The following is a 208,914-nucleotide window of genomic DNA, read 5'->3' as shown; positions in this document are numbered from 1 at the left end:
CAATAAAAATGGATGTGTTGCAGCACCGTAGTTTTGCTAGCCTGGAGAGAGCGGCAAGTGGAGGTTGGAGAGGTTTGACCACAAGCCTTCGGGGAGGGATCGAAGCATTCGAGGACCGCCAGCAACCAGTGAGCCGGCAGTGCCCGCGGGCTGTCTGGCCGGCCGGGCACCGCTGACCCCACCGGCCCGTGTTTCCCGGCACTCGCTGATCGCAGCAAACCTGCCTCGAAGGGCACCGGGGCTCCCCGAGGGGCACCTCTGAGCCGCCCCTTTGCCCGGCGGCGCCGAGGCGCGCCTGCCGCCGCTCGGGGGGCATCCAGCTGTTGCCAACAGCTGTGTGTCAGCCCCGGCTGCGCCGCGGCCGAGCGCGGGGTCCGCCCCGCCGCCGTCCCCGCCCCTGCGAGGAGGAGGAGGAGGAGGAACCGAGAGTGCCCGACCCGGTGGCTTTTAGGGGGGAGGCCACTCAGTTGTTAGAGCCCAGGCCCTGCACTCCTCTTGCAGCTGCTGTTTCTGCTCGTTTCCAGCGCTACGGCCGCCAGGCTGGCTGCTGCCCGGCCTCCCCTCCTCCTTTTGCCGGTACCTACCTCAAAACCGCCCGAGGCTGCGAGGCTCCGCTCTTGAAGGAGGAGGAAGCTGGGTCTGCAAAGGCAGAAGGGAATTGCATTGTAGCTGGGTGGCGGGGGGAAAACGGGGGGCGGGGGAAGAGAGGAGGAAAAAAAAAATAAAAAGGAAAAAAAAAGAGCGGGGCTGAGTCTGGAAGCGGGTCTCGCCGCCCAGGACCCGCACGCCCCGGCGGCCACGCGTGGGTGCAGATCGCGGCGCGGCGCGCAGGGCCGGGCGGAAGATGCACACGACGCAGAAGGACACCACTTACACCAAGATCTTCGTCGGGGGCTTGCCCTACCACACCACCGACTCCAGCCTGCGCAAGTACTTCGAGGTCTTCGGGGACATCGAGGAGGCGGTGGTCATCACCGACCGGCAGACGGGCAAGTCCCGGGGATACGGCTTTGTAAGTGCCGGGGCGCGGGGCAGGGCGGGGGGCGGCTGCGGGGGCACCGTGGGGAAACTTCCGCGGGGGCCGGGAGGGGCTGCCGAGCGTCCGGCTTTTTGCTTTTCTCTCTTATTTTTTCTTTCTCTCTCTCCCTGCTGGGGAGTTTGGATAGAGGCAGGAGCGTGGGGGGGGGGGAGGATTACTGAAAAAGGAGATTGAGGGGGGGAATTGCCCAATTGCTCGCACACCGCCGGCGCGCCTGTTGCTCGCTGATACGGCCGCTGCGGGGTTTATCTGCCGGCGGCCGAGCTCGGCCCGCGCCCTCCGCCCTGCGCTGCGCCCGCCGCGGCTCCCGGCGCCCCGCTGCTCTCGGCGGGCCGGGGCCGGGGCTGGGCTCCGGCCGGGGCCCCTCGGCGCTGCCCACGGGTACGGCCGGGTCGCTGCTATGGGCGGGAGGCTTCTCCTTCCCCGCGGAAAGGGATCTAATGCGCGGCATCGCCCCTTAAGGTCACCATGGCTGACAGAGCTGCTGCTGAAAGGGCTTGTAAGGACCCCAACCCCATCATCGATGGCAGGAAAGCCAACGTGAACCTGGCCTACCTGGGTGCCAAGCCGCGGATAATGCAGCCAGGTGAGGAAGCAGCCCCGAATGGCTTTTCTTTCTGTGCCTCAGGTTTCTGAAGAGAGTAAAACTTCAAAAAAAGGTAGTGCTGCCCTCCACCTTCCTGAAGTATGCACACACTTAGGCATGCTTTGGTTTTGATTTTTAAATGCAGCATGTAGTAACTTTCTGGCTATTTTGCACATGTGCCTTATTTAAAAAACAAAAGTGATCAGAGATAAATTATCTGGAGTTCTCCAGGAAGACTTCCACAGCTCAAACACTTCATTGGTTATTCCTGCTGCTGGGAATGTGGTGGTGCTGACCATTTACAGTATCGTTGCAGGGTAAGATTGGCCTAGGAGTGAATCGCTTCCAATGTGTGCGGTCTTATTAATACAAACAATATCTTAATGCAAACTTCTCAAGCAGATGGGAGCTATTATGCAGATTTTAAAATGGAATGGCTTTTCCTAAGACCACATCTGAGACAATCTGATGTCCTAGCCACTTCCCATACTGCAGCTTTGCATCAAGAGTGAGAGGAGCATGGAGTGGGTGCAGATTTGTGCTCTAAAGGAGGCCATTCTGAATTTCCCTGTATTTATCCTGATGAACACTTGTGCGAGTAATTAAGTGCCCTCCAAGGAAAAACAAGGTTTATGCTATGCTGTTTGGAGAACAGAAGTTGGGATTTGACCTCCTGTGCGAAATCCTCATGAGTAGGGGTGACTTAAATTTAAGTCTGGAGAAATTACAAATACACTGATGAATGGAAAGTACCATCTAATTATTCACATGCTAGAGTTAGGGATCCAAATGGAGCACCAGGTAAAATGTGAACAAAAACCCAGTAATTTTCCTAAAGATCTGTAGGAAAGCATGTGCTTTACTTGTTTAAGTTCTGTGTGTGTATGTATGGACTGACACATTTTGCTTTCTAATTTTTGGTTCTACAGCCTTTCAGATGTTGTTACTGCAGGCTGTTAGTGAAGGCTCTTATTCTGCATTTTGTGTGTGTGTGTATAGCATAAATAAGTGCCAAAAAATCACCCATACAGAGAATGTGATGTGTTTTTGTTGTTAGGTTTTGCCTTTGGTGTCCAGCAGCTGCATCCAGCTCTCATACAGAGGCCTTTCGGGTAAGTCTCAATGGGACCTCAAACAGGGGAGGAAAAAAGTCTTCTTTTTTTTTAAAAAAAAAAAAAGGAAAGAAAAAGTATGATCATTGAAGGCCTCTTGCAGTAGCATCCTTAAAGCTGGCCAGACATGCTGAAGCTCTCAGATTTATAAATGTATACCCATAAATGCACTCACCTTGTCGGTCATGTTCCAAATGCCACAGCTGAGTCAAGTTGTGTGGGACGTGGCCCTTCCGACTAAGCAGTCCAGTCCCACATGACCCTATGATAAAACAAGGAGGTATGACTTGATGCAAGATTGCTGTGCCCCATTTCTCTTTTTTTCAGCTTGACTCAATGTTATTTATCTCTTTCTAATCTGACAGGGATCGTTTACAGTTAAGATAACTGATCAGAAGGATATGATGATAAGAGGTGGAATAGTTCTGTTTGGAATTAAACTCTGTAACCAGTAGACTCAAACACAAACAAGCTAAAATGGTGATTAACGATGCATGTATGTTTTTTTCATATAGTCAATAGACCTCCGTGTGCTTTTTTTTTTTATTTATTACAGTAATGAAGTGGTGTTGATAGCTAAACTGTGTGCTTTTATTTAATTGAAAGAGCTGTAGTGAAAGTTTTTTGGGGGGGTCTTTTTAATTTTGGTTTTGTTGTTGAGGAGTGACTTTGCCATGGGGAGCAAAGGGCCTTTTTTTTTTCCTTGCTTTCAAGCTGTAGCCTGTGACTTTTTTAACCACATTTTGTAGTGAGTGCTAAATTGTGTGACTTCTTGATTTTTAAGTAAATCAACATATTGCTTGCATGTTCATGATTTTTGGGGGGTTTGTTCTTGGGAAGGGTGTGGAGCTCCTTATTAACGATGTATGTCCATTTGGGCTTTCTAATTTGAGGGGATTTTTTCTTCAATCTGTCTTTAATATGTAGTGCATTTCTCCTGAATTTGAGTATAAACTATTCCTAAATGGATCTAACTCTTGCTTTTTATAGGCATATGATTAGGAGGTGAAGTCTGCTTTAAGCTTTCCGTAGTGCCACTTCACTAATGCACACTGACTGAGAAACTCATTGCAAAATAGTGCATTTTGCTAATTAATGCATAAGCTAACAATAAAGTAGGGAAAATGTGTCACAAATGTATTTTGTTCATTTGATTAGAATAGCTTAGGAATATCATACTTATCTGTTATTAAGCAACAATAGGTTCTCGGTAATTTGATTTGTCAGAATGGAAGGAAACAATTCCTATACTGAAAGCCATAGGAAAAGTTTTTCCTAGAACTTCATATCATTTTAAAAGAGCGTGTTGATTCTTCTGAGAGTGGAGACGCTGTAAAAAACTTTTAGTCTTTTTTTTTTTTTAATCTTGTTATGATTATCTGCTACTGTATTTTGCTTGCTTCTTTGAAGTGTGAGATGAGAGTGTGTATGCAGTGATCACTTTATGATACACTAAGGAGGCAGGAGGCAGAACACCTCATCTCCAGAGCTGTTAAAACACTTGTTGAAAAGGGAGCCTACTGAATTCTGCAGGGATCAGCTGTGGAGAGACTGAGTATTTGCTGAGCACAACAGAAAAGGAGGACCTGTGGCAGTTCCTTGCTTAAAGGACTGTGCAAAAGTAGGAGGAGTCTTTCTTGCTTTCCTTACCCAAAGCCAACAATAGATGACATAAACCATGTTTAGGTCAGGGAAATCCTTCCAGCAAGCTGAATAAGGTTGTATTTCTAAGGCATTGCACGTAAATCTGAAGGAATGTTGGTCGGCAGAGTCATGTGTATATGAAATTGGCAATTTTTCATCTTGGCTGTTGCATTTCTTTTACTATGTGCCAGCAACAGAGATTACTAATCCTTCTTTCTCCTCAAAATTTCCAGTGACCTGCAACTTTTATCTAAAGTATGTAGTTCACATTAAGGAGAACAGTATTCATTAGGATGAATGAACATCTTAATTCACTTCATTGACAATAAGAGGGGATGTTTCCATAGTTATTTGAATTTCCTTCTGTTGAAGAGTTCCCTTTTGCTGTGTGGATTGCACTGAGGTGCACTGTCACCCTAGAGCTTTAGTTCTTCCTGTGCAGTTGCACTTTGGAAGTACACTTGCCTCATAGGCTGTGTGAAACAGGCTGTAGGGGTGATTCACTACCAATACTCAGCTAATCCATACACAAAAGCTTCAGATGTTTTGTGGTTGAGTTTTGGGTTTTTTTCCTAACAGTGCAAATTAGGGAGGTGCTGCTATATTTTGGTACAGTCAGCTGTGTTTTAGAATCACAGAATCATAGAATGGCCTGGGTTGGAAGGAACCTTAAAAGATCATGTTGTTCCAACCCCTGCCATGGACAAGGACACTTTTCCCTAGATCATGTTGCTCAGAGCTCCATCCAGCCTGGCCTTGAACACTTTCAGAGATGGGGCATCCACAACATAAGCTTTCACATCTATCAAATAATAAACTACATTACATTACTTTTACTGAGAAGATGCAGAAGTTCAATATTCTGACTTAAGTACAACACTGTTGTGGTGGAGGGAGACAAACTAGATTAGCTTTGATGCATAATGCATTTAAAATGCAGGGAATTTTTTTAATTCAGTGCTGCAGAACAACATTCTTTCTTGCTTTTTATATTCAACATCTATCTTACTGTTGGTATATTTCATAGAAAGCTATATGATCACAGTAATGGTTATTTATACAGCTATGTTTTCAGGATTGTTTATTAAAATACTACCTCTGAATTCAACAGGAATTTATGGAGGGGGAAGATGACTTTGCTTCCCCCTTTAACAAGATAGCTTTTCTTGTTTTGCTAATGTAATTTTTACTTTAATATTAGTGGGAGAATTTGGGTTTATTCAGGTGTAGGATGTAACTGCTGTGGAGATTTCTTTCTCTATTTTCTGTCTAAAACTTGTACTTTGATCAAGTGAAAATATACCCACTGTTTTCAGTAAGACCAGAGTTAAATCCAAAGTTATTAAGCCCATTATCAAATGGTTAGCTGATACGACATGCTTGATATCTCCCAAGAGTTAGGCAAATCTGCCTTTCTTGAGAGAGAAGGAAAAGCCCCCTCTTGAGTTTGTGATCAAAAGACCTGTATAATACTAGACTACAGATAGTCTGAAAAGAGGGAATGAAGCTGGAACAGTCAGAAGTTAGCCTGCTGTTACGTCCTCTTAGTGGTTATCAGATAAAAGGAAACATAGTAAGGGTCTTGTATGTTTAATGTTTATGTAACCTATTTGTGTTAAAAGGAGAGCTGTTCATTGGTGAAAATCTACTCTTTAATTATGCCTACAAAAGCAAACAATGCCATGCAAGGGCCAAAGCAAAACATTTTGTTTAAAGTTAAATATCTGCTTTTGTGAGAATGTAATGCTGAGAGTTAAAGATGCACTACTGCTGAATTTCTATATGCCACAGCTCTGTGCATTAGTCTGAAAAGTCTTTTTTCCTTTGAAGTTATTGTTCACTTTATTGTTGCCTATAGGATTATTTTTGAGGTCTTTAGTTAAACATAAATCTTCTGTTACAACAACAAAGAAAGTCTTAAGGCACGTGGCAGGGATGTAGGTCATTGAATTTTGAGTATCTTAAAGCTACACTTACTGCTAAAGTTAAATATGGCTTCTACTTTCCTTTATTGCAAAAGCATAAAACAGTAAATACACATTCCAAAATAAAAACTGCTGCCAGGAAAGAGAGATTAAATCTCGTGCATTTCTCACACTATCACTCTGAAAAGTAAAGCAGCAGCTTTTATTTAAAATTAAGGATACTAAGGATTTCTAGTGTAACTGGGAATTGCTTTTTCAGCTTTTGACCTGGCAGAGCATGAAAAGCAGTTCTGAATGGCTGAGATCTTTGTGTCCTGGCCTCTGCAGTAGGTAGAAATTTGCTTTGGCCATATAAAGCCATTTTACTTGACTGAAAACAGTTGTAGCATGACAGATGATCAAAAATAGCCCCACTGCAGCTTATGCTGTCAATCATCATGTGTTAAATGGCATGGTGGAGAGGAGCCTGCACAGGGTTTATGTTTATTGTAGGGTAAGATGTGGCAAACAGATAATGTTTCATAACTTCACCACCTGTTAGTTTCTTGGCTTAAATAAACTAAGTTACAAGAGCTTAAATGGAAGCACATGCATCTTTCTGTCTTGTTCAAGGATATGGTCGAGTGTCCAAGTGTCTTCAAAAAAATCTTAGTAACGTCAGTTCAAGACAACACAAGCAGCCTGATAAGTTTGTTTACTGTCTTTTCTGTTGGAATTACTCTCTTCCATAAGTGCTGAATGTAAAGATCCCTTTGATATGGTGTTAAATGGACTCTTTGTGATGCAAAAAAGGCTCTCTGTGACTTCAAATTTGTTTTTATACCTCTTTTCTTAAATGCTTGCATAAAGAAATATGGTGTTATGTTCATTAGAATTGTACTTGGTTGGTGACCAATACAAAATGCTTGCTTATGCTCATCCATATGGAGAGCTTAGGTAATGATGTGTATTTAAATGCACAGAGCCAGCTTAAGTATGCTTCAAATGCACTTCTGGCTAATCACTTCATAAATTAGGTGAGTGTTAAAAACCCAACTTACGGTTTTGTTTTATGTTTTCTTTCCCTTCCCAATCCCTCCCTATTTGTCACTCTTTTTGTTTCTTTTTTTTTCTCCTTCCCACAATCAGAAATTAATTTCATTGACACGTTGGGTTTTTATGATTGTGGTGTTCATGTCTTAAACATGGCAACTGAACATTTCTCTGTGCTAATACTCTATTCAAGCAACTGAGCTCTTTTTTTCTGAAAAAGAAAATTAAGCTGTTTTAAAGTCTTGTCACTTATTTTAAACTATGTTTTGCTATTATTCTAGTTGACAGTGTCCCTTCTGATTGCAAATGTTTCATTTTTGACCACTTAAGTAACTCTTAAAGCTATTTTAAAAATGAAACAAACCCCAACAAACCCTTTCTATGAAATCTTGAATTTGGAGAATAGAGGAACACTTTTTACCACTACAGTTTTCATCTGTGTTTAAAGTGTGTTCAAAGGTTGGTGCAGTCTTTAGAGGTGTCTGTAAAGGTAAAGAAAGTTCAGCATGAAATAAAAGTGAATCTGCGCAAGAAGTTTTTCATGCATTTATACAGATTCACTGACTGGGAAGGAGTTGCATATATGAAGGACTTCTCTTTGGAAATCCAGATGCAATACAGGGTTATGAATGCCAAATGAGAATTATACAGAGTATTTTTTTTAAATCATATTATAAAATCCAACCATGAGATTAATATGTATGTACATGTACACTTTTGTGCTAAGACAGTGATATGACCAGCTTTTTAAACTAAAGGGCTGAGTAAACAAGCCAAGAAAGCAAATTATGTGGCTTGGACAAGATGGGAAAGTGTTTACTTATCTATTCAGAATGGTTATTTCTTAAACTGTAAATTTGTGATTTTTTTGCTTTTGTTAAGCACCAGATCTATTTAGACTTAATCTTATGCCCACCTCCCAAAAAACTCTATGCTGTATGTCTTGCATAGAAATAAACAAGCTGGCACAAAACAGGACATCAGTGACCTGATAATCAAACAGGTTTGACCCTTGTGTCCTTACAAACTTTTATAAAAGTGTGATGCACATGTACTTAGGAGTCACTGTTATGGATTTTAATAGCATCTATGTAGCTTCCCCTCAATGGCCTCTTGTGACGGAGTGAGCTGCACTATCGTTCGTTTGGAAAGTGTGATTCTTGCTGTGTTTACCACACTTGTGAACTCTATTTAAACTCCTTTGTCGCCTGTGTTGGTTTTTTTCTTATTTTTAATAAGGGTGACTGAGGTTGCAGAGAAATTAATGTGTGCTGAGTCTGCATAGCAACTTAAGTAGGGTTGCCACAATACTTTCTTAACACGCCTCCCTGGGAAGACTTGACATGAAGTCGGGGTTCAACCATTTTGTTGCCTTACTGGCTGTTGTCAAACTCATTATAGTGATGCTGTCAAACTGCTCAGTTACTAATAATAAAAGTATTACAGAAGGTAATTTTACTAAGAGTCGAGTAGTTAAGAGAGAAGAGGGGTAATAAAAACAACTTACAGGTGATTTGGAAAACAAGTACTGCAATTTTCCAGACAGAATAATCAAGCTTAGTCCCTCAGAGTTGTCTTAAAACAAACATCAGTAATGCTGGTCCTTCTAAAGATTTGAATGGCAAGACCAAACACCCTGACTTAACTCAGCTACAACGCTGCGCTTTGGAGCGAAGCATCTCTTCGGGCCAGTGAACTGATAATTGGTCCATTGAGTCAAGTTATTGTGGCAACCCTATGCACATAACAACAACTAAATTGAGTTTGTTTTAGTTCGGAGTATGGATCTGACGCTTAGGCGCTGACTCGCATACCAACTCTTAACTCCCTCTCCCATCTTTCAACAGGATACCCGCTCACTATGTCTATCCACAGGCTTTTGTGCAGCCCGGAGTGGTAATTCCCCACGTGCAACCCGCAGCGGCCGCTGCTTCCACCACGCCCTACATCGACTACACGGGAGCGGCGTACGCGCAGTACTCGGCGGCGGCGGCCGCCTATGAGCAGTACCCGTACGCCGCCTCGCCGGCCGCCGCCGCCGGCTACGTGGCAGCCGGGGGCTACGGCTACGCCGTGCAGCAGCCCCTCGCCGCGGCAGCGCCCGGCACGGCCGCGGCGGCTGCGGCGGCTTTCGGCCAGTACCAGCCCCAACAGCTGCAGACAGACCGCATGCAATAGCAGACGGACTCCGAAGGAAGCTCGCGCGCTCTCTTCCTCTTCTCAGCCTTCCAGTATAAGTAGTTAACAGAGACAATCCGTAGTAACTAAGGAGCTTTAAGGAAAGCGATGCTATTGCGAAACTAAAGATTTTTATTCCGCTGTCTTCATACAGTATGCATCCAAATCGTGTTGTTAGAGGGGAAGGGTAGAGCGGCATGTCTAGTTTCAAGTATCAAGCCAGAAGAAAACAGGGGGGAAAATACTGTACTGTCATGAAAGAGTGGCAGGAGTAGCAATGGGACTTCATATTTTCAAACAAACAAAAAACCAAAAAAAAGCAAAGATGTACTTTCTACAGTATCAGGGAAGCAAAACTGCCTTTTATAAGTAAGAAAATGGTATCTGAAAAGTTTGAACCAGGGAAAAAACTTGAGTCAGCAATATGTAACCTTTATCCATTTTAAGAGGAAATGAGCTTAAAGCACTGATTGTCCTTTCTAGCTTTCAGAAGTTGTCTTTGTGAGACAGGACCTTGTCACTGTCTCACTGACGGGCACCGAACAACCCAAGGAAGATGGCCGGCTAGTAAGATGGCGGACAGGCACCAAAGTTATTTTCTTCTCTGTCCTTTGGATGAGTGGAACTATGGAGCAAGTGATGTGGAAGTAAGGGGTGCAACAGCTGTAGAGACAATCAATAACACAGACAGTTCTGGACAGAACACATCACTCGTGCTCATGTGATGAGCTTGTCACATCCTAATCCCTCGCCCCATCCCGTTTCACTTTTGGGAAACTTTAACTGCTGGTGTCAGCTATTCTGATTCTAAAATAGGATCAGCCCTTTACTACAACAGCCTTCTCTTTCTATTTATTGCATCTATTCGTAACTTGTGAATAAAGGCAGGAAGAAGCCTAATGAATTAAAACCTTTTAAGAACTGTTTTAAGGGAATTTTCTTTTCTGAAACCATTTGTACAATTTTAGTATCTATTTCAGGATTATATTTAAAATATTTATTAGCAAACATACAGTACACAAGGCAACTTTTTGTTACCAAGACTGCAGTTCTTGAAGGGTTAATGGTATGTGATTTATACTGTGCCTTAATTGTTATGCTATTTAAAAAGAAATATTTATTTTGAAAGTTTTACTATGCTGCGCTCTAAAGAAAGCGACTTTAGATGTGACACTGTAAAATTATGTATTCATCTCATGGTATAAATTATTTAGTAGGCTTAGATGTAGCATATTAAATATTAACCTAATTAACTAAGGATGTTGACTTGGATTTATTTAAATTCAGTATGTGCACTGTATGAGGGTACTCTTAAATTAACACTTTTTTAGGTTTTTACATAAAATATTGCTAGTTCATTCTTTTTCCCTCTACTAGTTACTCATGTAGACTTCTCAAATACATTAGTGCCGTTTTCTCACTCATCTGTATGTAGACTGACTATTTTTCCCTTTGCTAGAAAATGCTGCTTTACATTGTCCTGTGAAACTACAATACTTGCAATTTTTATTCTTGACCGAAATGGAATTTAATATTTTACACTGTATTGGATTTTTTTATACTTGAACAATTTCATACAAGGGAAGACAGGATAGCATTTTTATGGACTTTATCCAATGTCACTGGATTTATTTGAAGTATTCTGAATACTAGCCAGTGTTACAATGTAGACATGACTCTCCTGTGCATATTATTTATTCAGTATGTATACTGCTTTACAACATTTCAGATCTCTTAATCTATTCACTCGTATTAAAACAATAAAAAAAAAAAGTTGTCTCATTCTGTCTATTGTTGTTCTTGCCCAAATTGTCTTAGATCTTCAGTTAAAACTAGAGGGGGAACCTTTTCTATGGTTCTTCTGGTCTGTGGGGTGAATAGCAGCATATACACTGACTTCATATACACAGATTGATGGGAACTGTATTACATGGTGGAAATTATGTTGAGGAAATGGAGATGATCCATTCTGAGGTTTATCATAAAGTAATTCAGGATGGAAGGGATTTTGGGTGGTCTGAGGTCTCATGTCTTTGTCCAGTCAGGTCCTAAAACATCCCCATGTAGAGACTGCACAGCCCATCTGGGTACTCTATTCCACGACCTAATTATTCCCGTCATGTCATTTTTTTTTCTTCCTTCTATCTAACCAGCACCTCCCCTGCTTGTTACAGCCTTAGTCTCTCATTTTTTGGCAGAAAGCCCAGCCCTATCTTCTCGGTAACCTTCTCTTAGGAACTGGAAAATTGCTGTTCTCTTCCATAGGCTGAACAAACCCCAGTGCCTCACCCTCTCCTCACAATTCTCATGCTTCAACCTCCAGCCTTCCTGCTGACCCTTCAGTGGAGTCGTTCAAGTCTGCCAGCAGCTGACATGTACAGAGAGCCTCCAGACTGGACCCACTATGCCAGCTGTGGTCTAATGAGTGCTGAGTAAAACACAACAATCACTCTTCTTGATCTGCCATCTGTGGTTCTGTTGATACAGTCTGATGCACTTTCACTGCCAGAGTTTACCACTGCCTCCTGCTCAGCCTGCCCCAAGCCTCCCATGTCCTTTCTAGCAAAGCAGCTAACCAAGCTGTGGGTTAAGTCCACCTGAGAAAAAGAGCACTCTATTTTGTCCTGACTGAACTTCATGATGTTCCTGGTGGCCTAGTTCTCTGGCAAGTGTAAATTCCTCTGGCAAGCCTGATCTCTAACATATCATGTACACCCTCCATTAAGTATAACTGGTCCACAGATCTGACTGTACTGTATCCCATCTCTTCCTCCAAGTCATTCATAAAAGTATCAGACCAGCCTGACCCCAAAGAAACTCCACTGTAACCAGTGGAGACAGAGCATAAGCCCTTTTGACCAATGATTCAGTTTGTTTTTTGCCTAACTATCCATTTGAAATTGGATATAATGATCCTGTGGGAGACTACATGGAAAGCCTTGCTAAACTCAAGGTAGACAACATTGTTTGCCTTCCCCCCTCTTTGATAAATGAAGTCACCTCATCACAAGACACAATTTAGTTGGTCTGGCGTGATTTACCCTTGTAAATCCATGCTGACTGTTCCAAATCACCACATTCTCCATTATGTGCCTAGAAACTTCTGGAAAGATGGCTTGTTCCATGATGGTTCAGTATTTCCCTAGATTGTCCTGCATGCTCTTTTTCTGAAGGTGGGTGCATCATCTGCTTTTCTGCAGCCACAGAAGACCTCCCCTATCTCCATGACCTTTCAGTGATGACAGTAAGCAGCCTCAGAATGACAACACCCTTGGGTGCAGCCCATCAGGTCTCATGGGTTTATGTGGACTGAGCTTCCTCAAGAGGTCCCTGAATCAATCTCCATCCACGTCTGGCAGTTTTTTGGTCCTTGAACCCTTCCTACAAGCAAAGTGATGTTACTAAAAACCTCAGGACACCTTTTTTTGCATATAGTAATTGAACTGGGAAACAGTGGAAGTAGCTGCTCAGATCCAGTTGATGACAGATTTGTAATCTTCAGGACTACTTAATATTTCAGTGTCAGTCCAAGCCACTAATGACCAAAAGGAGTTGTCAACTGATGTCTGAAAGAAGGCTGTGTAAAATGCATGGCATTCTTAGGCAGTTCTTTAAGGAATGGAGGGATGTTCATACAATCTTCATACTGAAATCCATCACTGCAGCTGTCACACTTACTGTGACTTCAGCAGAAGCACAGGCTTGACTGCAGAATTCGAGCTGCTCTTTCATCCACAAAAAGGGTCTTTTTCATCTTCAAGAGAAGGGAGTAGTGAAATTGAAGTGATAGAAAAGATTTTTCCTGGTCTTGGCGTCAGACTTCATTTCACCATGGATGATTATGAAACTCCAGAACTGGAACACACACTAACATCCTGGCCTGATGCTGTCATGGTTCTTAGCAAGTGCTTCAAGCCTGGCTGCTGAACTGCCTTTTGCAATCTGACCTTAAGATCTGTGACTTGCAGAGCACACTGTAGGGCTCCTTCCATGCTAAGAAGCATGGAAACACCCAGCAGGGAGGTGAATACAAAACAATAAGTGCCATTTTCTACTCTGTTCTTCTATTTCCTTACCCTGGTCTTGCTCCAAGGGGCTTGCCTAGAAGACATGGTATCAAGGAGGAATCAAAATCAGAAGTCCCTCTGAGAGAAAGGCAGAGCACACTGATGGCACGCTAACCTTCTCTTTGATACAGGATGAAGAAAGCATCTTTTCCCTGACAATGTCCTTGGGCCTTCCCCTGCCTCTCTCTGGAGGTGACAACACCCCCAGGGAGGGGCATGAAGGGGAATGCTTGCTGCCCTGGAGGGGTCTATCTTGTGGTAAGCCACAATGGGAAGAGAATAAAAATTTATGACTCAGCTTATAAAGGTCAACTGCATGCTGGCTCTAACTTGACAGAAAAAATAATGTCAGCAAAAATGGAAATGTGTGAGCTCCACTAGCAAACCTAGCTTTGGGCACACAACATGAACACTAATGCTTGCTTTTGATAAATGAGTAGCTGAACAGACCTTTGTACATAAAATACATCTCGGTAACACTTCACATACACGAAATGCCAACAGTTCACATTACCAGGACCAAAATAAAATAACCAAGAAATAGCAATTATGAAATATGTGAACACTCAGGAAAAAATGTTAGCATTTTACTTGAGAGATGGCATATATGCAAAAAAATTGCTTACAATACAATTCCAACTCCTCACAATACAATTCCAAACTCAACAATTTCCAGTTGAGTTTCCAAACCCTTCAAAAGAGTTTCTATACTGAAAAGTGACTAGTGCTGAGTTTCTTGCAGAGGGAGGGAGAAGTTGAAACTAGGAAACATTGCTAGGGAATGTGTAGATTAAAAAAGGTGTAATACCTTGACAGGTTACTTTGATGACCTGGCTGCTAGAATTGCAGTTTTTCCTAGTATATTTATTTTTCTATTAACTAGTGGACATAACCTGGCATTGCTATACTTCATTGATTCTAATTTTTCTTGGGTTTTTCAAACATGTAGAAGGACTACATTAGGATGAAAATAATGATGCAACTACTCAAAGCACCTAGTCTTGTTCATCAGATGCTTACCCATTTTAAACTGAGCAATTACTTAACTATGCTCAAACCCTTGTGAGAAAAATAATTCTATTTTGAACCTATGTTTCAGTCCTAAAGAGCCTGCATATGTTTAAAAATAACATGGTTATATGTGAATTTACAAAATGATTACTATGACTGATGACTGGGTTTCAGGGGCTTGTTTGCAGATACTTTTATCCCTCAAAAATGCAGCATAAAATTATGAGAAAAAAATAAAAGAGTGACAGAGTGTCAAAGAGTAAGGAGAAAACTACAACCGTGACTGCATTCAAATATGCAGATGTGCACATAGAACAATTATCACCTTTTCTCAACATTAAGTAAATTAGCTGTGGAATATTTCCCAGTTCTGTGTGCCAATTTTGCTGAGATAAGCCATGAATTTGTGCTAGCTTACACTATCACCATTTTTGACCTAAACAGTCTGGGAATAGGGAGGAACTCACCAAAGTCTGTTTCATCACCAAGCATCTGGAAGTCAAAAGATGCTGTCCAAATTAACTGGTGAGAGGTCTCTGAAATAGGTATAATCCTTAGCTCAGTATCCTCATATTAATCTTTGGACCAGACTTCACTGTACCTCCTGCTTTTTCTCTTGTTCTCTACATGCAGCTATTGTGGGTGATTTGTTCCCTACTCCTTTACAGGGCAAGGGCTCTTGCAGCTGCCCAGTCACTTCCTTAAGATTTAAACTTGGTAAAATAAGAAAACCCCATTGTCTTTCACCTCAAAATTTACAAAATCTAGAAAAGTCTTTACAAAATAGCACTTTCTATCTGCAGCTCATCTTCTTCTGAATTTGACGACTCCATTTGAACCTGAGGAAAAACTGACAGAGCTAGGTCATAAGCAAAGCTCAGTGAATCCATCATCTGTCATTAGGCTGTTAAAAGAGTTTTTTCATTGCACTTGCAAGGACATGAATCAATCTTTACAACACACTTGAAGAACAGAACTCATTTTTACCCAGCGATGCAGATAAGGGATTTGGCCACCCTGTGAAAGACTTGGATTTTTGTGGTTGTTGTTGTTTATGTTTTTGGATTTATAGTGATGGCAAAAATCAGCTAAAGTTAAAACCCTAGAGTAAAAAAAAATGTCTCCTAGAACAATTAAACTGAATAATTTAAAAAACATTTTATATTAACGCCTCCTATTTTTTAAATTTAAAAATTGCTTAAAAGTAGAATATCCCTGCACTTAGAAGTAGAATAATAGATTGTTTTTGGTTTTTCCTGACAAGAACCAGTAGAATTGGATGGCTTTCAACAAACACACCATTGCATATTCCAACTGCTTCAAAGGGAAAGCTGATTACTTGCTCAAGGCTGTGGATTACTACGGTGTAGCCAAAAATTGGGATTCCTTGGCTACTTGTTCAAACCACTGGAATTCATCTCCTAATTTGATCACTAGTAATATTTCTGAATAAAGATAGAAATAATAAAGTCTAAGAAAACCTTGTTTTCACTGAGGGTAGGTGAACAATTTGGGAATCACAGAATCATTTAGGTTAGGTAAAGAATTTTAAAACCATCAAGTTTAACCATACTGTTTTATGCAGACAAATAAACATGGGGAAGAACAACCCAAGTGTAACAAAGCTGAAACACAAGCTTTTTTCATATAATGGCCAAAGCTTTTTTAACTGATAGACACTCTCAATTAAAATGTAATTTCTTCATCAAATAGCAATGAAGGACCTTAAAAGTGGGCTGCTCTCTTTGTCCAGTATGCCCTCTTCCTAGCGTTGGAAGATGCTAAGTAGCACATTAGTGGAATAAAGAATGTTTATCATTCCTTTTTCAATATATAGTTATGGAGTAGTGTGCATTCCTTTATATGAATTTATGTTATGAGCACTATATAAAGAAAATCTGTTCTTCATTAACCAAGGCTCAGGCATCACAGTATATAAGTTTATGCATCAATCTTTCTTGATTTTCATCAGTATTAGCTTTTTCTCCATTAGAGAACGGCTTTATCAACTAAACTCTTTTCTCATTTTCTGTAAAGTGACTCCTTTCACTAACCTGAGTGCCATCATCATTTATACTGGTTTTCATGTAAGAGAGAGTAAAGAGATCTCTAGGCTTTATTCTTCTGTAAATGTCACCAGTTCCAAGTACACTACTGTGTCTTGAAACTGGTTTTCCTCTGACCTTATCAAGAAGGGTTGTCTACTCTAACAACACCTGGGATCTTGCCAAAAGAAATCAGAGTCTAACATAGAGTTCTGAGAACAGCAGCTGAGTGTGAAAACAGAAGTGTGCCCACCAGCCTTCAGAGGGCTGGTGTCAGCAGGGAACTGCCCCTGATGCAGCCGCAGTAGCTCAGCTGAGCAAGCCCCTGAGAAGGGCACACCACTGCTGAAAGGCTTTCTTTGCCTGGATGCAAGGGTTTAGCTTAGCAAAGGCCAGTCAAAGGGCAAAGGAAGCAGCACTGTAGTGTCTTTCTGGGGAAGAAGGCCTTGGTGGCCACCAGAATTTAAAAAACTAAGCTGGCTTCAAGGATTTTGTGTCTTGTCTTCAATATAATGCAAACTGTATGGAGCGCCTTGGCCTCATCTCGACAACAGCAGTGGTGCTTGCCAGCAGTTCTCTAAGAATACAATTTGGCAGAGAGACAAGTGTGTGGAGGAACCTCAAGGAATCTGGCTTTCCTGAATGCAGGGAAAGGCAGTATTAGGCAGAAGCAGGCACTGTCTCTATTGCATTTAAGATACGGTTTATTTGAAATGTGGCTGCACTGTATTAATGATCCCTTGTTTCAGCAGGACAGCTGGGATGCTGACTGCCACAGCCAGTGCTGCAGAGAGAACAGAATAGCAAGCTTTGGGCACAATTAAATGAGCTTGATATCCAGCCAGGGCCCAGACTCAAAACAGAATGCATGAATATGCCCTGAAAGAACTGCAGGAGACCAGAGAGTTTTGCTCCAAAGGGGTAAAAAACTACAGTCTGCTTGGTGGTGGGGGTGAAAGTACAACTAATTGCAAACATTAAAAGATTTTAATGGATTCTCAACATTTATTGTGGTGATTATGAAGATGGTATGACTGACTGGAGACTCCAGGTCTTAACTGGATGAGAATAAGGGTAGTTATTGATCATTTGTTGACCTCTCAGGACAAAATCATAAAATATGCCAACATGAAAAGAAATTGTTTCTTAGTGGGATCTTCTTCAATCTAAGCAGGTTTACCTACAAAGTCTCAGGTTTTGTCAGTCATACAAGTAAAAGATCTAATGATACTGACTTTTAATTCTTAATTCAGCAATGATCTCAAGAAAAGAACTATTTAACTGCACTGCTCACTTATCCTGGTATTCAGAACATTATTGGTGTCTGCAAGTCTGTGTGGCTACCCCAGAGAGCAGCTCCTGAGGGCCTTGTTGTTGAGCACAGCAAGCCGCACCTAAACCCTTCAAGCAGCGTTGTGTTCTACCAGGCACTGATTGGCTCTCAAATTTATAGAATGGGAACAACTCTTAACACCTGTGTGGGTTTAGTGGAAGAACAATTCTGCTGCTCAATTTGATGTGCTAGAAAGAAGAAAAGGGCAGGAACATGTTCATGTTTTTGATGAAGGGTCCTCTTCAGATAATGATTTGATGTAGAGGAGAGGAGGGAAAAAATAAATATTTAAGCAATGCTCAGTTTATTTCCCAGAGTTTGAAGTGAAATTTCACATTGTTCTCATTTTTGAGGAGCAGTGAAAAGCACCTCATCTTGGGATTGTTTGGGAAATGATGTTTTGAGTAAGATCACTCAAAGAGCAGAATGTGTGGAAACCATGCCAACTACAAATGGACATATTGTGATCTGTTTAAATGGAGCTGCCTAAGCACATCCCTAGTCTTAGATTTCACAGCAGCTTGTCTGGAAATACATATTCCTGCTCCTGCTGCAGGAGGTCCTGCAAGTTCAGTCTCTCCACCACTGCCTCATTTTAATTAAAAATATAACTGACCAAACCATTTTTCCTTCTGCAACTGGAATCCTTTGTTCTCAAAGTCTACACCTACATGACCCTGGACAGCTTTCCTGGGGGGAAATTCTCCGAAGTCACAAGGTGGTGCAAGCCACTGACAAAGACCTTCTTAAGCTACAGGCTGGAAAGCAGGATGTGCAGAAGGCAGAGTGATTTCAACTACCAAAAGCAATGTATTGAGAAAAACCTAGCTGGACAGTGCCTCCCCCATTATTTCTCAAATGCACTATCTCACTTCTTTTATGTGCACCTGCACTTATTTTTCAAACTTTTTTTTTTTAAAGCAGAGGCTATCTATATTTACACCAGAATTTTGAATAATAAATTGCCTAGTCTGCTGCTAATCATAGAGAAAATAGAAAAGGGAAGATGAAATTTCTTACTCCAAGAGAATAATTTACATAAGCATAAAACATGCAACTCTATATCTTATATGTAGAATTTCTTGCAAGTTATGCTTTTGTTTAATTGTTCCTGTTAGAGGTATATAATGGCAAAGGCTTCGAAAACAATAGATCTTATTTTAAAAGACACAATCAAAGGCTTTTAGGTGATTGAAAATTTAATTGAAATGGTTTCTTTGAAAACAATTAATTTGCACCATGAACATGTTTTTTTACTCAGTCCAAGTATTTTTCTCTTTGCCAGACAAGCATAACTTTCCATAACTGGAAAAGGGAAAGTGCTCCCTGTGCTTTCTGTCTCATTTAGTATTTTATCATATTGGATTGTAATCCTTTGACCTGACACTCATTATTTTCTTTAATTAAAATTTTTAGTATAAGCTGCATAATGAATTATATTTCAGCAATAATAAGTGATAATAATTCAGATGTCTTTTAAAAAGGCTCATTCTAGTATATTTTAATATGCAGTTTTATACTCTCTCTCCCTTCCAATTTGCCCTATTACTCTGTGAGTCTATTTTCATGCCCTTCAAAACTGCTGCTTGCTCTTCCTGGACACAACAGTGTCCTTCAGGCAGCATGAAAGATATCAAGAATTTGATGCCTGATTATGGCTGTGTTCTTTCAAAATAACTATTAACTATCTCTATTCTCTTTAACTTGCTTTGCATCCTTCTCTCAGTCTGCTATTTTTTTCTTGTTGCAGACTTCAAGCTGAGGCTATGCTCTCTAACATTCTCTAGTTCATTGGAGGTCATTAGCAAACAGCTTCAGAGAAGCTAGACAGCATGTTTGCTCTTTTCATGTTCCTGTATTTCAGTTTTTTGATGGGACAGAATCTATTAAGATCTTCTCCTGTACTCTTTTTCTCACGTAAGGTCTTTGTTCCTTATGATCTATGGGGGAGAAGTACATACATACTGTCTCTTGCTTTCACAGATGAAAAACAGCAGACAGTTTCTAAGGTAAAGGACATGCTATTGTATCAGATATTGGCATATGTCTTTACACCACTGATGCACACACCTCGACTAGATTCAAATATGTAATCACATAAAAATAAACTAAAATTATGTATATGGTAAAATACATACAAAAATACACTTGCAAGTGTAAAGCATAAAACCTTGAAAATCTGTGCATTTTTAAAGCTTACTTTCCAAAGTCACCGTGTTCTAACTACAAACTTGGTTTAGACCTTGCCACATTTTAGAGGCAGCTCACCAGACCTGTCAAGCCTGCCAACTCCTCCAGCTGGATCTATGTAATACAAAGCCATCTAAATCTTACAGTTCCTACTCAGAATGACACTTGGAGCTACTAAAATCAACAAGTACCTGTGTATTTTATTTACAGAAAATGATGTTCCACCAAGAGGTTTCCATATTCGGAATAATAGGCAGGGGAAGTCTTCTTAATCAGGAAACAGAAAAACAAGCAGTTAAAATATTGGCCTAAAAAGCTATAAACAAATGAACAGTATTGTTCAGAAATACTGATTTTCTGTGGAGAAAACAAAAGGTCAAGAGGAAGAAGAGGAAGAAGAAAAGGACACTTGCAGATTCTGGAGAAAGATACGTGAAAACAAGAAGAACTTAGGAGAGCAGAGAGGAAAAAAAATACCCCAAGTAATTCATTTATTGATTCAGTAGTTAGCAGAATTTGCATATCCATCCCTGTTTCAGAGGCTTTGAAATTTTTTTTATCTCCAGCTGTTTTTCTTATCATTTTGGCATGTTTTCTCATCACATGCAGCCATTTAGCTCTCAGATGTTCTCGCTAACAGACTGCTGGTACCTTTCAGCTGCTTCCAGGCCTTCTCTTTTGAGTCTCCCAGCTGCCTCTTTCACCCCTCATAACATGACTGGCCTACCCAATTTTAAAAAAATTGTTCCAGCTGCCACATTTGTGCTCTAGATATTTACATTCTCTCCCCCAGAATACGATATTTTGGAGTGTTTCTGTGGGCTGACGGGATGACAGCAGATTTCCAAAGCCTATTTCTATCCTAATAGGAATCTCATTCGAGTCCTTTTGATATTTTCAGGCATCAAACTGAAGTTTTTATTTTTTGCTGTTAGTGAATGCTGGGAAGCTGAGGGAGGAGGAGGAGGAGAGTGTGGTGCTAAATCACCAAAGTGATAAAAATAAAATGACCTATGACCAGATAATCAACTCGCACCTCTTGCTGTTCCACAGATCTCATGTATCTTGGTTCTCTCTTCTCTTAAAACCTGTCAAATCTCCCACATTAGAGATTAGGAAGAAATTTCACACTGGAATTTAGAAGAAATTTCAGGTCATTTCAGCTCACAATTTGGAATCACTAGCCCAACAGCATCCCAAATCCTTACTCTACTTCTGCAACCTCTGGAATTGACATGGAAAAGGCTCTACGTATATTTAAGAAACATAGTTTGGTACACATGAATCCTTTGACTTTCATGGTCAAGAAAAAAACTTCCTGCACAGGTTGCTCTTAATTGTGTAAGAGACAGTTTAGACACACCTGGTGGTGATTCTCATGCATTCATTCGCACTTTAGAAAGCAGGTAGTGCTTTCATGTAGAATGGTTTGTAAAATTTTGTCCCAAACTTATATGGGTGATAGGAAATTCTGACTGCCAATGTACTCAAAATATACTAAAAATTAATCTTCAAAGCTATTTGTCTTCCTTTTTTTCCACATTTGGGCAAAAGTAAAATGAAATCTGGTCATATGAGGCACTTAAAAATTATGAAATCCTAACTGGATTTTAACAATGCCATTTGAATAAATATGCTTGAATGTTCAGAAAAGAATGATAATTTTTTAAAACCCCAAAGATCTTATCTGCATATAATTTAAGTTTTTGTGTGATTCCCTCATGGCTATTCTTTTTTATTCAAGACCTTTTCTTATCCAGACAGAAGCTCAGATTTAGCCACAGGAGAGGCTTGGGTGAAGAATCCTTGTGCAACAGGTGCCCACTGTACCCAGATGAGCCAGAACAAAATGTGTTGGCTTCCAGCACTTGTTTTGAAATAGGTCATGAACTCAGAAAATCCATTTATAAATATTGCACCAGGCTGCAGAACAAGGTACATGTTTGGTGGTGTCCGAGAAAGGAACTCTACCACTGTGGAGGAAGCATCCTCTGTCCACCTTCTTCCATTCTCCTCTCTGAAACTCATTGCACAGTGCCATGGTTTAATTCTAAAATTAATTAGAATGAATTCTAGTCTGGAGACTAACTGGCCAAAACCAGGACACTCAGGATGAGCAAAAGGAGTTCTGGATCTGTGTGCTCATCCTAAAACTGTGAGAGGGAAATAGGAACCATATTATGAGGTCTTACAAAACACTAAGAGGAACTTGCAACATGATTTTAAGAACCAGTTAGGTCACTACAATGGTCAACAGAGAAGCAAACATAAAATTGGGAGGTTCAAGTAGAGAAGAGGTCAGAAGAGAGGTTTTTAACAGAATCACAAACATTTTCATACTGTCTGAAAACAGTTTCCCTCTTAAACGGTCTAGTGATTTTCTCCACAGCACAGTGAAATTATGGAGAGCTCTCCAAATAACTTCATAGAACTTTGTGTTGGGTCTTGTGGTCTTGTCTTCAGATTAGCTGGTTTTAATAACATGCATTAACAGATGTTTTTAAAAGCATCTTAGAATGTGATATGTTTGCAAGACATAAGATTGTTACCAGACCCGAGAACAAAAATCCCAGGTTCCTTCCCACTTTGATTTTTAATGCTTTCAAAATGCTTCTCTAGTACAAAGAGAAGGATTTTGCAAGTCAGCTCATGAAATAAAGGAGAACCAAATTCCACAATTAAGTAGCTATCATCTAGCACACACAGTTCTCCATTCCTGCCAAGTACTATCAATACCCTAAAAAGAACCCTATTAATATGAAATGTTTTGATTTGGAACAGACAAAGTTGTGGTGGCCTACTTCCAAAGAAACCAAATATGCTGACCATGACACAGCAGTCTGAACTTTCCACATGAGATCACTAGATATCTTTGACAGTGAGGAATGAGAATGGGATTACATATTCAGTTTACAAAACACAGCATCACTTTCTATATCTAGTCTGCATCAAGTTAAATGGCAAGAATTGGTATAAGCACTTTCCTTCTTAAAAAAAAAATAAATCAAATAATATATACATCTTCCTATTCCTGTTATTAATTAGACAAGCATTAGCAGATAATGCCAAGTCCCATGATTCTCTGTCTTACATTTTATCAGCCCTGAATACTGTAGTCTGGTGCAAAGCAGAAAAATAGAAAAAATTGGCAGTCATCCCCACAGGCTTAACTTTACCTGAGAAAAAAATCTCCCTAGTCCAGCTCTATGGTCAAGACAGACACACAGATCCTCTGAAATACTGTCAGAAGAATCCTCTTTCTCCTGCTTGTAAAAGGATGTAAAAAGGACTAGCTCACCTAAGGTAAAGTTTGCTTCTGTCATGGTATTTTCTCTATGTAAAAGGTTATCTGCTGATTTTTTTTATAATTTCAAATAGAAATTGTGATTGCCTTACTTTGACTCTCTGATTAATGCTGAATTAAATCCTAAAGATAGTTCCTAGAGACAATCACAAAAGCAATATAAAAACACAATAAATTATGAATGTATTGGATCAACATCAACACTACTGGTAACTCACTATCAGGTTGATAGACCCTTAGCAATGATACCAAAAAGTGGTGTCTCCAGGACAGTTCTTCAAAAAAAAAAAGTCAAAGAGAAATTAAAAATGGAAGGAACATATAGCACCATACTTTTCATCATTTGAAACAATGTTTTGTCTGGAAGAAAATCATTATACCAAAATTCTGTAAGTATGTAATCCAATTCAATGTTCTTTTATGAGGGCATATGGAAGTGCAGTGACCTCCAAGTGCCTGGTGAGAACTATATTTTTGATTTGGTAATTTTCAAATCTACTAGAAAATCTAGTGTCAGCATCTAGTTAATAGAGCTGACACAGTGGGGATGCTGCACAATGTTTACATTACATGTGGTATGTATTCCCATGCAGCTTTTGCAAATGAACATTTGTAATTCTCTAAAAGCCACAGACTGTAACTTAAGAACAGATACCACAGACTTGAACCCCTTTCATCAAATGCTATGGTATGAAAGAATTAACCAAATATAATAAATATCACGTAATTGCATATTGAATATATCTCACATATGCTGTGGAATACCAAATATGTATGTAACACATTCAGTTTATGCATAAAAAATGTATTTTTTAGATATTGGTTATTTTCTTTTAATCAAAAAATCGTTTTACTGCTGACACTAAGTTGCCTGTTTTCACTTATACACATACAGCCAAACACAGTTGGGTTAAATTCAAAAGTCTTTTCTACACAGCCTTTTCCTCAACATTTCTACTTTGTTTTGTTGCTCAGTGTATCAGCTATGTTTAGTCACTTTTGCTCACTGCATGCATCTGTGTGTGGACTGAGAGCCAGACATGTGGAACACCAAAGATGTGCTTGCCAGGTAACTAGCACAGGTGGAATGGTACAAAGCTGCAAATGCCTCAGATGACCGTGTGCACGTGAATTTCCAATAAACTCAGTGTCCATGGGCCATGTTTTGTCTTTGTGTAGCTTTCAACAAGTTTATCTTGTGACATATTATTGTGGCTGTTGCTCAGGGAAAAAAACCAAAACAACAACAACAACAACAACAAAAAACCCTACTGGAAAAACACAGTTGGTTTTTTTGTTTTTTGTTTTTTTTTTTAAACATTAAAAAGAGAAGGGCAGATTATACTAGTTATTTCAAAATATTTGAGCTGGAGTTATTGTGTTCTTAATGGCCATTAATGGCAAAATTATTATAGAAAGTTTCATTTCTTCACAAAGCTGCATCAGAATTTCAGAACGTGCAATAAAGTCCAACATTTCCTCAATTATTGAAACAGTGATTGTATAAATTTGAGCATTATCTTATGCATTTCCACTACTATCTCTCCTCTTTTTTGATAGCATCACAAGTGTAGTGTCAGTAGTTACAACTTGCAGAGCCAACCAAATGCTTGCTGTTGCAACACATGCATGGAGCAGGTAATGTCCAATCCCACCTCATCCTGCACAACACCAGCCAAAATAGCCAATGGTGCTGCCAGACTCAAAATATGTCATTGTGTTCTCCTTATAATACAAAAGGACAGAGTCCCACAAATTCACATCTGTCATCCTTGTGAAACAGATGGAACTTGATGGGAAAATTATCATAAAAGTTGATTTGAGTCAAATGAGCCAAATGAATCATAAAAAAACCTGAACAGCCACTGATGTATATTCCTTTGCCTTTTGCCACAGACAGGAACAATCTATCTTTATTCACTGCATATGCAGTTACTGGTATGCAGGTTTGATGACAAGCTATTCCTCAGGGCACATAACAAATTCCAGGGTATTTGTGCTGAGCTGCAACACTGCACAGCTATCTGAACCCAGACTTTGCAGCAGTGACAGGTATCACTGGAACCCTCAAGTGCAAGTTTTTCATATAAAGCCCAGTGCAAAGTGCAGCCACTGAGCTTTTGATCCACAGGATCTGGTGGATTTTTTGGAATTCTGGTCTGTAACTCACACAGGAATTTGACATATTCATACTTTGCTATAAGTACCTTGATTGAGGCTTCTGAGGTTAAAAAAAATTAAGAGAGGTAACATACTTGACTGCTATCAGTCCATGATTCACTGATCCCTGTCAACACCTCAGAGCTCCCACCTCCCAGTGCCATATCTGTGTCCAGCATCTGAATTTAGGTCTATTAGGAAGTCTGTGTGGGCATTACTGGACAATGACCTGAAAATATTCAATATAGAAGCCACTTTTGACTGGCATGTATTTTTGCTAAACCAGTCACATAAATGAAGTTTTAAATCCTTAGCAGCATATACATTCCTAGTTTCAGATCACATTTCAGTGAAATAACTGCATGGACACTGGGTCAGATGTGCAGTGGCTATAAACCAGCAGATCTCTGAGCTTCCTGTGATGTCAGGAGACCTAGAAGAACTGAGCATCTAACCTGAAGTGTACTAGGTAAAAATAGAGTCCCCTTCTAAAATATTAATGGAAAAATTTACTGAATTTGTCTCCAAAGATATCCTGGCTGATTAATACTACCTGAACATACTGTTCTTGCCTTAAACAGGTACCCTAATTAAGATGAAAATGAACAGAGATAAAGGAAAATAGGGGAAAATATTATACCGGAGAGATTCAATACAATAAAATCTTCAGCTTTCACAGCCTTTTTAGTATTAAGGCCCAGTTCTCACAAAAAGAAATTTGAAGAAAGAGGGTGAAAGATCACACATTTGTCATGGTCCAAATTTCATCTTCATTCAAAACTAAAAAGCCCCACGACACTGTTAAAGCAAAACTGCCACCCCAAGCCACCTCCAACTATCAAAAACAATTCTGTGACTCTGTTTAAAATAACTGCCAATGGCCTCTCCAGAATCTGTATCCCTAAAATGATCCCCTAAAATAAAGGAATTAAACCCCTGTATTTAAAAGGTAATTGGTATATGAAACAATGAGTTAAGAATAATGAGGTGTCAGTAGCAGTAATGAGGTTATTTTTTGATCCCAAGCTAATCCAAACAGTTGGAACGTGCCAAGGTCCATCCCTCTTAACTTTGGGAGAACAAAAAAACAAAAATGAAAACAGGAGTGAGGTTTGTACAAAACCACATCCTATGAATGAATCTATGAAATCATTAAAACTGCAATAAATTTGAAATAACATACATGGAGCCACAGGATGGATTTTAAGCTCTTTCAACACTAAGTTTACTTCCATTTACTGAAATAATTCTCTCTTAGAAACTTCATTTGACACACATATTGTGCCTCAGACAACAAAAAGCTTGGCCAAGTTTCCTAACAGATCTGTGGATAAGACCACAAAGCTTTAGTCTACAGGGAAAAGCAGTTGACTTGGCAAGTCTGCCTGTGGCTCACTGACCTTTGTTTCAGAAAAGGTCACCGCAGAGTCAGGTTCCTGAACTTCCCAGGGATTCTGCAGCTCTAATGGTAGGGGACTTTTAGGCTACAGCATCATAATAGCCTAAAGAAACATAAATTATTAAACCCTTCTTTTACATTCCCACAAAACCTTTTCAGAAGTCCACGAGCAATCAGGAGTGGTACCAGTCCGTTTCTGGGTTATCAGCAACCAAGACATTGCTGAAAAGCACTGTAAGAACACACAAAACCAGCTGCACGTGGGTGAAAGGCTGAAGGTTTCTGTGTCTGTGTGAGGAGCTCTAATTTTCTGTTGTCTGCCTTGAGCACAATTATGAGAGTTTTGCTTACAGTGCTATCAAGATGGTTCTTCTTGTTACATTCAATGCAACAAAAAACAGAATAAAAAGGCAGTAATTTTTTTTCCCCAATTGTTTTCAGTGGAAGAATTGAACACTGTGCACCTTAGGCTGCAGAAATTAAGTTGTAAACCATGGCAAATTATATTTGGTTTGCTAAATGAGCAAATAGAAATCCTTGAGTTACACAGCATTTTAAGCAAGAGAATGACAGACTGAAACAGGTTTAACACTGATGCTGGGTTAAATCTTAAATTAGGCATGTGCAAAGCCTTTCGGTTTCTCAGGGTGTGGCTCACACAAGGAAGGAATAAACCAGTTTTTAAAGAGGTGGCACCTCCACAATTAGAATTATTATTTTGAAGAATTGTAGAACAACTCAGATAGGGAATTGTAGATGCTCCTAAAAAATTCATCCTATTATTATTAGTTCCAAAGGAGCAGTAGCTGCTGACACTGCTGAACTTTGTGATCATTCTTCTAGATTAAATTACTAGTGATTTTCTAAAAAGTGAATTCTTTTCTATAATTTATATAATTTAAATACTTATCTTTGGTTTCTTTTTTTAAAGATGCATCAAAGAAATGGTTTAAATAAGACAGAAGAAGCTGTATGAAAATACTCTTGCTGAAATGAAAAAGTTGGGGTTTTTGGGAAAAAAAAAGATAATTTAGGGGCCAGCGACTTAGATGACCTCAATAGATCCCTTCCAACATAAAACATTCTGTGATTCTCTGATAGATATTTTATATATTGTATGTTCTATACCTCATAAATTGAATAAACTATATATTTTATTCTACTGATAAATATTAATTATTGTTAAATATATGTTCATTACACATCATGCAATTTTATGCATTGTATTTTACATATTCTAACATGCAAATAAAACAAAATCATTTTTTAAAAAGCTAATGTGGCCATTTTTCTTTAAGTAAAGTTACAAACTAAGGAAGTACTGGGAAAAAAAAAAAAATTAAGATAGAAAAAGGACGTTTCTGTTCTCTTGATGGAGTATTTTAACAGCACAGTCTCCAGTTCAATGTGTGCAGTGACAACAGAGGAGTAGCCACTATGACTATTAGTACTGCAATTCCTTATGCAAACAGATCACTCTATGTGTCTAAACATATAGACACACACAAACACATGACAAACCAGTCCCAACACAACACTGGCTCATTTCTATTTATCATTCTGCATGCAGTCACACCTTTCCACCATCCTGAAGGTCATGAATTGGCATTTGGTGGGGGGATGGATGTGCAGAATCCAAAAATTTGGAAAAAGGGAGATTGCATCTGCTTTCTGGCCAAGCATTAACTGCAGGCTGCTGGATAGAAACTGAGTAGTCACGGCCTTTGCAGGTGGAGCGTGGGAGGTGAAATGCACCGTCAGTGAATGAGGTTGCTGGGCAAGACACACACACACACCCACACAGCAGCTGCTACGGCTGCTCCTGTCAATAGCCCCACCATCTGAAGGAGACAGGCTTTTTCAAAGGTGAGCTGATTCATCTGCACAAGGGTTTAAGGACATTTTTACTAATTATTTCCTGAATAAGAGCTATCTTCTGTTAAATAATGGTTGCTACTCAAGTGGACGTCGGCTGGAACAGGAGTGGACCCCTAAGAACTGCCACCTCCTTCTCAAATCAATGACTAAAGTTGTGCTGATTTCAGTCACCCTGAAACAAACACACCTTTAAACATGAGGGTCTCCCTCAAACAAAAATGGACTAAAAGAGGTGTTCTGCTCAGAAAGGCTCCAGTATGAACTTCCAACTACTAAAAACAGCCCCTGGACACATACAGATGCACGGCCCATCATCCATCAATTTTCTGTGCTGAAATGCATTTTTGACAAAGACCTAAACACCTCTGAGGAGCTGAGCTTTTGCTCATCATTCTCTTCTTGGAGAGTATCAGGAAACATGAATATATAAGTGCATTTTCACCTAAACTAAAGGGATCTAATGCTTATTGTTTGTTGTCACTCAGCCAGTCAAAATAAGTAACTTTTGATTTTTGGTTGTACTCTTGAAAATTAGTATTTGCATTTCAGAAAATGAAAACATTAAAAAGATTGAGATTGATGTTATAGAACTGACGTCCAAAATGACAACATAAAAGTGGAAAAATGTAGTAACAAATATCAAAATAACTAGTAATAGCAAAACAACAACAGGCCCTTCTATTCTGCTTTTCTTCATTGAACAGTAAATTACCACAGAAGATACACATACAACCTTTAGGCTGGGGAGCTGTATCACACAATAATCAGGATAATCAATCTCCAGCAGCTCCCATTATGTGCAGCACATCAGGTTCTCTACCAAATTTGTTCAGTAACACTAAAATGAAAATTTTAAGGAAGATATGAATGCCACTGGGATTTCTAGAAAAGCTGCACTTCAGAAATATTTAAACTTAAATTTTACACCATTAATGCTGACGAGGCTGTAGAAATACTGATGAATGACTTGGGAAAGGGATTTTTTTGTACAGCTGATGATGTAGATCAGCCTGTGCTTCCAAGAATGTTAAGGGGACCATCTTATCTTTTGTTTTCCCAAAATATTTCATTCCATTGTTCCTCTGACACATTTCACTTTATTTTTATTAAGGGCTAGCAATTCAATCCCTGCTGCTGCTGACCCCAAGGCCCCCAGTGTAGCCCCTAACTTTGCTCTAAGGTGCATACACAAGAGGTGACAGAAGCCACAAAGCCACTCAGCCATGCTGAGGCAGCCAACCACAGGTAAGCAGAACAGGTTTAGTTGATTATTACAGGCTGAATGAATCTGATGGCTGGAAGAGGCTGACATTTCAGGATTGGTCAGCCCAGATACATGAACAAACTTCTATATGCCATGGCACAGATAAGTGCCTTTAATACTGGTTTGACCTTGTAAATATATTCTTCATGGCAATACACGACTATTTGGGTTTAAAATAATTTAACATTTTATAACTACCACAGGATACACAGTTTTGATACTTTATACACACTTTACACAATCTGCAGTGCCTGAGTCTATCTAATACTGGGGAAATGAGTTGCAGATGTCCCAGCTCACCAGTTGGGCAGTAGAGGTAGATGACCTCCTACTGATCAGAGGGACAAGATAGACCTGAACTTCAGTGGGATGCAGAAAAGTCTCTTGCTAATGTGATGTGCATATCAAATGAACAATAGTAATCTAATAACAAGCATCTATAGGCCACAGACTGTCTATGAAGGTGCTTCTAGGTTTTTTTCTTTGCATCTATACTATTTATATTTCAACCTAATGGGATATATAAGAACTTGGGTTAAAAGTTCTTTTATCAACTATTTGTTTCACAAATATTGTAAATTGCATACTATTCAGTTTAATTTATACTGTACTCTAAGTATTTATTTTTTCCTTTCAAAACCTACCTATATTTTTAGCTTTAATCTTATTAGCTCAAGATTAAATATAAAATCTTCACAATACTTATCTTTCATGCTCATTTTTTTCATACTCTGTGATAAATCAGTTATAACAGTGGAAATCTCTATATAACCAATAGTATTGTTCTAGAGGTACCGATACAACTGAATTAGAATCAAAACTGAAGTCCTTATTTATACCAAGGTTTTATATATTCTATGTTTATTTTTTAATGTTCATGGTCTAATTCATAAATCAGCCTTAGAGTGTTCTTTTCCTTTCTTTTTCTTTATGAAGATACAAGAACAGCACATTTGATGAGAGATTAAAAGAGAACTCCAAGATAAATTATTCATGAGAGCAAACAATATTATTTTCTAAAGAAAATGATAGCTTTTAGAAACACAGTGCAGTATATGCAGAGCCTTTGTAAATACAGGGAAACAAGAAAATAAGAATGAAATAAATGAGGGGTTTTGAAACAAAAATATTATTTCTGATACCTAAATGACTGGCCTACATTTATTCACGGAAAACATTAATTCAGATATGTAGGGCGAAATGCTGACCCTGTCAGCCAGTGACAAAACACTCACTAACTTGAGGAGAACCAGGATTTCATCCTATCAGTGCAAAATATTTATAGTTCCTCCAATCCATTTCAGGTATTAAATTTAAGTATGTTTTTTTAAATTTTTCTTTATGTTTTGTTACTTTACTTTGCTCCTCCTCCCTTTTTGAGAAAACAAACAAACAAACAAACAAACAAACAAACAAACAAAAAGAAGGTAATGTGGATATTTGGACTAGACAATCATTGTAGGTTCTATATTTTATTCTATTCCTTGGCTTGATTCATCCTAAAACCATTTTTGGCTTTATATTTCCTAACTGAAAACTTTACTTGACAAAGGAAATCCTTCTGCCACAGATGTATGAGGAAATCATGTATCAAGAACAACAGATTTCAGAAAAGGAGTCTAGTCTTAAAAAGCTCTCAAAATACTGTAAAATAAAAAAATGCCACTCCACTTGCCATGAAGAATATAAAAGCTGGAGTAAATGACTTTGCTAGGCTCTGTGCTGCTGTGCCTGATCAGCTCTGCATTCCTAATCTAGTTAGTCATAAATTGTAAAATAATAATTCTGGCTGACAAAACTGCATAATAATATAAGTAATGTACTGTACCTAGGGATCCTTGCCAGCAGTGTCATTTTGCAGGAGGATATAAAACTGAGATATCCTGATACTTCAAGTTCTTGGTTGAGGGAGAGGTTGAAAGATCAGAAGAAAATTCACATTGCTGTCACGCCTGGCATTCTGCATGGGAAAAGCATAAATCACCTTAGATCCTTTCAAGAACTAGGTAAAATATTTCAAAGACTCACATTCAAAACTCATGAGTTTGCCCCCTCTATATAAGGGTAGTAAGTGTATTTACAGAAGATACCTCAATAGCTAAATGGGTTCTTACAGGAGAAGACCAAGCATGGTAACTATGTCGAGGTAAAGGTCTTTATTTACTGCCTGAGTGAACTGATCTAACAGGGACTAAGTGCTTTTCTTGCTTTCCCCTCACTCACCCACACAGTGCAAAGGAGCTTGGAGATGGACAAAAACAACTAGGTACAGCATTGGGAGAAGGGGATAGCAAATGTCACCTGGTAGCTTATTAACTACTGTGGAAGAACAGAGGAATTCTGTCTCAAAAGGGCTTTTTCTTCAACTTATTCAGTAATGACCACTGGGGTTACACTACTTAGGAACCACTGTTTAAATAAGGGCACAGTCTATTTAAATTCTTGGAACAACACTAAATTTATAACTTTCAGAATACACATTGGTAATCTGCCCACTTGCTATTTGATTATATCCTAAAAATTGTTCTCTCTGTAAAAAAAACTTATTAAGTTATTGATTCATATGATTTTATCATAATTTTTGCACAATTAGGTGTTTTCTTTAAAGCACCCATTCCCTAGAATCAGGTGATTCTGTATTTTAAACAAACAAAAAAGTTTCTAGCCCTGTGGTTTACACAGTAAACCTTGAATCCATTAACAAAAAGAATCTCAAATATCCCCATCTTTTCAGGGAAAAAAAAAAAAAAAAATCTCATTTTTTGTGCATCTGGATTTTCAAGGCTTTCCTATGCAACAAGAATATTAATCTCAGGGAATAATTTTTAAGTCTGCCCAGGAAAAAGTTTAGAGCTAACTCTAGGCTGTCTACTTCTAGGAGATGGAAAAAGAAACAAACTGTAATCTGGATTTACTGGGGGGAAAAAGAAAGTCATGTCAGAACCTCCTCAGCAACAAGCAAAAATGACTTTGACTGATCACTAAATGATGCCAGCAGTACATGAAGAAGACTGATGCATTTTACTGATGATGTAGACACAGCAAGTCTTGATGAGCTCTGATCATGACAGTGATGCCATCATACACATGGTGATGAAAGAAACACAGAAGCAGACAACAAGGAAAAAAATGTCACCGTCTAACAAAAAAATGCAGGCGCAAGAATACACAGATTCTGGATGTACCAGACTTCCATGCCTGACCTATTTGCACATTCTGAAAGTGACTGGAGCATCAGGGATGGTGGGACATTTGGAATGAGTCAAAGAAGCTGTGACATAAGGATGACCACAAAACTCTTTATTTGTTTTTGACTTCCATCAGTCTTTGGGTACACTTGCATTTTTCTTTGTTGTAGATGGATTGATTACAAAGTACTGGCAGAGACTAGGTTGACAGCACGGACATTTAACCAGCTGTAATTATCCTACTAAGATGCTTCACAGCTCACATCTGGTCTGGAACAGTAAACCAGCATCATGGTAAAGTTGTGCTGAAACTCTAGCAAAGCAGAACTGTGCATTCAACTACTAAGCTGGAAGCAGTACCTTGCTTTCTTTGGTTGTTCTGGGGTGTCATCAGAGAGCACTGCCAGTCTCTCTCAAAGAATCCTCTTTATCCCAGATTGAAAGGAAGGTAAAAACAGAACCAGGAAGCTTAAACAGAAATGCTAAGATTCTAAAACAGGAAAACTAACACTGATCAATGAATAAGACTTTGTTACGCCTTTTGACTACTGTTTCCATAGGTCTGATACACAGGAAGAAAAGAGTTCCATATGAAACAATAACACTACACTCACAGACTTGGAAGATTTGCTCAGTCAAATCATCCTCGCTAAAAGTTCTTTGCAAATTTCTGCCTGTAATTAAATGAAAAACACAAAGCTTCACTTGAAATCCACATCAAAATACAGTAGTGTATAAAACAGGTTGTTTAGCAAAAACACAACACGAGCTTGTATCCCATGATCATCAATAGACAAGGCAATGTAAATACCTAGCACAGCTGAGGCCCAAGTCTACCATATCCACTGAGGAGCTTTCCCAAAGTCTCTACAGAACTGAATTAAACCACAAAACTACCATTAGTCAAAGTAGGCACAAAGACTAGCATATGTGAGATCAGAACAATTTCCCCTTGGATTCAGCAAAGCCTTTAGACGTATACTGAATTATAAACAAGTGAGTAATTCCATCCCTATGTGACAAGCTGCTTAAATACAAGGTGAATGCTTAAGTGCTCTGCTACATGGGGATGCCATTACTCACATACTTAATGATAAGCGCGTGCTTATTACTTAACTTTTTATGTTGCAATGTCTAAAAAGAAGCATGCAACTAATTAATGTACAATTATGAGAGCCCACACCCCCAGAGCTTACTGCATAAAAAAAGAATACAGAGAAGAGATAAAAAAGCAGTAGAGTGACAGCTATGAAATGAAATGTAATTTGAATCTGCCTGCATATTTTACAGGTGAACAGTTTAAATGATGACAGATTTCACCCCAGTTTGAAAGAGGAAAAGCAGTCCACTTCTCTGGCAGAATCTTCCCTTTATTTTTTCCTGCATGTTTTGACACTTGATCTGTACAAGATAACCACAAAGCGGCTCTTCACGGATCCATTTTGTTAATTAGCTATGTGCTGTTTTTTGAATTCGGTAGACTAAACAGCAGATTTGGTAAGCAAAAGCCATCTTGACATGTCCTGAATGCACTCCAATATTATTTAAACAGATATAGCAAATCACACTACCAAGATTTTCACATAATAAACCAATTTCTTTTCACATCAGTCAGTGCTTCTGCAATTTTAATCCATATTTTCTGCATTGCCCCAGCATGCATGAAACCAAGGCAATGAGCAACAATATTTGTGGTTTTTCTCCAGACTTGACTATAAATCATTTAAGTGCAAGTTTCATCAATAGAGAAATTTTACAATCATATACATTGAAAGTCCATTTTCAACTCAGACTAGGAAAGTAAGAATTAACATTTTTAAGTCTTCTTCTGTGGAAAAAACATGTATGCAAATAAAGGATCCACCAGAGTATTTTCTCCTAAGTAGGTTACAATGCTGTCATTCTACAGAGACTTTGATACCGTATCTCTACAGCTTCTGATGTGTACTTTGGGATCCCTGCACAACTTTAGAAATACACTCTTCTATAAAAGGGAATAAAACATGCCAGCCTTGGCACAGATTGTCTGCAGCAGCAAAGTTAGTAAGTAAAATGAAAAAGAATCATAAGGTTATATTAAATCAAATCCACTATACTCCATGAGCTGCTACATTTTACCTGGGTAGCTTCCTGCAAGAGGGCTATTACTGCACTTCTTGTTTAAGAAGAGCTTTTCTAAATTTCCAGAGGACTGTGGCCTTAGTTAGAATTGTAAGAGTTTTTTGGAATGTTCTGATCCAGAAGTTTGTGACCCTGTCCTTACTAAAAAAAGTACATGAATAAAAATTTTTAACTTAATGTTTCAATTACAGGCATCAATGTATTTTCTGTGTATCTGGATGTATTGTTAGATTAAGGCAAAGTGGCCAGCCCCAAAGGCCTGATGTTCCAGTCATTCCTTGCATAGTGTTCCACTTGATGCCAATTCCAATACCACTTTCAGAACTTACTCTTTAATGCTTCTATTCTTTAATGCTTCTAACTATTCTTTAAAGCAAGCCCTTTTCCTGATGGGAGAGAACAAATGCAAGTCAACTAGTCCGTTTTTTTGTACATACAGTATTTTGCAAAGTCCTAAATTTGCACATCTCTCATTTGTTTCCTCTCTTTAGGGGGATGTTGTTCAGCCTTAATTGAAAATTATGAAGTTCTTTAATAGAACTGTCCTTTCAGATTACCTTTATTTATTACAGAAACTGCAAGGCTTTCTTCTCTAGCATTTTCAGGCACTATCTCTTATATCTTCGCTTGCCATTGGGTTTCCTGCCTTTTATGAGGTCACTTTACAGTTACTGAATCTGCCTTTTTTCTCTTTTTCCTAAACTTATTACTTCTTATTGTTCATTTTACCTTTTAGGTTTAAAGCCTTTTAGGTTTGCCAAAATTCTCCTTGGGATAAGAAGAAATAACTTGACTGTTTTGAGAAGAAAGCACTCGAAGACAGAAGTTAAGATGGATTACAGACAAGTTTTAGACATGCAGGGCATCTGGTGGTTTGATAGCCTCATAAAACTTTCCATAGAAAAGAAATGCCTCATGGTTTCTCCTTCTTTTCTGTATGCCCATCATATAAAAGAATGATGTGAAGTGCTCAACTGAGCTCTTCCAATAAGAGCTTATAAAACTTTTCATCACTTAACTACAATACATTTTCTCAAATTAAACTGACATTCCAGAAAAACTCTGTTGCATTTATCATCCTAAACTTTCAACTTACCATGCTGACACGGCACAAGTCTTGAGGTTTATTTTTTTCTCTGAGTTGTAAGAAATACAGACCGAGAGCTTTACTCTAAGTAGAGTAGTTTCACTGTTTCTTAATCCTTTTGGGTTTTCCTTCCACAAGGAGATTTTCTGGGCTTTTTTCTCTTGAGTAGTTTCTGTGTTCTGTGCTTATTTTCAATCAGGTTTTCAATTCCATACTACCTTTACCCTTTTGAAAGGTTTGGCAAGGCCCTCTGGTTTAAAACATGTGCTGTTCTGTTGATTTCATCTGGCTGCTTGTACATGCCAAGGAGAACAAGTTCATTTCACTTCATATAGGAAACTGCGCCAGTGATTTTTTTGCAATTTCCAATGCCAGTTACACTGTTTGGACTACTGAGTTTGGATCCCAGACAGATCCTTGCAGTCTGCTTGCTTTTGCTTAACGCTGCCTTTAGGCATGTGAGGTCTGTGAGCTGCTATTAACCATGGCATTCTTGTTAAAATATGACTTTCCTCAGCCCACATTTAACTGCTGCACAATTAAAACAAATCCTTATGTTCTAAGTTTTATAGTGGTGTTGTCAGAAATTAAACATAAATTCTTCTAAAATAAGCTATATATTTGACAGAAAAATGTGCTACTGGTTTTTGCATGGTTGACTTGAAAACTATATTGACTTGAAAAATATATGTGGTCTTTTTTATTATTACCATCTCATGATTTCTTTTTTTTCCATTCAAGAGCAAACTGCTTCTCTGGAGGCTGTGAATTCATGGTCTTCTCCCAAGGCTTCCATGCAGAAAGCCAACTCATTTGATACAAGCAGTGGAGCAGATTTCAGGTGAATGTTCCTTGGAACCATGTGGTGAGAAGCACTGTGCAACTGCAGAACTCTCACGCTTCCATTTGGCATGTGGTACAGACTGTGCAAAGCCCAGAGAGCCTGGCAAATGAGGCCTAAGCACAAGGGACTGCCCACTGGAAATCCTAATTTCATGGCCACACTGAATGAAGGCAGCAGCCCCACCGTGGCCCCAGCTACAGCTGGTCAGGCTGGCACAGTTTAGTTCAGCCCAGGGCAGGCAATGAAGTACCCAGGTGTACAGGAGGCTGCTCTTGACCTTCCTGGCCATGTGAGGTGAGGGGTCTGACGCTTTCCACATGGACCCCACTCTTCTTTCCCACTATGGACCAGGCCAGTGTCTTGTGGGGTGCTCACTTCCAACCCTCTCAAGCAGTGCCCGATGGGGAAAAGCAGGACCACCATGTCAGCGGCCTTGGGTGCCCTCCACCCTGGCTCGCCTGCACTCTCCCTGCTCCTCCGTGATGCTCCACCACTGCCATTTCCCCGCAGAATCCCAGCCGCCGCCGTGAGACACCTCTCCCTCTCCCTCTCTCTCCATTTTCACACTCCACCCACTTTTTGCTTTCTTTCTCCATCTCTGCCACCGTCTCTCTCCCTTTCTGGACTTGTCTTTATTTGGCACTCCCGGAAGCTGCTGGGCATTGCTCTCCCTGCCTGCCCGGGCAGCTGATGTGACTGACTGACACCGGCTCCCGCTGAGGAGGAGGAGGAGAAGGAGGAGGAAGAGGAGGAGGAGGAGGAGGAAGGAGAGCAGCGGCGAGGCGAGGGAGGGGGGGAGCGAGTGACCGGCAGCGGATTTTCATTGCAGAGAGGAGGGAAGAAAAAAAAAAAGGCTACGCGGGTTATCAAAACAGGTAACTCAAGAGCAGGCGGCTGCGGGAGGGGCGGGATGCCGGGAGCGGCCCGACCCCCCTGGCCCGGGCAGGCGCGGCCGGGGCCGGGTGCGCTCCCGGCAGGAGCAGCCGCAGCGGACATCTTGGGGATGGGGGAAGGTGATGAGGGCACGGCTCCGGGCTCGGCCGGGGCGGCAGGGCGGCAGAGTTATTCCCTGGGCGAGCAGTGCTCCGGCGCTATCTGGGTCAGGGACCCGCGCTGCCCCTCGACTTCCCTCCTGTCACCTGCGCCGGGCTGCGCACGGAAAACCTCCCCCTCGCTGCCTCCCTCCCTTCCCCCGGGTGATAAGTGGGAAGGGAGTAATCTGGGCTGGGAGAGGGGACACCCGAGCGAAATACCAGGGCATGCGAGGGATCCTCTTTGGGGCCGGAGCCGGATCTCCTCCGCCGAGCCGAGCCCCCCGTCAGCGCCAGGAGCGACTCCGGGGGTGCTTTGGGCTGTGCCCCGGGTCCCGGCAGCCGACGGGTTATTCCAAATGCCCTCGGCTTGTTTGTGCAGACCTGGCTGTCAAGCGGTGCCGGTCTTGAACTCTCTTAATCAGCGTAAGATGATCTAATTCTGAGGCAGGCGGCTGTAGTGCCGGTGGGAAGCGGGGCGCCGAGCCCTTGGATCCCCCCGCCCTCGGAGCCGAAGGTGTGCGTGTGGTGGAGGTGGCAGAAGAGCCTACGGGTTTAGCGCAGAAGAAAGGGTTAAATAGCATCTTAAGGTCAGCCACCTGAAGGCGAAGTATATACCTTTACATAAAAATACATAAAGGGTACTTCAAATACAAGGTATCCTTCGTGGAGGGGGGAGGGAGGGGGGCAAGAAGAAGGCAGAAATGAAGACCCGTGGATCCGAGGTCCTGCGTTTTGCAGTAACTTGACATCAGGAGCGCTTCCCCAGAGAAGCAGCCGGCACAAAGCCGAGGAGAACTTGCCGTGACCTCACCTAAAAATGGGCAGTCTGTTCTTTGCTTTGGGGATTGCTGTAGATTTGTACCTTGGCATTACAGCATCAGCAGTGAGGGTTTTGTTATGTGTAGGGGCAGTCTTAAAAACAAAGACCATCTGGGGAAGAAAGCTTGCTTTATATACCTTACCTAAATGTGTTTGTTTCTGAGTGATAGAAAATGTCAGAAAATAAGCCCTACACAGAGGCCAGTCCATTGGGAAGTAGTTGGAAAGGATCTGTTTAGCAGGGGGTCTGAGTGGGATAAACCTGCAGATTTTATCAATTTGTTTCTAATCCAGGCAAAAGTGGCAGTGGTTTATGGACTACCATGTTTCATTGTTTTGTGAAATTGTCATCAGAAAACTCACTCTACTTCAGAAATGTAACTTTAGAATTATTTAGAATAGTAAAATGGTAGAATTAGTTGGAACTCAATACAGTACTCTCAATTCTGGCCTTTTAAGACATTACTGTGAGTCAGATACCCTAATTTTTATGCAAATTTCATCTTAGCATTTTAATACTTATTATGCAAATGAGAATAAACTTTTTTTCTGGATTTATGCATTTTCAGCACCAGGATTTCATAACACTGGCTCTATTTTGAGCAAGTTTGCACAAGAACAAAGGCAATCCACTTTCTTTAACAAAGCCAGGCACATATAACAACATGGTCTTTTTGGTCTTGGGCTTAACAAAAACACGTCTTCTGAATACTCCTGAGATTCCTTTGTGTCTTCCCCCTTGAATGCTGCTCAGTTGTGGAAGGTGGACAGGCACAACTCCAAACCTAATGAATAAAATATGTTTTCTCAATTAAATAAAAATGAAGAGGATGTGCATTATTTACTATTACAGTAGAACCGACCTCTGACATGTTTTCATTATTCGTCAGCTGTGGCTCTCACTTCAGTGGAGAAAAGTGCTGCTTAGTAAACCATGAGGAGTAAGGGTACTAAGATTACATGTATTAAATTCCCTCCCATCAGTAGATTTTCTGATCCCATTGTATAATTTTTATTAACTATTAGCAAAATACACTGGGTACCCTAAGTTTAAAAATAAAAAAAATAATTAAAATTCACCCAGGTCCAAAATTTGTAATAATCTGAATTAGCAGATACTGGAAAAATAGAGTGAGTAAGGAGGGCTGGAAACCAGAGAGCTTGTATTCACTCTCAGCCTCGATGTTGACTTGCAGCATCACCAGGACAAAGTCAGATGCTTTAATCTGTGGCCTGTCAGTGGCAATAAAGATGCAATTGGTTTGAACTCTAAGTAGAGAAATGATGAACTGCCAGATATGTTAAAGAACATTCTTAGTGGTTCTGCACGAGTTCTAACATCACGTGCAACAGCAGCAAACTCAATAGCTGCAGTTGCTGCCTAATGGAACATCTGACTACATGCAAGAGAACATTCTTTGCTTATGGTGCTTATTGGGGCAAAACCAAAAAAAGCCTATGATAACTAAGGCATACATTTTTGCAGTTATTCTTTTGCTTTATTATGATCTGGTTAAAGGATTTTGCTTGATGAAGTACCCCTGAGATATATATAAATAACTTTAATTCCTTTTTCTAAAACTTCAAATGCATCTTTTGCAGTATGGGGGACAGTTGGGAATTTGTCATTTTCGTGAGGTGGGGTCCACTCCTGTTGCTTACATAGCACCAAATACTTCAAACTCTAAAGACTCAGATCTTCTCCAGAATGTCACTGCTAAGAACTGTAGTAGGATAGCAACAGCATTACTAAGCACTGTATGCTGAAGTGACAAAAGCATGCATGAGCATAGCTGCATCTATGGCAATGATTGTGCTGATTCAGGTATTTCATCAAGAGAAAGGAGTTTGGGGCTTCTTAAATCTCTGTGACCTCTGTCAACATTTAGCAAGGCTTTATGGCATAGGCATCACTACAGTCTATACACATACTGCCTATTGCTGTCTTAATTTGACCTGTATACTTAAAGGTATTCTGGCTGTCATTTTCAGGGACTTTTTGTTATTTAAAAGGTCCCATTGAGACTACTTTCCTGAGTATCTGCTAATGGGAATTGCTTTGTCTGACCCACAGTTTTTCAGAGAACAGCAAGCCAAAGAGGTTGCTTGTAGAATCCCAAATACTGGTAGTAGTATGCTGGGAATTAAAGCCTTAATGCTTTTGTAGCCTATATTAAAAACAAACCAAACAGGGAAATGCTCAATTACTTAATTAAATAGTGGCACATTTTTTCCAAGAAGATCTGCTGAGATCCTAAGCTTTAAACTATGTTCTGTATTAGTTTAAATATTTAATTAATTGCTCTTTGGAAGGAATGCAAAGAATCATTTACATTTCTGTGTGTAATCTGTCATTGTCTAGAAACAGCAGACAAATTCACCTAAAAGCTCTGGGTCCTCTAAAGCAACAACCATTCACAAAAAGGCTATCTTCTACAGGCCTCTAGGGTAGGTTGAGTTTGATTTCTCTGGGTTTTGAAGGACCCCACACTGAAACAGAGGAGAGATAAATAGTTAAATGTCTGAGATCTTGTATGTGAGCAGGTTGCATGGATTATCATTAAAGGTTAGGACCTCTTAAGTAGTAACCAGGTTATATCAGGAAATAGAAAGGTCTTTTTTAGTAGCAGGTGGCCCATTTCACTCTGAATCAGAAGCAAAGGCACAAATTGCAATGCTAGCAGTATTGCAAAATCAGTGGATGAATATTAGAATGGGAGATGCAAGACCTTGAGTTTTTGTGACCAATGAAGATCCCAATTGAGGTACAGAGCAGAGGGAGGACTCATATGGCAGAAAGTTTGCTTAAGTCCTCCTGCCTGCTGCTATGCTAGAGAAAGAACCACCGGCTGCAGACTGAGTGGAGCAGCCACGATGAACCTGAGACCATCAGACACAGATTGCAGCAGGATGTTCTGGTTAGAACAGGAACACTTGCAAACTTGGCTGAAATCAAGCCCAACTCTTCAGGCTTCAGCATAATATGGATATGCATGAGAAGTAGGGTGTAGAAGCCTTGTGAAAGGCCACCAGCTCAGCAGACAAAACTGTTACAATCCTTGGCACTGAATAACTCTAGTCTTGTCTTTTCTTCAGGAATAATTTCACAATTTCTGTTTTTAGAGCTTGCAATACTTTTCACTTAGTTTTAACTTCCTCCTTTGTTTTTTTTTCCTTTCACATCCCAGAAGTACTGAAACAGTTGTACTTTGTGGAATTTAGCTTTTCAGAGAGTTCAAATTCAATTTGTTTGGAGCCATAGCAATAAAGGATCTTACTGTTCAGTTATTATGAACTGAACTGAAGCACTTGAATAAAATCAATGCCTGCATGCAGAATTTTCTCGGTTCAGCAAGGCAGTCTGCTTACATACAGTAATTGGACTTGTGACAGGTAATTAAATGGCTTGTAAGGCCTTTAGGATGCTTGATTACATGAAGAGCCCCACACTAATACACAGTAAATGAGGTGGCTACGAACACTGCATTTCTGTTGATTGGAGAGATATTAAAATTCGTATACTTCATTGGAGAGAGAGAAGAAAATAAAACCAAGACAAAAGACTATGAGCAGTAGTGACATGAAAAGGGAGCATAAAAGGAATAGGAGAATGTACTTAGAAACTGGGTTGCCTTGGTTATTTTAAGTCAATCATGCTTACACAGACTGTCAAGTCTTGACTGCTTCAGTATATCATTAAATAATGAACTCACTCTTTGTGATCACAAAATTCATGACAGTCAAAATTATTCAGCAAGGGATAGAAGCTCTTCACAGAACTTCCAGATAATTAGAAAGTGAACTGATACTCCAGGAGATACTAAGCACATATATGAACACATGACATATTTTAAAGAATTCATATTAAATTATCAGAGACCTAACTGCAGTGCATGTTATTATTACATTGACTTGTAGACATACAGCTTGATGTGTACACTTGCTCACCCATATTATGGAACTAAACTGGGATGTGATAGGAAGTCTAAAATGCATCAACAGTCTTAGGGATATTTGTCAAAAGAGAGATTGTTTTATGAAGCAAGTTTTACAATTTTCCTGAACAGTGGGATGAAAAACGGTTTCTGTTCTTACTCTACAAGCTTTTCTAGCCAGCAGCCTGATCACTAAGAGAGGGAGAGAAGCAGAGGAGGAGCCAGAATGCAAACAGAAAAATGTGCTTTGTGGTACCAACAGCATAAGGCAAAAGAAAACACTTGGGTTAAATGGAAGAGATTCAACATGAACCTGCTTTTATCTCATCTACACAATTATTTTCTTTTGCTTCTAAAAAGTAGCCCTTTAAAGACACAGAGGTTATGCCAAAGAAGGAAGTCCACACACACGATAATTGATGTGGCACCCTCTTATGCACAACCATAAGGGACTTATTAATAGCATATCAGTGGGTTTAACACACACATTGAGCTACAGACAGAAATATTTTATGATGAGTATACTAGAGTCAGCAAAGACTTCAGATCAACTTTATAGTCAAAGTGGCATGTCAATCCACAAAAAGCAGAAGTCATACAGACATTTTTGTCTTTTTGCTATTTCAGGTATAACTATCCATCTTAACAAAAAAAAAGTCAAAAATTCTAATACTATTTGATATACAAAACTATCTATTTTAACTAGGTTTAAAAATAAAACAATTCTTATACTTAAGAATTAACTGCTCCCAAATGAGCTTGTAGTAGGTATAGGGGCAAAACAATAAAAAAGGCTCTGATCTGAAACTCAAATAATTCTTTTCACACTGGGCCTTACTGAGAGATCTTCTGGTTTAATCCAAATTGACATCAGTCGGAGAAGATTCTGTTTACATTCCTCCCCTACAGCTAATGGAAAACAAAACACAAACCATACAAGGTAATGTTTCTATTGGTCTACCAACACATACTTTCTTCTCAACACTGTTCCCTTTGCATTCTCCACCCAGAATCTTTTATGGTAGCAACCCAAAGAGGTTCAGGTGCTCCTCCTTACCTCCCAGCCAGTACTGAGCTGCTTCCGAGCTCTGTCTGGGAATGAGCAACTTCCAAGACCCCAAGCCAGTGGGTTTTTATTGTCGGAACAAGAACGGGGTGCAGCAGAAATTTGGTCTCATGCCAGAGATGGCAGAGAGACTGCCTGCTCAATGCAGCTTGGATTTTTAGGTGTTTGAATGATGAAATAGGAAAAAGAGCCATTTCAGACCCATGCTGTTTGTGTGCTTTCTTCTTCAGAAATGAAGTGCTCTAAGGTGCTTTTTTAATTTGAGGGGATATTCAGGAATGCATTTCTCCTCCCTTTATGTATGTTGACATATACTGTACAGAGGAGCTCTCAGAGGACACAGTGCTTTGGATCTATAAAATGTTCTCTCTGACAGTACCAGCTGGCAATCTGGGAGGTTCTGTATTTTATTTCATACCTTGGTAACAATTTATTAAGAGAAAAAGCACATGAGCAAAGTATGGTACTTCCAAGGACAGTGTGATTTTCCAAGCAGTGCAGCGATGGTGAATACAATTAAAATGCCAGATCACTGCCTATATTCTGGTGTAGGCATCTGCCCTTTTTTGGCTTAGAGACGAAATCCAAACCTGACATAGGATGTAGGATCTCAGATGATGAGTGTGAGTGGCATCTGGCATCAATTTTCAGATGCTAGCTGAATTTGGAAGAACTGGTACTGAGTGTGGGCAGGGGAGGGAAGCAAATAAATTAACGGGTAATTTCGTTTCAAATTAATAGAATGCTAGGAAGTAAAACAAACTGTGGAACCTTGTACCCTCTCTTGCTGATGTTTGTGAGAATCACTTAATACTTTATGATGTAGCACCATTGCTTTGTTAAAAACCTCCATTTTTACATGCCTGATACATCATCCTATTCCTTTTCCCCCCCTTAAGCTACTATACTGCTTTTTCCCCGTGCATTCATTACAATTTGTTTCTTCTTGAGGATGGAGCAATATTGTCCTCCATTGTAACAAGAATAGTACCATGTATTTTGACTTAGTTTGCTGTTTGGGATAAGCGTATGAGGAAATTCTAGACTACAGCCAAGTTTTTTTCACTTGATAATAGATAAATGGTGCTTTGAGACAGCTGGGGAGGAAAGCAGTGATCTCCCAAGGCCTGTCTATAAAAGGAAATCAGCTTTTTGGGTTTCAGCATGCTTTGTTCTACCTGGTTTTGGCTTTACTTCTTTTGTGGAGGAAATGACAGGTGGTAGTATTACCATGTGCCTTTAGCACTCCCAAAAAAGATACCACTAACAGTAAACAGGGCAGAGCTGTGGATGATCTGTCTTGATTTTGTGCCCAAGAGACAGTTACCAATGTTAGTGTTTAAATGATTTGTCAGTAGATGTGTAACACCTTTCCTGACTCTTAAGTGACCTTACTTTCAATGAAGGACAAGTGTAGTTCTCCACCAAGAGAGCAACTGGATGAGGATTACATGGGAGTTGAAATGGTCAGCCTTAACTCCAGGAAAAGATATATGATTAACTCTGATAATCACTTCTAGATCAAATCTTTCATTAAAATCCTAACAGGTGAGATGGAGAGTGTGCCTTGATGTAAAAACATGCTTTATGAGAGTGGAAGCATGCCATCGACATATTTACATCCTCTTTACTTTTCTTTAATGTGCAGAGATTTCATTTGACACTAAGTAGACCAATCTTATTCTTTATTTATAATATGAGCTCTGATGCTATATCATGGCAGATAGTATCTCCACAGAGTCAAGCTATGCCATTTGTGTTCAGATTCCTTTTGAGCTGTGGCTTTGTGGTATCTGTTTGACCATGTGGAGTGCGGTGTGGGCCAAGAAATTCTGAAGTATGTCATAATATGAGCCAAATACATAAATCCCAATATATAGGCAAAAATGTCAATGTTTATATTGAGAATGGATGAGGAGAGTTTTCATGCTATTGTCAAGTGGATGTTTAGAACAGTAACATTAATTCCTCTGTTGTTTGTAAGGTAGATATCAATGTGTCATTTAATGGTAAAGTGAGGTATAAATGTAGATTAGTATATGTACAGCTGATTTGCTCTTTTAGTGTTATGTACAATAATCACAAAAGTGTTCTTGCACTTTATTAATACATGACAAGCATAACTGTGTATTCTTATGTGCATAATGTGCATATACACAAATATACCTAGATGGAAATACCATGTATTCATGCATATATAAATGTACAGATAAAGAGGTAGACATAGTGTTAACATAATGATTATTAAATGTAATATTAAATTAATTAAATTAAATTATTATATAAAAAGAATAGAAACATGATACTGTTGGGAAAGAGGACCCCTAATATTAGGATAAAAATGGTTTCTACTTCTGTTTAAAGACTCTAAAAAGATATTCTGTGATTGCTGGTGGTTCCTACTTTTGGAAGAACAAGATTGTAATTCTTAGTCAATGGGAATAGAATAAAGCTGTGAAGAATATAGTGAGTAAAAGACTATGTTATAGAAGGAAAGTGTTGATTGAAAATATCCTTTAGGTATTTGAGCTGGGTTATTCCCCTGAACTTCTGACCCTAATCTGTATTCTTAGTGTCTTACAGAACACATTTATTGGGTAGGACATTACAAGTCTGCTCATTTGTGAGACTCCTCAGACCTCCTGGTGTGTGCACTCAAATTATTTGGTTTACAGTCAAACAGTTGGATTCTTTCACAGGCAAAATCAGGCTGAAGAGGCCAGAAAGTAACAGGTCTTCCATAGAAGTTTCTGCATAATTTTTGTAACATTTAATGACATCATCAAGGAAAAATTTAAGGAAAATGAAATAAAAAACCATCCTACCAAACTGTATCTTCACATAAAGACAAATAGGTACTGTACTAACAATATATTTAAAAATACTGATGAAATTAGTTGACTGTATGCTGTGTTATGTATTAGCTATATTACACTAGCCCGACTTTAGACTGGTTGAAAACAGAACTTTTAAAATAGATACCATTTTAGGCTTTTATGTAGTAGGGTAAAATGTGAAAAGAATGTACACATAATATTTTTTAGGATTAACAGTGCTTTGTTTTAAGAAAAGGTTTCATATTCTCATAAAGCTTTGAATATTTCAGAAGCTCCCCTGATACATTCATCTTATTCCTGCCAAGATATTTGTAACCTTACAAAATGTTTAAGGTGTGCTTTATTAAGGTGAATTGATTTTTCAACCAGAATAGTGTACATTTTGCAGTATAAAGAAAGTACATTGCCAGTGGGTCCAAGGGAAGTGATCCCACCCCTCTGCTCAGCCCTGCTGAGCTCACACCTGGAGTGCTGTGTCCAGCTCTGGGCTCCTCAGCACAAGGGAGACATGGAGCTCCTGGAGCAGGTCCAGTGGACAGACACAAAGCTGACCAAGAAACTGGAGCATCTCTTTCATGAGGAAAGGCTGAGGGAGCTGGGCCCCTTCAGCCGCAAGAAGAGGCACCTGAGAGGGGACCTCATCAGTGTCTATCAGTACCTGAAGGGAGGGTGCCAAGAGGACAGACCCAGGCTCTTCCCTCTGGTGCCCAGCAATAGCACAAGAGGCAATGGGCAGCAACTGATGCCCAGAAGTTCCACCTGAATATGAGGAAGAACTTTGTTACTGTGCAGGTGACCAAGCACTGGAACTGGCTGCCCAGAGGGGTTGTGAAGTCTCCTTCACTGGTGATACTCAGGAACTGTCTGGGTGCAATGCTGTGCCATGTGCTCTGGGGTGATACTGCTTGAGCAAGGAGGTTGGACCAGATGGCCCCTCTGAGTGCCTTCCAACCTGACCCACTCTGTGATAAGACAAGAGAGCCCCTCTGAAATTTTACACTCGTTGTATGCATGCTGTCTAATGTCATCCTCTTCTGATGGTTTGATTTTTTTTATTTAATGTAAGTAGGAAAACCCCATAAATTCCAGACAAAACTTTCTCACAGGAATGGTTCTCCCAAGGGTTTTGCGCTGTAAAATCTTCTGCTTCACTTTTAGGTCAAACACAAACCTCATTATATTTATAGGGTAAAGTCTGAAGGTCCCACCCTGTTTAAAAGGCAGCATGACTCAGAGCACAAGAGCTTTGCACGTGTTTCCACAGCGCAGCTAATAGTAGCTAATTTCCTCTCATGCTTAAATTTTTAGAAGAAAATATATTTTATTAATAAGAATTAGTCGTACTAGTTTGTAAATGAAAACATTTCTTTCCATGCTACTTTACTTTTTAATTATAACATGAGGCATTTTGCACTGGCTGTGGAGACACTGAAGCAGCAGTGTTTGGTTTGGTTGCTGAGTGTTGCACAGAGATGCAGTTTATTGTAATCTGCTATTAGGCTTTAACATCTCTGCAGTACTAGCAGTTCTAGCAGGCTGTTCTATAGGAACTAACACATTTACACATTTGTTCCGTGTCTGCCTAACCGTTCTAGTCTCCAAGCCGTACAGGAATCAGTGTCTTATGGCAGAACACCACAGGGTGATAGCCCAGAGAGTCTCTGACTCCCTGCTTGCCCCAGCTGGGGGTGTGCATTCCTCTGTTGCTCCTCTATTGCACACCCCGCTGCTGGGCAGGGGATGCAGCCTGCTGTGGGGGCTGGGCTGTCCACAGGGATCATGTTAATCAAAAGCCATCATCATTACATACATTCCTTGTGAAATGTCACTTATCAGGATCAAACACTCACAACCTTAAGTGGGGAACATGTACATTAAACTCGCTCTATTAAATGATAGGGGATTTAAACATAGCTTTGCCTTTGCTTATATAACTCTTTCTCACTCTGAATGGTATACAGCACATTTTTCCCTGAGAAATTGGCCAATATTCAAAAATGTCAGTGCCTACACTGCCTCACATGTAGGAGAGCAATAATCACATTGCAAGGAAAGAAGGCAATGTGTGAGTTCTTAAAAATGTAACCTAATTTCTGTTTAATGTTAAATCAAAAGCACTGCAGCAGTACTGCACAAGCAGGGCTCTGGATTTTTTTTTTTCCTATCTAAATGTTAGTTAGCATTTGATTTTAAAAGCTTGGGAAGCACTGGTTCATGTTGGGTAATTCTGTAAGAAAAAAAGTGATGGTAAATCTTGTAAGAAAAATAAACAGAAGGCCTTCTTGGATTTTTGTGTCGTCTTCAGTCAAGTGGCTAAGTCCTACTACAAAGCATAAAAGACTGAGGCAAATTTCAGAATTAACCTTTTCACAAATCAGAGAGTATTAATTTGGTCTGTATTTTAGTCTCTGTAAAAGCTGATTCAAACCATTGTAGGCATAAGATTTTATCAATTATTTCTATAACTATTCCAGTGATTTCAGTGTCTGGTTGGGACCATATATACACATTTTGTCATAAATGTTTCATGTGCAGACTGTCAAAGGCTATGCTAGCAGTGATTGGAACCTACTACTTAGAAGGAAGAGCCAGAGCTGAGTACTGATCTGATTCCCTGCTGACAAAGAAGCAGGTTACCCTTTGTCAGTTGCTTTACTGCAACTGCTTATGTGCCAGAAAGACAATGCTTAAAAAATTAATTTTACCATAAAAGAAAAAGCCACAAGATGAACAGAAATGCAAGGACTTTACTGAGAGGGGTCTAACACTGTTTCTGTCCATAATGTTTTTTTCAGAATGGCAGAGACTCATGGCTTGATGGAAAGATTGGAGAAAGCAGTGACTCGACTTGAATCATTATTTTCAGATTCACACAGATCTGGTGGAATGGAGTGTGATGGCATCAATGGAGTCAATGGAAGTAAGTATGTTATTTTGAAGTACCATCTCTCTGTTATTAAAAAATTGCAAGTAATGTATATACTTGTCTAGTAAGAGGGAATGCAATCCCACCTCCTACAGATTCTGTATCAAAATAAAGTAATATTCTAAAAAATTTATTTAGAAATGTAATGTGACAAGCTTAGTAGCATGCCCAATTCTAAACTAATACAACCTAGAAAATTCATTATTTTACTGTTTCTTAAATCTATTGTCCATGTCTCAAACTTTCCATTTTAGAAGTTATATTTACAGCTTATATTGTTGTAAATAAATCCCCAGGTAAAAATGTCTACTTGAGCCCAATTACCAGAAGACGGGAGACATCCCCTAAATGTACAGCATAAATATTCCTATAGAAGTCACCAATATAAACACTGTTGATTTGCCAGCTATCTCTGAATTTCACGGTGGAGACCCACTTAATTTGTTTAACATCCTTAATAAAATAAGAATTTGTTTGGAAGCATTTGCTCACTAAGGACTGCTGTACATCCATGGCCTTATATTCTTATCTTTTCAGCTCTCTTTCCTCAAGTGGGTCTCCAAAGCACAGTGGAGAATATACTAAAAAAAAGACTATTCTTTGTCTATTCAGATCATATCATCAAATCATGTTTTTTCACACCTTAATTTTTGTGGTACCTGAAAGTTGCAGGCTAAATAACTTTACATATGTGGTACTTCTAAATCTGATGGAATAGAAGTGCTCTTTCCTTTCTCCAAAACTTGTTTTTTTCATCCAGAACTCCAACATACATCTCTTTATTAGCTTGATGTTCTTTTCTTTCTATATTCCTTGTCTTTTCTTGCATTGTCTTCTTCCCTGAGAAGAGTACATCCCAGCATGGACTCAGCTGCTGTACAGAAGCTGCAGGACACATGGAAAGTTGCTGGCAGTTGCTTCTTTTACTGACCCAGCAGCAAGTGAAGTGTGTGAGCTTCTATATTGTCCCCTATGCCAGCCAACATGTGAGGGATGTTCCATGCACTCTTGTGCACCATGGGCCTGCACACTGGCAGCTGCTGTGGAGCAGCTGACTGAGAGCAGTGTGTTTCTGTGGCAGGAAGGGAGCATCTTCCAGCAGGCTTCCATGGCAGATGAGTTAGCCAGTCACAGAAAGCTTCAGTAAAAAAGTGCTTGCAGTCCAGAGAAAACCCAGGCAGCTAGTAAACTCTTGCAAAGTCAGGGAGAAATATGACCCATGTACAAACTGACAAATAAATCAATCACAACTATGGAATTGTGAAATTCTCAAAGAATTCAGTCATGTAATGAGTCCATTTAGGTGAACTCTGTATTTATCCAGAGCACAGTATTGCAGAACCAGGGCTGCTTTCAGACCAGAAGATAACTCACCAAGCCAGGTTCTTCCAAGAAAACTGCTTATATTCTTGACCTAACCTAAGAGCTCAGTCTGGTGAAAAGATTCACCCCCTAGGGAAGCAGAGCCTGAACGCCTCAACAGATCCCTAGAAGAAACCAACTGAGAAGCCTTGTTGAAGTGTGATTATAAAACACACCCACTGGGAGACTGCAGTAAGAAGCTGAGATGAGCAGCACCATGGGGTGCTTGCCAGGCTGCACAACGTCTCCAGGCAGAGCTGTCTCACACAGGGACTCAGGAATTAGCTTTTGCTGGTGCAGTTGGGGAAGTCTTCAGTTGGTGTGACTGGTACGCCTACAGTGCCCCAAACACTACACTATGTGCCTTGCACTGTGCCTCTGCAGAGGTTCATGTACCCGCCACAGCCACTGCAAAGGAAACAGTCTTACAGGTCTCTTCTTTCTTTTTCTTCTTCAAAACTGACACTCAAGCCAGAGCGTGACCTTTCTTAAATCTGCAGTTGAAAGGGAGGTATATTTCTTTCTTTAACCATGACCTCCATCCCCGAAAAGATCATTCCATAATTACAGTTATAAAAAAAAATAAATTGGCTTTTCAATTAATACATTTTCAGAAGCAGGATGGGAGATCTGTACCATTACTGTTTTCCTAAATGTCATCACAACAGCAGGATTGCAGATAAATCACTCCCTTGCTCTGCACAGCACACAGCAAATTCTAGTAAATGCTCCTAGGAGTGAACAGCATTGAATAGTAAAAAATAGCATAGTTGCTTTCTAGTTCTGCATAGGACAATTTGGTGAACTATTATGTAAAACTCTGCTCTAAAGGAAAATGTTACAATGATTCTTTTGGAAACACACACCGATGTTGACAAAGAATATAATGGGCTGTGGAAAGCATCTCCACAGCTAAAACCTTTTGTGCGTTATGTCATTTGAGGGGTTTACACACAAACACTTAATATGGAAGAAAGCCCAGAAATTCCTCAGAATTATAGGTGAATGGCATCAAGAGAACAAAAGGAGCCTTGAAATCCCACCTAGCAGACTAACTACATTTTCTTTTCCACAGAGGCCACTGCAAACTCCATTTGCCAGAGCCTGTCTTTTTTTCTGTCATGGAGCCAGATGACTCTTGTGGAATAAAGAAGGCTTTCATGATTGTGAATTTGGACACAATTGTTATATAGTGCCAAAAGGTTAAAGCAAATTCTCTGGGGAAAGCCTGGTACCTCTTCAGAGCAATCCTCAGGCTTCATTAACGAGAGAGAGAGGCAGGGAAAAATTTTAACCTTTTTTTCTCAGATCCTACATATGTCATAGACAAGTGTGTCATTCATGCTGAATCTGGCGAAGGTTCTGAGGCATAGACAAGACATGAGGGATTAAGGAAGAGTTGGAAAGCATCCAAGGGAAGATTATTTTTGCTATCTTAACAGGTACCACATAGTGCCATGTAGAAGCCAGGTGCTTAAGAAACTGAGTCCTATCTGCATTTTCTGATTGTCCACTTTAGCAGGAAACTGCTCTGTGCACCATATAGAAAACAGCAGCTTTATTCCTCTTTTGTAATGTATAGCATATATATAGTCAATGGAATATATCATCGGGAAGACTTGGTTGAGCTTTATTCAGTGACAGTTTTGCAACATGAGACAACAAAATTAGGATACAACAAAGCCATATCTCACAGCATAAATCTAATGTCAACCCATTCCAAAGACTTACTGGAAAAGGAATTGGTTGCTATTAAAAGCCAGCAAACAGCACAGAGATCTTTAGGAATGGGTGAATAGTATAAAAATAGTTGTTAAGTACAGTGCAGGTTCTTTTTAGGGGATAATATTTGGTTAAAGTACAATAGGGGAATTTTGTTAAGAGAGTTAGACTTCTCAGGTCACTCCTTTGAAGGGCTGAGAGATGTTTATTTTAGCCTATTATTTTAAGACAAAAGAGGCTTCCCATTACCTTATACACAGGAAAATTCTCTTCAATTCTTATTCAAGTTCTACCAAGAGCAGAATTTTTTCTCTTCTTTCTATCTAGGACAAAAATAATTTTACATCCTTTTTCACTGATTTCATAAATCAGAAATGAAGTTACAGAAACTCCTCAGTTTCTATGATACATCTCCTCCATCTGCTACACATGTCCTATGAATTATATACTTTATGAACCCATTATAATGGAATGTTCCTCTTCTATAGGCATTGCACCATATGTTGAAGCCTTTGATAGGCTGCTGAATGGAAGTGTTGCTGAGTTTCTCAGGTACAGCAAGATTCTTGAAGGTGACGTGAAGACACATGTAAGTATTTATTCAGATTTTCCCATGATGATACAAGTGTACAAGTCTTGGAATCCGGGTGATCAGCCTTCATTTCTGAGTAAAGGAGTACTTTAATAGCAGAATAAACTCTTAAGTTATTAAGTTACTGATAGTCTGATAGCCTGGCATAAAACACTGAGTTTAATTGGTTCGGGAAGGCACAAGGTTATATGGATTCATTAGAAGAGATTGCTTGCCTTCTCCAGCACCAAAGTTGAACACCATAGAATGCAAAATATATAAATATTCTCAGTCACAAGCAATTTGAATAGTTTTGTTGGCTGCTGAGCTCTTTGCAGGACAAGAACACAATTAAGAACATTTGCCAACAAATGAGTAGCAAACAACAGGTGGGCCCACGCAATGATAACCTCCCGTGGTTATTTTGTAGGCATGTGTATCATCATTCCAATTAATGTAGAGATTTTGTTCTGGTTGTTTGTTTTTATTACTCACATCTCTTTCATTTGTAACGATGTAACAAACTAAAAAATTATTCAGCCATTTAAATTACCTTCTGTTAAAAACATAAGTTATAGCAAGGAAGTTTTATGGTATCATTTCCATGATGACAATACTTTCTAACCTAACGATCTTAACCTTGGGATCAGAACTTGTTTGTGTCATTTTATTTTTTTTAATCTGCTCTTCCCTAAAATGGGTAGTGATAGAATTGACAAGGGATAGACTCATTTTACCAATACAGATTTGGGAAAAAACAAAAAAAAATCCCACACACAAAAGAGCTGGGGTCAGAGCAAGCTGGATCTGAAGGAGTGTGAAGCTTTTGGCTTTTCTAGTAGATCCATGCCATCAGGCCTTCCTCTGTGTGTACAGTTCCCAGTTGATTGCTGCTGCTGCTCTACATAACAAACACTGTAGCCAGGAAAACATGCAGTCCTACAGGCTACTGGGATTCATGTTGCAAGGCCAACATAAATATTCTTCAGGACAACCAAAGCAACCAGTCTCCTTACAGAGAAAGATGACTGGATTATTCTGTGATCTGTGTTTTTTTCAGTGGTGTTACATGTTCTGGTTTATAGGACAAAGTTTCTGACCTAGTTAGCCTAGAAAACAGGAGGGAGTAAGGATAGCAGGCAATTCTAGACAATCCTTGTTTTTCTAGGGAAATGCTGCACTCCTTTTTGTTTGAAAAAGCCTGGACATTTATACTATAAGCTACAATGCATGTACTTTGTTCTTCAGAGAAACTAGGGAAAAATAAATAAATAGGTGTCGGAAGGTTGAAGGGAGAATTATGAACATAACTGAACAGAGAATTGCTCCCTGGAAAGGACTGACTCTAGCTTGGTTTTTGCATTCATTAGACATTATTTTTCAGTTGATTTCTCAACAGTTTAGATCTGAGTGATACAAAAATAGCCTTACTACCAATACTAAGCATTTAACATTCTAAATTGCTAAACCCTTTTTAATATACACTATCTGTAAATGTTTAAATAATTAAATCAGTACGTGTATTGATTTATGCATTTGTCACTATTTCATACTCATAATTGAGTCCATATAAAAGATTATTAATAATTTGTCAGCCAAGTCTGTGGACAGTCCCTAGCATATTATTGATGGTAGTGTAATGCAAGCTGTGATATGGAGTATTTGTTAGTGCTATAAGCTTAGACACTGCATTAGCTTTCTTTACATAAAGAAACTGATGATTCTGATTGCAGCCTACTAAATATTCTGAAATCTTAGATTCTGGATTTACAACGTGGAGCAGACTGTGGTTGCCTTATGCTCATGCTTATCACTGAAGCAACATCTGTGCTTTACCTTAACAAGTGGAACAAGGAGTATTTTTCTTCTGGGTGTCTTATAGACCATGTGTCCTCAGCATTATACTTGCAGCTGCTGTCTCTTTCACATAATGAGCTGTAGGGAAGGTTGGATTTTATTTCAAAAAACACCTGTTGCCTTGAAAAACCTCACATACCTGACGGACCAGAATGGTAATATGAGAGAAAGAAAGACTTCATATTATGCTAAAGAAATGAGGGATTTAACATGATGTGTTTTGTGCTGATGGCTGAATTGACTGTGTGGTTTGTGTGCCTGGCAAAAGGAAGAATTCAGACACAACTGATATCTGTTGGGGAGCCTCGTTCCTATTTTTTCAGCATGCTATACTCTAAAAAGTCTGTTGAAAGAGAACAAAACAAAAAGAACATAAAAAAGAACTAATAGCTAGCTTCTGGCTGTGTTAAACAGAGCAGCACAGTGGGTTTTAAAAGGATTAGTTTATCAGGGTTCTGCTTAGGCACAATCTTGAGAGCAACACAGTTCTCATTCAAATTACAGTACATATAGTGGTGAATCTCTGAGGTCAACTGCACTGAAGAAATGAGCCACTTTTTAAAAGCCAGGGAGAATGGTTAGGCTTTTACATACTCTGTTTGAAACGAATTAACCTAAACAGCTAAGATAAGATATTTTCCCTGTTCTGTCACTGTGGAAGAAAGATCTGGTGATTATATGGATATTTCTATGAAATGCGAAGTCCCATACAGACACAAATTTTATGAAACCACTTTCTGCTGTCCATGTCATAACTGTAGAACAGGTGAAGTCAGTGAAAGAATGAATGTGGCCAGAACTGCTACCAACCAGCTGTCTTTGGCCTGATATACCAGTGTCTCGTAGGCTGTCACCTGCCATTTCAGGTTGTAACAGCCCTGAAGCTGACTCACCATATGTGCCAACACCAAAAAGTGTCCTGCTGTCAGAATGAGGGAAATTCAAAATCAGTATAAAACAGATTGTGACTCTGCAGCACAGGCCATTAATCCAGCACTGCAGAAAATGTTAAGGATGACAAAGAGCTGCTTGTGGAAGACATAGTTTGCCTTTAGATTGTGTCCCGGTGAGGAAGCTGAGTTCAAGCAGGTGTGATGGGCTCTTCACCTTGGCAAAGCAAAGAAAGACTTTAGAAGGCCAAGAAGCAGGTTTTTGTAATGTGTTTATTATGAGCTTCTTCACATTATTTTTATGTGCTATCTCAAGTGGTGGAATACTTTGGCATGAGTTTGAGTAATGTACCAGATGAGACATCACGATAGGAAGACAATGTACTGGTTCTACAAGAGAAGGATAGATAACCTTACATTTCCATATTTTAGTGTTTTATGTGGTACAGATCAGAGCATAATTGCAGCCTTCTGTCAAACACATAAGCTAATACTTGCCTTTTAAAAAAAATGTTTATTTGTAAAAATCTTTTAACCTCCCAACCCCATCAGTTGAAAGAACAGATTGTCTGTATGATTCATTTATGTTCCCTCTTCTCTCATCCAAGCTATTTATCTTGGAATGGAAAACTATGAAAGTATGGATGCCTTTTCCCTTCTCTCTTCCATCAACTTCCAGCTGCTGAAATGCAGAGCTCAAGACAAAATCTCAAACAGCTTGTAGCATTCAGAAATGAAGTGGTTGTTGGTTCAGTTGCTCCTTATTGGAAGAGAGTTTGGGTGGAATCCATTACATGTATGACTGCAAGAACAAGGTAGCACAGAGAAGTAATTCACAGGACATCATCCAATCCACTGGTTTCTTATCATGGTGAGCAGGGAAAGCAATGTACACCCCACAAATGTCGTATGCACGTACCCAGAGAATTTATTTTCCTTATCTATTACATGAAAGCAGTGACACTCTTCTCCGCAGTAAAATCCATGTAAATATAAACAGAGAGCTGAAAGCAGGAGACATGTTTTATGAGATATATATTTGCAAAGTGCCACTCTGGTTTGGACTGTCAGTGAAGTTAAAAAATCCTTCCTCCTTTTCTTCGAAAGAGTAGCTGTAACACATGAAATAGCTGCATGTTGTCTTTTTGTGTGAGAGATGCTTAAGAACGAGTCAATCACGTTCATAGCCCTGAACTTTGAACAGAATGTGCTGCTGTCTGTGCTACACCAAAAAAAACCCACTTTTGTACTTTATCGTAGCTAATCTAAATGCAGACTATCAAACCCATTATTTGACTGATTCCTCATTAACAAGGCAATTTGCTTACAGGGCAGTAGAATGCACAAGTGTACTCTCGTGTTCATCTTTTGTGCTCAGAGGCTGTGCGGTTTTAGGCATTGTGTTGAAAGTTGAATTAGAGCTCAGAGAGGAGGATGATGTCAACATGCCCAAAGAGAAGCTTGCTGTCAGGCTGCCTTTTCATTTCTGTGAGAGGTTTTTTTCTGCTATGTGGAATAAACACCAAACCAAGGTGCTACTTCAGGACTGGAGAAAATGGAATACATAAAAAAAGAATAAAAAGATATTTTTAACAGCATACAAAGTGCACTCAACTGAGAGAAAGTGTCTTAGAGTGTAGAAAACGGTAGTGCTGTCCACCAAAATGGAAAAGAAAATAAAATCATCAGCCTTGGAAATCTGTCAGTGTTAAAGTTGATTTTGTAATGCTAATTCAGCTGTGTTTCTCACCCTATACTACAAGATACTTTGTAACATAAGTAATAAATAATGTTCACTTTAATAGAAGAAGAAATATAGAAATGCAATACATACAATCTAGCCAAGAGGCTTATTTAGGGGTTAGTTCAGAAAAAAAACTTGACATTTCTAGGAGTTTTACAATTTTTGACTGCTCTGTTCCAAAGGACAACTTCCCATATGGCTAGGGATTGAATCTAGCTTTCAAAACAAGCAGGATTTATTGAGTCAGGTGCAGCGGTGTGCAGACATGCTTGCACATGTTGGACTGTAAGACACCTGGTTGGGAATAGAGATGGCTCCTGAGCATGATGGACCTGTCCATTCCAAGTCTAAAACACCATCCCCTGAAAGAGTGGGAGTTTTTCTGACAATTTTGATGGGACCTGCATCAAGCTTCTTGACACTGGCGTTGCAGTAGATAGCACTTGTTTTTCTTATTATTTAAAAAGACAAGGAAAAGATAAAAGTCAAACAAGTATTGAAAAATAAATGCCACGGTGGCCAGTATAGGGCATTTAGTTATGTATTGCTGGCATGAGAAACATGCACCTGTAAATTTAGGGTGGATAGTGGTGGGAATATATAATGAGAACATTTCATATGGCATTTCCTCAGAAACATAAGAAATCAGAAAAAGAAACACTCAAGGCTGTCAAGAGCTATTCATAACCTGTTTCATGGGGTTTCTTTGCATATGGAGTATGCATAAGTTCCTGACTTACTCCATAAGCAGCTGATTTTAAAGCAGTGCAGTTGATCAGGGACCATTTTAGACCAAGGTCTAAAACTATTGCCCCCAAGAAAAGAGTTTATTTGTATATGGCTACTCAGTATAATGGGATTTTCTGATCTCCCAAAGATGCTAGAAAAAGGTATCAGAATGATTTGAGTGGAAACCTTATATGCAGTGTGAAAACAAAGAAAAATCAATCATGTTTGCCCAATAAAATGTTAGATAAGTTGCTCTTATGAAAAAAATCTGATCATGAAGGGTTCTTTAATTGACCAGATGAATTCAGAATAATATTCAGTGTTCAGACTAGATACAAGGTCCATGTTTTACCAATCAATTTACTTAATGAATGGAGGAATTAATCAAGGAATACATTACATTTTTGGCCATTTAATGTCAAAGTCAGAACTGATCATATGCTTTAGCTCATGCTAATTTTGCTGTCCTCTATGAAATTTTTGCATTGAAGCCCTTTAAGAGAATATTTGAGTCAACTGGCAGGAAACCAGTTTTTCTTGGTGGTTTTCCAGGAGAAGCAGTGTACAGACTAGAGGCATAAGAGTTCGACAAGTTGAAAACCACTGCGTCAGCTTAACCAGAAATCATAAGGTGATAAAATTACATGGGTAAAAGAGTGAGCTAAATCACAGATGGCTTTAGAGTGTGAACCACCTGCACTCACAGCAACAAACACAGTGGGAGAGTGTCTCCATGAACCTGTTGCAAGCCATTGCCTAGGACACTTGCTGGTGTAAAGTCAGGAGAAAACTTATTGGGGAGGGTTGGATATATGGAGTTGGCACAGAGCCAGGGTCCATGGGGAAGCTTTGGTAAGGTAATCAGACTTTCACTTTTCTCTCTGTTTCAAAGCAGTCCAGGATCTAGAGAGCATAGGTGACAGTCATCTCAGATACTCAGCGTCACAACAGTGAGGTGTGTGGTTCTCACAGCAGTAATTTCTAGTGAACCACTGCCAAGTTACACTTTCTTGATCCATCAGAAAAATGAAGACAGCACCCTTGCCATTGTCATCAGTAGGAACTTCTTGTTATTGATTTTTTTTTTTTTTCTGGTGTTCATAGTTCTTATTTCTCTGGTAAAAATTATGAGTTGGTTTAAACCCATTTGTTTCAATCTGAGAAAGGTACCTCCATTAATGCTTTTTTCCCCCCATTTTTTTCTTTTTTGGGACACATGTTTGAATGATGTCATTTGTTGCTATAGGCTATGAGTAAGTCTTTTATTAATTTTCAGTCTCATTCTTTCTGAAGAGCACATGTACACTCTTTTCACTCATCTGCCTCCCCATCCCTGACCTGCTTTTATTTTGCTAGTTGGTTGCAACTGTTTTGAGTGTATAGAAATGCTGGGCTTGGAAACTGAGAAGGCTGTTCATTGTCGTCAGCAAAAAACCAAACAATGAGCTCAGAATCTGGCTCTTCAGTCAGTTTCTAGTAAAAAGGAGTTCAGTGAATAATGAGAATTAAGCCACAAGGGAAACCAGTGTGCAGTTTGAATGTTGTTTTAAATAAGCTGGGAGTGCTGTCAGGAGTGATGAGGGTATAATGTGGCCACAAACGTGCATTGCCTCTTTTTATCCAGTATGAATTGCATGATCAATATGGTCACATTTCTGAAGGTTGAAGAGTCCATTAGGATAGATTAAACCATTTCACTGTCACTGCTAACTTCTTTTAGTCTACTGACACCCATCCATTGAACTATGTATTTCCACAATTAATCTGCACTGCAAAGCAGCTAAGTATTGGAGGAGAGTTTCATAAGTTTAATTATGTGTTTTATCCCAGAGATATAGTAAAAAGATTAATTTAACATCTTTATGTAGAACTTTGAGGCTGAAGTATTTTTTCTTGTTGCTTAGATGCATGTTTTGTTTACAAAACCACCTTAATTCAGTTTTTCAATCACATCCTTGCCTTTCAGAGAGGCTGAGGCTCCCTCTCCAAGTACATGAAGGCTTTTGTTACTTAGCACCTCTGAAAAGGAAAATATGATTCAGGTGGGAAGAAATCTATAATACTTTTATAGATGTCTGAGCTTTAAGTTTTGAACTGACTTCCATGTTAGCAAATTTTGGTTGGATTCTTTCAAGATGATAAAAGTGGAAGTGAATTTACAAGGAGACAGGTTCTGGCACTTTTAGCCTTTGAGTTGTTTTCAGGGAGCTCAATGGGACTACTTACAGAGTGAGGTGGTAATGTCACCACTTGTCTTGAAGTGGATGAGAAGCAGAACATACAAAAAGTCTTTTCCATATAAGAACCTATTTGTCCAAGCCTTCTCTCTAAAGATAGTACAATTTTTTAGAAGTTAGTGGGTTTCCAGGCTTTATCAGGCTACTTGTCAGACAGAGGAAGTCAAGAAATCAGTTCTTCAGAAGGGTGCTCAGTGAACACTGCTAGAAGAGTATTTGTGAAGTAATACCTCAAGAAGTGCTGTAACCTTTTTAATTTAGAGAGAAGCATCTGAACTTCCTAGAACTTGTATTTGTTAAACCAGGGACACATCTATGACATCCTAAGGCCTGTGAAATTGTAAAGTCTTTTCTGAAATTTCCTTAGTATGGATTTGGACCTTCACTCAGAAGGGCTTCTGACAGAAGAGCTGGGGATAGAGTGGGGCTGCTTAGCAGCAGCCTCTGGGTCAAAGCAGCCCAGCAGAAATAACCAGAGTGCTTGCAACCAGTGCAGCTAAAGTATGTTTGTGCAGATCACAGTGAGACCTGCAGACCCTGAGATATCTATGGTTCTCTAATGTGCTGGCTTACAAGATGTGTTCTATGGGGGAAATGTAGATTTGCTTTTCCTCAGGGAAATGAAGTCTTTCCACAAATAGTTCCTCAGCACTGGCAACTGGGTCCTCCAAAGAACTCAGAGCTCAGATGTTCACGGGAAAGAAAAGAGATCCCTGAATTAAAAAAAACCTGTTGATCTTGGTAATAACAAAGCTTAAACTTCAGTACATTGTACATAGTTCCTGTGTATTTAAATAAATAATGCATTTTTTCAGATATGCATCATGTAGCTCCTGGTAACAGGAGAAACTAGAGGCTTCAAAGGGCTGTGAAACTTTAATGTACTCCACTTTCTGTTCTTCAGTGAAACCCTGAACCAAGCTGATTTCCCTTTGCCATCACTCTAGAAGAAACCTGCTTGTTTTTGTAGGCTAGTCAGGATGAAGAGCTGTAAGAGCTCTCCCAGGAAGACTGTGGCCAACTTCCTTCCTGTGCTTTCTGTCTATTCTCCCTTATACAGATTGCCAAAAACAATTACCATTTTGTCACAGCATAATCTTTGACATGTGATACAAAGAATATTCATGTAATGTTTTTACTTAAATGTATTCCCTCTGGAAAAGCCTTTTACCTCAGGAGTCCTGGGTTATTTAACAAATCTGAGGCAGGTCAAATCCTTCTTATGACCGATTGCTGTTACTCATACCCTAATGCTCATAAAATATGCTATTGACAATCTTTGGTTATTAGAAGCACCAGCCAACAGTATAGATTTTAGTGATGTTTGCTCTGCACTGGAGAGAAGACATTTGTTCCTATAGTGGTTTTATGCTTGTTTTTTAGATGTTTGGCTCTTTTTTTATCTGTTGTTTGTTTCTATGGTGATCACTAATGACATATTCCAGAGGCAGAAAACGATGGCACAAATCCTGCATAGCTGACAAACAATTTTGTGGCTGTGTCTGGTCTATAGATAAGCACCAGGGACCAGGTGCTTAATCTAGATCAGGTGCTGCAATGTGACAATAGCACCTTTTACTTCTACTGATGTGAAGGCATTTAAAGGTAGATCCATGGTTGTGTGCTGCGCAGTGAGATGGCTTAGAAATCTCCACCAGGTGACTTGGCCCTTTGCAGAAGTCTGCAATGGAAATTGAGCATTTTCAAAATGAATTCTTGAACATTTTCAAAACTGCTCAGAAAAGAAAGGTGTTGTAAAACCACCAACAGTTTAGTTTGTAAATGGACCACATCTTGAGTAATGAGTGGACTTGTACACAATTCTCAGTATTTTTCTATGCTGAATCTTCTGAAATCCCTAACTATCAGTACATTACATCTATTTTTGAAACTTCTGTGCAAAAGTTGAAATGAACAGAGATCAAGAGAGTCATAGATTTTTGGCTGTTGTCAAAGAGATTAATGAAGAATTTGTGGATCTGGAAGACAAAAAAGCAGCCTCAAAAAAGAGTTTTAGGAGAGTGTCAGTTAGTCAATACTTTGGTCTGACCTTGTTCTTCCTCTCTTATGGGTTATCTGAGACCTTTTTTGGAGAATATGATTGCCTATTGCTTCACTTGGCAGTAATAAGTAGCCACAATGGCCCTAAAGCAAAATATTTATATCTGTTTGAAGCAGTCACAGATGAGCAAAATAATTTACTGTTTCTGCAACTAATATAATTAATTAATTAATTAATTAATTAACAAAGATGGCATTTAAGTAATATTCATTATGTTTTAAGCTTAACAGTCCCTTGAAATGAGTCAGAAAAACACATAATTTAAAACTGAGAGAGTTTAGAGGAAATTCTGGAACACTGTGGCAAACTTTATTGGTGCAAACTGTGCAGAATATGTATATTCTTTACCCAAAGCAATAATAGTGAAATTAATGTAAAAACAACTGCTGTGGCTTAAAGTATCCATTTACTCCAGTTCATCCACAGATGAACTGTTTCATCTTGAAAACAGTGAAAATTTGAAAATTGAAAAAATTGAAAAATTGGAAAAAGTTGGAACAGTTCATGTTTCAAATGGAGAAATAAAATGGCAGCAACAATTTACCCCAAACAATTCTATCCATCTTACATCATTAATCAGCACTGAGAGATCATAAAGAACAGTATGGTTTGAACTCCACCAGAGGTAAGAGCACTGAGTGGTTTAAGTCACAGTGAAGCTTACTAAAAGGTAAAGTTAATGAACTGAGATACAAATACTACTCTGAAACAAGTAATACTGACCAGCACCATGCACAGTTACATAACACAGTGGTTCATACTCTGGCAGATAAAAACATCCAGAGAGGCCAGCACCAGTACAATTGATAGCAGTGATTGGTGCTGTACAGGCAGTAGCAATGCTGAGAAAATGTAACAAAAATTCCCTAATACAGACATAGCCATGAAGGATGAAAAACACCAAAAAACCTCAGTATAGGGGACCTGTTTGAAAATAGAGAAGAAAATGTCTCAGGTGGTGTCTGGTTCTGACAGAACCGATGGCAAATCTCCCACTGACTTCAATTTCTACTTGAATTTCAATCCTATTTTCTGCATGGACCAGTGAGAGAAAGGTGATAGTTTTTTTCTTTCTTTTTTACTTTTCATTTTCCAGAATAAAAAATGCTCTGTTTTGAGAACTGCCAGCGACTCTTAAGGCTTGGTCCAGTTCTTAAAAACTCTATCAGCCAATTAGCTGTTTAAAATAAATACTGTCTCTTTAGCTAGCCTGAATAGTTTCTATGGCAGCCCCTTCTTAATTTAAACTTCATTCTTTTTCCATTTCTTTCCCCTCCCTTCAAGCCAGCAGCCACTTCACCACTTTACTTTGAAGAGACTTTTGAAAGCAAAATGTAAAAGACAAACTGTGTCTCTTCCTCTGGTAGTGCTGTCTTTTTTAGAGAAAGGCTGGGGTCAGTGAAGCTCCCTCTGTAGTTTTCATTTGCTGAAAGGAAAACTGCACTGAATCATTGTGTCTTTTGCTAGACACGAAGGATCCATAATAATTTCTGCAGAAACTACATTTTGAACTCAGGACCACTAAATCAAATTTTTCCCTTGTGTCCTCTTTACTATCTAGAACTGTATTTTGATTTGTTCATTATCTCTCTTAATGCTAGCATGTATATATATGCAGATGTGTAATATTCTCCAACAATAGAAGTCCAGTGGATTCTAATATTTATACTGTGCTTTTAAATGCTCTGACTTTGAGGAAATACAGTATTAAATACAATAACATTTGACAAATTCAATATTATAAGGTCAGTAGGGTAGCTTTCTTGACTAAATTTTATTAGGAAATCTTATGTTTGTTTCTCTTACTCCTATTTAGCTTTATAAGATTTTTTTCAACTAGTGAATTTATATGTAACTTGAGATCTGAGTGCATGTGCCTGTTTGTTCTTGTAGTTCGCTTGGCACATAAATAATATTTATCTTTACTGGTACTTGGACACCAGAGTGATGGTCAACTTAGATTGAACAGAACATTTAAAATGAGAAGGAGGCAGATCCTGAGTCCACATGTGCTCTGGAGAACTGAACCTCGTCAAAGCAAACTGGAAATTTAAGCTTCAGGTCCAGTGCATCTACTCAGTTTGAAACAGTACAAGTTTGAGTGGAATTTGTACTCATGCTCCTTCAAATGGGTCAGCAGCATAGTCTTCATTAGACATCTCTCACAGAGCCTCTGGTAATTTTCTGAGCAGTGGCTTCTGACAAACATCAGAAGTTGGCATTATGTTATGACAGAAAAGGTTAAACCAGTTGCTATTTAAAAGATTATTTCTAAACACATATGATTCCTCCACTAACCTCTGCAGGTTTAACTGAGAAGAGGCCAGTCTGTGCTGTTACTGCAGTGGGGACAGAGAGGTCACTCACTGTTGTCAGCCACAGGTTTCCACAGCATGGAACTGGGCTGTCATGGCATACATGTCAAACTTCAGCTCTTCCAGCCATATCAGTCACCTGAGTCAGCTGTCAAACACACCTGAGGTGAAGGCTTAAGATGCATTATTCCACACTTTACCAGTGGGGAAGTTGAGGTGGTGCATGGAACACCACATGGTCCTGGAATTCAGGTCCAAAGTCACAGCCATCTCCTCCAGCCTCCAGAACAAATTGCTAAAACTGGAGTAGGAAATGCTTTGAGGAATTTGCTTCCTTCAAAATATTCACCTCATCTGAGGAATCTATCTGATGATTGATGTAATCTGATGATGTGTGTAATCCCAAGAATGCCAAAAGGATAGCCCAAAGTTTTTAGGTGTCAATTTTCTGTTGTTCCAAAACATGTCCATTTTTGTCTACAGATAGATGTGTGCAAGTTGGTGATGTACTCTACTCTGATAAATTTACTCATTATTCTTATTTTACTTTTGACACTCAGGCTTCATTACTGTAATTGAATATAACTGAAAGAGTTTCAGGTGACTTGTTCTGTAGCAGTCACACAAGTTGTTGAGAAAGATTCCCTCTGGTGCATTTCCACTCATTAGTCTTTGCTGGTTTTGGGGAGGGTCTCATGAAAGATTCACCTCCCTCCAAAATTGTAGTGCTGCCTGCTTACTTACACAGCCTGGCTGCTAAGCACAAGGAGGCAGCAATGAAGTGTCACATTTGAAAGACTACAAGAAAGAAGTGGAATGGTGATAGACTGAACTAATGCATTCTTAATGAGAAGAAACTGTTCTGTTGCTTTGAAGGGATGCAGGGAAAGAAGTACGGTGTGCTCAGAGGCAGTAAAACTCTGAAAGCTGCTTTTAATGCTATTGCAGAAAGAAGGAAGTTACTGTGGCAGAATTCTTATAAAATTATTCTTGTAAAATGCAAATATTGTGTTAGCATGATCCTTGATTAAGATTCACATTCAAAGGTGAGAGATCTGGCTGCTCTGATCTGTACACAGTTAAAAGTTTTTGGGATTGGATAAATTTTGGCCACATAGCACAAGCCTTGCAATCAATATATAGTCCACTGACAACCAAATGTTTCAAACATCTTTTAATAAATTTTGGATAATAAAAAAATGCAAGAAGCCACCATTTAAATGTAGCACAGGTAACTCAAAAGAGTGTTACCTACAGCTTGTGTGCACTCAATAGCACAAAATTTCATAAAGACAGTTCCCAGACATTTTGAGAAAGTGACCTTGGCCACATTCTACAGTAGAGAAGGAGGAGTAATACAGTTCTGGAGGAGAAATGAAAATCCTGATGCCACATCCGACAATAGTTTTCACACACATGCGAGGCATAGTCAAGGAATGTCAGGTTTTTAGGAACATCAGTGTGTATCATCCAATGGTCTGTCCCCAGCTCTGACCAAATTCCAGTGCTTCATCAAAAAGAAGTGAACAATGAGACAAGAAACCAGTTATTACTTTGTACTCAGAGTGAAGAAAAAAATCCTCTTCAGCCTCCATAGTGACCATGGGATCTCATAAGTGTCTATTTAATGCAGTGTAGACAAAGTGCCAGAGATACACGTTTTTCAAACATCATTGATGTTGCAGCTCAGTTTGTGTTCAAGAACTCAATAAACAATCTTAAGTTTCTATATCTAAGGATGTACCTTTTCTCATGTTTATGATCTGTTTGATCAGCATTTAAAGCTCCGCCCTAAAATAATTCTACATCTTTGGATGAATTTAAAAGATCCCTTCTGAACTTCACTTTTTGCATTGTTGGAAATCTTATAAATTTGAGACCACATTTAGTCATGGCCCAGTTTTAGGACCTGTGATTATGTGCTGACACTACCATTTGCTTCATTCTCTATTATTTTGCATTGTCTATGTGAAAGAATGGTCATATTCCTCAGCCACTCTCTTGCTAAGAAAAATAAGTGAAACTTAAATTTTATCTAGGTGTGATAGATACTCTTTGCTTTAAAAATCCAAGTAGATTGTCTCAGCATCAACTCTGATTTAAGCTCATCTGTGTTAATTCTGTGCACAGAATTCCAGAGGAGGTTCTCTCCAATGTTACTAACACTTCTGTAGATCTACTAAAAAAAACTTTGCTACATCCACTGTAGAACTGCATATGTTCTTTTCACAAAGCCACCTTCCTGACTTTTATATTTTATTTTCCAGCCTTCAGCATTTCCAATTAATCAGTTCCATATTTACACCCAGAACTATGCATTGTTTTAAAGGGGCAGAAGGGAGGATTGCTAAATTTTATCCAATTTGTATTATCTGTGCCAAAAAAATTGTCTTACTCTTCTTAAGTGATGAGAGTCCTTCTTCTCTTCATTAAAACCTCCTAACCTTGGGTTGCCTAAGAATTTTATGACTGCACTCCTAATTCTTGCTCTTATGACACTAAGAAACATACTGATTGCTCCTAAAACTAATCCCTGAGAAACATACAGGCAACTTCCCTCCTCTCAAGTAACACCACCTGTAATATATCTTATTATTGCCTCTGCTTATCTAGCTTCTTATCCAACTGAAGAATTTTAATGCTAATTTGTGTCATTTCCACTTAAAGTATGAGTTTCCTGTAAGGACCCACATTAAGCATTTTATATGATACCCAGATATACTAGATCTGACACATTATCCTTGTCTAAGAAACAAAGTAATGATTTTGACCACAGGTAATCCCATTGTAATTACTCCTGTTTTTCATTTTCATGTATTTTAATTGCTTGTTTCAAATCTGGTTTAAATGTTCATGGTGCCAAAGTCAAGCTAACAGTCATGACATCATTTGACATAGCTTTCCTCCCTCTTCTTGGGTATATTTGCCCCAATACATCATTGCATATTTCTGTCATTTAGTACTATCTCCAAATAATATATTTAAAATCTTTTCTACTTGTGCTTCCATCTGCCAGCATCCTCAGTAGTCTGGAGAAAAGATAATATGGGCCAAATGATTCTGTCATTGAGCTGCATATATTTGACTTCTTGTTCAGATGATGTAGTTCCCATTGATTTGCCATCATTCTCCTTAGCTATCCTTTCAAAATCTTCATGTGCATCAGCTTCCTTGAAATTGGGGAAGAGTTTGTTATTCAGCAGCATCTGAATCTATACATCAAGAATAATGCAGACATGCCCAGCTTGCCCTTCAGAGCAGTGTCATGGCCTCACTTCATTGCTTTATTTCTCTATTGTTCCAGTAGTAAAAAAAGTGGCTAAAAAATATGTCTTTGTTTTACTTTCCCATGCAAGGTACAGTTCTTTATCCATCATTCCTTCGCTTGTATGTGTTACAATGCCTGAAAAGAAGTTCTGTTTGATAGTCCAGGCCTCCTCTCACTCTTTGAGTGTTTTGTACCTATTCTTAGTATATTGCTTTCATTATTTGTTCATTTAATGACTCTATCCCTTTCCTACAATTTCTCTCTCCTGCCCAGTGCGCACAGATTATTTCCATTCTCAATGAAAATCCATCCTTTCCTGCATTCAAATAATTAAGCTCCTCAGACCAATCATCTTCTTTCATTGATTTTTCTATTTTCTAAAAGTTTGCCTTACACTAAGCCTTAGTTACAGATTTATTTTTGTCCATCTTGCAATCTAAGAAGCACTGAATTCATTCATAATCACTTCCTCCTCAGGAACATCAGTTTTTTCTCAGCTGCTTTACAAGGTTCTCCTCACACACACAAAACCCTCCCTAAGCTTAAGATAACCCACACGTTGTTGTTTTATGAATTTCTGTACCAAATAACCAGTCATCTGAAATGTCTAAGAATATCTAAACCTTGCTATTATTGATGGTATTTATGTCTCTGGCTGGAAAACTTAAGTTTCCCTTATTATTTATTTCTTTATCTATTTATAGAGATGATTATACCCTTCCAAATCTCAGCCTGTCAGACCATATTATCCCTTTCTCCCCAAATGCTGTCCAAGCTGGGTCTTTTTTACCATCTTCCTTTCACTGACTTTCATCCTAACAGATATGTTTTATTCATGCCATCACATTTTAAGATGAATAAACACAATTTAGCTGTTTTACTTTGCTACAACATCAAATTTCCTGACTTTTATGTATTTTAAGTTGCATGCACATGGGTCTGTATATATAATTTCCATGTTTTCTTTTTAGATTGAAAATACCCCAAGGAAAAACAGCATATGCTTCCCCACCCTTTCACAAAGTGATTATAAATGTACCTATTTATATTAGGTTAACTTAATAGCGTTTGGTCTGGTTTGGTTTGGTTTTTATTTAGCAGTATATACTAGTCATGAATAATTTTTTTCTATATAATGCTTTCTGCTAGTCACTACTCATCTACCTGGATGAGGTAGAGGTGATACTGGAATACTGATTCAAATCAATCTATATCCTTTAGAATGTACAGAAAATGTGTAGGGTTCAAATAAATGAAAAAGACCAGAAATTTCATTATTAGTAAACACAGAGCAGTGTAGAGATTTATCACCCCAACTACTGACATGTAAGCAAATGGTCAGGTGCAGCTTTAACCCAAATTCTGGAGTTCTGTGAGGAAAACTGCCCAAAAACCTTTGGCCACCATCTCTCATGGCCATCAATCTTAGCGTGTGCCCACAGATCACAGGCAAAGAATGAATTACAGCATAGTCCCTCAACAAATGTGCCAAGCTCAACTCATCCTGAACATCATGACACCTGCAGTTCAACATGAAGCTTGCATATTGCTGCTCCCAGTGGTAATAAGTTCTTGCCATGCACCTGGGTATAAGCATCACCATTAAAATGTGTAGAAATACTCTGAAGTGTTAAAATTAAGTCCTCCTGTGCCTAAATGTAGGAATTATAACTAAAAGGCTGCTTATCAAATCATTTTATTTGCTGTCTGAAGAAGATAGGGAATTTAACCTTAGGTATTAAAAAAAAAAAAAAAAAAAAAAAAAGTGTAACTAAGCTAGTACTTTAATACATTTCTTCCAGTCAGTGTTGCTGTGATTTAGATGAGAAGCAGCAAGGAAGATTTGAGCTGTCACACTTGACTTTCAGCTGCCAAGAAGAGACACTGGAGGTTACAGGCTAAGGTTTAATTTATATTCCTCCTTTTGTTACAGGCAGAGATGGTACGTGCTGCTTTCCAAGCGCAGAGATCTTTCTTGGTGTTAGCATCTCAATGTCAAGAGCCTCAAGAGGTAAGGAAAGTGACCTGGAGCTTCAAGAGGCACTGTGTAAAAAAGCATGTGTTCCCTTATGTTATTGAGCCTGCATTTGCTTTGTTTGTTCCTTTATTATACAGTGTGCTTAGGGGCTTGCTTTCCCTTTTATAAGCATGGTGCTGTAATAATCAGAAAGTCATGGTTAAGGGTTAAGAACCTTTTCTGTGCTAATGCACATAAGATCATTGAAGAAAGCAAAGGAGGTGTCAACTACAGTTGTAAGTGGGATCAGTCTTTTTCTGGAAGCTGGAAATGCCATGGGATAGAATGGCTGTTTGCCAGATCCTCAGGGATGCTCTGTGGTAGACAGTGAAGTCAGGGTATAAGCTAGTGAGAGAAAAAACAATATTGGCCCATACACTCAATTTTCCCCAAACTGAGGTCCAGGTTAGGCCAATGCTGGAAGGAAGGCAAAGCATTTTGTCAAGAAAACGAAAAAATAAACTTCTATCAAGTTGATTTATATACTTGTTTTAGTGGCAATTATTTAAATCCTCCCCTCACTAGAAAGGAGCTCAGGGAAGCTGTGGAGTTGTTATGAATTTCATTTGTAGTTTCTAGAAGCCTCAGGACCAATAGCACTGTATCATTCCTGGGAATAGCAATCAGGTAGCTCTCTTCCAGGGGGACCACACTTAAACCTTCCTCTTTGGAGTATGCAGAGAATGAAGTCTTCCTTTGCACAGTCTCATCATGGCCTTCAATTCTCCCTTTTTCCATTAGTTCCCTCCTCCAAAGTGCATTAAAATCCATTATTGCATGTCAGTACTCTGCACATGGTATAATTTATTGAAATATTGCTGTCATGATTGTTTTAGAGAAGCAAATTAGAAGTTTTTCTAATCAGTATGTTTTAATGGCAAGGGTACTCAAGGAAAAGAAAAAAAAAACTCATTGATATTCAAGGGTAGGCTTTAGAGTTCCAGACAAGAAGGGATCAGTGGTTTTTCCAGCTGTCCCTGATCTCTGGGAGTAAAAGTGGGTCATGGCTCACACAGAACAGGCAAAATTCCCATTGGTACAGGCCTCGAGCAGTCATTTATATTGGCTGTGAAGACAATTGTTCCCAGTGGCCCACAAAATTCTACATGTTCATAGGTAAAATATTCCCCAGTGAACAGTTTCTGATAGCCCATAATGTAATGCAATGTTCTGAAGTGTTGGGATTTTCCCAGCTCTGGTACAAGAATAAGCTGTGGGTCCTGGTTTGGCCTCCTGTGCTGATGTGCTATCAGTAGGATTTTCTCTGTTTTTACAGTGAGAATGACAATGGCTTCTCCCTACTCCTACATTTTACAACTTTCTGACTTCAAGTCAGAGGTCAAGTTTGAGATTTTCAACTGTAAAGTTTAGAAATTTTCATTTTAAAAGTCAACAAAACATGCTAAAAAAGCAAACAACAAAAAAAGAGTAGAGGTAAAAAGAGATTGTCCAGCAATCCAGAATGATGGTTACATAAGCATTAAGAAAAGCAACAAATAATAAAAAAACTTTGTCATAAACATCATTAGAGCTAACCATCCATATGTCTTAGTTGCACATTATCAGGCTTGCATAGATTTCTGCAGCTTGTTGAAAGCAAGAAAGTACACTTATCATTTAATTATCCCTTAGCACAGAGAAATTGCCACATGATATGTGTGTACACATCATTCCAAAGTTAAAATGCCAAGAATATTACAGACTAAAGTTTCTTTTTATCAGTGAGAACAAACCCAGTCCAGTTACTTAAGTTTTTTTTAAAGACTGTTAGCTTCACATTTTTATAGACATCAAAACACATATTGTTGTTAATTTATCTATTTTTTGCATACATTTTTTGCACAGATACACTCTATTATACTTTGGACAGATGTGAAAATAATTGAAGGCTGCCTACTGCGTACAAATTGAATACTTTTTCCCACTGCAAAGTGATGGTTCCAGGCATAAGGTTTTTTATATCTCCATCACAATGAGTAAAAAAAAAAGTTCTATTGTAAAGTCACATTGGTTAACCATTTTGAAAAAGGTGGTAATCACCAGCTAACCCAGGAGAAGGAAAGAAACAGGCGTCCGGCCCCTGCTCCCCCAGGACCTTACTGCCGTGATGTCATCTCGGCTCTGGTTGTATTTATAGCCTAGAGCCATGGAGTCAGTGTGGAATCCAAACAGGAAAGCTGATCATTAGTGTATCAGAATGCACAGAGTAGAGAAAAGCAAATGAAGATGACAGCATATCTATAAATGCAAGAGAAAAGAGAGTAATTCTGTCATTCAGCTGTCTAGACTGTTTGCTTTATAATGTAAAGCTGTGAATGAGCCAGCGAGTTGCGATTATGGCATAGCAGCTTTGTAGACATTCAGAGACAGCGGTGTGGAGACTGAGGGGATTTACTGAGTTCCTGTCATGTTGGGATGTCATACATGGTGCCTTTAAAAAAAAAAAAAGAGGGAGGGGAAAATGCGCTGGAAAAATAAATTAGCTCAGCTCTTGCAGTTTACTAACTAATGAATAAGGAATTAAAATGAAAAGAAAGCTCCTATGTCTATAATAATCCTTGGATGTTTTTCTGCTCAGCAAAGAACAAAACCTGTATCATCAAAAAGTGGTATTTTTTTCTCCCTGTGAAAATGGTGAAGTCCTAGAATTCATTTTGCTCTTTACTTCGGGCTATGAGTCATTAGCAAACATTTTCATACAGTCAAGATTGCTAAAAGTTGCTTTTGTGGAGTTTTTTTTCTTGTTAATAATGTTATTTCTTTCAGTTGGAATCTGTTGCAGTGCACAGCCTTTATTATCTGTATATGTGAAAATAGTAGGAGCCAGGAAGGTAATTCCAGCTGGCATACCAATCTAGCATCAACTGCAATAAATTACTTTGCAGAGAGCATGTTCTGTTACTTTTTATGGTCATGTTCTATATTTGTATGTGCAGTGGAAGAGATCACATGACAAAACCACTAGTTGATATTCCTGTTTGTGTACGTCTCAGCTAATGGCTGCTAGATACAGGCTCATTCAGCAAGATGGGATTTTTCAGTCCATCCACTTATTAGAAATTATTATCTGATGCCAAACTTCAAACATTAAAACAAAAAAAGTCTGTTATAAATTGTTTACTACTATAAATAGTATAAGAGAATATATGACTGTATAAGAGAGTACAAAGAAGATGGGAAAATAAATTAGAGTATTGCTGTTAGCTGTAAGATATTGTTTAAAAAGATGTTTTGAGACCATATGTTTGCATGTTGCTTGGGCTATTCAGAAGACTGGTTTTAGCATAAACCTTCATAAAACATTCTGAAATAGTCTGGATCTGAATTTTCTATTTCCCACAGTCTAAGCCAAATACAATTCTGACTGAAATGTTTTTTTATTTCATTGTATAAAAATGTTAAAAGTTATTAGTGGTTCTGAGCAAATGTATCTGTTTAACAACTTTTTAAAATTTGCAGTCATGAATACTAATCAGTGTTCAAAGTCACTGCATTAAATTCTCTCTGAATGGTGACTCATATACTGCTTTCTCTTTATGAGTTGTTATATTTCACTTTAAAAGTTCAAACATATTTAAGAGTTGCTTTGAGGACATGCGGAATCCATTGTTCCTGTACTGAGAACAAATTAATGAGATTATTATTTTTTGTGAATCAATATAAGCATATGCAGGATGAGTGTGTTCGTGGTAAGAAGTACTACAAACAGATTTAAATGACAGATGCAGTTCAGACTATAAATGATTACGTAATTTCTCATTAGAAAAGAATGCTGAGTTCATATGACTGCCAAAGCTCATGGATTTAATTACTAACATTGTGCAGACAGACATTCCAAATAAATACCTAGCTTAAATATCCAGATCCTGCACACAGGTTGGAGGAGAGGGGTGGAAAAAAGTGAGAGGTAAAGGAGAGCCTTCCCATTTTTTCCTAGAAAAGGGACACCTCACACCACCTCACAGAAAACCAAGAAATTGTATTTGAATTTGGACTTAGAGCCATGAGAACAAATCCTTCTGTTTTTATTTTTATAGTCAAGGGAAAAGAAAAAAAATGCACTGTAGGATTAGAATAGTTGTGGCAAAATCTTTGAACAAAGGACTCATTCTCAGAATTTTTATGTAGAAATCAAAAGATGAAGATTCACAGTTCCCTACTCTCTGTCAGTGTGGGTTTGCTCATTTTCTTCTCTTTCTATTTTAAAGTACTTCAATAACAGGAATCCTGGGACTTATTATTCTGCATTCTGGCAGGATTTGTTTTCTAATTACCTTGACTTGCTTATGTCGTTCCATTTCCCCCTACTTTTCCTCATGCTTAGTGGGATCACCCTTACTGTTTTCTAAAAATACAAACAGTAGGATACTCCTCACCTTGTTAGTTTATTACTTTCTTATGCAAAAGAGTTTGGGCTTAGTTTTGCTGCCATTCTCTCATCTGGTTGACTGCTGCAAACCTGCTCTTCTGTGTCTAGAAATAGCTTAAGGAAGAATTTGGTTCAGTCCTTTTAAGGTCCTCAGGCCTCAAACTCATAGAAGGTGCCAAGAGTGACATGGATAGAGCCTGAGAGTCCTGATCTCAAAAGGGAGCCCCTTCCCCCGGTCCTCTTCTGTGAAATCTTGCCAAACTGTTGGCATACTTCTGTTATCAGCAAGCCTACAACAACTGCATGTGACGTGTGGTCACAGCCGCAGGGATGGACCAACAGTTTCCAGTTGCTAACCCACTGCAATGCAGAGTTCACAGGCTCATTTTTGGATATTGTTGCAGCTCTTACTCTGTTTAACATCCAGACAGCCCCGACACCTGTTACCTCATAATTCTGTTTCAAAATCATTCATCTGCATTTTATCAGCCTCAAACTCTTTATATTGTCAGTTATAGAATCGTTTAGGTTGGAAAAGATCTTTAAGGTCATCAATCATAAATCCAGCACTGCCAACTCCACCACTAAACTGTGGCTCTAAGCACCACATTTACATGTATTTTAAATACCTTCAAGGATGGTGGCTCAACCACTTTCCCTGGGCAGGTTGTTCCAGTACTTGACAACCCTTTCAGTGAAGAAATTTTTCCTAAGCTCCAATCTAAACCTTCCCTGTTGCATCTTGGGGCCATTTTCTCCTGTCACTTGTAACCTGGGTATAGAAACCAACTCCCACCTCACCACAACTTCCTTTCAGGTAGTGCTAGAGAGCAATAGGGTCTTTCTGAGCCTCCTTTTCTCCATGCTCCCTAATTGATCCCTGATAGGTCTTACTCTCTAGATCCTTCACCAGCTTCGTTGTCCTTCTCTGGACATGCTCCAGCACTTCAGTGTCTTTCGTTAACTTCTCCAGGTATCCTTGTACCATTTCACTTTCTTCATTGTGTTTTCCAAAATTCCCAGGTCGATAAAAGGTGAATGTATTTGAGATTCACTTTTGCCCCAGGGGCAGTGCACTCAGCAGTAAGAAGGCCATGAGACACTTAGGGATTGTGGGTTTTCAGAAGTGCAGCATCACCCAGCTTGTACAGAATAGGGGCAGAAATTCACATCAGTGGCAGCTCTAGACTCACTCCATTATCCCCGGGCACAGACTTGCCAGCAATTCATGTTCTGTGCAGGAATCAGGCTCCAGTAACCAAAGGCTCCTTGCATTTATGACCTCCAGTGTACCTGTATACTCTAGATCCTCTGACATGCTAAGCAATTCTAGGGATCTGCAAACCTTTACTGGAATCCTGCTGTTTGTAACATAATGTCCGAAAATCATCAGGGGAATTTTTAGTCCCTATAGAAATGTTCATATTCAAACTGTGCCATGTGACAACCCACTGAGCTAAGCTGATAGTACACTCCCTCTCCCATTAAGTACCATATTCTTTATTTCTGTTAAAAATAAATCCAAACTAGTACTCTCCTTTTGCTGTGCTACACAATTTTGTCCTGGGATTTATGCACATAACCTTCTAAAAAGGGAAACACTGGGGGTGGAGATGACTGAAAAGCAGGGCTTGTTTTGATTCACAAGTTAGTTAATTATTTTCTTTTTTTTCTTTCGATTTTTACCTTGGTCTAAATCAGACCACATCCAATGATTTGTGAATTCTGAAAGTTATGTCAGTTTCAGGACTGCTCAATGAACCGGGCAGCCTTACAGTTTATCGAAAGATGGAAATCTGCAACATCTAAAATCCCTTTCCTGGGACATGCCCCATGAAAGGTGACTGCTCTTAGCAGTCTCATGGGATCTCAGATGTTGTGAACAAAACAACTTTGGCCTAACAGAACACTATCTCCTTGCTACCTGGAATGCCCTGGACCCCACTGACATGGACTACAATCACAGCAGCAGGATTGAGGAGTAGTAAATCAAGAAAGAAATTTATTAGTGTAATTGTTCTTGTTGATTACTTGTGGGATGTTGCCTGTATGCCTAAAGCAGGACCCTTTCTTGTTGAAAATACTGCCCACAGAAAGCTGTAGCGGACAAAAATACCACACACAGAACATTCAAGTCCATTTAAAAAACAGCCAGTCCCAGCCAAAGGCAGTGGCTTTGATTCTGCACTGCTGTCAACTGATGCATGCAGGTTGTATCAGACCCAGGATTTCTCCACTGGTTAGAAGTGATTTGTCTTTCACATTCCTCTCCATTTGCCTACCTCAGAGTTTACATTTAAAAATAAACCCACAAATGACTAAAGTAGTAATTTGTCATGTAGAGTTACGGTTTGGTATTCCCTGTTTTTTTCCCACAAAGGACAAAACTGCTACAACTGATACTGGCTGTTAGATTGAGAATTTTTGTGCTATCTAAGAGGAATAAAAGCCAAATACCAATTAAGTCATTTTGGAAGCACACAAATGTGTCTAAGCTTCTGTGTTGATGAAGCTGACCAGACAGTTCTGCAGATTTGTCCCTCTGTGTCATAGTCCTGCTGCTGCACAGCAGTGAGTTGAAGTGGCAAAACCTGTACTGTTGACCACTACATCAAATACTTGTTACACTACTATGTTGAAAATTTACAGTCTAAGAAAACTAGGCCATAATAAATTAATGTCTTTCTGTAGTTAGGTAGGAGGAGAGGTTTGAACCTGGAAAATATCAGAATACTAGAGGGACATAAATGTAGTTATCCCAGAGAAAAATCTCACTTATGATCTCTACAGCCAGTCAGAAAATACTTGCAGAGAAAACATTAGATTAAGGTACAGTAGGGAAAAAAAAAAGCATTTTATATATATTTAAATAAATAAGTTCACCCTCAGCCTAATCTCAACAGTGATTCCATCCAGGCTATGAATAAAGAGCTACAGAAAAAACACAGGCCTTTCTTAAACTGCATACGTACAAAAAAAGGACAAAGTCTTCTTTACAGATTTTGAAAATACAAAAAGCAGGAAATTACAGTTAATTAAAAACTATTTCAGTTCTAGAATCACAGCCACTCATAGCAGAAATGAATCTCACTGGTGATCTTATTCCTGTAGATACGGGATGGGCTTCTGCTCATCAGCTTTAAACTGTCAAGGTAGGAAAATTGTGTAAGGTGTTTTTCTAGGCTCTCTTTACAGTAATGGCCAGCACCTCTAGAGTCCATTTCTTTACATTTATTAATATCTTCTAACATATAGTCATCTAATACCTATTATTACATGGAAAGCATTCCTCAGGGACATCTCTTTCTTCGTTTACAGTAGAGGGAATCAAATCTCAGCTGAGAGCAGATGCTTGCCTGTTAAATTGTTAGAACTGAGCGTGGTGGTTGCTATCCAGGACATCTTTCATCCCTTGAAAGGATGAAATGTGGGATGGGACTGTACTAGGCTGTTTGCAGAGATAATGGCTGTGTCTATATTAGTGTTTTAGCTCACTGTGGGACTGTATTTCAACTTCAAGTCAGCCCTGTTTACTATGTTGTGTTTCACATTATAGAGCAGCTTAAGGTGTACAAAGTGGGTATCTTCCTGATGAAGTTAAGTGGAAGATACACTCCCAGGCAGCATCTAAACCACAATTTACAGCTAGTCCCAAATAGCCACCCCTTTACATGTATACTGTGAGTGTCAGGGCCTCAGCACCAACTGTTTTGCTCTGCAGAACCATTCCTATTAGTCTGCCCTGCTTGCCAGCACATACAAAGGCACCTGATTCAGATCAACTCCATTTTTCAAACTTGCCCCTTAAAAGTACAAAGTAAGTATGAGGGAGATTTTATGTAAGTACGAGGGAGAAACTAACAGAAGTGTACACCATGGAATAAAGGTTGTACTCACACTGTTTGGCTTGCAGCTGAGTAAAATGAAGGGGCTGTTGATCCCAAATTCTCTGTTTTGTTTTGCTGCTCCTACCCCAAAGGTTGCCATGCCCTCATTTTGCATAACTTAAAAGAGTATTTGTTCTCTTTACATGTTTTTTTCATAATAGGTCAGGTTGATTTAAACACTGTAATAGTGAGGTCTGAATTGTGTTGCCACTTATCAACATAAAAATCCTTCAGTAAACAATGTAAGCCATGTAAGATTAGCTTAAAAATACATAAGATCTTTAAAAACTATATTTTTATTTACCTGCTGTGTTTTGTGCTTTTGTTGTTCATGCTGGCAGGTTTCTGGACAACAGTTGTTGGCCAGAAAATACCCATTTTACCAAATTAAAGCTGAGATTTTCAAGTAATCACTAGCTCAAGCAAGCCATTCAGTTTAGTGTGACTTTACAGGCAGATTTCAAACACCACAAAACTCAAAACTCTGGCCATTCTCCTGAACTGAGTGTCCCTGTGCCCCAGTCCTATTAAGCCTGTCATCTGGGGAATTTCTTGTGTGGGTAATGCAAATATATGAAGGAGAAGATAGTCTGTGTAGCGTGGTCTGTTGGAATACTGGTATTGCAGGCCATTTTATGAGACTGAGCTGAGACTGTAAAGTCTCTGAAGCCAAAGCCTAAGGCAGTTCTTGTATGCTGGCACTTTTTTGGAGTGTTTTGGCTAATCATGGCAATAGTCTTACTACTCTTGATTTTCTAATAAGAATTACAAAATATTAAAAGCTGGCTGACTGTCTAGTTATTTGTATTTAAATGACAATCTGGTTTTAATCATTATTTAAAAAGGAAAAAAGGATACTGGGAATTGCTTCTGATATTTGTCAGTTGTGCCCATGTTGCATTTTTAAGCATTTCAGCAAAACTGATATTACAATAGGAATGGTGTTTATAAAGGGACTCTTAAATTTCTGTTAAACAACTGTGCTGTGTCTTAAATGACAAGAAATTTTATCTAGCACATGCCAAAGGCATGCTGAAGATTTTTCCAACAGTTCTGATTCATCTCCTGGAATTCAGTTTTCTTAGAGATACAATATAGACAATAATTTTATAAAGTCAGCTGTTTTAATATTCATTGCAATAAAGAGATTATTCTTCTAGAACCCTCAGCACAACTGTTTCAGCATTGTAAAGCCAAACAAGACTGATTACTGCCAGAATTAATGAGCCTTTCTATACCCATATGCCATATACACTGTAATTCATCTGCAGTTTAATCACTAACTAAAAATTTAGAACTAAATTTAGACAGAACTCAATTAAGTGGTTCCTTGCAGGCTGTGTTCCTGTGTCTAACCCTTACACAGAAACCTGGATGACAAGAAGCTTCCACAAACACACACATTTTGTGCAACCACTGCAGAACAGGATGAGTGCAGAGTGAAGGGAAGGCAGACTGAGCTGCTCTCTCACATGGGACAGAGCTGAGCAAAGCCTCAAGCCCATGCTGGTGTCACTGCAGTGCCAAGGGAATGATTACTTTCAGCAACTTTCTTAGCCATACATATTTCACCTTTAAAACTTGCACAGGTTCTGTGAAATTAATAAATTCACTACATTTTAACAAACATTTCTTATAAATATTTAATTGTTGCATAGATTAAGTCCTGTGTTCTGAGGGACAGAAATAATCTCTGTGCCACTGACAGAAGATCCTCAGAAAAGTGCACTGTGGGTCATTCAGAAAATTGTTTGACCCTAATTTTGCCTTCTTATCTGTAGATATCAAAGTATTCTACAAAATAAAACAGCTCTGTTAACACTATTTCATATCTAGGAAATCGAAGCACAGAAAGCTAACACAGCTTTCCTGCAACCTGGTGGGAGAGCTGCAAAGAGAACCCCCATTTAAGGACTCCCATTTCTGTGCACTATCCACAGAAATGTGCTGCCTCCCAGTGCTGTCTAGATATACCAGGCATCTGTGGAGCTGTATTTTTAGCCCTGATATTCTCTTTGTCTGGAACTGGGCCATGAAGATTCACAGTAAGCTAAGGACTGTAAATATCCCTCAGACTTTATGGGAGGAAAACTGGCATAATATCAAAGCAGAACAAGCACTTTCTTAAATTTCAATTTTGTTAACTACTGTCATACTTAAAAGATTTCCCTGAAAAATAAGAAAATACCCAACCAGCTGCAGCATGTTGTAAACAAGCAAAAATTAGAAAGGAGAATTTCTGCAGACTTTATCATGTTATGGCAACAAAGTTGTATTTTAAGAACTACAAATCATGGAGATTTCAGGGCTTTTTCAGACTTAATGATTTATGCTGGTCATTAAGTCATCAACAAAAATATTTTCATTTTCCAGTAATACTGTAAATATTTGTTTTCTCCCAACCCATTTTGTTGTAGGGGAAGATCAAATATCCCCATGTATTTCAGATGCACAGCCTTTCTCAAAGTTACTCTACCACTGAAATGTTCAGGGTCTGTGGGTGGATCAAAATACTTTTCAAAATACACAACCTCTTTTTGACATGTGTCAAAAGTGTCTTTGACCTGTATTGATCCATAGGAAACATGTTTATTCTGAGGTGACATAACATTCTCTAATGCTGACGTCTTCTGGAAGGGTGAAAAGAAAGACCTTAAAATGACAGAGATTGAGCAGGACATCTGTGCCCATCATCTTGTGTGTGTCATTAGTCCTCAAGATCATGGGGATTAGTTGTCTCCAGAAAGCATATCACAAATAGTCCTGGAAAAGGAGAAAAAATGCAGAGTTCTGGTACATCCTGAGTGATTTCCAAGTGAAGTGCCAGGGAGACTTAAAATGGTGCACTGTCTTTGGTGGGACATCATATGGGTTCAGTGAGCATACTTTTGCAATATTGTAGGGTTGCAAGGTACAGCAGTTGTTTTGCTTGTAAACTGATGACTCCATGTCCCTCAATCTGCTGTTTTTTGAGTGGAAAATTTTTTCCCAGTGAATTAGTGCTTTAAGTTAGTTTTTCTGAGACACTGGACCGGTGTGGTTAGCATTCACTTTGCACAGGAAAGAGTTTGGATAGCTTTTGCATTTATTTTGCTTTTCTCTTTGCTCCAGACACTATTCCACTCAGCAGTCATTCCCATGGATACGATTTGTTTCTGATTAACCCAGGAGAACTCCCCCAAACCATGGCTTGCAGGCTGTATATTTCCCATTAAATGTTCCCTCATTACTTGCAGCCAAAACATGAAAATGTACCAATAAGGAAAGGTAAAATTGATCTTGCCTTCAGGGTATTATTTTCTCAGTGTTCTTGTCAGATGATAACAGGCAACTAACAAGTAGTTTGTGTTTCTTGGGAAGATGAACAACTTGGCTAATAACATGAAAAACTCAAGCATCTGAAGACGTTCCAGGGATATCAGATGAAAATCACAATCGTTCTGCTAACTCCGAGCTGTGGGGGGTGATATGGCTCTTAATCTGGGCAGCATGTGAAAATGTTGCCAGTGCTAAGAACAATTTTCGGTAGAGCACATTATTAATACTTAATGTCTGTGCATTTTATCACTGCAACTGTAGGAGGGTAATTAAATTGTTACTGTAATGTAGAAATTTATGATGACCTTTCTTTTTGGATGTTAAACCAGTAGTCAAGGACAATATTAAACCACATGGTGCTTGTGGACCACTCACTGTTAACAGCAGTCTCTCCTCTCCTCTCCTCTCCTCTCCTCTCCTCTCCTCTCCTCTCCTCTCCTCTCCTCTCCTCTCCTCTCCTCTCCTCTCCTCTCCTCTCCTCTCCTCTCCTCTCCTCTCCTCTCCTCTCCTCTCCTCTCCTCTCCTCTCCTCTCCTCTCCTCTCCTCTCCTCTCCTCTCCTCTCCTCTCCTCTCCTCTCCTCTCCTCTCCTCTCCTCTCCTCTCCTCTCCTCTCCTCTCCTCTCATCTCATCTTTTTTCAGAATGAGGTGGCAATGCTTCTCAAGCCAATATCAGAGAAGATTCAGGAAATCCAGAACTTCAGAGAAAGAAACAGAGGAAGTAAAATGTTCAACCACCTCTCAGCTGTCAGTGAGAGCATCCCTGCCCTTGGGTGGATAGCAGTGGTGAGTGACACACGGGATGGTTGGGAGGGCTGTCCATAGGTTTCTGGATGGTGCAGCCCAGGATAGTTCCAAATCTTGCAGAGCTCTGCAGTCTCATCTGTGTAGTTCTTCAGTCTACTACACCCAAGAAGGTAATAAACCTAGTATGTCAGGGGAGGTGTCTGACTAATGTTTTACTTCCTTTCTCCTTCTGTTGTTTCCTGCTACCATGGGGTGATGGTCCTAGTCTCCTAAACCAGGCCCTTATGTCAAGGAGATGAATGATGCTGCTACCTTTTATACTAACAGGGTTTTAAAGGACTACAAGAACAGGTATGTTGCCAAGCTCCAGTATCCACTAGCCAGAGAAAAGAGCATTAACCATACCAGTAGGGTTCACAGTACTGCCATGGAAAGTATTTTGTAAACTAAAAAGCATTTGATAAAACCTTCTTGCAGGAGTATAGTTTCCCCTCCTCACCTCTGACCTGCAGCATGCTGCAGTGAGAATGGCAGCAGCATTAGCAGTGCTGGTTTTCACTATGCACATTTTAAGATGATTTTTAATTTTTCTGGCATTCTAGCATCATGAGCTTATATGCAAATGCATATTTACACAGCAATGTGTGGCTAGCTGGCTGCTGTGCATCCTCCTCTCATTTGTGCTCTCATACTGTTGCTGTTCTTGCTCTTGGCTTGAAAATATCTATTTAGGTGGTAGAGATATACAGCTTCAAATTCCATAGCTCCTAATTTCATTTTTCACTGTACCACTTCACTGTTCTTAAAGAGCTCGAGGAATTCACAAAAAAAAGTTTCTTGAATGATATCTGAGAACTCATAGAGAAAGAGAAGAAAATTCAGGTCCTTCTTATGCCCTCTTTGAAAAGTCATGTATAAATCCTGTTGACTTGGCGCTTTTGAAGGCCAGATTTCGTCTCTTGATATTTATATATAATATGTTATTTTTTATATATTATATATTATTCCTAAATCCCATGTTTACCTACTAAATGCTGGGGTAACTGATAATTTTTACAACATAGTATCAGTACTTCCACTGGAGGAAAAAAATGTCTCATGTAATGGTATAAATAGAGTACATTATTTAAGTATTTATTCTTCATTTAATGAGGAATTCTTTTCCTGTTTTTCACTGAATCAGACCACAATGTCTTCCAAAGTATAGAAGGCTCTGCCTTGACTTCAGTAGGCTTTGGATTAAACCTGTTAACCCAGGTCCTCCACATTATTAAGGATCAAATTCCAAAGGAAATAAATAGAAGGTAGACACACAAATCCTTGTAAGCTATCACTATTCACTCATAATTTGTTATAACTATGCACTTCATCTTACAAGCAGTTTCTCTCTACATATTTCCTTATTTCATTTATAGGTCCCATTGGAGGACTAACGATTCTAAAGCCAACTTGCAACTGGTACTCTAAAAATTCCTGATGTATAAATATTTTAGTCTGATGACTGTAACATGACCCAGTATTGCCCTGGCCACATTTGAACGTGGCAGCCAGAATATTTTACAGAATCCATGGATATTTAATTTTCCAAAGTTCAGCCCCCTGAAACGGAGTCTGGGTACCTGCTGTACAGCTCATTGTGCCTTTAGTGCTTTTGCAGTTGACTTTGAGCCTGAGAAGAATGGTGACACACACTTCTAGCAGGAAACACTCTCTGCTAGAGGCATCCTTTGCCCTTGTTATACCTCTAGAAGGATCTAGAAGCTTTCCAGTGTAGCAGCTTCAGTCTTTGCAGCACTGGGCTGGTTGGCTGCCTGCTAACTGCTTTGTCTGTGGCTTTAAGGCAGACATTGGGTTTTACCTGCTTTAAGTAAGAGTTGATCTCTGTTTTTAAGTACATTCACACATAAATATTGCCTCTGCTTTTACAGTGACACACGCCATGTTGATTGGGTGAAATCATATCTGAACATCTGGTCTGAACTTCAAGCTTATATCAAAGAGCATCACACCACAGGCCTCACTTGGAGTAAAACTGTAAGTACTCTTTCTTTCTTCAAGGAGAACCACAAAAAGCCAGTAACCACTTTGTCTTTAAATGCGGGACATTAGCTCAGGAAAAATAAATATCTAGGCCAGGATCAGAAGTTGAAAAATTGGGAAATTTCATGGTCCATGGATTTCCTAACCAAGCCAATAAATGTTTGAAATATAGGTGGAGATATTCTGGCCATTGTGGTACAGGTTTGGAAGAAAAGAATTATTTGGGATTATTATAGCCTCAGCTGCAGACGGTAAAGAGAGGCAGATACAGTTCTCCATGCCTGCAGAAGCTAGGAACAAGCAAAATGCAAAAAACTGAAGGACATGTCAGACCAAAGGAAAACTGAAGGAGCATGTCATGGAAAGGAGGATGGTGGGAAGAATCTGAACAAAGAGAGGGATTTAATAACAGGAAAGACAAAGGCAAGGGATATATAACTTTATAGATGACTAACTTTATAAAACTATTATTTTAGACATACAGAAATAACTTTTGGAAACAGAGAGAGTAAATATAACTGCATTCCTAATTATTTATGCTCCTTATATAACCTGCTTCTCTGTGTTACATCTGAGATGATAGCAATGAATATTTTCCCTAAGAGAGGTGTAAACTTGAAAAATTGATTTTATGTTGGGCATAAATGTAAGAGTTTATGTCCACTGTCTACACTGATACAGTGTTCTATTTAATAATGTGCTCATGTTTATTATCAGGTTAGGAGAATTGTTGAAGTATATTAAAAATGTAATCAGCCTGCTCTTTACTGATACCATCTCCTAAACCTACCATATACTTGCAAATGCAGTCTTTCACACCAAATTTATAATTTCTTAGGTGTATACAAATATCATAATTTTTTTATTGAATTACTATTCAGAGGACTAATACAGGCCACCATTTAGCTCTCAAAACAAACAATTTTAAGAACTTGGAAACATAAGGAAGTGAAGTAGAACTTTCAGATTAATGGCCTTCCAATCCAAACCATTCTGGGATTCTATGAAGTGTATTAGCAAGGATGTAACATGTAATGCTTAACATGAAATAAGAGCTGGAACACCTTTCCTGTGAAGACAAGCCGAGAAAGTTGGGATTTTTCAGCCTGGAGAAGAGAAGGCTTCATAGAGACCCTTTTGTGACCCTGCAATATATAAAGTGGGCTTGTGAGAAAGACTGAGAAAGACATTACCAAGACTTATAATGACAGGACAGGGGGCAATAGTTTTAAAGACTGAATATAAGGAAGAAATTATTTCTTGTGAGGATGATGTGACACTGGAACAGGTTGCTCAGAGAAGCTGCCCCATCCCTGGAAGTGCTCAAGGCCAGGTTGGGTTCAACATGGTCTGTGAAAGGTGTCCCTGCCCATGGCAGGCAGTTGGAACTGGATGATCTTCAAGGTCCCTTCCAACTGAACCTTTCTCTGATTCTACGGTACCTGGAAAAGATGTTTTCTCTCTCTGTCTATGGAGGTTATAACCATGTAGGAAAATGTAGGTTACTTGTTCACAGCAACAGATTTCATCTTTCTCTTCATTCCCTTCATGAGACATTGTAGAAGTCCTTTCAGTTCTCAAGTATTTGAGTGCAAGTTCAAACATGGGAGAGAACCATGATCTGCATGTACATCTGAGTCTGAAGCAATGCAAGATGTTTGAACGTGATACATTAGAAGACTGTAATTATTGGCTACGTTGTAAGTTTCTGTAGTAAAAATTTTAAATATTAAATAGGATTCCTTTATTTAGTACAAAATTTCCCACTTGGTACATCCTATTCTATTATGATCAAAGAACGTGAGAAGACCTAATGATTTTGAAATTATTATTTCATAAAGAAAAGGAATTGTAGTACCCCATTAGCTGAATTAGCCTGAGAATCTGGGACAAAATTTGTTCTGTTAATACAGAAAAAGAATAATCTTCACCTTTAATAGAACTGCACAAGTATGGAAATAGTGTTACAAGGTAAAGGTTTGTTACAGCCATTTGATCAAACAGGAGGAGCTCTCAGTGCAGGTGAGTCCTGGCAGTCTTACTCAGAAGGGTAGCTGTTGCAGATTATGCTTGACTGGTCCTAAAACCAGTACCTCAGCCATCGTGTCTTTATATTTCTCTGTCTTAAGCTGTCCAAGAAATTGCTGAAATCTAGGTATGACTTGTTTATTTATATTAAGCATAGTTTCCTGCCAACAGTGCATTCCATCATGAGTGATGAGCCCATCACTGCATCTGAAGTACTGATTTCACTTCACTTTGGATATCACTCATATCTGGAAGTTGTCTTGAAAGTATGGCTCATTTAAATTATCCTTTATGTGATATGAGTCTGAAAGATTAAATTTCAGACTCATTTTTATGGATGTAGATATTTTTTTAAGTTCTACTCAATGTACAAGTAAGAAAATTAGAATCCAGTAAGTTAGCAGGTTGTTTAAATAGCTTAAATGTTACTTAAATATTTCTTTGAAGCTTGGTAACAAATACATTCCAGAAAGCAATGAATTGCTCAAGTGATAATTTCATTTTTGTTATACATTTTAAAATGAGAGTGAAAGTCACAGATTCACATTGTGTGAAGTTAAGCATAAAGGTCTGCAGAATCAGGGTCTAGACAGAAATATGATATATATAAAAGCTGCAGATATATTCCAGACACAGTTGTTAATCATTGCACACAGCAGCTTCCACTTACATGCATAAAAGGAAAAAAGGAAAAAGCAGTAGTTTGGCAAGGCGTTAACAAAATGGAACATTTATGAAAGGCAGACATTGGTGTAAAAAAGGTATTTTATTATAGAGGGAGAGAGAAAGAGAGAAATGTCTTGGGGCATATAAGTACAGATTTAAAAGTGTATTATACCAATAATTTACCCTTCATATCTGCAGAAGTCAACAAAGCAATGTATGAAGTTTCTATAAAAAGCTCTTAAATAGCACATTTGGATATTTTTAACAAGAGTGAAGAGTCAGGAAGAATATTAACTACTGCTTCTCTCCCAGCTGTATTCTCATTGCTTGAACTCCAACAAAACCTCAGGAGCATACACCTAGGTCAGAGGGTTTCCTATGCTTGGGTTTCCAAAAGGGGACAGGATTTTGGAGTTTGCACTTGGCCCCCTAGTCTATAGGTGCTGCATACTGTGGTGTGCACATTTACGTCCATGCAATATTCCAAAGCTATGCCATTTCCAACTCCCCACAGCCTTCCATCAAGCTGCACAGGCAGCTGCAGCCAGCCTTGGAACACATCACTAGTGCATACAGGAAAGTGTTTCTGGCTCTGGCAGCAGGCACAGAGGCAGACACTTCAGAGGAAAGAGAAAGAAATGTCTTAATAAATTACAAGACAGACACAAAAACAGGTGTAAAGGGTTGAAATAATGGCCAAGCAGTGACTTCTGACAATAACAGTTATCTCTATCTGATTTATAAAAAGTCTGTGATAAAAACAGGTGTTCATAGATTTTTTGGATCTAACACAGTTCTGTCTTACTTTGATTCTGCCAAGATATGTGACAATATTTACTTCTTAAGGGGACCCTATTGAAATGTGTGTGACAATATGAGAGAAAGCCAAGGAAATAGTGAAGAATTAGTGCATGTAAGAATACACTTAGAAGGAAATAGTGTAGTTAAGGACCTTTCAACTTTTGTGCATCTGAACCTGTTTTGCTCCCTACATGGAGGGGTGGTACAGAACTGGACTGGACAATGTAAATTGGCATTTCACTGCATGATGGGTATGGTTGGGATATTTGATGGTACTGTGTTCACAGAACAAAAGTATGTATCTAATGTATGTTTGTGAGCAGGATTGTTCCAGAGAGTAAAAAGTTCCATGTATTTTCAACATAATCTGAAGTAGTCATTTTCATTGATTGATTGTGCATATGTCAGAGAAAATAGGCTTGTCAGTGCAAGTCAGATGGATCTACAGTATTTCCTTAAAAATATAATTTTGTAGTTCATTATCTTGGATGCAAAGTGTCCTTCTGCCTCCTACACCCTGTGCTGAGTGGCCATTCATTACACTCACTACATCTCAATTTAGCCATCTTGACAAAGGGGACAATAGCAATTACCAGCCTAATGGAGATTTGTTTTAATTTGCTACCAGATATGACATTCTTAGATGTCAGTGAGTCTTTTTAAAAAGCTGTTGTTACAATGAAATATTTTAAGTGCCCAGGGTAGCATATTACCTATGCAGTAATTGTCATTTTTGCTTGCTACAGCTTTCTGTCTTTAACAAGCAATCCACAGCTGTAATAGTGACCTGTCCTTTTTCAGCTCTTTCTGATAAAGAGCAAGGGCCTTTTTTCCTTTGTCTTAAAGAAGGCATTCTATTGAACCATCCCTCTTTCTACCCTCCACTTCTTTTTGGTGATGCAAATAAATGAACAGCTGTAATATAATCTCACAAGAATGCCTAATGAAAAGTTTGTTTGCTACAAGGCCTGCATGAGTAATCTGGGGGAAGTGAAACTTCTGCTCCTATTTCTGCAGGTTAACCTTGCAGTAAGAAAGCCAGTAATAATAAGAGACTGCTGTAGTTTTCCATCTATCAAATAAGTGCTACGACACAAATCTTGCTCAAAGATAATTGTCTTGAATGTTTCAGTTGCAAGTGGATCTGTACTTAACATTTTTTTCATTGTATACAATAGTAATTTAGCATAGATTTTACCACCAGGTTTATTTACAAATAGGAAATATTTAGTAACTAGCAATTTCTTTACAGTATTTAGTTTCTAATACAGAATTTCACTCAAGTGATGAGTGAAACCCTCTCCCCCTTTACAAATCAAAACAACTTGGAATGAAGTCTGAACATCTTTAAAAGCAGTTGAGATTTATTTAAATCCTGTTTCCATTGAAGCCAGCATCTTCAAGGGTTTTTTTTATTCCTGAAATTGCATTTTAAAAAACATTTATTACTCATTAGATAGTACTCTAAAAACATTCTTTAAAAGCTGAAATTCTCCACAAGCTCCACACCAAGAAGTACCATCATAATTCCTACATTAGCCTTATTGAGTGCAATTATCCTAGTCTTAGTGCAGACTTGGACATTTTATTCTAGTCTAAAGTAATTACCTCCAGACATTTTCTTATAAAATGTCCCTGCCTCTCTCCTGTTCTATCAAAACATTTTCCTATAATACATCGTCTCTGTACATATTGATGTGAGCAAGCTGCAAAAGACCAACTTCTGCAGGCAAAAGCCTCCTATTATCTGTCCAGTATCTCTTCTGTGCTGTGTTTAGTTTGACCTACTTATCAAGCAGCCATCGTCTGAGCCACTTCACTAAAGCTAAAGGTCAAAACTGTAGTGCCAAATTCCAGCCACGACTGCAATCCCAGAGACCTTATTCAGATACAAGTAAGGGCAGCATAGATATATCTCAGTTTAAATGCCTGTATCTTGGATAAGATGTAGACATTTCCACAGTAATCAGTTTTTCTCAGTGATAGCCTTTTCTCCCCTTTTCTGTATACCTTCCACTACCCCTCCCCTTCCCTATCCCTATTTCCTTATATTTTTTAGTTTAAAAAAAATTGCATCCTTTTCTTTGCAAGTGTTTCTTTCTCAGAGAATAGGCAGTGTTCTGGGTTTTGGTAAAGGATCAGTTAAAAAACTGGCTATCCTGGCACCTCTACTGTAGTTGCCTCTTTGGTGGAGACTGCCTCAATCAAATCCCTTTCCCTTCAAAATAAACTATTTTTACTCTCTTATTCCAGCAGTGGCTGAAAATATTTGTCTTTACTGTGCATCAATTGTATTCTCTTAACTTTGACCAAGTGCCATTCAGACATGTTAAGGGAAGACCTGGGCAAGGCATGCAGCCTAGTTCCAGTGGAAAGGGGAAAGGAAATACAAAATTGAAAGTATGCAAAATAGAGAGAAAATGAAAGATATATCTATTAAAACTTTGCGATCTTGCTAAAGGGATTTGTCTTCTTTTTAAGCAAATTTTCCTATAAGTTAAAGATGGTTAAATCTGCCTCTTGGAGCACATTACTTGTTGGGAATTACATTATCCTGCAGTTCTCAAATGATTTAGAAGACGACCATGGCTGTATAAAACATTCCTGGTTGGGTAACTCTGAAGTTGTAAGCATCATTTTAAATCCTGAACAGGTGATGAATGGCAAAAGTATATTACAGGGGGCTGCAAAGCTTGAAAATTCTACAGATAAATAATTCTACTGAGACTCAGTAACAAGAAAAGAACTTGGCCTGGTTTTTGTTGTTTTCTGTTTTAACTGACAAAGATTACAGGCCCTGTAAGTCAGCTGTTTCGTCCAGTAAATTGCAGCTCTCCAGGCAGCATAACTCGTGGTAGACAGGTGGCTTAAATAGAGTAGGTAATAGAACTGTTGTGCTAAGCTACTTTTACACAAAAAACACCTTAACAAGAGCTCTGTGCCCCTGAGTCACAGTCCACCTGTTCCCAGGTTGATATGTGATAGTTTGAGCTTCACAATTCTTGTTTTTGGCTGTGCATATGTATGGAAAGAACAATACATAATGCTGTAATCATTTTAGGTGTGAAACTAGGATTACTATAAAGGGGGAGAAAACAGGTATATCTTCTCCTTTTTTTTGGTTGTTTTTTTTTTTTTTTTTTTTTAATTTTTATTTTTTTAGAAGAATGTGTTCCCCATTAGGACTCCTGTTTGTTTGTCTGCTGCCATGAAAAGAAGGCTTTTTAGTAAATTAAGGGAGGGATTTCATGACCTCTCTCTAAGCCACCTGTTGCTTCAGCTGCAAATAGATACTTACCTCTTAATAGGAATGTCTTACAAAATAGGTAATATATATCATACACGTGCATATATCATTTATTTTTATGAATTATATAGGCTTATAATCTTCTGGCTCAGAGTAAAATCAACTATTGTGGCTACAAGAAATGCATTGTTCAGATGCTCCACGGCAGGTTCCCAGCACAAGAACTCTGTTCCCCTCAGTTTCCGTGCTGCACTGTGTCAGCCGAAAGCTGGATAAACAAAGGGGAGCGTTGCGGGTGTTTGTACAGGGTCTGGCATGTAAGCCCCTCATATCCCCAGAGATAGGAGCCTCTGACTGGGGCTCCTTGCTGCTGCACTACTACAAAAATAGTACCAGTGACATGGAAGGCTAACCCAGGGAGCTGTTCAGCAAGAATAGCTCAGGAAATAGTAACATCTGCGATAAGACATAAAAAGAAATTCTTACTGTCTCTCAGTAGCTGGGTTCAGACCTGAAGACATGTCAAGCTGCATATGGCCACCAAAAATTGGTGACAGTGTGGCATCCAGAGCACTTGTGTTATGTATGAACAGCATTTTATTTCTCTAACAAGATTGGCTTTGCCCTGTACTTCGGGGGAAGAAAGCCTTTAGAAGAAATGTGCTTAACAAGCCCCAGATTCTCAAAAGCAAATGGCTTCACTCAGCTCTGCTGTAATTTCAGGGGAATTAAATTATAATTTCAACCAGGCAGCTATCTCAACATAAACAATAATTTCTTTCCTCCAGCAAGCCAGTTAGGTGAGAAAAAGAAGTGTACTAGATGAAGGTAGAAATATAACATATTTTGAGGCTGTACCACAATCCTGCAAACTCTTGCACAGTGACAGCAGACCCAGCACTGCGAGCATCATTAGACATTGTCACTAAATGGAGCTTCTCTGCCACAGTCAATGGGAGGTCCTTGGGGTATCCAGCAAGGAGCAAACCCTGACCCATTCCTGTCACCCCATTTAGAGCATGGTTGGAAGCTGAAGACAATTTTTTTTCCCCCTGAGAGGAAATTTCTGGAATGTTTTATCCCCTTCAGAGCTCTTAGCACATGGTCACAGGGCCTGCATCTCCTGTTCCTGATGGGACCTTACTCAGAGAATTACATTTTCCTCCATTTCAGAGCTCCAGGAGCACGGTTCAAAGCACATCAAGTTCACTATAATGCAAAGCTACTAGGTTAAAAGTTATAGCTTACTTTTGTGTTACATTTTCATGAAGTAAGGACGACTCTATCTGTTCCCCTGATAATTCTCACTAGGGGCACATTTGTAAATGATGGAAAAATGACCACACAAACATGTTAATGGGAGCAGTCAGCTATCAGTATAGCTTGACATGGTGTCTACAGACACCACAGCACTGAGAACAGCAGCTGTTGCTGAGGCAAACAGCTGAAATAAAAGAGGAAGAAAAGCAGCTTGCAAACAACCGCCTTCACTGGTCCAAATGGCTCCTAATACTTTTTATGTAAAGACACAGTGTTGTTAACATCTGTGTGGAGTTAATCTGAAGAGTTGTTTGCAAATAGCAAAGCTGCTAAGCACCTGCTGCTTTAGGATAGATGAACTTTTGTGGGCATGTAACATGCTATTTTATTCCTGGCAGCTCTCACAAACACCGCCCTATACAGAACAGAAATGAATGGACTTTGTGAAGGGCACTTCTGTTGAAATTGGATAGGACTATACTCAAGTATTACCAGATACCAGAACAGTTTAAGAGCCTGGTTCAGAAATATTCCAGAGCCTGAGGTTAAGTTGTCTTAGAAGTGTAACTAGGGAAAGCAAAGTAATTGCCAGTGACTGAGGTTGCTAACTTGAAGATTCATTTATTAATGGGTGTCAAAATGAATTTTAAAAAAAGTTCCTGGAACTTCTTCACTTGGCTGATTTTTAAGTTGCCCTTTACATCAGTGAGTCTGAATGCAGCACAGGTCCCATCTTCCTGGCATGCAGGGAATGCAAGAAGTGAAATGTGTATTCTGCATTTCCAGTTCACTTTTGCACTTTCTGCCCCCTTTTGAGAGCTTTCCTGAGCCACTCTCCCACAAAGAATTTCACCTCATTTGAATACTTGTTTGATTTCAGTTAGGTACATCAAAATGGCAAAGAAAAGAAAACTGTAGCCAGAGTTAGAATGTACTCTCCTTCCCAGCAGGTCTGTGCACCCTCACTCTCATTAGTGAGACTCGTCTGTCTTTTCCATGCCGTTTCATTTCAATGGGAGATGGTCCTTCTGGATGAGTCCATGCTGTAAGATGGGAGATCTACAGTGGAGCAGTTAAACTTTGTACTTTAGAGACCTTTTTTTCCTGTGATTTGTCCTTCAATTTTGCCTGGCCTAATTTATGATTGAAATTGTTTGCAGTTTCCAGAATGGCCCTAGATGTTGAAAATAGCATGCTACAATATCAGTTAGCTTGTGTAGCTGTAACTCAAATCTTAAACTAGACAAGATTTGCCATGCAGGAGAAAAGCTAACAATCAGGGTTCAGTCTGTCTTTTATTTCTGTGACTGCACAAAATTAAGAGGAAAAAGTGAGAAGGGTGACAGAACCTCAGGTGCCTTTACTTTGTGACAACTTCTATGTTTGTAATTAGATCTAACTCAAAATCTTTTGTGATCAGTGGAGACAACTTGACTTTGGTGGAGGGGCCAGGCTTGTAAAGAAAAGAAGAGGCAGATGGGGCAGCATGAGTGCAATGAATAAATTTTTTCCTTACTTTTGAAACCCACTTGAAGGACTAGAATGTCATAGCTGCTCAGGTCAAGAATTGAGATTTTTGAGTAGACTTGGTTTTTTTCATCAGTACTTCTCTAAAAGGAAAAAAGATCCTAGTTTCCCAGATCCTTTCCTACATCTTCTGTTTCATGAAAATGAATATGACAACAATCTCCAGTCATACAAAACCATGTCCAAACTTAACTGATGTGTTTAGAATCCTTCCTTTTATCTGTACTTTGGCAAGGTAGCTCTTTCAGAGTTCTGGGAGAGAGATGACCCACTTCCACTGATAAACCCCTCTGAGTTTTACTTCCATCTCACCACATGGGTATTCCCATACTTTAGTTGTCATTTGGGAAACTGCCTTTGATGCACTACTCAGCAGTAATATTTTAGCCCAGAGTGTCCTGCATTAATCTGTGATGGCCTTGAGTTTGACACTTGAAGCAAAGAGACTGCCAGAGTGACCTACCACTCTGTGTTAAATGCAGAATACCCAGATACCTTCCAGAAATGTTCTCTCTAATGCATCTTTGCAGCATTTTCACAATTTAGATGGTGTTAATTCTAAATTGATGTGTGAGTCTTACACAAGTTTCTGGAAAATCACAGCACTGTACTGCTAGGCAGGTGGAAGCAGTAGGTATTTTTGAGAAATCAGATGTCAGTCTGGAATTTGGCAAGTGGATTTTCATCTCAGACTAAAAGTTATTAGCCACTACCACTACTGCTATTAATTGCCTTTCATAAAGCATGCATAATTAATAACTGCATGTTCACACTGTGAACGTTGAGTGCCATTTCTGAGTATTTGAGTGTTTTAAAAAGCCCTGCAAATGCAGTGTTCATAATTCTGGATAACCAGGGCATAGTGGATTCAGTTGCTATGGTTGCAGGCAACAGAAGAGGAAGATCTGTATTGCACCTCAGGCAGCAATAACTGATTGTAGCACTAAATCCACTTATATTCTTTTTTTTTTTTAATTACAATAATTCACAGTTCTGCTAACTCTGCTGCAGGTAACTTCATTGGCATTAGGAGAGGCAGGGAACATGCACTATAAATTGAGGGCCCGGTGAAGAAGTTGTCCCCAGTCTAAAACACTGACCTATAACAAAGAAGTATGTAAGCAGAAGCTCTGAATTAAATGTATCCATGCAACAATGGAATGTCTCTAAAAGCAGTTGACTTTAGTCCCAGTATATCTTGACAATAAGTGATAATTGGTTCCAAAAGGAAAATCTAAGGAGATCTCTTAGGAGATCTTGGACTTTTATTTTGTTTTTAAAGTATATCTGAAAAGTAAAAAAGCATGTGAACCTCAGACCCTTTCCTGTTATCAGTTTGGAATTACAGGCCAGAACAAGTTTTATGTTTTAAAAAATAGCTGTAGTTTTCAATCCTGTGAGATGCATGAACCAGATCAATTCTTTGCTGTTTCAGTTTAGTGGAAAGTAGAAAGAGTAGTACCGTAAGTGGCTAAAAATATCCTCAGAGGCCACTTAAGCAATATCTATTTCCAGGATGGATTACCAGGGACGTACTATCAGCCTATAATTCCTAGCAAAGGTAACCAGTTAGAGGAGCTGTGACTCTGTAAGTCGCTGTAATTTTCCCATTGTATCTGCCCACCTGTTAATATTTGCTGCTGCAATGCACAGTATCTCTGTAGCTAGCTGAACTCATCAGAACCAATCTAATTTTCCCAATAGATCATTTAAAAATTCCTTCTGTGCTGCAGAGAGGTAGGATCAGAGTGACACTCAGTGGCAGGATAGTAAAAGTGATTCTCAGATTCTCTCTAACATCTATTATTAGGATGTTAGGGCATTCTTATAAAATTTTAGTCAGATAGTTATTAGTATTTTCTGTCTGTTTGATAGAATTCTATGTAAGCATTGTAATTCAGACCAAAATATGTACTTTTGATTATGCAAACTGAAAGAAAGATTGTTACTTACTTTGCTAAGGCCCCTTTCACTCATAACTTGTGTGCTGTGATCTCCTGTAAATGAAAAGAAAAAAAAAGGGAAAAAGAATTTAAGAAATTAAACTAGAGCCTCAAAAATTGAATTTCAGAATCAAGAGACTTAAATCACCATAGTTTTACATTCTGTGGCATTCAAATCTTTACAGATAACTTGAACAGTTCAAAGAATAGCATTTTACATCTTGCATACAATTTAGCATGTTCCCTACATATAACTGACAGTTCATGACCTTCTCATTTATGTTGTACCAAAACATTTTCTTTATCGAAAAAAAATAAAAAGTCCTTTTTAGGTAAGTAAACACTGGAATAAATTATAGAATAGTTACTGATAAAGATTTTTAACATCAGCCCTTACAAGGGTTTGAGACAAATATTTTAGGTGGAGTAGTTCTGCAGTAAGAGTAGAGTGTGGGTTGTCAGTCTTTTAGCTTCCCTTGCTCAGGTGCATGGAAGGATTCATAGGATTATATTCGATTATGGAGCCAGAAATTCTCCTACGGGGCTTGTGGGTTTCTAGTCACCCGAGCTCGCAGCATTCAAGGATGTTAATAAGTAAGAACTATTGTGATACAATGTTCCTTGTAACACGGTATGTAAAATAATTTCCCTCTGTCTCAAACAGGGTCCAGTTGCATCCTCCATGTCCATGCGATCTGTTCTAACCAGCGGCTCCTGCCTTTCCCCGCCACCTCCGCCACCGCCGCCCCCGGGACCGCCTCCCATCTTCGACACGGAAACCGCAAAGGACGAAGGAACCGCAGCTCGCTCAGCCCTCTTTGCACAGCTTAACCAGGGAGAAGCCATCACCAAAGGTCAGGAGAAAAGAAATCGAATTGGGATCCAGGAGTCAAACTGCATCAAGAGCTGTTACCTGGATTAACATAAGTTTCACAGCATTTTTAAGTTACATTCTAGCAGCTCAGATCCTTCTGAGGCTTGCAATGGTCCGATGGAGAAGACTGCATACCAAAACCTCCTTTAGAAGCCACAGCACCCAAATAAGTTCAGTATACCTGATATTCACACCATTTAGAAGTATCCTTTTAATTTTAAGGCAGCCAAGCTGGCTATCTTCAGCCCCCAGTAGCTGGTCAGCCTCTTAAGTTGCAATTACAATAAAGTTTTATCCCTCTTCTGACTCACATTGAGTGAACAAACCTGTGTCAAAATGTCATACATGTCAGGTGAAATAAAGCTTTTTGTATTAATATTGGACAATTGTAATTTTAGTGTATGTGAATTTAAATACATATGATTGATATATTTGCATTTAATGCTTCAGGGATAGGTCAAATATTGTCATAAATTAGAAAAAAAAGCTGTTTTTCGGGTGGAAAAACACGATACAACAAGCTCTCAGATCTTGCTACAGAGAGGGACCTAGAAGACATTGTGGGATTTTCTGTTCAAGATACTAAGAGTAGAAGAGGTTTTATATGATCTTCTAAAAGTATGTCAGCAGTTACATTTTAGGTAGTAAAGTAAAATAAACCTTGTAAAGTAAAACTTGCCCAAGTAAACCTTGAGGAAATTAAAAAATGTCATTTCAGAAAATAATATAACACAATTACAAACAAACTTTTCATGCTTTAATATGAGCATTTTTAGGATTGGGAAATGGACTCTCTTTCAGAGGCACCTCTTTTTTTATTGTTGTTTTTTAGGGCTACGACATGTCTCTGATGACCAGAAGACTCACAAGAACCCCAGCCTACGGGCCCAAGGTCCACCTGTTCGTTCTCCCACAAAAAGCCATACTCCTAGTCCTACCTCTCCCAAGAATTCCCCACAGCAGAACCATGCCCCTGTCTTGGAGCTAGAGGGAAAGAAGTGGAGAGTGGTGAGTTCCAGTTACACCTCTGAATTGCACCTTGCACATTGCAAACCAGGAGGAGCACTGAAGCATCTTGTCTGCCATTAACATGCAACAAAACAAAGTTGCAACTAAAATGGGCTGAGTCTTCCATTTTTCTGCATTGCTATCATTCAACTTTTACTATTATGTAGGACCTTAAGCTTATTCATTTGTCTCTGAAAATCACTTACTAATTCATCTCACTGGAGAATGTCAGAACCAGTATATTAATTCCTTTCAAAATCAGGCAATGCCCCAGAAACAATTCTAGTAGAGAACACCAATTAAAATGCCTTTTTGCAGGTCATTGCTGTGCTGAGAGAGAACAATCATCACAGACCACTCTCTCCAGTTTCCCTAACCAGTGGAATTATACTTTTATTTTTCATTGCCCATTCCATCTAAGCATGTCTTCCATTCTTAAAAGTAGAGGAGTGTTTTCCTTTTGCCCAATCTACAGATGGAAGAAGGAGATTTATTTAAAGTTTGGGTGTTAATTTATGTAGGCATATACCAAAGAATCTATGAATGAAAATTGATGTGACTGTGTTGTTAAGAGAGAGAGCAGAAAGAGTTTGGAGCTTAGTCATGCAGAAGGTTATATACACAGTGAGTGTATGTTACAGTGGAATCCAGTCTGCATAAGGTGCAGTCACCATTTGTGTTATGTTGCCTTATGGTTCTACTGCTTGCAACTTTCCTTCTGGATCCCTAGCCTTTCCTGTGGAGTGTAACTGTTCTTTTAAGCCTAATGAAAGGAAGTTTCTTCACCTATTACTCCTTTATTGTATATGCTAATGCCTGTATGTGTTCACAATGTGCTGTATCAAACATTATGTAACACTTGGGGAATGAAAACTTGCTGTGTTCTTCAGTCTGAATCAGATTGGAGCCAAACAGCAGTTTTGTGAGGGTCTTTTTAAATTGTGAGCATAACATCTTCACTGCAAAATTAATGGATTTTATCTCTGTCTGTGCTAACTTCTTCAGCTCTGCAGCTCTAAAAGATACAGTGTCATCTAAGGGTCAGTTAGGTGAGATATTTGGTCACCAAGCAGATTAGGATTTTAAGCCACAGGAAGGATATTGCTCTGTTGTAACTGAAAATGCAATGACTCGAGGATAAATTGTACTAAACTCTGTCTGACCGTTTGTTAAAGACTGTTAGTGAAAGACAACCAATTAAATAAACTTTCTTTTGAAACAGGAATATCAAGAGGATAGGAATGACCTTGTCATTAACAACACTGAACTCAAGCAAGTGGCCTACATTTTTAAGTGTAACAAATCTACACTTCAGATAAAAGGAAAAATCAACTCAATTACTATTGGTGAGTGGGTAGCTCAGCTGGGCTTTAAGTGACAGTCTTGAAAAAACTGACTTATGTGATTAATAATGCATCTGAATCACTCCTTTCACTTTAATGATAGATCACAAGAGTAAAGTCACTCAGCTATGCAGTGCAGGACTGGGAATTTTTATAGTTAATGTAGCAGGTGTGCATGTATTTGCTTTTGTCTTGCCTTTCTTATTTATGATTGCTTTTATTTTAGACAACTGTAAAAAGTTTGGCCTTGTGTTTGACAATGTTGTGGGAATCGTGGAAGTGATCAACTCCAGGGATATTCAGATTCAGGTAAGGATCTAGCTGAGAGATGAAGACCTAGAACAAGTAGGACGAAAAAAAAAACATATAGTTACAAGATATTTTAAAAACTCACAGAGCACAAGAAAATTAAGAAGTATTCAAATGGATCTTTATATGCACTAAATGCTGCTGATGTTTTTAGAAATGCTTGTGAAAACTATTTACTATCAACAAACCTCCCACAGCCCAGTACATTCTGGTTCTGGTGAAGCTGAGAGATCAGTACACTGGCAGAACTGTTACTTCTGTCCCCAGTCTGCTTGCTTTCATGCTAAGCAACTCCCAGCACTTTAAAGTTCAGTGGTGCTTACAGAAGAAATTGTAGCAGTTAGCTAATTGATTTCTAAGTGCACAATACTTTTTTCTTATCCTCTCAAATAATACACATAGACTGTCAAAGGACAACTAAAAGCTATGAAGTAAAAGTAGGTGCTGGGATTTCAAAAAATCGCCCTGGCTAGTGATGTGACACTTTGTATAAGTAAGTAATGTAATTATTTGCCTTTAAAAAGCTTCATCAGAGATCATCTTCCCTGTGATTCTCATGAAAAAAAAAATGCATGTATTTTAAATCTATACATTGCCCTTTCTAGGGACACTTATCCTGCTCAAAATATACAGTCTGTTTGACATCTACAGCACTTCAGTTACCCAATTCCAAAGAGGTCTAACTACCTGCTCTAATACTGGGTTGTGTCTGACACACAATGTAATCTCAAGAAGGGACTCCAGGACATATTATTTAAAGTGAAAATGAAATGTTAATTATTATATTAAACTGCCACTCTTCAAAGTGAGGTCTTTTGCTGTATGACATTAAATGTAGGCAGTCCTGTTCCATGCTTCAGAAATAATGGTCACAGCCACCACAGGGAATAGGAGCAAGATGAGGTTTTATATTTTGAACCTTGTGCAAGTGCCTGACATTGCTACCAACACTGCATTATCTTCTGAACTGTAACAATCTGTTTTATTCATGATCACGACATGTCTTTTTACAGCAGAGGCAATTAATTAAGGATCCCAACCACTTACTTGAGCAGTTTTAAAATAATTGTATTATTTTTAATCATTACCTCTTAAACTATTCATGAAAGCTGAAAAACTCTATGTAATGAATAGCAAAACCACAGCTTGCTAATACTCAAATAAAATGGAAATACCTTTTATAAGAATCAAAATTCTTAGAATCAAAATTAATCATGGTCTATGAATATTGCATAAGGCTTCTATGCATGTCATGGAGCAAAGTGGAGATCCACTTAAGAAGTCAGGGTCTGGTTATGTGCTGTATGCTGCTCGAATCAGGCAGCTCCCCCAGGGCTGGTGTATGCCAGGTGCTAATCACCTCAGTTTTCTCAGTAATTTGAAGACCTGAGTTCATAATGTCCAAATATATGAAACATAAATACAACAGATTTCAGTAAATTAATCCTACAGATTTTGCTATAGTGACTTCAGTGCCATATTGCTTGGCTCTCCTTTATCTCAGTGGTATCTTTTTTTCTTGCCAGATATTTGCAAAATTCTTTAAACACCCCTTCCTTCTGTTCTCCATTGTGTAAGAACCCATTTAAGAAAAGGAACTTTAAGATGCATTGATCCACTGCGTAGCTCAGACTTCAGGATAAGGGTGGGATGCAAGAGGACAGACCACTTGGTTAACTGCCACAATTAAGGAGCTGAAGCTGAAAGATATTCTTTAATTAAGTGATGGGAGACATCATCTTTAACAAGTACATCTCTTTCACATTCTGTCACTGTTGTATGGCTTAGAATAATCTCTGCTGTTTTGATATCCAGAGTATATTGCCATCCTTGCTAGAGAGGGCAGGAGCAGGAATTTTTACTGACAATCAATGAGTCAGACTGTTAGCCATGAAGAAATCGTTCAATCTGTAAAATTGTAAACAAGAGATGTTCTCCCTTCCTCGCCTCAAGTAAATCTTGTCTTGCTCTTAAAGAGACATACAAAATAGTTTTAAAGATTTCATTAAATTGCTCTTAGTACTTATTTAGAATTGTAGCTTGCCTGAAAGGGATAAAAACCCTCTCCTTTTGCATACTGCAAGAGCTTTAAAATCTTCAGTGTATTACAAATCCCTTGTTGAGTACTACTTTATGCTGGGGTCCTTGCTTTGCCCTTATTGGGTTGAAGTTGATGTTTGACTTCTGAGCCAGTTCTCACTGATGAACAAGTTGAATACTGCCTAAATATCAGCACAAAAGTATCACTGAAATGAGGGAATCAGAGAAGTACTGTCATCAAACTGTACACTAAAAGCTTGCTGTAAATTACAGGTTTGCTGTTGTGTATAGGGCTTTGTTATCACCACCAAGAATTTTTAGTGTCCAACAAATCACGTCAAAGCATCACACAGGCAGGTGTACGTGGTCAAAATTAGACCTAGAAGGCAATGAGGATTTTATTAACACTATCTCTGTTTGTTTTTTAAGATTTGATGTTAAGTAGATTTTATTTTTGCAGGTGATGGGGAAAGTGCCAACCATTTCTATTAATAAAACAGAAGGCTGCCACATCTACCTCAGTGAGGAATCATTGGATTGTGAGATTGTGAGTGCCAAGTCATCTGAGATGAACATTCTCATCCCCCAAGATGGTGATTATGTGAGTGAGATATTTTTTTTTTAATTTCCTTTCTGTTCCATACTACTCTTGGCAGTTAAGAGCACTTTAGCTGCTGGGAAAGAAATTGATGTAACACACAGATTATGTCACCAAAAAATGATCCAAAAAATTTTAATTTCTATGTGCCTGTATTTCAGGAGGAAGAATTTCTTATTTTCTGGGGCACAAAGTAATTTCAGAGATCAGAAATTATGTCCTCTCTTTCCATTCTAATGGATAATGGCTTCATGACCTATCCATTTGATCTTCTTTTTTTATATCTAAACATAGTCTCCCAAAGAACACTTAAGTCTGAAGATGATGAGTCTAAAACTAAGATAAATATAATACTACTAGGTGAAATACTACAATATCATATACTTGTTTTTTCTAAAGCTATTAATACATTTGTAGCAGCTGTCGTACTTTGTACTCTTTTCAACATATATCCTTAAAAGCCACTTAAACTGGTGCATTTTCCCAGTTCCTTTCCTGTTCCAGTAAAATTTGCTCTGCCCAGTGGCATTTCTAGTAAAGTCATGCTCTGTCACTTCACACACAAGCAGGCAGAGTGTGCTCATAATAGTTCCCTGGTGTCCTCAACAGAGCAGAGTTGAAATTGCAGTGCATGGCCATTGCCAGAACTTAAATTTCTTGTTAGTCTTTTGGGCTGGAATTTAGTACAGGGGTTTAGGCTTTATAAAATAAAATTTGTAATGAGAACTGTTATGTTTCATATTTCCAAAAAGTGACTGCTTTAGACAAGTACAAAGGGAACAATTTTTAGTGGGCGCATATTCACGTATGCATCCTTTTGGTCAGTCTCGCCTCAAAATCACCATAACATCAGAAATCACTGGCTATCAAAACACCTTTTTGAGGTCTGAATGAAAAACCCTACTCTTCACATAATTTTTTGTTTACTGGGTACAGAGAAATACTCAACATCTCCCATCATTTCACTGAATTTGTAGAATGGAAAGGCACTTCTTTTGATGTTCTGCTTCATTTTGTGTACCCCACTAAGGATGCTGACTAATTGGAAGTGTATCACACTTAAAATTATTGGGGTTTTTTATTTTATTTTATTCTTCGATATTACAGTATTGCTTTTGTCCTTAAAATTAGACTCCTAGCTTAATCTCTGCATCTAAATCCTATCTACTGTCTTCCAACCCAGACACCAATGGAATCTGAAGTCATTTCTGACATGAGGCTTATTTACTTAGTTGATGCAGATAATGGTGTGAGAGGGATTATTGCAAAGTAGTACCATCCCAAGGCTGTTTGAAACCGGGTAGCAATCAGGCTTTTTCCTGTGTGGCATTGTAAAATAGCTTCCATGGGTAATGAAGAAGGCTTCTCTCTAATCCTGGCATGTCTGAGCTATCAAAGCTTTCGCAGTCATGTAGAACTAATAGTATTCCACCAGTTTTCATGAGATATCCCCTGTTTGTCTAACCATTATTGTTGCTTTTGTTTCCTACCAGAAAGAATTTCCGGTTCCTGAACAGTTCAAGACAGCGTGGGATGGATCTAAGTTGGTCACTGAACCTGCAGAGATTGTGGGTTGACTTCCTCATGCCATAGAGCACTTGCTGACCACGGCCAGACTGCGGCCAGCGCACACAAAGCAGTAATGTAAAGAACTAGGAGTAGCAGGAGTTCATGCTGCTGTCATAGGCCTTCAAGCATTAGCTCTGCATGCTAGGAACAAAAACACATCTGGCACCCTTTTGTTAGGCATCCCAGTCCTGGTCACGTCTCCACACAGTTTGCCTTCACATACAATTTTAATTCTGAATGAGAATGTAATAGGTTAAACCCCCCACCCTCCAGTCACATCATTGGTTTGAAATACTGTATACAGTAAGCCAACATACTGCACGATACACTTTTTTTATCATCTTGCTTCAGTGCATTCCTTTTTGTGTTTCTGCTAATCAAAAACTGTATTAAGACTTTAAGGTGTTTATTTTTACCTATTAAGCAATTCCTGTATGATGCAGTAAAAATGTACCCATAGAAAGTATGCAGTTTCTTGCAGTTTTGTGGCAATCATAATGTGTTTCATTTCAAACAAGCAAAAAAGGACAATTTTCAGCACAGCAATACATTTTGCTAACTGAAAATTAAAAAAAAAAAAATCTGGTAATTTAATCTAAAATGTTCCTAATATGCATATTTAGAAGATCCCACAATTTTCTGTGAAATAAGATTTTATTATGGTTCACAGACTTGCTGTTGCCCTCTTATTCCTTGCAAATTAGTAATTCTTTCTAAGCTAGGGCCTCATCAATGCTAAAACCTTGCAAGAAATTACTTGAAGGTTTTTTGCTCCTTGGATTTCTTTTTTCTCCTTTTTTTTTTTTTTTTTTTTTTTTGGTGACACAATCTCTCAATTTTTAAAATTTCACATTTTGTCTTGCATCTTATACAGAAAACAAAGGAAGACAGACACATCTGATACCAGCTAGTTTTCCTTACTAATAAAGTTCCTTTAAAATATTTGTATAGTAGCTCATCATGTTCATTAAAAGTATCATCCTGGGGTTTTTTCCCCCACATTTGTAGGACATACTCAGTTTCAAACACGTCCACAAAGCAAAGCCATATATTTATGCCATACTAATTCTAAGCCCAGATAAAGGGGTAATTTCCTGTTTAGCCCTTTGACTTTACAGTCCCTATGTTTTGGTTTTTTTTAGCAAAGGTGGAGTATTGTATACGTTTGTACTATTTCCACATAGTACGAATGAAACTTAAACGATTTTAAAAGTCAGCTTATGTTTTTGATCACTTGTAATACTTTGTATAAGTGAAATCACAGTGAGATGCTTGCAGAGCTAGTTCCAAGCTAAATTATGTGCCTAACTTACCTTGAAAGTACATTAACTCTTAAGGGTTTTTAAGTATATCTTTGATTGTAAACCCTATACAATACAAACAGTAGTGCTCATTCCTTACAGTTTTGCTATCTGATGTGTAACCTATGTGTATAATGTGTTTGCTTTAATATATATCATTTTTTCAACAGTATACTTCTTACGAAATAAAAAGGAAAATGTACTTGTTTAAAAACAAAGTTGTTTGGAGCTTACTCTTTTGCACTGTTTGTCCTATAGGTTTTCTCTTCCTTAAACGCCATTTCAAAAGCTGGAGTGAGAAAAAGTAGCTCCTCCTCCCATTTCACTAAAATATTAACACTTTTGCTGCCATAATCCACCTGACAGTGAGTAGAGGATATTCTGCATGCCAGCAGATAAACCTGAAGTCTCATAACATTGGTGGCAGCCGGCACATTGAGCTTTTCATGATTTTCACTTCTAGGTACACCTCTGTCTTCCAGGGATTATGTCTAGGGAGGTAATTATGATGTAGTGCAAATCGGTAAGGTTTGCCTTCTGTTTTTAGCTTTTCCTGTTGTTTCTCTATATGACTTCAAGCACAAGTGGTCCACTCCATACATCACTTAGATGTGCCTCATCTCTGAAAAATGGGCATCACGTACTTGTCGTAATTAAAGGATTGTTGAAGGGTTGTTTAATCCTTTAATCATAATTGTAATGTGTTCCACAAAATAATCTCATTCTGGAGCATTCTGGCCTGAGATACTAACTCTTTCTTTTAAACAGCATCAAAGAGGGGACAAAGAGGCATTATGCAGCAACAGGATGCCACTTACTGCTTTGGAGGTAAGACACAAACCAAGTATCAAATCCTGATGATGAACAGAAAGCAGCAAGAGAGCCCTGAATCACTACACAGGCAAATTCTTATGGTTCCTCTGAGGGATTTAACTCCCCCATCAAATACAAAGCCTGTGAAGGCTGACCTGATTCTTCTTTAAACATTTGAAGAAAAACTCCATCGTGGCTAGACCTTCACCTTAACATTCACAGTCCTGCAATGGGCAAGACTTGGATCTTGGGTACATTGCACTGGTTTCCTAGCAGAAAAAGGTCCTGTGAAGTAACAACACGTGCCTGACAGTCTGAGCATACCTCAGACCTTTGTCAGAGGGCAGAAGTTTAAAAGAAAAGCAAGAAGGCCTTGCATGGACAGACCCAAGGCAATTGCTTCAATTGAAGAAAAGGATACCAAGTCAATGCATTACTGGATACCAGAAAAGTAGGAGAGGGACTTCTAAAATAGATTATGCCCAGCACTCTTAGTCAACCACATAACAACAACAACAAGAACAAATCTGTAACCACCTTTTGTCAGTTCTGGTCATCATAAAAAATACTTGTCATACATTTTCAGTAGGTTAGACTGTTCTTTCCCTGCAATCTGTCATTAAATTCAAAATTACAAAGGAGTGCTAAATCAACAATCTGCTTCTATTTTATATGAATTTGTGTACAATTAAAGGTTAAAAACTAATTTTGTGAAAAATCAAGTTTATCTTAAGAATAGAAATAGCCAACAAACTGCAGAATTATGATTTGATGAGTCATCTCAACCATGAGCAGTTGCAGCCACCAAGTTTTCAGCAGCAAGACTGATCTATGTTTGATGGTTGATTCCAACAAGGAATGAACTGCTAAATGCCAAGCATCCCTAAAGTCCCACTGATCTTTTTTTTTTTTACTGCATGCTGTCACACAAGATATACCCCTTGATTTCTGCTTTACACTGCACTAATACTGTGGTCATGCCTTAAAATCAGTGCCACTGCCAAAACAGAAGAGTGAATTTGGTTCATATATTGATATGAAAAAATATGTGTATGGTATTCATTTCTACAAGCCTGCATGGATCAAATATTCACTAGTACAGATGCTGTTAATCAGCCAGTAAAATACACAAAAGAGAAGGTGAGTTTTTAATTTAAGTGTCTAAATGTAAAGAGGAGGTTTTTTCCCTATGAAAAGCTTCAATGGATGTCAAACTTTCTTAAATAGAATAGGGTGCAAAGAGGAGGGAGCCAGGCTCTCTTCAGAGGTACCCAGTGACAGGACCAGAGACTATGGATACACAATGAAACACCGGAGTTTCCCTCCATAGGTCAGGAAACTGTTGTCATGTGCAAGTGACCAACACTAACCCAGGTCGCTCAGAGAAGCGCTGGAGTCTCCATCCTTGTAGACATTCAGAAGTCCCATGGACATGGTCCTGCTCTAGGAGGATCTGCTTGGGCAGGGGGGCAGGTGGAATCCAGAGGTCCCTGCCAACCTCAGCCCTTCCGCGTCCTGTGCTACTCGCTTAGTTGTTTAGATATTGGTTACGGAGAACCCATGGAAATTAGAAGCATCGAGGCAGTGACTCCAAGTACCCACCAGATGGCAGGAAACAGCCGAGGCCAAGCCTTGGCAGGGTTTTACTGACAAGCTGCGGGACTCCAGCGTTTACAGAGGACATGAATGCTGTTTGCCAAGGGGTTGGGGAATTCTCCCCTCTAAAAGCCACTGTAAAAACACTTAATATTACTTTGATCTTAAAATTATCGTCTTGTAAAAGGTAAAGGTTTGAGTGGCATGAACAAAGAAGAATAAAAAATAACTACTTGTTACTAATTATTAAATTGATCTATTGAATTGTTTTTCCCCTTTTTGTTTAACACTGCTAGGCATATCTCCACTTAAAAAAATACCTGATTAAACTTAAAAGTAATTTAACATAGCCATTGAAGATAAAGGTGTAATTTCAAATCTGTGTTCGAAAACCAGAAATCTTTTCCAGAATTGCTACAGAATTGTAAGGCTTCCCTGTGCCATAGTTATTTTGTAGACAAATAATTTTTGTTCTTTCTCTTTCCTGAATCTTCAATGTATCTGGATCTGCAGGAGTTCCTTCAATGTTACTGCACTACATGTTCATCACCCTGTGCCTCACATATCTTTCCTAGAGATCAAACTATTTGTCCATTTGGAATGCTTCAGGGGCTCAATTCAGTGTGCACCCTTAGTGCATTCTCCTGATGTGCTGTTCAATTGGGCTCCTTCTAAAATGTGGAAGCTTCCAGACAAATGGAGGTAAGGTTCAACCAAGTACACAATATGCTAATAAGCACAGCAGTAATCAAGAACACACAAACCAGACTCAGGAGGTGATTTGGGCCCAACTGCTGTGAAAATATTGCCCAGAAGTAACTACTACTCTCTGAAGATGCCTATAACCAGGCCCTTGACTTAAGATAAAATCCCCCTCTTGTTAGATAAAAATCATAAATAATGCTCCCCAAGGAATGTTCTGACTACCAGAAGAACCTGGCCTGTCTTTATGGTTGAAAAATATTTTTGTGTATTTTTGTGTGCCAAAAGTTCTGCAGAAGAACAGAGAACTTTCTTACTCCACCACCCAAAACTCAGTGGTGACTTCCTAGGTTTAACCCTTCTTCCCCAAGTCAAGCTGCATGCTGAGGACCCTACCTGATCACCACTGACCACCAAAGACCCTTTCTCTCCAAAGCCATGGTCCCACTGCTGCTTCAACAGAGGCACCACCATATTTCCTCCCTGGGAAGAGAAAGGAATGTGACAGAGAAGGAAGTTAGGTAACCAGTAAGGCTTCCCAGTGCCACATTCCTGAGTAAGGTCTGTTTTGTTGCTACTCTTCCTTAAAACAAGGCCAAGGTAAAAGGCAAATAAAGCACCACTCCTAAAACAGACAGTACTGATAAACAGTAATAAACTAATAAACCACACAAATAACTTGTGTACCCTAAGATAAAAGTGGAAAAGTTTCTTGATTTTTTTCTCCAGCTGACTTGCCATGAACTTGGTTCTCACTCTTTGGTGGCTCTATATAGTTTCAGTGAGGAAGAATCTCTTTAACCATCATTTGCTTTTAATTTCACTCTGTACATGAACATAAATACTTGATAAAAATGTCTAAATAGAATGAATTGTAGCTGGTGGGCCCAACAATAATTAACCACTTTGCAATGACAAGAGCTTGTTGTTGATTAATGTCCAACTCTCATCCAAGGACTCTTCAGAAGAGCTCCTATTAGAATATTTCAGTATGATGCAGGAGATGTGATCTGTTATCCCCTGAGCAAAGGAAAGAACTGAACTTCAATACTTTGGTAATTTCTCAGTTTTAAAAGTTTAAAACCTTTGAAAGCAAGATGCTGGAAGGCATATCAAAAATGAGCAAAGGCACAATGTCTGTAGGTCTGTACAACAGCCAGATTTACACCAGCACACCAGTGTTCAATTACCTCCCACTGATAAAGGGTTCCCCACTCAGGAGTACTGATCAGGTTTTTCAGCATTTTCTACACTTAAAGAGCTTAAGGTGGGATTCAAAACATTTCCTCTTGCCTGAATCTCATTTTTAGAGAAGAGAATATTTAACTGCCAAGGCATCCAACTACTTACTTTCATCAGCTGGTACAATGAGCTGCCCACCCACAAGAGAAAGCAAAGTAGCAAGAAATCAGTGCTGCAGAAGACTATAAATACTGCCTTGTCTGGCAATCTGACACAGCAATGAAACAAGACCCTCTGTCATCAAAGGCCTAAGTTGTGAGTTTCTCACTTCTGGCAAGCCCTGTTGTCACAGCATCTCTGTCATATGCGTCCCAGAATAGAAAAATCTGAATGCTTGCAGAAATCGTGGGTCAATTGTGGGTTATGTTTTTACTTTTTAAGCAGAAGAATGAAAACCCATTAACTGAAAAATTTGGGCATGAGGAAACATTAGAATGTTACCTGTTAGTCCCCTGCTCTCTGCTGTCAGTGACTCTGTTTCACCTTGAATATCTAGAATAATCTCATAGTGAGTTCTAACTATGGTAATGCTGCTGCTGGTGAGCCTAAAATTTACATGTGACTGGCAGCATTATATGAAAGTCTCTGAGATCTTGTAATTGTACTTTAAGATCTGATCTGGCTTTCAAAACCTGTGGCCACAGAGACAAAAAAAAAAAAAAAAAAACCAAACCAAACCAAACCAAACCAAACCAAACCAAAAAAAAAAAAAAAAAAACCAAAAAAAACAAAACAAAACAAAACAAAACAAAAAACCCAAAAAAAACCCCACCCCTTCTTACATTATATTTATTGTCAGTTTTCCAAAATAGTTTTTCTATTAGGAATTAATAGATGGTTTAAAACTATGTTTTCCTCTATACACTTGCACTTGTCTATCTTCCCTCCTTTTCTCTTTCCTAATCATGCTAAAACTTGCTGTGTTTCCCTAAACATTTATCCATATTGGTTTCACCAAGGTCTGTGTTACAAAACATGCCAGTGTAATTAAAACCATAGTGACACAGTGAGTGTCAGCACCTTACATAACTGCATAATATGGTATGGGTCACTATTTGATAATCACTTGGGCAATTCACCTCAGCTTGTTTATATTAGAGACTTACTCCACACAAACTTCTAGGACTGAAAGAGTGGAAATTTCTTTCAGATATGTGGGAAAAATTCTTTACTGTGAGGATGGTGAGGCACTGGAACAGATTGCCCAGAGAAGCTGTGGATGCCCCATCCCTGGCAGTGTTCAAGGCCAGGTTGGATGGAGTTTGGAGCCACCTGGGCTAGTGGAAGCTGTCCCTGCCCATGGGGCAGAGATCTCTAAGTTCCAAACCAAGCCATTCTATGATTCTATGATTTTATGAAATTAGTTCATTTTTTAAAATTAGTTGAGGTTAAATGGGAAAATAGTTCAACAGGGAGAGGGAGAAACTTCTGGTTTTGTTCAGCTGTGACGTTTGCTGTCTCCAACATGGGAAATATTTCACATTCACAGTATGCATTACTTGTTAATTCAGTATTGAGCTGTGTTAACATCTCTGTCAGACATAACTCCCGGTCTGGTTGAGATGCTCAATAGAACACAGAAACCTTAAAGACTGAAAGTTAGTTCGAAGAACTGTGTTTAAACTTGCTGCTGGTTCTTTGTTCAGCATTTGAGGGGAGCAAGCCCTGTGAGGGAGCTGAGGGTGTTCAGCATGGAGGAGGCTCAGGGGGACCCCATCGCTCTGGGTAAGTACCTGAAAGGGGGGTGTAGCCAGGTGCCTCTTCTCCGGAGAGCTTCAGGTTGGACATTAGGAAGAATTTCTTCACAGAAATGCAATGGATGGATGACGAGACATTGGAATGGGCTGCCCAGGCAGGTGGTGGAGTCACTTTGCCTGCAGGTGTTTAAGGAAAGCCCGGAGGTGGCAGTCAGTGCCATGGTCTTGCTGACAAGGTGATGTTCAGTCAGAGGTTGGACTCGATTACAGAGGTCTTTTCCAACCTCGATGTTTCTGTGGATTGTGGGCGTTTTATTTTGGGGGGTTTTGTTTGTTGGTTTTGGGGCTTGTTTGTTTTAGTTTTGTGTAGGTTTTTTGTTTGTTTGTTTGTTTGTTTTTTGTTTTGTAATACAGAAAATAAAAACGCAGCACCCGCGCATCGTGAGCAGCTCTGAAGTCCGCTTCGCCTGCACGTCAGGAGCGGCCGCCTCTGCCTCAGCGCTCGGCGATACCATCTCGTGGCGGGGGCGGGGGGGAAGCCTGTTTCTCCTCTGGCGCCAAGCCTGTGTCTCCTCTGGCGCGGTGCTCTCCCGTCAGGCTCTTCCCCCCCACTCCGCCGCGGTCAGTGGGAGAGGCGAGGCGCGTGCCCGCGCACGCGTGGTGAGCGCTCAGTGCCCTCCGCGATGGAGGAGGTGGCGGAGCGCGGCCGGGCCGGCGCCAGGGCGGCGGCGATGGCGGAGGGTGGCAGCGCCGCCGGAGAGGAGGCAGCCAAACACAATGCAAACGCCAACGCCGCGTCCTCACCATCGCCGTGCTCGCCTCCGGAGGGCGGCGGGACGAAGCCGCTGAGCGCGGCGGAATACGCGCGGCGCGTCCACCAGTGGCTGTGGGACTCGTACTGCGGGTATCTGGGCTGGCAGGGCTGCGCACCCGCCTTCTTCGCCGCCGCCGCCGCCGCCGCCGCGCAGCCGCCCCCGCCCGCCGCCGCCGCCTACTACAGCCCCTTCTACGTCTTCGCCCCGCCGCCGGCACACACGGCCCCCGCCGGGACGGGGCCCCGCGCCCCCGCCGCTGCCGCCCCAGCCTGGCCGGGAGCGGCGGGCGCGGTGTCCCCCCTGCCCAGGGCGGCCTCCGGCAGCAGCGGCAGCGGCGCCTCCAGGGACACGGGGCGGCCGGCGGGTGAGTGGGGCCGGGGCAGGGCCGCTCGGCCTGGGGAGGAAGAGGAGCCGGATGAGAGGCGCAGCTCCGGGAAGCGGGATGTGGAGAGGGAAGCCGGGGGTGTGCGGCGCTGGGAGTCGCTGCGCTTCCGTTGGCTGCGGCCCCGGCATGTGGCTGTGGTGTGTGACACAGGGTGACAGCCCCAGTGCCGAGGCCGTAAGCCCAGAACTTGGTCCATCAGCAAGTTTGAATACAGGGTGACAGCCCTAATGCCGAGGTTGTAAATCCAGAACCTGGTGCGTAAGCATAAGGTTTGGGGGGATTGCCTTGCATATACAGCTTATAGCTTCAGGGCTTTAAAAGATGTTTTCCTACATACGAAGGAGTTGATTTTTTTTTTCCAGTGGAACTAATGGTCACAGGCTTTTAATGCATCTAAGTATAAGTAGCTTGGATGATGAAATGTAAACTAACTTAGCCTGTTTTAATGGGCTGTTAGTGCTTAAATAAAATAATTTCGTCATATCGAAGCAGAGAAGTGAAAACATGCTGACATTGAACGAGCTTAGGCAGTGGGACCCGAGATAAACAAACGTCTGTTGCAGCTGTAAACATTGAAGGCGGTGCACAGCAGGCCTTCTGTTTGTATTGGTTCAGGAGTAAAGCAGACTCACCCTGATCACACCAGAGGTAAACCTGGAGCAGCAACAACTCCTGACAAGTCGAGGAGTACCTAGGTCACATTCCATGAATGTTCGTACCACTGTGAGCAATGGTAGGAAATTGGGGAGGAGAGCACTGCTGAACAGACTTTGGAAGAAAGCCAGAGCTCGTTTCTCTCTGCAGGACAAAGTACGACATCGCTGATCTGTGACATTATTTATAAACTTAGTGGCCATATGTGTGTGGAAGATGTTTTTCATTCCTTTTTCCTTATTTTCAATGGAAGGGAGCCTAGCTTCTGAGCTTGCTTCTTTCTTATGTTTTTAAGTAGATGTTGCTTAAACATGGGTAGAACACAAAATAGTATTTTCTGTAATTATGCCCTAATTCTGTTATAGCTTGCTTATTAACTGATACTGCCAGTCATTAAAGGGATGGTTGGACAAAGGCTAGGTTGAAATGCTTCTTGGATTTTTACCTGTTTTTTCAGGAACTAGTTCCAGATGTTAAAAGTAATTTAGGGCATGAATAGCATTTTATGCTGCTGAACATGATTATTCTGAATATTGCATGCTATTGCAACACACTTGGCCTTCTTAAGGGGACTAGGTGTGTGATGCAATGATACAATACAGTTATAAACAAGGACTGTTGTGCTGATGCTTTGGCTTCAGATTGTAGATGGATATATCTGGAACAGCTAAAGTGATTATGGCTCCTTCTTGCCTGCTGTAGATTATTGCCCACACAGCAGGCGAGGCAGGGCAGGTCATGTATCTGTCCCTGTGCCAATGCAGTTTACAGCTCGTGTGCTTATGTAAGCTGAAATAAGTGACAGCTTATGTTAATGTTGTGGATTTTAAACTGGGATGTCAGAAAGTGGGATTGTTAACTGCCTCTGCTGCTTCAGTCTACTTGCAGGTGTGTGCCAGAGCAGCAGTACTTAACAGCACCCTGGGTAGTGGCAAGCTCTTTGTGGACAGTCACCATGATTTAAGACACTTCCTCACCTGGTCCCTCCTTGCTTTACTGCAGGAGATTATTGCTCATCCGCTGGGAACAGTAGGGCAAAAGGGTCATCCAAGCTCAGCACATGTGGATGCAAGATCCTAGATGTTGAGCTGGATGGAAGTTGCATTTGGCTGTCCTTGCTGAATAAATAGTAACCCTTGGCAAAAGACTGAATTTTTGATATGAGGAACTCTTGAATCATTGCAGTGTAAATCTGCCAGAGTCTAAGGGTTGCCAAGGTTTCTTAATGTGATGGAGTTAAGCATAATTTGAATACTTATTTTCCTAGCCCCATGTAGCTTCTTCTTTATGCTGTCATTTAATTTAATTTATTCACTGGTGAATAAATCAGTCTCTGCCACCAACTTCAACAAATGTGCTGCTTTTAACAGAGCAAATGAAAGCTTTCACTTGGTGCTATCTGCTCAAGCCAGGATTGGGAGACTGGCTATGTTCCCTCTTGCTTTAGTTGAAGGGTCTCTAATTAGAATTTAACAGACAACTTGGACAGGCTTTGACAATGCCAGTGGAATCCATTTTAGTATTACACATGTTGTGGTTTGACACTGGCCCAACTCCAGGCACCCGGTGAGTCGCTCACTCACCCTCCCCTGCCATGGCTGGGCAAAGGAGGGGAAAAGGAAAAAGAGTTACCAAAGGCTTCATGAATGAGATAAGGGCCAGGAGGAATATTTCAAGGGCAAAACATGCTTAACTTTAGTTGCAAAGTCAAATTTACTACTAACAGAATCAGAGGAGGATAATGAGAAGTAAAAGAAACCTGTAAAACACGATTTTCCCCCCAGCCCCTCCCTCCTTGCCATCGACAGTGCTGGGAGACAGGGCATGGGGATTTTGGTCAGTTCATCACCGAGAGTTTCTTCTTCTGCTCCAGAAGAGTCCTTCCGCTCAGGAAGGTCCCTGCCACAGGAGACAGCTCTCCGTGATCTTCCCCAGCATGGGTCCACTCTCACCAGCCAAACCACACCTGCTGCAGTGTGAGCTGCCCCCATGGGCACACAGCCCTCCCAAAACTGCTGTCATGTGGGTCTCTCTCTTTCCACGGGGTGCAGTCCTCCAGGGACAGGCTGCTCCAGCCTGGCAGCAGGGCCCTCTCTCCCCTGGGTCTCCCACTGGATCACAGCCTCCTGCAGGCATCACCTGCTCTGGCATGGGCATCTCCTTCATGGGCTGTGGGTGGATCTCTGCATCCCCCATGGATCCTCATGGGCTGTGGGTGGATCTCTGCATCCCCCATGGATCTCCATGGGCTGTCGGTGGATCTCTGCATCCCCCATGGATCCCCATGGGCTGTGGGTGGATCTCTGCATTCCCCATGGATCCCCATGGGCTGTGGGTGGATCTCTGCATCCCCCATGGATCTCCATGGGCTGTGGGTGGATCTCTGCATCCCCCATGGATCCCCATGGGCTGTAGGGGCATGGCTGCTTCACCATGGCGTCACCATAGCCTGCAGAGGAATCTCAGCTCTGGCACCTAGAGCACCTCCTGCCCCTCCTTCTCCACCTTGACTGATCTCTACCTTCTCCTTCTCTGACCTTGGTGTCACTATGTTGTTTCCCTTACATATTCTCACCTGCTCCTCTTCTCTGACTAAAGCAAAACTTGAGGTGTTACCAGCCTCCCTCAGGGGCCCAGTTTTGGCCGCAGCATGTCCATCTTCAGAGCCATCAAGGATTGGCTCTGCTGGACATGATGGAAGCTTCCAGCAGATTCTCACAGGATCCATCTTTGTAGCCCCCCTGCTACCTAAAGCCAGCTTCTTGCTGCTTTTGATGCAGAGTGATCAGTGTAGCAGGTGTGAAAGGAAGCTGTATAAACCCAGGTGTGTTAAATAAGAGCTGGCTCTTACCTGATCCCTGCCCGATTCTCCTTACCCCATTTAAAACTGCTGTGGGCTTTTGGCTTGGCTCGTAAAGCTCATGGGGCCTTGGCTGGCAGCACCAGTCTCAGCAGCTGAACTGGGGAGGCTTACTCTAAATGACATTTGAGGGTGCTTTTTGAGACTAGAGTGGTGTGATTTTCTTTCCTCTTTTATCCTTTGTGACATTTTAAGTATTCTCAGAAACAGTAACAAAAACAATTGCTGCTTCGTACAGGTTCCATCTGGTAGTAGAAGGGCATTTCTAAGTGAAGTTTTGATGTGAGTCATTGCAGGTTTCACATGAGAGTAATGTTTGTTCTTTGGGAAATACAGGAATAGCTAGAAGTAGCTAGCTGGGTCGAGATGAAATTAGTTTGCAGCACTTTCTTGGAAACGTTCTAAGACAGTCTTTAATGTTTTCTCTGCTTAAATCACCTGAGCAACAAAAGCTTGTAAGTGACTTCTTTGTGCCCATTTGCATGTGGCAAATTAAATGGGAGAAATGTGTTATGTTTTCTGGCTGGGGGTAGAGCAGTATGCTGTATTTTAGTATAAGTAGTCTCTAGGAATATTTACGTCAAGTGTGACTGATCCTTTCATCATTCAGTTTTACACTGAGGACTGGGACTTGGTATACTTCTGTGTATACACAAAATCCTTGGTGCTGATGGATAGAAAAGTTATGGTAGGTCTAATTTTCTTTTTAATCTGACCTCTCAGATTTACATAAATCTGTTCTCTGTGAGGTTGTTCCAAATAAAAGAACACAAAAACTGATATATCTTCAATGTACTTCAGCTCTTTAGCAGGATACGATTTTGCCTGTGATCATAATGATGGGGGACTCAGTTCTGAAAGAGTTGAAGTTCTTAAAGAAGCTTCTTCAAATTCAACTTATTTTTTTTTCAGATTATTTTTTATGCCTGCATTTTTAGAAGTTTTCTTGAACATGTGAGCATAGCTGTTGATTATGTTCTTGCAGAGAGGTTAATGTGGGTTATGCTTTAGATGTTAGTGTTAACTTTGTGTTAGTGCAGTAAAATCTGGGTAATGTGAACTATTTCTGTTGCAGGTCGGGAGTTCCTTATCCCTTCACTGGCACACAGGTTCATAGCAGAGATGGTGGATTTTTTTATTCTGTTCTTTATAAAGGCAACCATCATTTTAAGTATTATGCACCTCAGTGGAATAAAGTAAGTTGAACAATTTAAAGCTTTGTTACATACAGCTTTAAGCTTTTCATGCTTTTGAGGTGTCAGATTGTATTTATGGAATGTTTATGTATATGATATCATCAAATAACTGACAGAAGTTGAGGAAAAGCACCACTAGGCTAACTTCCCTGTAAATACATCCTGATTTTGGGTCAGCTGATAGAAACACAGAATTTGTTCATGTCTATAGGCTCACAAACTCCCTACTAAGGAAAGATTAGACTTGCACATTTATGGGGTATGGGGGCAATAGCAAGATTATTAGAAAGTATTTTATAATTTTCAAAGAAAAAACATTGAAAACTTTTAAAACAGCCTTTCAAAATGTACTAGCTCTGACTGGGATGAGGTTAATTTTCTGTATAGGATTTTTTTGTGGTGCTGTGTTTTAGATTTCTGACCTAAACAAACCTAACCACCCCCAAAAAAAATCTGATCAAGCAGATCAGATATGCATGTACTTTGAAAATACAGCCTGGTTGCTAGGAGAGCTGCCACACTGCAGGCTTCACTGAGTGTAAATTTGGTTTCTTAAAAAGTGCAGGTAAGCACTATGTGTGTCAACCGTACACTAGACTGAAAGATTTGTCGTTTCACATTTTTCTACACAGATGTAGTAATTTACCTCAAACACTTCCCTCTTTAACTGCATCTTCACTGTAGATACTGAGTATTACTGAGTATTATCTTTACTGTGGTATTCCATAACTCAGGTATTCTGCTTTGGATTGGCGTAATCAAATATTTCAGTCTGATTAAGAGATGAGATCTTGTAGTCAATAATTCCACTACTGTACAAACACATTTCAGAACCCAGGCTTTCTGCTCAAGAACCATCCAAATGTTGCCTGATTGTAAAGTGATGCTGTACAGATAACATCTTCCAGACACCTTCACCTGCAGCTTGAAAAGGGTGTGGAAGAGGGTCAAAGTCAAAGCAATAAATACGTCAATGTAAATGATCGCTGGGTTTTGTTCAGAAAAGCAGCAATTAAAATGCCAAACGTTAATTTGTGTTTAGTGGCCAAATCCCACCACCTGTATCCTGACAGCTTGTGTTTCCATTTTACATTTAGTAGATGGAGAATGATACCAAGTGAAGTACTGGAAAGATGAGGAACAACTACATGTATATTGCTGCTGTAAAGTGAATGAAAGAGTAATTTACAGCATTTTCAGTATTAATAGTTTTGTGAGACAGTTGCTTACAGGGAACTTCAGAGAAATGCTCTAGGGGGGTTTTCTGCTTGAGAGGCATGATGAGATTTGGGTTAGGCTGACTTGTCATGAAAAACATAGGTCCTCACAGGCTCAAGAAAGACACTTCAGATCTAAGCTGTATTAAAGGGAAATGGAGGTTGTGTACACTGTTTTTTCAGTTTCTGGGTTGTTTTCAATTGCTGGTTGTTTCCTGAATAAAGAGGAGGGAAAGTAGCACAAATATTAGATGGACTGTTTTGAAGTGGGACTGCACAATTCTGTGTGAGCCTTAATTAGATGCATGAGTGAAAAATGCTTCCCTTAGCGTGTTGCAAGTATATCCATTCCAGGTATCAGATAAGAATGTTAGATCTGTGGAGTTTATCTTATGAAAATGTACCACTAACTCCAAATGGATGCTTTGCATAGCTGCTAAACTAAAAACCATTATGTTTAAATCCTCCTATTGCATACAAGGTGCCTCCAGATGAGTATGGTGAGCAGTAAAGAATGAGAATGAGGAACTCTGATGAGAACCCTAATCAAGCAGAGGATATAGGGCTCCTCTGATTCCTTAGGGAGACTGCCAGCTTCTCCCTTGGCATTTGTAAAGAGTGCCCTTTCCTTTTTCCTTGAGTGTTTGTGTAAGAAGATACTTGGAGACTTGGATGCCTTCCATTTGTATCAAGTTAGATGATTATGTGCAAAATCTGTTTATCTCCCAAGAAGTGTGAGAATTTTCAGAACAGTTCTGCAGCTCACTACCCAAGGACACCATTGTGCAAAAGTGGTAATAAAGAATGATCCTTTCTTAATGAAAAAGATGAAACAAATTAGGCAGCAACTTAGAATAAAACCGAGTGTTCTGAATTTTAACGGCTTGTTTAGTATCAGAGAGGGCAAGGAGCTTTTGTTCTCTTATAATACCAGAATGGAGAGAGTGAATTCTGGTATTAAAGGGGTAACACTGGTATTGGGAGAAGGATGGTTTTAAAGTTCAGTTTTATTTTATACAGGGACATCTCTAAATTTGCCATGCATTACATCATAGAAGAAATAGATGAAGATACGTCCATGGAAGATTTGCAGAAAATGATGATAGTAGCACTCATCTACAGGTTATTAGTCTGCTTTTATGAGGTAACTACTCCTAAACATTAACTCCTGTAATTAATAGTTGTGAGTTGTTGAAGAAATGGTTTAAAAAAACAATGTTATCTTTGGCCAGCAAAGTAAATCCTCTTTATGGTATTTTGGATTATGCATTGAAGCTCGTGACATTCACATAGTTTTGAGGACAACCAAGTTTGCGAGACCTGTCAACAACACAGTGGTGTGTGGAATTGAAATTATCTTTTACATTGAATGGAATTGTATTATCTTTTACAGATAATCTGTATTTGGGGAGCAGGTGGAGCAACCCCAGGGAAATTCTTGCTTGGACTGCGAGTTGTGACGTGTGAAACATCTGTACTTATTGCACCAAGCCGTGTGTTAGTCATTCCATCTTCTAATGTCAGTATGACAACGTAAGTGCTCCTGGCTCGGTCTTGCTGCGTTCAGGTTAAGTGTCAAAAGAGTGTGGTTTGGAAGGAAGTGCACCATTACTTTGTTGTTGACCTTTGCAATAATTAGACTGCAACAGCTACTGTCAGATTCTGTGATCTGAGAATAAAATGGAAATTATTTGGTCATATGGAATATTTTTTCAGGGTAGGTGGTTAAAATCTCCTCTAGAGCTTGATTTTTGTGCTGTGCTAAACTTGGGAGTTAACTACTCATGTAAGCAGAAAAGTGAAAGTAAGGCATTGACTACTCTGCTCTGATTTCAGGTCCACAGTACGAGCTTTGATCAAGAATTTTTCTATTGCATCATTTTTTCCTGCATTCATTACACTGCTGTTTTTCCAGCATAACAGAACAGCCTATGATATTGTAGCAGGAACTATTGTGGTGAGAAGAAATGGAGTCAGATGATACCAGAAAATGAGATTTCGGGACTGATTCTGAACATCCCCTCCAAACCCCAGTGAATTAAAGACCTACGCCAGAACTGAAATTGAGGTGTCTGTTGGAATCTTTTGCCCTAATTAAATAGGAACTGATTCAGAAGCTAAAGAAAATGTAAGATTCTTGTATGATGCCAGCAACTACCTTCAATGCATTGGAGTTTTCATAGACGCCAAAGAAGTTTGGGAGAGAAAATACGTATTAATTCCAGGAGTATTAATTAACCTCTGACTGATGAGACAAAAACTTTAACTGCAAAAAGGAGCTGTTCTCTTTGTCAGTCTGTGGAAAGCAGATCCCTAGGAATATGCCACCTTAAAAGAAATGTTGCTCCTGCAGTTTTGAATGTTGGCAGGTAACTAGAAAATGAAGTTCTTTTCCGAACATTTGCCTGTCAAAGGATAAGGGGAAAGAGACCTGCAGTATTAGACAGCAAAGCAAATGATGTTAATTAAATTGCCTGTATACAGAGAGATCAGCAGAAGTTATCAGCATCTTTATTACTGCTTCACAGATCATACTCCCTCACCTTTTAAGTATTTTCTCACAACATTGATGTGAAAAGTTTTTTTTGCATGATTGTCTCAAGCATTGTCACTTACTTCACTTGTCCAAGCTAATGAAGAAGTGAAACAATAGCTGCTTTTCCTCTGGGAAGGGTATGTTACACTGCAGTGTTAGTGATCTGGTGTGTGTGTAAATAATTCTGGAGCCATCAACAGTACAGACTAATGAAAGGTAACATTTTGCTTCTGTTTGGAGTGAAAGCAGTTGTCTATTTCTTGGATATAATGCAGAGCAGAAGTGAATGTGTTTCAGGAGCACACAAAAAACATTAACTGAAATGTGTAATGGGTGTAAATCTGCAGAAGTATAAATACTGGTTATTTTCACTTTATTATTCTGGTTAATTGTTTGTATATTCAGATTAACTTAAATACTGAATAAAGAAACCTAATATTTTGCATGACTATATTGCTTTGATGATTCATTTATTCTCATTTGTTATTAGCATCTCAGGAAATGAATATAAGCAATATTGTTTTACTGAAATCTAACTTGTCAATAACAGTTTTTAAGTTGCTCTGTTAGGCCTAGCATGCCACTCAGTGGCTGAAGTTCTTGCCCTGCCTTCAGTTTGGGACAATGGTTTGGTTGACAGTAAAAATGTTTGAGAGCTTGGTTATTGCTCTTGTCTCCAGGTGTAATAACCTAATCAGTAATGTGTTCATATACTGCAGTATTTTCATTTGACAAGTCGTGTTCTTTCGTGTATGACTGCATTGTGCATGCATTTCAATTTTCATTTGGAATGATGATTCAGGACTAGATCCCATGCTTAACAGTTGCAGAATGACATTTTGCCATCCATTATGTCTCCAGAATGAGGTCACTAACTTTTTAGATAAGTACTTTTAAATACTTACTTTTGAAGTAAGGAAGAAAACAAGTTATCTTGGCTAGAATACTGCTTTTAGAGTCCTTGCTGAATCACACTTTTTGAATACTGCCAGGGGTGGTGATCCTACTGCTTACACGGGCAGCCTCTTCCAATGCTTGACAGCCCTTTGCATTAATTTCTTTTTTTTCCCTAACATCCAGTCTCAACCTCCTGACACTAACAAGGTCATTTCCTTGTCCTAGCACTTCTTTCCTGAGATGAGAGACCAATGCCCCGCCCACACTCCCCCCCCTCACTGGCTACACCCTCCTTTCAGGCAGTTGTAGAGAATAAGGTCACCCCTGAGCCTCCTTTTCTCCAGGCTGAACACCCCCAGCTCCCTCAGCTGCTCCTCACAGGACTTGTGCTCCATTCTTTCAAAGACTTAAGCACTGAGGTCGGGCATGGCAATCAGCCTGATGAAAGCTAAAGCTTTCAATTAAAAGTCCTTTCTGGGGTGAGTTTTGCCTATTCACAAGAACTTCTATTCTCTTTACTGTAGCAGTGACCTAAAAACTAGGATTCAAAAGAGGGGGGAGGGAGGAAGGGAAAATGACACTGTTTATTACTATCAATTCAGATATAAGGGAAGGTATCTGCAGAGAAATACCACCCCTTCCACAGCAGATAAAGAAAACAATTAAAAGTGCAAGAACACATAGCCTGTCCATGGAAACGTGTATACATTCTGCTGTGGGCTGGCTTTCAGTTTGTCTCTTAGGCAGGCTGCATCTAGGATGTTTCTGCTTGAAGGACAAGTGCTTGGCTTGATTTAGGGCTAAGGGGGAGAAAGTGGAAATCTCTGGCATTTTTCACATGTAGGCAGCTGGAAACAGGTAACTGCATATAATCCTTTCATGGCTACTGTGGCATGATCTGACTGCCTGAATAGCAGTTAGTGCGGGTGTGTGGCTTCAAAGTTGAGTTGCTGAGCATTTTCTGTTTCTAGAAACAGTGACTGGAGCCCTACACTTGAAAAGAGCAGTTGGCCTTTGCCCTCCTGTCACGTCCAGCTTGTGCTTGAAAGGCATCTCACCTCATACCAGCTGCACCTGCTGCAGGACCAGGGAGCAGTGCTCGGATGGCAGAAGTGCCAGCCAAGGCCCCAGCACTGCCTCTGAAGACATTTACACCACTGACAGTGATGCAGGTCTCTGCCCTTCTAGCTAAAGGAAGAATTCGTGTCTGAGTCAGAGACAGACTGCTGTGACTTGCTACAAATTCAGCTGCAAAGTCCCCAGATAAATAAGCAATTCCTCTGATTTTTACTAGAATAATGTCTGTTCAAGAAGTTCCAGTAACTGCTACAGAAGTAGCCTCCCCACTCCCTATTACTCATTTCCAATCTTTTCAGTTAGAACAGTGGTGAATGTTTACAACATTAGGTTGGGTTTCTTTAATAGCACTACAAACAATTAACTGCAGTCAGCTGATAAGCTGATCCAAGCTTCAACCTACAATAAAACTCCTTCCTAAAACGAGACCTCTAACTTAAGATCCTCTACAATCAGTGAGAAAAAGCAGAGATTGAAGAAAACGTGAGACACTCCTCAGGTTGAGGGAACCACAAGCTGGGGATGCCTTTACAGAGAGTTAAAATTGCCAGGTAATATTTCGCAGTTTTTATTGATGGCATTTATCCCATGGTTTAACATGTTAATTATACTGTAATAAACATGGCTTTAATATTAAACTTTTCCTTATTATCCAAAGTCACCACAGTCCATTTCAGTAAATATAAAAATATATACTTAATACTTTGTACAATACTGGTTTTTGGTCCAAACAAAAATGGATCAGAAAAGCCAATAAACTTACTTTAAGAATTCCCAATTTTAAAGATTTTCTAAATGGATTTAGGCAACTTTGAATAATGGGATTTACATAAAATCTGAGACAATACTAAACAAAAATGGCTGTAACACACAAAATTAAAATTTCAATTTCACAGATTTGTTATGCCAAAAAAGTACATAGAGAAACAAAATCGTATTTACACATTTCATAATAAAATAACAAGGCGAGACAGGTGATAAAGGGCTGTAAGAATGAAAAATATAGAAATAGCATATAATTATTAAATGAAGAACTACAGATCTAACAAGTCCTTAGCATGGATCATCCTTTAATCAGTCTTCCCCTATCAGAAAATTTTAGTGCACAATACACCCAAACTCACTCACTTCACACATACACCGGCACAAACTCAGCATAGAAATCATTCGTTATCAACATTCTCTACTCTATACAGCATCCCTCGCTGATATAATTACAATTTCGAGGCGTCAGTAAACGCGGATGAGCGCACGTAGTGGTGCGGATGAAGAGGTATCGACAAGCCATTCACTGTGCAGGCTCTACTCAGGGCTACAGCCAGACCATGCCGAGTCAGTGAAAGAAGTAACTTGAGACTTTTGCTTCAGAACAGCCTTGTTGCCAACTTTACTTGCTACCAAAAAACGTAACGGGGAGAGGGGAGGGAAGGACAGGAAAGCTAAGTTTTATATTCCTTTAGGTAGATCTGGCTTCCAACAAGCCAGCGTGAGGTACAATCCCAGTAACTGAACAATTCAGGGTAGTAGCTGAACATTTCAGGATAGTGGCTGAACAATTCAGTCAGGGTAGAAGCTGAACAATTCAGGATAGTAGCTGCTTCCAATGCCTTTGATGTTTTACCCAGTCAGGCGTTTACTTTCTACGTCTAACTGCAGTCTTTATCTTCCGACCAGGAACTGAAGATCCAGAGGCAGAGAAAACATTTTTCCCATTAGTCCTATTAAAAGAAATTAGTAGTTCAGAGTTTAGGACAGTGTAGCTGAAAATTCAGTAGCAGCACTGAGTAGATATTCCAGAACAACTGTTTCATAGTCTTGTCTCACTAGTTACCAGCTGGCAACAAGCAGCAAATGACGAACAGGATGAAGAGAGTTCCAGAAACCAATTAAATCTCTCTTATTCAGAAGGTAAGCAGCAGCATAATGGCTGGATATGTGTTCTACCTTTCAAGAACAAGACAATCTCACATGTGTTGATGTGTGACATTCCTGACAGCTAGGCTCCTTTACAAATAGCGGTGCTTAGTTAGCCAGTCAGGCTACTACAAGGAAGGATGCCAAATTTAGTTTCAAATTCCAAAGTTCATCTGAACACCTCATGATTTAACAGCAGTAGAGGCTGAACACTGTCCACTGATATTACCCAAAGCTCAAGGGAAATTCTGATACGGTCTCTTACCCCACTGTAAAAACTGGAGGCTGGTTGAATGAAAATCCTGGAGTGCCAGAAGGTGGTGCAGGAGCTGCTGCTGCAGAAGGACTTGCACCAAAAGTGAATACTCCTGGGTTATTTGGAAAGCTGAAATTAGTAGTACTACTGCCAAACTGGAATACAGAACCTGGGAAGATGGGGTGGAAGCAGAAATAAGAAAGCTGAAATCTCAGTTCATCCTTTCCAGCAAAATCCTCATGTTCTTTCCCTTTTCAGAGGTTGCTCAAGATGACAAGGTTGGGGGGGGGGGGGGGGAGGGGAGAGAGGGGGCACACCAGAAGTGTCAGATTACAACAGAAACAGGTTTTTTTTTTAATGAATCCATTCGCACAGATTGAGGAATTTTTAAAGTAATACTGCCAGCACACTGATAATTAGTTGTTTGCTAGCTTCTGTGCTGCCATTAAATTTATACCTGTGCATACTCAAGTTTATTAATCAAGTCTCAAATTGTAAATTTATATTCAGGTAAACTTTCCTGTGTTCATGCAGTGGATCTGGGGGCTTCCTTTCCTTTAATGTGCTAACAGCACCACATCTGAAAAAACCCCAAACATTCCAACCATCAGAGGAAACTAATATGTAATACAGAAAATCCAGGGAGAACTTTAAACTGCTACCTGATTAATGAAAGATCGACTGAGTAATGTATTGTGCACTAATCTGCTTTGTACTAATCTACTGGTTAGTACAAAAATGTCACTTACTTTTAATGGAGGCTATTTTGTAAAACTTCTGAGAGGAAAAAAAGGAGGCTTTTTGTCTACTTGATATCACATCAAATACTGAAAGGAATCTGGCACTGTTTTTGTTTTTTAATGATTACTAGTATGGAACAGGTCTTTCTTAAGTTATAAGGTTCATTCTCTGCCCCTTTCCCATGGCATTTTATACTTCATTAGGAAAAAGATCTTAATACAGTCTTAACCCATAAATGCTTAAAACCCCCCCAAACTATTCTGTTTTTTACACAATGAAGCCTGTTCAAGTCCAGTAACTAAGAATTTCTCAAATAAAAAAAAAAAAAAAATTTTGCAGTGTGTCTGCTCTTTTGTTTTCACCAGTCTTACCAGCGATTACTCCGTGGTTTTCAATAGTTGCTTTTAATTATTAGGTTTCTAAAGAAAATAAAGCTCAAGTTGTAGAGTTGCAATCTCCATGTCTGCGCTAAGGCTCTTGTGGAGAAGGGTTACTGTGAAGCTGGGTACCTGTGGCACATGGTGTCTCCACAGTCAGGACTGGGATATAAATGACAATCCTATACCCATTATTTTTATGGAGGGCAATTCCTACATTTAAATACACGTGCAATGCCAAAGTAATCTTTCTCCATATAATTTATGGTGCACTTCATTAAAAAGAAAATAAAATATATATAATCTTTGAGAGCAAAAGGGAAGAGGATGCTCAGCACTCACCAGCACTGGGGGTACCAGAGCCAAAAGTTGGCTGATGGGCTGCCTGCTGTCCGAACACAGAGGGCTGAGTGCTGCTTGTCACCGAGCCGAAGGCAGAAGGAGCAGGGTGAGAGCCAGCAGAAAACAACGTTGTCGACAGCGATCCAAAGCTTGGAGCGCTTTGCTGGCCGGAGCCTGGGCTCGGGCCAAATGCTGGTGGCTGGCTGGCGCCAAAGGCTGGGCCAGCAGCAGGCGCTGCAGGCCCTGAGCCAAACAGAAACGAAGACGATGACCCTTGGGGGGCAGAGAGGGGTGTCAGTATGGGCCCTTCCCTCCCACCCTCAACAACGAATCCACAAACAAAACATTCTCAAGCCTCAGCTCGGGTAGCTGAATACTCATCTTAATTTCAAACTACTTGTGTGAGTATATAAAACAGATACTACCTCAGCCACAACAGGAATTGCATCTTTTAAGCAACATGAAAAGCACTGTGCTTATGAGAGTTGGACAAAATTAGATTTCCAATGCACTGCGTTGCCTCTTCATGTTGTACAGATAGATTCTTACAGACAGTATGTTTTAATCTGTGTTTACTAAAAGCTGTTTCTACCGCACACATGGAATATTCATTCAAACTGGATTTTTCAGACATGCAAAATACAGCTCCTGATTTGTAATGACTAGCAGAACATATACCTTCTCTTTTCAGCAACTGCACCCCTTGCCTCCCCTGTTCATGTGTTTACCATTATCAACTTCTGGAGGCCAAATCAACCTTGCAGTAATCTCAAAAACTTGGTTCAGCAGAGAAATTCTCTACCTATCATCAACAACCAACCAGCCCAACTGGTTGAGCTGCATGGCAAGCAGAAACAATGAAATGCAACTGAACAGTGACTGAATGTACATGGCAGATCTGCTATGCAAATGGTCATTTTAAACAGCACTGCTAATGCTCAGGCAACAGGAAATACCCTCTAATTTCACCATAACTTGAAATGCCTGACTTTCTTTCCAAGGTGAGATACATGGTAAAACTTCTGAAAACTTTCTGAATTTGTGAGGATGTTTGAAATATGGTGTCACCCACTAACAAAACTACACCAAAAGTTACTGATTTGTAAGCAGTTTAAATTGATCTGTTGGTTGGTGTGATTTAGGACTGTTTTCTCTGTTTTAGATACCAAAAAAAAAGTGTGCAAATTAAACTTTTGTGACTGACAAAGTTAAGCCATCAGATCAAACTAGATTAAGTCTTTCTCTTAGAGATTCAATCTTACTTCTAACATCCTGCATGGCTCGTAGGAATACTGGTAATTTGGTGGATTTAGTCTTGAGTCATGCATTCCATGCAGTGGAGTAACAAACATAAAACATGAAGAAACTCTGTATTTCTTATTGCTATCTTCTCTAAATTCCTAGAAAATTAACATGCACTGGCCATGTTCCTTAGCAAAAACCAACCCTTAAAGCAGCATTAATTGCACGTCAAGGTGCTCCATTTACATATACTTGTGACGGAAGGACTTGGCAAAGCTTGACATTATTTCCAGCAATTCAGAGTTTTAGGTACAGGAGCAAAAAAGCAGGAAAGTTGCAATTCATTGACTTCTAACTGTAAACACTGACTAACAGTGATTGAAGAAAGAAATTATCATTTTCATGGTGAAAAGCTCCTGTACAAATTGAAATCCAGTAAAGGTTTGTCCTTTGCACAAAACAACTCTATTGCCAGTTCATTCCTAAACTGTATTTCCCACACTGAAGAAAAACGAGCCCAAATTAACATTGCTGAATATAAATCCTCAGTATTTTTCTCTATTTCCATGCATTAAGCTGCACATTTTCCAAAGTACAGTATCAATGAAACAGTATCTCCTTAGTCCACTACATAATGGCAAAAATGAGAAAATGAGAAGAGCAGGTATTTAAAACATACCTGTTGAACTTGATGTAGTTGTGGCTCCAAAAGTAAATCCTGAATTTGCTGCATTGGTACTGCTCTCTCCTGAACGAAAGAGAAAGGGAGCAAGAGTCGAGCCAGTGCTGGAAGATGTGGCTGCTGGTTTGTTTTCTTGAGAGAAGCCAAATGACTGAGATGTTGTAGATTCTGCAGGATTGCCAAAAACAGAGCTGGTCACAGTGTTGCTGGGTTGCCCAAACACAAAGGGAGTGGGAACTGGCTGAGGGTTTGAGGAAGAGAGAGTGCTGCCAAACACACTGCTGCTGTTGGCTGAAGTGGTGGGTACCGCTGTGCTGGAGGAACTGGTGCTCAAGAAGCTGAAGGATGCTCCTTGATCTGAAAGGAAGTAACACAGTTACTACAAAGTCACACAAATGGAATTTAACAACCAAGAACTTTTCACACAGCAACCATCACTGAAAAACTTTAATCCTCCCCTGCAAACTTTCGAGAAATTAAAGGAATACAAAACTCTGCAGTATCTATGAAGAGATTTTTGTACCTTTGTAGCAGTAGAGAAACTGCAGCAGAGCTGCAAATAGATGGAAATAAGATATTACCTATCTCCCTCCCTTTCACTATGAAAAAAACACACTAGTATGAGGCCTCTATTCTGCACCATATTACAGATTTTATCACCAGCTGAGCTGCTACTACTAAGACAGCACAATTTCTGTGCTTACAAAAGCATTGATACACATTCCTTAAGGTGTGACAACTTTTTTGTCTAAGCATACTGTTAAAACTCACTGAAATCTACAAAGAAATTGCCACATACTGTCTACACATCAACAACTAGAACTGAAGACAAGCTGCAGGTCGTATATAAATCCCACAGGTGTTGTCCAGTACAGCCTCAGAGGTACTATTTGATAGACACGAGCAGAGAAGTGAAGAAGAAAGATGTTCTGTTTACCCGAAGTACTGGCTGGTGCCCCAAATGCAAAAGGTGCCTTTGCCTGCTCACTTTCCTTTTCTGACGGTTTACCAAAACTAAAATTGAATACAGGTTTTGCTGTGCTCTCCTCTTTGGTATGCTCAGCTGTCCCAGATGAAAAGATAGGCTGTGCCTTTAACTCTTCATTGTCAGCTTTCTTTCCAAATGCTAACGGACCAGCAGAAGTGACAGAGTCCTGCTTCTCTTCTGTCCTTCCCAAAACAAACTGTGAGGCAGGTGCTGACTCCACACTGCCAAAAGAGAAGCCTCCCTTTGTTGAAACAGTTTCATCCTTTTTCTCATCTGGCTTCTTAAATGGCAAAGCAGGTGATGCTGCATCTTTTTCTGCCACAGTTCCAAAAGTGAAGCCACCGACTCCAGTTTTATTCTCATTTGTAGCTATGGAAGAAGTAGAACTTGTAGCAAAACCAAAACCTCCTAAAACTGGTTCCTCTTTCTTTTCCTGCTGTCCCAGACTCGTAGTTCCAAACTGAAATGTTGAAGGAGCCTGACTACTTGTAGATGGAAGTCCAAAGGTAAAACTGTTACTTTTACTTTCCTTTTTGCTATCTTCTGATTTAGAGTCTGAGGAAGAAACTCCAAATTTGAAGTTCCCTGAACCAGTAGGAAACTTAAATCCTCCAGTCACAGTGTTGGACGACGCAGATTCGGATGCAATGCCGAACTTAAAGCTACTTTGTTCTCCAAATTTAAAATTTCCTGTGCTACCTAATGTTTGAGAAGGTTCGGAGGACGCTGACGGGACACCAAATGTAAATGATGGCATTGCAGCATTTGTAGACACAGTAGTAGTACCAAAACCTGCAGAAATAAGCAACAATGTCAAGTCTGCAATTTATGATGTAATACATGCAGGCTTTAGATACATTGCTGGGATTCTGGTCTTGAGCTTTCCCAACATCAAAACTGTTCAATAGAACCCCCTCCCCGCCCACACACACAAGTAAGGAAACTCCACACTTCCTCTATGTATCTCTTTGCAATGGTGGTATTCTGTGCAGCACCTGGCTTGGAAAAGCACACTGCTTTTCCACACTGAAAGACCATGGTTTTAGTCTAAACTCCAAATGAACAACACATAAGGGCTTGAAACAAACAACTATGTCACTGACACAAGCTTTCCTGTAAAAAACCCAACCATTTTCTGGAGAATGGGTGTGGAAACATACGCACACAATCTTATCTATGCAATATTCCTAAACAAGAAATGGACAGTTTTGCCATACTCAAAGGAAAAATCACTGTGCATAAAATAAAATAAAGATAAAAAAAAGAAGAAAAGAAATTGCAGAATGCACATCCTTGTTCTTCTCAGTATTACCTTTGAGCTCTGCTTTGGTGCCTGGCTTTGCACTTTCACAGGCTATGCACTGTGTGGCTTCTGCTTTGTTTTGGACCAAGCAGACCTCACATTGCCAACTTCCTTCAGGCTTCTTGAATTTGTCTAAATCCAGAAAACCTCCAGAAGAAGAAGAAAATGCAGAAACACTGCTACTGGTCACAGGCACTGAACTCTCTGAGAAAGAAACAAGATAGTTTATCACCCAGCTTAAATCATACACAAATCTTTTAAGAAATGCTCACTAAATTGCAAAGCACACAAGTGTAACAGTAAAAAACCATCGAGCTATAAAATGATTTGAGTCAAACAATCTGAGGATGTAAACCATAGATTCTAAACCTGGATTCATGTAAACCTGCACTCTTCTTTATAATCTATATATGAATTCAAGCACAAATTTTACCAGTGACATTTAAACAGCAACTGCAGTTCATAAAATACAGCAACATAGCTGATTTCAGACATAAATTACAGGTACTGTATTGAACTAAGATTACTAAAAGAATTCCTGGTGACACCAGTTGCCAGTAGTCAAAGTTAGCATTGCTCAAGTTAATGATCACTGTCAAGTGATGCAAGACTGAGAATTTACTAGAATGATTCATCAGCAAGTCACAAGGACATGACACATTCAAAACTATACAGTGACAAAATAAAAAAAGTAACTGACAGCTTCTAAACCCACAACTTTGTATTCAGCACACAAGCTACACTGCCTTCACCAGCAGCAGAAACCTACTGCTGCTGAGGTGTGAAATCCAGCAGTTGCCCTCTAACTTTCCTCCCCTATTAAGGAAGAGATGGCACTTGATGCTGCATCCAAGAGCAAACTTCAGCTCCACAAGTGTCGGGAGTGAAGCAGACATCCCAAAGGCACAAAAGCATCATGTAACTGTACTCTTCACCTACAGTGAACCACTCAGGGGGGCATTCAAGAGAGCACCAATTTCCCAAATTCAAAGCAGTAACATTTCCTAGATGGGAATGGGTCTTCTTTTCCACAGCACATCCAGCAAATTTCTGCCTTCCCATTTTACTTGCTTCACTCATCCCCTTTACAAACATAATGTAACTTTGCAATTCTCTGCACCATGGAGCTCATGGCAAACCCTTCACTTCCTCGCCACGGCCAGAGCTTGAACAAAAGTTCCAGCCAACCACTCTGAGGTTGAAAGTCCATGAGAATAAGCTTCCTCTAAAATGCATCATCTTATCTGAAGAAATTCCACTGCAAGTACACAGTGATTATAAAAGCACAATATGCATCATCTCTACATCTATTATTTTCCCCCAGGATGCATTTGCAAATGTGTTTTTGACATGAAATTATGTTAAGAGCCAATACAAGTTAAAACTAAAATAATTATTTGCATTTTAAAAAAATAAACTCTCAAAATCAGTTACAATGACATATAATGGAAAACAACCCATAAATGAACTGAAGAAGGCATCTACCTCCCCAAGATCTGTAATAATCCAGACCTTTCCAAAGAAGGTTACCCATGTTCTGAAAAACTACCATAGGCATTAGCTGAATATATGGGTCTGTTTTAGCACCAGACCACTACCTAAAGTCTACACTTGACAGTGGACACACAGCTGATGCCAAAAATGTTGAGAAGCATCAGCCCTTTACTGCTCCCCACTACAACTTTTTATATCTTTTTTTCTCACATGCATAACACCTGCATGCCCTTTTACTCTTCTGTGATTGGTCAATACACATCAGCATTCCATGCTTCTTCTCCTTCAATGCTGTTCACCTGTCTTATACAGCTGCACCCCATTAGGGATGAGGCTCGGCTGGGCCACAGCCCCATTCCTATTCTCCCACATACACTAACTTGGAATCTGGCTTCATACTTCTGCTCAATTCCACACAAATGCTGACTGGAGACATTTTAAGCCATATTATGCAAATACTGTCTCTACATATGTTTTGAAAGAGGAAAACAAACCCCAGCAAATCCAGTAGTTTTTAGCTCCTTGCAAGGACTTCACATTTTTCCCCAGTGAAAATGAGTCCACTGGTTTTAAGTTAATTAAGACATCCATTTTAGTTATCTTTCCTCACTAGCTGTAAAGCAGGGTGTATTTGCTTCAGTTCAGCTCTGCACTAATACATTTCAAATCAGTTCAACTCATGTGACAGGCTGGAATCTGGGCTGAGACCTCCAAAGTGCCTGCAACCATTCCTGCAGAGAGCCACTAATCCATCCTATCTGGCATACAGCCATGCTGCTCAAAGTATTTTTTTATATGCAACATATTTATTCTCTAAAACACGTACATAGACTAAGAGTGAAACAACGGAGAAGAAAAGAACAAACCTGGTTTCTCAGACTGACAAGCTACACATTTGCTGTCTTCTGCCTTATTTTGTAGAAGGCACACTGAACAGTTCCAAGAGCCTTTTGGCTGTTTAAATTTATCTCCAAACCCCAGAGTGGCTGTTGTGCCAGTGCTGCTGGAGGTGGATGTCACTGTCGCCGAGTTGTCCGTGACCACTGGCAATGTCAGAGCAGGCATCACTCCTGTTCCAGGCTTTGGTGTCTCACATGCTATACATTTTGTAGCTTCAGGTTTGTTCTGGACCAGACAGGTATCACAATCCCACATGTTGGGTGCTGGTTTAAATTTATCTTCAAAGCCCAGTGTCCCTGATGTAGGGAGCGTTGTCTTGGAGGAGACACACGGACTCACACTGATCGTCTGCTTTGTACACTCGACAGTGGACACTTTAGCAGCTTCACATGTTACACACTTGCCATCTGTGGTTTTGGTCTGCACACATGGGTCCTGTGTGTCAGACTGCCAAAATGAGGATGCTTGTTTAGAGGTGTCTTTACCTGCAGAGAAACTACTTATTGCGGGCCTTGTATAGACCACTGTGCTCGTAACAGGCTGTGCAGATGAACAGGAGGGTGATTTCCCAGACATAAAGCCTAGTTTAAAGAAAAACAAAAAGGAGAGGTCTTACTGATGAAGCTACCTGTACCCTGGCTGCATGAAGTTACCTATAATACTAGACAGCACAAATTTAAACCAGGAGTCAGTGGTTAAAATTATACATTCCAAGTAACTGCAAGAGGAAGTCCATGGAAATCTTATCTAAAGGGATGAAATTTCATATGCTGAGCTGGGACACAACAGAACACTTATTTAAAGCTTGATTTAACTCTTCACTTCCAAGAAATTTTAAATACAAATCTCATTTGTATGTGCCACTACACTGGAAGATACAAGTGTAAACAAACAGTACAGAAAGCTGACGATCTGTCAGAGACTGGAAATAATCCAATTTCATTTTAAGACACCATGCCCAATCGAATCAAATTTCTAAAGCTATTTCTGCCATAGTAGATGACTCACATTTACTTAGTAGCTGTACAGCAGTTAGTACTTGGAACAGCAATCAGTATTCCCCCACAAATACTGAGTAATAATTAAGAAACAAAAAAATTAAAACAAACACATAATTTCTTTCTATAAACCTTGCTTAAAATGCATTGGGCACAGCCAACTCTTTATTTGAAGGTGCAAACTTTTCAGTAAACAAGAACCACCAATATGGAAACACTAACGAAAATGCTACAGCAACACAAATATCAGCACGTTTAACTGTAAAGCTAAAACAGTTTCTCTTTTTATTGCTACGTTCTTGCTGCTTTGAGGCTGTTTTTTCATATTAGAAGTGTAATCTTTTGAACAATGTGGATTCAGAACCTGATTCTGTTAAACTGATAAAGAAAACTAATGTCACCTCACCCACAGGTTTTTCCTCAAACAAAACACACAGTGGATTTTCTCTCAGTTAGCTCTTTCCAATATAAATAAAGCACTGCCTTCTTAAGTTGTACATAGATTTCATAATAAAAAGTCCTGCTGTATCTCAAGGCTTATGGGAAAGATCAAACTCAGTTAAGTCATTTTTAAACAAAAACCATCACCTACACACGCACTCTTTACTGAACAGTTGAAAACAATTGCAATGACTTGAAACTCATTTTTTTAAAGTGAGACAGCCCACTGCTACTTAAAATTTACATCTGAACTCAGAGTAACTGTCAACATTTAAGGCCAAAAGATATGGAGCTTTTGAAACACCTTTAGGAATGAAGTTATCTTTACCATTCTTAATTTCTGGAGATGGCAAAGTGGGAGAAGAATGTTTGTAAAGCATTTTACAAACATTTCCTTTCCAATCACACACATTTAATTTATTTAAACAAAACACTGATTCTTTGACTAATTCTTTTTATACTCAAGTTTGAATTACAACCTTATACATAAAGGAGAAGCAATACATCTGGTCTGAAGCTGCAATTTTCCTATCAGCAATTAAAGCCTCTTATAACAGAAGGGGGCATCAAACATAACAGATGTAGCATTTAAGTCTGTATTTACTGCTGACACTGCCTTAACTGTGACAAATTGTCTGGGGTTTTTTTTTGGTTGCTTTTGAGCTGAGCTTTTTAAAAATCAATGCAATTATATGCAAGTGTATTCTCTGCAAAATATTTTTAAAAGGAGTTCATTATCTCACCAGGGCTTTTTAGAATGTCTAACACACTTCCTTGCTTCAAAAACTTAGCAGGTTTGCAGAACCCATCATATTCTTCTTCCTCTTCCTTCTTATTGCTGGTGCTGTTTACAGTGGCACTACCTATAAAAACAAAACAAAACCCACTTTTTACGAAGAAATCCATTTAGAATATATTCACGTTTACTAGAAACAAGAATTTTCATGTTCCATTCTTCTTAAATAAGAATCTTTAAAATTCAGCCTTATTTACAACAGCTTATAGTTACAATCTGATTAAAAGCAGACTCATCACTGAAAGCACACCTTGCCTGGAGTTTGGAACAAGCTTAGAAATGACAGATTAACTATTTAACATACCAAAAAGAGAGAAGTAGCACTCTGTTTGAAATGCTAAAAATTTTGTTACCTGGACTAAGGATGGATGTCACTGGTGTATCAGTGGATCCAGAAAGCTCTGATGACTTTACGACAGGAACACTAAACGTAAACTTAATCTGCTGTGAAAAAGAGAGACTTTTTTTTAGATTCTAAGAAATTTCAATCAAGTTTCACACACAAATAATAATCTGAAATCCAGTCTTCAAACTTTTGGTGGGTGCTGGGTGAAAAGTTGCAAGTCAGGAATCTATATATTTGTTTCCCCCCTTACCAGGACAAATTCTGCTTTACTGTTCCAAAGTATTCTACTAAAGCCTTGAGAAAATGTTGGGATTTATTTTACTTACAGACACTGGAGGTAGCACTTTCACCTCGGTAGATTTCACAATTGGAGATGAAAATACAAACGTAGGACTGCCAACATTACTTGCTGGTTGTACCTGTATTTTCAAAAGTATTAAGATTTGTATCTAAAAGAAAAGCATCCAGGTGAAACAACAGCAGCTACCTGAATTCACTATCTAACAGACATTCTGCAATGAAGTTGGGAAATCTGGTGTTTGGTATTTCTGACCCACAGCTACAAGTTGTAAGAAAAAGCCTGCAAGTGAGTGTATGGGATGGACAGAAGCCCTATCAAAGTATGTCTTCCTCCCCACCTCCCAACCTGAATACAAGCATGTTTAATTCAACAGGTTATAAACTCAGGTTCCTTAGTTTTATGAGCACCATAGAAAAAGTTAACATTCAGCAAGGAGGATGTATACTGACCCTGAAAAAATATTCACAGTATACAGCAAAGACTTACCTTGTTCATCACTGGTTTTGAAACAATGCTGGGTGATGAGGAGACAGCACTACTGGCAGGGAAACTGAAGTTGAATGTCGGCAGCGATGCAGTACTGATGGGCAGGGGTACTTCAGGTAGTTCATCTTGCTCCATCTCCTAAGTGCAAATTTTAATTCTTGTTAGTTTAATTTTTTCTTTCAAGAAGCTGCAAAATCTAACTTTTCACTTTCTCTAAAATTTTTAGATTTTAATCTTTCTCTTTCTTTAAATAGCTGTAAATTCTGATTTTTCTTTTTCACAAGATCTACTACCTTCCCATTAGTCTCCCCATTAGTTTCTTAACGAAGTTAAATGTAACAAAGAGATTTATAGACAAAGCAGGTTTTCAAAAGGAATCCTAATCTCTCTCTTTATGGCAGGCCTGTTTCCATGTGATACTACATCTATCACCTGTCCAGTGAGAATACTGAAAGTAAGTTCAAAATTGTTACCTGAGCAGAAGGGAGAGGGGCACAGATAAGTTTTATTTCTGGTTCTGTCCTTTAGTTAATAAACATCTAGAAAGACCATAACCATCTAGGATTCTATGATTCCCTTATCTCTTTAATTAAGAGCACAACTTCATGGCAAGTAAGAAAGTGTTCCTCTTGCAAAACTAGGTAGGACTGTTGACAAAGTCTCTGAAGTCACTTGAACTTGGAAGACAATATTTTAAGAAGGATGTGTGTTCCTCTGAGTACCAAAACCCCCAAACCAAACCAAACCAAACCAAACCAAACCAAACCAAACCAAACCAAACCAAACCACAGAAAGTCAAAATGAAACCTAACACAGCAACACAGAGGATCATACTCTGGTAAATCTATTCAGTATCATGTATCAGGATGCAAATTTAAAATTCAGAAATCAGTGCACTTAAAAACTTCTGCTCTTACCCTTGTCTTTTAAACCCTTTGATTACCAAGATTAGATTGGTTAGGGTTTAAATGGGAATGTCCAATCTATTCACAATTTGGACAGTAGTACCAATGTCTACTCAGAAATGACTAAGCAGAGATGCACGTTGCTATTACAGATATTTAATGTACCCCATGGATTACATTTTCAGAGATCTGAAGAGTTGATATTGAGAACATTTCTGTTACAGAAACATTCTCCAGTATTTACTACTTCTTTATTTTGCATAAGCCAGAAGACCAAGATAACCTCTTCAGATTTAAGATCCAATAGTAGGCAGCTTATGTTAACACTCATGGAGGAAGATAATCCTTAGGGTCATAATGACTATCATTGCATTAAATTGAGTTTTCCCATTAAAACAAGAAAAGAAACCATTCACAATGAGTTTGAATACATGCCAAAAATTGCGAATGATCATTAGCAAACATGCCAAACACTGTCTTCTGCTTCAGGCTCTTGGCCTGTACCTTTCTACATGATTTATATATAAAATAACAAAATAACCTTCTTTTTTTTTTTTAATATTTGGCACTTCATGCCTTTCTAAAAACTAGACAAACCTTTACCAAAGTTATTAATTCAACAACTAATAGGAAACTTTATAGTATGAAGAATATCCAAAATAATGCAATGAAAGATTTCAAAAATATTAACCAAAGTCGAGGCACTTATACATATAACTAAACCAGAGCCTGGTCTGAAATCCACAGCAAAACACCCACAAAACTGAAATGGCATTATTGTAAATTACTGAGAGACAATTACTTATTTCAGTAATCACAGTGAGATCAATTAACTTGAGACACCCTTACCAGTTGCTGCTGTTGTTTTTGTGCAGGTCTTGATGCACCATATCGTTCCCTTTCCCTTCTCATCTTGCCACAGGAACTATCCATCCTTCCTCCTGAAGACAGACCATTGGATGCAGGAGTATCGAGTTTGGGGTAGCTCAATTTGCTGGCACAGAATAAAAATACATAGGTTGAGGAAGGGGATTAAAAAGAAAGCCAAAAAAAAAAAGAGAAAAACCCCAAATTTATCAAATAATTGCTTCAAGCTATTATAGCTACTATTAATCCTAAAACAGTCGCCTGCTAATTAGAAACAGAAAGAACCATCCCACAAGTTCCTAAATGCTGGTAAATAGCTGATGTTCTAAAGAGCAAATGCTGAATAAGAGCAGCAGTGATAATACCATACATAAAAAACAGTCACAACATCCATAAAGGAATGATGACTAAGCCAGAAGACCTGAAATAGAAGAACTGATTTAGATTGTTATTTTCTAATGTTTGCTTTTAATAGTCCAGACAGCGGAAATTTTGACTGCCAGTTCTCTGATTCTGTGATGAGCCTGTATCTCTGAAGGGATATAAAAGAATAACTAAAAATATATGGGCAGGGGGCGGGCAGATGTGTGTGCGTGTTCACACAGGAAATGCTGCCAACAGCTCTTAGGGAACTGGGAGGCTTAAACTTGTGTTACAAGAAAATACAACAGAAGCTTCAGCAGCAGCTCTAGCTTTCCTGAGGCCATCAGCAGAAGCAGCAGAGGTGTTTGGGTGTGCCAACATTCCAGAAGTCTTTTCAGACATGAATACAGATCTCTTTTGTAAGGCATACAAAGGAATTTCTCTGTTCATTACAAAAGCCTAGATCCAAACCAGAGAGACTCCCTAATCCAAGTGGGAAGGGAAAAGAAAAAGAAAAAACAAAAGAAAAACCTCAAAATAAGAAAACGTGCATCCTGCCACACACACACACAGACAACCTCCCCCAACAACAACAAACCAAACTAAACCCATGCCACATCCCAAAACAGAAGTGAACTAAGGAATAACAACAGTAACAAGCAGTATGGCATTATGATATATCTGAAAAAAATGACAACATCAAGCTTATCCTGCAGCCAATCAGTCAGTCATTACAAAAGTACATTGGATAACACTGGAAGATACCAGGTCAAGTTTCTAGAGGACTGAGGAAAAGAATTGGTCTAAACCCCTCAGATAGTTGCAAACATCTGCTCAGCACTGTAACCACTGAGAAGAAGCCAGATCCTTAAAACCATATGCTCAAACTTTTCCCTAATCCAAAGTGACAATCAATTTGAATCAGGAAATAAAAACTCATGTCAAAATAAATCTTTATTCAGACAATTATAGCATGTCTTTGATAGTCCATATTCCTCTTTTCTGTTACCACCTGTCAGCTTCTAAGGGGCAAAGACAGTTCTGTCTTCAATCAAATCAATCTACAATACTGATGCTGGTTTAAAAACTAAACAACCTTTGTTAAGCTGAACAGAGATGTACCAAAGCACTGGAGTTTAGATGCCTGAAGACACTTGGCCCTTACTAGTTTCGTATTCCTACTCCATAATATGACAATCAACACAGACTGGCTTTACAAAAGGATTAAAATAAAAGGACCATGTAGTCTTAAGTCAAAAGTAGAAATACAGCAGTAAAACTTGTGAAACAAATGAAAAGCAGTATCAGTTTCCTGGATCTCCCTTCTATATGGAGAAAGGAGTTGCACCAAAGAAAACTTAGAACAGTTTGAAAAGCCACAATTAAAACCTAACATCTGTTTGCACCTCTGCCAAAACCAAAGATGGTTCCTGTAAAGTCAAACTATTAGACTGTAAAACAAAGGGTTGGCTTTGGGGTTTTTTGCAAGCCAAAGAATGCTGAAGGCAATGTAAGAAATGCTTGGAAGATGAACACAGAGCCAAAACATTAGCAGATTCCCTAATGCTGTTCTTTAAAAGGTTTGAATCCTCAAGAAAAGGATATTTTCCGAGCACAGAGTGCCTTAATTCAAACAATATCCAAAAGATTAGCTCCCCAGAAGGGACAGTCACCAATATTACCTCAAGTCATTCTATGCCAAGCAAACAGCATAATGCAAGACAATCTCCTCAAGAAGAAATACAATTATCAACTCCCCAATTTTTTTTTTCTCAGAGACAAGTTGGCATTTGTCTCCAAGATGACTCTGAAGGGCTTCTGGTTTTCATGCAAACCCACAGAGCAGACAAGTGCATTTGTCATGTAAGGAACATTAGAAAACAATCATCAACTTTTTAAATAACTAACTAACTAACTAACTAAATAAATATTAAAGAAAAAAAAAAAACTAAAAACTGAATTTACTACTGAACTCCAATTCATTTAACATTATAAAGAATTTTTCAAAAAGAAATTCCTCTGTGACAAAGGAATTGCTTCATACTCTAAGCAATTATTTAATTACCTGAAACTAACAGCTGCTCCCCTAAAGAATACCAAGATGCACAAATAGTTAAACTCTCTCATAATACAGTTGTTTTCACTTTTTCTATTCACTTTTACCGAGAACTCTTCCTGCCCTTCCAAAAGAAAGCAAGTGTGCAGACTCTACTGACAAAGGAGAGGGCTTTCTTCTTTCAAGTATTTTAAATTAATAGATTTGTCATACCTTTCAGATGATTTTACAGGCTTTTCTGCAGGAAAACTCTCCTCCATCATGTCCTGCAAAGTAAGTTTTATTTATTTCAAGATTTATCTGAATATATTTATAAACAAAACACAAAAAGGAGACAACCAAACACACATTTTGTGCTGTTTTGATTTTTTTTTATTTATATCACTAAATATACCTCATCTGCTTAAGCTTGTTCCCTAACTACCTAGACTATCCACTTAATCTCCAGCCCATATATTTAATACTTGGTGATTTTTACATTCAGAATTATACTAGAACAATAGGTGATTTTTTTCTGAAAGAAATACCAGTATTGTTTTAAGGAATGTTTACTGGGGACTCCACCTACACTGAACTGATCAGAATGGGTAATTATGAAAGTGTTCTGAATTGGTAATTGCTAGAAATCCGACTTGGAGCCCACAGTTCACCTGAAACATTTTATACACACATCAGCACGTTCCATCAGCTTTCTGAACAGCAGCACATGTAAAGGAAATTTGAAATTTCTGTATTTTAATATCCTTTCATTGCAAAAACCCTGACACAACAGTACACCACCACATTCTGAAAATAAGCACCAGCCACTTAGTGTGCCAAAGATACAATTATATTAAAAAAAACCCCTCAGTATCTCCTTCACAAGTCTTTTCTTAATGCTTACCTCAAGTATACTATAAGTGCTCTTGCAAGAAAGAGCACCTTAGTAGACTGGTTAGACACATTTCAATCTTGCAAAAAGCAGGCAAATAAGGATATGGAAATTTACTTACGTGATGGTCTGTATCTACCCTTTGGTGAATTTTTCTGGAATTAGTAGCTGATTTCAAAGATGGTTTAAAATACGTGATCCGACTCCCTGTCAGGGAGATTGGCTTTGGTGTCACAAGTTTCTGGACAGGTGGATGTTGCGAATCCATCTTTGAAAGGGAAGCAGCAATCAATTTATCCCTGCACCCACCCAACTTATCACAGCATTTACTGATGAGAAAAGTCACAGAACTATAAACCTCCCACCAGTCTCAGCACCCAGTGAAAACTACGTGGAAGTGTTGAAAATATTTAGTTTGCAGAATGAAATCACCAGAAAATCAAGTTATAGAATCCAAAAAGCTACAGGAATAGTCAAAGTCTGACTGAATTCTGTGTCAAAATTTGGCAGTTACTTCACAGACAAAATAAACTATTTTCCTATCAGCAAAGTAATTCATGTTATGATAATACGCTCCCATCCTTTTCTCTGTTCTGCTCTCACTGTGATTTTTTTTTTTACTAACTTATTCCATTAATTTAATATTGAAACTGTTAAGCAGAGTTAAACCAGGTTCTGAGTTTCTTTTTTTTCTACATTTTCTTCCTTTGAAGTTACACTTAAAAAAAATTGCAAAATATTTTAAAAGAAGTCTCATTAATGTCTTTTCCAATGTTTAAGATTCGCATTTGATGCTCTTAAAAGCACTGGTCTGACATTTTTTATCAAAGCTTTTTTACAGACAAGGGCTAATTATTAAACAGAGAGCAATGTAAATTCTGCAAAACTGGCTTAACTGAATAGGGAAAGAAGGAAGACCCCAAAAGGTCCCATGAAGTATCAAATCATCTGAAGCCTTGGTGATAAGAAGAATGAGACTTAGGATGTATCTACTATTTAAATTAGTATCAACAGATGATTGTGCCCCAACCCAGGCACAGAACTGCATGACCTTCACATGGGCCCACTTCTTCTACAGCTTGTCCTGGTCCTTCTGGATGACATCCTTCAGATGTGCCAGTTGCACTGCTCAGTTTGGTGTCACCTGCAAACTTGCTGAGGGTGCACTCTGTCCCACGATCTCAACAATGAAGATCTGGCATTTGGACTTGTTAAAGTTCATCCCACTGATGACTGCCCCATGCTCCACTCCATCTCTCTGCAAGGACTCTTGTCCCTCAAGAGAGACAGCAGCACCTCCCTGTTTCATATGATCAGCAAACCTGCTAATGGGGCAATCTGTGCCTCCAGATTACTGATGAGAGAGATTTTGAACAGCACTGACCCTAGAACTGATCCTGAGGAGCACTGCTGGTCACCAGCCAGATATAGCCAAATTCACTGCAACTTTTTGCATCCTGCTGTTCAACCAGCTCATCCCAGAGCTGGACAACTTGCCCAGAAGGATGCAAGAGGGATAGCACCAAAAGCCTCACAAAAATCCAGGAAACTACATCTGCCACCCTATCTTCCCATGACAGGCAGATGACATTACTGTAAAAGGATATCAAAGCAGTGAAACAAGCATGTACAACAAGAAAAAAAGGTAACCCAGTACATGTTCAATACACTAAGAGTTATTCTGTCTGGTGTAGACGATCAAAATAAGAAAAATACCACAAAAAAAAAAACCTGTAAAACTTTTGCCTGAGTATCCAAGTGTCCTGTCATCCATTTGCTCATATTAGCAGGAAAACATACAACCTCCTTCTGGGCACATAGAGGCACAGAGAATCCTGTCTTCTCTTTTCATCAAAGGCTATCCTTTCTCCCTGCCAAATTCTACGAATTCTAGCATTATGAGTAGACAATTTCTCTATTTTTACCCAGTGACAGCTGTACGCAACATTCACTTTCTGACCAATGTCAAGAGTCTATGCTGCAAATCTGGCAGATCATTTTAGATGCCTCATCACAGGTGTGGTTCTGCATTTTAAGGCAGAATCCATATAAGCTTTGTTTTCAATTGCTGGGATAATATTTAAGAGGTTGTAAAAATCCTACATACTCTACTTTTCAACATTCCCATAATTTATGATATGTCCAAAGACAGTACAGGGAATCTGAGATGTTCATAAAGTTGCAAATGACTGCAGAATTAATTATACTCAGAACCAAGCCATTAGCATAAAAACTTTTTAAAACATTCTGTCCACTTCCTTATTACAACAGCAAATTAAAAGTTTGCATTGAAGAAAAAACATTTTTGTTCCTTTGGTTGCCTAAGCTAAAAGTGACCTTTTGTGGCTTCACAATTTAATAAATGTAACTTTTTAAACAAAATCAAGGAAATAATGATTTACCACAGCAACAATTCAGTGCTACTTCCAAATAGGAATTTAGGAGCATAAATTAACAGAAATAACAAAATTTAATAATTGTACAACTTTCTCCTTCCCTTGAGTAGTAGTAAAAAATGTAAGCATTTATTTTTTACTTAAAATAAACATGGAAATCTGCACAAGATCTGAACAATCAATCACTGTTTTCCTATTTCTGATTATTTCTGCAAGCAAAAACTTTCTGAATCAAGAATGTTATCACGCAACTTAATCCCAAGTTGCAGGCCAAGATAAAACCTGTGTTCTAGACATATCAGCACACCACCACAAAAAGATAATAATTATCCACCTGAGTAATCTTCAGGGTCCTTCATCTAGTGTGGATTGAAAAGACATTTTTAGCAATTTCCACACAGCCAAGGCACCAGTAACTCACATAAGGCTAAGGTTAACTTGAATTCATGTGTGTGCTGTCATTAAGGTTTGTGACATTTCTCCTATGTGATGTAAAGCAGAGAAAGTTACCTATCTCAGCTTAACATGTTACTGGTTCTTACCTGGTTTTGTCTGGATTGGAAGCTAGTCACATTCAGCACACTCCTGTCCACAGGCTAACAGGGGAAAAAAGGGCAAAATTTCAGAGGGTGGGTTTTTCCCTACAAGAGGGTTCCATCCAACAAAAACATGGGGGGTTTGTGATCAACTTACAGAAGACAGAGGACTAGAAACAGAAGATGGAATCCTCTTAGCATCCTGTTGAAAAAACAGATGCAATCAATTAAAGTGGGCATGATATTAAATAACATCTTCATCCTATACTGGCACATTTACTATGTTTCTCAAACAGATGGAATAAAACATTAAAAGGAGTGCCATTTACCGCCAAAGGGCTTGACATCTTCTCCAATGTCTGCAAGATGCGCCGCGCAGTGGAACTTGTCACACCATAGGATTGCACATTCGCTTGTTTAGCTTTCATTTGCCTTTTTATCGGTGGCTGAAAAATTAGCATTGCTAGTGTTAAGATGCTGGATTCTGACTTGCACACATGTATATTTGATGCCCTAGGACTACACTGGTGATACAACCAATACTCTTATAATGACAGAAAAAAATGCACTCACTGAGCAGACAAGACATGAAGAAGAAAAATATACTACACTGAGTTTACAAAAGTTTAAGTGGAGCCCTACACATCTGGCACGTGGGATAAATCAACAAAAGAAATCCTTAAATGTAAAAGATCATAAAATGAAGATGTTAGGCTCGTAGGGTCTCTGAAGCAGTGATTAGGAAAACAGAACTGAAACAAAGGCTTCTGCTGCAGAAAGTACTTTCAGTAGCAAAACAGATCTTGGAGTTTCACGATGACGTAAGCATGGCATCTTAAAACCAGAGTGTACAATCATCATCGTGAATTTCTAGTTCTACTTCTCTCGTTTCCTCCAAGACTGTAGCTGACTGCAGATCTTTTTATTCTGTTTAGAAAGGTAAAGATCTGATTTAAACTGTAACAGACCTAAACATAACAAGCTGAAAAAGTAAATGTGGTACCACATGACAACATAATTTATAAAAAACTTCAGTGTGACCATATTTTTTTTAAACTATGTGACACCTCTCATGTAACCACACCATGCTTCCCACACGACTACGTGAAGACAGGAAACAGATCACACAACACAGAGAACATGCAAGTGAGACTTGCTGTACGCAGCAAAAAACCAAACTTGTCTCTCCTTTTAAAAGCCTAATATCTCCTTTAAAGGACTATATATTCTGATTAAAGCCTCTTTTATATATATATTCCACAAAATTTGTTAAAAGTATAAATATAGCTGACCAAAGAGGACTTCTAGCTTACAGATTTTTTAAATGTTCTGAAGTTTGACTCAACACCAAGTCAGGAAAACCTGCAAGGCTCAAGACTTCCATGAATTAGGAAATTGTAGGTACCCTTGTTCCATAGTGGAAACAGACTGCCAAAATAGGTCCAGAAAACTTATTTTCAATTCTTTAAAATTCCTTCTGACTTTTTAGATTTTTAACAAAGGGCATTTTCATTTAAACAAATTAGAACCAAATCAGATTTTACTGACTTGCTTTTTGTTTCAACTCTAACTACTGAGACCAGTCAGGATTTTTAATTTGCTGGTTCATTTTAGACCGCAAAGAACACTTGGGGACAAGCAGCTCTTCTCAAGAGCCATCTGAATGACAATAAAATAGAGAACACCTTATTGTTTATCTTAATACAGCATGTAGGACTGCATGCCTCCCTCTCAGTAACAAAAGTGCAAAGGATGAGAAAATCTGCCTTTTGTATACTACTATATTAAAAAATGCACAATATGTTCATAGTTTGAATGCTTGTATAAAATCTACAGGCAAGTATCTGGGAGGTAACTTTTGCCGCTACTAACAACATTTTTAAAGTTATGCCATCATTGTAATTATTTACATGTTATTTTACCGTGATACAGTCAGAGGCAGATTATGTCAGAAAATGGAAATTTTTTGAAGACGTGATAGAGGAAACTCCCACTACAAGAAACTGCCCAGCAACTAAAATGCTACTGTCATTCTTGTGCTTTATGATAAGCATTTCTACATAAAGTGTTACACATGAATTTAAACAAAAATTGTAGGCTGAGTGAGCAAGATAGGAACTGCTGCCACATTTTTCAAGTTAAGCTCCCAGCTCAGAGCTTTTTTGGCCAAGCTCCCTCTTCTGTGTTTCAATTACGTTTTCCCCCACACTGCACTACTGTTCTCATTACCTGGTAAGGAGAAATCTGCACTTTTGTCTGTCTCGCTGCTGCAGCTGCACCACCATAAGAGGTCTTTCCAGGGTAAAATGGAGAATCCCCAAGCTGTCTTGTCTTAAAGACAGAAGTGTTTCCAAGTGACTAGAGAAAGGTATTATTGGTAAGTGGTTAGTAAAATGGCTACACATTCAACTTGACTAGAATTAATACTGTGCAGTACTTACAGGAGAGGGAGATCCAAAAGCAGATAAATTGAATGCAGGTTTTTTGGAGCTAGATGCAGGATGCTGTGAGAGGGAATGAGATCTTTCAGCCTCTGGGGACCAGAGCAGTGGTGCTGAAGTATTTTTTGAAACTGTGATATCTGCCAAAATGACAAATGCTATATGTAAATGCTTTGTGTACATAGAGAAATTTAGTATTAAACATCACACAAGTCCAGAGTTCTCTACAAAAACGTATCACAAAATTAAAAGGTCCCTTAACACTCATTTCTCTGGCACTCTAACCTTCAGAGCTCTTCAAACAGATTAATTTCACATATGGTATGAAATCCAAGTACCAACTCTGAACCTAAAATCTGTTCACAGAACTGTGAATACATGACCTTTCAGTAATCTTTCAAAAGCATTCACAAGTTAATAGCGCATTTCAAATACAATACAATCTTATTTTTTCTTCTTTCATGACAAAATAAAGGAACTGCATAAACACTGCAGCATCTCTAATGATACAAAGTTTTTCCTATGCCGGTAGAGGGTTAGAAACCCGCATAGTACACAACTGACCAGGTCTTGAACCTGAAAAGTTACCCAAAGGCTGAATTAACTGAGTTAACCACCTATTTTCCATATGTTCTATGGAGACGCACCAGAAAGTTCTAGCAAAGTCAGGTTATATTGCTACACCCTGGCAATACCTACTTTGAATTGTCAAACTATGGTCTCCAGAGAACTGGCTGAGCATGCCTCCATCCCCATTTGTATGGGGGAACAGAAAAATTTGCAAACTTGCTGTTTGCCTGTTCTCAGTGAGACACCTAGATTACAATCTACATAAATACAATACATTAGGGGTTTTTTTTTGCTTTAAAATTGTGTAAATTCTTTACTGAATTTGGCAAAAAACAAGAAAGTATTGACAAATGATGCCCTCTACCAAGCATAGCAAAAAAAAAAAAGCAGTCCAAACTTGTTCAATCAGAATAGTTGCTTTACTAACTCCTGGTAAAAAGAGATATGAGAATATCTTATGTTTTTATTTGTCAACTGTATTTACTCATATACTCAGCTGTGAGTGAGAAATTCGAAGTCACTCCTCCTTCTAGGCAATCAACCTAGCTATCAAGCTACAGCAAGTCATCTTCTTCTCCTATTGTCCCCATTCAAGATTTACAGGTATTGAGCTAAACTGTATTTATCAGCACTGACTCTTTAGAATATCAGGAACTCATAAATGTATTCCAATCCATGGTTATATTTAAAAGGTGACAGGATAATATACTTCTAAAATACTAAAAAATAGATTTAATTCTAATATCTAGAGCTGACATTCTCCTCCTTTACCTAGTAAGACAATGTGGAATACTAAAAAATACAAAGTACTTCATGTTATCAAACAAATCAAAATAGAGAACATAAAAGTTACCTTTATCAGATGCTCTAGAGGAGAAGCCACTGGTTGTTGAGATGTTATCGTCATCGTGCTGAGAGGTAGAATCTTTTATTTCCTTTACGAGGGACAGCCCAGGACTGCTGATGCCAAGTGCAGAAGATGTGGAGGGCTGACAGTGTGGGACTGTGGAATCCAACACGGTGCAGTTCAAATGGCTCCGGTGAAGGGAGGGCCTTGTTAACACATCCGAGAAGTTCAGTGCAGACCTGCTCGTGCATGGCTCTACACAAGAACAGCGAGACAATCAGCTTCCCTATAGACAAGCTCACAGAAGCCAAAACCTGTTTTCTATCAACAGCCATGCTTACTGCCAAGTTCTAAGCACAAAAATAGAGAAGCCGAATTTAACTTCCTCACCCAGATAGGGTTTCATATGTCTGATTACAACAACAACACTGCTTGCAATACTAAGCATTAATGTGGCACTAAGAAGTACTTAAGAATGGGACTTTTCTGAATTTCATCAAAATCTGACCCTGCACTCAAGCGCTTAAACTGTGTCTTTCGCTAAATCAAACATCTATAAATTCATTTTCCTCCAGATAATGCTTGCAATAAGCTTTCCAAAATTTGAGATTACAGTCAACTCTGTAGTTTTTATCATCTTGTTAAAAAAACAGCGTTAGTTTAAATATGTAACATGAAAATATGCATTTGCAAAGATTTTCGGGGGTTTTTTTGTTCTGGTGTCATCCTCCTCCCTTCCAAATTCTACCGTATCAGGTCGTGCTACAGGTGAATTATCTCCTATCCATTAGTTTTTAAGATTTTGGCACAAAGGACAAATAAGCAATGTCTCAGTTGTAAGATGGGCATTTTTTCCTCATGAAAAGGGTCTGTAAACATTGCCAGTGTCCTATAAGAGGTGGTCTCAGCTCCAACTAGCCACATGAACAGAACAGCAATTAATGGCCATCGTGCCTGATATCCATATTTCTACAGTACCTCCCACAATTTCTGGGTATGAATATAACTCTGAGACACTATCATCCTGACATTTGCACTGAAGCTTAAACTAGCTACTTCAATCTTCACAAGCACTGCACTACTAGTAATTAATTTTCCAAAGCACTGGTAGATTTCTAGGACTATCTTGTTTGAGATGAAAGAAAGCGTTATCAGACCAAAGGCTGGCCAAGTAAAGGAAAACAGGCTCTTACACACTGGTACCTCATAGCCAAAGAAACAGGCTTTCTAAAATAAAAAATACCAGTAACCATTTACTACAGGTAGAAATATTAACTACAATATTAGTTCACAAACTGCAACACAAGCTACTGAAGGTTCTAGGGGGTCCCATCTGCTCTGGATTTCTTGGAGCTCGTAAGTTTGCTGTGCAGCTGTTCCCACTGAAAGGTTCTTTCACACAATCCTTCAGGAAAGCCAACACATGTTACTCATTCATGAAAACCTTCTCTATTCCTTTATACAAACTCATGCTCAAGCTACAGCTACACAGAGGGCAGTAAAGCTCCTTATTTACAATTAGATAACATTGGTGAGAAAGGTATTTCCTCATTACTTTTCATTCTGCCAACAACAGAAGCAGCTGACTGTCCACACAGATGGTTATGTACACGAGCTCAGACAAAATTTCTCACCTAATTAAAAACTGAGTTCCCAAAACTGCTAGTTTAAGAGAGACTCAGATATGTGAATTCAGACAGTACTACAGAAACAGTGAGATGCATAGACAGAAAGCACAGATTAATTCTAATATGATAAAAGGGTTGTAAACTTCTTTGCCAAGGATCCAAATAGTATGCAAAGACCCCAAGCCAGCAATGCCACTCATTAATGCTACAAAATATTTCAAAAAGAATAATGTCATAAACAAAGTTCCCTAGATCTCCACTGAACTAACAAGGAAATGTAATGAATTGATTGAAGAAGCCCAAAGGAAAGAAAAAAAAAAATCAGGACACATGAAGGAATTTTCCTCTGGCATTCTAGCATCTGGGCTTTCATTAAACAAACTAATATTTCTACTGCCTTAGGTAACTAGATAAACTTTCATCCCAGATCCTTTAAAAAGAAAATGTAACCCAGCACACTTACAAATGAACGCTAGCAATATTTTGCACTTGGCTAGTTGACCACCTGAAGTTAATTCGTGACTTCCAAGGGCTCTAAGTCAACTTTCAGTATGTTTAAACTTTGAAGCTAAGGCAGTTCTATAAACTGAGTTGCTGAGGTTTTTTCCTTTGTTTTTGCTATGTGTGGGGTTATTTTGGGTTGGGTTTTTCAGATGGTTGGTCGTTTTGGTTTGGGTGTTGTGGGGCTTTTTGTTGTGCGCTTTTTTTTCTGTCCAAACGCTCCTTCCAGCCTCCCCTAGAAATGCAGATTCAAAACTAGAAATCTGTGAATAAATACAGATGGTCAGAATACTAAATGATACTTCACATACCTTCTAAATTAATTCTTGCTGATTCAGGCGTGACTCTCCCATCAATTACCATGGCATCTTCATTTGCATAATCATGGTGATAGTTTACTGGATTCTCTTCCTCGTTTGCAGATTCATTCATATCTACACATTTATCTTCCCTTTTATTGAAATACTTCTGCAGCCATCCTGGTACAATGTTTTTCACTGATTCGGTCACTCTGCTAAGGAGTCCCAGCTTGAAAGAACAGTATAGGAAATACAGTCAGTAGCATACTCTGGGATGCAACCTTGCACAGACCTCTAAGACAGACATTAGACAGCAATATTCAGATGAATAAGATAGGACAGTGGCGGATACTTGATAAAGAATTCCTATACTTCTGGAACACACATGATAAAAACGCACCTAACACTGAACCCCACTGAAACCCGCCAGTTTCTGCACTTCCCAGTGACCTTGGCAAAACTTCCACATTCTGAAACTACAGCTGAAGCTCACCAAAGGCTTGTCAAGTCACAAGGTCATCAAGAAATTCACTTTCTAAATAACTCCTGATGTATGCACATTTTTTGAGGACTTTTCCTTCTAACACCTTCACATGAAAAACCATCAAACCCAGAAGCTCAGCAATTATCTACAGCAATAGTGATGAGCAGTAATAGCTACTAAAGTCAGTGAACTTAAATAGTTCTTTTTCTAATGCTGAACTGCAGGAACAATGTACATCAAAACCCCCACTATTATGCTCTGTACAGTGAGGGTATCCTGAGAGGATCTCAGAAAAAACAGCAAGAGATGAACAAAAGTCCTCACTACAGGACTGTTAAACAGATTCAATTTGATCAAATTTCACTGCATGGTATGTTAAAGTTTTGTATCTCCGAACCTTAATATTTGGCAGTTACTGAATACATAAAAGCAATTTCCATTTTGACATTTACCAATTATTTCTTACATTCTTACATTCTAGTAAGAAATATTTATTTAACTTTTTGTTTTAGGCAGTCACTTGTTCCCCATCACGTCCTCAAATTTTCATCATGCTTTCTTATCAAATCTCAATCCTGTGCAGCAGAGTGCTTGCAACATGGAGCTGCTCCTCTTACACCGACTGCAGCCACAGAACCAGGTGCTAACCTACGCAAGCTGAAAGAAAGCAGCAAAGCTATCTCCATAATTTCAATACTTTGGAAACTGAAAACCAAGAGTGTAAAAAAGATTTTTGTTGAACTTCATTGCCAGTTGCTAACACATGCATCAAGGTACTTTGTTATTTTTCTGGGTTTAGGCAACAAAATTTCCTAAAAATTATTATTCGTGTGTAGAAAATTGAGAATACTCTTTGAACACATAGTAGTTAGTCTAGTAAATAACTCTGAAACAAGAACCCTTTTGTATTCAATTTTCTTTAAAAAATCAGCATACATGAAAGAAAAAGCCCGTATCTGTCATTCACATCTTTCATTCACAAGCACCAACTTACAGGACACCCTTGAATCTGGAGTTAGGATGAAAGCTGGCAAAGAGGAGAAATGAAAGGTAGAAAATAAAAGTCTTTCACCAAAAGAAAGTCATCTTAATTTACAATCTGACATTTTTCATAATGATCTGTAATTTAATATTTTACTTGCACAAAGACAGAATAACTAGCCTGGGACAGCTTAAACAGATAGAATATAGCGTAATAAACACATTTATCACAATTACTACACTAAGATGCACACTAATATGCCATGCTCAGGATGTTGCTGCTATTCTACACAAACACTAAGCCTCAGCTTTCCAACAACAAAAAACTGCATCAGAGCTCACATGCAGTTGAGTGCTTGGCACCAGCAAAGAGGCAGTCTGTACTCTGTTCCCAGCCCCTCATTTTCACCTTTACTTATGAAACTCTGTCCCCCTTTAGAGGAATGAATATTTTTCTGCTTTGAATAAAAGCATTTCTGGTACTCAGAGGAGTAAAAACTTGCCAAAACAAGCAAATGGTCAAAACACAAAGTGCATCCAAAGCAATACTCATTCCAAAAAGCTAGGCATGACTACATTCAGTATTGCTGGAGAGTCTCTCCATTAGAGAATAAGACATTACTGGCCATAAAACAGGCGCCAGTGTGATTCTCTTGCTGAGGAAATCCTCCCAGGACTGAAATCTACCTGAGACTCAAGACGGAAGAAGCCGTCATAGTCATCCAGAAAGGTAAACACCCAATCATTAGTAATCCTAATGAGTAACCGGAGAATGCAGCTAGACTAGTAATTAACCAAGATGACATTTTACCATCTGTATCTGACACCAGAATGGTTTGACCCTTTCATGCAAATGGCAGCCTTGCCATTCTCCACATAATCAGCATTCCAAGCTGGGTAACACAGGGTAACTTCCCAAACCTACCCATGATCTGGAACTCAGCACAGCTGTACTGCACCAAGTACTAATGGCCTGCTCCATCTGGCTTAGGCACCGTGGTAGACAAGGAGCATAGTTTTATACTGCAGAGTAATCCCGGCTCAGTGACAAAGCAAGAGAAAGCAAAATACATGTAAAGGCACCTACATTTTCTGTCTGCAAAATGTATTAAAGGCACTGTGTCATATGCAGGCATTATAAATGTCCATCATCAAACATAGATCCCATTAAAAAAACAAGACACCTTCCCCCTAAAAGTATTCTACAAGCATATTGAAATAAACACAGATGACACATACACACAAAAAAATAAATTCCTTCCATCATCTCTTACCTGCCTATCAGAGCTAAAAGCCAATAAAGCTCTGTGGTTGGATTCCTGATCAAGTCAGGCAGTTAAGGTACGACTGGCCAACTACACATTTGAACATGCCTACTCCTTATTCTTGCCAGAACAATTCAGCAAAATGTCATGCCTTACACTTTAAAGCTGGCATTTTCATCTTACCCTAACTTGCAGTTTTCTTATTCTTCAGCACATGCATCTGAACATCTTTTCCCTGCGCATGCAAACAAACCAACTCTGTCAGCAGCAGAGCACTCCCCCTCTAGTACCATGTCACCAGCTCTGCACTTTGTCCATCCCATCTCCTTGGAGAGGACTCATCAATCCTTATAGAAGGCTGACAAGGACAGTACACAATCTCATTGATGCCAACATATCTTCAGATAGGAAATACAAAAGACACAGCAACAGACAACTCTAGCACGCTTATTCTCCAGCAAAATTCCTCATGCCACAATGATGAACCAGTTTCTTCCAGAACATCTTTATTCAGTGCAACTACTCTGAACATGCTACTGCACAAAAACTGTTCTAGTTCCCAGTCTCAGGTAGGCATGCAGTCTATGTTCTCATCTCTAAACTTCTTATTTCTACAGGCTACACAGCTACCAAACTTAATATCGGGGAAGGGCAGAAGACACAGTGGGGCAATCCCAATTGTGTGACTTCTGTGTTTTACGCAGTGAACATGTTTTACTCCTTAACTGACTGATTTCAGAGGTCACTATCAATTGCTGTCTTCACAATGCAAATACACTCATCCCAAAGAATATCAGCAGGAAAGCTGAACAAAATGAAAATCCACCAGAAAGACCCCAGTAGGTCTGAATATGCATAGGTACTTACAACAGTTTTTCAAAATCTGTGCATCACCTCAAGTGTCTGCAGCTCTGCTAGGTCTAAGTCTATGTATATAAACATCATAGCAACAGTAACTACAGTAACAGCTACTCCAAAGCACATTGGCTTGACATCATGGAATCACTGAACTATTAAAGCTGGAAAAGACCTCTCAGATCATTGTTCAACTGTTACCCAAGAGTCCAAACCCTCCTTGTTTGGGCATAAACACTCATTTCTGATTTCCAAGCCCTGCTCCTTAGGTCCCAAGACTCATCTGAAGGGCCCAGAGCACTATTTTGAAGGCTCCAAGTTTGATTTGGAAGGCTCAAAGCCTCATTTGTAGAATTTGAAGTCTTCTTCACAGAGTACAAAGGCCTAAATCATAGCTTCCAAAGCCTCCATCACAGGAATCAAAACCTCCTATTTAGGATTCAGCCTTTTATCTAATAAGCTCAAATGCTTCCTCCAAAACCCTATTTCTAGGGAGCAGAAACTTAGTTCAAGGTATTGAAGCATTATTTGAGAGCACAAAACTCAAAAAAACCCCAGCCTCAGGGTTCAAACCCCCCTCATCTCCAGAAGCCCATTTCCAGGGCCCAAAGTCATGTATTGAAGACTGAAAATCTTCCTTGGAGAGTCCACAGCCCTCTTCTCATGAGGTCATGGAATCATGGAGGTCATAGATCTTAAAGATCATCAAACTGTTGAATGAACTGTTAACTCAGCACTACCATCATGATCACTATTAAATCACATCCTCAAGTGCCACCTCCAACTGCCCTTCTCTGAGCACATCTAGCCCCGCAGTGTCTTCCTTCTAAAGACTGGCCCAAATCTGATTCCAGGATTCCAGGTGTGGCCTCACTAGTGCTGAGTACAGGGAACAATCACTGCCCCGGTCCTGCTGCCCATACTATTACTGATCCAGGCCAGTGGCCTTTCTGGCCAGCTGGGCACAGATGGCTCCTGTTCAGCCACTGCTGACCAGCATCACCAGGTCCTTTTCCACCAGGCATCTTTCCAGCCACCCTTATCCCAGTCAGCAGCACTGCAGGGGTTTGTTGTGACTCAGATTCAGATTTTGGCACTTCATCTTATTGAACCTTACACAATTGGCCTCAGCTCATCTACCAGCCTTTCTAGATCCCCCTCTAGATCTTTCCTGTCCTCCAGCAGATCAACACTCCTGCCCAACTTGGTGTCATATGCAAATTGGCCTAGGGTGCAACTGATCCCCTTATCCAGGTCATTAATAAAGATGTTAAAAAGGACTGGCCGCAATTTTGAGCCCTGGCAAACACTATTTGTGACTGGTCACCAGCTGGATGCAACTCCATTCACCACCATGCTCTGGGCATGGCCATCCAGACAGTTTTTTTACTCAGTAAAGATCCTACTACTCACACGATGGGAAGTCAGCTTCTCCAGGAGAAGACCGTGAGAAATGTTGCCAAGGGCTTTACTAAATTCTAGGTAGATGACATCCAATACCCAGAGCCTTTCCCCCACCAAGCACGTAACTCCATCACAGAAGGAGATCAGATTGGTCAAGGAGGACTTGCCTTTCATAAATCCATGCTGGCTGCAACACTAAGTGTTGATGTAAAGATATAATCAAAAGTATGTATTCGATCACCATCCGCTGAAACCAGGTGGGGCAGTGATTCTTATCTCTGTGGAGATATCCTCTGCTAATGGGCCATCTGTTAAAAACCAGATGGGTCAATGTTCTTCATCTTTCCCATGACCCACCCTTCCTCCAGGAAGATATCTTCTGTTAAAGGGCCATTGAGTCCCATTGCATGACTGATAAAATTACATCATCCCATTGTGAGATGCTCCACCCAGGGGGAGAAGCCAAGCCTTTCCTACCTAGATAAAAACTGAGATTTGGAACACCAAGGCCACCCTTACCCACTGGTTTCCAGAGGACAAGAGCTACCAGCCCTTTCTATAGGATCACTGCTTCAAGAAGACCACTTCATCTGAACTGCTACCACCAGCCTAACTAGAGGGGTGTCAGGTTGTATTCTGACTCTGTCAGTAGTTTCTCTTTTGTACTATTGCATGTATTTTATTTTTCTTTTTTTTTCCTATTAAATTGTATCTCACTGGTTTTGCTTTCAAAACCAATACACTAAGCAAAAGATATATAAACAGAAGTATCAGTTAACAAAAAGGTGCCATAATTTACTACTTTAAAGTACCATTTCTTCAAAGGATTTATATAAAGAAAGAAAAAACAGCAATTTGTGGCAGTTTGTTTGAATTCCAAACTTAGAAGCAGGCTATTTTTTGGCCCAAAATATTTACAGAACAAGAAAGTTGTTCCAGCTTGTAAGGGTCTTTCACATTGCACAGGGTGAGGAAAGTGCTGGCCGGAGCACTCAGCAGTGACACATTACTCGAAAATATCTGTTTTGTAATTGAGTTGATTGTAGTCCAGGAGGCTTAAGTATGAAAGAAATTGTATAAAAATTATATAACAGTCACACATTTACAGAAATTTGTCAGAAATGCAAAATACCCAAGTGGATAAAAGAGCTAATTTCCACTTCACTGTACACATACCTTTGAAAAGCATCAAATTCCTACCTCTCAGAGACTTCCTTGCTTCCAATTTCAAAGTAAAGTTACAAGAACATATGAATCAGTAAGTCCTCAAAAAGAAAACATGCCCCTAATGGTGAAGTTCACTGAGATAGAACAGATCAATCTAACCACTTCCAAACACCAACAAGGAATTTTCTTGCCCTCCATCCCCCACAGTTAGCTTATGCCAGCTCTAGCACATAGAAGGCTACTCTCCATACTAGCTGAATTCATCAATCTGGCAAAAAGTATGTGTTTCTCTGCTAGGCTAATGAGTTAAACTGGCTTAGCGCACCAGAACTGGCCTGAGAGAAAGCATGATCAGACCAGAACCAGAGGAACAGAAATAAAACTTCTCCCTCTTTTCAATCATCCTGTGTCTGTGTTGTCATTAAGGACTGTCCCATTCTCCACCTCACCCTTCCCTTATAGCTGCCACTAGCACATATAAGCAACCAAATGAAAAACTATAGCAGGGCTCTATTAAACAGATCCAACCAAAAACCTGTCTACAGACTGTGATGGTGAGGGCATCAGGTTGCTGGTACAGCTTACTATGTGCCTGCATTGATGCTCATGCAAAAGCAGGAATAGAAATGGAAACATGACATGATTGTCTCTTGCAGCAGCAGACTTAGACTGGCTTAGACTAACTCTGCTTTTGCTATTTAGGGAGTGGCTTCTATTTGGATGTAGGACAGCAGAGTTTGATATTTCATTTAGAAAAAAGACAATGAAACTTAATATGAACAATATGTTTCAGGAATGTTATTAATTATGTAACATTTTAAAAACAACAATTTTATTTAAGGCAAGTAGGCTAGTTCAGATTTATTCCTGAAAGTCATGAAGAAGGGATTACATTACCAGATGCCAGTGTATTTTTTTCTTATTGCTTGAGTGAGCCTTATTTTCCTTAGTTTAGTTAGCTTTAGAATAAACATTCCAGGCAAATTCAGGTATTTTCTGGCACTGTTTGCACATTTGTACACACCATTATCATGTACAACTGAGAGCAAAACTCCAGTATATGCTCTAAAGAGAGATAAAGAGATAAATCAGTGCCTAACCCACTAGGTTAAATCCTTGTGACACTGAATGGTTTTATCTCAAGTTTTGTCCACACCTTCAGCTGACACAGTGACATGACAAAACGCACATGAAGTACAAGGTACCTTTCTTTCTTCTTTTTAGGAAGCACTACATAGGCACTAGCTAACCCTCAGCAGCGATCAGCAATGGGTGCTGTAAATTACATTCAGCATTATACTTTGAGATGCAAGTGCACTTATATCAGAAGAAAAATCAAAAAGTTTAAGATTCGTGAGACTATTTTCCCTTACAACTTTACAAGCAGTTTTAAATTCCTTTCTTTCCCAATTTAAGAAGAAACTCCAAGTAGTTAATATTTTTTAATTGAAGACTGCTGCAACTTAGCTAGAGACACACTGTGGCAACCAAGTTTCATAAGCAGTACCAAAAATTATATTAATTGAAATGCTGCTTAGGTAATCTTTCCTATAAGGAAACCCTATAGCCCAAACTTACTGTTTTTACTTTTATTTCTGACATAACCAAATGGACAAGAAGTTTAAAACTACAATGATGAAGAAGAACATTTACCATGGCACCAGATGGTTTTTACAAGTCCATTAGCACAAGTTATCAAGTTTAGCAAAGTATAACACACATTTTATATTTATGATTTAAATACACAAGGCATAAAATTCTATATACAGTACGACCAAATTCATTACAGTATTTCAAAATCACCAAACACAACTGATAATGGCCAAGTCTTCCTCTTTTCTCCATTTATAGCCAAGAAGTTCATGCATACAAGGACTATAAACGCATACCTCACACTACAAATTTGCTACCTGCTAAAATGTACAAGGCTCCCAGCAAGGAATTCAACATTTCAATGCCATTTTGCCTGAAAGTGCTCACCAACAAAACATGGTATCACAGGCTAATCTATAGCACAAAGTGGTGAGGACACAATATGTATCTAAACCACCAAAATGGGCAGCCCAAATTCTGCAACAACTCCTCAAGCAATGGCCAAATGCCATCTGAGGTCAACTCACAGCTTGCCCACGTCCCATCCCTGTGTCCAGTGCTTCCTAGTGAGGACAAGGCTTGAAGGTTTAAAGCATATTTCACAAAATCAAGATACAAAATCTCACTCCTGACATTTTGGAAAGCACAGTCTTCAAAACAGAAGGTTGGAATTAAATTTTTAAATATAATGCATTATTAGCAAAAGACAGCAAAATATCCACATCGTCACTGTGAAGTTTCTTTTCTGTCCATGCTGATCTACAAACTGAGCTGACAATACCACATACTAGTCATTTTGCAAAATCTACAGCCAATCCTGTTGCACCTTCAGTATGTTATCTAATTCACAAATTTGAACAGGCAAATTACAATCAAGTAATTAAATAATCATCTTTAGTTACTCGCAGTGATAATTTGGTACTTCAGTGAAACTTAAAGCCTTCCTACTCTATGTGAGATTATTTTTTTAGTGACTGAAGATCACTAAAAAATCATCTACAAATCTGTATATATTCTACAACTCTGTAAAGTAAGCTTAGTAACAAATACTGAGGGCTGACATTACAACACAAGCACTGTAACAGATAAATTTAATACGTATCTGGTTTCACCACAGCAATTCCTGAACACAGCTACATTTAAATCAGTTTAAATGTTGTTTTCATCTGTTTTTCTCAGGATTATTTTAATTACAAATGCACCTGTATTGCTGTCTCACCAATTTAATATCTCATTAATGTAAACATTTCAGTGCCTCACAGTAAACCAGTCTCAAAGAAAATTATAATTCAACAGTTTAGCTCTCTGCTTAATTTACTTCAGTCTTGGAAATCACCAGGCCTTGAGCTCTAATAAGGGAAGGAGTCTTGAGACATATCTATTTCAAAAACACTTGATTCAAAATACAGCCATAAACAAAGCAAAGTCAGCCAGTCCCCAAGATACTTTCACACAGCTTTTTCCAAGAGCCATCAAGAAAATATTAAATAGTCTCAGCAAAGAGAAAGAAATTTTTTTACTGGCTCAGATAATCGCAAATTGCGTGTGTACTATTCACAGCTGTAGGACTCAACGCGTGCTGGTGTACCTGTGTTAGCACACACATTTCACCTGAGCAAATGGGAATGTAAAGATGAACTCATGTTTAGTTGAAAAAACCACAGCAGCCTCAAGTAAGCCAAACCCACCCAAAGATCTTCTGGTTAAGTACCACACACACCAATTCATTGAATATTTTGGGCTGGAAGGGACCTTTAGAGGTCATCTAGTCCAAACCTCCCTGCAATGAGCAGGGGCATGGTTTAACTAAATCAGGTGGCTCAGAGCCCCACCCAATCTGACTGTGAATGTTTCCATGGACAGGGCTTCAACCACCTCTAGAGGTAACCTGTTCCAAAGTATCACCATCCTCTTTTTATAAAATTCCTCCTCACATCCAGTGTGAATCAACCTTCCTACAGTTAAAGGAGTCTAAGTCCCCTTTAGGTACTCAAAGGTATCCATAAGATCTTCCCAGAACCTTCTCTTCTCCAGGCTAAAGAGCCCTAACTCTCTCAGCCTTCATGGGAGACGTGCTCCTGCCATCTGACAATTCCTGAGGCCCATCTTTGGCCTCAGTCCAACAGGTCCACATCTTTTCTGTGCTAGGGACTCTAGAGCTGGATGCAATAGTCCAGGTGGGGCCTCACCAAAGAGGAGTGGAAGAAGAATCCCCTCCCTCAACCTGCTGGCCACACTGCTTTGGATGCTGCTCAGGTTATGTCTGGTTTTCTGGAAGCACACATTGCCAACTCATATCCAGCCTCTCATCCATCAGCAACCCCAAGTCCTTGGCAGAGCTCCTCTCCATCTACTCATGCCCCAGCTTGCATTGGTACTGGGGTTGCACCAAGCCAAGTGAAGTACAGTGAATACTGAATTGATTACAAAGAAAAATAAAATGTAAAAAACATGAGATTTTTTACAACTTAAGAGCAGAAAAATGGGAAAATATATCACGTGACCCATCACTAAAAAGACATTTTTAAGAAGACGTTTTTAAAAACTGGTCTGCAAAACAGCAACCCTAGAAAAAAAGCCTCTCAGTTACTCTCTTTTTGAGGGCAAGCTCACGATTTACTCTGGAAAAACTGCAACAGAGATGGAGGCATTATTTCCTTCCTCAAGAGACAGCACAACCCCAAAGACAATTAGAGGATGGACCAGCAAAAGGATTACCAACCTAGAGTAACAGTGCCATTTACACTGAACCATGCCCATGTGTGATCTGTGGTGCAGCTGCCGCAGCTCTGACAGAACCATACACACATAGAGGCTGCACGGCACCCCAGGATCACCTACTACTACAAGCTCCTCCTCAGAAAATGGCCAAAACCAGCAGATCATCCACAGCTGAGTCCACCTGGGTTTTGAGACCTCTCTGGGCAGTTCTTCCAACACGCTGGCTAACTCTACAGTTAAAAAGACTTTTCCTACTATGAAATCAGAATTTCCATTTTTGCATCTTGAGTCCATTATCTCTTTGTACTGCTATGAATCTCACCTTGCTACACCTTCTCTATAGTCTTATCAGGTACTTGCTGCTCTTAATCTGAACACACACAGCTCTCTAAGCCATCATTATTTTGGTGTTCTCAACCAGATTCTGTATGTTTTCCTTGTTTTTTATTTAAACTGGAGAGGCCAAAACTAGACACAACACTCCAGACGTAGTCCTAGAAGTGCTGCATATAGGAGAAGAAACAACTCCCCTAACATCCTTCCCACACACTTACTAATACCTCCCAGTATGCAGCTGGCCTTTACCTCAAGGGCGTGCTGCTGACTCAGGTCCAACTCGCTGTCCAGCAGGTAGGTGGGGTTGTTCTATCCCAGATAAAGGACATTTCACATTTGCCTGTATTAAAACTCAAAAGGCTCCTGGCAGCCCATTTCTGTCAAGTTCCCTCAATGGCAGCCCTATTCTTCATTATACAACAGGGCTGAAGTTCCCAAGGGTTTGATATTATCTGGGAAACTGCTGAGGATCCATGCCATTCCTTCACCCCAGGTAGTTAATAAAGATACAGAAAAGCATCAGCCGCAGTATCAACCAGTGAGAGCTCCATTAGCAATTGGCTGCCACTGGATCTTTGTACTGCTGGTCACGACCCTTTGAGGTCAATGGTCCTGCTAATTTTCCAATCATTTTACGGTCCACCTGGCAAGTCTCTATTTCGCCAAGTGGACAACAGGGATCACATGGCAGTCCACGCTGTGGGCATTGCTAAAGTCCAGGTAAACAACATCCACAGTTTGCCCCATGTCCACTAAGCCAGTCATCTCAGTTATGAATTCATTACATGATGCTACGGCAGGTGGTGACCTGCACCAACCTGTAATACTGTTGCTCAAACATTTTTGGGCACAAAAAAGAGATTCTGAACTCTGTCCTGCTGAGTTGTTAGAATCAGCAGCAGCTCAGTTTGCCCACAGCAGGGGAGTAAGAACTGGTTCTAATTACTGACTGGAGGAATAAATAACTCAGAGGAAGTGATGTGCTGCCAGCAACCAAAGACAATTTGCAGTGTCCCAGCTATCACAGTCAATTATTTCATCTGCTTTTTTCTTCTCATAAGACACCACTCACTAATATTGTTTGTCCTCAACACTTTACAGCCTCCAAGACTGTCACGACAACACTTTGAAACAAACCCCAGAATATTAATTAAATGCTATAGCAATCATCATCACAATTTGTACAAGTGTAAAGTACTGTTAGCCTAAATGAGAGAAAACTGTCAATATCTCAGTTCTGTAAGTTCTTCCCAATTAGGACACATTTTTGTTTACAGTAGCAATAGAAAGCCATGTGCCAAATTCAAAGACCTGTTTTGCTAATATAATATCATATTGCTGGGACAGAGACAAAACTTTTGATGTTTACTATTAGCCCATCTTTGAAAACAAATCTTTAAATACACATTAAACATTCCTTCAAATCTACTTGTTTTATCTAAATGTGGTAGCTTACTACTAAACCAAATCAAGCTGAATTGCATACAAATACAACACATTAAGTGTGCATCAAGGTGCAATCTTGTTGACAGGAGATAATACAATTGTAGCATTTTGTAATTGTGTAGGTCCACATGGACACTCTTAATAAAGATTTTTTTAACGAGCACTTTCCTGTTTAAGGTCTGTGAAACATTACCTATGTTACATCACTCAATATGATACTCTCAGAACTCTTTAGCATCAAAGTTTCAAAATTTCCTCACAAAATAAACCTTGTGGTTTGTAAGATCCCTTCTGCCTGCAGTCACTGCCAAGCAAAGCCTACCCTCAAGAGAGCAGCAGGTGACAGTGCAATGCTTTAGACTCTGCTGCATACAGTTACCAGTTCCTAATCCTGCAGCTAGTCCCTCTGGGAAGAACCTTATAGGATGTCTCAAGAGACTTGGTGAAACTCACTAATCCAGAGGGGCTTTCACCACCTGGGCCAATGAAAGTGGCTTTCAGTGGCCTTCTGGTCCCCTTTGTCCTATCTACACCAGCACAAGACCAATTAAAACACATGCAGAGACTTACACTGGTTTCATCAAGGTAAACATCTTTGGATTTGGACATCTACATTTTAAATATGCACTGGCACATACACATGTAGCAAAAAATACTACTTCCCAGCAGAAGTTTTAATCTACAGACATTATCTCTAATATTAAACAGCTCTAAGCTAAAGCTTAATATGAATATAGAAGTTTATGGGAAGGTTATAAACACTTTTCAGGTAACTTTTTTTTCTCTCATGCTTAAATATGCCTGTATGAGTTTAAATAAAAGTGCAGAAGAATCAAAGTTCTCTGACTCCTTCATTTGAATGCTTAATTATCAACTTTAAAAATTACCAAGAAAAGTTACTTTATTCTCTTCTCCTTTAAGTCATACTTAAAATCTCTGAAATCTGTTACCTGGATGAGAATGGCACAGTTCCAAGTTAAACCAGCATGTGCACACACACAAAAGTACAAAATTAAACATAAAATTAACAGTAGGAACATACAAATACTCTACTAGAAGCAGTTTAATAAGTCAGCAATGTAAACATCCCTCCCATTCACACATCCGCATCAGTAATTCCCACCATCCAAATGACCAGGATAAACCAGCATTTAGAAACACTGGGGCCACATCTGGAAGATGAAACCCAGATTCTGGACACAACAGCTCCCTCACTTGGCATGCTTAGCTCTTAAAGCAGCTGCAATTACAGTGTGCTGAGCACAGCATAACCTAGAGTCAGCTCATTCAGTGTGGAGCTATCAACATTCTGCCCCTAGAAAAGCATAGTGAGAATGCCACAATTCTACTCCAAGAACACCCCCACCAAAGAGATACAAAAAGGCTGTTCCTGTTCTGAGATGTGATTCCCACACCTCAGATCTTCATGATGGGTGAGTGGATACCATCCCTACCTCGTGGTGCTGCTACTTTTTGCTTCTTGGTTTAATAACACAGCTGCTGACAGTGCACTTTTTATAAGGCAGGATGGTAGCCAGAAAGGAAAATGCCATGATTTAGTTCCTTGACTAGTGGGGGAAATCTACTCATATATCCATCTTCCAAGAGAAAATACAAGCTGCAAGTCACATCCTCCAAGCAGCATCTGTTCATCTCTCCTATCTGAGACTGGTTTAAAAAAAGATTCTACACTTAAAAAAACAGACATGCAAACATAATGAAATATCAGGCACGTGGGGAGAAAAGGGCAGGAAATTCTGCACTTTGCATATTTATTCCAAGAATATATAAAACAAATAATGTCCGATATCATGGATCAGAGGCTGTATGTTTCCACTCTTGGAAGGTAACATCTTCTTATACATCTCTTCCTAGCTCAATAAATTACACATTCTTTTTCTGGATAACAACACAGTTTCAGTCAGAACTCAAAGACAACACACAGCTTGGCAACTGGATATTTGCCCAGAAAGTGGAAGATGTAGGTTGATGCCTCCAGGCAAAAAAGAAATCTGAAGCACGGTCTACCACATTTTGAACAAATGCTTTATCTAGTAATCTTTGAAAAGCAGCATCATCTCATCTTCCAAATGTCTTCTAAAGCCATTGCTGCACTTAATAGAAGATTGAGTCTGCAGCACGCTGGGCACGACTGGAGAATACCCACCTGACCAAGCTCCCTGGGAGACTATGGCAAAATAACAACATCAAGAAAGCATAACAACATCATAAAAACACACAACAAGCTTACCACTGTAAGCCTGGCATCATGCTACTCATCTTTCCAGCAAGTGGAAACGAATCAGATATCCTAAGAACTTCAAAGGCATTGGCAATATGGCATTCAGTGCTTAGGCACCTTCGGAGCTTGATGATAAAGGACTGAGTTTTCAGGACTGCAGTCTTGACCCCAAGCTCTTAGAAAAGTTAATACAGTATTTCTATTGGCTTACTTATTGATAATAGTTAGGTGATCAGGATCATGTCTGCATTGAGCACTTCCATGTCTTCCCAAACTCATTACTGATAGACAACACCAAAACACAGAATATTTTCTGCAGAGCAGATTTTATATTGAAAATAGGAATGCTTATCAACTAATTCCAGTTCAAGTCAGCTATCTACCCAGAGCTCACCTTTTTATGTAACACAGGCTAGCAAGCTACATAGGGTTAAAAAGCTATCCCTTACAACAAATGCACATACCCGGCACCTATCCATTTGCCTATTTACTATTTCTTCCCCAATATATTACTTGTTAATTTGATTGATATATTTGATTTACAGCATCCATGCTCTGGGCTGAATCCCACAGATATCCCCCAAGCACGTGTTTGCTTTGCCCCATTGTTTAAATAAACCCGCTAGAAAATACACAGAAGAAACAAATAGAATAATCAGAAAACCATCTAACCTAATTATTTTGAATTCATCTGTTTTATCAGCTATCTACACAGCATCACCACGTGCAGGATACTGCAATTTCAACGTATGAGCTTTCAACATTTGCTCTGCAAGTGCAGTGATTCTTTGGGTGAAGCGTCACCCTGCCCGCTTTACAAGGACAACCCTGCTGAGCAGTGTGCTATACAAAGGATTACGTACAGGACTTCCCAAATAATAAAAACTAATTGAGCAACAATTTATGCATAACACACCCTCAATTTTAAATATAATATTTAATCTCCTGACTTATATTACCGATTTAATAACGTAAAGGCTTTGGTTTAACAGTCAATTTCACGTTCATAAATACACGTGAAAGGCATTTCCAGAGCACTGTCTCCAGGCATCTTGAAATTCCTTGAGAAACAGGAGTTGGGAAGGATCTTTGCTTCTACTCCCTGCAGCCACTCTAAACGGCATAGGATCTTTGTACTGCAATTTATAAACTGCTTCTTTATGTTATCCATCTATTCTGTCCTACAGTACAAAGGAGAACAAACGCCTTATGAATTAAATTAGGCTTGCACTGCACCAGCACGTCAAGGTACAGGCAAGACACCAAGAGTTCTGCAGGCAGCATCCTACAAAAAACCCCACAAAAACAAAAAAACAAACAAACGAAACAAAAAGAACTACCAGCAGTGGAAGATGCCTAACTACCCAGCACCCTCAAAGACTCATCTGCAACCTGGAATTTGTCAAGAAGGGCAAATATCGGAAGCGATGCACTTAAATCTGACGAGTAACTCTAACTTGATAACCCAGTTAAGATCAATTTAACCACGATTTAACCGGGCAGCCCAGAGACAAAACGAGCATCCCGCCGAGTGGGAGCCGGGAGGGGAGAGGGAATGCGCACCTACCCCTTCCCAGCCGCCTCCTCCTCCTCCCGCCTTCGCTCCTGCCTTGCGGGGGACAGGCGAGAGACAAAGAACAGGCGAGAATCCCCCCGCACCCGGCGGAGCCGGAGCGGGGCGAGCGCCCGGAAATCCCACAATCCCCGCGGCCCCGGCGGGAAACCCTTCCCTCCTCCCTGCCGCGGGCCGCTCCACCGGGAAACCCCGGCCCGAGGCCGCGCACGTGGGACTGCGCGAGAGCGGGGGAGGGGGAGGGAAGACGCGGCTCTGCCGGGCCGGGCCTGCGGGGCGCCTCCTGTCGCCGCTGAGGGGAGCGCCGGCGGAGCGGCCGGGCAGCAGGGGAGAGGTTCACGGGGCTGACGCGCGACCTCACCTGCTGCTTGCCCCTCGCGTAGGGCGGCTTCGCGACTCCCAGGTGGTGCCGCCGGGTCCGGATCTTGCCGCCGCCGCCGCCGCTGCCACCCGAGGCCATGATGCGATCCGGCCCGCCGCCGCCGGCGGCCTCGTCCTCCTCCTACTGGTGCGGCCGCTGCGCTCCGCCGCGGCCCGGCAGCGCTGTCGCTGTCACTGTCCCAGCGGGGACGCGCCCGGCCCGGCCTCGCTCCCCCCGCGCCGCTCCCGCCCGCCACGCGCCGCGCGCGGCCTCTGGTGCGCGCGCGGGGGGCTCCTCCGCGGCCTCCGCCCCGCCCCTACCCGCTCGCGCTCGCGCGTCTCTCCCTCTCGCGCGTCTCTCCCTTCCCCGCGCTCCCTCCGCGATCCCTCCGCCCGCCGCTCCTCGCTCGCGCTCTCCCGCCCGGCGGCGGCGCCCCGCGCGCTGTCCGCCCGCCCGCCCGCGGCCCGAGCCGCCGCCGCCGCACCCCCCTGCCCCGCCGACCAACCACACGGCGGCCGCCCCGGGCCGCGCGCGCGTCACCAGCCCGCGCGGGCGCGTCACTCCGGCGGCGCCGGACGGACGGCCCGGCAGGCCCCGCGCGCGCGCACCGCCCCCGCCCCGAGGGGAGCGGGAGGGGCCGGGCCGCGCGGGAAAAGCGCTCCCCGGGATCTGCCGCCGCCCGCCAACGGGAAATGTCCGCTCTCGGCCTCAGCTTAGCGACGCATTCAGGGCTGAGAGCGGAGTTCGTGCCGGGGTCCCGCCGCGGCTGATTCCACCGCCTTCTCCCCTCTTCCGCGGCGTTTCACAGAAGGGCTCAGGTTGAAAGGGGCCACAGTGAGTCATCTGAGCCAACCTCGCTCATAGCACAGGATTGCATCCAGACAGCTCCTGAATTTCTGCAGTGAGGGAGACACCACAACCTCTGCGGGCACCCTGTTCCAGTCCGCGATTATTCGCACAGTAAATTTTTTCCCCTCCTATTTAGGTGAAATTTCCTGTGCATCGGTTTCTGCCCGCTCCCTTTTAACGTACCGCTTTGGCACCTCCGAGCACAGCTTGGCTTCGTCCTCCAGACACTTCGCCCCAGGGACAAAACTCACCCACGCTGAACCTCCCCCAAGGGACGGCTTGAGGGAGAATGTTCCTTATCCCTGACGAGGAACAGCGAGGAGAACACAGCAGGAAAAAGGGCATCGGGAGGTCTGCGGTGCACCCCCAGGCTGCCACTAGTGAATGGGTTTGTGTAAGCAAGAGGAGATGGAGTTTTTTCATCGCTCCAGTGTTGGTAAGGAGGTATGGGGGGGAAAGCTTGAACACGGCTTTTACTTCCTCAAAACATGAGGAAGAGTGCATTCCTACTACAAAGGTAAAATACATAAAAATGTTTTTTAAAAAATACTACTGAAAGTTGAGAAAAACCTAGTTTTGCATTTTATTTTTAGCATCAATGGGCCATGGGTAGGATGAAGCTGAGTAGTGCAGAAAATCACAAGCAGCTTGCCTATGTGCAAGTCAGTAAAAATGTTACTCAGGATAGAGCCCTGATGCACCACACATCCCTTCCACCACAAGAAAAAGCATTTATCCCAGCACACACCTGAAGAAAGGGTGTGTGAACTGGGAGAGTATTTTGGGGAGTTCAAACAAAGGTGGACTCTGAAGGCCTGCAGTAAACAGGCAGCAGCTAGAGAGGAACAGCTATAAGAAGAAATGGTACTGGGGAATTTTGTGCTGCCTCATCTCTGCTTCATACTGGCTTTTTTTTTAACTTCATCAGGGTCTTCCCAGCTCTCTTACATGGCTTAACTCCTCAATTTCTTTGTCCCATTTTCATTACCTACAGGAGATAATTATCTAATACTCAGCAGGGTGGAACTCCTCCTCATAAACTACACTCACCTGCCCCACAATTGTGAATACAATTTTAGATGTAGGGGGATGACTGCAGTGATAGACAATCCCCTATCCAGGTACATGCATGTTTGAAGTCACCTGCAAGAACCACCTCATTTTGTGTAAATGGCTGGTGTGCTACTGCTGCTGACTAATTTTACGATGATAGTCTGTTTCTACAACATCAAGATCTACATCAATATAATTATCAAAACATTAAAAATTACATTTTAGCCTGGATTTGTAACTCATTTTGCCCAGGAAGCAATTACCATACTAGCTTTCAGCTTAAGAGGGGAAGGAAGGCAAGGATAATGTGCTTCCATTATGCAAAGAGCGACATTTACAGAGGGATGGAAACTCTGTCCACTAGTAACAAACATTCATTAGTAACAATGCTAGCTTCTAAAATGGTACCTGTGCGGGGAACTGACTAAAACCATTCCTGTGCTGGTCATGTAGGAGCTGGGCAAATATAAAACAAGCTTCCCTCTTTATGCATGCTAAGAATATTAAGGTAAGCTGTAAACACAATTTTCTCTTCCACATACATGTCAAATGCAGCTACGCTACGTTTGCTCTGTAAATTCAAGTGCTGCTTTATTTACTTATTTAGAACAATTTCCATATGGTGACATACCTTTAAAGAAACTCATGACTCAGAAATACTTGTTGATGTAGTCAAACAACGTCTATTGACATGAGTCACTGAAGTTAAATAAATGTCATTAAAAATGAGACGAAACAAAAGGCAAATATATATGTATCTCCAGCAGAATGATAGTGATCATCACCATTTGATCAATCTTCCCTGTGAGTTATATCTGCAAGTTACTTTGAGGTAGCGCTAGAAAGAAGCTGTTGGTCCAAGAGCATCCCTGCAAAAAGAAACATTCACGGCTTAAGTACCATTTAACCTTACACTTTTCAGTCTTCACTGGTTTTTAGCCTGTTTCTTTCTCCCTGTTCACTGACTGCAGGATCGTTAGCCCCTCAAACCATGGTACTAAAGTTCTTCTGTTCAGATAAGTGGAAACAAAAACATTACTCTTCTTCAAGAAATAAGTGGGTTTTAGGTAAAGGCACTATCACAGCTAGGTACAATGAAGAGTTTATAAAACCAATACTAGATATTCTTTAAAAAAAACCCTTCATCAGACTTAAAAATCCCATCAACATTTCAGCTGGGTAAAACAGACAAAACACAACCAAAGTGAAATAGGATGGTGTTGAAAACATTGCTCCCAATACTTTTTTTTTTAAATGTTTCTACTGCAATCAGCTCTTTGTAGAACTGAGGGCAGGCATCGGCATCACGAACATGTTCAGGTCTTTGTGTAAGCTCACTAATGCAGACAGTAGTTGGACCAATGCTGGAAGTTTCCTCAGATAAAATGAATGCCAGCAGATCTGATGCACTCACTTTTTCCCAAGATTTGTGCTTACACACCAATACAGAAAAGTTTTCAGTGTGCCTTTACAGTAAAGAATGTGTACTGCAGAGAGTATCTTGATCCCATATATGCACTCCTAACTGGTAAGCAGTATAAACTAGAAAGGCTCAGAAGACAGAAAACAAAGTCAGAGAGGTATTTAAAACAGTATCACAAGGGCTGCAACCAGCAGACTCCCTTCTTTACCTCACTTTTCTTCTGTGCTGACTAAAGAAAATCTATTCCCCAACATTTCTCAGGTTTGGAGAACTAATGGCCCAAACAACCTCTTTCACTGCATTTCATAAACAGTATTTTCATTATATGGATACTTTACAGGCCAGAACAGAAGGTGCATGTCTGAAAACAGTCTCTAATGCAGAGTGCAGAGACTTTGCTAACATGTAAAATCTGCATAAATATGGTGACTACAGACTCTGGGGTTTATGAGCTGTGGTGATACAGTGCTGATCTAAGGGAAATCATACAACTACATGGGCTTCTCATTATATAGTTCACAAATAAATCAACCTCCCAAAAGCTAAAAAAAAATCAATGGACACTCTACAGGATTTCTACCAAGCCAACATGCACCCTTAGCATCTGGTAACACGATAAAAGGTTTCCACAAATCACTCACTGCAGCTTAAGTATGGTGTTAAGGTAACACTATGCAAAGCAGGATATGCACTTCAAAGCAGGAAGCTTCAAGGTCTGTGCCTGGGTTATAATCTTCCAGCTTGTGATGACGGTGCTTGCTAAAAATCCTTTGCCTAGCAACTGGTTTGTACTACCAAGCTCAAGCACCACATCTGTGCACTACAACTGAAATGACATCAAATCCAGTATGGTTTTGAAAGTTTAACACCCCCACATCCAAATTCAAGGGGCCTACATCTACTACCTTGAGTTTCCTCCCTTCTGCAATCCTGTGAAACAATTTTAGGCAGGCACACAAGTAAATCCATTTCCTGTTCAAATTCTCTTTGCTTCATTTATTCCACTTTGTCACATTCCCATTAATAATCTCCCTACTACGACCCTCCAAAGACTGACCAGTTCATGCCAGAGAAATATTCACCTACAAAATCCGTTTGCAAGCCACACTGCAACTAGTTCTCTCCAAAGCAGGGAAACAGTTTAAGATTGTGATAGTAATCTCCCTGCCTAAACGAGGGGGGTTTGTTTTCTGTCCTTCTACATACAGTGAGAAAAATCTAGGAATAATGTAGTTTCTATATCACACCAAAAGACCTTTCTAGTTTAAAGCATCTGTGTTTCATGGGTTGGACTTAAAAAATCCCAGCTGAAATTAAACTGCAAAAAGAGGGAGATTCTAGTGAGCAGGAAGAAGGGACCTGCTGTGCCAAGTCATCACTCTGCAATGCAGTACTAGTTTCACATTTAAGAACAGTATATAGGTTATGACCACCACTTTAATGTAATTAAGTCATTGAAGAAAAAAAAACTGCCATCCTAGCAATTATGGTTTAGGCTGCCCCCAAAATACACATGGCAGTACCAAAATGCCTTGAGTAGCTTTAGAACCTTTCACATGTATTAGCTAAAAGATAATTTCTACCTTTTTCTCTTCAAAAGCATTATTTTGTTTCCAGCCTGAATTTATTTTCTTGTGTACGTTAATTAGTATTAGGAGCTTAAGATGTCCCTATGACTGGAAAATACTTCATACCCTTTCAGATAAGAACAGTTTAGAGGAAGCTACTCAGAAGTTGCTAGCTTAAACCAGAACTTTCTTCATTGCCATCTCCTCTAACCTCTTTTGACTTGAATACTGTCATCCTACTAAAATATTATAAACCTCTTCACTATAAAACATGTGAGCACAAAGACTGAACAAATAACAGATGTTTAGGATAGGGTGCAACTTGGCTGAAGAGGATACTGGGATACTTTTAATTCTTGATGGGTTTTTCTATCTCCTTTAAACCACATGGTTTTCTCCAAGGATTTTATGTGTAAGAACAGGGATTATATTATACCAGTTTCTTTGCTGTAAAGGGTCAGACAAGAGACTAACAAAAATAAAATTATCAGTAGGTATCTTCCTTAGTCTTTGGAATGATTGCAGCTACAGCAGCTCAAAAGTTTACCATTCTGTATGTTAAAACTGTACAGCATGTTAAGATTAAGAGCTTGAAAGACTGCCTAGGTATCTTGGAAGGATGTGAGAGCTAGTTTTTGTTAGTGATGATGCCCATACCAAAGACAGGTGAAATACCCCTACTGCCTCCAGCTAAGCTCCACAAGCCAGAAGAGAAGGTGTTTCGCATATGTAAGTAAAATCCCTTGCTGGCCAGTTTGCAGAAACAAAATTTTATTTACACAGGCAAGTCTATCTTTAGACCCCATTGAACTCTTTACATTTCTAGAATATTTACATGATTTCAAGATGCTCCAAGTGATGAACAAAACAAAACAAATTACAGAAACTGCCAAAAGCAAAAAAAAGAAACCAAAAACCCCAACCTATCATTGTGCTTTAAAACTTATGATCTAGAGTAATATAGAAGAAATGTAATTTTAGCACCTTGGTCATAACGGTCATGCTATATAAGACACTTAAATAGCAGAGGGGATGTCAGAAGTGACCGTATCCAGAGGTTGCCAGTGACAATTCATGAGAGCATCATAAAGTTCTTCACTTGTCTCCATAAATTGTCTGTTCATTTCATCAACATCCAAGTATAGCTGTGGATCTGAAAATAAAAACCTGGTAAGTATAAGTGTCAGAACTTGGGAGGCTTGCATATGAAAACCTGAAGTAAGTGCCTCAAAGTGTACTTTAAATTTAATTATTTAACAAACTTAATAATACATCTAGTGATATGTTTATTTATCCAGAATTTTAACGAAGCTAACAAGTCAAGCTTTGTTTGGAATCAGTGTATTCAAACACTAGAACTACGCTGGTATTTTCACATGAAGCAGAGATTCAGGGATAATTAAAATTCTTGGACATTATTACATGATGTCTCTACTAATGAGCTTAACATACAATAATCTTAGCAGAATCACTACAAAGATATAGTAATTTCTTCAACAGACCCTTCTGGGAGAATGAAGGTAAAATTACAAGAAGCCTAGAGCAAAGCGTTGTTGACACTATCCCATTCTACTTGACATGGTATACACTAATAGCTTTAAAATCCTACCTCATCTTATCCAACAGTCATTGGTTTGTATTGTTAAAGGGCAGAAGTATGGCTAAATTCAAGCTACAGTGATGGAATTATCATTACCTTCAGTTATTAGGTCATCATTGATTTCAGTCATAGTTGAAGCTTCCTAAAAAAGAATATTTAATCATAGTTTAGAAAGCATCACAAATCCAAAATAATTTTATGCTCCCAAATATTCCCCTCCTACCACAACTATAAAATAAGCAGGAGCTGGTGGTGTTTGTTGGGAAGGGATTTCTTGTGGGGTGTTTGGTGCTTTTTAATGGCTTTGTTGGGTTTTTTTTTAAGAAAACTATAGTAGAGTTCCACTTGAAAGGCACTTTTGGAAGTTGTAATTGATCAACTGGCTGACTTAGATATGACCATCTTACAACAATTCTTTATTTTGCTTTAAGTGAAATACATCAAAAGACAGGATGAGAGAAAAACTACAAAAATTTGCTGTCAAAACTTATTTGACATGCATGAACAAATATTGCTGCATTAAGTATCTAATTCTACAGATGCACTCAAGCACTTAAATCCAAAATGCTGAACATAACCTTCACACTTATGTGACTGCATGATTCCAGTTTTAGGACTTTTTTGCTCTGATTTACACAATCCATATGATTTGTTAGCTCTCTTTTTTTTAATTAATTGTGTGGTATCTTTACCTCAAAAACAGCTGGAGCCATAACAGCATCTCCTAAAGAGCAGTCTCCAACAGCTTGCATGCTATCATAGGGAGTATAGGAGCTGTAGTTGTAGTCAGCATAAGGATCGTAATTCCACTGTGAGTAGTAGTTCTGATAATCTTGATAATAATCATTATAGTTGTATGACTGGTACCGCTGGAATTCTGCTTTCAGCCTAAAAACATGAGAAAGTATACATAGTTAAGAGTTTAAGAACAAACAACTATAAATCCAGTGTTGAAGTTAAACAATTTCACATGCTTCCAAGTTTGAGGAAACTTTTCTAAATAGTTGCATAAGTTTAATGTCACAGCACAATACTTCAATGTTTATGAGGAAAGCAAATGCTCACCTTGACCAATGCCAAAAGTTATTTCTATGGATTAACTCAAGTTACATTTCTCTGTATTCAGTTTGAATACTTTTGGTAGCTGTTTAAGCAAGCTACTGATAAAATGATTCATTAAGATCAAAGACCTTTACCAAGCACTGCTGTTTTTATTAAAGACACTTTAAAAGTTTAATTAGTCCTTCCATTTTTTATTTTGTTAATACAAAATCTTGTAATTTCCAGAAGCAATAGGGTAAAGTCAGATTATCTGTTTCAGAGGAGCATCTGATACTGCCTGTCAACCATGTCTACCTTCACCTTCTCAGGTTTTGGTCCATGAACAGTTGCCAAAGCTTAGCTGTCAGGTGAAGTCAGCACTGTCGTTATCCAGAATGAAGCCAAAGCACCAGGAAAATGACAAAACTCATTAGTTATGAAGACCAAAGGGCCATGTGATTTGTTTTCACTGCTTTCCCTCTCCTGAGCAAATTTTTCCCAGGGGCAACTTCAAGTGGACTAAAGACAAGTATCACTGAACAAGGATAGTTACATGAAAAAAATTGGGATGAATCAGCTGCAAATTCCAAGAAAGCCCCTATGCTTAGGCATTTCCTCACTGATTGCATACAAGCAGACACCCTGTGTTTGAAGTGTCTGATCTCTTCTATCTCCACTGTGCTACAGAAAATTCAGATTGGGGCTTTTTACCACTGAAGAAGCTCAGAAATAATTTCCAACTTAAGTGACTTAATGACAAACTACTCTGACAGCTGGATTTTTGGATGCTGTGAGAGCACAGTACTCAGCCATTTGGAAACAGGTGTAGATTAGTGGTGTGTATTTCAATAACCACATTACATTTTTACTTCATTACTGTGAAGCTACACAAACTCTAATAAATAGGTATTTTATTGTCTTACTACTGTAGTAAACAAATGACTTCATAATGTCTCAGAAGTCTTCCATTTCCAACTTCTCTCCTACATCCATCTCTGTAGAAGATAAAAATCTAAAAATACTGCTGACATTCTTCAGGATAGCAGAAGCAAGGGAAACTCTCTTTGGAACCTCATTTCCAGGGAAAATAAGCAGGAGCTGTTATTTTTAGCCTTCTAACAGAACACACAAGCTACCTTCATGAATATATACTGAAATTGTTTCATACAAGGTCCTATTTTTGTCTGTATTCTGGATCAAAGTTTATCAAATTTGGTATCAAGTCTCTAACTGGATTGTCTTAACTGACAAAGAACTGAGCTGGCAGGAAAAAACCCTCTAAAACCCAACCAACTTTAGATTTCCTGCTACCCTAATCACTTGAGAAGCAAAGAGTAGTATTCTAAACAAACTGTTCAAGCAACATCTCCTTTGGCTTCTTCTCCCTATGTTCTGTATTTTTCCTTTCTCTGCCAGCCTGCTTCCTTGTCTAAGCCAAGAGGAAAGGCCTAGAAGAACAGCTTCCTAGCATAAAAACAAACATTCCTTGTCCCTTCTACCTTCTTCAGGCCCAAACATTAAATACTTACAAATGCATTCAGCTTCACTACTGTAAGCATTCAGGCTGGTCACAACAGCAGCTAAGCCCAAGTTATACAATCTGGCTAGATTTAAGAGTTGGATTTCCCCAGCAATCCTCAAAGAGGTTGATGGATCCATGTAGTCAAAACATAATGCTTCTGTGATTTTGATATTGCATAGCCATTATAGCAAGGGCCACAGTCTTTACAAAGGCAGAGCTAAAAGAATCCGATTATTTAAAATTACTGTATCATTGCACAACTCATTTGTTACCTTTTAGAAATTCCTATGCTCAGCCGGATTCGTTTTCCCCCCAGACCTGGTGCATTCTGGCAGTCTTGCAGTGCCCTCATCTGATCACCTTGCTCACCAAATCTGACAAAGGCATACCCTCTACAATTTTCAAAAGGGAGAAAACAAATTCTAGTATTCATAACAGTTACAAAGCCAATTAATTCAATTTCTGTCTTCACAAAAACAGAAAATAGTAGCTACTACAGCTTCTATTGCCTAAGCAAACTCTCTGGTGTGTGCACATGCACAGAAGATGCTTTCACAAAGTTAAAATCTTGGGCCAGAAGCAAAAAGCTTTGTTGATAGCATTAAGATGCAACTTGCTGAAAGCCACCGAAACAATTTAAGTTAACTGCTATGTGTTTAAGTAACCAAATTCTGTATTTATGCACTTACAGCAGTTAATGTATCAGTATTAACCCATTCCTACTGCTCTACAGCTCTAACATTCTATCTAAATTTGCTCTCTCAGATTTCCTTTTTTTAAAGTTTCTTACATTAGTCCATTACAGCCAGTATTTTCTGAATAGCAAACTCACTCATTCTGCTTCACTCTCTGCCTGGCCAGTGTACCTTCTAATACTAGTAAATAAAGCTTAGTAGAACTTCCATCTCCCAATCCCTTATGGTTTGCTAGGCCTTACTTCTCTTCCACATGTAAAAAGGGAATTATTTTGTCCTCAGTAATACACATAAGTGGACACACTGCTGTAGGTAAGCACAGATGTCCATGCAGAGCTCTCCCTTCTTCCACTATCTGTTTTCATGCAGATATGTATTTGACTGAATAGAAGCTTAACACTTCAACAGCTAAAACTACTCTAAGTTTTAGAACCACAAGAATCTATGTTGTTAAAAAATAATGCCAGAGACTAATCACTCTTTTCCTGCCTCTGAAAAAAATTTAAAACCAGCTCAAATGTAAGTTCTATATTACTTAAGGCAACAAACATATTGACAGCATTAACACATTTTCACAGGGCATTACCTGGAATATCCCAGCAGGTCTGTTGCTATTTTGCAGTCAATACATGAAGGGTACCTCTTTAGGAAATAGTCATAGAGCTGAAAATCATCTACTTCTGGAGTCAGCTCCCCAACAAATATTGAATAATCCGGTCTTTAAAAAGGTAAGAGAAACACCATTAACTTGGAGAACAACACAAGTAATTTCAGTATTGAAGTCCCTATTATAAAAAGCAAGTAGTTATTACTGGACAAATAAGGAGACTAAATATGAAAAGAGGATTAACTGCAAAACTCTGCTGAGCAGTACAAAACTGCATTACTGAGAAGTAATGCCATCGCTCCAGCAAGTCCTCAATTTCTGAGTCCATTCTACCACTTCTGCAAGCATTTCAAAGACAAAATTTATTAAAGAATACTTTTAGAAGTGTTAGAAAGTATTCTTTGTTGTCTGAAGGGCAGGACACCCAAAAATGCCAATAAAAAATATTAAGTTAAAGTCAGAATTCAAATAGAACTAAGACTATTTTGACACCACATCTCAAGCAATTATGATAGAGACAAACTAGGGAAAAAAAATCTTCATTATTCAAATGGCAATAAAATTCCATAAGCAATACTTAGGGTATAGGCACCAGGTGTCACATTTCAAGATTTTTAAAATAATTGATGGCATTTGCTAGTCATCAGCAATTTAAACAGATAAAGGGTCAGAGCTGCTCCTTTCTAAAGGTCTTTACCTGGTTGTGTTAGTACTACTTGGGACAAACTCTATTCTTCCTGGCTTTATTTTGTTCTTTTTCTTCCGTTTCTTCTGCGGTGTTCTCCACCAACTGTAGGCCTGGAGACATTCTCTTTTTTTTGCCATCAAGTCCTGTAGGGAGAAAAAAAATTCCCTTTATAGTATTTAGCCTCATTTACATTCCTCCCTCCCACTCCCCATCACCACAGGTGATTTCCCCATATTCACCTTGCCCTTGAAAGAAGCCTGGGGTCCCATTTCTCCCTCCGCCTCCCATGAGGGAAAGCAGCCTCTGGGGAAAACGCCTGGCAAAAATAACAGAGCCAAAGGATTGTATGAACAGCCATATTCCCCTGACTTGTCAAGCTGGCTAAAGGATTGACAGCTTCCTCTGGGAACTAGGGACAAACCAGATAGCCCTTTGATGCTGGCCAATCCTAAATGTTAATTAGCTTCAGGACTGGACTGTGTTCCGCTTGAGCTCCAGGATGCAAAAAACCCTGCTGCAGCACGATCTGCGTGATGAAGAGGCAGGGAAAGTGTCACTCTTGCTTAGAAGGGATCTCCACTGTCCCTATCTCTTCTCACCTAGGAATTCTTCTGTGAGATGCCTCTCCTCACTACCCAGCAGTGAGTCACTCTCCCAGGCCAGGAACTACATGAGGCCGATGAATAGAATTGAAGGAGAAAGCAGACCAGGAATAGGCACTAGCTTGGCTGAAGGAAAACTCGAACCCAGACACAAGGCCAGGAAGAGGCATAAAAAGTGCCTCTCAGGAAAGAAAAAAAAAATTAAAAAATAAAAAAACAAAACCAAAAACTAAAAAAACTCAAAAAAGAAAAAAACTAAAACCCCAAAAACCACAGTTCAAAAAGGAAGTGAGTGGGGCAACTACACAAAAGAGGAGTGGAAATATCCTTATTAACACCAGATGCCTCCCTCATTAAAGATTCTGAAGAACAAGGACTTCCAAAAATAAGAATGATGTTCCACAGCATTTACTTACGCAGGCTTTAATGTTCTTCCTCTATAACATCTCCACGTGTATCTTACACAGAGCGTTATGTGCTAGGTCCTTCAGAAGAACCCACGCTCAAATAGTGCAAACTGCAAAGCTTAATGTCATGCCCCCCAACCTGCTTGAGCTGACACAATTAAGTGTCCTGAGGATAGCCACATTGCTGGAAGAAATCATAGGACTAAAAGGACACCCAACTCAGAGCAAGCTAGCTATGTCAGCTTTACATTTATTAGGAATTCTGAGTATGGTTCTGGAATCCATTTAGGCACTGCAAGCCTGTATTTCTGACTAAATGATCTTACCTGGGTTGCCATGGTTCAAACTGTCTTCTGTCTTTCTTGACCAGTATGACTGCACAGGTTCAATTTATTACACTCCTTCAGCTGAAAAAAATGTGGGGAGAAAAAGATTAAGTATTTTATCCTCAATAATTACTTCCAAATATGTTTACTCCACCATATGCCTTAAAAACTTAAGTTCTGATTTGTCACTGCTAGAACAGAGATAAAAAGGATATATGGCCAACAGGATTATGATTAGATGTAATCTTCACTGTCCTAAACTGTAACAGACTACAAAGTTTTCCCTTGTCCAAAACACCAGAAAGTTCTAGAGATCTTTTAAGTCACGTACACCTTACCCTTAATTATGAAATACCTACATACAACAACCAAGTAATCCCGAAGATTCTAAACTACTTAAAAGCAAAGCAAAATATACAGGCTTCAGTATGTTTTGTACAACCTCCCATGGCTTCTTCCCCTTTTAGCCACTTAAATTTACTTGTACCAGTAACTGTGCAGCTGAAAACAAGCAGTGGTACTTCCTATGTGCTATAGAATATGAGAAATGAAGGTAAGATGAGGGCACAGTACGAGCAAAAATGATCTCTCTGAACCTTTTCCACATACACGTTTCACTCATAACCACCAAAAACAGCAAATAACATTTTACTGCCATCACTAAACCAGTGGACACACTTTCCTGAAGAGCTATGTATCTTTGTTGATCCCAATATCCTTTCTTTAGGCTTTTCCCCCAAGTCATCCAACAAATATAAATCAGTGCAAAACACAATTTCATTTTCAAAGTCTTCTGCATTTACTTTTACACAGAGGCCAATTCACCCCTACCACTTTCTTCACATCTAGTATAACTCCTTTGCAGATACTTGCCTGCTGAAGTTTTAGTTCCCATTTCCATGCAAGAATTTATATAATGTTTTACATTTTGGCTGATTAAATCCACAGGCACATAATGCAATAAAACACAGAACATCTACAATGCCTTAAAGGCTTGCCTGCAGAGTGGAGCAGTTCAAGCACTACCTCCGAAAATGGATTAGACTAACCTGACATAGCATAGCCATAAAACATAATTAGAGCATCCATGCATGGTGCTGTTCAGAATTACTATGGACATTGTAAAGCCAGGAAAAGAGTAAAGTACAAAAAAGCCCTTAAAATACAGGCCAAAAATACCAGTAAGGCCAGTGTATGCTAAACTGAGCACATGCTAACTGAAAGTAATTGTGTTCATTACAAAGAATTATCAGCAGTAACTTCTTTCTGTTAAGGGCGGTCATTATTAATGCAAATATCCACATTACAATGTTCCTCTAACATTAGTTTTTAGTAAAAGGAACTGTAAACTCCTTCATGCTCACAACACTCAAATACCGATTTCTGAATTCACAGCTGTGCAGTAACTTTTTTTAAACTTACCACTTTTCACTCGTGCAGAGCTAATGGAAGATGGCACGCACGACAGAGCGCTCTTGTTACAAGAGGCTATCAGAAGGAAAGGTGATGCAACTGCTTTTCGGTCGGTTATCACCAACTTGTATGCAGAACCGGTTTTGTACACTTCCCTGTCCGATGGTGACCTTTTCACTAGAAAACGGAAACATTTTAAAAGCAGTTAGAACAGCATGTGTTAATACACCATGTTTTTTTATACTTGCTTTAACTACATATACAGTCACGGCTAACTTTCATTTAAGCCGCGGGGCAGCTTCAACCTCCAGAATTCACACACATCATAGTGGCTTTTTACTTTACTCCACTTTTTTGCATTATTGCGCTCATGCGGCAAAAAAGTGGGAGAAGCTGTTCGCGGCCTGAATCGCCCATGCAAACACCGCTCACCCAGGCAGGGGGCAATTTCTCCCCGCCTTCCTTCGGCGGAAATTTAGCTTATATGAGGCGCCGGGTCAGGGTACGGGGATAAGGGAGCTCCCGGAGCTCCTGGGGCCGGCGCGGCGGCCTGGGCCGAGCCAGGCCCGAGCCGTGACGCATTTCTCTAACCGAGCCACTCGGCACGACGGGAAGAGCCCGACCACAAGTGCGCCCCGCCCGGCCGCGGCCCTCCGCGAGCGGCCACACTGGCGCCGGGGCCGCGCTTCCCGCTTACTGTGCTACGCGATAAGAAATTGACTAATGTAAAATATCAAACGACCCGGCGAAATAACAATGAAAGCTGGCGAGGCCCGGGGCTGGTTCTCTGGTGCCTCGGCCCAAGCGCCGGCGGGGCCTCCTCGCCCCGCGCGCCCTGAGGGAGGCGGGGGCCGCGCGGCCCCGGAGAACAGATAGGCCCGAATATTCCATCCCACCCCGCCTCGTTCCCAAAAGATCGGTTCGCGTCCCTTTTCCCCGCTAGCAGCTCCCGATCCCTATCCCCGCTCTCCCCCCTCCCTCGCGATCCCGGCACTAACGCCTCTCGTCCTCCCCGCCGCCATCACCGCCAGCGCCGCTTCCGCCCCGCGAGGCCCCTCCTGCGCGGGCTGCCCGCGCGCAGCCTGACCCCCGGCCGCTCCCTCCGCCGCTTCCCGCGCCGCGGCCGCTCCCGCGGGATTCTCCTCACCCGCCCGCAGGGAGCGGGAACTGCCGGACGCGGGGCCGGCGCGGAGCGGCGCAGGCAGCGCGGCGGACGGGCGAGCGGGGGGCGGAAGAGCCGTGGGGAGCGCCGGGGCGGCGCCGTGCGGTGGCGGATGGAGCTGGTGGCGGGGTGCTACGAGCAGGTGCTGCTGGGGTTCGCCACGCGGCCCGGCCAGGTAACGGGAGCGGGGGGACGGGGGAAGCGAGGAATCACTGAACGGGCTGGGTTGGAAGGGACCTTAGCGGCCATCTGGTTCCAACCCCCAGCCACGGGCAGGGACATCTCGCACGAGACCCGCGTGCTCAGAGCCCGGTCCCGAACGCCTGCAGGGAAGCGCGTGGGGAAATGCCCCGCCCGTCCCTCTGGAAGCGCGCCCCGGCACTCACCGTCTCGCCCGTCCGCAGCCGCGGTTCCGGGCGCCGCCGGGGCTCTTAAAGCGCGTTGCGGGGGCGGGGCGGGCTCTCCGCGGCCGCTGCCGGCGGGCTCGGCCCCCTCGCTGCTCCCGGGAGCGGCGGAGCCGCGGGGCTGCGGCAGCCACGTGCGTGCGGGCGCCGCGGGGCGAGGTCGCTCCTCCCGAGCGGCGCGGAGGAGGGATGGATGGGACGTGGGCTGCGGGCTGGGGCCAGGTGGAAGGCGTGTCTGCAGCCTGCCGCGATGGAAAGCGAGAGAATCCGCCTCTCTTGCCCTTGGGATTTATCTCTGTGCCGAGACAGCTTCGCCTAAACGCAGCGCTGATTACAAGGGGCGGTTTGCACGCTTAAATCCTTTGGAGTAATCTCCTAACAGCACATTAACTCAGTAAGATCCCATTATGCTTGCTGCTGAGAGTAATTCCTCCCCTTGTACTCGGCACTGGTGGGGCCACACCGAGTGCTGTGTTCAGTCCCCTCAATTCAGAAAAGACTCTGAGGTGCTGGAGCAGGTCCAGAGAAAGGCAATGGAGCTGAGGGAGGGTCTGGAGCACAAGTCCAGTGAGGGTGTTGAGGCTGGAGAAAAGGAGGCTCGGGTGGGACCTTATCACTCTCTACAACCACCTGAAAGGAGGGTGCAGCCAGGTGAGAATCGGCCTCTTCTGCCAGGCAATCAGTGACAGGGCAAGAGGACATGGCCTCACACCCTCACACCGCCAGCCAGCAGACGATTAGGTTGGGCATTAAGAAGAATTTCTTCACAGAATGGGTGATTAAGCATTGGAATGGGCCACCCAGGGAGGTGGTGGAGTCACCATCCCTGGAGGTGTTTTAGAGAAGACTCGACATGGTACTCAGTGCCATGGTTTGGTTGACAAGGTTAAGTCATAGGTTGGACGTGATGATCACAGGGCCTTTTTCCAACCTATTTGATGCTGTGATTCTGATTTTTACACGTTCTTTTTCAGCTTTTGCTTTTAAAAAACAAAATTACAGGACAATGAAGTGAAAGATTTCTATGGTAAGCTTGAGAAAGACCTGTTTGTTTTGCATTTCATTTACAGTCCTGGACAGTCGTCCCTGATTTTACACATCATGCCCATTCTGCCTCGTTGTCAGCAATAGCAGTGAATAACAGATTTGTGGTCACTGGGAGCAAAGATGAGACAATCCAAATCTATGACATGAAAAAGAAGATAGAACATGGGGCTCTGCTACAGCACAATGGTAAGGGAGCATGTATTTGTAAAAAAACATTAATGATAAAAAATTGTAGCTGAAAAACTGGCCCTTGCCAGAAGAAAACTGATTTTTTTTCCTAATAAGACCTGTAGTAGTGGTGGTGTTGCAGCCATGATGGTGTGATGATACAAAAAGGTAAGCTTTTGAGCATAAAAGGTAAAAAAAATATATTTTGGTATTAGCTCACAAGTATTGCTGCTGCTTTAAATTATTTGTAATTTTAACTGGTTAAGGAATCATGACCCACAAATGGCTTATGTGCCATTTTTCTTCTATGAGGATGGTTTATTTAGACCATGCCTACTCCCAGCGACTGTTTTTCCCAGGGTTGTTGTCCTGTCACAAGTGTACAAGAGCGACTCAAAAGAGTTTGTGTGTGGGAGCAGGCTGCTGCTGCAAGAGGAGGTAACCTGGTACATTTCCCAGTGTATGTGCTGCCTGAATTTCAACTGCAAAGTACATGATAGAGTCACTGAACAGTTTGGGTTGGAGAGGATCTTTTAAAGGTCCTCTAGTCCAACCCCCTTGCAGTGAGCAAGAACATCTGCAATCAGATCAGGTTACAAAGAGCCCTGTCCAATTTGGCCTTGAATGTTTCCAAGGACAGAGTATCAACCACATGTCTGGGCAACTGTTTCAGTGTATGTGCTGTCTTTGTAAACACACTTCTTCCTTATATCTAATATAAATTGTCTCTCTTTTGTCTAAAACTATTAGTCCTTGTCCTATCACAACAGGCTGTGTTAGAAGGTTTGTCCCTATCTTTCTTATAAGCCCCTTTCAAGTACTGGAAGGCCACAATAAGGTCTCTCTGCAACCTCCTCCCAGCTGAACAATTCCAATTCTTCAGCCTTTCCTCACAGTAGAGGTGTTCCCTCTCTGGTCATCTTCATGGCCCTTCTCTGGACTGGCTTCAACAGGTCCACATCATTCTTATGCTGTGGACTTTTTGAAGCTGGATGAAGAGCTCCAGGTGGGGTCTCCGAAGAGCAGAGCAGAGGGGCAGAATCCCCTTCCTCAGCCTACTGCCCACGCTGCCTTTGATGCAGCCCAGGACACATCTGGCTTTCTGCACTGCAAGCTGGCTCATGTCCACACTGCTGGCTTATGCCCAGCCTCTCATCCCTCAGCAAGCCTAAGTCCCTCTTGGCAGAGCTGCCCCTCAATCCCCCAGCCTGTCCTGATACCAGTTTGCACTGTGCTTTGTGGAGCTTTAAAGTTCCCATGGCCTACTACTTGTGCTTGTTCACATCCCTCTGGATAGCATCCCACCCCTCACCACTCACACAGTTTGGTGTCATCTGCAAACTCGCTGAGGGTGCACCCTTTATCTATATTATTGGTACAGTCATCTGTTAGTGGCTGTCCAAATTAATGTTTGGGTCATTTGTAGCTCAGTATTGATTAACCACAAAGATCCAGGAGCAAGACTGAGCATGGTAGCTGCATTTAACTCATATATGATACATCTGGTGATTATGGGGAAGCAGCATGTGCAGTAAATTCAGCTGTGTGTCAGGAATAGGGCTTTGACTGGTAACATTCCTATCACTGATGGAAGCTCTCTGCCATGGTGTTTGAGTACTGCTGTGACAAAGAGCAGACCAGATGGAGTTCAGACGTGTGGGTAAAGGGCACCTGATAGAGCATATCAGACTATTGAATATAGCAAGAAAGTTTGAAGGTTTTTTGAAGAAATACTTAGGAAAAATTTAGATTTTCCCAAGGTTAGGGTAGTAGCTGGCATGCCTTGATGGAAGAAACTTTTCTGTTAAATTGTAGGTTCTCTGTTAATTTCTGCAGTAACTGTTCGGTGTTACAATTAACATTGTTAATTGTATTTCCAGGCACAGTAACTTGTTTGGAGTTCTATGGGACTGCACATCTACTGAGTGGGGCTGAGGATGGACTCATTTGTATCTGGAGCACAAAGAGATGGGAATGTCTGAAATCCATTAAGGCACATAAGTGAGTTTCTTAAATCTTTATATCCGCATACATTTTCTTGTCTATTTTTCTATTGTAAATAATACATCTGACTTATGTTTTATTTTTATCAGGGGACATGTGACATCTCTTTCTATTCATCCTTCTGGGAAATTAGCTTTGTCAGTTGGAACAGATAAAACGTTAAGGTAAGTTCTGATGAAGTAATGGTGAGAATCATAATTCAGTAACTCTTAATAAGGTGATATAAGCAACAATTCCATTTTGGGACTAGGCTGTGCAACATTGATAAAACATATTTGTTATCAAATGGTTCAAAGATCCATTGGTTTGTCTTTTGGAGTTCTAAGTGCCAGCTGTTCATACCTTCTCCTTGTAAGCTCTGACTCTTCACAAGTCATTTGTAGATATATAAATATGTTTGTGTTTTGGAACACAATTTGCCTAAACTTTTGAAAACTGGCAAGTTTTGTTTAGTGTGATTTTTCACTTGGAGTGTTTCCTTGTTGCTGTAGATACCTGTTTTAGAGATACAAAATGTTATTTTAGCAGGTCAAATTGCTATTGGCCTCCCTTTGGGCTCAGTATTGCACATAGTGGTTTAAAAAATTAATAACACAAGTTCAACATTATAGCTTGCAAGCAATATATTAACTCATCATTTTCTCTTGCATTAAGAAGGCAGAAAAATGCATAGAGAAGCTTAAAAGCTTCCTTTGGGTGCCTTATGTCAGCAAATTGGATTTCAGTTTCACTGTGCTGTTTTTAACCAGAATGTACATTACCTGTTGTTGGGTTTCAGGACTTGGAATCTTGTTGAAGGACGATCAGCCTTCATCAAAAACCTGAAGCAAAGTGAGTTTATCAATCTAAATCTACTAATTAAGTGTAATTTGATAGTTTTATTTTTTTGTGTAGATCAAAGTTGACTGAATTCATCAATTCAGTTAATTGCAAACTTTCACAATATCTTTTTTACATAGGCAGGCCAGCATATGTAAGCTCATGTCCTTAATAATAATCATTTAGCAAAAGGAAAACATAGTACCACTAAAGTAAATCTTTTTTTACTTGAAATTTGAGGTCAGAGCAGTTAAATAGATGTGGTTTAGTTTGTTTTTCTTTACGTTATTCTGATAATCAGAAATAAACATTTAAGAGCATAGCTATTTATTCTAGTTTATTTGATTTTTCATTGAATATTTTCTTAGGTCTAGGTAGAAAACAGAGTCTAGCAGCTTCTAAAGATTCTTACTTTTAGATTCTCTGTATCAATGTTTACAGATGCACACATAATTAAATGGTCCCCTGATGGAGAGAAGTATGTGACTGTGATAACAAACAAAGTGGATATCTACAGACTTGACACAGCTTCAGTCACAGGCACCATTACAACAGAGAAGAGGATTTCTTCACTTAGATTTATTACAGTAAGTACAAAACCGAGAGGTGTTGGGAAATTAACTGATTTGAAATACGTGAAATTAATCACACTTGCATTTCTCTTTTCCCATTCCAAGGATTCTATCCTTGCCATAGCTGGAGATGATGAAATGATTAGATTCTACAGCTGTGACTCTCAAAAATGTCTGTGTGAATTTAAAGCTCATGAAAACAGGTATTCTATATTTGTTTACTATTTAAATATTTATGGCAATGCTGAGTCCTCTCTAAAGTTCAATTGCTTGTAATGTGCAGAGTATTTTGCTTTTGTTTTAGTATGGAAAGTGAACTTATTTATGTGCTAAACTCCAAACAGACTTGTTTGCTTTTTGTATAAGCACAAGTACTGTGCTGTCCATGCATGTTACAAAAACAGTAGGGTACAGAATTAAGAATATTACTGTTCTAAATCTGTGAGTGAGAGAGAGAGAGAGTGTGTGTGTGTGTGTGTGTGTGTTTGTATTTAACCAATCTTTACTGAATCTGACTGTTTAGAATGCTTAAAAAAAAAACAAAAACAAAAAAAAAGTTTTATTCAGTTCAAACAATGGGAGTGTAATAATGTATTCTCTGTTTTTGAATACCAAATATTTGTTCTAATGTTGCTTTGAATACATCAAAACACAAAAGCATTAGCAATAATGTCACTGATGTGTCTAATAGTGTATGCTTTAAAGTCTTAAAGAGTTCTGAATTGAATCCTAATAAGCCTAGCAAAGGCAAATGTTCCTAATATAAATGACAGGACTCAAAGCAGATCCAAGTTCCAAACTCCTGCCTGTCACTTGGGGGTTTTTGTTCAAACTGATTTTTTAGACTGTTGCCTATTCATCTTTAATTTCTCTCAGCTTACTGGTCTGAAGTGAACTGCGATGCTATAAGATAAAAATGTATTCCTTTTCACAGAATAAAAGATATTTATAGTTTTGAAAGAGAAGGACAGCATGTTATTGTTACTGCATCCAGTGATGGTTACATTAAAATATGGAATCTGGATCTTGATAAGGTTGGTGTATTAGACTGCTTGTTACTTTTAAGAAAATTAACAGAGAACCAAAATTGCAGAGTTCATTTTAAATCACTGAGAAAATTTTACATGAAATGTAAATGTCTTGATATTCTTCCATGTTATGTTCAGTAGAGATGTATGTCTATGCATATATATTTATGCACTCGTATTTTTTTCATCTTTGTACTTTTTTTTTTAAACAAAATATAAAATCTGATGATATTATGAGATCTCATCTCCACTTTATGTAAAGTTATGCTTTCCATCAGACCTAGCCAGGCTTATGACTATCTAATGAGTTATGTGTGTTATGACTATGTAATTAGTTAAGGACTGCTGTGAATTTTTGTAATCTTGATGACTGTTGCTACTCTTTTGAAAACACAAAGTATAGTTTTGGCAGGGGAAGGTGGTTGTTCATGTCAGGGGAGGAACTTATCCTTTGAAAAAAATTCAAATACACAAATGTACTGGGTACTTGTATTTTTTGTATTTTCAAACAGTTCTGAGTAGCGCAGTTCAACAAGGAATCGTGTCTTATTTTTAAAGCTTATTGTGTTTATTGTTTGCTTTTAAAATCAGAAATAGATTTTTAAAATTTATTGCCTAGTTACAAAAGAACTACTATATTTTATGATAAGTATCTTGGATAGTTCAAATAATTATTTCTCAATATATATACACTTCAAATCTGAATTTTCCTGTTTTTAATTTCACCCACTCTGATTATTTTTATACTTGTTGTACAGAGTTGACAGAGTGATCAGGGAACTCTTTACCTTTCTGTGTAACACTATATTTATTTTCCACCAAATTCCTTTCCCTGCGGGCAAAGTTTTGCATAACTGTGTGGGCTGCTCTGTCCAGCTCTGAGGGGTAGAATATCCTAATACAGTACTTTCCAGTGGGTTGATGCTGTTAACACTGCACATGTGTCTGTGACACTTTATCCCCTGATATCTATAATAGAATATTTGTATTCCAAGAGCTGAGTGATACAATTGCCTAACAATGAAACTGGGCGTTAAGATGCTTTCTCACTTCAAATACTTAATTAAATTTAACCAGAAATAAAATAAGATTTAAACGGTCTTCTTCTATTTTTTCTTCAGATTAAAGATGGGCCATCTTTACTGTGTGAAGTCAATACCAAAGCTAGGCTGACATGTCTTGCAGTATGGCTTGACCGAGCTTCAGAAATGAAAGAAAACACTGATAAAACTGCAACACCATCTCAAGGTAAACAGAACTTTGTATTTTGAATTGTTAATGTGACTGTGAAATGGAATACACCAAGTGGGAGGTTTCTACCATATCCATTGGAAAATGTTCTGGTATTTTGAAGAAGTGGGGTTGTGATGCTGGCAAGTGATACAGATACACTTACCAATCTGATAGTGTCTCAAGCCCATATGTTTGTTGGAGAACATAAGCCTCTTTTCACTTTTATTGAAGTTTTCTTTCTGTTTGCTGGGATAACGTATTGAGGAAGCGACTGTGAACCTTTTGAGACAGATAAGAAAATAAACAGTTGGTAGAACTGCATATCTTTTTTTCCTATAAGCAAAATTAGGCCTGTAGCTAGGCAAACTTATGAAGTCTAGCTGAGATTTGTTTGGGTTTTCTGCTGTTGTTTTACTGCATTGTAATCTATTTACATACTTGATCTTTATATTTTTTAATTTCACAGACAAAACTAGCATCAATAGCACTTTAAAAAACAGCACATTCCTTTTTTTTAAATAAAAAGCTATTTATAATAAAATGAGGTACAAATAAGTCTCTGTGCCGTTTAGACTACAAAGACTGGACATAAAGGTCAGTGTGAATAATTCCTTCCTTTTTTCAGAAACAGAAGATGAAAAATCATCAACAGCCAGGATAGACAAAGATTTTTGGACTACTAAAAGGGTAAAAATAGCAAAAAGAAAGAGGAAAATTATTCCTGAGAAGCAAAAGCTGAAAGCTCCAGTGCGAAAGAAGAAAAAGAAACAGAATAGCTCGGCATGAAGGCAGCTACTTTCTCTCCAGTATAAAAAGTAAATGCTGATGTTGCCCTGGTTTTTATAAGAATGCAAACCCTACCAGGACATGTGCCTCTGACCCTATGTGTTATTTAAAAGTAATTAATGTTCTTACCCTACTAAACTGACTGATCATTCTGGTAACTTTTCCTTAAGTGAACAAAGCAAAAATTAATTCATAATATGTAATGTTTATATTTTTCTATTAACAATAACATATACTTTTTAACTGGCTCTGGAAAAAAACGGCTAAAATAATAAAAATAGCTGCATCTGTCTCAGTTACATTTTGTTTCACTTAAATGCATATTAAACACATTTTAGTGTTGAAAATGTTATTGTTCATTTGACTCAAGGTATGGTCTCCCTTTGTCCTGCATTTATTTTCCTTCTCTAAGAAAACACATGTTAAAATTTCTTAAAATATGATGATCGCATCCCATTCTTATGGAAAACTGTAATTTCTAGTTCTTGATGTGGACTTATGCATGGACTTTATAAGCACAATATTTGGCTTTTTTACTGTATTCGTATTTAATATGTTTAAATTTTTAAAAAATCTTTGCACCCATGGTTCACATGACTGAAACACTTCAGAATATGATACATAATTTTAGGAGGAAAAGTTTATATCAATAAGGTTTTACCTTTTCTTCCCCCTTCCCACTGTCAAGTCCTTGATCTGAGACATGTTGTTAAAAAATAATTATATAACACTTGAAATTTTTGCCATGCTGATAAAATGTCACCTATCTCTTTTTGCTTGCACTTAAACAAAAGGTAAATTCCTGACCTTCTCAGTCAGTGGGAACAGGAACTCATCCTAAGCCTTATTACAAATATACAGTAGGAAAAACAAAGTTGACCTGGAGAGAACAAGGTCAAAGAGCTGAACTTTGCTTTCTTTATTTTAAGGTGTAAGGCATGTTAATGTTGTTTTCTGTACTACTGGAGTACTCATGACTACTTCTGTTTTCAAATAGTAATTGGAATATCCTTTCTTCCTTATTAGTGTAGCAAGAGAAAAAGTAGAGAAAATCAGAAAAAAAAAAAAGTCTGAGCCAAATCTGGAGACAGGAATGCAGGCTGGTTTTGGGATATAAATCAGAATGTAACTCCAGTTCAGCTCTATGCTCTGACACTGAAACAAAATGAGCATCATCAGTGCTGTTACAGAATTGTTCATGTGGCAGTAGAAGTATTTTCTTGGAAGTGGGTATCCATATTTACTTTCTGTAACTGCTTTCCTTATTTAGATAAATGATCAGAGCCCCTTATTTGGGTATTCAATATAATTGATTTATGCAAGCTCAGTTTAATTCAGCATTAAAGGGATTCAACATTACACAGCTCATTTAATTGATCATTTAATTTTAATGATACCCTAAATGTTTGTGTTCACAATGGTTTGTTGACTTGACAAAAAGGTGCCAAACCACATTTTTAATTCATAAGGCTTCTACAGTAAATACAAGACTTAAAAAGTACAAGCTTAAATAAGGGAATTGTGTACAATGATTTCACTTGTAAAGTGTTATGTCTATTTGATAGTGCTTATGTTATGTCCTTGACAAAATGTCTGCCACTACTAAACCAGTTTTTTATTGTTTGCATTTGTACATCCATGAGCTCATGGACACAATCATAACTAGAAGCACTAGGAAAGAAAATCCAGTCTGCACATCATTTTTAGATTAAAATTCCACAAAATTCCACAGAATTTTGGTTCTAAAGTTTGGACTTAGACACATTTGTAAAAAACCAAACACCCTGTGTAGTAACAAAGAATTAAGCATCTCATGACACTCAGAACAATTTGTGAACTGGAGACAGAGAACTGTCTTTGGGGGAAAACCCATAGTTTTTTATACCTTGAGTGAATACTATGCTACTAATGAGTACTTGGCAATTTGTTGTTGTATCTTTGTGTACATCTTCCTTTTCAGCACGTTTTCCATTCTAGTTGTCAGGGAACTGCTTAGAATGGTAGAGGGGAGGCGGCAGTGCAGAGAGAGGAGATGTCAGCGGTGACAAAGCTGTCCCTGTCAGAAGGGGTGGGCGAGCATGAACTTGGAGAGTAGATGGAGCCAGAGCTCAGGGAGCAGCAGAGCCCCAGGTGAGTTCAACAGCTCCAGCAGCTGTGGATTTCTTCGTTTTCCTGCTTCCCTTCTTGGGGCATCCCTCTGCTGGATCACAAAGCAGAGCCCAGTGAAGCCTGAACCTCATAGCTATTACACAGCTTGAATTGAAAAGGAAATCCCATCCATTATAGCTTAGATGTGTGTTGGTTGTGGTACTTTGCACGGAGAGAGGATATTCCCACTTAAACCACTGAGGCCAACAAAAGAAACTGCTCCCCACTTTCTGACTATTAGGCTAATTCATAAAAATGGCAAAATTTGAAATGCAACTATGGAAAGCTGCAGTTTGCAGAAAATATAAGCCTCTCATGTTTTATGCCTTCTAGTATGGCAAGGAATCGAAACCCCTCAGTTTAGAGATCTGGCTACAGGAGTACTTCTTTCTGTATGGTGAAACGTCCATGGGAGGGAAGTGCATGGACAATTGCAGTCAAATCATGGAGGACCACTTACGTGAAGAAAATCAGTTTCAGCGCTCGGAAGAGTTTAGCTTTGTAGTTAAACGTCTCTACATTTTTCAGGATTTAAAAAAAAAAAAAGAAAAAAAAAAAAAAGAGGAAGGAAAAAAAAAGCCAAAAATTTTGTTTACAAGATGTACAAGATGTTTTTCATCTTCTACTGTTGCATAACTTCTACAGAAGAAGACGGCTTTTTCTGGTGTAGTTTGCAATTTGGAGGTCCTATAAATCCTCTCCGTGTTCCATACAAGAGCTATACCGAAATTACCGATCAAAGCTAGAAGGAGCCTGCAGGCTGCCCAGAGTTGTAGGTCACGCTCCACCAAAACCCAAGCCAAATTTCTCAGCTGTACCATGTAACCCCGCTTCTGGATGAGGACCGGGATGGATCAGGTGCACACGACTGCGGGGGAGCTCTGCCCCTCACGGAACACAGCACAAAACCTGTGTCATTTGGCACAGACCCGGCCCTTCACCCGCCGTGCCGGGGATTCCCGGAGCTCTGCGGGTGGGTGGAAAGACACCAGCGCCTCTCCCCTGCCTGCGGGCCGCACCCTGCCCGCCTCTTGGCGGGGCTTTCGCTCGGGTTCTGCACTAGCAGCTTTCCCTCCCCTCCCCAAATAGCGGAAGAGGGAAGCTTTGGGCGGTGCGTGACTCCCTCGCCTCCCCTTCCGCCGCCTGCTCCGCCCCGGGTGCTGCGGAGCGGGCCCGGAGTGCAGGTGAGCCCCGGCCGCGTCCCTGTGCCCGGGCTGCCCTCCCCTCACGGCCTTCACAGCCTGGGCTCGCCGCAGCGCTTAGGCTGCGGCAGGCCTTGCTCGTGGAAGAGCCCGCCACGGCAAGATGCTTTGCCTTGTTTCCTTTTCCTCCCCTGAAAAAGGTTAGGAGGTGCTGATCTTCACCCCCGTTTTCTCTTCCAGTTTTCGGCATGGCAGTGGACTGGCTCGGCTTTGGCTACGCTGCCCTGGTGGCATCAGGAGGGGTCATTGGCTATGCAAAGGCAGGTAAGGTGCCGAAAGGTGCTTCTGGCTCCCTCCCTCTTCCCCCCAGCCCTGCTCCTTCTCCCCAATAACTTGGTGTGAGCTGGGCAGCTTTTTACGAAAGCCTCTTATCTCGAAGCTGACCCATATGCAAATGTTATCTGTTTGTGCCATGTGCTGATAACTTTCTGCTGCTGGGGTGTGGTGGATTTTGAGTTGAGCTGGTGCTTTGGGCTGATAAGGCCATAATCTGCCTTCTGGTGGATGCTGATATCTGTGCTGTGCTCTTTGGGTGAACTGTCATAAGTTTGCTTCAGAAAGGCTTTTCCCCTGCTGTTTAAAATACAAGCATTCTATAAGTGTTCTGTATCTTCAGATGACATAAATCACCACTTTTCCCCTTTAAGAGATTTATTCCCATTTTAATCTTTGATGATAAGAGTGTACTGCAAGCTGCAGAGAACTTTCAGAAGTATCTTTTCTCCAAGTAGAGCTGAACAGTGCAAATCAGTCCTTAAGCTTGTTTCTCTTCTGGGCTCTGCATCATCAGCTTACCCTCTGACCTTCTGCTTTCATTTCCTGGCCTTTTTCTGAGTTTGCCCTCCTCCAGACAGATCTGTGGATTCATTCCTGCTGCAACACTGTCTCAGCTTTGAAAATCCCTAAGCCAATTTTTATGATAGGAAGAGGCATTGCTGTAGTCAGTAAAACTCTTACCAGTGCATTTGACTACATAGATGGTAGTGCCTGTTTCAGTCTGTTTTCCATTGGCTTGGATTTATCCTTTGGGTTGTGAGTGGAGTTTAGGACAGAAGGGACAATACTGAGAATTTAAATAAATAATTGCATCTGTATTTGTCCAAGGCCATTATGAAATGATAGGTGTCCTTCTTGTCCTCTTGAACCCAATTGGGAGGACATGGTTATGCTCAGGCAAGAGAATCCAGGTCACAGGATTATTGAAGGGGAACAAAAACTCCTATGGTAACTGCTGGAGAGAAAAAAACAAAACAAACAACCATACAAAGGAGCCATTATATCCTTACTAAGAACTTGGAGAAACCAAAAGAAAATGTGAGTTTCATGCACAGAGCTAAGTTGATTTGATCTGTTCTTTTACAACCAGATCTACTTACCCACACAGACAGGGGGCAGTAGTAGGTGCCTTTGGAAGAACATGAGAACATGGCAATCAAAAGAGTGAGTGAATGATTTATTGATCCATTGATTGATTTTTCTGTCTTTATTTAGCTAGTTCTCTGGGTCCCTGTGTTTTGAGATGTAGAAACTTCTTGAGCCAGAGGTAATGTGTTTATCCTAGTAAGTGTATGTATCATAGCTACTTAAATAATGCCTTGAGGTGAAATTCAAGCATGTGGTGGATGTTTCTTGGCTCACAGGCTTGTGGAAAGCATTGTAGCTACCACAGATTTGTTTTTAACTCATATTCTGTGTAAAACAGCCACCTACTAGAGTGTGCACCTTTTCCTTGCACATGTACGAGTGTATCAGCTGCTTTCTGTCATCTTTGTCTCTTGCTTTTTGTACCAAAAGCAGGATATAAAGCAGTATTACAGCAACCTTGTTGATGATTGAAAAATCAATGAAAAAAGCAATATGCAGTTCTCCTTTAACATTGAGAGGAGATCTTTATCAGCTTAGCTTTTCAATTTCAAGTCCTTTCAAAGACTCAGAAATGGAATGAATGAAGAACCACTTTCAGAAGCATTAAGTCCTTAATTCTCCATTAGCCTTATGGAGAGTATTCACCACTCACAGTGATAATGCTACTTCATTACTTGATATATTCTGTAAATTGCCAATTTAGATGTGGTATCCTTTACTTTTTGGTATCTTGGGATTATCATTTCTACTGAGAACTTGATTCAAAGTTTAGGTGTGTTCAGGGAACCTTCTTCCAAAGTCTGCAGTTACCTTTGGATCAAATCTCTGGTGTACTTGGGAGATACAACCTCTCTTGTTCAACTCTGCCCTGCTCCTTGGTAATTCTTTGAATGCCCTCCTGCCCTTCTCCACCTAGGTCCTTTTTTCTGATCTTAAATCCTTACAATTTAGTCCTTCTATTTTACTGCCTCTCAAGGAATTTTCATAATGCTGTTTTGAAACAACATGCCTCAGTTTGTGCAAGCAAAACACCAATTTTTTTTTCCTCAATATTCCTTCAATCGTGAATCTTATTAATAGCTGTGCTGTTAGAGAGCTAAATGGTAGTTCTTTATGTATCTTATGAAAGAGTAATTGAAGTGTTTCTTGGTGCTGGTCAGCATGGTCTCAATATCTTTAAAAAACCCTCCTCTAATCTTCTTTATGACAGTGAATGCCCATCTTTTTTCATTTTTGTAATTTTTGTTGTTTTGCAAAACACCAAAGGTAAGCTGCTGACCAAGGTAATTTTAAAGTTTCTAATAAATGCATTATCTTCTATTTATCCAGGTAGTGTTCCATCACTAGCTGCTGGCCTTTTCTTTGGGAGTTTGGCTGGACTGGGTGCTTATCAGGTCTCACAGAATCCAAATAACATTTGGGTATCTCTGAGTAAGTAATTTTAAATTTTATTTAGAAAAGATTATATTTACCCTATATATTTAAAATGAGTACCTAAAAGTCTTTGCAGAAGAGTTAAACAAACATAGTGTTACAAATCTAAATTCAGTCCTGTCTAAGCTTTGCTGAACTGGTGGCTGCCAACATGCATTTCATACTGATGTGTTTGAAGGATCATAGTGCAAGAGGAGTGCTAAATAAATGGATTTCTGACCTCTTTTTGGCTGGATCCTCCTACTTTGAGCATCCTGCAGGAGGCTGTAACATTTTGGGAAATGGGATTCCCCTTTAGACTGACCATACCCCCTAGCAGACTATTTTATTATCACAGAAAATGGCGGAGATTGTGATTAGCTTATTTTTATATATGATAAATATGTGAAATTACAAAGGTGTTGATGCCTGGGGAGATTTAAGAGAGAAGCAAGCTTCAGTATTGCTGCTTCTTCCTTCTGGAAGTACTGGAGATTCCCTTCCCCCCAGTTTGAGAAGGTAACTGTGGAGATTTATTGCTTAGTCAGTGTTTAAAGTGACACCACTGACTACAGCATTTTTTTGCCTGAAGCAGTCACATAGCATCTGGCTCTTTGACATGTGAAAGTCAGAAGTGAAAGGGGAAGGCCCAGCATTTCTCTCCACTTCAGCTTTGTTTACAGGCAGTCCACTTCACACCTACTGGCCAACAGCTCTGCGTGGTAAAGCCTTAATAAATTAATAAACTACCAATACTGCAGGATTAATAAGTGTGAGGTCAAGTGTTTTCCAAATGCAAGAGACAGATACATTTCTGTAGCTCAGTAGTATTTGGAGTCTTTTCCTGTTCATGCTTTAAAGCTTTTGGGGAAAATGTGTTCTACTGCTGTTTGAAGCAAAATTCCATTGTGAGGTGTTTGTATTTTGAAGACTGGCTACTAATTAGAGCTTGAAGTATTTTAATATGGAAGTATTTTAGTTTTATTGTGTGTTAGACTGTGGTCTCAGTCTCTTACATATTTCATACATGAGATTAATAGATGTCAGTGACAATATTTGGCTGGTGTCAGGAAGGAAAGATGTCATGGCTAGGTTCCTACAGGACCAGTCATCACCTAGAAGCAACAGTAGGGGATGAAAGAGTTGTTGGAACAACATGTGTGCAGCTGTTACCACTGAGTAGCAGATGCATATGAAGGATTTCATCAGTGTATGTTTTCCTTACAGTTTTTTAGCATTCAGTCTTTATTTGAGATACCATGTTACAGGGACTGTCCTTTCTATCTTGCTGAGTCAGTGAAACTGCCTGGCTCCTGTCTCTGTGTCAAGTGGTCAGGGACAATTAATTCTCACCTTGGTAATGCTTAGCACATTTCCCTTTTGAAGTATTTTGGAAACATAAATTAGCTAATTCTCAGAACATTACTACAAGTTAGACATGATGTTACATGTTAGATATGATTACTACAAGTTAGACAAATGCTCTCTCCCTTTTCTTAGAAGTGAGGGAATTATGTGCACAAGTTTAGTGATTTGCCTGTGTGGGGAAGGAGTGAGTTCTAGAGAAGTGTATCATAAATTATTTCCAGTCTCAAAACGAGCACATTTGAAAAACAAATTTGAGAAGTATGTGCAGAAGCACATGGAGTGCACCGTCTGCTAGAACTTGATATAGAATACTTACTCTTTACAAACTGAGGCATTTTAAAATTTACACAAGTTACTGACTCTCTTAATTCATCAAGTGAAGTAACTCTGTTTCTCTTTTTACTTGATGCTGCTACTTCTCACTGTTCTGTTAGTTTTTAATTCTGTTTCTCCCACACATTCATCTCTTCTGACCTAACTGTACTATCTCTCATTTAAGTTACATCTGGAGCACTGACTGCCATCATGGGAACAAGATTTTACCACTCCAGAAAATTCATGCCTGCAGGGCTAATTGCTGGTGTCAGGTACGATACTTTTTTTTAAACTCCTGTATGTGATTTCTTATTCACCTAATTTAACGGAGATGGAGTGAATCACGTTTTGTGTATTATTTTTGGTCACACTTATATGAAGTATTTGAAAATGAATTGACAAATTGTTGTTATTATTTTTAAATTATATGTTCTTTCCTCTTACACAGTTTGCTAATGGTTGGAAGATTAGCACTGAAGATGTTGGAAAAGCCCCAGGAAAAGTAACTGTTAATTTTACATCTTAGTATTTGGAAAAGGAAACCTGATCATGAAGTTGCATGAATGCAGAAGTGAGAAGATAGAAAATTTTTTTGCATCAAGACATTTTTTAATCTTTTTTTTTTATAAATAGAATGATGGGACAGAAAGTTTATATACAAGATAGAGCTGTTTGTGTATAGAGAGAAATGAGTCCTGGGTTTGATTTTTCTGGACATATTTCAATGTATTTTAACACTTACATGTTTTTATATTCCAAAATATACTTCTGGCATGTATGAAGCAGAGAGAAAATATCCTGTAATTAAGAAAATATCCACAAAGAGGTACCAGGAGTAACTGGCTAAATATAATAATGTATCTCAAGCCCTTTATACTGAGTATTACAGTGTGCTTTACCTGTTGCACTCTGAATTGATATACCATGTCTTTATAATGTCAAACAGATGTTGCCTTTTTATTGTGAAATGATGATAAAATGATGCTTTTCTATAAGTAAAATCTGTTACAAACATGTATTTGACTCTTTCTTTTGGTACACTTTCTATGTTTGGTGTCAGTGGTATTTTTTACACCTTGTTTTCTGAGTGGAAGTCTTTGCAGTGGACTGTTAGTATCCAAGTGCTGTCATTCAACGATATTTAAAAATTACTTTATAAATGGAGCGACAGAAGATTAAATTATGGGCCTTCATTAACACTTTTAAGATGAAGTTGGTTGAAAGGAACTTACCCTGTGGATTCATTAAGTGAGATTTGTGCTAGGCTAAATGAACAGTTGAATGTGATCTAGACTGTATAACTGGAGTAAAATACCCTAACAGTATGTAATTCTGATCTTACAGATGTATTTGACAATCGAATGTATCAGCATTTTATTTTTATCTCTTAGGAGAGTGGCTGTGCCTCTTCAAGTCTGTCTTTACTAGGAAACCCTGGAGTCAGGAGGGTTCCTTGTCCTGCTATGGTGCCTGAGGATTGGAGTGTGGAAGAAGTATCAGTGGCATCTGGTGCTTTTGTTGTCACTCCAACCTTGATTGCTTCTCCTGCACTAAGTCTTTCAGCTCTGTTAGTGCAGGCACAACTCATGTGGGCTTGGCACTGTGATGGAAGGGAGAGGCAAGAAATGTGTAAAAGAAAATCCTTTATCAGCTTATTCTTTAGTGATACATGATTATTGAAAAATTAGGATTCTTACAGAGTGCAACTCTATTTTAAAGTGATATTTTAAAACTCTATTTTAAAGTGATATTTTATGTAGTGGTTATTTAGGATTTTACTTTGGGACCTTTATACCACTGATTATATCACAACCTTGTCAACTGATTAACATAATAATTGCAAAACAGGTTTAAATTAACTTACATCTTATACAACTTCTCATTTTATGGTGTTTAAAGGAATTTGTAAAAATTGCCTCAAACTGCATAAAGCAGATACCAAACTACATAATTTCTCAATTTTATTGGTCACTTCAATGCTTTTATTTCCTTTTCTGGAAATGGCATTTAGTAGTATTGAGTCAGAGTGACATTTCTTGTGTTATGAGTCAATGGTTACCCATATGACAGTAGACAGGAAGCTGTTGTAGTAGAAAGTAGTAATTACAAGCAGATCTATAGATGTTGGGCCAGTTGTGCTGTGTGTTACCAATTCTCTTAGCAAAAGTTATAAAATTAATTCCAGGTTTTTGAATATATTTCATAGTGTAACCTCTCTTGTTTCCAGGCATTTAATCTGTAAATAACCTGAACAGTACAGGATGAATCTGCAGGGAGCAACACTGAAAACATGTTAAAGCATGTTTGAAATTCTAGTCTCAGTTAAATCATAGTCTCCTTTGACTATACTTTTAGCAAAATCTAACAGAAGTTTTATGACTATTTTTTTATGTATTTAAATCACCCCATGTAATTGAATAGAAAATTCTATCACTGATACAGAATTTTCTAGAGGCATTCAAGAATTAAAGACATAAATATCCTTTCTCCAGACTGCCCCTGCTTTTAGTCTGATTGTTAGGTAATTCTAATTTCTTTTCTGGCATTTTTTTCACTGAGAGTGGTCTCCATGTAAATTGAGATAATTACTTTGCATTAAATTCACTGTGGCTATGCCATGGCTTGAGTGAAACTTCATGTTATGAGTCAGCTTGTACATGGATTTTGGAAAGAGTGATTTAGTTATTTTTGGGAAATGAACTGCCAAAATAACTCTTAAATTAAGGCTGCTCTGTTCAAAGCACACTCTGAATATAAAAATATTAGTTTAATATTTCTTACAGTTTCAGCTGTCAGCACAAGCTGAAATTAATACTGATTTTTTTAAAAAGGTCCAGGAGCAGGAAACTAGTTTTACTATACACACACTGAGTCACCAGGATTCAACAACTGAGAGTTGAATCACAAATCCAGAACATTACAGAATTGAGAGAATAAAAGAATTTGAATTGCCAAATCCTCGTTTCCTAGAGTAAGGGCCCAAGTCCTCCATTCCACGTCTACTTGCCTGATTGCTCAGGACCTGAGAAGGAAGATTCCTAATCACTTTGGTAGGTGAGTTATCTATTGAAAGTAGGAGTTTCCCAAAATTTTGTAAGGGGAATGTTTAAGCCTGTCTTTATAGTAGCAGTGCTTACCTTCATTCTTGGAAAAAAAGAGATGTTGGGCTGCCTTCAGTTCCTGCTCTGGATGGGTTCAAGTTCCCTCCCCAAGGAAGGGCTCCATGCCTCAGCCTATGGGATATCCTGCAGGGAGAATGTTGACAGGGGAAGCCACACCACAGCCGAGAAGAGATTGCAAAGTTCCTGGCATCTGTGGGAAACGGATCCACTATTTTTTAAGTCTACTTTTAAAGCTAAATAGTAACTGGAAAAAAAATGCAGAAACATCCTGAAGCAACTCTGATTCCTCTCTGCCCAGAGTGGAAAATCTGTGAGACAACCTAGAATTCAGCTATGTGTTTACTTCTGGTTAACTATGGGATCTCCAATTCAGGATCTTACCGGTGGTGCCCCAATTGCTGACACTGAGGTAGCATCATGTACATACAGGTTTGGAATGTTACAGAGCATCCAATTAGTGAAAATGTGAGCAAATATTTAGGAGGGGAATGTGTGAAAATACTGGACAATTGAGTTATGGCTTAGTCTTTACAGGTACAACACTGAGACCTCTAGTACAGCAGTTATATACTCAGGCTCAATTGCATCACTGAGTTGAGGTTACTCAGACATTGACAGATGTCACAACCTAAGCTGTTCTTCCTATTAATGTGACATTTGCAGGTTGCAAAAAGTCTTTAATTTAGTACAAATGTGTGGTACAGTGTAAGAACTCAGGCAATGTTACACTAGTAGTATGGGCAACTGTCTTTCACAAACCAGCAAAGGAGAATGACAGGAGGATGAAAGATGTTTCAAGTGGAATGGTTTAGAAGGGAAGTAGTCATGTGCTGTCCTACTTTATCCCTTGTTCTAAGAATATGGTACAAGCCTGTTTTAATGCAAAGTGAGTCCCCTCACTCTTGTTCTGCTGCAGGCTTTGGAAGTGCAATTTGCCATGTCCCAGTTCTGTCAGTCATTGTGCTGGGAGCTGTTGGCGCTCTGTCATCACCAGCTGAGGGTCAGTCTGTGCTGAAACTAATATGGCCTGAGGTATTACACAATTATCCTTTTGTGGTGTTAAAATTGCTGCCTTCTTGGCATTATAGTCATGCTTTCTGACTGCACAGTTTAATCACCTGGAAAAATGGGAGGGGAAAAAATGGTCCAGAGAACCTCCAAGCAGTTATGGCATGAGGAGGAAAGTTTTTGTTTCTCCAGAATGCCTACAAGTAAAAATGGAAAAAAATGTTGCCTCACTAACAGCACAGAGGCATCTGCCCTGATCTTCTCTCCTGCTTCCTTGAAATGCCATGATGGTACAAATCAAAGTGCTTATGCTTCTATGCAATATCCCCACCTCAGTCCAGTGCACAAGTGACTTTGGCTGTTCCCTTTGGTCTTTTTGTGCTTCTCTTCTGAACCGTGAAATGGAGATAATGTTTTCTGTATCCCTTCCCTGCCTGTCTTTTACATTGCTGTCTTGCACAGTGTGTGGCATAAAATGTTCCCTGGCCCAGGAGCAAGAATTGGTAGCTGGAACTGATACTGATATTGCTGGTAGTTCATACAGTGTTTTGATACTCTGTTAGAAAAACCCTAATGAGGAAAAATATGGTACAACAGAAGTCTGTTTGCTTAATTCCTTAAATGTTTGCATTTGCTAATGTATTTGCAAAGTGGGATTGAGTTTTGGTGCTAATGCTTAGAATCATAGAATATTCTCAGCTGGAGAATATGATCTTCATGGAGATCATTGAGTACAACTCCTGACTCCACATGGAGCAACCTAAAAGCGGAACTATGTGTCTAAGATCATTGCACAAGTGTTTGTTGAACAGCAACAGGTTTGGGATCACCACCATTTCCCTGAAATCGTGTTCCAGTGCTTGGCCACACCCTCGCTGAAGAACAATTCTCCTCTCCTCCTCTCCTCTCCTCTCCTCTCCTCTCCTCTCCTCTCCTCTCCTCTCCTCTCCTCTCCTCTCCTCTCCTCTCCTCTCCTCTCCTCTCCTCTCCTCTCCTCTCCTCTCCTCTCCTCTCCTCTCCTCTCCTCTCCTCTCCTCTCCTCTCCTCTCCTCTCCTCTCCTCTCCTCTCCTCTCCTCTCCTCTCCTCTCCTCTCCTCTCCTCTCCTCTCCTCTCCTCTCCTCTCCTCTCCTCTCCTCTCTTCCTTTTCTTTTATCTCTTTTCCTTCCCTTTTTCTTTTTTCTTTTTTCTTCTCTTTTTCCTTTTTTTCTTCTCTTCCCTCCTCCTTCTTTTTTTTTCTTTTCTTTTCACCTTTCTTTTATTCCCTCTTTCTCTTCCCCCCTCTTTTTTTTTTTTTTTTTTTTTTTTTTGCATTTTTTTTTTCTCCTTGGTGCTTGTTTGTTTCTCCTGGTTTCATTTGTCCATTTCCCCCCCTCGTTTGTTTGTCAGTGCAGGGAATGCAGAGGCTTTGGAAGGTTCGCAGCGCTGGGAGCCGGGAGAGGGCGGCAGCGCGGCTCCGATGCGGGCGCTGAGAGCCGGGGGAGGAGGACACCCCACCCACCCCGAGACACCCAGGATAAATAACAATCAACATCATTCCAGTTCAGGGTTTGCCCGCTCGGCGCTATCTGACCTGGAACACCGAATGCTGGAACACAAGTGCTTGGCTCTCTCGGCTGAAAAGATCTTCAGCTCCTTTATTACCTTTGCGCCGGCCTGAGGAATGAGAGGAAACGATCCTGAGGCAAAAGGCTTTTCTCAGCAAGCAAACTGTGCAATGTGCTGCTAAGGAGCTGATAATAACCGCGTGAGGAATGAAAACACAACCCTTTTGCCCCTCTTCTTACACCCCCTGAAGGAGATCACTTATCTGTGTTGGAAGATCAGCCCAGTCTTTCTCACCTCTTTCTACAGCAAGAAACAAAATCTGCGAGTTGTCAGCGTGATTCACAAGCAGAGGGCATTTAGCAGGACAGGCCTTCTTCTCTAAGCACTTTTAGAAAACACATAAGCTTTGTAGTTTTGTAAGCTGTTGGAATAAATATATGTATAATGAGGGAGAGGGTGTTGGCTAAGTTTTTTTGGATAACAAAAGAAAATGGCTGGGATCAAATGATGTGCTGTTACCTGAAGGCATCCCAGCAGCAGGAGAGTTATTGGATGCGCTGAAATTCCTCCTGACCCCTCTGTTTCTCAATAAACCTGCACACAACTTCCTCTGGGGATGGGCCAAGTATTGCTCCATTAGTATGCAGCACCACAGTCAGCAGGGCAGGAAAATAACACACCAGGAGGAGAAAAAAGAGATTAAAAGCAGCAGGAGCAAAGTAAACGCTTTTAAATTCTGAGATTTCTGCAGGTCTGTGGTGTCACGACAAGACGTACAATATTCTGAGGTGAGAGGAAGGTTGGTCCATTTACTCGGGTTCTGTTTCTGTTAAAAAATGAATCCTAGACTGGGAGGCAGGGAACATTTTTTTGTGATGGGGCTAGGAGCCCAAAAATCATGACAACAGTCAGGGAATCCTAAAATCTTCTGAAAGTATTCTAATCCATAAAGTTGTTGTGAAACATTCTGGTTCTCTGTGTGGTTACATATGCCTGATGTTTAGCAGTGTGCTAGATGCTCCACTCTGCATTTTTTGTCCTATATGCAGCAATATCTTCAGTTCCCAGACACCTCACCAGGCAACCCTGCAGCATTTGCATCAGCTTAGGGCCTGTCGCCAGATTTTCCCCTGTGCCACTACTGTCTCATGCCTGCCAAAAAATAAGGACACTGTGTTCAACTTACACCTATAAATATCATCTATATTAATTTGTTTTTATACGAATTCCTTTATTTATGTGAAGGACAGTAGGTTATTTAGCATCCAGTTTCTCGGGCAGCACAGAGAGCCACTAATGAACACAGACCCAGCTTCAACTATACCCTTCTTATGGCCAGGTGGGCAATTAACACACATTCATCCTTCTGCACAGAAACAGTACCATAATTGCACAGGAGTTTTATTTACACTTTTTAAAGCATTTTGTTTGCTTATCTATGGTTTTGCTTTTTTTACTAAGATAAATACCGAATAACAGTGATAAAAAACAAATAACATTTTCTTCTGTATAGCCTATTCCCATACTGTCAAGCAAGTAAATACACCCAGTATTCGAAGTCATTGTGACTTTCTGAGACAGAGGTGGCAGCAGCCTGCAATTATTCTTGTTCCTTTTAGCTGTCAACCATTAGATTGCCAGCTTCTTCAGGGAATGGTGTGTTGCATGGAGGCAGAAAATATACACAGATTTTCATATTATATATTTGATTTACAGAATATATCCCACAGGGTGCCCTCCAGGATCAGGACTTTCCTCAAAAGTATTCCTGTCTTGTGAGTGCTAACTTCAAGGTATCACCTATAGACACTCTGCTTTAGTCAGGGCTCTAGAACAATGTACCAAAAGAACAGCTAAAATATGATGGTAAATTCGTCCCTCTCTTATCAACTACAAACAGGGTGTGGTGCATATGATAAAAATGCAGCAGCAGGAAAGAGAAGAGTTAACTGAAAAAACATGTTAAGTGACACCTAATTAGTGCTAATCTCGATTTCTCTCTCTCTCTTTCTCTCTCTCTCTTTTTTTTTTTTTTCCCCTCCCAGGAGAAGCGAAGGTTTGTGAGGAGGAAGGGTAAAAGGGGTCAGACTACAGTTAATTGCATCTTGTTTAGCTGGGTCACTGCAGTTGACCCCATTCAAATCTGTGTTGTGTTGACCCTAGGTGGATGTTAGATGCCCACTGAAGCAACTCTTATCACTCCCTTCTCAGCTGCACAGGGGAGAGAAAATACAATGAAAGGATTTAATTATAAGTAGAGATCACTCACCAATTAATGTCATGAGCAGAACAGATTGGACTCAGGAAAAATTAATTTAATTTATTGCCAATCAAATCAGATTAGAACAGTGAGAAGTTAAACTAAATCTTAAAAACACCTTCCAATTTCACTCCTAATTTTCTCCACCTCCTCCCCACAGTGGCCCAGCTTGATGTGGAATGGGGTTTGAGGTCAGTTCATCACACATTGTCTCTCTGCTCCCTCCTTCTCAGGAAAAGGACTCCTCACACTCATTCCTTTCTCCAGTGTGGGTTTTCTCTCATAGGAGATGGACCTCCATGAACTCCTGCAAAGTGAGTCCTTCCCATGGGCTGTAGCTCTCCATGAACTCCTCCAGCATGGATTCCTTCCACAGGGTGCACTCCTTTAGGAACTCCAGTGTGGGTCCCCCTATGGGTCACAAGTCCTGCCAGCAAACCTGCTCCAGGATGGGCTTGTCTCTCCAGGTCCCTAGGTCCTGACAGGAGCCTGCTCCAGCACAGGCTTCCCAAAGGGTCACAGCCTTCTTCAGGCACACCCACCTGGTCTCTCATGGGCTGGAGGTGGGTCTCTGCTCCACTGTGGACCTGTATGGGCTGCTGAGGAGCAGCTGCTTCACCATGGTCTGCAGGGAAATCTGAGTCCAGCGCTGGAGCACCTCCCTCCCCTCCTCCTTCACTGACCTGGCTGTCTGCAGGGCTGTTTCTCTCACATGTTCTCACTCCTCTCTCCAGTTGCAGTTACTCTTGTACAGTAACTTCTTTCCCCTTCTTGTATACATTATCCAGAGGTGATACTGCTGTCGCTGATGGGCCCTGACAGTGTAGCAAATAGGGCATTGTTTGAGTTCTTATACCCCATTCGAGGCAGAGCATCCTGCTATGTGCTCTACAGGCCCAAACCTTTTGTTTGTTTCCTCAACTCACTGATCCATGTCCTTGCAATGCATGTGAGCAGAAGATGTATTTAAGATGAGATATTCCTTTATACTTCTGAAATACAATATCTACTGATTGTATCAATAAGTAAAATAAGTGCTTTCTGTCTGGAGTGAACCTTTATAAATTATTAAATGCTCTAGAAATATGACTTCAGTTAGAAACCCTGATCCTTCATTGTTCCTCACCTCAAAAGTCTTTCTATATCAGCCTACAGCAAAGTGCACAAATGCCAGCAATCTGTCTGGTGACACATGAAATTCAGGTGACAAAATCAAATATAATTTACTTCTTCAGAATCATAAAATGATATGGTGGATGCAGCATTGTAGAGCCACTGTAATGCACTATAAGCTTAAAACAACAGAGGATGTAGTAAAAACAGCAAAGATGGCTTTATTTGGGTTATGGACTCAATGAAACCCAAATATCAACAAGCATGCTTTTGCCAGCTGTTTTGGTTTTGTATGGCCTGGTTTTGGTAGCAGAGGGATCTACAGGGGTGGCTTTTGTGAGAAGCTGCTAGAAGCTTCCACAATGTCCAGCAGAGCCAGTCCCTGGTGGCTCTACAGATGGATGTGCTGCTGGCCAAGGCTGGGCCAATTAGAAAGGGTGATAACGCCTCTGTGATAACATGTTTAAGAAGAAATCAAAACAAATGCTGTAGTGCAGTTGTAATTTCAACCAGAGAAGAGCAGAGTGAGAACATGCAAGAAGGACAACTCTGCAGACACCAAGGGCAGTGCAGAAGGAGGGGCAGGAGGTGCTCTAGGTGCCAGAGCTGAGATTCCTCTGCAGGCTGTGGTGAGGCCATGGTGAAGCAGCTGTGCCCCTGCAGCCCATGGGGATACATGGGGGATGCAGAGATCCACCCACAGCCCATGGGGATCCAGGGGGATGCAGAGATCCACCCACAGCCCATGGGGATCCAGGGGGATGCAGAGATCCACCCACAGCCCATGGGGATCCAGGGGGATGCAGAGATCCACCCACAGCCCATGAAGGAGATGCCCATGCCAGAGCAGGTGATGCCTGCAGGAGGCTGTGATCCAGTGGGAGACCCAGGGGAGAGAGGGCCCTGCTGCCAGGCTGGAGCAGCAGTCCTTGGAGGACTGCACCCCATGGAGGAGTGACCCACAATGCAGCAGTTCTGGGAGGGCTATGGCCCCTGGGATGGACTCACACTGCAGCAGTTCACAGGGAGCTGTTGCTTGCGAGATGGACTCACATTGGAGAAGTTAATGGAGAACTGTCTCCCATGGCAGGGACCCCACAGTGCAGCAGGGGAGCAACAGTGAGCATGGGGAGAAGCCATGGGTGGTGAAGTGACCATGATTCCCACTGTCTCCCTGCACCACTGGGGTAGGAGGTAGAGCTGAAGGAGAGAGGGGTGGGGGGAAGGCATTTTTGAGGGCTTGTTTTACTTCTCATTATCCTGGTCTGATTTTGTTAGTAATAAATTCACTTCATATCTCTAAACTAAGCCTGTTTTGCCCATGACAGTAATTGATGAGAGATCTCTCCCAGTCCTTATCTCAA

The 208,914-nt window shown here is 39.8% G+C and overlaps 7 protein-coding genes and 3 long non-coding RNA genes across 27 annotated transcripts; 6 read left to right on the top strand and 4 right to left on the bottom strand.

Annotated features, from left to right (window-relative positions):
* Positions 1-393: 393 nt before the first annotated feature.
* Positions 394-10,849, top strand: RBM24 (RNA binding motif protein 24). Its single transcript, XM_056483713.1, has 4 exons — positions 394-1,012; positions 1,502-1,625; positions 2,683-2,737; positions 9,186-10,849. The coding sequence occupies exons 1-4, from the start codon at positions 845-847 to the stop codon at positions 9,514-9,516; spliced, it is 678 nt and encodes a 225-aa protein (XP_056339688.1). The 5' UTR covers positions 394-844; the 3' UTR covers positions 9,517-10,849.
* Positions 10,850-13,220: 2,371 nt separating this feature from the next.
* Positions 13,221-38,966, bottom strand: LOC130249186 (uncharacterized). The gene is made up of 3 exons (XR_008839752.1): positions 38,661-38,966; positions 31,996-32,127; positions 13,221-13,270 (listed from the first exon to the last, which is right to left on the bottom strand). It is a non-coding gene; the product is annotated as an uncharacterized LOC130249186 (long non-coding RNA).
* On the top strand, positions 38,030-105,666 carry CAP2 (cyclase associated actin cytoskeleton regulatory protein 2). Its single transcript, XM_056483711.1, has 13 exons — positions 38,030-38,282; positions 49,894-50,018; positions 53,597-53,697; positions 70,715-70,792; positions 83,013-83,156; positions 83,383-83,468; positions 85,046-85,151; positions 97,294-97,483; positions 98,336-98,511; positions 99,734-99,857; positions 100,081-100,163; positions 102,664-102,804; positions 104,295-105,666. Exons 2-13 carry the CDS (start codon positions 49,895-49,897, stop codon positions 104,376-104,378), a joined length of 1,437 nt encoding a protein of 478 aa, XP_056339686.1. The 5' UTR covers positions 38,030-38,282; position 49,894; the 3' UTR covers positions 104,379-105,666.
* On the bottom strand, positions 56,719-109,320 carry LOC130249185 (uncharacterized). The gene is made up of 3 exons (XR_008839751.1): positions 109,179-109,320; positions 96,640-96,683; positions 56,719-57,228 (listed from the first exon to the last, which is right to left on the bottom strand). It is a non-coding gene; the product is annotated as an uncharacterized LOC130249185 (long non-coding RNA).
* A 2,839-nt stretch (positions 109,321-112,159) lies between these two features.
* FAM8A1 (family with sequence similarity 8 member A1) lies at positions 112,160-121,832 on the top strand. Its single transcript, XM_056483712.1, has 5 exons — positions 112,160-112,900; positions 117,511-117,631; positions 119,869-119,992; positions 120,242-120,381; positions 120,685-121,832. Exons 1-5 carry the CDS (start codon positions 112,405-112,407, stop codon positions 120,827-120,829), a joined length of 1,026 nt encoding a protein of 341 aa, XP_056339687.1. The 5' UTR covers positions 112,160-112,404; the 3' UTR covers positions 120,830-121,832.
* A 2,078-nt stretch (positions 121,833-123,910) lies between these two features.
* Positions 123,911-167,999, bottom strand: NUP153 (nucleoporin 153). 4 transcript variants are annotated; one of them, XM_056485574.1, is made up of 22 exons: positions 167,674-167,999; positions 151,258-151,474; positions 148,824-149,072; positions 147,401-147,540; positions 147,189-147,317; positions 145,289-145,405; positions 145,117-145,161; positions 144,966-145,019; positions 142,149-142,295; positions 141,370-141,422; positions 138,720-138,864; positions 136,966-137,103; positions 136,505-136,597; positions 136,186-136,276; positions 135,780-135,899; positions 133,564-134,178; positions 131,213-131,407; positions 129,850-130,692; positions 128,910-129,269; positions 126,989-127,231; positions 125,538-125,697; positions 123,911-125,076 (listed from the first exon to the last, which is right to left on the bottom strand). In XM_056485574.1, the coding sequence occupies exons 1-22, from the start codon at positions 167,770-167,772 to the stop codon at positions 124,992-124,994; spliced, it is 4,338 nt and encodes a 1,445-aa protein (XP_056341549.1). In that variant the 5' UTR covers positions 167,773-167,999; the 3' UTR covers positions 123,911-124,991. The 4 variants fall into 4 exon arrangements, with proteins under 4 accessions (XP_056341549.1, XP_056341546.1, XP_056341547.1 ...); XM_056485571.1 differs by having other exon boundaries at positions 126,989-127,261; positions 167,674-167,998; XM_056485572.1 differs by having other exon boundaries at positions 126,989-127,261; positions 136,186-136,273; positions 167,674-167,998.
* A 278-nt stretch (positions 168,000-168,277) lies between these two features.
* LOC130250157 (uncharacterized) lies at positions 168,278-171,551 on the top strand. Of its 2 annotated transcripts, none has more exons than XR_008839924.1 (2): positions 168,278-168,507; positions 168,659-171,551. It is a non-coding gene; the product is annotated as an uncharacterized LOC130250157 (long non-coding RNA). The 2 variants fall into 2 exon arrangements; XR_008839923.1 differs by having other exon boundaries at positions 168,278-168,574.
* Positions 170,141-183,189, bottom strand: LOC130250155 (tRNA selenocysteine 1-associated protein 1-like). Of its 13 annotated transcripts, none has more exons than XM_056485561.1 (10): positions 183,016-183,187; positions 181,477-181,644; positions 180,055-180,135; positions 178,729-178,862; positions 178,011-178,142; positions 177,002-177,121; positions 174,859-175,054; positions 174,263-174,308; positions 173,551-173,719; positions 170,141-170,444 (listed from the first exon to the last, which is right to left on the bottom strand). In XM_056485561.1, the coding sequence occupies exons 3-9, from the start codon at positions 180,064-180,066 to the stop codon at positions 173,583-173,585; spliced, it is 777 nt and encodes a 258-aa protein (XP_056341536.1). In that variant the 5' UTR covers positions 180,067-180,135; positions 181,477-181,644; positions 183,016-183,187; the 3' UTR covers positions 170,141-170,444; positions 173,551-173,582. The 13 variants fall into 13 exon arrangements, with proteins under 13 accessions (XP_056341536.1, XP_056341535.1, XP_056341537.1 ...); XM_056485560.1 differs by lacking the exon at positions 183,016-183,187 and adding an exon at positions 182,466-182,553; XM_056485562.1 differs by lacking the exon at positions 183,016-183,187 and adding an exon at positions 181,900-182,123.
* On the top strand, positions 182,721-190,864 carry PAK1IP1 (PAK1 interacting protein 1). Its single transcript, XM_056485556.1, has 10 exons — positions 182,721-182,804; positions 184,104-184,266; positions 186,129-186,249; positions 186,342-186,416; positions 187,031-187,083; positions 187,513-187,658; positions 187,749-187,846; positions 188,578-188,677; positions 189,793-189,919; positions 190,530-190,864. The coding sequence occupies exons 1-10, from the start codon at positions 182,742-182,744 to the stop codon at positions 190,688-190,690; spliced, it is 1,107 nt and encodes a 368-aa protein (XP_056341531.1). The 5' UTR covers positions 182,721-182,741; the 3' UTR covers positions 190,691-190,864.
* A 2,632-nt stretch (positions 190,865-193,496) lies between these two features.
* Positions 193,497-199,517, top strand: LOC130250153 (transmembrane protein 14C-like). 2 transcript variants are annotated; one of them, XM_056485554.1, is made up of 5 exons: positions 193,497-194,022; positions 194,221-194,304; positions 196,735-196,836; positions 198,686-198,773; positions 198,950-199,517. In XM_056485554.1, exons 2-5 carry the CDS (start codon positions 194,229-194,231, stop codon positions 199,005-199,007), a joined length of 324 nt encoding a protein of 107 aa, XP_056341529.1. In that variant the 5' UTR covers positions 193,497-194,022; positions 194,221-194,228; the 3' UTR covers positions 199,008-199,517. The 2 variants fall into 2 exon arrangements, with proteins under 2 accessions (XP_056341529.1, XP_056341530.1); XM_056485555.1 differs by having other exon boundaries at positions 194,006-194,138.
* Positions 199,518-208,914: the final 9,397 nt, after the last annotated feature.

This window comes from Oenanthe melanoleuca, chromosome 2, assembly GCF_029582105.1.
Source record: "Oenanthe melanoleuca isolate GR-GAL-2019-014 chromosome 2, OMel1.0, whole genome shotgun sequence".
Classification (NCBI taxonomy): domain Eukaryota; kingdom Metazoa; phylum Chordata; class Aves; order Passeriformes; family Muscicapidae; genus Oenanthe; species Oenanthe melanoleuca.
The sequence above is the reverse complement of the archived record's forward strand: the minus strand, read 5'-3'. Positions and strand labels throughout refer to the sequence as shown.

Bases quoted from the DNA above. Each gene is read 5' to 3' on its own strand.
- LOC130250153 (XM_056485554.1), top strand. From the start codon at position 194,229: ATGGCAGTGGACTGGCTCGGCTTTGGCTACGCTGCCCTGGTGGCATCA. The intron at 194,305-196,734 runs GTAAGGTGCCGA...CTATTTATCCAG, and splicing joins CATTGGCTATGCAAAGGCAG to GTAGTGTTCCATCACTAGCT. The intron at 196,837-198,685 runs GTAAGTAATTTT...CTCTCATTTAAG, and splicing joins TAACATTTGGGTATCTCTGA to TTACATCTGGAGCACTGACT.
- NUP153 (XM_056485571.1), bottom strand. From the start codon at position 167,772: ATGGCCTCGGGTGGCAGCGGCGGCGGCGGCGGCAAGATCCGGACCCGG. The intron at 142,296-144,965 runs GTAAGAACCAGT...TCCCTTTCAAAG, and splicing joins TCCAATCCAGACAAAACCAG to ATGGATTCGCAACATCCACC. The intron at 131,408-133,563 runs GTTTGTTCTTTT...TTTCTTTCTCAG, and splicing joins TTGTCAGTCTGAGAAACCAG to AGAGTTCAGTGCCTGTGACC.
- CAP2 (XM_056483711.1), top strand. From the start codon at position 49,895: ATGGCAGAGACTCATGGCTTGATGGAAAGATTGGAGAAAGCAGTGACT. The intron at 83,157-83,382 runs GTGAGTGACACA...TGATGGTCCTAG, and splicing joins CCCTTGGGTGGATAGCAGTG to TCTCCTAAACCAGGCCCTTA. The intron at 99,858-100,080 runs GTGAGTGGGTAG...CTTTTATTTTAG, and splicing joins AATCAACTCAATTACTATTG to ACAACTGTAAAAAGTTTGGC.
- FAM8A1 (XM_056483712.1), top strand. From the start codon at position 112,405: ATGGAGGAGGTGGCGGAGCGCGGCCGGGCCGGCGCCAGGGCGGCGGCG. The intron at 112,901-117,510 runs GTGAGTGGGGCC...TTTCTGTTGCAG, and splicing joins GGACACGGGGCGGCCGGCGG to GTCGGGAGTTCCTTATCCCT. The intron at 119,993-120,241 runs GTAACTACTCCT...TATCTTTTACAG, and splicing joins TATTAGTCTGCTTTTATGAG to ATAATCTGTATTTGGGGAGC.
- LOC130250155 (XM_056485557.1), bottom strand. From the start codon at position 178,988: ATGGGACCCCAGGCTTCTTTCAAGGGCAAG. The intron at 178,863-178,958 runs GTGAATATGGGG...TTCTCCCTACAG, and splicing joins AGGCTTCTTTCAAGGGCAAG to GACTTGATGGCAAAAAAAAG. The intron at 175,055-177,001 runs GTAACAAATGAG...TCATGTTTTTAG, and splicing joins AGCATAGGAATTTCTAAAAG to GCTGAAAGCAGAATTCCAGC.
- RBM24 (XM_056483713.1), top strand. From the start codon at position 845: ATGCACACGACGCAGAAGGACACCACTTACACCAAGATCTTCGTCGGG. The intron at 1,626-2,682 runs GTGAGGAAGCAG...TTTTGTTGTTAG, and splicing joins GCCGCGGATAATGCAGCCAG to GTTTTGCCTTTGGTGTCCAG. The intron at 2,738-9,185 runs GTAAGTCTCAAT...ATCTTTCAACAG, and splicing joins CTCATACAGAGGCCTTTCGG to GATACCCGCTCACTATGTCT.
- PAK1IP1 (XM_056485556.1), top strand. From the start codon at position 182,742: ATGGAGCTGGTGGCGGGGTGCTACGAGCAGGTGCTGCTGGGGTTCGCC. The intron at 182,805-184,103 runs GTAACGGGAGCG...TTTCATTTACAG, and splicing joins TCGCCACGCGGCCCGGCCAG to TCCTGGACAGTCGTCCCTGA. The intron at 184,267-186,128 runs GTAAGGGAGCAT...TTGTATTTCCAG, and splicing joins GGCTCTGCTACAGCACAATG to GCACAGTAACTTGTTTGGAG.